The sequence below is a fragment of the Oncorhynchus mykiss genome, chromosome 19 (genome assembly GCF_057628025.1).
Source record: "Oncorhynchus mykiss isolate SJ-2025 chromosome 19, ASM5762802v1, whole genome shotgun sequence".
NCBI classification, from domain to species: Eukaryota; Metazoa; Chordata; class Actinopteri; order Salmoniformes; family Salmonidae; genus Oncorhynchus; species Oncorhynchus mykiss.
In genome coordinates, this window is record NC_143040.1 from 36,065,966 (window position 1) to 36,276,250 (window position 210,285).

The following is a 210,285-nucleotide window of genomic DNA, read 5'->3' on the forward strand; positions in this document are numbered from 1 at the left end:
GCCGGCAGCCTTGCGAGCGTTAACCCGTTTAAATGTTTTACTCACGTCGGCCACGGAGAAGGAGAGGCCACAGTCCTTGGAACATTAAGAACACCTTCCTAACATATTCCCCTCAGAATAGCACCAATTCGTCGAGGCATGGACTCTACAAAGTGTAGAAAGAGTTCCAGAGGGATTCTGGCCCATGTTGACTCCAATGCTTCCCACAGTTGTGTCAAGTTCGCTGGATGTCCTTTGGGTGGCAGACTATTCTTGATACAAATTGTAACGGCTTTCATATAGTGAAGGAGAGTCGGACCAAACTGCAGCGTGTCGATTGTGATCCATGTTTATTTAAACAAACGTAAACACGACTAAACACGAACACTACAAAACAATAAACAAACCGAAAACAGCCTATACTTGTGTCAACTAACATCAAACAAGGACATCAAGACACTCAGGACAATCACCCACAAAACCCAACACCAAACAGGCTACCTAAATATGGTTCCCAATCAGAGACAATGACGAACACCTGCCTCTGATTGAGAACCATATCAGGCCAAACATAGAACTAGACAAACTAGACATGAAACATAGAATGCCCACTCAGCTCACACCCTGACCAACCAAAACATAGAAATATACAAAGTAAACTATGGTCAGGGTGTGACACAAATGGGAAACCCAGCAGCGTTGCAGTTCTTGACACACTCAAACCGTTGCACATGGCACCTACTACCATACCTCGTTGAAAGGCACTTAAATGTTTTGTCTTGCCCATTCACCCTCTGAATGGCATAATTTTTTATTTAAACTTTAGTTAACTAGGCAAGTCAGTTAAGATCAAATTCTTATTTACAATGACGCCCTAGGAACAATGGGTTAACTGCCTTGTTCAAGGGGCAGAACGACAGATGTTTACCTTGTCAGATCAGGGATTCGATATAGCAACAGTTACTGGCCCAACACTCTAACCACTAGTTTACCTGCCGCCCCATAATGCAAACACAATTCATGTCTCAATTGTCCCGAGGATTAAAAATTATTCTGTAACCTGTCTCCTCCCCTTCATCTACAGTGATTGAAGTGGATTTAACAAGTGACATCAATAAGGGATCATAGCTTTCACCTTGATTCACCTGGTCAGTCTATGTCATGGAAAGAGTAGGTGTCCTTAATGTTTTGTATACTCAGTGTAAATCATTAATTTAAAATTACAAAAATGGATACATCAATCACAGATTTCCCCTTTGTTTGCACATTTGCAAACAGCACATTCTGTTAAATCAATAAAGGATCATAGCTTTCACCTGGATTCACCTGGTCAGTCTATGTTATGGAAAGTGCAGGTGTTCCTAATGTTTTGTACACTCAGTGTATATTCTCCTCTCTTTAAAGGTATGCTGCTTTACAGTTGTTGCCAAAAGGCACCTAAAGGACTCTCAGACCATGAGAAACAAGATTCCCTGGTCTGATGGAACCAAGATTTAATTATTTGGCCTGAATGCCAAACGTCACGTCTGGAGGAAACCTGGCACCATCCCTACGGTGAAGCAAGGTGGTGGCAGCATCATGCCGTGGGGATGTTTGTCAGCGGCAGGGACATGGAGACTATTCAGGATCGAGGGAAAGATTAACAGAGCAAAGTATAGAGAAATAATTGATGAAAACCTGCCCCAGAGTGCTCAGGACCTCAGAATGGGGTGAAGGTTCACCTTCCAACAGGACAACACAGGAGTGGTTTCGGGACAAATCTTTGAATGTTGTTGAGTGGCCCAGCCAGAACCCGGACTTGAACCTGACCGAACATCTCTGGAGAGACCTGAAAATAGCTGTGCAGTGACGCTCCCCATCCAACCTGACTGTCACGTTCAGACCTTTATTTCCTTTGTTTTGTCTTTATTTAGTATGGTCAGGGCATGAGTTGGGGTGGGCAGTCTATGTTTGTGTTTCTATGTTTTTTCTATTTCTGTGTTTGGCCTGATATGGTTCTCAATCAGAGGCAGCTGTTTATCGTTGTCCCTGATTGAGAACCATATTTAGGTAGCCTGGGTTTCACTGTTGGTTTGTGGGTGTTTGTTTCCGTGTGTGTGTTTGTCGCCACACGGTACTGTTTCGGTTTGGTTATGTCACATATTAGTTTATTGTTTTTGTATTTGATAGTGTTCAGTGCTTTTCTTATTAAAATCATCATGAACACTTACCACGCCGCATCTTGGTCCGATCCTTACTCCTCTTCAGACGAAGAGAAGGAAATCTGCCGTTACACTGACATAGCTTGAGAGGATCTGCAGAGAAGAATGGGAGAAACTCCCAGATGCAGGTATGCCAAGCTTGTAGCATCAAACCCCAAAAGACTTGAGGCTGTAATCACTGCCAAAGGTGCTTCAACAAAGTACTGAGTAAAAGGTCTGAATACTTATGTAAATGTAATATTTCATTTTTTTAAATTTTCAAATGTGCAAAAATGTCTAAAAACCTAGTTTTGCTTTGTCATTATGGGGTATTCGTGTGTAGAGTGATATGGGGAATAAACAATTGAATCAATTTTAGAATTCGGCTGTAACGTAACAAAATGTGGAAAATGTTAAGGGGTCTAAACTTTCCCGAATACAATGTATATTCTCCTCTCTTTAAGGGTATGCAGCTTTACAGTTGTTGTCCCTGTCACGCAATCAATTCCTGAATTTGAAAAAAATTGGGCCACACATTGCATTTTGTTGTTGCTGATTAATATATTTCAAATTTTTGGGGAAGTGAAACCTTGACCCTTATGCTGTGTTTTCTGACATGCCGTATATTAGAGACAGGTTCTCTTCACATCCCATCTGCTCTTTGCTGTCTTGTAGCTTTACTTTGCAGTGTCCTCAGACCTCTCGCAGAGCATCTAGGGATCTGTTCCTTATGGTCTCCTGGTTGCTGTGCTAATCACTGCCTACACTCTATAGCACTCGGCCACATTCAGGTTTCTGCCTGTCACATATCGGCTTGTTTTCCGGACAAATATACCCCTCTACAAAAAAAGCACTTTCAATGAAGATTCACCATTGAGCGTGCTTTTTACTCCAGGACTAGACTTAATCTGTGTCCAGGAAACCGACCTTATATGTTCAGAGTAACTTCATCTTGAAAACTGTGAATCTGGCGGCACCGTGATTAGCCTACTCTATGATTGATACTGTGTGTATGTATTCACCATGATCAGGTTTGGTGTCGTTAGTTTACCTCCCATGAGTAAGTGTGCCTGCGGAAAGTGACTGAGGAGAAGTAACACAACTTCTAAATATGGATTACGTCCTAGATACAATACAGCCAGGAGACCTAGATTCAGGAATCAAGATAAGATGTTGCCCCAAATACTTTTACATTCTGGATCAACACATAATATCTCATTAATAACTCATCTATTCTTGGTGACATGCTCATAAATGTGACATTGTGAATGAAAGACCCTTTATTCAACCCACCCTAACACTTTTTAAATTCTCCTATTTTCATTCACTCTCTCCTTTCTATTGACACACTGCTACGCACAGTGCTATGAAGAATTCTGACGAGCTAAACTGTTTATTGAATTGGCACAGCATGCTGTTGAAGAGCTAGCACCAGATACTACTTTATGTTGTTTATTGAATTGGCGCCAGAGACAGTTCTAGCGAGGCTGGCACCAGATACACGGTCTAAGTCCCAAATGGCTCCCTATTCCCTACATAGCCCACTTCTATTGACCGGGGCAGAAAGGGTTCTGGTTTAAAATAGTGCACTATATAGGGCAGGGATGGGCAACTTTGATGGGGGTGGGGGCCACAAAAATTGGATCTCATCATGAGGGGCCGCAGTGGCATGCGGGTCTGAGTACCCACATCCGTACCAACACATGCAGTCAGAGCCAGCCCTAGCCTTTTAAGCAAAACTTTGTTGGGGGGGAGAGAAAATATTTGTTGACAGCAGAGATCCTTTTTTAGTTTGTTGCAATTCTACTGTCACGCTAGGTGTGTGAGGAAGAATCAGGCGTAGAGAGCAGAGAGTTCCACAGGGAAAAGTGCACTTTAATATGGCACAAAAGCAAGGCCCACAACACAGGGCGCGGAAATAAACGGACCACCCAAAACACAGGGTACCAGGTCTAGAACACGAACACACCTCAATAAACGCACACACGTAACACAAGAATAATCCCGCACAAAACAAGGGCGGGTAAACGTACTTTAAATAAGGAAGCCCATCAAGCACACAAATGGACACAGGTGCAACTAATAAGACAAAACAAACAGACAACGAAAAAGGGATCGGTGGCGGCTAGTAGGCCGGTGACGACGACCACTGAGCACCGCCAGAACAAGCAGGGGAGCCAACTTTGGCGGAAATCGTGACATCTACACATTTTGCCATGGGACAGTGAGAAGATTTTGCAATATTATATTTGTTCGATATGGTTTGATCTTTTAGTGTCGGTATAATTAATTATGTGAGAAATGTCAGTGGAAACGCCTTTATGCTCAAATGTTGATATAATAACAATCATATTGAAGTGAATTTGTAGTCACGAGATGATATTGCATGTGGTCCTTCCACTACAACTCCGGATACCATGCAGTTTATTAGGCTACAGATTAAATAAATTACAGGGTGGTGAAAACGCACAGTGATGAGCTTGATGCTCCTTTCCAATAAATATCGAGGGTCTAATTCTGGTGACATGATGATCAATGCTTGACTGCCATCTGACAAATCAAAATATTGTCACTCTTATCCATCATAATCTCGTCATGTAGACTAGCCTACCCGCACAGCCTACCTGCACTGTATCTGCGAGCTGTTGGCTACAGAGTGCATGGGCCAAGACCATAGAAGGCACATTTGTTATGCAACGCAACAGTTTTTGTGACTGTAGAGTTGAAAAAGCGATGGAAACACATTGAATTTAAGATTTTTATTCAGTCCATGAAAACTTAAGCAAAAAAAAATACATTTTGTGTGCACTATGTAATCACGCACTGATTTTTATCCACAACAAATCAGTTTGGTGGAAACCCACCAACGGTGGGGAAATGAGCATACTTTCTTTATGCAGATCTTAGAATATTTGCATGAAAATCTGCAGTGGTGTAAAGTACTGAAGTAAAAATATTTTAAAGTACTACTTAAGTCGTTTTTGGGGGCATCTGTACTTTACTATTTATGTTTTTTACAACTTTTACTTTTACTTCACTACATTCCTAAAGAAAATTATGTACTTTTTACTCCATACATTTTCCCTGACACCCAAAGTTACTCGTTACATTCGAATGCTTAGCAGGACGGACAATGGTCCAATTCGCACACTTATCAAGAGAACATCCCTGGTCATCCATCCCTACTGCCTCTGATCTGGCAGACTCACTAAACACAAATGCTTTGTTTTTAAATTATGTGTGTCGGAGTGTGACGCTGGCTATCCGTAAATAAATAAAACAATACAATTGTGCCGTCTGGTTTGCTTAATATAAGGATTTTTTCATTCTTCTTACTATGACCTTTTGATATTTAAGTATATTTTAGCAACTACATTTACTTTTGATATTGAAGTATATATTTATTTAGACTTTACCTCAAGTAGTATTTTACTGGGTGACTTTCACTTTTACTTGAGTCATTTTCTACAAAGGTATCTCTACTTTTACTCAAGTATGAGAATTGACTACTTTCTCCACCACTGAAAATCTGTCACCATTTAGATGGACACCTAGCTAGTGGCTGATGTAACAAGATAAACAAATATTTTTGTTTTGGGGAATTGATCTGCTGGCCTACAAAAGGTCCAGTTGCCCATCGCTGATCTCGGGAATAGGGTGCCATTTGGGACACAGACACACTTTCTGTTATCTGGCTCTTCTATCTCTCTCACTGCATCCTGTGCACCTTTCAGTAGGCTTCAGCCAAAACTCCTCCAATGGCTTCTCTTCAATCCAACACATTGGGGATGTTTAATATTCATAAACCTTATTTTACATGCAAATTAACACGGTTTAAATAAATAAAAAATATTGCGAGAGAGCTTGGATACTGAAGTTGATGGGCCCTACTATGTACAGGATTTCAGTGTTTTGATATTCTTACGGAGCATAACATTGAACCCGTCAACTGATCCGGCATATTTTGCTGTCCATTGTGCGGAATTATATAAGGATTCAAACCTAAAACACTCTACTGGTCATCTGTAGAAGAGAAGGATAGGAAGAGGAGAGAGGGATGAGGAGAGAGAGATGGAAAGAGGAGAGAGGGGTGGGATGAGGAGAGGGGGAAGGCAGAGGAGAGAGGGATGGGAAGAGGAGAGAGGGAAGGCAAAGGAGAGAGGGATGGAAAGAGGAGAGGGATGGAAAGGGCAATGAAGGATGGGAAGGGGAGAGAGGGAGGAAAGAGGAGAGAGGGATGGGATGAGAATAGAGGGATGGGAAGAGGAAAGAGGGATGGGATGAGGAGAGAAGGATGGGATGAGGAGAGGGATGGGATGGGATGAGGAGAGAGGGATGGGAAGGGGAGAGAGGGAAGGCAGAGGAGAGAAGGATAGATGAGAAGAGAGGGATGGGGATTCAGCTAGTGCTAGCAGGCAGACTATTTGTTTTTTAACGCCCAGTGTTTCGTGGGGTGGCCTATACCTTGAACTCTCTGTTTCCTGCGCCTGACTTCACAACCACGACATCCAGATCGTTACAATTGCTATGAAGAGCTAAGTTAAACGGGTCACTCGGGTGGGAGGGGTGAGATGGGGTGGGTTTTATTTTGGGTTTATTTTCATATTGTTTTTGGTTTTACTTGTAATGGTGAATCAATAAGCACAGCATACATTTTTACTTGGTAGTAGGTCTGTGCATGTACATGAATTATCATGTGATATGCACATGCGCTGACAATGCATTTGTCATTTGTCCAATGCTGTTTATTCTGCCTATTAATTGTACCACATAATAATAATAATAATAATAATAATAATAATAATAATAATCCAAAAAGAAAGGGAGATAGGAGAAACCGTAAATGACATGTTATAGCACTCAAACATAATACACCTGTAACTCTATTGAACCACCATATTTCCAATTCCCATCAACATCACCAATGTCTCCTCTTCAGTTTTATTTTATCATTTCTATTTTATACATCACTGGAGCCGAGCTCCCTGCCATCCAGGACCTCTATATCAGGCGGTGTCAGAGGAAGGCCCGAAAAATTGCCAAAGACTTCAGCCACCAAAGCCATAGTGTTCACTCTGCTACCGTACGGCAAGCGGTACTGGGACATCAAACGGCACCGGCTCTCCAACCAACAGGCTCCGAGAGCAGCTTCTACCCCCAAGCCGCTAAATAGCCATAAGGCTGTTAAATAGTTAATGAAATGGTTACCCGGAGTATCTGCATTGACTCTATCTTGAACTGATTCTATGCATACTCCCCAGGCTATACTGTATGTAAACTCACTCACACACACACTACACTGACACTCTCACACAAAACCTACATACATTCACATACACTACATACACACACATAACACAAACACACACATACCCACCTGCACATTGATCTGGTACTGGCACTCCCTGTAAATAGCTTCATTCTTACGCATTTCATTCCTCGTGTTATTATTTTTTATTACTCTTTTTAACTGCATCGTTGTGAATCAAGCGTTTCACTGTAAAGTCTACGCTGTTGTATTTAGCTCATAACATTTGATTTGATTTGTCCCTTCCTAGTGTACAACTCAGAGAGCGACTGCTGGGTAGCAATGTTGATAAATTGTGCCATCTAGTGTCTCATTTTTCATAGCCTATCATGCCAACTCCTTGTCACTCATTGTCATGTTAAACATTTGCGTGAGCAATGGAGTTGGCAAGATCTGTGCCAGGTTATCTTTTTCACACTCACTGAGTAGCAATATTTGGCCAATGCATTTAAAAATCTCGAATGAATTCCTTGGTGTGTAATTCTTTGTTCTTACATTAAATAGTGTTTCATACATCTGAACAACGCACATAAGAATGAAACAGTGCTTAATCAACATACCTGTAACAATGAACATACTTCCAGTGCATGCCTCTGAACATCAGTGAAATGGTCCATTGGTCATGCGATGAATGATTTCACAGATAAGTGGTGGCCCAGTGGCCCCATACAGTGCCTTGGAAAAGTATTTATCCCCCTTGGCGTTTTTCCTATTTTGTTGCATTACAACCTGTAATTTAAATGGATTTTTATTTGGATTTCATATAATGGACATACACAAAATAGTCCAAATTGGTGAACTGAAAAAAATTACTGAAATGTAAACTGAAAATTGGTGCGTGCATAAATAAATCTGGTGCAACCAATTACCTTCAGAAGTCACATAATTAGTTAAATTCCACCTCTGTGCAATCTAAGTGTCACATGATCTCAGTATATATACACATAGGCCCCAGAGTCTGCAACACCATTAAGCAAGGGGGCACCACCAAGCAAGTGTCACCATGAAGACGAAGGAGCTCTCCAAACAGGTCAGGGACAAAGTTGTGGAGAAGTACAGATCAGGGTTGGGTTATAAAAAAATATCCAAAACTTGAACCTCCCACAGAGCACCATTAAATCCATTATTAAAAACATGGAAAGAATATAGTACCACAACAAACCTGCCAAGAGAGGGCCGCCCACCAAAACTCACAGACCAGGCAAGGAGGGCATTAATCAGAGAGGCAACAAGGAGACCAAAGATAACCCTGAAGGAGCTGCAAAGCTCCACAAGGGAGATTGGAGTATCTGTCCATAGGACCACTTTAAGCCGTGCACTCCACAGAACTGGGCTTTATGGAAGAGTGGCCAGAAAAAAAGCCATTGCTTAAAGAAAAAAATAAGCAATCATGTTTGGTGTTCGCCTAAAGGCATGTGGGAGACTCCCCAAACATATGGAAGAAGGTACTCTGGTCAGATGAGACTAAAATTGAGCTTTTTGGCCATCATGGAAAACACTATGTCTAGCATAAACCCGACACCTCTCATCCCACCATCGGTAGTGAGTGTTGCAACCGAGGACAGATGATTTTTTTGCGCTACACGCCGCAGCACTCGACGATCCAGTTCTGTGAGCTTGGTCGCAAATGGGTCTTCCAAATGGACAATGGCCCCAAGCATACCTCCAAAGGTTTGGCAAAATGGCTTAAAGGACAACAAAGTCAAGGTATTGGAGTGGCCATCACAAAGCCCTGACCTCAATCCTATAGAAAACTTGTGGGCAGAACTGAAAAGGCGTGTGCGAGCAAGGAGGCTCGCAAACCTGACTCAGTTACACCAGCTCTGTCAGGAGGAATGGGCCAAAATTCACCCAACTTATTGTGGGAAGCTTATGGAAGGCTACCTGAAACGTTTGACCTAAGTTAAACAATTTAAAGGCAATGCTACCAAATAATAGAGTGTGTGTAAACTTCTGACCCACTGGGAATGTGATGAAAGAAACAAAAGCTGAAATAAATCCTACTCTACTATTATTCTGACATTTCACATTCTTAAAACAAAGTGGTTGTCAGAGTCGTGTGTATAGGTGGCAGGGAAGTCAGGCGCAGGAGAATCAAACTGTGTGTAATGGAGTTATTTAATAACGATAAACAAAACACTCCAAACACTAAATGTAAACAATAAACAAAATGGGTATGAGGACCCTTCATGCCACAAAACAAAAAACACAAAACTGAATAACAAACAATCTCTGACAAAGACATGAGGGGAAACAGAAGGTTAAATACACAACAGGTAATGAATGGGATTGAAACCAGGTGTGTAGGAAGACAAGACAAAACCAATGGAAAATGAAAAATTGATCAATAATGGCTAGAAGACCGGTGAAGTCGACCACCAAGCACCGCCCGAACAAGGAGGCAGAAGTCGTGACAGTGGTGATCCTAACTGACCTAAGACAGGGAATTTTTACTAGGATGAAATGTCAGCAATTGTGAAAAACTGAGTTTAAATGTATTTGGCTAAGGTGTATGTAAACTTCCGACTTCAACTGTATTCAACTGTATTCAACTGAAAATTAAACAACTGCTTTCTGCAGACAAATTTGGATATATGCGCCCTCCTTTGTGAGCTAATGCTGATGACTGGTTATTGGTCAACAATCAAGGCTCACAACGTTTTGGTTCTGAAGCACAAATGTAATGTTTTTTTGACAATCATGGCATAAATCCGTAGACCTATGTTAGAACCAGATCAAATTGGCAAAGGTAAAATTCTAAAATACAAATGTTATGTACAGTACCAGTCAAAAGTTTGGACACACCGATTCATTCAAGGGTTTTTCTTTATTTTTACCATTTTATACATTGTAGAATAATAGTGAAGACATCAATACTATGAAATAACACATATGGAATCATGTAGTAACCAAAAAAGTGTTAAACAAATCAAAATAGATTTTAGATTTTAGTTTCTTCAAAGTATTAACCCTTTGCCTTGATGGCAGCTATGCACACTCTTGGCATTCTCTAAACCAGCTTCACCTGGAATGCTTTTCCAACAGTCTTGAAGGAGTTCCCACATTTGCAGCTTTTCCTTCACTTTGCGGTCCAACTCATCCCAAACCATCTAAATTGGGTTGAGGTCGGCTGATATGGAGGCCAGGTCATCTGATGCAGCACTCCATCTTGGTCAAATAGCAAATTGAAAATCAAATGATAGTCCCACTAAGCGTAAAACAGATGGGATGGCGTATCGCTGCTGAATACTGTGGTAACCATGCTGGTTAAGTGTGCCTTGAATTCTAAATAAATCACTGACAGTGTCACCAACAAAGCACCCCCACACCATCATACCTCCTCGTCCATGCTTCATGGTAGGAACCACACATACGGAGATCATCCGTTCACCTACTCTACGTCTCACAAAGACACGGCAGTTGGAACCAAAAATCTCAAATTTGGACTCATCAGACCAAAGGACCGATTTTCACTGGTCTAATGTCAATTGCTCATGTTTCTTGACCAAATCAAATCAAATCAAATTTGTCACATACACATGGTTAACAGATGTTAATGCGAGTGTAGCGAAATGCTTGTGCTTCTAGTTCAGACAATGCAGTAATAACCAACGAGTAATCTAACCTAACAATTCCACAACTACTACCTTATACCCACAAGTGTAAAGGGATAAAGAATATGTACATAAAGATATATGAATGAGTGATGGTACAGAACGGCATAGGCAAGATGCAGTAGATGGTATCGAGTACAGTATATACATATGAGATGAGTAATGTAGGGTATGTAAACACTATATTAAGTGGCATTGTTTAAAGTGGCTAGTGATACATTTTTTTTTACATCAATTCCGTTATTAAAGTGGCTGGAGTTGAGTCAGTATGTTGGCAGCAGCAACTCAATGTTAGTGGTGGCTGTTTAACAGTCTGATGGCCTTGAGATAGAAGCTGTTTTTCAGTCTCTCGGTCCCTGCTTTGATGCACCTGTACTGACCTCGCCTTCTGGATGATAGCGGGGTGAACAGGCAGTGGCTCGGGTGGTTGTTGTCCTTGATGATCTTTATGGCCTTCCTGTGACATCGGGGGGTGTAGGTGTCCTGGAGGGCAGGTAGTTTGCCCCCGGTGATGCGTTGTGCAGACCTCACTACCCTCTGGAGAGCCTTACGGTTGTGGGCAGAGCAGTTGCCGTACCAGGTGGTGATACAGCCCGACAGGATGCTCTCGATTGTGCATCTGTAGAAGTTTGTGAGTGCCTTTGGTGACAAGCCAAATTTCTTCAGCCTCCTGAGGTTGAAGAGACGCTGCTGCGCCTTCTTCACAATGCTGTCTGTGTTGATGGACCAATTCAGTTTGTCGGTGATGTGTACGCCGAGGAACTTAAAACTTACTACCCTCTCCACTACTGTCCCGTCGATGTGAATAGGGGGGTGCTCCCTCTGCTGTTTCCTGAAGTCCACGATAATCTCCTTTGTTTTGTTGACGTTGAGTGTGAGGTTATTTTCCTGACACCACACTCCGAGGGCCCTCACCTCATCCCTGTAGGCCGTCTCGTCATTGTTGGTAATCAAGCCTACCACTGTAGCCTACCACTTGATGATTGAGTTGGAGGCGTGCATGGCCACGCAGTCGTGGGTGAACAGGGAGTACAGGAGAGGGCTCAGAACGCACCTTTGTGGAGCCCCAGTGTTGAGGATCAGCGGGGTGGAGATGTTGTTACCCTTACCACCTGAGGGCGGCCCGTCAGGAAGTCCAGTACTCGGTTCAGGGCGGGGTCGAGACCCAGGGTCTCAAGCTTGATGACGAGTTTGGAGGGTACTATGGTGTTAAATGCTGAGCTGTAGTCGATGAACAGCATTCTCACATAGGTATTCCTCTTGTCCAGATGGGTTAGGGCAGTGTGCAGTGTGGTGCGATTGCCTCGTCTGTGGACCTATTGGGGCGGTAAGCAAATTGGAGTGGGTCTAGGGTGTCAGGTAGGGTGGAGGTGATATGTCTCTCAAAGCACTTCATGATGATGGAAGTGAGTGCTACGGGGCGGTAGTAATTTAGCTCAGTTACCTTAGCTTTCTTGGGAACAGGAACAATGGTGGCCCTCTTGAAGCATGTGGGGACAGCAGACTGGGATAAGGATTGATTGAATATGTCCGTAAAAACACCAGCCAGCTGGTCTGCACATCCTCTGAGGATGCGGCTGGGGATGGGCCTGCAGCCTTGCGAGGGTTAACACGTTTAAATGTTGTACTCACGTCAGCTGCAGTGAAGGAGTCAGCAGGTTTTGGTAGCGGGCCGTGTCAGTGGCACTGTATTGTCCCCAAAGCGAGCAAAGAAGTTGTTTAGTCTATCTGGGAGCAAGACATCCTGGTCCGCGACGGGGCTGGTTTTCTTTTTGTAATCCGTGATTGACTGTAGACCCTGCCACATACCTCTTGTGTCTGAGCCGTTGAATCGTCTCTATACTGACGCTTAGCTTGTTTGATTGCCTTGTGGAGGGAATACCTACACTGTTTGTATTCGGTCATGATTCCGGTCACCTTGCCCTGGTTAAAAGCAGTGGTTCGCGCTTTCAGTTTCGCGTGAATGCTGCCATCAATCCACGGTTTCCACGGCTATGGCGATAGCTTGTACATGTTTGCCCCTGTGGAGTCATTACATATGCTGGACACTGTGTACCATCGGGTGTTGAGGTTTGTTAAAAACTCCAAAGCTCACCCCTTACGGAGCGAGGTAAAAAAGCGTTCTCATACTCCACCTCTTACAATTTAAACTTCTTCCACTAACATCAAACCCCTTCTGGACAGCTGAAACAAGTGAGGAAAAATGACCCTTTCTAATTATTATTATTATCATTTGTATGAATAGACCAGGCGCTAGCTGGGATGCTGTCGTTCTGGGCCCTCCAAGCAGTGGTGTTGTAGATGGCCTCTCCATTGACCCCCAGCCACTGACTCATCTGCTTCAGATAGGTCCGATGTTCATCTCTCCACAGGACACTGTCTCCACCAACGTCTGAATCACACAGGCCCCAAGTATGCATTCATAAAGCCTTTATTACAGCTATATGAAATATAATAATATCTTCCATAGGCAGGCATGCAGCTGAATCTGCATTGTTAAATTTAGTTGCGTAGTTTAATTGTGTGGGGCTGGAAAAGTAACCAAATTTCAGTCTACCCGATATCAAATACATTCCTATTAGCTTCATACATGTCCTACTGTTGTGTACAATTATTAGTCTAGGAGAGAAGAATGAAGCCAAACAAGTCATGCTGTAGAGTTGAGCATTTAGGTTACCCAAAAAATAGTGGTCAAGTGTTATATAAGAAACATACAGGATCAGCAGCATTTCAAAAACAAGTTAAAATACTTTAGACTGAGTGCACTTTACAGTTAAATTATGCTGTTTATGAGTCATACTAAATCATATGCAAACAGGATTATGACCGATTCAGCTACAAAAAGTTTGTTATGGTAGTGCAATAACCTTCGTGACCTAAATGATTTAAGTCTCCTGTTTACCATAAAATAAAGTGCTTTTTCAGTTCCATTTAAAAGTGACCGCCACAAGCTGCTCGATAGTGTAGTCTTTAAGCTGGGCGTTTCTCCTGTAACCCCAGGAACCTTTGTCTATTGAAAAGCAGGTGTCCGGATCATCGCAGGTGTAGATCATTGGTCACCACAGTCTCTCGCACTGGGCTATTCCAATTTCTGTACCAGTGTTGTTAATGCAAATGCTGAAGCATGTGATGTTTACACTGTTGGTGCATACATCATTCTCCATAGCATTAACTGACACATTAAATAGACCTATAACTGCAAAAAGAGATTGGTGTAGATTTTTAGACATTTATGGACAGTTTCCCTGGACACAGATTAAAACTAGTCCTAGACTAAAAAGCATGTTGAATGGACAATCTTCATTGAAAGTGCGTTATAGTCCAGGACTAGGCTTAATCTGTGTCCTAGCCCATAAAGTCCCTACCTCTCATTGTAAAGCAGAGAACGCGTATAGTATGTTATTTCCCTAAACATGTTACATCATATTTTATCGCTCTGACTGGTCCCACTTTTGTTTGTGGATATGCTCTGTTGGAGGTCGACTGACAGAAAGCTCAACTACTATCAAAATAAATGTGCATCTGACTGGAAGTGTGCAGAGACTTTTCTGCTTTCTCCAGTTTTGCATTTTGCCTTCATCACCTTCACTTATAGGTTTTGAGAGTGTGGTAGATTCTGTCTATTATCTCTATGACTGTACCTCTCGTTGTATAGCCAAGCCAGGAATGCGGTGCTGTTCCAGTATTTATCAGGAGCATCACCGTCTCCATTGGACCACAGCAGCTCCAGCTTGTACTTGTTGATGATCTCATAGAGCTCGGGCAGCGTCTTAGTGGTGGGGAATAGGTTGGTAGTGTACAGGTTGGCAGCGTCCTGCTCGTAAAGCAGATTCAACCACTCAAACAGAGAGTGGTACAGTCCCAGAGTGCTCCAGACACTTCTCCAACTAGGTCCTGTTAGGAGCCAAGTCCACTGCGTTGCAGTTCCAGGAGTTCTCCGAACCCCACAGAGTGAAGCCTGCAGATAGAACAATAACAATAAACCACAAATGCATTTTTATAGGCCTAATCCAGTGGAATCATAGAAATTATTATTTTATTCAATGGAAGGGTACACCTTATTAGTGGAGCATGCATTGCGCGCACACACACACACGCACACACGCACACACACACACACACACACACACACACACACACACACACACACACACACACACACACAAAAGCATGTGGACCCCTTCAAATTAGTGGATTTGGCTATTTCAGAGACAACCGTTGCTGACCGGTGTATAAAATTGAGGACACTGCCATGCAATCGCCATAGAAAAACATTGGCAGTGTCACACCCTGACCAGTTTCACCTGTCCTCGTTATTGTCTCCACCCCCTCCAGGTGTCGCTTGTTTTCCCCAGTGTATTGATCCCTGTGTTTCCTGTCTCTCTGTGCCAGTTCGTCTTGTATGTTTCCAAGTCAACCAGCGGTTTTATCGTTCGCCTGCTTTTTGCTTTCTCCTTTTTGTAGTCCTCCCGGTTTTGACCCTTGCCTGTTTCTGAACTTTCTACCTGCCTGCCTGACCATTCTGCCTGCCTTGACCACGAGCCTGTCTGCCACTCTGTGCCTCCTGGACTCTGATCTGGTTTTGACCTTTGGTTTTGACCATTACTGTACCACGTCTGTGTGTGGAACCACCAAAGCTCTTCCTAGAGCTGGCCGCCCAGCCAAACTGAGCAATCGGGGGGGAAGGGCCTTGGTTAAGCATGTGACCAAGAACCCAATGGTCCCTCTGACAGAGCTCCAGAGTTCCTCTGTGGAGATGCGAGAACCTTCCAGAAGGACAACCATCTCTGCAGCACTCCACCAATCAGGTTTTTATGGTAGAGTGGCCAAACAGAACCCACTCCTCAGTAAAAGGCACATGACAGCCCGCTTGGAGTTTGCCAAAAGGCACCTAAAGGAATCTCAGTCCAGGAGAAAAAAAGATTCTCTGGTCTGATGAAACCAAGATTGAACTCTTTGGCCTGAATGCCAAGCTTCAAGTCTGGAGGAAAGCTGGCACCATCCCTATGGTGAACCATGGTGGTGGCAGCATCATGCTGTGGGGATGTTTTTCAGCAGCAGGGACTGGGAGAATATTCAGGATAGAGAGAATGATGAACAGAGCAAAGTACAGAGAGATACTTGTTGAAAACCTGCACCAGAGCACTCAGGACCTCAGACTGGGGCGAAGGTTCACCTTCCAACAGGACAACAACCCTACAATCTAGACAACGCACAATCCCCCCACAATCTAGACAACGCAGGAGTAGCTTTGGGACGAGTCTCTGAATGTCCTTGAGTGGCCCAGCCAGAGCCCAGACTTGAATCCAATCAAACATCTCTGAAGAGACCTGAAAATATCTGTGCTGCAACGCTTCCCATCCAACCTGGCAGAGCTTGAAAGGATCTGCAGAGGAGTATGGGAGAAAATTCCCAAATACAGGTGTGCCAAGCTTGTAGCGTCATACCCAAGAAGACTGGAGGCTGTAATTGCTGCCAAAGGGTCAAGTCAAAATATATGTAATGTTGTCACGTGTGCTCCCTCTTCAGCCTCTAGGTCACCAGGCTGCTCGTTATGGCGCACACCTGTCTCCATTGTTACGCGCACCTGCGCGTCATCAGACTCACTTGGACTTCATCACTTCTCTGATTACCTTCCCTATATAAGTCACTCTCTTTGGTTCCTTTCCCAAGGCGTTGTTGTTTCTATTCCTGTGTCATGTCTGTGCATTGTTCGTGTTTCTTATTTTGTATTATGCTGTAGTCATTTATTAATGCACTCATTCCCTGTACTTGCTTCCCGACTCCCAGTGCACATCGTTATACACGTGCCGAATACAACAGGTGTAGACCTTACCGTGAAATGCTTACTTACAAGCCTTTAATCATCAATGTTGTTTTAATATTTACTAAATAAACTTAAGTAAAAAATAAAAGAGCAAAAATAAAAGAACAATAACGAGGCTATACACATTCTTCAACAAAGTACTGAGTAAAGGGTCTGAACATTTTTATTTATTTTTTTACCCATTTTTCTCCCCAATTGGTAGTTATAGTCGTGCCATCGCTGCAACTCCTGTACGAACTTGGGAGAGGCGAAGGTTGAGAGCCATATGTCCTCTGAATCATGACCCTGCCAAGCCGCACTGCTTCTTGACACTGCTGACTTAACCCGGAAGCCAGCTGTACCAATGTTTCGGGGGAAACACCATCCAACTGGCGACCGTGTCAGCGTGCATGCGCCTGACCCTCCACAGAAGTCACTAGAGCGCGATGGGACAAGGATATCCCGGCTGGCCAATCCCTCCCCTAACCCGGACAATGCTGGGCCAATTGCTCACATCGGCTACGGAGAGCGTGATCACACAGTAGTTCTGAACAGCTGGTGCTCTCATGCATGCTTCAGCGTTGCTTGCTTCAAAGTGAGCATGAAAGGCATTTAACTCGTTTGGTAGGGTTGCGTCACAGGGCAGCTCGCGGCTGGGTTTCCCTTTGTAGGCCGTAATAGTTTGCAAGCCCTGCCACGTCCAACGAGCATCTGAGCCGTTGTAGTAGGATTTAATCTTAGTCTTGTATTGACGCTATGCCTGTTTGATGGTTCGTCTGAGGGCATAGTGAGATTTCTTATAATAGTCCGGATTACTGTTCCGCTCCTTGAAAGGGACACCTCTAGCCTTTAGCTTGGTGCGGATGTTACCTGTAATCCATGGGTTGTGGTTGGGATATGTTCAGTTGAAGTCGGAAGTTTACATACACTTAGGTTGGAGTCATTAAAACTTGTTTTTCAACTACTCCACAAATGTCTTGTTAATAACAAACTATAGTTTTGGCAAGTCGGTTAGGACATCCACTTTTTGCATGACACAAGTAATTTTTCCAACAATTGTTTACAGACATATTATTTCCCTTATAATTCACTGTATCACAATTCCAGTGGGTCAGAAATTTACATACACTAAATTGACTGTGCCTTTAAACAGCTTAGAAAATTCCAGAAAATGATGTCATGGCTTTAGAAGCTTCTGATAGACTATTTGACATAATTTGAGTCTATTGGAGGTGTACCTGTGGATGTATTTCAAGGCCTACCTTCAAACTCAATGCCTCTTTGTTGCCCTCAACCGTAAGGCTCTCCAGAGGGTAGTGAGGTCTGCACAACGCATCACCGGGGGCAAACTACCTGCCCTCCAGGACACCTACACCACCCGATGTCACAGGAAGGCCATAAAGATCATCAAGGACATCAACCACCCGAGCCACTGCCTGTTCACCCCGCTATCATCCAGAAGGCGAGGTCAGTACAGGTGCATCAAAGCTGGGACCGAGAGACTGAAAAACAGCTTCTATCTCAAGGCCATCAGACTGTTAAACAGCCACCACTAACATTGAGTGGCTGCTGCCAACACACTGACACAGACTCAACTCCAGCCACTTTAATAATGAGAATTGTTTGGAAATGATGTAAATATATCACTAGCCACTTTAAACAATGCTACCTTATATAATGTTACTCACCCTACATTATTCATCTCATATGCATACGTATATACTGTACTCTATACCATCGACTGTATCCTTATGTAATACATGTATCACTAGCCACTTTAACTATGCCACTTTGTTTACATACTCATCTCATATGTATATACTGTACTCGATACCATCTACTGTATCTTGCCTATGCTGCTCTGTACCATCACTCATTCATATATCCTTATGTACATATTCTTTATCCCCTTACACTGTGTACAAGACAGTAGTTTTGGAATTGTTAGTTAGATTACTCGTTGGTTATTACTGCATTGTCGGAACTAGAAGCACAAGCTGCTAACCATGTGTATGTGACAAATAAAATTTGATTTGATTTGAAAATAAATCACCCAAGACCTCAGACAAAAATGTGTAAACCTCCACAAGTCTGGTTCATCCTTGGGAACAATTTCCAAATGGCTGAAGGTACCACGTTCATCTGTACAAACAATAGTACGCAAGTATAAACACCATGGGACCACGCAGCCGTCATACCGCTCAGGAAGGAGACGCATTCTGTCTTCTAGAGATGAACGTACTTTGGTGCGAAAAGTGCAAATCAATCCTAGAACAACTCCAGAGGGCCTTGTGAAGATGCTGGAGGAAACAGGTAATATCCACAGTAAAATGACTCCTATATCGACATAACCTGAAAGGCAACTCAGCAAGGATGAAGCCACTGCTTCAAAATCGCCATAAAAAGCCAGACTACGATTTGCAACTGCACATGGGGATAAAGATTGTACTTTTTGGAGAAATGTAATCTGGTCTGATGAAACAAAAATCTAACTGTTTGGCCATAATGACCATCGTTATGTTTGGAGGAAAAAGGGGGAGGCTTGCAAGCCGAAGAATACCATCCCAACCGTGAAGCACGGGGTGGCAGCATCATGTTGTGGGGGTGCTTTGCTGCAGGAGGGACACAAAATAGATGGCATCATGAGGGAGGAAAATGATGTGGCTATATTGAAGCAACATCTCAAGACATCAGTCAGGAAGTTAAAGCTTGATCGCAAATGAGTCTTCCAAATGGACAATGGCCCCATGCATACTTCCAAAGTTGTGTCAAAACGGTTTAAGTACAACAAAGTCAAGGTATTGGAGTGGCCACAAAGCCCTGACCTCAATCCTATAGAAAATGTGTGGGCAGAACTGAAACAGCGGGTGCGAGCAAGGAGGCCAACAAACCTGACACAATAATATAATCTCTGTCAGGAGAACTGGGCCAAAATGCACAAAATTTATTGTGGGAAGCTTGTGGAATGCTACCCCAAATTCTTGACCCAAGTTAAACCATTTAAAGGCAACGCTACCAAATACTAATTGAGTGTATGTAAACTTCTGACCCACTGGGAATGTGATGAAAGAAATAAAAGCTGAAGTAAATCATTCTCTCTACTATTGTTCTGACATTTCACATTCATAAAATAAAGTGGTGATCCTAACTGACCGAAGACAGGGAATTCTTACTTGGATTAAATGTCAGGAATTGTGAAAAACTGAGTTTAAATGTATTTGGCTAAGGTGTATGTAAACTTCCAACTTCAACTGGACATCGTCTTTGTGGGGACACCGTCGTCCATGCACTAATTGATGAAGCCGGTGACTGAGGTGGTATACTTCTCAATGCCATTGGATGTATCCCGGAACACATTCCAGTCTGTGCTATCAAAACCGCCCTGTAGCGTAGCATCTGCATCATCTGGCCACTTCCGTATTGAGCGAGTTACTGGTACTTCCTGCTTCAGTGTTTGCTTGTATAAGCAGAAACCAGGATAGATTTATGGTCAGATTTGCCAAATGGAGGGCGAGCGAAAGCTTTGTATGAGTCTCTGTGTGTGGAGTAAAGGTGGTCTAGAGTTCGGTTGCACATGTGTTGTATATGTAAACTCAGCAAAAACCGAAACATCCTCTCACTGTCAACTGCGTTTATTTTCTGCAAACTTAGCATGTGTAAATATTTGTATGAACATAACAAGATTCAACAAAAAGAGACATAAACTGAACAAGTTCCTGATGTAACTCGGGCAGTTGTTGTTGCCATCATGTACCTGTCCGACAGGTGTGATGTTTGGATGTACCGATCCTGTGCAGCCGTTGTTACACGTGGTCTGCCACTGCGAGGACGATCAGCAGTCTGTCCTGTCTCCCTGTAGTGCTGTCTTAGGCGTCTCGCAGTACGGACATTCACGCAGATGAGCAGAGACCCTGGGCATCTTTCTTTTGGTGTTTTTCATAGTCAGTAGAAAGGCCTCTTTAGTGTCCTAAGTTTTCATAATTGTGACCTAAATTGCCTACCGTTTGCAAGCTATTAGTGTCTTAACGACCGTTCCACAGGTACATGTTCATTAATTGTTTATGGTTCATTGAACAAGTATGGGAAACAGTGTTTAAATCCTTTATAATGAAGATCTGTGAATTTATTTGGATTTTTACTAATTATCTTTGAAAGACAGGGTCCTGAAAAAGGGATGTTTATTTTTTTGTTTGTATATATAACGTTTTTTTATCAAAGTTGCCCGGATGTCACGTGTTCTACTTATATCAGTACACTCCTAACAACATAACCATTACGGAACTTCCATTCGATCAAATAAACCTCACATACAACAAATAAGCCATTACATGTTTTTGTTGACCAAATTCGACACTTCTGTTGACCTCCACACAAAAACTCCTCGCTTGGTGAGTGGGAAAAAAACGAAACTCCGCCACCTGCCGGAGAAAACATATTATTGGTCCAGTTGTCCATGTAGCTTCGCCTCTATTTTCAATGAGTGCTAGCTTTGTAGCTTTGTGACTTTGTCAAGTAAACTCGCTGGATAGGAACATTTATGTATAGTGCATACTGTTATTATCTTATTCAATGATTCATCATTTGTTTAACAACAGTTTCCAAAAATAAAGATTGAACGTCAATTATATGTTTACATACTGTATCCAATGTGTACATCCGGCGTGTTGCTGCCTCTACCGCGCAGACTCGTCTCTGTGTTTCCGTGTTAGCTAGGCTGGCTAACAGTAGCCTAGCTAGCTGGCTGCCGTCAGCGGAGCTTTACAATCGACTCCGACTGGATACATGCAATATCGATGGATACAAATAGATTTTCGACAATAATTCATTAATGTGCATATGCTTAAACTGTGTGCACGTGAATTGTACTGTTGAGAGTGCAGTAACAACACAATCCGTAACATGCGAGCGAGATTAAGAACAAGATATTAGCCAAGTTTGCGTCTTTAACTAACATCTAGCTAGGAAGTGCACTATCCAATTTATGGTGGCTTTGTTGATCCATTTAGTGTGTTTCGTCCTCGTCTGTATTGAGGGAAAATGAAGAAGTTCAATATTAGAAAAGTGCTGGACGGCTTGGCTGCTTCTTCATTTTCCTCTGCATCTCCACAACCGGGAACTAGTCAAAACGATGTGATCCAAGAGACACTACAGTCGGAGCATTTTCAGCTCTGCAAGGTGGGCTAATAACTAGCTAGCTGTTTTTGCTGGGAATCATTGAAGTTTACCAGCGAGCGAGTTAGCAGGAGCTGTGTTGACACATTGACAGCGCGTGATTTTTAAATCATTAGTATCTTACGTTATTTGTGTCTATGCTGACATTGCATTGATGCGGTTCTTGTAACTAGCTAGTATAGGGGGTTGCCAGCTATATAATTATAGAATTGCTAGTTGTCAAAATAATCAACTGACTGCCTCTCACAGTCCCAATGTCTGGCATTGGCCAAAGCATCAACCCACCAGCTAACTAACGTTAACAAGCAAGGTTATGTCATCTGTCTTTAATGTCCTCAAACAACCAGCCATAAATTACATCTGAATAATCCTCTGGATTATGTCATTAAGTAGCGGACTAAACTGCACTCAAGGAATTTTCTGAGTTAATTTCAGTGGAGTTTAGCCTGCTATAATTAAAGTGATAATGTCATCCAGTGTTGTTGGCTAGCTAGCAAGCTACAGCAGCTATCCAATGATCTGACTGTGACAGGGAACAAACACCTGGCTTGTCAAACGGGATAGCTACTTTCCTAGAAATATTTAGCTTTTTTCTTCTGTGGGAAAGAGAGACTCGTCTAGATGTGGATTTAAACTGATCATACATCTTTTGTATTTAGACGAAAACAATTGCCTCTGAAATGTCACACAGTTTCCTGGATACAACAAAACATGAGATAACATAACAGTACTTGATTAAATGTCTGTAAATTGTTTATCTGGAGGTGATCTAACAGCTAATGCAGAATGTGTTCTTTGGCTCCTTCAGACTGTGCGCCATGGCTTCCCTTACCAACCCTCCTCCATGGCCTTTGACCCTGTGCAGAAGATTCTGGCTGTCGGGACTCAGAGCGGAGCTGTGAGACTGTATCTTTTTTTGTCTTTAAATAGGGAACTCAACAAACAGTATTAGCAATCCCAGTGCAATTAGACCTATCTCTGACATTATTCATTTATGGCCAGTTTCCCAGACAGGGTTAAGCCTTGTCCAGGATTAAAAAGCATGCTCAATGGAGATTCTCTGTTCATAGTTATATGGGACCTTATATTGGCTTCAGTGTAAGATCCTCAAGTTCAATACATTAGGAAATTGTGGTTATAGAGGATTACCCAGTAGTAGCACATGTTTCTCTGAGCAGCAGAGTCAGGTTCACTATATAGGGAATAGGATGCCGTTTTGGACGCACCCTCAGACTCATTAGTAATATCTCTACCATGACATGATGAGCTGTTCAGCTCTGCTCTGCTGCCATATCCTGGGGAGCCAACCTGGCCCAAGCTCCTCCACTGTGCTGCCTGGTGTATGCCGGCCCAGTTCCACCTCATGGCCTAGGCTATGTGCTTTGAACATCTGGTCCTGCTGTGCATGTCTGTCAGACCGTGTGAGAGCGCACACAGCCAAGCTGCTGGCTACATGCTGCAGTCCCAGGCAGGGTCCCGGTCCTCATTGGTGAAACATAAGCCTGGAGAATAAAATAGCTGTTGGATTTGTACAACTCCCTAAAGGCTCAGTCAGTTAAGCTTGGCTTGGGTAAACGTGTTGCTTTGAAGGTCATTCAATGGCATGGCACCAGTTTATATTGTTCTCAGACAGTCTTTTTTTGGCATCATGTCATGCTCTAGTTTAGAAAATGTTCGCTTTGCACAACGCAAAGTAACACAGTCTACTGTATGTCATCAGGAGCATCTCATTGCTCCTTGGGTAGGTCGTTATTGTAAAAGATAATGTGTTCTCAATGACCTTAACTGATTTAAACAAAGCCAATATATGAGCAGCCATTTACCATATGTTTGTTATTTATAGGGATGGGTTGCTCTATTCCTTTGTCAGTCCCAGTCTGTATCCTAGGACCATTGTTTGGTTATAATCCACCTCCTAAAGAACATAAACACACACTCCTCCATGTTTTAGTGGTCTAAAATGGTCTACATTTGATAGATCTATCTATACTACCACAGTGTTTTCCTCTATATTTCATGGACATTTCCACTACTTATCTAATAGCTTTATTTCTATGACTCTTGGAGACAGGTAGCCTAGAGGTTAGAGTGTTGGGCCAGCAACCGAAAGGTTGCGGTTGTCAATACCCAAACCGACAAGGTGAAAAATCTGTCGACGTGTCCTTGAGCAAGACACTTCACCCTAATTTGCTCCAGGGGAACCTTTACTACTGTGTGTGTATATGTGTATGTATGACACTTGCAGTAGTAGTCTAATTAAGAAATAAGGCCCAAGGTGGTGTGGTACAGTGCATTCAGAAAGTATTCAGACGCCCTGGACTTTTTCCACATTTTGTTACGTTAGCCGTATACTAAAATAGTTTCCCCCCCTTCAATCTACACACAGTACCCCATAATGACAAAGCAAAAACAGGTTTAGCCATTTTTTGCTAATGTATTACAAATAAAAAATAATAACATTTACATAAGTATTCAGACCCTTTACTCAGTACTTTGTTGAAACACCTTTGCCAGCGATTACAGCCTCGAGTCTTCTTGGATATGACGCTACAATCTTGGCACACCTGTATTTGGGGAGTTTCTCCCATTCTTATCTGCAGATCCTCTCAAGCTCTGCCAGGTTGGATGGGAAGCTTCGCTGCACAGCTATTTACAGGTCTCTCCAGAGATGTTTGATCGGGTTCAAGTCCGGGCTACTCAAGGACATTCAGAGACTCGTCCCAAGCCACTCTTGCGTTGTCTTGACTGTGTGCTTAGGGTTGTTGTCCTGTTGGAAGGTGAACCTTCACCCCAGTCTGAGGTCCTGAGCGCTGGTGCAGGTTTTCATCAAGTATCTCCTCTATTTTGCTCCATTCATCTTTCCCTCTGTTCTGAATCCTCTCCCAGTCCCTGCTGCTGAAAAACATTCCCACAGCATGATGCTGCCACCACCATGCTTCACCGTAGGGATGGTGCCAGGTTTCCTCCAGATGTGATACCTGGCATTCAGGCCAAAGAGTTCAATATTTTTTTCTCCTGGTCTGAGAGTCCTTTAGGTGCCATTTGGCAAACTCCAAGTGGGCTTTCATATGCCATTTACTGAGGTGTAGGTTCTGTCTGGCCACTCTACCATACAGGCCTGATTGGTGAAGTGCTGCAGAGATGGCTGTCCTTCTGGAAGGTTCTCCCGTCTCCACAGAGGATCTCTGGAGCTCTGTCAGAGTGACCATCGGGTTCTTGGTCACCTGCCTGACCAAGGCCCTTCACCCCCGATTGTTCAGTTTGGCCGGCCGGCCAGCCAGCTCTAGGAAGAGTCTTGGTGGTTCTAAGCTTCTTCAATTTAAGACTGATGGAGGCCACTGTGTTCTTTGGGACCTTCAATGCTGCAGACATTTTTTAGTCCCCGTCCCCAGATCTGTGCCTCGACACAATCCTGTCTCGGACCTCTACGGACAATTCCTTCCACCTCCTGGCTTGGATTTTTCTCTGAAGTGCACTGTCAATTGTGGGACCTTATATCGACAGGTGTGTGCCTTTCCAAATCATGTCCAATCAATTGAATTTACCACAGGTGGACTCCAATCAAGTTGTAGAAACATCTCAAAGATTATCAATGGAAACAGGATGCACCTGATCTAAATTTTAAATCTCATAAGAAAGGGTCTGATGCTTATTTAAATAAGGTATTTCTGTTTTATTTTTTTATACATTTTCAAGAAAAATCTAAACCTGTTTTCACTTTGTCACTATGGGTTATTGTGTGTACATTGATGAGGAAAATGTTGTATTTAATAAATTATTATAAGGCTTGTAACGTAACAAGATGTGGAAAAAGTCAAGGGGTCTGAATACTTTACGAATGCACTGTATATGGCCAATATACCACGGCCAAGAGCTGTTCTTGTGCACGCTGTTGCGGCGTGATATAATGGCCATATATCAAAAACTTGTGAGGTGCCTTATTGCTATTATAAACTGGTTACCAACCTAAATGAAGCACAAAAAAAGTAATGTTTTGTTATATCCATTATCAGGCAATCAGCATTCAGGGCTCAAACCACCCAGTTTATAGTACTGTTACCGGTTACAGATTCTGAGGCGTTTGACACTAGTTCCTACTTCACAAATGTCAAATAGCAGAAGAGCAAGTTCTTTGCATGTTGTGTTATATTGTAATCTGTTTGGTTTTCTATTGAAACACATTATTGTTTGTACATTTCCATGTGATTGAGATATGCAGATTCTTGTCTTATGATTGTCATCATGTTGTCATCTGATATGAACCCTCTTGCTGTTGTGAAATGCTGCAAGGCGAACCACTGTGGTTTACCAATGAGGAAGTGTCTCTTTATCTGTCAGTTGGTGGAATAGCCTTTCTCTCTCTGTGGTGTAGCATGCCTGGGTTAAAATATACTGAACAAAAATATAAACACAACATGTAAAGTGTTGGTTTCATGAGCTGAAATAAAATAAATCCAAGAAATGTTCCACGTGCACAAAAAGCTTCTTTCAAATGTGATGCACAAATGTGTGCCTGACGGGTGTGGCATATCAATAAGCTGACTAAACAGTGCAGTTTTGTCACAGAACACAATGCCACAGATGTCGTAAGTTTGAGGGAGTGTGCAATTAGTATTCTGACTGCAGGAATGTCCACCAGAGCTGTTGCCAGAGAATTTAATGTTCATTTCTCTACCATAAGTTGTCGAGAATTTGTCAGTATTTCCAAATGGCCTCAACCATGCCAGCTCAGGACCTCCACATCTGGCTTCTTCACCTGGAAAACGGATGAAACTGTGGAAACCGTCTCAGGGAAGCTCATTTGCATGCTCATCGTCCTCACCAGGGTCTTGACCTGACTGCATTTTGGTGTCGTAACTGAATTCAGTGGGAAAATGCTCACCTTTGCTGGCATGCTGGAGAAGTGTGATCTTCACGGATTAACCCCGTTTTCAACTGTACAGTGACTGAGTATGGCGTCGTGTGGGCTAGCGGTTTGCTAATGTCAACGTTGTGAACAGAGTGCCCCATGGTGGCGGTGGGGTTATGGTATGGGCAGGCATAAGCTACAGACAACGAACACTATTGTATTTTATTGATGGCAATTTGAATGCACAGAGATACCGTGACGAGATCCTGAGGCCTATTGTTGTGACATTTATCCGCCCCCATCACCTCATGTTTCAGCATGAAAATGCACGGCCCCATGTCGCAAGGATCTGTACACAATTCCTGGAAGCTGAAATGTCCCAGTTCTTCCATGGCCTGCATACTCACTGCCCATTGAGCATATTTGGGATGCTCTGAATCAACGTGTACGTCAGCGTGTTCCAGTTCCTGCCAATATCCAGCAACTTTGCACAGCCATTGAAGAGGATTGTGGCATGTTGTCTCACACAACAGCCTGATCAACTCTATACGAAGGAGATGTGCCGTGCTGCATGATGCTGATGGTGGTCACACCAGGTACTGACTGGGTTTCTGATCTACGCCCCTACCTTTTTTTGTAAGGTGTCTGTGACCAACAGATGCATATCTATATTCCCAGTCAAGTGAAATCCATAGATTAGTGCCGAATGAATTTATTTCAATTGACTGATTTCCTTATTTGAACTGTAACTCAGTAAAATCTTAGAAATTGTTCCACGTTGCGTTTTTATATTTTTGTTCAGTGTGCTATTTGAAATGTTAAAAATGCTTTGAGAGCTTGTCAGATGGGTGGGATTTACAGTTTTGGGTCTATGCTATTGGTCTAATTAAGCCAGGCAGACTCAATCAATTACAGATCAAGTATTTCAACTGTTATCAAATAGTATTGGAACCCAAGTCTGCTACTAAGAACAGTGCCTCTCAACTAGAAAGGAGATGCTGATGCTGTCATAGGAACTACATGTGTCTACTTCACTGCCATTGCAACTCATCATCAAGTGACTTTATAGCCCTCTGATCAGATGCTATTGTGATGCCTAACAGTGGAGGCTGCCTGGTTAATGGCACTCTGTTGGTCTGTAGTGTAACCCCACCTTAGTTTGTTCAAGGCATTCGGAGGTTGTTTGATTTATAGCTGTTGTTAATCCTGTTCAAACAGACATTATTTCAGTGTGTCTGTCCAGATCCAAGCTAACGACACAGTAGCAAGTACACCGAGTGTACAAAACATTAGGAACATCATCCTTATGTTGCGTTGCTCTCCCTCTTGCCCGCAGAACAGCCTCAATTCGTTGGTGTCGAAAGCATTCCTCAGGGATGCTGGCCCATGTTGACAGCAATGCTTCCCGCAGTTGTGTCAAGTTGAACTGTTAGTGGCATTGGGGTATTATCTTGCTGAAAATATCGATTTTGGATGCACATGATTGGCAATGATGTCCTGTGGCATTCAAAACGTTGCTCCACTTTTTTATCAAGGGGCCCAATGTCTGCCATGAAAACAGACCCCACACCACCGCCAGCCTGCAATGTTGACACGCACCATGTTGGATGCATGTACTCATGGTTTTCTCCATACCCGAGTCCTCCCATGGGCGTGAAACAGCAGGAACCGGGATCCATCAGACCAGGCAATGTTTTTCCACCTCAGTGTTTGAGTTCCTTAGCCCACCGCAACCAATTTCTTTTTTTCTTTTTTTTCTGAAATAAATGGAACTCTTAAGGTTGTCGACTGCCATACCACATTCATGTCAAGGTACGATGAGTTGTGCGTTGGGTGCTGGACTGTCAGTTGGCTGACTGGCACTTAAATCCTTTGTCTTGCCCATTCACCCTCCGAATGGCACACGTACACAATCTATTTCTTAATTGTCTCCAGGCTTGGAAATTGTTATTTAACCTGTCTTCCTCCGCTGCATCAACACTGCTTTAAACAGGTGACATCAATAAGGGATCATAGCTTTCATCTGGATTCACCTGGTCAGTCTATCATACACTCATTCTGTTCTGTTCTGCCTGCGGCTCTGGAATCCTGACCTGTTCACCGGACGTGCTACCTGTCACAGACCTGCTGTTTTCAACTCTCTAGAGACAGCAGGAGCGGTAGAGATGCTCTTCATGATCGGCTATGAAAAGCCAACTGACATTTACTCCTGAGGTGCTGACTTGCTGCACCCTCGACAACTACTGTGATTATTATTATTTGACCATGCTGGTCATTTATGAACATTTGAACATCTTGGCCATGTTCTGTTATAATCTCCACCTGTCACAGCCAGAAGAGGACTGGCCACCCCTCATAGCCTGGTTCCTCTCTAGGTTTCTTCCTAGGTTTTGGCCTTTCTAGGGAGTTTTTCCTAGCCACTGTGCTTCTACACCTGCATTGCTTGCTGTTTGGGGTTTTAGGCTGGGTTTCTGTACAGCACTTTGAGATATCAGCTGATGTATGAAGGGCTATATAAATACATTTTATTTGATATACAGTACCGCAGGCCTTATCTCTGAGCATGTCTGTCGTCTGGTGCTCTTTTCATTTTCACGACCAGGTACATTAAGGAGGCTTTATAACTTATAAATGCCGCCCTAGCTTAGTTAAACATTCTAACCCCATTAGAAACCAACATATAAGCTTGTTTTATCCTTTTGTTTATAGACAATGTAGTTGTAAACAAACTACAGATTGGCCCTTTATGTATTTTTAAGCTAAATCTAATTTAATCTGCAGTCATTTTGAGACTGCTATTGGCTCAATTCCACAGTGAATTATTTCTCACAGGACTGTTCCCATGGTTGCTTGGCAGTTATGTACAGTATATCAGTGGACTTGGGGTCATACGTAGTTTCACAGTGTCAGCAGACAGGAAACATCTGACTTGAATGACCCTACAGCTTGCATCCCAAATGGCACCCTATTCCCTATATAGTGTACTACTTTTGACCAGAGCCCTAGTCACAGGTAGTGCACTAGGGAAGAGTGCCATTTGGGACACACACAGAGAGAGAGAGCGAGAGAGAGCTGAGACGCCGTAGTAGCCCTGTGCTGCCTGTCTAATTGGCTTCCATAGAGTTATGAATAAGTAACACTGTCATGGTCTACTGGTTTTTATTTATAACTCCCTCACTTGTATTTAGTCAGTCATATGAACATATATAGTTGTTGTGTGGAGCGGAGTCAGTCACTGTTGTTTTAAAAGCTAAGGGAGGGAAGCAGCGAGTCTTGACTTTCTCATTCAACTGCTCTTGGGCTCAGGGAAAATACATCATACAGATGTTGCTGAAGTTGAATGCAACATGGTCTAAGCATAGGAGGATCCCCATGTGCCAGTCGGATACAGTACTACCATGCCTCCCTTTTTAAATACTATGTATCTGTATTGTTTTCCTCATTGTTTCCTTGAACCCTGCCAGAATGGGTATTTACACAAAATATTTACACGATGGCTGGTGCGGTATGTGTCTTGCTGGTGACAAATCTAATTTCCCCTGGGGATGTCTATAAACCCAGATGCTGATGATGAATACATGTCCATCTCTCCTGTATGGTCTGTTCCTTGACTGAGCTGTTTAGTTTTGGCCGTGTGGGTGTGGAGTGTTACTGTCAACATGAGAGTGGTGCAGCTGTCATTCAGCTCCAGTTCCTGGTCAACGAGGTGAGTCCCGCTCACAGAGTTGGGTACAGGGCACATCTTTGCAATTTTTGTTCCCCCTCTATCCAACTCGATTGTCCCGCTCCCCGGCAGCACTCCCCAGGGCTCTGTCTCAACAGTGTTTCCTCAATTCCTTGTGTCCTCTCTGCTCTCACCTTCTCAAAACGCATTTGAGAAGGAGGTCCGAGGGACAGAACCTCCCAATGCGTTTTGAGAAGGAATTCGAGGAGAAAGGACATTATGCAATCGAGGAAATGCTATTGATAAAGTCCTGGATTGAATCATTGCCTTATCCCTTCAGCCCTAGTTAGTCATCCCTTCAGCCCCATTCCTCTTCCATATCATCTGTTTTTATCCTGCTCATTAGCATGCACTACAGTCAGTTAGACAGTATGTAACTCGCCTAGTGGTTCTTACCCAATGTTTAAAGGGTAGGTAGCATAAACGTAACCACATTTAACACATGGATTGGTGTCAAAAGTCCCAATGCAAAGTTACAGCTGACTTTTCTATTTTGGGATTTATTACATAAAACCGATCAAAATGTCGGAAAATATTTTTCCAGGTGATTTAAAATAATGTAAACTCCTACAGAAAATAACAAAATGTATCACTTCAAGTTAAACCAAACCGTTTGCGCTCATGACTACCGGTTTCAATTAAATGTTCGACCAACTTACAAACCAATACTTTTTGAATGTATTGTTACAAATCGACTTCTAAGCTTTCTAGCCAACTAGCCTACTAACGTTAGCCCTAGATGCCTACTAACGCTAGCCCTAGCAGCCTGCTAACGTTACATTAGCACTGAATGAGTCAGCTAGTTGCTATGAACACCTAGCACACAGCTACATTAAAGTAAAATCATTGGAAATAACGCCTTCTAACCAAATATTTAAAAATGCTAGCTATATGCAGTTATCTTAGACGGCAAGCCAGCCAGCAAAAAGGAGAACAGATGAGGTACCACAGTTACACAATTAGAGCAAGCCGGTATGATTTTCTCTTTTGTTTTGAGCCCACGGCAAGAAGGCACCGGTGCCTGCAGTGCTAACAGGTTCCCACTAGATAACACAACCACAAAGTCTGTGAAGAGCATGAGTTGTGGCTTGCGTTAGCCTGCTTGAGTTAGCTGCCGTGCTAGTATACGAACTCGGTAGCACAGAGTAGATCCTCCATATGACGTTGAGAAATAGTGCATTGTGGGTAGTTCCGGAAATAAGTTAATAAATGTCAAAACCCCCAAAAAAAGCTATGTTTGTAGTTATAGGTAACCAGACCGTGACTACAGTTAAGTTACTAAATCTTTGACCACACTGTGTTGTTACTTTGAGTAAAAACATGTGCTTCCTACCCTTTAATGGACCATGGATCTTTACTAGTGAACACATTGAGTAAACAGTAATGTAGGCTTTGTGGAGGCAAAACCCTGTAATGGGTTCTTTATTGTATGGACATGATGTTATCTGACTCAGCCCTACCTCTGACTCAGCCCTGTCCTGTTAGCATGTTTACTGTTCAGTAGGCAGGCAAAAACCAAAGAAAATGTCCAAAATGGAGTGAAACGTGTACTTGTCGAATAAGAAATACACATTTTTGTCAAACTTTTTGCAACCATGTGCCATTATGAACATGACCCTGTTGCTTCTTTATTAGATGTGTGGAGGTATTATAACCCCTTCATAACCACTATCAACAGGGGGCGCTAGTCAGTGCCTTAGCTGATGACAGCATTCATCTGTGGAACCTGAGGCAGAAGCAGCCAGCTATCCTGCACACTCTCAAATTCAACAGGGAGAGGTACGTAGGTATAACATGAACAGTGGTCATATTTGAATAGAGCTAAAGCTGTAGCTACATTCAAGTTGGCTAACTTAGACCCATGAGTCATCATATTAAATATAAATAGTATTTTCTCTTGTCTTGATTCACCCTCTCTGCGGTTGTGGTTACGTCCAAAATGGCACCCTATTCCCAATATAGTGATATATTGATATATATATTAATATATAGAATATTTGATATGTCCCTCGCTAAGATAGGTTATTAGGTCCCCCTTTTTAATGTGTATATTTTATTGCTTTCTCTTGCTTCAGAGAAAGCTATCAGATTGACAGTATTTTACAGGTGAACCTACACATGATGTAGTTTGTTGAAGTAACTAAGAAATAATATCCTCTTTCTCATTCACCTTTTTACATTATTCCCTTCCATTTTGACAGGATCATGGTCAAATAATCATAATTTCTGCATCCCGAAATGGCACCCTATTCCATATATAGTGCACTACTTTTGGCCAGAACATTATGGGCCCTGTTCAAAAATAGTACACTATATACAGAATAGCATGCCATTTGCGATTCACCTCTTGATTAGTTTTGCCTTTGCCCCTACAGGATCACGTTTTGTCACCTGCCCTTCCAGAGTAAATGGCTGTACATTGGCACAGAGAAAGGAAACATCCACATCGTCAACGTTGAGTCCTTCACACTCTCAGGCTACGTTATCATGTGGAACAAAGCCATCGAACTGTGAGTTTGTCTGTCTGTATTATGCTGTTATCTGCTTAGGTTTCTATGTCTATGTCCCAAATGACATCCAATTCCCTATGGGCTCTAAATCAAAAATAGTACACTATACAGGAAATATTGGTGCCATTTGGGATTCAACCTGTGTGTTAGTTAGAAGTCTGTCAAAGACTGTGTTTAATTATTTTGCGCCATTTCTGCCATGTTATTTTAACTTAGACCAAGGGTTTTAAACCAAGGGTCCATGGCCCCTAGGGGCCTGTGGAGGTACTATATATATATATATATATATATATATATATATATATATATATGTATGTGTGTGTGTGTGTGTATATATATATATATATATACACATTATATATATATATATATATATACACACATTATATATATATACATTATATATATATATATATATATATATATATATACATATATATATATATATATATGTATATATATATATATATATATATATATATATATATATATATATGTATATATGTATATATGTATATATATATATATATATATATATATGTATATATATATATATATATATATATATATATGTATATATATATATATATATATATATGTATATATATATATATATATGTATGTTTCTTTCTAATGATGTCAACTTTATTTTTCAACTCCTAATATTGAGCCAATTACACTCACTGGAGTATCTGACATATGTTTGAAAAAGTACCCGCAAATACTGTAGGCTACCAGTGCGGCAAGTGCTGCCGGTAAGCTTTTTTGACTTGGACATACTTTTTTGCCAACACATGGCTAACCTTTGTTTAACCAACTAAACAGATGCTCTTAGCGAAAATGTGCTTGTAGTTACCTTTCTAGCGCATAGGCTGAGTTAAGAGTTTACACGTACTCTTTCAAAATAATGAAAAACGATCTACCAAATCTCCAAAAGGACTAATTCGAGGCAGAAATTAGTTGGAGCACTCAACAAAAAAAGCAGAGAGTAATAACTGTTCAGGATGAGTACAGTTGACTGACATTTCGACGTCAAGCTGACGTGTTCTTTAGTGTCAAAGTCAGTCACCTGTACTCACCCTGAACAATGGATTAAAGTGAGTTAAAATGAATTATTCTCTGCCTTTCTTCTTGAGTGCTCCAACTCTTTTCTGCCTCAAATTAGTCATTTTGGAAGTTTTTCTTGGTAAGCCCTTTTCGTGACTTTTGTCATTGTTGTCGAGCACCCCTCCTTTCCTTTGTTTGGTGAGGTGTGAAAGCCCACCTGAACACTTATCTCCCAAATCTATTCATTTTAATATGTTGATTACTTCTCCTTGCCTTTATCATTCACCTGATGATAAGACAAGATGTGGTATTTCTTCCCCCCACTAACGTACAATGGGGGTCCCTGGGTTTGCCTGGGAGGGGGTTGAAGACCCCTGCCTTAGACTATGAATTTCCTTGACAGCTGGGGAAGTTGGAATGTAAAACCAGGAAGAAGAATTTAGTGAGATAAGAATCTTACATTCATTGTTTGAATGAAACAGTCAGTAGAAGCCAATCATGTTAGGAGTGAGCCTGTTCCCTCCATCTCCCCCTGTTCCTCCTTAGGTCCTCCAAGTCACACCCTGGGCCTGTGGTCCACATCAGTGATAACCCTATGGACGAGGGAAAGGTAGGAACTTTCCAAAGAACATTTAATTTATTCATTCCAGAGCTTTACAACATTACTGATTATTTACAACATGCTACTAAAAATCCAATTTTCTAAATGTTTTGTTATTTTGGCAGATTTTGATTGGATTTGAATGTGGGACTGTTGTGTTGTGGGACCTGAAATGCAAAAAAGCTGACTACCGCTACAGTTATGATGAGGTAAGGCATTTTTCTGTGGCTGTTTAAATATGAAATGCACAGTGAACATTGTGGTTCATGATTTGTCGTACTACATTATTGATCTTCATTGCTTAAGTTTGTATTGGGGCTTGATGTTGATGCTCAATTCAACGTAATTATTGGAAAGTACCAATGGATATGTAAGACGTATATTTTTGTGGTTTCTGACTGATTATGTAACAATAGTTTGGAAAAATAAGATGTTAGAAGATAGCCTTTTCTAAAAGTCACGAGTCATCCACACCACAACATGCTGTTATTATTTCCCTCAAAGTTAATGTACACTAATGAAGCAGCCACTCTGTGTTTATTCCTCTCTCTGTGTTTTCTCTTCTCCTCCAGGCTATCCACTCAGTAGCCTGGCACCACGAGGGCAAACAGTTCACCTGCAGCCACTCAGATGGAACTCTGACTACATGGAACGTACGCGTCCCTGCCAAGCCTACAATCACCATCACACCACACGGTACGTTCTGTTGTACACACAGACATACCACCAAGGGTCTCAATGCACCTTAGGGGGGAAAAAAAGATGGATGGAAACAGCACAACATATGGAAGCCGATGTGCGTTAGACTTTTAAATATCCCAGAAACCCTGGACCCACTCTTATTTGCATAGCTCCCCAACAGATCCACAGTTGACGCAATCTCTATTGCACTTTTACAATGCACTTTTCCACCTGGACAAATGGAACATCTACGTGAGAATGCTGTTCGTTGACTACAGCTCAGCATTCAACACCATAGTACCCTCCAAGCTCATCACTAAGCTAAGGACCCCGGGACTGAACATCTCCCACTCAACTGGATCCTGGACTTCCTGACAGGCAGCCCCCAGGTGGTGAGGGTAGGCAACAACATATCCGCCACTCTGACCCTCAAAACAGGGGCCCCTCAGGGCTGCGTGCTTAGTTCCATCCTGTACTCCCTGTTCATCCACGACTGTGTGGCCATGCACGACTCCAACGCCATCATTATATTTGACGACGACACAACGGCGGTAGGCCTGATCACCAAAGACAATGAGACTGCCTATAGGGAGGATGTCAGAGACCTGACAGTGTGGTGCCATAACAACAACCTCTCCCTCAACGTGAGCAAGAAAAAGGAGCTGATAGTGGACTACAGGAACAGGAGGGCCGAGCACACTCCCATTCACATCGACGGAGCTGTAGTGGAGCGGGTCGAGATCTTTAAGTTCCTTGGTGTCCACATCACTAGGGACCTATCATGGTCCAAACTAGAGGTCGACCGATTCTGATTTTTCAACGCCGATACCGTTTGTTGGAGGACCAAAAAAAGCAGATACCGATTAATCGGACAATTTTTTTGTTTTTGTTTTTTTGTAATAATAACAATACTGAATGAACACTTATTTTAACTTAATATAATACATCATAAAAAATCAATTTAGCCTCAAATAAATAAGGAAACATGTTCAATTTGGTTTAAATAATGCAAAAACAGTGTTGGAGAAGTAAAAGTGCAACATTTGCCATGTAAAAAAGCTAACGTTTGAGTTCCTTGCTCAGAACATGAGAACATATGAAAGTTCCTTTTAACATGAGACTTCAATATTCCAAGGTAAGAGGTTTTAGGTTGTAGTTAATATAGTATTTATAGGACTATTTCTCTCTATACAATTTGAATTTTATATACCTTTATTTATTGGATGTTCTTATAGGCACTATAGTATTGCCAGTGTAACAGTATAGCTTCCGTCCCTCTCCTCGCCTTTACCTGGGCTCGAACCAGGAACACATCGACAACAGCCACACTCGAAGAAGCATTACCCATCGCTCCACAAAAGCCGCGGCCCTTGCAGAGCAAGAGGAATAACTACTCCAAGTCTCAGAGCGAGTGATGTTTGAAACGCTATTAGCGCGCACCCCGCTAACTAGCTAGCCATTTCACATCGGTTACACCAGCCATTAGGCTGATAGGCTTGAAGTCATAAACAGCGTTGTGCTTGCGAAGAGCTGCTGGCAAAACGCACAAAAGTGCTGTTTGAATGAATGCTTACGAGCCTGCTGCTGCCACCCATCGCTCAGTCAGACTGCTCTATCAAATCATAGACTTAGTTATAACACACAAATACGAGCCTTTGGTCATTAATATGGTCAAATCCGAAAACTATCATTTCGAAAACAAAACATTTATTATTTCAGTGAAATACGGAACAATTCGGTATTTTATCTGACGGGTGGCATCCCTAAGTCTAAATATTCTTGTTACATTGCACAACCTTTAATATTATGTCATAATTACGTACAATTCTGGCAAATTAGTTCGCAACGAGCCAGGCGGCCCAAACTGTTGCATATACCCTGACTCTGCGTGCAATGAACACAAGAAAAGTGACACAATTTCACCTGGTTAATATTGCCTGCTAACCTGGATTTCTTTTAGCTAAATATGCAGGTTTAAAAATATATACTTCTGTGTATTGATTTTAAGAAAGGCATTGATGTTTATGGTTAGGTACAGTCGTCCAACGATTGTGCTTTTTTCGCAAATGCGCTTTTGTTAAATCATCCCCCAGCGTTGCATCGATTATATGCAACGCAGGACACGCTAGATAAACTAGTAATATCATCAACCATGTGTTAACTAGTGCTTATGATTGATTGATTGTTTTTTACAAGATTACTTTAATGCTAGCTAGCATATTACCTTGGCTTCTACTGCATTCGCGTAACAGGCATTCTCCTTGTGGAGTGCAACAAGAGGCATGTGGTTATAGCATTGGACTAGTTAACTGTATGGTTGCAAGATTGGGATCCCCGGGCTGACAAGGTGAAAATCTGTTGTTCTGCCCCTGAACGAGCAGGTTAACCCACCGTCCCTAGGCCGTCAAAAAATAAGAATGTGTTCTAAACTGACTTGCCTAGTTAAATAAAGGTATAAAAAATAAACATTTTTTTATTTTTAAATCGGCAAAATCAGCGGCCCCAAAAATACCAATTTCCGATTGTTATGAAAACTTGAAATCGGCCCTAATTAATCGGCCCTTCCGATTAATCGGTCGACCTCTAGTCCAAACACACCAACACAGTTGTGAAGAGGGCATGATAACGCATATTCCCCCTCAGGAGACTGAAAAGATTTGGCATGGAACGTCAGATCCTCAAAAAGCTCTACAGCTGCACCATCGAGAGTATCCGGCTTCTGATCGCAAGGCCCTATAGAGAGTAGTGTATGGCCCAGTACATCACTGGGACCGAGCTTCCTGCCATCCAGGACCTCTATACCAGGTGGTGTCAGAAGGGCCTACATTTTTTTGACTCGAGCTACCCAAGTCGATGACATGGCAAGTGGTACTGGAGCACCTTGTCTGGGACCAAAAGGCTCATAAACAGCTTTTACCCCCAAGCCATAAGACTGCTGAACAGTTAATCAAATGGACTATTTACATTGACCCCCTTATTTTATTCTTATTTGTTATTATTTTTTGCACTGACTCTTGCACAGGCTTGGTGTACACTCACTGGACTAACCACACACACGCACACACACACACACACACACACACACACACACACACACACACACATACACGGACACACACAAAACACACACACATGCATATTGACGCTACACACACACACACATTTACATTCTGTTTATTATCTATGCATAGTCACTTTACTCCTACCTACATGTACATATTACTTCAATTTCCTCAACTAACCCGAACCCCTGCGCATTGACTCGGTACCGGTACTCCTTGTATATAGCCTTGTTAAAATTATTTTGTGTTACTATTTTTCCTTTAGTTTATTTAGCAACTTTTAAAAAATGGTTTAATCTTTGCAATGTTGGTTAAGGGCTTGTAAGTAAGTATTTTACTGTGAGGTCTACACCTGTTGTATTCAGCGCATGTGGCAAATACATTTTTCAGCGCATGTGACGAATACAATTTCATTTGAAATAAAATGTTATTTGTCACATACACATGGTTAGCAGATGTAAATGCGAGTGTAGCGAAATGCTTGTGCTTCTAGTTCCGACAATGCAGTAATAACCAACAAGTAATCTAGCTAACAATTTGAGCATGCCTAAATTAGTTATGATAGACTACATGTTTATGTGGGAATTGAAATACATGTTTACGAGTTCTATAAATCAGTCTACAGAAATACATTTTTTTGTGTGTGCAAAATGACATCTCAGGTAAGCAGCCCAAGGATGGAAAGAAGCCAGAACCATGTAAACCTATCCTTAAAGTGGAGTACAAAACGACAAGAGCTGGGTGAGTGATTGGTTGTCCTAATAAACAATAATAAATAAAGGCTAGTCCAGGGACCCACACGTTGTCCTGTGACACACTTGAGCATATGATAGGTCTTGTATTATTTATTTACTGTACTTGTTTTTTCTTATCTAGGGACGCCTTTGTGGTCATGTCTGGAGGCCTGTCCTATGACACAGGGTGCAGGAGAGCCTGTCTGACGGTGATGCATGGGAAGAGTACTGCCCTCCTGGAGATGAACTATCCCATCGTAGACTTCCTCACGCTCTGCGAAACACCATATCCAAATGGTGAGTTAGAGTTTTATACTATAGAAGCATATAGCTGTAAAAAAAAAATCATTTTGAAATTGGATAATGCTACTTTTTGAGAGCCACCGTGCCTTCAGAAAGTATTCATAATTTATTCCCCATTTTGTTGTGTTACCGCCAGAATTCAAAATGGATTAGATTTTCTTCTCTCACCCATGTACACACAATACCCCATAATGACAAAGGGAAAACTTGTTTTTTGAAATGTATTGAAATATCTCATTTACTTAAGTATTTGCACCCCTGAGACCATACTTTATAGATTACAGCTGTGAGTCTCTAAGAGCTTTCCACACCTGGATTGTGCAACATTTGCCAATTATTTTCAAAATTCTTCAAGCTCTGTCAATTGGTTGTTGATCATTGCTAGACAACCATTTTCAGGTCTTGCCATATATTTTCAAGTAAAATTAAGTCAAAGCTGTAATTCGGCCACTCCGGAACATTCACTTTCTTCTTGGTAAGCAACTCCAGTGTAGATTTGGCCTTGTGTTTTAGGTAATTTTCCTGCTGAAAGGTGAATTCATCTCCCAGTGTCTGGTGGAAAGCTAGTATTTTTCCGGTGCTTAGCTCCATTTTGTTTATTTTTTTTATCCTGAAAAACTCCCCAGTCCTTAACGATTACCCATAACATGATGCAGCCACCACTATGCTTGAAAATATAAGGAGAGGTAATCAGTAACGTGTTGTATTAGATTTGCCCCAAACATAACACTTTTTGTTCAGGACTAAAAGTTCATTGCTTTGCCACATTTTTTTCAGTATTACTTTAGTGCCTTGCTGAAAACAGGATGCATGTTTTGGAATATTTTTATTCTGTACATGCTTCCTTCTTTTCACTCTGTCAATTAGGTTAGTATTTTGGAGTAACTTCAATGTTGTTGATCCAGCCTCAGTTTTCTCCTATCACACCCATTAAACTCTGTAACCGTTTTAAAGTCACCATTGGCCTCATGGTGAATTCCCTGAGTTATTTCCTTCCTTTCCGGCCACTGAGTTATGAAGGATGCCTGTATCTTTGTAGTAACTTCACCATGCTCAAAGGGATATTCCATTTTTGTTTACCCATCTACAAATAGGTGCCCGTCTTTGTGAGGCATTGATAAACCTCCCTGGTCTTTGTTATTGAATTTGTGTTTGAAATTCACTGCTCGACTGAGGGACCTTACAGATAATTGTATGTGTGGGGTGCAAAGATGAGGTAGTCATTCATAAATCATGTTAAACACTATTATTGCGCACACAGTCCATTCAACTTATGTGACTTGTTAAGCACATTTTTACTTCTAAACGTATTTAGGTTTGCAGTAATAAAGAGGTTAAATACTTATTGACTCGAGACATTTCAGCTTTTCATTTTTCATTAATTTGTCATTTTTAAAATGTTATTTTAAACATAATTCCACTTTGACATTATGGGGTATTGTGTGTAGGTAGGCTTGTGACACAAAATCTGACATGCCATAACTTGGTATATTTGGAAAGAAGAAATCTGGGAGATTGAGGAAATAACCAGAAGATAGGTAGGCGTTACATAGTTCAGAATACACAAGATCAAGCACACACAAAATAACATTTTGTTTTGTTTTTTTATTTTGAAAGTTGTCTTTCATTGACAAGCTATGAGTGAATTATTGATTCCCAGAGCTGGAAACACATCAGATGGCTTCCACAACATGTGAAAATTTTATTTTTTTAAATGGGATTGATAGACCCAACAACTAGAAATGGGCAGATGTTTTAGTAAGTGGTTTCAGGTGTGGTCACGGGACATTTCCAAGTGTCCCTAAACCTCTCCAAAGTGGCATGTCTGTAAATTAGATAATTCCAGTGCTATTACATATTTGCAATCCCTAAATGCTATTTGTTCAGTATGAAAACACAATTCATACCATATCAACCTCACTCAAACATTGTGGTGGTGTTATGGGGTATCCAGGGTACATTCAAGTGTTTTTGCACACTGGACGTGCCTAAAAGTTATTGTTCACTATAAAAACTACATTTCTACAACACCAACCTCTCTCGAACATTGTTGTGGTGTCGGGGTACATACAGGGGATATCCAAGTGTTTTTTGTTTTTCAACCTCTCCAAAGTGCCTGAACTTTTAGCCTAGGCATATCCAATGTATTGGTCCCACATACAAAACAATATAAAAGCAACAGATATACATAAAATATATATAAAAATGTGTTCTCAAACATAAACTTGTTTAGACACGTGTCCTTCACTAAAAAAGGTGCAAAAATAGAAATAAGCTGAACTATTTACAAATGGCATTCGTGTTGGATTTACATCCCAGGTGTAGGTGATTAGATTTCACTTTCACCGTAGCTTGTGCATGTCATGATAGTCTTTGAAGCGGTCCCTCTCTGCCGGGAAACAAAAAGCGAACTGCCATTTCAGACAGAAGATCTGGCATCCCCCCTTTTCCCCCTTTTGTGTTTTGTGCAATGCTTGCAGTTCTTCCTTTTGTCTTTTGGCATGCGTGTTGGGTAGTGGCGTTCACCTTGAGTGGGGGTCTTGTGATGGTGCTTTGGGCCCCCAATTCGGCCATTTCCAACACCAGCTGCTCTCGAAGGCCAACTGGGAGATAGGGCTTTGGCCATCTGCTTGTGGTGAATGAAACCATTTACTGTAGCCAACCCCTCTTATCAGAGGTGTGGACTTGAGTCACATGACTTGGACTCCAGTCACAACTATGATGACTTGCAACTCGACTTTGATTTTAATACCAATGACTCGTGACTTGATTTGGACTTGAGCCTTTTGACTTGATACCCTCCCCAAGCCCAAATATTAAAAATGATCCTATTAAAAAGTGTGCAGTGCATCAACTCTTTATTTAATGGATTACAGTTTGAATCGGACAGCAGCCAATCAAATTGTGCCAGCTGAGAAAAAGTTGTGCGTGGCAGTGCAGAGGAACGTCGGCGGGTGAATTCAGATGGAGCCCTTGGAAAGATGATACCCAAAATTATAAAGTCGACGCTGTATCAACAAAAAACAGATTGCAACTTGCAAAACATGCAGGAAGAAAATTACAGACAGAGGCGCAACAGTTTCCAACTTTGTTCGACATTTGAAGCTGCTCAAAGAACAGTAAGTTGTGGCTAATATAGCCGACAGCTATATAATTTCTAACTTTACTAGTGTAGCATGTAGGCTAACATAACATTAAATCAATGAGCCTCCACACAGTTAGTCAGTGCAGGAACGTGATCATTGCACCCAAGATTGAGCTACAAATGGCTAGGCAATTGGTAGCCTAAATCCTGCCTGATGTTACTGCTGTTCCTAAAACCATTGACATACGTTAGCCTACTGTAACCACACAGTGTGTGTGTGTAAGGTTGGGAGATTGTGTACAAGCCTACATCGCCCCATAGTGATCCTCGATAGTCGATCACTATTGGGGGGGGGGGGGGGGGGTCTTTGTCATGGCTACCCATGTATTTCCATGGAAATATAACATTTATTTTGGAACGTAATACATTTCAAGATTTTTAAAAGCATTCATGATTTGCGTAAATGTAATATACTGCCGGCCAAGTCGAAATCCTCGCTGTCCAAATCGCTCCCCTGATCCGAGTCCGACTAGTATTTTATTAAAAGCTTCTATGTCGGTATGCTTATTCATAGCTGCCTTCTTTTTAGCTTCCTGTTCGATATTCTTAGTTTATTTCCCCCTTAAGAAGCCATCTTTTATGCTAAACGATGAAATCTGTTTTACAATGTAATGTAGCATGCTTAGTGCGGCTTGTCTCTGGGCCAGGTAGCAATAGTTTTCATTATACATAAAAGGTTCTAGGCCTTGCTTTCTCTCACCCAGGTCAACTGCATATCCCTAGAAAACGTATCTCATTGGCTACAAGACTATCAATGTGCCATAGTAGCCAATCCCCTGTGTAATGGATGCCTACGGCGCATAATCAGCCTGATGTCATGTTTTTAATGAGCAAAGATATAGTCACTCGGTGGACATTCACATTGCCATTAAGTCATATATCATCAGATAACATTGACAATAGGCTAGATTTGTTCCTACCAACCTAAGAATTAATTTCATACCTGCCATGTATCTATAACGCAAACACAGACCAAATGGAAGCTTACCTTGTAAGATGTTTGGTGAAAATGTTGTGTAAAATAAACATTTTGACTCTCGGGGCTGGTGGTCAATAACTGTAGGTCACAGACAGCCAAATAAGAGATCCTCGTTTTATTTTTTTATTCAACCTTTATTTAACTAGGCAAGACAGTCAAATTCTTATTTTACAAAAACGGCCTACCCTGGCCAAATCCTCCCCTAACCCGGCTGACACTGGGCCAATTGTGCGCTGCCCTATGGGACTCCCGATCATGGCCGGTTGTGATACAGCCCGGGATCGAATCAGGGTCTGTAGTGACGCCTCTAGCACTGAGATGCAGTGCCTTAGACCGCTGCGCCACTCGGGAGTCCAAGATTTCAGTGTGTATCGACGTATTCGGTGTTTATTTATTTTATGCTTCACAACGCTAACCGGAATGGAGGTAGCAGCCATCTTGAAATGAGGTCTTCGTCTCAGCCTGCCCTTATACATTCGTATGCCCATATATGATAGTAAGCCACACCAAATATTTTAAGGCACAGATCAATAGCCATGATACTCAGCATTCCGCAGACACCCTGCTTTTGCAGATAAGGGCTTCCGTTCTCATACCAGACTGAACTGGGAAAAAAAATCTTTACATTTAAGAGGTTAAACAACAAAATGTGGAAAAAGTCAAGGGGGGTGAATAATTTATGTATATTAAACTTCAATATCTAACACTGTGATTAGGATTTCTTTATCAAGACTTTTCTGTCTTTTTCCCCATGGTTTAACTCTTCTTAACATGTTTGAACTTTTTTTTCTGCATCATAGATTTCCAGGATCCTTATGCCGTAGTTGTCCTTTTGGAAAAGGATTTAGTTGTCATCGACCTTAGACAAATTGGGTGAGTTTTGTTGTTACAGTAGGCTACTTGTGTGCTTACTTGCATGTTTACTTATGGTGGCACGATACATGGAACGATGGCCTACTGTTTGCAGACTTGACATATAGTAGGGGGGTGGGGTTAGAATGTAAAGTAATGGAGTAATATTCTTCTTCTAAGTCTTAGTGTCTTACAACCACAGCCTTTTCCCTTTTGATTGACAGATACCCAATATTTGAGAACCCGTACTCTTTGTCGATCCACAAGTCTCCAGTGACGTTCGTAGAATATTTTGCTGACTGCCCTCCTGAACTCATACCTGCACTTTACTCTGTTGGCTCCTGGCAAAAGAGACCGGGTTACAGTAAGAAGGTAATGTATCCCACTTGAAAATAACATTTTAGAAAATAGGCTTTATCCCACTTAAGAAAGGTGTTATGTGCTTACAATTTGTTTTAAATATTGGAATAGCGCTCTCTAGGCTAGGTGGGGCGCTACCGTCCCCAGCTGACCAACATCCAGTGGAAGTGCAGGGCGCCAAATTCAAACAACAGAAATCTCATAATTAAAATTCCTCAAACATACAATTATTATACACTATTTTAAAGATAAACTTCTTGTTAATCCTACCACAGTTTCCGATTTCAAAAAGGCTTTACGGCGAAAGCATACCATGCGATTATGTTAGGTCAGCGCCTAGTCACAAAAAAACATACAGCCATTTTTCAGCCAAAGAGATGAGTCACAATAAGCAGAAATAGAGATAAAATGAATCACTAACCTTTGATGATCTTCATCAGATGGCACTCATAGGACTTCATGTTACATAATAAATGTATGTTTTGTTCGATAAAGTTCATATTTATATCCAAAATCTCAGTTTACATTGGCGCGTTATGTTCAGTAATGTTTTGCCTCCAAAACATCTGGTGATTTTGCAGAGAGCCATATCAATTTACAGAAATACTCATCATAAACGTTGATGAAAGATAAGTGTTATACATAGGATTAAAGATATACTCATCCTTAACGCAACCGCTGTGTCAGATTTCAAAAAAGCTTTATGGCGAAAGCACACCATGCGATAATCTGAGTACAGTGCTCAGCCACCAAAACAAGCCATACAGATGCCCGCCCTGTTGTGGAGTCAACAAAACTCGGAAATAGCGTTAGTAATATTCACTTACCTTTGATCTTCATCAGAATGCACTCCCAGGAATCGCAGTTCCACAATAAATGTTTGTTTTGTTCGATAAAGTCCAACTTTATGTCCAGATACCTCCTTTTTGTTCACGCGTTTAGTTCACTACTCCAAATGCACAAAGCGCGGGCACTAAGTTCAGACGAAAAGTCAAAAAAGTTCCATTGAGGTTCATAGAAACATGTCAAACGATGTTTATAATCAATCTTTTGGATGTTTTTATCATAAATCTTCAATAATATTCCAAAGGAAAGGGAACGGAGCTCGCGCAATAAACAACTCATAGCTTTCAGCTGAGCCACTTACTGTGAGTGGTCTTATTCTCTCCCCTTTCACAATAGAAGCCTGAAACAACTTTCTAAAGACTGTTGACATCTAGTGGAAGCATTAGGAAGTGCAATCTGACCCCATTTACACTGTATATTGGATCGGCAATCACTTGAAAAACTACAAACCTCAGATTTCCCACTTCCTGGTTGGATTTTTCTCAGGTTTTCACCTGCTATATGAGTTCTGTTATACTCAGACATCATTCAAACAGTTTTAGAAACCAGAGTGTTTTCTATCCAAATCTACTAATAATATGCATATCCTAGCTTCTGGGCCTGAGTAGCAGGCATTTTACTCTGGGCACGCTTTTCATCCGGATATGAAAATACTGCCCCTTATCCCAAAGAAGTTAAATGTGTTATGTGCTTACAATTTGTTTTAAATATTGGACTAGGGCTGACATAAAATAATTATATTGGAATAGGGCTTTGACTGTATCAATGTGGTCACAAGGTTATATTTGTGTAGTAAATGTCTTTTTTTGTATTTCCAGGAATGGCCCATAAGTGGTGGTAACTGGGGCCAAGGCACACTAAGCTACCCTGAGATCATCGTCACTGGGTGAGTACCTACCGAACACCTGAAGGCTGAGACAGAAACACAACCATAGAGATCCTATAATTCCCCTCTATAAGTAATTCTTTATACGTCTATGTGCACAACACTTACCTAACATAAACTGGATTTCTATTATATATTTATGGTATCCATTTACAAACAAAACTGTTCTCATTTTCCTTCTTTGCAATGAACAGACATGCTGATGGCTCAATCAAGTTTTGGGATGCTTCTGCAAGTGAGTGGCGTTTCATTTGATTCCTTCGATTATATAATTGGTTGAAATAAGAATACCACAATGGTTCGTCCCTTTTGTAAAGCAATGGAATACATTTGTGTGTAGTATGTAGGTCATTGCTAACAGTTCAGTACAATATCCCCCTTCCTTTGTTCTAGTAATGCTCCAAGTACTGTACAAGCTGAAGACTGCCAAGGTGTTTGAGAAGGCTCTAAAGGATGGTAAGGAGGAGAAGCCGAGCACGGAGATAGTGGATGAGGATCCCTACGCCATCCAGACCTTGTCGTGGTGCCCAGAGAGCAGGATGCTGTGTGTGGCTGGAGTCTCTGCCCACGTCATCATCTATAGGTTCAGCAAACAGGAAATAACCACTGAGGTGGTGCAGGTAACTGTAGCAACCAGTTTCTCAATATCATACCAATGCAGCGTTTTGAATATAAAGTTGAAGTCGGAAGTTTACATACACAGTCGCCAAATACATTTCAACTCAGTTTTTTCACAATTCCTGACATTTAATCCTAGTAAAAATTCCCTGTTTTAGGTCAGTTGGGATCACCACTTTATTGTAAGAATGTGAAATGTCGGAATAATAGTAGAGAGAAGGATTTATTTCAGCTTTTATTTCTTTCATCACATTCCCAGTGGGTCAGAAGTTTACATACACTCAATTAATATTTGGTAGCATTGCCTTTAAATCATTTAACTTGGGTCAAATGTTTCGGGTAGCCTTCCACAAGCTTCCCACAATAAGTTGGGGGAATTTTGGCCCATTCCTCTTGACAGAGCTGATGTAACTGAGTCAGGTTTGTTGGCCTCCTTGCTCGCACACGCTTTTTCAGTTCTGCCCACAAATTTTCTATAGGATTGAGGTCCGGGCATTGTGCTGGCCACTCCAATACCTTGACTTTGTTGTCCTTAAGCCATTTTGCTATAACTTTTTTCATTTGGAAGACCCATTTGCAACCAAGCTTTAACTTCCTGACTGATACCTTGAGATGTTGCTTCAGTATATCCACATAATTTCCCACCCTCTTGATGCAATCTAATTTGTGAAGTGCACCAGTCCCTCCTGCAGCAAGCACCCCCACAACATGATGCTGTCGCCCCCATGCTTCACGGTTGGGATGGTGTTCTTCGGCTTGCAAGCCTCCCCTTTATCCTCCAAACATAACTATGGTCATTATGGCCAAACAGTTCTATTTTTGTTTCATCAGACCAGAGGACATTTCTCCAAAAGTACGATCTTTGTCCCCATGTGCAGTTGCAAACCGTGTCTGGCCTTTTTATGGAGCAGTGGCTTCTTCCTTGCTGAGCGGTATGTTGATGTTGGACTCGTTTTACTGTTGATATAGATACTTTTGTACCTGGTCCCTCCAGCATCTTCACAAGGTCCTTTGGAGTTGTTCTGGGATTGATTTGCACTTTTCGCACCAAAGTACGTTCATCTCTAGGAGACAGAATGCGTCTCCTTCCTGAGCGGTATGACGGCTGCGTGGTCCCATGGTGTTTATACTTGCGTACTATTGTTTGTACAGATGAACGTGGTACCTTCAGGCATTTGGAATTTGCTCCCAAGGATGAACCAGACTTGTGGAGGTCTACATTTATTTTCTTAGGTCCTGGCTGATTTGTTTTGATTTCCCCATGATGACAAGCAAAGAGGCACTGAGTTTGAAGGTAGGCCTTGAAATACAGCCACAGGTAAACCTCCAATTGACACAAAAGATGTCAATTAGCCTATCAGAAGCTTCTAAAGCCATGATATAATTTTCTGGAATTTTCTAAACTGTTTAAAGGCACAGTCAACTTAGTGTATGTAAACTTCTCACCCACTGGAATTGTGATACAGTGAATTATAAGTGAAATAATCTTTCTTTAAACAATTGTTGGAAAAATGACTTGTGTCATGCACCAAGTATATGTCCTAACAGACTTGCCAAAACTATACTTTGTTAAACAAGAAATTTGTGGAGTGGTTGAAAAACGAGTTTTAATGACTCCATCCTAAGTGTATGTAAACTTCTGACTTCAACTCTATGTACTGTATATTAGGATGTGTGGGTATATTACAGGGATGTTTTTTTCTACCTGACTAATCTGGAATTCCTGCTTTTATGACTTTCTCCATTTATAAAATCGTTGAACTTTACCTATTTCCAAAACCAATATTTCCCCCTGATTTCCCATTTCATCTGCGATTAGTGTTCATGTTTATGACTAGATATTATCACTACGGCCCCGTGTTTTGGGCATGAATGTCACATGACCTGGATTTTAACCTTTTTAAATAAAGCTTTTTTTTTTATCAAACTTTCCCCTTTTCTTTTTTATATCAGATGGTCCAGCACCATCCTCAATTGCTTTCATTTTTGGTTTAATTCTCATTTTTAATTGTTAAACTCTAGGTGATATGATACTCCAAAACGCAGGGCCCTCAGTATGACTGTAAATAGCTCTGGATAAGAGTGTCTGCTAAATTCCTCATATACAAAAAAAGTAACATTTATTTACTCTCAGCTGTTGGAGGTGCGTATGCAGTGTGAGCTGGATGATGTAGATTCTCCAGACACCGCAGGAGAGCATCCTCTCACCCCATCTACCCCAGTGCACTCCACCTGCCCAACCCAGGAGGGAGAACCCCCTGAGACCCAGCCCTCCACAACTGATGACGGGCCCCGGGATAATGTACCATGCCTCAAGTACGAACCAAACAGTTCATGTTCTTTTCCTGCTTAGCATTGACATTTTCAATTGTAGAATCTCCAATATAGTGTTTTATTACAAAAAGTGCCATCCGTGAAGATAAGTAGGCTATTTCTATATAAGATTAATGCAGATACAAATGCATGTGAACAGTAGGTGGTAGTGTAGATGTGTATCTAGGTACACTACAGTATGCACGTTTAACACCACAAGTCACCTAATCCTGTTGTGTTGTTTCCCTGCAGGGTCCGGAGCTCCCCTCTGAAGCAGTCTCCTGGTTACCAGGTGGAGCTGGTAATTCAGCTGGTCTGGGTTAGTGGGGAGCCGCCTCAGCAGATCACCAGCCTGGCTGTCAACTCCTCATACGGACTGTAGGTCTACGTCTGCCTGTCTGTCTGTCTGTGTCAGCACGAACCACTGCACTCTTGATGGTCACGGTGTACATTAGACACATCACCTGCAGTTGTATTCATGCAGAGATCATACACAAAGGGAATATACTGTAACTGCATCAAAGGCTTTATTGGTTGCCTTAGGGCACACGTGTCAAACTCATTCCATGGAGGGCTGAGTGTCTGCGGGTTTTCGCTCCTCCCTTTTACTTGATTGATGAATTAAGGTCACTAATTAGTAAGGAACTCCCCGCACCTGGTTGTCTGTTTTAATTGAAATTTAAAAAAAACTACAACCTGCAGACACTAGGCCCTCCATGGAATGAGTTTGACACCCCTGCCTTAGGGGCTGAAAACCTTTTTGTGTTGTTTATAAAACTGCAGAGGACCTCGGTTAAATTATCGCATTCTCTTTTCCCTCAGTGTGGTGTTTGGCAACAGCAATGGTCTGGCTGTAGTGGACTACCTTCAGAAGACCCTCGTCCTGAACATGGGCACGTCAGAGCTGTACAGTCCCTCAGACCCCTACCAGAGACAGCCTCGGTCGCCTCGCAAGAAACCACAGCCGTCTGGAGGTGAGGGTCTCCCTGAATGTTGAGTAGGCTAAGGCATGTTGTATGTTCCCAGAAATGAGACATGGGAGTATATTCAGACAGAAAGTAGAATCAGAAAGACTGCAATATATTCCTTTTGCGATTTTAGTTTTTCATGCAGCAGCAGGGGATAGTAACTTAAGTATGTTCCCTAGAGCTCCCACCTGACGGGGTCATGAAAGGGATTAGTATAGTGATGTCAAGTGAGTTGTAGTCCGGACTGAAAGGCATTGATAGTCAAAGCCAGGGGATCGAATGAGAACACAACTACTGTATATTCAGTGAGGCAATTTCTGTTGTCGTTTTGGCTCTCTACTCCAGCACTTTGAAATGACACACTGACTGAGGTTAAAGGCCCAGTGCAATCAAAAATAGGTTTTTCTGTGATTTAAATATATTTCCACTCCTATAAGGTTAGAATAATATTGTGAAAATGATAATGCCCTTTTAGTGTAAGAGCTTTTTGAAAAGACTTCCTGAAATTTCAGCCTGTTTTGGTGGGATGGAGTTTTGGCCTGCCTGGTGATATCACCAGGTACATTTGTTTTATAGACCAATAAGAAAGAGTTCCAAGCCTCTCTGCCAATAACAGCTAGTTTTCAGTTTTCCCCTGCCCACTCAGGCCCCTCCCAGACATTCCTAGCAGAATCCCTGCTTGAGAAATTGCTCTTTTGTTTGTTTTTGACCATTTTAATTGAAAACAATCACAGTTAGGTACTTACTTGTTACATAAAAATGGCTACATTAAAGACTGTAGACTGTCATATTTTAATTTGAGCTTATTTTCCTCCATATCGGGTGAACCATTTAGAAATTACAGCATAGTCTTTTCATTTTAGTCTTTTCATTTTAGAGGACCAAAAGTATTGGGACAATTTACTTGTGTATTAACTTACTGTAGTCAAAAGTTTAGTATTTGGTCCTATATTCCTAGCACACAATGACTACATCAAGCTTGTGACTCTACAAACCTGTTGGATGCAATTTGCAGTTTGTTTTGATTGTGTTTCCGATTATTTGGTGCCCAGAAATGAGAAATTAATGGTTAATTGTTGTGTAATTTGAGTCACTTTTATTGTAAATAAGAATATAATTTGTTTTTTAACACTTATATATTAATGTGGATGCTAGTTTGTAGCCAGAAGTTTGATGTAGTCATTGCATGCTAGGAATATTGGACCAAATACTAAACTTCTGACTACTTTAATACACAAGTGAATTTGTACAAATACTTTTGGTTCCCTAAAATGGGCTGGCTATGTAGAAAAAGTGCTGTAACTTCTAAACGTTTCACCCGATATGGATGAAAATAGCCTCAAATGAAAACTACAGTCTGCACTTTAACCTCGTAGTCATTGTATCATTTAAATTCCAAAGTGCTGGAGTACAGAATCAAATCAACAAAACATGTCACTGTTCAAATACTTTTGGGCTTGTCTGTCTATGACTCTTAAAGCCAGTCACTGAGCTGGCTAGAGGTGCAGGCCTCACACTCTTGGCAGCCAGTTTGGCTTCACACCCTAAGTGCTCCACCCCTGTAGTAGCCATCTCTCTGTCATCACTGGTGGACTGTCCATCTGTTCAGTGGCTCAGTAGAAACTCAGAGAAACATGCTCATCATGAGTGGGATCTGTCTGTGCCGCGGAGGTACTGCAGGGGGTCTGCGGAGAGATTAAAAAAAAAATAAAAAATATATATATATATATAATATATATATACACACACACACACACATCTATTTCTTTTTTCATTACTAACAATAACAGATTCAACAAATTTTGGCCAAGGGATCTGTGGAATAAGTTTAAAACTTCTAATGCAATACAATGTAATAATATTAAAGGTGCTGTATGTCATATTTTTCCATTGTAAATTTCAGAAAAATGTATTTTTAGAATATCTACAATAATAGTGTAATGCTAGTGTTTCACAATATTTTTTTCCTCCAAAAATGTTTTATTGTGCACACACAAAATTGCATTTAATGGTGCAGCCTTCTTATTGGTCTACAAAAGACACATCATCTCCGTTCCACACCGCCATGAGAAAACTAGTGATCAGTCGTGGAAATAAAAGTGCAGAAAACAACTTGGCTTCCTATTTAAAAAGAAGATGAATAAAGCTATGAAAGAAAAATACTGGAGTTTTGGCGCAGTTACTGGCGCAAAAACTATATTGTCAAAACGACATATCCTAAAAAATAATATAGTTTACTGGTAATATAGTTTACTGGTGAACTTATAAAGTTTCCAGTAATATACACTCTCTTTGCAACCCTACTCCTGTCATTCCCCCAATCATGTTCTCTTGCTCTCTTGCTTTCTCTCTCTCCCCTCTCTCTGTCTGTCTCTGTCCTCCTTCCACTCGTGCTCTTCTATGTACGTTCATTCATCTTATGCTCAGTTCGGCTTCAGAGGTTCAGCACTGGATTCAATACTCTGTATTACACAATTATTGACTACAGTCGGATGTAACTTTCAATTTCATTCACAAATCTATTCTAACGTCTTGATTGGATTCATAGAAAAAATACCATTTACAAATATATAAATGGTGCCATTGTTTGAAAACAGTCAATTTAATTAGGGAATGCAGATGGGTCATTCCATGAAAAGAGTGCCTTTTGCGTCCCTTTGATATTTTAAGTAGACATTGTGCACCAATATAGCATTTTAAAAGCCTGTTATATTTAATGAAGTGCCCTTCGATATAGACCTCATCGTGAATTCAATAAATCTACCAAATTCTGCATTTTGACATGTCCCTCCGTGCACTTCTGACTTCTAGGAAGATTTTAACCCACTTAACACCCATATTTCTCCAAGTTTTATCATCGTTGTAAAGCCCTAGTTATTTTGTTGCTTCGAACAAATTCATTTCTTAAGATTATTATTTATTTAGTGCAATTAGTGATTGATTTACGTCTCTCCCTCATTTTGAGGTCAACCCTGTTACGTGAGGTGAACTCTTGTTTTAATATGGTGAAACTATTCCTTGTTAAATATTTTCTTCTAAAGAAACATTGAATATCTAATGGCCAAATCACATTGTAAAAGCAGGTGAGCTGGTTCTACTCTTGTTGGCCATGTTCTCTTTTGTGGTGGAATACTGAGCGGGTTGAGCATAACGCATCAACCCTGTTACCCATAGATAAACAGACTAGACATATTTTAACAATTTACATTTTGCTGGGGAAGCTTTCATTCAATTGCCACTCGCTGTTGCACATAAGCTTCAATTCCCCCTGTCAAAAAGGGGATTTATGGCTGATTTGAGATGAAATCGTCAACCCTGTTACTTTTTATTTGGCACTTAATAGACACTTAGTATATTTTATTTATTAACCTCTTGATAGGAAAACATGTTTTTTTAGGAAATTGAACATGTGCTCTTTATGATTAAAAAAAAGAGAGAATGAGGTGAAATCAAACAATGTTTTGGGACCAACTTACACTTGGAGCACCAAATTGGTGGATGACCCAGTTGCTAGCCTCTGAGTTCATTGGATTCTTTCTATTCTTATGATTTTTTATCAATGTTTTGTCTTAACTTTCTTTACTGTGGTTCTCCCTCTGTTTCTCTCTCTCTCTCTCTCTCTCTCTCTCTCTCTCTCTCTCCCTCTGTTGCTCTCTCTCTCTCTCTCTCTCTCTCTCTCTCTCTCTCTCTCTCTCTCCCTCTGTTGCTCTCTCTCTCTCTCTCTCTCCCTCTGTTGCTCTCTCTCTCTCTCTCTCTCTCTCTCTGTTGCTCTCTCTCTCTCTCTCTCTCTCTCTCTCTCTCTCTCTCTCTCTCTCTCTGTTGCTCTCTCTCTTTGGCCTTGTAAAGACAAAGACATTTCACCTGTGACGTCTTGCATGGCCCGCCTTTCTATCTTTTATAAGTCTGTGAAACAGACTTATCGTTCTTCTAACGCCCGTAAGTCATCTCATGTTTATCATACTCGGTTGTCTTCTCCATTTTTTTCTCTTCGATCTGTTTCAATCACCATTTGTATTCATGCATTCAGACAACTTATTTTAGCTGACACTTATTTAAAAGTGTATGAATAAGTAGCTTATCTGGACAGGGAATATGATTTTCATACGATAGTCACATGGAGGAATGGGGAAGATATACTGCAATTACTGACAGCCTTAGTCTTTGTTAATATCTATCAGCTCAGTTAAAAAGCTGCTCCTACCAAAGTTACTTGCCTCAGATTTTTCCGAACTATGAACATCTTAAGCTCACTTTGAAGCTAGTTGATGGTCAGCAGCAGTCTTCACTGTAGAGAACACATTGGTCTAAGACATGTCTGTTCTCCACAGCTCTCAGTGATAACAACACATTGGTCTAAGACATGTCTGTTCTCCACAGCTCTCAGTGATAACAACACGTTGGTCTAAGACATGTCTGTTCTCCATAGCTCTCAGTGATGATAACATGATGGTCTAAGACATGTCTGTTCTCCATAGCTCTCAGTGATAACAACACGTTGGTCTAAGACACGTCTGTTCTCCATAGCTCTCAGTGATGATAACACGTTGGTCTAACACATGTCTGTTCTCCACAGCTCTGTTGGTCAAAGACATGTCTGTTCTCCACAGCTCTCAGTGATAACAACACGTTCGTCTAAGACATGTCTGTTCTCCACAGCTCTCAGTGATAACAACACGTTGGTCTTAGACATGTCTGTTCTCCCCAGCTCTCAGTGATAACAACACGTTGGTCTAAGACATGCCTGTTCTCCACAGCTCTGTTGGTCTTAGACATGTCTGTTCTCCACAGCTCTGTTGGTCAAAGACATGTCTGTTCTCCACAGCTCTCAGTGATAACAACACGTTCGTCTAAGACATGTCTGTTCTCCACAGCTCTCAGTGGTAACAACACGTTGGTCTTAGACATGTCTGTTCTCCACAGCTCTCAGTGATAACAACACGTTGGTCTAAGACATGTCTGTTCTCCACAGCTCTGTGATAACATCACGTTGGTCTTAGACATGTCTGTTCCCCACAGCTCTCAGTGATAACAACACATTGGTCTAAGACATGTCTGTTCTCCACAGCACTCAGTGATAACAACACGTTTGTCTTAGACATGTCTGTTCTCCACAGCTCTCAGTGATAACACGTTGGTCTAAGACATGTCTGTTCTCCACAGCTCTCAGTGATAACCACACGTTGGTCTAAGACATGTCTGTTCTCCACAGCTCTCAGTGATAACAACACGTTGGTGTATGACATATCTGTTCACCACAGCTCTCAGTGATAACAACATGTTGGTCTTAGACATGTCTGTTCTCCCCAGCTCTCAGTGATAACAACACGTTGGTGTATGACATATCTGTTCTCCACAGCTCTCAGTGATAACAACATGTTGGTCTTAAGCATGTCTGTTCTCCACAGCTCTGTTGGTCTAAGACATGTCTGTTCTCCACAGCTCTCAGTGATAACAACAATGGAAACAACGCTTTAGAAGAGAAAAGCAACAAATCACCAACGTCAGGTAAAATGTCATTCTCCATTACTGTATAATACAAAACACAATCTACCTTTTACTTGAAGAAGTACAAATGACACATGTTTGACATCTATTTACTAGCTGCTTTTGAGTATCGACTCAGTTAAGGAGTGTTGAAAGGGTTGATGTCCACTGAAGTGTTGTTGTCGCCGTATACAGTAGGCTCTACGTCACCCACCAATTCAGACGATGAACACAAACAGGAAAGGTTCATACAGAAGGGTATTGTATTACATTGATGAATCAACCACATCTACTGAGCTTCATTCTTCCCGTATGTTCTGGCCACCGGCAATGCAATTTTACATTTGTCTTTTTAAAACACATTTGCAGTGAAGTCCAAAAGCAGACGGTTTTCCAAGACGGTTGCCAATGACTTTGGTAGTGTATGATCCCTGTGTTATAAACTCTACTGCTTTCTCTCTCACCGACTTCACTGGGCTTCTAACCAAGGCTGTGCCTTAATCCAACGTGCTAATAATAATGATGATGATGATGATGGAGACGATACATGCACTCAATCTGTGGGTTGTTGCCGTCAATCACAAGGTGGCTGATTGTCTGTCGAAGTGATCCGCCGCACTTTGTCAAATGCATGACAGATAAGAGGGGCCTCCACGTTTCTCTCTTAGGATGACATTTACTCTGCTTTTTGCACTAGAGTAAAATCATTGTAGCACATGTTCTCTCTGAAGAGAATAGAATGTCAAATAAAGATCACAAACTTTTTACAGAATCACTCAAATCTAAAAGCGATGCAATTTTTCACTGGTTCAAACGTAAAGTAATTCTGACTATTAATCTCTTACTAATTTTGAACTAATTTGAGGTATTGGGAATGTTCATCAATAGAATAACGTAAGTTTTGGTTTGACAAAAATATTTAAATATTTATATTACAGGACCTTGGTACTCGATTATTCCCTTGAATGATTTTCCCTCTCTCTCCTTTCCAGTCTTCCTTCCATTGTAACAATAACCTGAATTCAATCTCTTTTTCTTGTCTACCTCTTGCTTTTTTTGACGTTACATGCTGTGTGTGTGTGTGTGTGTGTGTAATAATGCTGGGCTCGCGTTGACTGTGTGAGAGAGGGTACTTCTCCTAGCCTGGCTGTTCGGCATGATGCACTCAATAACCAGCTGCCTCTGAGGATCAATGCTAATTCTACATTCTCCTCTCACGCTTTTTTTTGCCAATGAATGGCGGATGACAAATTTGCTGAGAGTGAACAAAACAAGCGTCATTTTATATGGCCAGTTCAAAATGTTTTATTCCGTTGTAAAAGAGGGTATGTTTTTTTTATTTTATTTATACTTTTTTTTTCTTGCAGCCAAGATGTCAAGGAAAATTTGCTCGCCTACAGAGCAGAAGACAGACCTGGGTAAGCCCTTACAACTCTGTGTTGTTTACATTCCCTCGTTGCCCTTTTACTTTTCAGGTGCTGTTCCAATCCCACTCCTTAAGTACCCCAAACTTTACTTACATTTTCCATGTTCATAAATGTTGTTTTGTGAGAGTGTAGTCCTAGCCTGGTGGATCCAGCTTCGTTGATAGCTTCGTTTACCATTACAACAGAATCGTGTGCTATCGCACGATCAGGCTTTGGTTCCACCAGGCTAAGCTTAGAAAGACACTACTGTGCAACATTCAAATGCTGTTATCTTGTAATCTGGTAAACTGAGACACGTACTCTCTGTTTGCCCTCGTCCTCTCTGTGAGCAGAGAAGAGGGTGCGACGCCAGCGCTCTCTCCCGTATAAGAAGCGCTTTTGTTGTGTGAAGGAGGGCAAGGAGCCCAGGAAGTCTCTCTCCCAACAAAGGACTCTCTCAGTCCCTTACCTCAGTGAGTGGACCAGGCATGTGGTCTGCGTCTGAAATGGCACCCTATTCCCTATATAGTGCACTACTTTTGACCAGGGCCCACATAGGGCTCAGGTCAAACGTAGTGCACTGTATAGGTAATAGGGTGCCATTGACTTGGGCTGCAGTGGGATAACTGGTACTTGTACTAACCCCCACCTCTTCTGCTAAGGCCTACTGTTAGCTGGTTCTGAACTTTGAACTTTAACACTAACTCTCTCACTGACTGACTTGTTGGTTCCCTTGTTTTGTTTTTGAGGACGTTCTTCAGTTACTGTCTGCATTGTGTTGAAAATCCTTATTTTCTTGTTTACTTCTCTGAAACACGTGTGTTGAATGCAGCAATGTGTTTGACACAGAGATGGATAGTGATCACTACTTGGAAATAACCTGTTTTTGCATGGACATTGCCATTGAGGGCTTTCACCATTTTGAAGCAGTCAACTGGGTGAGACTTCCTACAGGTTAAGGAAGGATCACATAATTCCATCCAGGTCACCAGAATGGATGAGCCATTCTTCTCTTGAGCAAACATTCTACAACCAGCACGTGGCAGTAAATCACCAACCTTGGCTTCATGTCTGTTTAAACAACACACTCCAAGGTGGCACAGTATGCCACCTGTCAGCCAGCCAGACAGCCAGTTTGTTTACCAACTCCTAGAAGTAGTAGAAGAAAATGGACTACTTCGAGATGGAGATGGCCTCAATGGGGCTGCCCCTGCTCTCACAGGCACCATCATGGTACAGACACAAAGATGAGTCATCTATGTTTTCCCCATGCTATTCAAACTGCCACTCATATTGTAGTAAAGTAATCCCCTTGTCTCCTCAAGTGTGGTACTGCATAAGGTAGTTTTTTTGTGGGTGGACGTTCCACATTGAGAATAGGCTTTCTTTAGGCAAATGGCCAGGGTGTTACTGTAGGTCAATTAGGCACTGAACTTATTTGTCAACATTTTTTGAAAACACAATAACACGATATCTGGTAATCTCTCGGTGATGAAAGGCCATGTGGTTTCTCTGGAATTTCCTTTATTTTGTGCTACTGTCGTTGGGTGGGTGTTTCATGTGCTGCTCCTTGTGTGCATTGTGAAGAAATGTGATGTTTTTTTCTCATTCTCTCTAGCTTGGATGTACCTCTGTGTCCCTGGGTTAATAACCACTCTTATTTTCCTTTTCCTATTCCTACTAAATCAAAGTATCCACTTTTCATATTATCCCTCACTTCCCCTCTCTCTCTATTTGTCCTCTGTGGGCCACCATCCAGATGCCAAGGACAGTTTGTTCAGCCGCTCGAGGAGCTCCAGTGTGACCAGCATAGAGTTGGAGTCCCGCGAGGCCATCTCCTCCTTCCACTTCAGTGAGAGTTTCCCCAGGAAGACAGACGGCAGTGGCAGTCCCAGCCTGTGGGTGGGCACTACCCAGGGCACTGTTCTGGTTCTGGCCCTAAGCCTGCCACCCACAGGGGACCTGAGGCTTCAGCAACCTGTCAGAGTATCATCTTGTGGTCAGTGTGTTTGCACCCTATTCCATGTAGTGCACTACTTTTGACCGTGGCCCATATGGCAGCCATGGTAAGTTTTAATGACAAGACAATGAATGCTACTCAGGGCGCCAGTCCAACTTTTCAGGTCTCAGAGAAGGTTAATTAGTCACACGATGCGGTTTACTGAACCATCTCTGTGGCAGAAGCATTACCACCACCGTCATTGTGGTGGCCGAATCTGGATGTAACCGGAAGGAATAGCTTGCGGCCACAAATGTTTCTTTGCATTAAAGCAGTGGTTCCCACACTGTGGTTTGGGGACAACTAGTGGTGTACAAGGTTACTGCAGATTGTCAACAAACTATATATATTAACACAAATATATACAGTGCATTCGGAAAGTATTCAGACCCCTTCTTCCACATTTTGTTACATTACGGCCTTATTCTAAAATTGATTAAATAAAACATTTTCCTCATCAATCTACACACAATACCCATAATGACAAAGCGAAAAAAGGTTTTTAGAAAGGTTTGCAAATGTATTAAAATAAAAACAACATACCTTTATTTACGTAAATATTCATACTCCTTGCTATGAGACTAGAAATTGAGCTCAGGTGCATCCTGTTTCCATTGATCCTCCTTGAGATGTTTCTACAACTTTGATTGGAGTCCACCTGTGGTAAATTCAATTGATTGGACATGATTTGGAAAGGCACACACCTGTCTATAAGGTCCCATAGTTGACAGTGCATGTCAGAGCAAAACCCAAGCCATGAGGACGAAGGAATTGTTCGTAGAGCTCCGAGACAGGATTGTGTCGAGTTACAGATCTGGGGAAGGGTACCAAAAAATGTCTGCAGCATTGAAGGTCCCCAAGAACACAGTGGCCTCTGTAATTATTAAATGGAAGAAGTTTGGAATCACCAAGACTCTTCCTAGAGCTGGCCGCCCGGCCAAACTGAGCAATCGAGGGAGAAGGGCCTTGGTCAGGAAGGTGACCAAGAACCCGATGGTCACTCTGACAGAGCTCCAGAGATCCTCTGTGGAGATGCAGCTCCCCACCAATCAGGGCTTTATGGTAGAGTGGCCAGCCCCATTGGAGTTTGACAAAAGGCACCTAAAGAACTCTCAGACCATGAGAAACAAGATTCTCTGTTTTTCAGCGGCAGGGACTGGGAGACTACTCAGGATCGAAGGAAAGTTGAACGGAGCAAAGTGTCGAGAGATCCTTGATGAAAACCTGCTCCGGAGCATTCAGGATCTCAGACTGGGGCGACGGTTAACTTTCCAACAGCACACAGCCAAGACAATGCAGGAGTGGCTTCAGGACAAGTCTCTGAATGTCCTCGAGTGGCCCAGCCAGAACCCGGACTTGAACCCGACCGAACATCTCTGGAGAGACCTGAAAATAGTTGTGCAGTGACGCTCCCTATCCAACCTGACAGAGCTTGAGAGGATCTGCAGGGAAAAATTGGGGGAAACTCCCCAAATACAGGTGTGCCAAGCTTGTAGCGTCATACCCAAGAAGACTCGAGGCTGTAATCGCTCCCAACGGTGCTTCAACAAAGTACTGAGTAAAGGGTCTGAATACTTATTTAAATGTGTTTTTTAAGTTTTTTTAATGAATTTATAAAAACACGTTTTTGCGTTGTCATTATGTGGTATTGTGTGTAGATTGAGCGGGGGAAAAATGTAATACATTTTAGAATAAGGCTGTAACGTAACAAAATGTGTTAAGGGGTCTGAATACCGTACTTTCCGAATATACTGTAATATATTTTTTGCATTTGTTTGTTTGCATTAGAGAAGGAGGGAGTGAGAAAATTCCTCAGAGGTCTAACCTGTTTCTGTTTTCCAGGTACTCTGATCAGACTATGGTGCAGCATAGCTCATAAAGTATTATAAATGTGCTTGTAATGCATTATGAATGGAAATATATAACTTGCCTCTCTATCCCAGGTACTCTGGTCAGACTTAAAGGAGGTATCCTGACCATGGCTTTCCTTGACTCCCTTGGGGCGGTCCTCCCCCCTTCCTACGAGCCGTGGTCGGAGCCCAACCCTCCGGACGAGGAGGAGAAGGAGAAGGCGAGGCGGCGCAGGCTGGCCTCTCCACCCCCCACCCAGGAGGGTCAGGACAGCCAGTATGCTGTGGTGTGTTCAGAGAAACAGGCCAAAGTGGTGGGCCTACCCTCCCAGTCCTGCTTCTTCAAACACAACATCACAGAGAGCTCCTTTGTGCTGAGAGCTGATGTGGTGCAGATGGCTGCTGGACTCTGCCTCGCCTGCTTCTGTGCTAATGGACACATCATGGCTCTGAGGTACTATTAAAGGCCCAGTCTGTGGTACTGTATGTACTCTGAAGTACTCTTACTGTAACACAGACCTCTGATGCTGTCTATGACTGATTGTGGCAGATGTTGTGTACTACAATGCCTACTTCAGTGCATTCATACTGTTTGTGTCTCTTGCTCAATCTTTGCCTCTCTCCCTGTCTTTCTCGCTCCTTCTCTTCCTTCCAGTCTACCCAGTCTCAGACCACTCCTGGATGTGAACTACCTTCCCCTGACAGACATGAGGATAGCCCGGACCTTCTGCTTCTCCAACCTGGGCCAGGCCATGTACCTCACCTCCCCCACCGAGATACAGAGAATCACATACAGCCAGGAGACCTGCGACAATCTACAGGTACGTGTGTGTGTGTGTGAGTGACGGAGAGATATCATGTTTTGTGTTTGTGGGTATGATAAATACTTTAGTTCTCTTTGACACGTACTGTTACATCGGTATCTTCTCTAGGAAATGATGGGAGAGTTGTTTGCACCGATAGAGACACCTGAGGCTCCTAACAGAGGTTTCTTCAAGGGCCTGTTTGGGGGAGGGGCTCAGTCCCTGGATAGAGAAGACCTGTGTGAGTATCATCCCCACAGTACACCTCACCGTCAATATAAAACTGGCTTCTCATTTAACTCTGACTGACATTCTAGAGCATTTTGAGGGCACATCGGATTGATTTGGACATAGATTATGCCGTACAATATGTTTGGCATGTGTTTATTAATGGCACATTCTTATTGGACGTAGAGCTAATGGCATTGCAATGATGAAGCCTGTTTTGTTGGCACACTGGTTCTCTCCTTTTCTCCTCGACAGTTGGTGAGACGGCGGCGGGAAAGGCGTCTCGTAGCCTGGCGCAGCACATTCCTGGGCCCCAGGGCATGGAGGGCATGAAGGGCGCAGCCTCGGGGGTGGTGGGAGACCTGGCCCGTGCCCGGATAGCCCTGGACGAGAGGGGGCAGAAGCTGGGCGAGCTGGAGGACAGAACCGCAGCCATGATGGCCAGCGCTGACTCCTTCTCTAAACACGCTCATGATGTAGGGAATATCCACCTGATCGTCTGTGAGGTGCAAACCTGGTGTCAACTAGTATTTGTTATCTTTCAAATACTTTGAGCGTTTGATTGATTCTGCCTGGAGTGCACGATGGACAGGGTTTTCACTTTCGAGAAACAATGAAGCTCAGCTAAAGTATTTGAAAGAAAATGAAAACTACCCGAACCCAGGTTTGATGAGACGCCTGCCTTCTGTGACAGTGTTGTCAATATATATCTATATTGAACCTTTTATTTTATTAGTCTCGTACTCTCATCCTCTTCCTTCTTTTTCTCTCTCAGATGATGTTGAAGTACAAAGATAAGAAGTGGTATCAGCTTTGATTGCAGCGAGAGGAGACAGTGGGCCTCAGTTCTCTGCTCGCACCTCTTCCTCTACAGGAGATGCAGCTCCTCCTCTTCTTCATCTCTCTGCAGGAGGAAGTGTTATCTAACAGACTGATGCCTTCCTCCTAGCAGCACAATAAAACACTCTGCATTACCTCAGTCACCTGGTTACCAATGAAGAGGAGTAGACTAACAGACAGACAGACTTAGAAGGAACAGAGGAGGAAAGTTATTCTGGGTGTTTCTATGTCATCTGAAAGAGATTATGTTCATTTCCTTAACACACCACAGGGGAGCCTAAATGTATGGGTGCTGCTCCTGTGTTTTATCAGTCCTGTTCTCAGCTGCTTTGTTGTCCACGAGGTAGGGCAATTCTACTCAAAATGAGCACCGTTAGGTTGCCTGTGATTACCTGTGCAGTGTCCAGGTGAGGTGATGCCTGCTCTTCAGTATCAACCAATCGCAAGGGACCTCTTAGGGGAGTCTCCTGTGTGTGGAGGAAGCTCCACGGAAACCACAGTCAGTGGCGCCAGCTCTCTGCTCTTGAAGTCTCAATATCTATAGCAATGGTGATGAAAGGATGAATCAGTGATTGATTCACCCCCTCTGTGTTTTGTCTCAAGTCATTCCTTTTTTTCCTACTGATTTGTGTCGTCTTTCATGCGAGTCATTATTTGAGACAGTTTGTTTTTCAGGAGTCCATCCACTCACTTAATTAACCATGAGTTTATTGATAGGTTCTTATCACACCATCAATATAACCTATCTTTTCTCCTACTTACAGTAGGCCTGGTTAGACTTATTATCAGGGTTTGTTTTCCTATCAGATTTGTTTGGAAGCAGGAAGTCATACTATACAGTTCCCATGTTTGTTTACTGAAAGGTAAAAGTTGAACTGGTTATGGAGAGTGAGTTATCAGCTGTTGCGTGTGCCGAGTGAAAATAGTACAGGCTCTTACTGAACCCACTAGACACAATTAAGTATACATAATATGACCAAAACGTGATGGATTCGTATGTTGAAAACACTTTGCAGTTCTATCGTACTAATAGAGGTATGGCCTTAGAATGACGTCAGTGCCAGCTTTGTATTTTTGCTCTGGGCTCTTGATTGGCTGAGAGATAAGAGTTATGTACAACGGAATAGGGTGAAGTTGCCCCCTATATGCTGATCTTGGGTCAGTTTAGCATTTTCCTCACTAATGGTTGTGGGAGGGGATTCTAGCTAATCCTAAATCTGTACCTAAGCGATACCGAAAGGCCTACAACTCTTCCTCAACATACTACACAATGTGGTAATATTGCGGTACTGTATACAGGTTGGAGTCTTCTCACAATCCTTTGCGATACTGATTCTAATCGGACAATTTGATTCATACCACTCATGGCTTATTCATTTTAAATCGTTTTTAATGTTTAGAAAAGAAAGCATGTCTGTTCCATCACAAGGATACAGATATAAACTTACTGTCTTTGTATTCGTAGTGTCAGTAGAAGATGTGAACAGGTGTCACTTGATGTGCGGTAAAACATTCTTTGGTTATTATTCTCTGAATCGACTGCTATTTTACAGACAACTCTCCTCCGCCTTTGCTTATCATGACGCGTATATGCTAACCTCTACCTATGTATGTGTATATCTGTGTGTTTGTGAACGTACATATATTCAGATATGTGTATGGGCACATATTTATACTTACAGTATATATTTTTCCTTAATGGTGTTTTTCAGCGTGATTTTCTTTTTTAGCCCGGTGCAAGGAGATGCTGCCATTTGTGTTGAGGTAGACGCGTTTATCTTATGTTCTTGATTCCAAATAAGAGACTACAGATTGTTTTCACCCCAGCCAAAAGCTGTAAATAAATGAGTAGTGCGACAAGACAACTGGAGACAAATCTGATAGTGTTGGTTCGGGGAAAATGGCACAGTGTCTGTCCCAAATGGCACCCTATTCAAAAGTAGTGCACTACATAGGGAAAAGGGTTGCCATTTGGGTCTCAGATGAGACAGGTCAGCAGCCATTTTATTTTCTGACACCAAAGAGTTGCTTAATTATACACTGTTGTCTTGTCTGTCCAAACTCCCAACAGTCTGGATGTGATAACTATAGACCATACTGTTTGGAACATGGTGGAACAGCTTCTCCATGCTTGTCACTCCCTAACCTTGTAACTTGCCACATTACATGTATGTACCTGTGTGCAGAAGACCCAGAAAAAGTAGATTTTCTTTTGACCGGATGTGTTATTTCTCGTACTACTGAGCTACATATATTGTAAAGAGCTGTTGTGTGGTTTTGCACTGTTTCGCACCTTGAACCACTTGTTTTGTTTTGTATTTTTTCTTGTTCATTTCTCTGAGGGACCAAAATATGGGAACGTTAACTGTGTCATTTCCCAGTAAAATACAGACTTGCTTCACTTTCGGATTTGTTTTCATTGCCAGTTAAAGATGTTCTAATAGATTTATATATTTGAAAAAATATTATTTTAATTTCAATATATTCCATATGAATACTTTTAATATAATTTAAGAAGAATAGAATGGTGCATTTTAAGACGACACATTTTTCTCCAAAACAATGGTTGTACATATTGCCCAATATTCAAACATGAAAATAAACATTTCTGGTGATCTATTAAATGTGTGCATCTCAGAATCTGATAGATCCAGTTTTTGGAAGATTATCTGTTGAGGGTGATTTCTCTGGATGGGTTCCCAGTATATTTACATCCACAAGAAGCCATTCAGTCAGGTCACACAACGTATTTAAGGTTCTTGTTGTTCTCTTGCACTTAGGAGGATGCATGAACTTTTAATGTTTACAGACTTGAAAGAACCATGTATTCGATCTACGGTCTATTGCAACCTATCTTGATTGACCACAAATTCATGAAGTTTCTCGTTATCAGAAATATTCATCAGTTGAGCTGAGTGTGGTAAATGTTTGTTTTTCCTCTGGAGTGTGAAAGACTATATTTATTTGCTCCTTGATATCTGTGATCCTTGGGACATCCCTACCCCATTTGAAGTTGACATTTTAAAATGGTTGGGGTTAGGGTTTAGGGCACGGATGTCCCAATGATTCCAGATAGCAATAACCATATTTATTTGATGAGATCCATGATTTTGTTTTCCTGTGTTCCCCATACTCTCTTTTCTTACCTGACAGATCAATTGCAACTGAAAACATACTGTACACAAACTGCAACCAGGAGACGCCAAAAGGTTTCTCAACCAACCAACTGCCATACTTGTATGGGATAAATAGCTGTGTAGTTACAATTTATTGTACAGTTTTATAAAGCTGCAATTTCACATGGATGGATGTCTGAGTCTGAATTCATCTGCTGCCACAAACGATGTAGGAAGTAGGTAGCTATATTGATACTTTTGGCCGTGTAGTGTATGTGGACACCCCTTCAAATTTCAGCCACCGAGACATGCAATCTCCATAGACAAACATTGTCAGTAGAATGGCCCAAGAGTTCCGTGACTTTCAACATGGCACTGTCATAGGATGCCACTTTTCCAACAAGTTAGTTTGTCTAATTTCTGCACTGCTAGAGATGCCCTGGGCAACTGTAAGTGCTGTTTTTGTGAAGTGGAAACGTCTACGAGCAACAACGGCTCAGACGCAAAGTGGTAGACCACACAAGCTCACAGAATGGGACCGCCGAATGCTGAAGCATGTAAAAATCATCTGTCCTCGGTTGCAACACTCACTACCAAGTTCGAAACTGTCTCCGGAAGAAACATCAGCACAATAACTGTTCATCAGGAGGTTCATGAGATGGGTTTCCATCGCTAAGCAGCCGCACACAAGCCTAAGATCACCATGCGCAATGCCAAGTGTCGGCTGGAGCGATGTAAAGCTCACCGCCATTGGAGTTGAATCCCCCTTCCAACATCTGGCAGTCCGATGGACGAATCTGGGTTTGGCAGATGCCAGGAGAACGCTACCTTCCCCAATGCATAGTGCCAAATGTAAAGTTTGGAGGAGGGGGATTAATGGTCTGGGGCTGTTTATCATGGTTCGGGCTAAGCCCCTTAGTTCCAGTGAAGGGAAATCTTAATGCTACAGCATACAATGACATTCTAGATGATTCTGTGCTTCCAACTTTGTGGTAATAGTTTGGGGAAGGCCATTTCCTGTTTCAACATGACAATACCCCCCTGCACAAAGAGAGGTCCATACAGAAATGGTTTGTTGAAACCTGTGTGGAAGAACTTGACTGGCCTGCTCAGAGCCCTGACCTCAACCCCATCGAAAACCTTTGGGATGACTTGGAACACCGACTGCAATCCAGGCCTATTTGCCCAAAATCATTGCCCGACCTCATTAATGCTCTTGTGGCTGAATGGAAGCAAGTCCCCCAGGAAAGTTTCAACATATAGTGGATATTCTTCCCAGAAGAGTAGACGCTGTTATATTAATGCCCATTATTTTGGAATGAGATGTTTGATGAGCCACACACTTTTGGCCATGTAGTGTATTATTGTGTAATTGGAAAACTAATCCAATGAACTAATTTGTCTCAAGTGGTCTTTGTGGCTGTTAACTGATTGAAAATAAATGTCATATTTATGCAAGTTGGAATCAAGTGTTAAACAACATGCAAGGCTATAATTGTTGGGTCAAGTAAATCAAAAAACAAATTATCTATAAGTTGGTTTCAATCAGGTGTGTCATCAGAGCAGGGCTGGAGCGAATGCCTGCACCCATATGCTCATTAAACGTTCTGTGTTTTAAGGGAAGATAAAACGTCTCTTGACAGGAATCATAAATCATGCGTGGTACAACTCATTAAATATATATATTTGTAGCCTACTGATTCACTTCACTCGACAATTATTGCCTTAATTTTGTATAATTGATGCCAACATGCAGTACTGCTTGGCAATGATTTACTTATTTTCAATCAGTCAACTACGGTGTGTCGGACAGGGGCCGCTAGAGTACAGATAATTCTCACTGGTCATAAAACTACACAGGCAGGCGCACAGCGAATGCGTTTTGATTGAATGGAACTTTAGAGTCGAAAGCATACTAGACCGAAGAGAAAGTTCAATCGGGAGAGAGAGAGAGAGAGGATGCATTGAACCATGTGCTACAACAAATGTGTTAGTAGCTGTTGATAAGAAGCAGTGATAAATGAAAACCTTTTTAGCTCACATTTAGGTTACCGTCTCGGATCCTCCTGAAGTTTAACTATATCGCGACTGAAAACTGCTGCAACGAAACGAACATAAGGTTGAGGAATAGAAACCGACTGATATTCAGCCTGTAGGTTTACAGCTATTGCACAATTCCTTTATTTGTCTTTTGAACCCCGTTGTGTTTTGCTTGGATATCATGCCACGCGTTCTCGTTCTCGCCTGCTTGGATTAATTGATAACCACATGCACCTGCTTGGTTGGATTTTTGGAACCTCCACAACATGCAGGCTATGAAACATTTACGCAAAAATGTTTATATTCTGAATCGTGAATGCACACGTCTTGGTCATTATTGAACACTAGTTGACTTGATTCCTTGGATCTTTCATAACTGGAATCATCTTTGCATGAGCCTGGAACGTTGAACCACTGATGGCGATGACATAGCGGCCGCGGCCAATGTTATGTCACAAGGATACCGCGCGCCCCTGAAGTTTACGTTTTGGAGAGAATACTATTTCTAACAGCATATGCATGGCATACATTGCTCATCATATCGGATATCAAAATGATGCGCACCGGCCCAAGCCTTGTCTACGAGTGGCTACAGACTATTCAGGTGCCCCAATACTTGGAGGCGTTTGTGGACAATGGATACGATGATCTGGAAGTTTGTAAACAAATTGGGGACCCCGATCTTGACGCCATAGGGGTACACGCGCGGCACCACCGACAAAAAGTACTCAACGCGGTGAAGAAGTTAAGAGAGGAGGACAAAAACAAAGCTCCCGGTCTTTACTTCACCCTCGAGCCTCTGAACCCCTCTCCCCTGAGCCCCTTGTTGGGCACCAGCACCACGCTCATCACAGATTGCGAGAATGACTTCCAGTGGTCAAGGTCATGGACAGAATCCAATCAGGAGGAGGTTGGAAATGGAGGTCACCAACAATCATCTTGTCCAACAAACCACAATCTAAGTTTAACTGATGATTGTAAAGAGTTGGTGGCCAATCCCAAACTGAAGGTCTTGATCAGGGATAAACTTGTGAAAGATGGCGTCAACCACAATGAGCCGCCATACACCTATAAGGTAGGCTCCTATTTGTCATTCACGATGTTATTTACTATAAGGATTTGTTCAGAGACTGTCACATACAATTACACACTCTTCCCTCTGGGCTTGCTGTGATGAATAGTATGGCCAATTTCTTTGATGGTGCTGTCTACCATCAATTCTGCTCATTCTTCCAGTCAGGAGGACTCTCACTTGTTTGAAGTCTGTGACAGGCAGTCGGAGGACTTAAATATGCATATATTTAGAAAATATATTTACTCAGAAATGATTTTGGTCCTATACGTCTGACCGGACACCTGCTAAAGCAATCTTCCATTGTCCGAGGTCATTTCATTTGAAGTCCTACGGTAAAACGTCATTGCCCTGGCTGGGGTAATAAGCTCATAGCCTTCAGACTCTGACAGCTGTCAATGTTACCTAACAGTATTTTACTGTGGGTGGAACTAATGGCTTCCATTGTGGAGGAGTGACTCCATAGAGAAATACAATGCCTTCAGGCTTTTTCCACATTTAGTTGTTACAGCCTGAATTTAAAATGGAATACATGTAGATATTTTTTTTTTGTCACTGACCTACACACAATAACCCAGAATGTCGAAGTGGAATTGTTTTTGAAATGATTACAAAAATGATTAACTGAAATGTCTTAAGTCAATAAGTATTCAACCCCTTTGTTATGGCAAGCTTAAATAAGTTCAGGAGTAAAAATGTGCTTAACAAGTCACATAAGTAGCATGGACTCACTCTGTGTGCAATAATAGCGTTTAACATTATTTTTGAATGACTTCCTCATCTCTGTAGCCCACACATACAATTATCTGTAAGGTCCCTCTGTCGAGCAGTGAATTTCAAATGGATACAACCACAAAGACCAGGGAGGTTTTACAATGCCTCGCAAAGAAGGGCACCTATTGGTAGATAGGTAAAAAATAAAATGGCAGACATTTTATATTTCCATTTGAGAATGTGGAAGTTATTAATTACTCTTTGAATGGTATATCAATACACCCAGTCACTACAAAGATGGAGGTGTCCTTCCTAACTCAGTTGCCGGAGAGGAAGGAACCCTCTCAGGGATTTTACCATGAGGCCAATGGTGACTTTAAAACAGTTACTGAGTTTAATGGCTGTGATAGAAAACTGGGGATGTATCAACATTGTATTTGCTCCACAATCATAATGTAATTGACAGAGTAAAAAGGAAGCCTGTTCAGAATAAAAAATATTTCGAAACATGCATCCTGTTTGCAATAAAAGCACTGAAGTAAAACTGCAAAAAAATATATAATAATGAGTGTGATTTCCTGGATCGGTGAGCCAGGCACGGCTGTCCAAAATGTCTCTTCTCCTCCAAAAAGTCTTATTGGAGCTGAGCTGTGTCACAACAGATTAAGAAGGCATGCTTAGACTACAGTCTCAGGCAGCATTCTATAGAATATCGAGAGAACACAGCGCATCAGCTACTTTGTTGGTTTCCTTTTTACTGTCTTTAGCTCCTCTCTGAAAAGATTACATTTGATTTAAAAAAATATATATATATTTTTTTCACATTGCAATCTGTATTATGTAACATGTTATAATGCCACCACACAAGTAAAATTAAACTCCTTCTAAATCCGACTTGGATAATCAGTATTTTCCAAACTACAGTGCCACTGACTTGATTATTATCCATATGCATGCAGAACTGTGCAGCTGCTCTGCACGCATTTTAAGACGATGTTTTACTTTTGTGCTCCGATTCTCTGCTACATGCCCATAATGTTCATGAAAGATTCAGGGGCTACAAACCGCTAAGTGCAGAGAGGCACTTTGTGACTCACTACTGACCTTTTGTTTGGAAGCACAGGAAAACAGATTCAGGTTTATCTGACTGAAAATATACTGAACAAAAATATAAATGCAACATGTGAAGTGTTGGTCCCATGATTCATGAGCTGAAATGAAAGATCCCAGAAATGTTATTTCTCAACTTTTGCACTCATTTGTTTGCATCCCTGTTCATGGTAATTTCCCCTTTGACATGATAATCCATCCACCAGACAGGAGTGGCATATCAAGAAACGGATTAAACGGCATGATAATTACACAGGTGCACTTTGTGCTGTGGACAATAAAAGGCCACTCTAAAATGTGCAGTTTTGTCACAACACAATACCGCAATTGGCACACTGACTGCAGGAATGTCTACCTGAGCTGATGCCAGAGAATTGAATGTTAATTTCTCTACCATAAGCCATCTGAATGTCGTTTTAGAGAATTTGGCAGTATGTCCAACCGGCCTCACAACTGCAGACCACGTGTGACCAGATCAGGACCTCCACATCCCTTTTGTGGGGAATAACTCATTCTGATTGGCTGGGCCTGGCTCCCCAGTGGCTGGGCCTATGCCCTCCCAGATCCACCCATGTCTGCGTGCCTGCCCAGTCATGTGAAATCCATAGATTAGGGCCTAATGAATTTACTGAACTGTAACTCAGTAAAATTGTTGCATGTTGCGTTTTATATTTTTATTCAATACAGTTATTTTACAGTTATTATTTTGGTCCTTTAGTTGTTTCAAAGCAGCACAGACAGTTTAGTTAGACTAATCATTGGCTGACCTGATCAATTCCGCAGAGGGTTTTATATCAATACATTAAAAGGGAACAAACAGGAAAATAGTGGAGAAATGGGAGGGGCAGAGATGTTAGGAACCAGAGGCTATGGCAAAAATATGTTTTCCATGTCTGCCATAATCACAGCATCTGTGGGAATTTGATACCCTAATTGATTAGATTGAACAGTGGTGTGCTATACAATGTTTGTTTTGACCTACAGTATTTACGTTGTTGATATAACCGTTAACTCTGGCATTGTTTGCTCTTTCATATATCTGCTGATGTCAAACTGGCATTTGGAAAAGGACAACCACAGCCAGAGCTTGATCCATGGGCTGTTGATGGCTTTTTGGAATCGAGTCCTTTCAGGTCAGCAGTTTAATTCCATTAAGTTGGATGATGCAGATATAGGCTACAGGCCAGGTAGAATGATTAATGCTTTCTACAACCGGAGGAGGAACCTGTATAATCATTAGAATTGTAGAATTAGAATCATTCTATGTAAGGGGCTGTATTGGGGATAAAGGGATCAATCGGAACTGTTTTACCAGAGTAATAATACATGCGATTAGTGTTATTATAGTTATGCATGGTAATAGCGTTGTTGTTACACAGTGAGAATGGATCTTATTACAAGCCGATCTGACGGCATTATCAAGTATATGCTGCTGGTTTGGAGACTGTCCTAATTTGATAGTTGAAAAATGGGTCTGTATGCTGTAATTGCCTAAAACCTTGGCCTTGTTTCGATATGTGTTCCATAGCAGCACGGCACGATCAATCCTAACTAACTGAGCCCTTCAGTTTTTTGCCTGCCTGGCTACGTTCCAAATGGCACCCTATTCCCTTTCCTAGTGCACAAATTTTGACCAACGAGTCTGGGGGGGAACAATTAATACAATTAGGCCCTCATAAACGACTTAACTACTGCCTGGGGCCTGGAATAGACATTGTGTCTTATAGAAAATGACAAGCATTAGAGGCTATTTAAAGTATAGCTGTAATCTATGTCCATATAATACGATTGCAGCCTCAGGCTCGACTTTCTCACAGTGAAGTTAATCTATGCTGGAATACTTAGCTACCGTAGGTATTTCTCTCTTTACTATATTGACAAAGACGAGATTTAGAGAAATAAGAACTCATGAGTCATGAAATGTAGCTTGCACAGTTGAGGTTTTAGCAGAACTATATAATGTGGCCTAGTTGGTTGTCTGTTTTTAACTGATTTTTCTTCTTTGTTATCGGCTGGTGTTTTACAAGGATCCAACAAAGTACATCATGAGATTTCTCTGAATTCACGTAGAAAAATGTGCCTTTTGTCATTCTAATGTGAGGCAGCATATGGTAAGTTTTGTCCCACCAGACTCCTGATGATGTCCCCCTTTCTCTCTGTTACAACAATGGGGCACATTACCCAAGAACCCCTCTGCTCCACTGGACTGGCAGTCTGACACATTCTTAGAACAGAGTGGCTAACAACAGTTCCACTACCATAGAATTAGAATGAGTTCTATAACTTCTAAAGCCCTGCTCCGGAAGGGTTGGCCTGGTTTGCCCTTCGAGGCTCGCAAGACAAGCAGAACCAGCAGGCTCTTTTGGACAGTCTGGCTCAAGATAAAGCCAAGCTGAATAGGAGCTCAAACGGACAAAGCTCTATAGAAACAGACAGATGTCTCTGTCTTTGTTTCCAAAAAATACAGTATTAAATGGACTGTTTGTCTTTCATGCATTCCTTAAAACAATTGACTACTTAGCTATACTGTGCTATATGTGAGAGTTGGGCGGTATCCAGATTTCCATAACTTCAACTGTGCCTGCTCTATCCCAGGCTATACACTGGGGTCACTTAGAAATGTCCTTGTTTTTTAAATAAAAGCTTTTTTTTTTTTTGTCTATTTAAAATAACTTCAAATTGATCAGAAATACAGTGTAGACATTGCTAATGTTGTAAATGACTATTGTAGCTTGAAACGGCTGATATTAATAGAATATCTTCAGAGGCGTACAGAGGCTTGTTATCAAATCAAAATCAAATCAAATCAAATTTTATTTGTCACATACACATGGTTAGCAGATGTTAATGCGAGTGTAGCGAAATGCTTGTGCTTCTAGTTCCGACAATGCAGTAATAACAAGTAATCTAACTAACAATTCCAAAACTACTGTCTTGTACACAGTGTAAGGGGATAAAGAATATGTACATAAGGATATATGAATGAGTGATGGTACAGAGCAGCATAGGCAAGATACAGTAGATGGTATCGAGTACAGTATGTACAAATGAGATGAGTATGTAAACAAAGTGGCATAGTTTAAAGTGGCTAGTGATACATGTATTACATAAGGATACAGTCGATGATATAGAGTACAGTATATACGTATGCATATGAGATGAATAATGTAGGGTAAGTAACATTATATAAGGTAGCATTGTTTAAAGTGGCTAGTGATATATTTACATGATTTCCCATCAGTTCCCATTATTAAAGTGGCTGGAGTTGAGTCAGTGTCAGTGTGTTGGCAGCAGCCACTCAGTATTAGTGGTGGCTGTTTAACAGTCTGATGGCCTTGAGATAGAAGCTGTTTTTCAGTCTCTCGGTCCCAGCTTTGATGCACCTGTACTGACCTCGCCTTTTGGATGATTGCGGGGTGAACAGGCAGTGGCTCGGGTGGTTGATGTCCTTGATGATCTTTATGGCCTTCCTGTGACATCGGGTGGTGTAGGTGTCCTGGAGGGCAGGTAGTTTGCTCCCGGTGATGCGTTGTGCAGACCTCACTACCCTCTGGAGAGCCTTACGGTTGAGGGCGGTGCAGTTGCCATACCAGGCGGTGATACAGCCCGCCAGGATGCTCTCGATTGTGCATCTGTAGAAGTTTGAGTGCTTTTGGTGACAAGCCAAATTTCTTCAGCCTCCTGAGGTTGAAGAGGCACTGCTGCGCCTTCTTCACGATGCTGTCTGTGTGAGTGGACCAATTCAGTTTGTCTGTGATGTGTATGCCGAGGAACTTAAAACTTGCTACCCTCTCCACTACTGTTCCATCGATGTGGATAGGGGGGTGTTCCCTCTGCTGTTTCCTGAAGTCCACAATCATCTCCTTAGTTTTGTTGACGTTGAGTGTGAGGTTATTTTCCTGACACCACACTCCGAGGGCCCTCACCTCCTCCCTGTAGGCCGTCTCGTCGTTGTTGGTAATCAAGCCTACCACTGTTGTGTTGTCCGCAAACTTGATGATTGAGTTGGAGGCGTGCGTGGCCACGCAGTCGTGGGTGAACAGGGAGTACAGGAGAGGGCTCAGAACGCACCCTTGTGGGGCCCCAGTGTTGAGGATCAGCGGGGAGGAGATGTTGTTGCCTACCCTCACCACCTGGGGGCGGCCCGTCAGGAAGTCCAGTACCCAGTTGCACAGGGCGGGGTCGAGACCCAGGGTCTCGAGCTTGATGACGAGCTTGGAGGGTACTATGGTGTTGAATGCCGAGCTGTAGTCGATGAACAGCATTCTCACATAGGTATTCCTCTTGTCCAGATGGGTTAGTGCAGTGTGGTTGAGATTGCATCGTCTGTGGACCTATTTGGGCGGTAAGCAAATTGGAGTGGGTCTAGGGTGTCAGGTAGGGTGGAGGTGATATGGTCCTTGACTAGTCTCTCAAAGCACTTCATGATGACGGATGTGAGTGCTACGGGGCGGTAGTCGTTTAGCTCAGTTACCTTAGCTTTCTTGGGAACAGGAACAATGGTGGCCCTCTTGAAGCATGTGGGAACAGCAGACTGGTATAGGTATTGATTGAATATGTCCGTAAACACACCGGCCAGCTGGGCTGCGCATGCTCTGAGGGCGCGGCTGGGGATGCCGTCTGGGCCTGCAGCCTTGCGAGGGTTAACACGTTTAAATGTCTTACTCACCTCGGCTGCAGTGAAGGAGAGACCGCATGTTTTCGTTGCAGGCCGTGTCAGTGGCACTGTATTGTCCTCAAAGCGGGCAAAAAAGTGATTTAGTCTGCCTGGGAGCAAGACATCCTGGTCCGTGACTGGGCTGGATTTCTTCCTGTAGTCCGTGATTGACTGTAGACCCTGCCACATGCCTCTTGTGTCTGAGCCGTTGAATTGAGATTCTACTTTGTCTCTGTACTGGCGCTTAGCTTGTTTGATAGCCTTGCGGAGGGAATAGCTGCACTGTTTGTATTCGGTCATGTTACCAGACACCTTGCCCTGATTAAAAGCAGTGGTTCGCACTTTCAGTTTCACACGAATGCTGCCATCAATCCACGGTTTCTGGTTAGGGAATGTTTTAATCGTTGCTATGGGAATGACATCTTCAACGCACGTTCTAATGAACTCGCACACCGAATCAGCGTATTCGTCAATGTTGTTATCTGACGCAATACGAAACATCTCCCAGTCCACGTGATGGAAGCAGTCTTGGAGTGTGGAGTCAGCTTGGTCGGACCAGCGTTGGACAGACCTCAGCGTGGGAGCCTCTTGTTTTAGTTTCTGTCTGTAGGCAGGGATCAACAAAATGGAGTCGTGGTCAGCTTTTCCGAAAGGGGGGCGGGGCAGGGCCTTATATGCGTCGCGGAAGTTAGAGTAACAATGATCCAAGGTCTTTCCACCCCTGGTTGCGCAATCAATATGCTGATAAAATTTAGGGAGTCTTGTTTTCAGATTAGCCTTGTTAAAATCCCCAGCTACAATGAATGCAGCCTCCGGATAAATCGTTTCCAGTTTGCAGAGAGTTAAATAAAGTTCGTTCAGAGCCATCGATGTGTCTGCTCGATTATAATCGAAGAGAATTCTCTTGGTAGATAATGCGGTCTACATTTGATTGTGAGGAATTCTAAATCAGGTGAACAGAAGGATTTGAGTTCCTGTATGTTTCTTTCATCACACCATGTCACGTTGGCCATGAGGCATACGCCCCCGCCCCTCTTCTTACCAGAAAGATGTTTGTTTCTGTCAGCGCGATGCGTGGAGAAACCCGTTGGCTGCACCGCTTCGGATAGAGTCTCTCCAGTGAGCCATGTTTCAGTGAAGCAAAGGACGTTACAGTCTCTGATGTCCCTCTGGAATGCTACCCTTGCTCGGATTTCATCAACCTTGTTGTCAAGAGATTGGACATTGGCAAGAAGAATGCTAGGGAGTGGTGCACGGTGTGCCCGTCTCCGGAGTCTGACCAGAAGACCGCCTCGTTTCCCTCTCTTTCGGAGTCGTTTTTTTGAGTCGCTGCATAGGATCCACTCCGTTGTCCTGTTTGTAAGGCAGAACACAGGATCCGCGTCGCGAAAAACATATTCTTGGTCGTACTGATGGTGAGTTGACGCTGATCTTATATTCAGTAGTTCTTCTCGACTGTATGTAATGAAACCTAAGATGACCTTGGGTACTAATTTAAGAAATAACACGTAAAAAAACAAAAAACTGCATAGTTTCCTAGGAACGCGAAGCGAGGCGGCCATTTCTGTCGGCGCCGGAAGTAGACAGCAAACATCACTCCTGTGTTCCAATGGCACGTTGTGTTAGCTAATCCAAGTTTATCATTTTAAAAGGCTAATTGGTCATTAGACAACCCTTTTGCAATTTTGTTAGCACAGCTGAAAATGGTTGTTCTGATTTAAAGAATAAATAAAACTGGCCTTTTAGACTAGTTGAGTATCTGGTGCATCAGCATTTGTGGGTTCGATTACAGGCTCCAAATGGCCAGAAACAAAGAACTTTCTTCTGAAACTCTTCAGTCTAGTTTTGTTCTGAGAAATTAAGGCTAATCCTTGCGAGAAATTGCCTCTTCACTGCTGATGTTGAGACTGGTGTTTTGCAGGTACTATTTAATGAAGCTGCCAGTTGAGGACTTGAGGCATCTGTTTCTCAAACTAGACACACTAATGTAGTTGTCCTCTTGCTCAGTTGTGCACCGAGGCCTCCCACTCCTCTTTCTATTCTGGTTAGAAACAGTTTGCACTGTTCTGCGACGGGAGTAGTACACAGCATTGTACGGGATCTTCAGTTTCTTGGCAATTTCTCGTATGCAATTAATTGCCTTCATTTCTCAGAACAAGAATAGACTGACGAGTTTCAGAAGAAAGTTCTTTGTTTCTGGCCATTTTAAGCCTGTAATCAAACCCACAAATACTGACGCTCCGGATACTCAACAAGTCTAAGGAAGGCCAGTTACAACGAGCATGCAGATAAGGTTCCCTGAGACGCTTTCTGACAGTTTGTGCAGAAATTCTTCGGTTGTGCAAACTCAGTTTCATAAGCTGTCCGGGTGGCTGGTCTCAGACAATCCCGCTAGTGAAGAAGCAGGATGTTGAGGTCCTGAGCTGTCGTGGTTACATGTGGTCTGCGGTTGTGAGGCCGGTTGGACGTACTGCCAAATTCCCTACAACGACGTTGGAAGTGGCTTATGGTAGAGAAATTATCTGGCAACAGCTCAGGTGGACAATCCTGCAGTCAGCATGCCAATTGCATGCTCCCTCGACTTGAAACGGTGTGGCATTGTGTTGTGTGACAAAACCGCACATTGCAGTGGCTTTTTATTGTCCCCAGCACAAGGTGCATCTGTGTAATGATTATGCTGTTGATGGATGGGTTATTTTGGCAAAGGAGAAATGCTCACTAACAGGGATGTAAACATTCGTTAACAGAATTTGAGAGAAATGCATTTTTTGTGCGTATGGAACATTTCTGGAGTCTTTTTCAGCTCATGAAACATGGGAGCCACACTTTACATGTTGCATTTATATTTTTGTTCATAGCTTACAATTATCTGGAAAATGATCTGTCTGTGTGCAGGTCATTAATCTGCATCGATTTAAATCACAGACTAGGACTATTGTAAAACCTGGAAGTGGGTCTTGTGGTCTACAGCACAATAAGCTTCCTGCTGGGTCTCTAATGCAGTAAGGTTAAGGAAATGTATAAATAAAGACTTCATCTGTTAAGGCCACAGATACATACATACATACATTGGTCCCTTCCCTCTGTAAGTAATATTTTGAATTACAGCGTATGTGTTTTAAAAGCCCAAATACTTTAAGAACTGTACATTCATGTCTGCTTTAACCCTCTAGAGTGGTCGTCTGGTCAGTCTGTAACATTGCCTCACTACCCTGCAGACACATCAGTGCAATAAATCTTGATCTTAATGGCCTTGCAGCACAGTGACTGCCTGGTATTTAATATCTCTAGTAGTACTTCACTATCACTTTACTGACATTAAATAGACCTACTGTATATAGATGAATGCATATTTCTGTCAGACTAGAGTACACTGAAGATCATGTCAACTATATAATGTAGGTCATAGTCAGTGCCCTATGGAAGTCGGGTGAGGTTGTTCAATAGACTACTATCTCAGTCTAAATATAACTTAGCTCAGTCTTGTTAATTGCATTCCACTTTTCTGAATCAGTAGTGAACAATTGAGGGATTAGGGTGCCATTTGAGATGCAGTCCTTGTCTTCTGTTAGTTGTATATTCCTGCTGGCTGCTAAGTCTACCCATAGTTGGCAACTTATTGGCCACCAGCTGTTTAGACCCAAGGAGCTCTCCCCTTGTCTTCATATCCCCTCCTCCTATAGTTGAGGGTTATAGCCAGGCTGGTCCCAAGGAGCTAGACCCTCCCCTCTTCACATCCATCTCTTATAGGTGAGGGTCATAGCTAGCCACCCTCTTCACATCCCTCTCTATAGTCTAGTCTCCAAGGCCCAGACTACAACCAGCTGGCAGCCCCAGTGTGGTTCCAGTGATGGAGCTCTCCTTCTCCCTCTATAGTGAAGGGTCACAGCCAGGCCTCCGCTGTAATAGTGCATTAGAAGACTGCTATAATGACCTTGCTCAAGTTCCACAACTGATGTACACTTTTTCTCTCCCTCCCCCAAAACAAGTTTTACTAGATTTAAGATTGGACAATTTCAGGTGGGTGGGGGGGGGTGTTCATTATTAATTTATTTATTCAGGGAGTCACCATTGAGACCAGTGTCTCTCTTACAAAGGAGCCCTGCATAAAGAATTTCATAAAATACATTTAAAAAACGAATACAACATAACACAAGTCAAATACAGCACAACAAACATAAATGTACACAAAACAGTCAACTAAAGTGAATATAGTAATATAGAGGGAATTGTTTTTTTTTTTTTTCAGTCAGTGGAGCAGAGGGGAACAGCCTCTACTGCAGCCTGAGTCCATACTGCAGATCAAGTACCATTGCGCTAGTGCAGACTGCACTCATTCATTTCCACACATTAGTCTCGTTTTCATTTATTTTATAAGGTATTACCTTATTGGTGAGTTTAATATTGGAGTGCACTTTGTTTTATAATGTATAAGAAAAATAGGTGTTTAAGTGGTTAGATGAGTCACGGAATGTATATGCAGGAAGTAACAAAAATGTAAATGTTTTACTTGAACTTACATGACACTTCACCCTTTCTATTTGAACCTTATCCAGTGGTCTCATCTGTTTCTGTTCAAACCCCTGGGAAGATGGTGATTTCCAATGTGCAAATGTAATTTGCAGTTCTAAATTAACTTCTGAGTTGTCTTTGCATGCATCCTTCTATGCTTCTCGTTACCCACCCAAGGTGAAATGGAGGGGGGGGGTCGTCTTACTTTCACGATTCATTCAGGTATATCTGCATGTCTTTGGGTTATGATATTTGTGCGTCTAACTTTCTCACTCATTACTCACAGTATCATCTGTAATCATGGTAACATCCACATAGTGTAGAAGGGATTAGAAACACATTACATTCTTATTTTCAATAAAAGTGACTCAAATGACAAAATACATTATTTACCATTCATTTCTATTGGGCACAAAATAATAAAACGGAACAAAACAAACGGCAAATGCATCCAACAGTTTTGTGAAGCTCACAAGCTTGATCTAGTCATTGCGTGCTATGAATATGAGACAAATACTTAACTTTGTATTACTTTAATACACAAGTAAATTTATTTTGGTCCCCTAAAATGGGAGGGGGGGGGGCGCTATTAACAAAGTGGTGTAATTTCTAAATGGTTCACCTGATATGGATGAAAATACCTTCAAATTAAAATGACAGTCTGCATTTCAACTTCAGTCATTGTGTCATTTCAAACCCAAAGTGCTGGATTTGAAGTCTTCCCCAACTTTTTATTTTGTATTGCCTCTTCACTGTATAACAGGGAAAATCCATATTTATGAACAGAACACAAATATTTTTCTGATGTTTGCCATAGTACATTATATTGAAAACGTGTTTTAATGACTAGATTACTAATCTACTACCTTCCCGGAAAATCTCACCCACAATAAGTAATTGACCCTAGGACACGAAGGCCCGAACACGTGCCCACAAATTTCCCAGAAACAGTACAGTTTTGGAATTGTGCACTAGTGTTGAATCCGTAAATGTGCCTTTTTATGCAGTGGTCTGTATGCGCCAAATGAAAAAGCCCAGGATATTTGTATCTCGATAAAACAACATTCTTGTTCTTCACCATTTGCTGTCAGATATAGCTTACTCAACGTGGCTGTTCAAAATTCCACTATTAAAAACAGAAAGGCAATTAAAAAAAAGGGTGAAATAGGGCCTCCCGGGTGGCGCAGTGGTCTAGGGCACTGCCAGAGACCCTGGGTTCACGCCCAGGCTCTGTCGCAGCCGGCCGTGACCGGGAGGTCCGTGGGGCACGAAATTTGTGGGCACGTGTTCGGGCCTTCGTGTCCTATAAATCTCAGATAACGGACCACCTTTGTGTATGGACGTGTAATATGTCCGGAAACGGTTCAGTAAATCCTGAGAAAGGACCACACGCATCCACCCACTTACCAGAACCCATCTTGAAATTCCAGTGCTTGCCTTACGTCTCCGTCCATGTCCCTCCCGTAAATGGCTGTGTACTTGCTCAAGGTTGGGCGTACTTATTCGCCTCATTGAATGCTAATGCTTGCCTTGGTGGCTGTCACTGGTGTTTTGAAAACACAATTATTAAAAGACGGAATTACAATGAATTAATGAATTACTTTTAATTATTATCTTCACACCAGGATTCCTTCACCTTTTTAGAAATGTAATTCATGCACCACTATGGTTTTTCCAGCACCTCACAACATCGCTATACTAAAACAATACAAACAATACACTTCTTGAAGGATGACTTTCAGTAGAGCAAGAGAAAGTGGGTAATGGCATCTGCATTTAAGCTGAGCAGAGCCTGAAACTAAAGTAACTCCTGCCAGTACTCTGATTCTTTTGAAAACGCTTTAATCTTTTGAATTTTGAATGTTGTGCTTACCTGCTTAAATGTCTTAAAGGGGGTGGGTGTTCTACCTCATGGAGGAATATGAACAGGCCTATTCAAAGATCAACTAAAGTATTTTCAAAAGACTGACAGTAGCCATCCAGCTTGGCCCAGAGCGAGCCTCCAATTGTGGTGCTACAGGTTTGCCTTGATCGAAAATCCCCAGACATGATCCGTGTGGTGTGGCTTGCGAAGTAGCTTTGGTCCCTCTCCAAGCACCGCTGTAGTTCTTAAATAAGGGCAGTGAGGGAGGACCACACTCCGGAAGTAGGGACGTGACGAACCACACTGATTGACGGTTTTGCAGGCCATTATTTTCATCACTCATCATCTCATCGTCTGCAAGCACTCTTCATCGTGCATCTAGAACACAGTAAACAAAGGCATCAGTCTCAAGTAATATATCTTTATCCCACCAACCTCAGATTGAGAGACAGTAAAGGGGAATTCCAACCTTTTGACATTTATCACTTACCTTGATTGTACTTCCCCAAACAGTTTTTCTTATATCTTGTGAAGATTATTGGACTATTGTGAAAACAACATTTAACGACTGTTTTCATTCTACTCTTCTAGACTAAAATGCAGCCCCAGTCCAATGTTTGGACACACCCCTACTCATTCAAGGGTTTTTCTTTCTTTTTACTATTTTCTACATTGTAGAATAATAGTGAAGATATCAAAACTATGAAATAACACCTATGGAATCATGTTGTAACCAAAAAAAGAGTTAAACAAATCAACATGCATGTTATATTTGAGATTCTTCAAAGTAGTCACCCTTGATGACAGCTTGATGATAGCTTTGCACAGTCTTTGCATTCTCTCAACCAGCTTCATGAGGAATGCTTTTCCAACAGTCTTGAAGGAGTTCCCATATATTCTGGGCACTTGTTGGCTGATTTTCCTTCACTCTGCAGTCTAAACTCATCCCAAGCCATCTCAATTGGGTTGAGGTCGGTGATTGTGGAAACCAGGTCATCTGATGCAGCACTCATTACTCTCCTTCTTGGTCAAATAGCCCTTACACAGCCTGCATGTGTGTTGGGTCATTGTCCTGTTGAATGATAACCAGGATGGGAAGCGCTTAGTGGGGCTAAGTGTGCCTTGAAATCTAAATAAATCACTGACAGTGTCATCAGCAAATCACCCCCTACACCATCACACCACCACCTCGATGCTTCAAGGTGGGAACTACACATAGAGGTCATCTGTTTACCTACTCTGCATCTCATAAAGACATGGTGGTTGGAAACAAAAATCTCACATTTTGACTCATCAGACCAAAGGACAGATTTCCACCGGTCTAATATCCATTGCTTATGTTTCTTCGACCAAGCAAGTCTCCTCTTCTTATTGGTGTCCTTTAGTAGTGGTTTCTTTAAAGCAATTCGACTATGAAGGCTTGATTCACACAGTCTCCTCTGAACTGTTGATGTCTGTTACTTGAACTCTGAAGCGCTTATTTGGGTTGGAATCTTAGGTGCAGTTAACTGTATCTTAGTCTGTAATACCTACATGTTTCAAGCAGACCACCATAGTCCCTGTGCCCAAGGAAGCGACGGTAACCTGCCAAAATGATTACCACCCCTTAGCACTCACGTCGGTAGCCATGAAAGGCTGGTCGAGGCTCACATCAACAGCATCCTCCCGTATACCCTAGATCCACTCCAATTTGCATACCGCCCCAACAGATCCACAGATGGCTCAATCTCACTCCACACTGCCCTTTCCCACCTGGACAAAAGGAACGCCTATGTGAGAATGCTGTTCATTGACTACAGCTCAGCGTTCAACATCATAGTGCTCATCACTAAGCTAAGGATCCTGTGACTAAACACCACCTTCTGCAACTGGATCCTGGACTTCCTGACGGGCCGCCCCCAAGGGGTAAGAGTAGGCAACAACACATCTGCCACGCTGAATCTCAATGCTAGGGCCCCTCAGGGGTGTGTACGTAGTCCCCTCCTGTACTCTCTGTTCACCCAAGACTGCGTGGCCAAACGACTTCAACACCATCATTAAGTTTGCTGACGACACAAGTGGTAGGCCTGATCACCAACAACGATGAGATGGCCTATAGGGACGAGATCAGAGAACTGGCAGTGTGGTGCCAGGACAAGAACCTCTCCCTCAGTGTGACCAAGACAAAGGAGCTGATCGTGGACTACAGGAAAAGGTGGGCCGAACAGGCCCCCATTAACATCAACAGACTTTAGTAGAGGGGGTTGAGCGTTTCAAGTCCCTTGGTGTCCAGATCGTTGGTGATGTGATCATGGTCCAAACTCACCAAGCCATTCGTGAAGAGGGCACGACAAAACCTTTACCCCCCCAGGAGACTGAAAGGATTTGGCATGGGTCCCCAGATCCTCAAAGTTTTACAGCTGCACCATCACTGCCTGGTAATGCAACTGCTCAGCATCTGACCGTAAGGAACTACAGAGGGTAGTGCGTACGGCCCAGTACATCACTGGGGCCAAGCTTCCTGCAATCCAGCTTCTTGCGATTTTCCGCATTGACTGACCTTCATGCCTTAAACCAGTGGTTCAAACTTTTTTATAGTCCCGTACTCCTTCAAACATCAACCTCCAGCTGCGTACCCCTTCAAGCACCAGGGTCAGCACACTCTCAAATGTTGTTTTTTGCCATTTATTATAAGCCTGCCACACACATGATAAGAATGAGTGAGTTCGTCCCAACCTGGCTCGTGGGAAGTGACAAAGAGCTCTTATAGGACCAGGGCACAAATAATATAATAATTCTGCTCTTTATTTAGCCATCTTACACAACCTTAATTCATCATTTTTGATTTACAAATAACTCACCACAGGCTAATGAGAAGGGTGTGCTTGAAAGGATGCACATAACTCTGCAATGTTGGGTTGTATTGGTGAGTCTGTCTTAAATCATTTTCCACACAGTCTGTGCCTGGTATTTAGTTTTCATGCTAGTGAGGGCAGAGAATCCTCTCTTGCATAGATGCGTGGATGGAAATGGCATTTGTGTCTTTGAGTGCAGCCCTATCCAGAAATCTGGCAGTGGCTTCTGATTTTAAGTTATTTTCACAGAACAGATTGTTGCAGTTTCAATGATGCTTTCTTGTTCAGATATCAATAAGTGGACTGGAGGCAGGTTGTTTGTCATCCGTTTCTGGAAAGTACCTGCGTAATTGCGCAACCAACTCACTCGGGTGCTTCGCCATATCACATTTGACATTGTCCGTAAGCTTGAGTTCATTTGTGCACAAAAAAATCATAGAATGATGGAAAGACCTGTGTTGTCCTTGATAATGCAGAGAGAGAAGAGCTCCAACTTCTTAATCAGCCTCAATTTTGTCCAGCACATTGAATATAGTTGTGGAGAGTCCCTGTGATCCTAGATTCAGATCATTCAGACGAGAAAAAAACATCACCCAGATAGGCCAGTCGTGTGAGAAACTCATCATGCAAGGTGTCAGATAAGTGAAAATTATGGTCAGTAAAGAACTTTAAGCTTGTTTCTCAATTTTAAAAAACAGTGTCAGCGCACTTCTGTATATTGGAAAAGCATTACATGGTCGCTGCCCATTTCATTGCATAGTGCAGAAAATCCAGGAGATCAGGGGCCTTGTTTTAACAAAGTTAGCCATTTTCCCTGTAGTGTCCAAAACGTCTTTCAAGCTGTCAGGCATTCCCTTGGCAGCAAGAGCCTCTCGGTGGATGCTGCAGTGTACCTAAGTGGCGTTGGGAGCAACTGCTTGCATGCGCGTCACCTCTCCACTATGTCTCCCTGTCATAGCTTTTGCGCCAGCAGTACAGATACTAACATGAGCAGCAGCTACGTTTGGCTACGTACGTTAGAGGAATTCCCACGAGAGAGTAACGGTTAATGTGATTGGATGTCAATTATTTGACTAAGCTATGTGTATTTGACACTGTCGTTATTTCGCTGAACATTAATGGTTTAATAAATAAAAAATTGTGGTGAAACGAGGCTACTCAGGCGAAGGGGTACACTCACCCGAATGTATAGCCCCATTGGAAAATATAAATGTGAAGAAAACAAAATGTGAATCACATTTTATTTGGCGTACCCCCGAATGCATTGCTCGTACTCCTGTTTGGGAATACCTGCCTTAAAGTAATGATGGACTATCGTTTATTTGAGCTGTTCTTGCCATAATGTGGATTTAGCCTTATTTGGTAAAAGACCATCATCTGAATACCAACCCTACCTTGTCAGAACACAACTGATTGGCTCAAATGCATTAAGAAGGAAAAAAAATCCACAAATTAACTTTAAACAAGGCACACCTGTTAATTGAAATGCATTCCAGGTGACTACCTCATGAAGCTGGTTGAGAAAATGCCAGTAGTGTGCAAAGCTGTCATCAGGGCAAAGGGTGGCTACTTTGAAGAATCTCAAATATATAAAAATATATTTGATTTGTTTAACACTATTTTTTTGGTTACTACACGATTCCATATTTTATAGTTTGTCTTCTATTATTCTACAATGTAGAAAATAGTATATAGCCCTTGAATAATTAGGTGTCAACTTTTGACTGGTACTGTATATATTTTTTTGTAATACAGACTAGCTGGTACGTAAATTAGAGTGTAGCTGCTCCAGTGCTTAGGTGCCTGTGTGTATACAGTTGCAAGAAAAATGATGTGAACCCTTTGGAATTACCTGGATTTCTGCATAAATTGGTCAAACAATGTGATCTGATCTTCTTCCTCTAATTCACAACAATAGACAGGGTGCTTAAACTAATAACACACAAATTATTGTATTTTTCTTGTCCTATATTGAATACATCATTTAAACATTCACAGTGTAGGTTGGAAAAGTATGTGAACCCCTAGGCTAATTACTTCTCCAAAAGCTAATTGGAGTCAGCTAACCAGATGAGATTGGAGATATTAGTTAGAGCTGCTCTGAAATATAAAAAAACACTCAATGTGAGTTTGCTATTCACATGAAGCATGGCCTGATGTGAACCATGCCTCAAAAGATCTCAGAAGACCTACAATTAAGTATTGTTGACTTGCATAATGCTGGGAAGGGTTACAAAAGTATCTCTAAAAGCCTTGATGTTCATCAGTCCACGGTAAGACAAATTGTCTATAAATTGAGGAAGTTCAGCACTGTTGCTATTCTCCCTAGGAGTGGCCGTCCTGCAAAGATGACTGCAAGAGCACAGCGCAGAATGCTCAGCTCAGTGAGGTTAAGAAGAATCCTAGCGTTTCAGCTAAAGACTTACAGAAATCTCTGGAAGATGCTAACATCTCTGTCGACGATGCGTAAAACACTAAACAAGAATGGTGTTCAAGGGAGGACACCATGGAAGAAGCCACTGCTGTCCAAGTCAAACACTGCTGCACGTCTGAAGTTCGCAAAAGAGCACCTGGATGTTCCGCAGCGCTACTGGCAAAATATTCTGTGGACAGATTAAACTGAAGTTGAGTTGTTTGGAAGGAACACACAACACTGTGTGAAGAAAAAAGGCACAGCACACCAACATCAACCTCATCCCGACTGTAAACTATGGTGGAGGGAGCATCATGGTTTGGGTTGCATGCTGCCTCAGGGCCTGGACAGCATGCTACCATCGACGGAAAAATGAATTCCCAAGATTATCAAAGCCTTACATTCTCCTGCAAAATGCCATCTGTTTGCCAATTGAAGCTTAACAGAAGTTAGGTGATGCAACAGGACAACAACCCAAAAGACAGAAGTAAATCAATAACAGAATGGCTTGAACAGAAGAAAATGTGCCTTCTGGAGTGGCCCTGACCTCAACCCGATTTTGAGATGCTGTGGCATGACCTCAAAAGAGCGGTTCACACCAGACATCCCAAGAATATTGTGGAACTGAAACAGTTTTGTAAAGAGGAATGGTCCAAAATTCCTCCTGACCGTTGTGCAGGTCTGATCCGGAACTACAGAGAATTTTTGGTTGAGGTTATTGCTGCCAAAGGATGGTCAACCAGTTATTAAATCCAAGGGTTCACATACTTTTCCCACCCGGCACTGAATGTTTACATGGTGTGGTCAATAAATACAAACGTTTAATTGTTTGTTACTAGATTAAGCAGGCTATTGTTGTGATTTACATGAAGAGCAGATCAAATTTGATGTAGAAATCTAGGTGTTTCCAAAGTGTTCACATACTTGTTCTTGCCACTGTATTATAATGTAGTATGTTGCATAGAGTAACGCAGTTCTTATGCTATGCATAGACATTGATTGACCACTGATTTCCTTGTTATTTTATCTCTGAAGCTTGACTTTCACTAAATGTATTGAAAGTGTATTCCTGTGTCCTGCTCGTTTATTTGATGTAGTAAAAGTTCAAACCAAACAAAAGTGGCTAGGAAATTTAAAGAATATCTAAAAGTACTCTACTAAATGAGCAGGGTGGATGTTTCATCTCCCAAGAGAGGACAAGGTCACGAAAAGGGAACTTGCCGACGGAGGGTGTCTTCCGAGGAGGAGAGCGAACGGATCCGAGCAAGAGGTAAACTCACTAGCAATGAACGTCATTGCCACAATGAGTAGTGTCGTGGAAATTTCCTCTATTTACCAAATCATGGGAGCAAACCACAACACAAGTCAGAGTTAGTTATCAAAGTCCATCTTTAATTATATGAGCTCTATCACAACCCTGTGACTCTCAGGCAATTCAGTGTCTATCAATGAATTCTCTGAGAGCCCCCCAACATTGCAACTGAGATCCTTTAATAGCAAAGAACACACATAGTCAGACAGCATAGACATAATAAATCGTTCAGCTTTGTCTCCCTACTCAGAACCATAAATCAATCCTCCATATCAACAGGCATATATCAAATTGTCATTTAGATACAACCAATCCTGGACAAGCTCACGGGGAGCATAGAATGATTCCAGACACTGCCATCCTCCTCTCCCCGGTGGGAAAAGTAGGGAGTGACTGGCACACAGACACAGTGGAGCAAAAGATATGTTTACACATGATGACACCTTGACCTCTCCCCTCTCTGCGGCCCATGCAACTTAGTCTTGACATAGAACAGATAACTGCAAACCCTGCCACAGTATTATACAAAAATAACATTCTTGATGAGAAGTAACTTACAAACATATGATGAATATAAAACATCTTACCTATGTTACCCACCAATTCTGTTTATTCCCCAACAGTAGATGAGGAAATGGAGTAATGGCTGGATACATTGGGAAGATGTATGCATTTGATGGCACTACAGAAGATTTATGTGCACTGTGAATGGATTGAGGAATATTTTGAAGCCAATGGCTAGCCAAAAATGATTTGTTTTAAAAGTTTGATAATCTAATCCTTTTGAAGCTTTCAAAGTGTTCTTACACTATGATTTTGAACATTCACAGCAACTAGGGAACATCCATGGCAGGCATTGTCATCATAGCTTGTTTGCTACGTAACTTCTGAGAGAGAGAGCACACACAATGTTACTATGACCACTAGGTGTAGCCTTGTCAGCAAATGACTGATGTTTGAACACACACATCCGACTTGGTCACTTGTAACTTGCTGTTTGGGCAGTCCAAAACGGATATGAGAAACACAACTGATTTGAGCATTAAGGCCTGCAGTGTGAACCAGGCGTAAGTGTATAATCCCTTCCATCTCTCCCTCAACACACAGCCATACTCTACTAACCCATACAACCCACCCCCACAACATACCTTCATACAGTATAAACCCTTCCATCCCTTCAACATACCTTCATACAGTATAAACCCTTCTATACCTTCATACAGTATAAACCCTTCCATCCCATCAACATACCTTCATACAGTATAAACCCTTCCATCCCTTCAACATACCTTCATACAGTATAAACCCTTCCATACCTTCATACAGTATAAACCCTTCTATACCTTCATACAGTATAAACCCTTCCATCCCATCAACATACCTTCATACAGTATAAACCCTTCCATCCCATCAACATACCTTCATACAGTATAAACCCTTCCATCCCATCAACATACCTTCATACAGTATAAACCCTTCTATCCCCACAACATACCTTCATACAGTATAAACCCTTCCATCCCATCAACATACCTTCATACAGTATAAACCCTTCCATCCCTTCATACAGTATAAACCCTTCCATCCCATCAACATACCTTCATACAGTATAAACCCTTCCATCCCATCAACATACCTTCATACAGTATAAACCCTTCTATCCCCACAACATACCTTCCTTCATACAGTATAAACCCTTCCATCCCATCAACATACCTTCATACAGTATAAACCCTTCCATCCCATCAACATACCTTCATACAGTATAAACCCTTCCATCCCTTCAACATACCTTCATACAGTATAAACCCTTCCATCCCATCAACATACCTTCATACAGTATAAACCCTTCCATCCCTTCATACAGTATAAACCCTTCCATACCTTCATACAGTATAAACCCTTCCATCCCCACAACATACAGTATAAACCCTTCCATCCCCACAACATACCTTCATACAGTATAAACCCTTCTATCCCTTCAACATACCTTCATACAGTATAAACCCTTCCATCCCCACAACATACAGTATAAACCCTTCCATCCCCACAACATACAGTATAAACCCTTCCATACCTTCATACAGTATAAACCCTTTCATCCCCACAACATACAGTATAAACCCTTCCATCCCCACAACATACCTTCCTTCATACAGTATAAACCCTTCCATCCCCACAACATACAGTATAAACCCTTCCATACCTTCATACAGTATAAACCCTTCCATCCCCACAACATACAGTATAAACCCTTCCATACCTTCATACAGTATAAACCCTTCTATCCCTTCAACATACCTTCATACAGTATAAACCCTTCCATCCCCACAACATACCTTCATACAGTATAAACCCTTCTATCCCTTCAACATACCTTCATACAGTATAAACCCTTCCATCCCATCAACATACCTTCATACAGTATAAACCCTTCCATCCCATCAACATACAGTATAAACCCTTCTATCCCCACAACATACCTTCCTTCATACAGTATAAACCCTTCCATCCCCACAACATACCTTCATACAGTATAAACCCTTCCATACCTTCATACAGTATAAACCCTTCCATACCTTCATACAGTATAAACCCTTCCATCCCATCAACATACAGTATAAACCCTTCTATCCCTTCAACATACCTTCATACAGTATAAACCCTTCTATCCCATCAACATACTTTCATACAGTATAAACCCTTCCATCCCCACAACATACCTTCATACAGTATAAACCCTTCTATCCCTTCAACATACCTTCATACAGTATAAACCCTTCTATCCCTTCAACATACCTTCATACAGTATACACCCTTCCATCCCTTCAACATACCTTCATACAGTAAAAACCCTTCCATCCCTTCAACATACCTTCATACAGTATAAACCCTTCTATCCCTTCAACATACCTTCATACAGTATACACCCTTCCATCCCTTCAACATACCTTCATACAGTAAAAACCCTTCCATCCCTTCAACATACCTTCATACAGTATAAACCCTTCCATCCCCACAACATACCTTCCTTCATACAGTATAAACCCTTCCATCCCATCAACATACTTTCATACAGTATAAACCCTTCCATCCCCACAACATACCTTCATACAGTATAAACCCTTCTATCCCTTCAACATACCTTCATACAGTATAAACCCTTCTATCCCTTCAACATACCTTCATACAGTATACACCCTTCCATCCCTTCAACATACCTTCATACAGTAAAAACCCTTCCATCCCTTCAACATACCTTCATACAGTATAAACCCTTCTATCCCTTCAACATACCTTCATACAGTATACACCCTTCCATCCCTTCAACATACCTTCATACAGTATAAACCCTTCCATCCCATCAACATACCTTCATACAGTATAAACCCTTCCATCCCCACAACATACAGTATAAACCCTTCCATACCTTCATACAGTATAAACCCTTCCATCCCCACAACATACAGTATAAACCCTTCCATCCCCACAACATACCTTCCTTCATACAGTATAAACCCTTCCATCCCCACAACATACAGTATAAACCCTTCCATACCTTCATACAGTATAAACCCTTCCATCCCCACAACATACAGTATAAACCCTTCCATACCTTCATACAGTATAAACCCTTCTATCCCTTCAACATACCTTCATACAGTATAAACCCTTCTATCCCTTCAACATACCTTCATACAGTATAAACCCTTCCATCCCATCAACATACCTTCATACAGTATAAACCCTTCCATCCCATCAACATACAGTATAAACCCTTCTATCCCCACAACATACCTTCCTTCATACAGTATAAACCCTTCCATCCCCACAACATACCTTCATACAGTATAAACCCTTCCATACCTTCATACAGTATAAACCCTTCCATACCTTCATACAGTATAAACCCTTCCATCCCATCAACATACAGTATAAACCCTTCTATCCCTTCAACATACCTTCATACAGTATAAACCCTTCTATCCCATCAACATACTTTCATACAGTATAAACCCTTCCATCCCCACAACATACCTTCATACAGTATAAACCCTTCTATCCCTTCAACATACCTTCATACAGTATAAACCCTTCTATCCCTTCAACATACCTTCATACAGTATACACCCTTCCATCCCTTCAACATACCTTCATACAGTAAAAACCCTTCCATCCCTTCAACATACCTTCATACAGTATAAACCCTTCTATCCCTTCAACATACCTTCATACAGTATACACCCTTCCATCCCCACAACATACCTTCCTTCATACAGTATAAACCCTTCCATCCCCACAACATACCTTCCTTCATACAGTATAAACCCTTCCATCCCCACAACATACCTTCCTTCATACAGTATAAACCCTTCCATCCCCACAACATACCTTCCTTCATACAGTATAAACCCTTCCATCCCCACAACATACCTTCCTTCATACAGTATAAACCCTTCCATCCCCACAACATACCTTCCTTCATACAGTATAAACCCTTCCATCCCCACAACATACCTTCCTTCATACAGTATAAACCCTTCCATCCCCACAACATACCTTCCTTCATACAGTATAAACCCTTCCATCCCCACAACATACAGTATAAACCCTTCCATCCCCACAACATACAGTATAAACCCTTCCATCCCCACAACATACAGTATAAACCCTTCCATCCCCACAACATACAGTATAAACCCTTCCATCCCATCTTTTACACATCTCCATTCTCTACCCAGCTGTATCTGGTAGTTTTAGATACTGGCTGAATACTGAATGACTACTGTATGTTACCTCTCGCCTCACAGAGACTGTGTATATAAGATGACCCCTCTCAAAGAACTTCTAGGGTACAGGCTGAGCCAATTGGGGCCAGTAGATGTGAATCTGTGTTAGAGATGCTGGGAGTAGTGCTATGGTACCATCTATATCCCCAAGGCTAACAGGGAAGTGCAACTCCAATTATGGAGTTAAGTATCTTTCACAACAACTACAAAATGTTAAACGGGGAATCGGTGCCACTGTCCTTCCCACAGCTGTTTTAGAAATGCATCAAAGCACTATAATATTGAAGTGAAGACCCTTACAAACTAATATCCATATTTTATATTTAGGTGTGCAAAAATGATTTACCCTCTAAGGTTTTTAAGAAAATATTTGCTTGTCTTTTAATTCCGTTACCTAAAACCCACATACTGTATCTTAAAGATATCTTCCAATTTCGCTCCCTCATGAGAAGTGAGGTTAATGAAAGTTCACAGAAGGAACAAGTAAAGGTAGACCTACCAATTTAGGTAGTGTTTTTACTGGTAATAATTTTGTTTGATTGAAGTCATTTAAAACGCGTGATTCTGTTACCAAATCTGTAAGAGGATGACTGCAACTAAATTGGCTACAATGGGAATTAGTAGTCACAAGTAGTCACAAACCACAGCTGGGTCACCTGCTCTGAGTGTTTTATAAGGATGTTTTTCCATTGCGACTGAATATCCCCCACCCCAGTTAATGTCACCTCTCCTGGCTCTTACCGACCAGCTAACCATGAGCCCCCTTTCTTTCCATTCACTGTAACCAGCATTCTCACCTACTGAGCACTGATCGACACCAGTCATCTCAGTGTCATTCTGTTACTGTGGAATTGCCCATACACAAATAATATTCTCTAAGGAATGTATTGTAGAAAGAGGAACAAGACAGCGGTGTCCTTTTTTTTCCCTTCTCTCTAGCTAACCGCTGGCAGAAATAGTAAGACCAGTAACACATTTACCCAGCATGAACCAACTGTGCGCACAGTATAGCATGTGGGCGAAAGTGTTTGTTGATTGTTTGCAGTGGTGGTATATTAACACTTGTTAATCTCTCAAATAAAGAAGTCAACTGAAATCTCTTCTAAATTGCTGCTGTGGGGGGGGGGGGGGGGGGGAAATCATGTAAGTGAACTTTTAATGCTGTACATCAGATTAGATGGGAAAGGTCAACAGAGGTTTACTGATGCACTTAGTGGAGTCCGACCGTATGGGGAAATCCACAGGAAACTGGCTTGCCCAGACTGCCTGCTGTCTGTCTATACCTAAGTCACTCTCTGCTCTGCTCCATTTCAACTCTGCAGTTGATCCATAGCCTTTAAAGTTTTTATGGTTTAAACTATACAATAGAGCAAACAGGAAAAGTATATATTCGTCACTGCGTGCTTTATCTCCTTCAAATTTATTTTTGTCCACTGGTGGGTGGGGGGGGTAGATGGGTAAATAATTATAATTTTGGAATAATTAAATTAAAATTATCATTATTTAAATGGTTTACAATACTTTGACAAACTCATACAAAACTGAACACTCAGGAAACTGAACACTGTCAGTCAAGGAGCATTAACCTACAAATTGCTTAAACATTGCACAGCTGGAAGGACAATTAGGTGTGTGGGTAGGGGTAAGTGCATGCTGAGCCAAGTAACCTAACCATGCTATCCGGTCAGTAGGAGAATCGTGCAATTGCCATCTTAGAAAACCACTACTGTCTTGGCAAGACATTCAACCTTATCCAAGCAATTAAGAGCATTTACTTCACTGCTCCCTCTCTCCACACTCACTCTGGTGTCAAATCGTTTGGTGATTCCCCAGATACTCCAGTACGAGGTAGCATATGGAGGTGGGAAAGGGAAACATTGCTCTGTCCCAGTACCCAGCACAGATGGACAGACTGTTGCAAACAGGATGCCTGTTTTGGAATATTTATTCTTTTTAAAAGATTCCTTTTCACTCTCAATTATGTTAATATTGCGGAGTAACCACAATGTTGTTGATCCATCCTCAGGACAAAACTATCACAGCCTTTAAACTCTAACTGTTTTAAAGTCACCATTGGCCTCATGGTCAAATGTCTGAGTGGTTTCATTCCTCTCCGGCAACAGAGTTAGTGACTGGGTGTATTGATACACCATCCAAAGTGTAATTTATAACTTCACCATGCTGAAAGGGATATTCAATGTCTGCTTTTTAATTTTTTTTTTTTTACCCATCTACCAATAGGTGCACTTTGTGGCATTATCAAAACCTCCCTGGTCTTTATGGTTGTATCTGTTTGAAATTCACTGATCAACTGAGGGACCTTACAATATGTATGTGTGGGGTATAGAGATGAAGTAGTCAATCAAAAATAATGTTAAACACTATTATTGCACACAGAGTGAGTCCATGCAACTTATGTGACTTGTTGAGGACATTTTTACTCCTGAATGTTTTGTCTTGCCAAAACAAAGGGGTTGAATACTTACTCAAAACATTTCAGCTTTTCACTTGTAATTAATTTGAACTAATGTTGAAAAACATAATAGGCCTGTGTGTGTGTGTGTAGGCCAGTGAGAATTTTAATCCATTTTAAAATCAGGCTGTAACACAAGAAAATGTGGAAAAAGTCAAGGGGTGTGAGTACTTTCTGAAGGCACTGTATAGGGTAAAGTTGTTCATTTCATGACGAGGACAGCAATCACTTTTGCGAGGTACACTGCATGGTCGAAGCGAGTGGAGAAGAGATCTCTCGAAACTTTCAAATGGCCAAAAAATAGATTTTGAGATGGTGGTGAAATCCAAAATGGTTATATATTCATTGTCATAGCTAATTTGTCAACAATAAATATTAATACATTACTATTTCAAACACTTAATCTGCAAAAATGACAAGTTAATTAGTGGGTGATGGTGATTTCTGAACCAAAGTGGGGGGACAAAAAACAGGCTCCTTTGACCCCCTAAACTGATAGTGTGGTGGTAGATGCCATGTCTTATTTATGGCTCAGGTGCCTACATATTACATACACCATAGACATACAGTGACCTCTGTAATTATTGGGACTGTGAAGTATTATTTTCTTATTTTTTGTCTGTACTCAACTTTTGGATTTGAAATCAATGACTATGATGTTAAAGTGCATACTGTCAGCTTTGAGGGTATTTTCATCCATATCAGGTGAACTGTTTAGAAATTACAGCACTTTTTGTACGTAGTTCCCCCCCCCCCCCCCCCCCCCCCCATGCTATCATGATTACAGATAATTCTGAATGAATTGTGAATAATGATGAGGGAAAAGTTAGATGCACAAATATCATAATTATTCACAATTAATTCAGTGACACAATACTTTTATTTACCATTTCTATTGGGCACAAAATAATCTGAAACGCAACCAAAACAAACAGCAAATGCATCCAAGAAATGTGTAGTCACAAGTTTGATGTAGCCATTACATGCTATGAATATGGGAGCAAATACTTTTATTTTTTTTAAACTTTAAAAACATTTTTTTTTAGTACTTTCATACCAGTGGCGGTCGGTACCGTTTTTAAGATGAGGGAGGACGGTTTTATATTTATGAGCTTGGCCTTATTTCTATTACAGCATATTGGATGACTGTCATTAATATTCCATTAATTCCAGCTCAAGGTAAAATCAATAGGTTTAGGCTACTGCATGATGCTCAAATTTTCACTATACCCATCAAGATGTTGCTACAACTTAGCCTACGAATTAAAGTTTACAACATAGGTGCACAGGTAGAGGAGTTTGAGGAATTAAGGTGATAGTGACTCATTCAATACCGACTATCACACTCTTGCAAACAAGTTTCTGTTGGACAAATTCAAGTATGTTTATCCCCGTTTCATTCAGTTGGCTTCTGTTTTAAGAAATATTTTTCAACAAAATTAATACACCCCTGATCACCGCAAACAGTTCACTTTCATAGCAGCCACATACAAACAGCATGATCAGCCACCTTCGTCATAGACTGTTCTCTCTGCTACCGCACGGCAAGCGGTACTGGAGCGCCAAGTCTAGGTCCAAAAGCCTTCTAAACAGCTGCTACCCACAAGCCATAAGATTCCTGAACATCTAATCAAATGGCAATTTGCATTGTCCCCCCTCCACTCTTTTATGCTGATGCTACTCTGTTTATCTATGAATAGTCACTTTAACTCTACTCTACCTCCAGAGGGGCTGCAGATAGCCTAGCGGTTAGAGTGTTGGGCCAGGAATTGAACGGTTGCTGGATCGAATCCCCGAGCTGACAAGGTAAAAAGCTGTAGCCCCTCTACAGTCGTGGCCAAAAGTTTTGAGAATAACACAAATATTAATTTTCACAAAGTCTGCTGCCTCAGTTTGTATGATGGCAAATTGCATATATTCCAGAATGTTATAAAGAGTGATTTGCCATGCAAATTAACTGAATCCCAAAAAACACCTGTGTTAACGAGAGAGTGTTGATGAGGACAAGGCTGGAGATCACTCTGTCATGATGATTGAGTTCGAATAACTGACTGGAAGCGTTAAAAGGAGGGTGGTGCTTGGAATTATTGTTCTTCCTCAGTCAACCATGGTTACCTGCAAGGAAACACGTGCCATCATCATTGCTTTGCACAAAAAGGGCTTCCCAGGCAAGGGTATTGCACTTAAATCAAGAACTTCAAGGAGAGCGGTTGTGAAGAAGGCTTCAGGGCGCCCAAGAAAGTCCAGCAAGCACCAGTCTCCTGAAGTTCCTAAAGTCTCCTAAAGTTGATTCAGCTGTGGGATCTGGGCACCACCAGTACAGAGCTTGCTCAGGAATGGCAGCAGGCAGGTGTGAGTGCTCACAGTGAGGTGAAGACTTTTGGAGGATGGCCTGGTGTCAAGAAGGGCAGCAAGAAGCCACTTCTCTCCAGGAAAACATCAGGGACAGACTGATATTCTACAGAAGGCACAGGGATTGGACTGCTGAGGACTGGGGTAAAGTCATTTTCTCTGAATCCCCTTTCCGATTGTTTGGGGCATCCGGAAAAAAGCTTGTCCGTAGAAAGTGAGTGCTACCATCAGTCCTATGTCATGCCAACAGCAAAGCATCCTGAGACCATTCATGTGTGGGGTTGCTTCTCAGCCAAGGGAGTGGGCTCGCTCACTCACAATTTTGCCTAAGAACACAGCCATAAATAAAGAATGGTACCAACACATCCTCCGAGAGCAACTTCTCCCAACCATCCAAGAACAGTTTGGTGATGAACAATGCCTTTTCCAGCATGATGGCGCACCTTGCCATAAGGAAAACGTGATAACTAAGTGGCTCGGGGAACAAAACATCAATATTTTGGGTACATGGCCAGGAAACTCCCCAGACCTTAAACCCATTGAGAACTTGTGGTCAATCCTCAAGAGGTGGGTGGACAAACAAACAACCTACAAATTCTGACAAACTCCAAGCATTGATTATGCAAGAATGGGCTGCCATCATTCAGGATGTGGCCCAGAAGTTAATTGACAGAATGCCCGGGCGGATTGCAGAGGTCTTGAAAAAGGGTCAACACTGCAAATATTGACTCTTTCCATCAACTTCATGTAATTGTCAATAAAAGCCTTTGACTGTTATTAAATGCTTGTAATTATACTTCAGTATTCCATAGTAACATCTGACAAAAAATATCTAAAGACACTGAAGCAGCAAACTTTGTGAAAATTAATATTTGTGTCATTCTCAACTTTTGGCCACGACTGTATATAGCCTGGCTAGTGTTATTTTAATTTATATTTTTTCCTTAACACTTATTTTTCTTAACTGCATTGTTGGTTAAGGGCTTGTAAGTAAGCATTTCACTAAGGTCTACCTACACCTGTTGTATTCGGCGCATGTGACAAATAAAATTTGATTTGATAATTTGCTTGTATTATTCCTTCTCACATTTACACACTGTCCTGCTCTTACTTTTACCTCTCACCTTTTCCTTTCGCTTGTGGACAATGCAACAGCTGTCTGTGACCAGGCGAAAAAATCTTTCCAGGCCAAACATTCAAACCGTAACCGCTACACACAGCCTACATTGTTGTCACCATGTTAGCTGACATCAGTCAACATAGCTACTAGAACTAATTTGTTAATAAACCCGCTACAATCATGCAATACATTGTACAACAAGCAGTTTAGGAGATACACCGGCGGGCCCTGGTGGCAATAAATTAATGAAACTAACAGTTTACCTTGACTTGGAGTTCCAGTGTTGGATAGCCAGCTAGCTAACACAGCATCCCTCTCTGTTTGAGTAGGATATACTAACCACTAGCTAGGTAAGTGGGGGAAAAAATACAACAAAAGATCTGTTTCTCCATTTTTTTATTTTTATGTATTTGTTCAACTGTTGTCTTTCTCATACTTTGAGTCAACTACTCACCAGATTTTATACACTGCTAGCTTAGCTGTAGCTCTTGCTTTCAGTACTAGATACATTTTCTGATCCTTTGATTGGGTCAACATGTCAGTTCATACTGCAAGAGGTCTGATTGGTTGGAGGATGTCCTCTCGAAGTTGTCATAATTACTGTGTAAATCTATGGAAGGGGGTGAGAACTATGAGCCTCCTAGGTTTTGTATTGAAGTCATGTACCCAGTACGGAATCTAGCTGACCTCCGGTTACACCATGGTGCTACCCCAGAGAGTGCTGTTGAGGCTACTGTAGACCTTCATTGCAACCATGCGTTTTAATCAATTATTTGATGACGTGAATATATTTTAGTGTAGTTTTATCTAAAAATTACATTTTATATTTCACATTTTTTCTGAAATTCACTGAGGAGGATGGTCCTAAACAGTTCACCTGATATGGAGGTACCCTCAAATTGAAGCTCAGTCTGCACTTTAACCACTGTCCCAATATTTACAGAGTGCACTGGACATAATTTACACGCAGAAGTCAGCTCGGAGAGGCCCAGCTCATGAGATCCATCACCCGCAGATTTTAATTTAAATCGGAAAATGAATGTGCAACATTTTAATGATCAAATTGAACCGAATTGCATCGATTCATTCTCTAATTAATTTGAATCGCACCAAATTGTATCTTTATGCATATTGAATCGTCTTGAAAGGGAATGATGCACATCCCTAGATAATATTGATGGCTAGTCTCTCTGGTTAGATTCTGAAGCATTGAGGAGTATTCTGAAACCCATTGCACTGCTCTTCTGGTGTGTGACTGATGCATTGTTGGTAGTCATTAGCTCAGCAACACAGCGGGGAGGTGCTGTGGGTTTGAGCTGGCAGACCCCGGGCTCTGGGCCTCGTGCTGTGTCCTTTCATTCCCCTGTCGCCAGGAGGCAGGAGCAGCTATGTGTGACCAGGCTGACACTAGCCTCAATGGACCGTACTACTGGTTGCCTACTGGGCTGAGATGTTAGCGACTTGTCTGGCCTGAACCTGACAGCTGCTGTGGCCAGGGCTGCCTGCCTGGGTTAACCCTAACCCTGCCTGGGGCTTACCTGTTCACCAGCAGTTAAGGGTTGGTACACCCAGGTACTGTAATTAGTCTAGATGAGCAGACAAGCTCCATATTGCACAATGAGGCTGACGTGCTGAGACATTGCCCATGTGGTGCCTCCTATACAGGCTGAATCTCCTGTGTGAGGAGACCAACGTCTCTAGCCTCATATATGGGCTAACGGACTCACTTGTCTGAGCGCCTTTAGCTCAGGCACCAGCCAGTCTCCTTTTGAGGTAAAGTGAAGTGAAGGGAATGTTGGGGTTTATAAATATTCCATGGGCATGTTATGGGTTCAGAGGTTAAACAGGGACTGACTCATCCATGTAGTTTTTGGTGCTACAGTGAAAAGTCCACCCATGAGCATCATCAAACTGGAAGGCTTCTTTCTCACAGGGAATTTCCTAAATGTCACAGAAGGAAAAGAGCACTCTTATCATTTCAGCATCAGCTTTGGTGGTGAAGGTTGGAGCTAACGCTTAATTCTTTCTCCACTCTGGCAATAAAATTATGTTTGACTGGATAGACGGCCTTGTTTTTAACTTGCTTTCGCCATGGCATGATGGCAGACCTGAGTTCAAATACTATTTGAAATCATTTTCAATGATTGAGCTTGCCTGGCATAGTGGAACCAATAGAATAGAATAGAATAGTCGCAATGAGAGATGCGCATGGTAATGTTTGTTTCTTCGGGAGCATGAACTTATCAACGCCTGAAAAAGTGAGGGATTTATTCTTCAAGGGTTATGACCATAACATAAATATGAAAAAGACTTGTCTATTTTTAGATTCTAAAAATAAAATGCATAGATTTTTGCTCTTCTCACAAACGGAAAATGCCTGTGTTCTTGTTAATGTTTTCCTCCTATTTTATTTTTATGAATAAGCTTTATCATATCCCCCATTTGCACAAAATACTTACTTTCCCACTTTCAATGCAATATTTCAACCACTAGCAGAGAGATGTGTACGCAAAACTAAAGTTTGCAGGGAGGTGAGCACGTTCTCCAGTTAAGTTACATTTACAGTGCATTTGGAAAGTATTCAGACCCCTTGACTTTTTCCACATGACTTAACAAGCTTTACACCTGTATTTGGGGAGTTTCTCCCATTCGGTTCTGGCTGGGCCACTCAGAGACTTGTCCCGAAGCCACTACGTTGTCTTGGTTGTTGGAAGGTGAACCTTCACCCCAGTCTGAGATCCTGAGCACTCTGGAGCAAGTTTTCATCAAGGATCTCTTCACTTTCCTCCGTTCATCTTTCCCTCGATCCTGACTAGTCACCCAGTCACTGCTGCGGAAAACATCCCCACAGCATGATGCTGCCACCCATGCTTCACCATAAGGATGGTTCCTCCAGACGTGATCCTTGGCGTTGAGAGTTCAGTCTTTGTTTCATCAGACCCGATAATCTTTTTTCTCATGGACTGAGCCCTTTAGGTGCCTTTTAGTAAACTCCAAGTGAGCTGTCATGTGCCTTTTACTGAAGAGTGGCTTCCATCTGGCCACTCTACCATAAAGGCCTGATTGGTAGAGTGCTGCAGAGATGGTTGTCCTTCTGGAAGGTTCTCCCATCTCCACAGAGGAACTCTGGAGCTCTGTCAGAGTGAACATCGGGTTCTTGGTCACCACCCTGACCAGGGCCCTTCTCCCCCGATTGCTCAGTTTGCCCGGGCGACCAGCTCTAGGAAGAGTCTTGGTGGTTCCAAACTTCTTTCATTTTTGTATAACGGAGGCCACTGTGTTCTTGGGGACCTTCAATACTGCAGACATTTTTTGGTACCCTTCCCCTGTGCCTCGACACAATCCTGTCTCGGAGCTCTACGGACAATTCCTTCGACCTCATGTCTTGGTTTTTTGCTCCGACATGCTCTGTCAACTGTGAAACCTTATATAGACAGGTCTGTGTGCCTTTCCAAATCATGTCCAATCAATTGAATTTACCACAGGTGAAACATCTCAAGGATGATCAATGGGAACAGGATGCGCCTGAGCTCAATTTCAAGTCTCATAGCAAAGGGTCTGAATACTTATTTACACAAGGTATTTCTGTTTTTGCTTTTTCATTATGGGGTATTGTGTGTAGATTGATGCAATGTTTTATTTAATCAATTTTAGAATAAGGCTGTAACATAGCAAAATGTAAGGGGTCTGAATACTTATAAAAGCCAACTTTGCCCGTGAACTGCCACACGCACATTTTGGGGAATATTGTGTACGTACGCACGGTTTATAAATGAGGCCCCTGAGAACAATGTAGCATTTTTTTTGTATTTGTCAGGAGTTCTTTCTACCGTGTGTGGCATTGTTAAACATCCATATCGGAATTCTTAATGCGCTTTAAAATCAGTCGGAGAGCAGAGATTCCTTGAACAGCTGATGTTTACTGGAGCATTGTTTGTCATCATGCCCAATGATTCCCATGTAAGTGACTTGCTCTATCTCATTCTCGCGTGCTCTCCTTTTCTCTCTCGCCCCCCCCCCCCCCCCCGTCTTTCTTTCCATCTCTGTCTTTCTTTCCGTCTCTCTCTCTTTCTTTTCATCTCTCTCTTTCTTTTCATCTCTCTCTCTTTCTTTTCATCTCTCTCTCTTTCTTTTCATCTCTCTCTCTTTCTTTTCATCTCTCTCTCTTTCTTTTCATCTCTCTCTCTTTCTTTTCATCTCGCTCTGTCTTTCCATCTCGCTCTGTCTTTATTTCCATCTCTTTCTGTCTTTATTTCTGTCGCTCTTTCTTTCCATCTCTGTCTCTTTCCATCTCACTCTCTTGGCAGGCTGTGTCACCCCCTGGCTGCTCCACATACACCATGTTAATATGCATGGCACAGATGGGAATTATAATGTCAATTAGAATACTGTATAATGTATTGGTGTCCATGGTCTCGGAGTATGTTAGTGGTGTTAAGCGAGAGACAGGTCTGTATAATCCTGTGACCTGTTTTTTGACATTTGTGCCTAAAATATTTTATCAGGACACACTTAATTGAAAAATAGTTTTAGGAAATGTTGGCCTTTGCATTATACCTCGGGAAGAAATTTGGAAAACGGATACAGAACATTCTTCTTTCAACAACATAAGTCTACCGTGAATAAGGGAGAGCCCTGAAGAGGATAGCAGATCCGTTGACATTTAGCTTTTTAAAGTTCCTGTCTCACTAGATTCAACCATGCATAAACATTGATTCAAAGGATATGGGGGGGGGGGGGGGGGTTACAGGGTAGACAATTAATTGATTCAAACAGAGTTTGAGAGATTTCTACACTGGTTTTGCTACGGTGCAAATGTTCAAGTATTCTAGACAGTTTTACGATGTACTTCTTTCAAAGAAAGAGGATGACTTTCTTCACGAGACGATCAATCATTTTCACCCACTATGCTTCATCAGTTGGGCTACAGGTGATAATGCTTCCTTCTAATAGTATACCTGAAAGTATGGATCATGCATAGGCTACATTCATGGTCCAATATGTTAAAATCAGTGCCTTCAGAAAGTATTCATACCCCTCCACTTATTACGCAATTTCTTACAACCTGAATACAAAATGTTGTTTTTTTTCCTTACCCATCTACACACACTACCCCCATAATGACAAAGTGAAAACATGTTTTTACAATATTTTACAAATGTCTAGCTTTGCACACCTGGATTCTACAATATCTCACATTCTTTTAACAATTCTTCAAGCTCTGTCAAGTTGGTTGTTGATCACTGCTAGACAGCCATTTTCATGTCTCGCCATAGATTTTCAAGCCGATTTATGTCGAAACTGTAGCTAGGCCACTCGGGAACATTCAATGTTATCTTGGTAACATTGTCCTGCTGGAAGGTGAATTTGTCTGTTGGAAAGCAGACTGAACCAGTTTTTTGTCTTAAGATTTTGCCTGTGTAAACTATCACAGCCATTAAAATAAGAATTTCTTATCTGACTTGCCTAGTTAAATAACTAAAACAATTCAACTCTGTTAGTCACCACTTTCCTCGTGAGGAAATCCCTAAGCGTTAGGAAGGACGCCTGTACCTTTTTTGTAGTGACTTGTTGTATTGATACACCATCCAAAGTGCAATTAGTAACTTCAACATACTCTAAGGGATATTCAATGTCTGTTTTTTACATCTTTACCCATCTACCAATAGGTGTCCTTCTTTTTGAGGCATTGGAAAACCTCCCTGGTCTTTCTGGTTGAATCTGTGTTTGAAATTCATTGAATGAGGGATCTTGCAGCTATTTGTGGGCTAAAGAGATGAGGTAGTCATTCAAATTATGTTAAGCAGTATGTATGTGACTTGGTAAGCACATTTGTACTCCTTAACTTATTTAGGCTTGCCATAACAAAGGGGATGAATATTTATTGACATATGACATTTCAGCATTTCATTTTTTAAATTAATTTGTTTAAAAATTATATAAGCATAATTACACTTTGAAGTTATGGGGTCTTGTGTGTAGGCCAGTGATACACAATCTCAATTTAATCCATTTAGGGGTGGATGGTGGACTGTGTTGTCAAGTTTAGTACGCCGTGGAGTGTGTGTGTGGTAGATCACAATGACCCCATGAATGAACACAACTCAAACTTGTGCTCTACTTCGCGTGCTATACTGTACAAGCAACCAGCTCTTGCTGTTTCAAACATATGGAGTACCATAGAAGAGCCTGTACATCTCTTGTGGCTATTTTTTCCTCAAGTGGCATTCAGTAGGCTGTTTCTAGGTGAAATCCTCTCTATTGTGGTGTTTTTGTGTGTCAGTATGTGTGGATTAGGTGCATATCTTACATCACTGAAGTCATCGGAGTGGAAGAAAGTCCAAATAACACAGCTGTGTCTACTTTCCTCAAATGGGAGTCTCTCCGGTTTTGTGATCATTGTGCCTGAACCTGATGCTGCTCTCACCTAATTTGTATCTTCCTTAGGACTCTGTCATCAAGCCTGCCTTGCCAGTGAGCGTCAATTGGGTTCCCAATCTAGAGTTGGTCAGCTTAGATGTATGGGAGTAGTGTTAACCCCATCTGCTGCTTTGATGGCTTTCGGTCTGTGAGTGAGAGATGCTATCCCACATGTTCTGTGATACATGTCCTCTATGGGAGTAGTGGAGAGCAGCTGTGTCCTTGTCTGGCTCATTCACATGTTGCATGTGCACTCTCCCCAGAATGTATACTGTAAAGCTCTACTAATCATAAACTACATTTTTGTTAACCAGTGTTTCTCGTGATTCCTTTGCTTTGGTCTCAGGAGTTTGTCTTTTGAACATGTTACAGGATTTGGTTTTTCCATTTATTTCGAGGTTGGACATGAGCATGTGGGGCGCACCAACAAGTTACCTCGTTAGTATGTGTTACAGCTGTGCTGGTTGGCATCTCGTTAGTGGGAAGGTGTTTCACCTGTGCTGGCCCAGGTGCTATTTAAGAGTGGCCGGCTCCAGTTGTCTTGAGATGTGGAGGGTTAAGACCTTTTTAGTTGACTCTCCCTATTTGATTTCTAGACAAACAATCTGATTTTCCCTGTTTCTTCATTTTGCTCCAATATTTTGGTTTGTTTCCTTTTTACTTTTGTTGTGTGTTTTTCTTTTGTTTGCCTCTTAGTGGACAAATTTAGTGGGTGCTCATGGTGGGTGTCTTTTTAGTCCCCGTTGTTGTTATGCAATCTTCAGTGGGCACCCCCAATGAGTGTCTTTTTAGAAACCCTCCTAAACCCCACCTGTTTCGTTTTGGTTGTTGCCAGTGACTTTGTTAGTTCCCCCTTCTGTTTGAGTGACATTTTTGGTTTTCTTGCTGGGGAACTTAGTCCTTATGCTGATTTGTTATCTACCTTTATCTCAATCCTCTCACTCTTATTCTCACCATTGTTTTTATTTCTATACTTATTAGAACTACAAACCCACAATCAGCCAGTCAGCAAATAGGTCTAAACAGGAAGCAGTAGGCGGGTGTCGTGGCGATAGCTCAGATAGAAATAATGCACATTTTGCATTTCCTGTATGAGGAATGAGAAGAAGCAGGTTGACGGGTACAGTGTTAACCTCAATAACATGTCCTTTCCTGCAGAATGGGGCACCACTAATAAATCCTTCAATTCCTCCTTTAATCTGGTCTGGGCAATTCCACGGTAGAGTGATGCGAAGACCAGATTTTTCACTTTAAAATGTAATCCATAATTCAGTTACCAAACTTTGCATCTGCGCTGTTCAAGTAAATGTGTTTTTGTAAAATGTTCAGTGGAAATTGTTGACCGTAGTTCTTGTGCATGGTTTGTTTTAACTTTGCAATCATTGGTTTTTGTTTGACATTTTAAAGTGGATAATCTGAGTCTCAGCATCACTTCAGCGGAATTGCCAGTCTCCTTTAAAGCTACAGTCTGTGACGTTGTTTTTAGAGAAACTGTATCCCTGTCACTTTTTTTGCTGTAAAGCTGAGTGATTTTGCTGTAAAGCTGAGTGATAGCACCTTTACGGCTAGAGCCCAGGGATTTCTCGTGTCTGCTGCTCTCCTGCATGTTCCTTTACAGGATGGGGCACAGCAAATAAATCTGCAGTTTCTTTTAATCTGGTGTGCTTTTATAAGACTGAGGGCATTTGTACCTGACCCTCTAAATGTATGTCACTGAATGAAGTAGGCCTAATCAGAAATTGTAAATCATGAAATGTGTAATAACCTCAATAAATATGTTTTTTAAAGAATTGTCCTGTCTCTGACTGGCATATACCTGGGCCTCTATTTCTCTCTCTGTGGTCCTGTTTAGTTCAGTTGGTAAGACCATGGCTCTAGCTATGTGAAGGTTGTGGGTTCAATTTCTGCAGAGATCACCAACTCGTAATGAAAATGTGTACACTCACCCACCGTACCTTGATCTAAACTCTTTCTGACAGATACTTTTGGTCAAATGTTGCCATATCTCTAAGACACAATCTCCACATTTAGACTCACTAAATTTAGAATACAGGATTGATTCATGCATCCCATTTTTTGTACGTTGCTTAATGTGTTTCCTGATATAATGGACTTTTTGTGTACTATTTCTGTGCTTCCTGTTCACGTTTTTGTTTTTGCGCCTTTTACCAGCTTCAAACAGCTAACAGATATTTCACAGACGTTTAAATGGTACAATGACTCTGTACACTATACTTGTTTTGTCACACCAATTGAAATTAGGCAAACTATTTGAATTTTTGCATACAGGAAATGGCAGAGTGATTTCTGCATTGTGCATCTTTAAAGGCCCAGGCTCAAACGAACAAAATTTGTCTTGAGAAATTGCTCTTTGCTAAGAAACAACTTTTTGTTTATTTTTGACCATTTTATACAAAACAATCACAGTAAGGTATTTAATTGTTACCCAGAAATTATAAAACCTCTTAAGGATCCACCTTTTTTTCAATTTTCACGTATAATGACATACCTAAATCTAACTGCCTGTAGCTCAAGACCTGAAGCAAGGATATGCATATTCTTGATACAGTTTGAAAGGAAACACTTTGAAGTTTGTGGAAATTATAAATTTAGGAGAATATGACACAGATCTGGTAACAGCTAATACAAATAAAAAAACATGCAGTTTTTTTTGTAGCATCTTTGAAATGCAAGAGAAAGGCCATAATGTATTATTCCAGCCCAGGCGCAATTTAGGTTTTGGCCACTAAAGGGCAGCAGTGTACAGTTGAAGTCAGAAGTTTACATACACTTAGGTTGGAGTCACAAACTCCTTTTTCAACACTCCACAAATGTCTTGTTAACAAACGATAGTTTTGGCAAGTCGGTTAGGACATCTACTTCGTGCATGACAAGTAATTTTTCCAACAATTGTTTATAGACAGATTATTTCACTTATAATTCACTGTATCACAATTCCAGTGGGTCAGAAGTTTACATACACTAAGTTGACTGTGCCTTTAAACAGCTTGGAACATTCCAGAAAATTGTCATGGCTTTAGAAGCTTCTGATAGGCTACTTGACATAATTTGAGTCAATTGGAGGTGTACCTGTGGATGTATTACAAGGCCTACCTTCAAACTCTGTGCCTCTTTGCTTGACATCATGGGAAAATCAAAAGAAATCAGCCAAGACCTCAGGAAAAATAATTGCAGACCTCCACAAGTCTGGTTCATCCTTGGGCGCAATTTCCAAACACCTGAAGGTACCATGTTCATCTGTACAAACAATAGTACGCAAGTATAAACACCATGGGACCACGCAGCCGTCATACCGCTCAGGAAGGAGACGTGTTCTGTCTCCTTGAGATGAATGTACTTTGGTGCGAAAAGTGCAAATCAATCCCAGAAAAACAAAGGACCTTGTGAAGATGCTGGAGGAAACGGGTACAAAAGTATCTATATCCACAGTTAAACGAGTCCTATATCAACATAACCTGAAAGGCTGCTCAGCAAGGACCACCACAAAAAAGCCAGATTACGGTTTGCAACTGCACATGGGGACAAACATTGTACTTTTTGGAGAAATGTCCTCTGGTCTGATGAAACGAAAATAGAACTGTTCTGCCATAATGACCATTGTTATGTTTGGAGGAAAAAGGGGGAGCCTTGCAAGTCGAATAACACCATCCCGACCGTGAAGCACGGGGGTGGAAGCATCATGATGTGGGGGTGCTTTGCTGCAAGAGGGACTGGTGCACTTCACAAAATAGATGGCATCATGAGTATATATCGAAGCAACCTTTAAGACATTAGTCAGGAAGTTAAAGCTTTGTCACAAATGGGTCTTCCAAATGGACAATGACCTCAAGCATACTTCCAAAGTTGTGGCAAAATAGCTTCAGGACAGCAAAGTCCAGGTATTGGAGTGACCATCACAAAGCCCTGACCTCAATACTATAGAACATTTGTGAGCAGAACTGAAAAGGCGTGTGCAAGCAAGGAAGCCAACAAACCTGACTCAGTTACACCAGCTCTGTCAGGAGGAATGGGCCAAAAATCACCCAACTTATTGTGGAAGGCTACCCGACACTTTTGACCCAAGTTCAACAATTTAAAGGCAATGCTGCCAAATACTAATTGAGTGTATGTAAACTTCTGACCCACTGGGAATGTGATCAAAGAAATAAAAGCTGAAATAAATCATTCTCTCTACTAATATTCTGAAATGTCACTTTCTTAAAATTAAAGTGGTGATGCTAACTGACCTAAGACAGGGAATGTTTACTAGGATTAAATATCAGGGATTGTGAAAAACTGAGTTTAAATGTATTTGGTTAAGGTGTATGTACACTTCTGACTTCCACTGTATGTGCACGGTTTTATACTGATCCAATGAACCATTGCATATCTGTTAAAAATGTTGTATCAAGACTAGAGGTCGACCGTTTATGATTTTAACACCGATACCGATTATTGGTGTGTTTGTGTGTGTGTATAAATTGTAATAATAACAATTACAACAATTCTGAATGAACAATGAACCCTTTTAACTTAATGTAATACAGAAATAATCTATTTAGTTTCAAATAAATAATGAAACATGTTCAATTTGGTTTAAATAATGCAAAACCACAGTGTTGGAGAAGAAAGTAAAAGTGCAATATGTGCCATGTAAATTAAAAATAAATAAACTAACATAAGTTCCTTGCTCATAACATAGAACATATGAAAGCTGGTGGTTCAATATTCCCAGTTAGGAAGTTTTAGGTTGTAGTTATTATAGGAATTATGACCCATCTACTATTTCTCTCCATAACATTTGTATTTCATTTACCTTTGACTATTGGATGTTCTTATCTGCACTTTAGTATTGCCAGCCTAATCTCGGGAGTTGATGGGCTTGAAGTCATAAACCGCACTGTGCATCAAGCATTGCTAAAAGCTGCTAGCAAACGCAGTATAGTGCTGTTTGAATGAATGCCTACGAGCCTGCTGCTGCCTACCATCGCTCAGTCTGCTCCCGCAAGTCATAGACTTAATTAAAATAAACACAGAAATACAAGCCTTTTGTCGTTAACATGGTCAAATCCAGTAACTATAATTTCGAAAACAAAACGTTTAATCTTTCAATGAAATACGGATCCATTTCGTATAACGGGTGGCAACCCTAAGTGTAAATATTGCTGTTACATTGAAGGTTGTGCAATGTTATCAAGACTTCCCAAATGTGCCTAATTGGTTTATTCATACATTTAAGTTAATAATTGTGCACTCTCCTCAAACAATAGCATGGTATTATTTAACTGTAGTAGCTACTGTAAATTGGACAGTGCAGTTAGTTTAACAAGAATTTAAACTTTCTGTCAATATCAGATATGTCTATGTCCTGGGAAATTTTCTTGTTACTTACAACCTCATGCTAATCGCATTAGCCTACGTTAGCTCAACCATCCCGCGGGGAGGGCACCGATCCTGTAGAGGTTAATAGAGGCCCACAATGGAGGTGTCATAAAACCTAGTGGTCAAATAACCGTGTAAATCTCTTGGACAAGGTAATTAGCTTTTATCAATAACTGGCTCGACTTGCTCTGATTCAAAAAATGCTAATTAGCATCAAAGTGGACGACATGCAAAACTACAAATCCCTGCAAGCTCAATTTTAAAACTTGCACAAGACAGTTCACATAATTGTCAATTTAAGGAAATGTAGCCAATTCGTTACTACATTTAGCTAACATTCGATAGTTCATCAAGAAATTAGTAACTTTGACTTGATTCGCCAGTCTCATCCAGATCATGGTATTTGTAGTTATTTTTGTAGTTCATTTGTGACACAGCTAATGTGCTGAGAACTAGACGGTATGTTTGAAAGGCTCATGGCACCAGAGATAAAAGGACTTTCATTTCAAAACCCCCATCATCACTAAAATAAGTATCATCGAACCGACTGAAGTCAATGAATGTGCACTCGATGCTTTTGGCTGTGCTGTGAAGGAGAATGAGCAAGCATGGAGCTCGTAGTTATTGAAAAGGAGCTCATTCACATTAAGACTGTCTCCTCTTTCTGTCCCTCTTTCACAGTCGCTCATTCTCTCTTCTGTGGTAGTGTTCTTAACTGTGGTAGAGTCCTAAGTGAAGGCCTGTCTCTTCCCTGTGGGAGATTTATTTTTCAGGAGACGGAACCTAACGCCCCGCTAATGTACTTAAAATGTTCCTACATACCCTTTCTACACACTCCTTTTGACAACTACAAGCTCCCACAGACCTCACTACAGCGCTGGGAACATTGTCTCTTAAGTGTATGTGTGGTAGTGACGTCGAACGTTCAGGCTGCTGCTCAGACACTATGGGAGCTCTAGCCTAGAGTGCCCGGTTAAATTGTTTGAGTGCATTTTTAAACTCTCTAAATTATTAAGTAGAATTAGATGTAATTGTTGCAATAGCTTACAATTATCCTAAATTGACATGTTGAATTATTTTTCCATATTAAATTATTTTATATTGCACAGATTTTCCTAATGTGGACACTGTTACTACCTTTACACAAGCTTGCATTTTCACCACAGAGTGGAATTACACATACTTTTTACCTGATTGGTGATGTAAATATAAACATTTAGTCATCAAGATGATACTAAATTGACGCTTTAAACAGATTATCTTGTTTAGTTCCGTTGCTTTTATCATACGTTCCTGTCTGTCCCAGGACTTAGAAAGCAGTTGTCAATTTTCAAACTCAAATGGCACAGATAATTGAGTGCTCTTTGTATAAAAGTCGCTGGTCACAAACAAATAGACAGATTTGAGTCAAGCTACTGTATCACTTCAATGAAAGCATACCCCGTCGCTATATAGAATTACCTGTGAGGTGATAAGTCATAAATGATCCAGTCAATTGTTGCGTTTTCATTTTTTCGTGTTGGCCATCTACTGTAAACATTGTTGCACAAGGAGATTAGTTGATAAATGGCTACTACAGGTTCTCATCAATCGACAGGTACGGTGCCTTAAAGTATTCATACCCCTTGACTTATTCCACATTTTGTTACAGCCTGAATACAAATGTTCATGAATCTACATACAATACCCAATAATGACAAAGTGAAAACATATTTTTAGAAAGTGTGTAGCAAATTTGTTAAATGAAATACTTCTCATTTACAGAAGTATTCACACCCCTGAGTCAGATTTTCTCAAAAGCTCTTAAATTAGATGGCGAGGGGCGGTGAACAGCAACCTTCAAGTCTTTCCACAGATGTTCACTGGGATTCAAGTCTGGGCTTTGGCTGGGCTACTTAAGGACTGTCACATTCTTGTTCTGAAGCTATTCCAGCGTTGCTTTGGCTGTATGCTTGGGGTCATTGTCCTGGTGAAATGTACATCTCAGTCTCAGTTTGTTTGCACTCTGAAGCAGGTTCTTATCAAGGATTTGAAGAAGAAAAGGAGAGCCGCACACTAGGAGCTCAACGTTTCAACAGACAAGCTGTCGTCATCAGGTTATAATGACAAACACTGTGGGTCACTAGTTTTATATAGTGTCAAAGGACATGGCCGGGTGTGGCCTGATATCATTGGTTAATTCTCAGATATAAAAATAACATACCAAAAACATGAATGATAGCATAAGATCATAGATACAATTTGGCTGCATAGGCCTACAAACATTTAAAACGAATAGCAAAATCACAATAAAAAGAATGGCTAAAGATCTAAATATATGTTGAGACCGAAGGGAGCAAGGGTCTTTCAAATTAAAGATCTAGGCAGCCTCTCGTTTTAACAATAAATTGTCGAAGTCCCCCAGCTCCTAGGGAGGGTGACATGTTCCATGCCGATGGGACGAAATCGAGTGGTTCGCATCCAAAAAAGTGGGTCGCAACTGGGTAAGTCGAGTTCCTGCACCTAATGGTGCTACATTGCTCCGTGGTTCGCACTTTTAATTTGCGCTTTGTTTTATCCACGTACGGATAAGTTAATACAAATGCCTTAGTGGAGCACGTGATAACACCTTTTTATCGGTTTCCCCGTTTGAAGGATCTACATTTGTAAGTGCCATTGCATTGAAAGCAGTCATTACACTTGTAGTTTCCATTCGGTAGAGGCACAAATAAATATTGTGCAGGGATATTTTGGGGCGATAAATCAGAGTTGACCAAATTAGCTCCGATTTCTGCCCCGTGAGAATACGACCAAGGGAGGGTCTGAAAACACATTACCGATACTGTCATCGGATCTTAGAATGTGCCAATGTTTTAACTATTCCCTTAATTTGTTCAGAGCACTTTGAATAGCAGGTAGTTAGAACGCAAGAATGCTTATTTTTGCGAGACTGTCCTTGAAAGAGATCATGTCTAGATTTGTTTTGAATTTTCTCAATAGCTGTATTAATCTGACTATTTTTGTACCCCCTCATTTTTTTTGGTCTCAGACATATTTCTGTCAATCAATGTTTTTTGCTAATTATTTTTATTAGACAGAATTGGCTGTAGGCCAAACAGTTTTTCAAGGGAAGTGGGGGACCACTATCAGCCCTCAAACTGTTACGATCTGTAGGTTTCCTGTAAAGGTCAGTGTATCATTATCCTCACCCAAAATCAGAAGATCAAGGAAACTGATTTGACGTGTGTCAGACTACATTGTAAATCTCAGATGCTCAGAACAAGAGTTAAGAAAAGCATCGAATTCCTAGAGCTGTTTTGAATCACCCCTCCATAGAACAAAAATATAATCAATGTACCGTTGCCAAATGTTAGGCAAGAAAACGTTTGAGAGGGTTGAAAATGGACTGTTTCTCAATGTAACCCACATACAAATTAGCATAGTTAAGAGCCATAGGGGATCCCATAACAGTACCCTTTGTCTGAACAAAGAAGAAATAATTTAGAAACATTAAGAAGTGTGTGTGTGTGTGTGAGTACTATTTCAGCCAATGTTATAATGCATGCACTGGAAGGTAGTTCATTAGGATCACGTTGCAGAAGAAAATGTTCCATAGCTTCAATTATGCCCTCGTGTGGAATATTCGTGTATAACGACTCAACGTCATCAAAAGCATCTAACAAGGTATTATCCGGGAGCCGTTCTGCGAGGGGTCTAATGAATTCAACAAAAGTCGATGAAGGGGCCGTTACTGCATCAATGCCCGCTACAATAGGGCGCCCTGGAGGTTCTGTTTCTTTCGCCTCCAGATCTCAAATGATTTGCCTGTATTTGGTTCCATGAATTGTTCACTCTATCCTTACCAGTCTCTCAGCCCCTGCCCCTGAAAATCATCCCCATAGCATGATGCTTCACGGTAGGTATGGTGTTAGATGGGTGATGAGCCTTTTTCTCAAGACAGGCTTCCATCTGGCCACTTCCATAAAGCCCAGATTGGTGAGGTGCTGTAGATACTATTGTCCTTCTGGCAGGTTATCCCATCTCAACCAAGGCCCTCTGTAGTTCAGTCAGTGGTCATTGGGTTCTTGCTCACCTTCTTACCTGGTTTCTCAGTTTGGTCTGGGTAGTTCCATATTTTATTATATTTCCCAGTGATGGAGACCACTGTGCTCTTGGAAACTTTCAACACTCTTGAAATTGTTCTATACCCTTTCCCAGATATGTCCCATCACAATTCTCTCTCAGAGATCTACGGGACAGTTCCTTGAACTTCATGTTATAGTTTCTGCTCTGACATGCACTGTCAACTGTGTTGCCATTTATATAGACAGATGGCTTTCTTTCTAAGTCATGTCCAAACAATTGAATTGGCCACAGGTGGACTCCAAGTTGTAGTGACATCTCAAGGACGATCGAAGGAAATTGGATGCACCTGAGCTCAATTTGGAGTGTCGTATCAAAAGGGTGTGAATACTTATTTCAATTAGATATTTCTGTGTTTCTTTTACAATACATGTGCAAACATTTCTAAAAACATGTTTTCACTTTCATTATAGGGTATAGTGTGCGTGTAGATGGTTGAAAATATATATTTAATCCATTTTGAATTCAGGCTGTAACACAACGTGGACTAATTGAAGGGGTATGAATACTTTCTGAAGGCATGTAGTATACTCAAGTACATTGTGGTTTGTCTTTGAGAAGAGTGCAAACGGTACATGTCACAGAGGGTGTCCTAGTTACATAAATATTGTTTGAAAATATAGTTGATTGATTTTAATTTGCACGGGCTATTAATTTATAGTAGAACAAGTTAATGAATTCCAGTTTGGAGTGGCCACTTGGTGAGTGTGCTCTTTAAGGTTCTAATTTAGCCAGATTTAAGTCATCTGAAAATAAGTGTGATAATGTATGTGTAGGGAGTCCTTTTTATGTTTTGGTCTTCAAAATATCACAATCTATTTCAGCATTCATTATGAATTTGGACATTTTAAAACCGGGGTTTTTGACTCCTGGCTATAAATCAAATATTTGACGAGCAAGCAGCAACAGTATAATTTTCAATATGTTTTAGGAATATAAATTATACTTAAAAAGAAAAAAAAAATATATATATATATATATATATATATATTAAACCCGGTTTCTGTTTAATCAGGTGAAAACGTGTTTTGATTTAATGATTTTGATCAAATAACTGTAATAGTGGAAATAAGTTTTGTGCCTAGGACTCTTCATATAGATCTTCAGTAGACTGACTCTCAGCCTTCCCATCTCCTTTTTCTGTCTGTCCTCCCAAGGACGACATCCTCCACAGCTACACTAAACAAAAAAATATAAACGCGACATGCCACAATTTCAAAGATTTGACTAATTTACAGTTCATATAAGGAAATCAGTCAATTGAACTAAATTAATTTAGGCTCTAATCTATGGATGTCCCATGACTGGGAATACAGCTGTAGAAGTTCTATGACCAGGTTACGAAAAAAAAAAAAAAAAAATGTATTCAATATCTAGCATAGGCCTCTGTGTGAGCGACTCACATTTGGCTGGTTTAAACCTGTCAATGTGTGTTCAGTCTCTTCAATGCGTAGACACCACCAGTCTCCTGCTATGTTTCCAGCTGGTGTTGGTTGAGATTGTGAGGCTGAAAGAAAGATGCAGTAACATGCATTCCATTTCATATTTCCAATAAAATGAGACCGTTTCCAATCTAAATGGATAAGATCCAACTGAGTGACAAAACTTATGAAAATATCATCTCACCCTGAATAATGCAGAATACTTCAACCAAAGGGATTCACGCAGAAAAGATGGGGAAATGAACAATTTAACGGTTGTGAATTCGAAATCTTGCTCTAAGTGGAACCTCCTGTTGCAGGTCGTATTAACCACACTTTTAATAGCTCTAAAATGACAGTAAGGTCTTGATGAGAAATGGTCAATGTCATATTTCAACGTTTGAGGATTCATGAGCAATATCTCTGAGTCTTTGTAGCTAATAGATAAACTATGAAATTAATAAAATGGAAAATTGTACGCACTGGCCAAATACACTGTGCATAATTTCAGCAAGGTAGAAATCTTTTCACAGGATTGTAATCACAATGTAGGCCCATTTTTACAACAGAAAAAGGCAACAAATGTACAACATGTTGATTTGTAGGTTTCATTGAATCTTAATGAATGTTTATTTTCTGTTCCATTGGTTTGCAGCCTTATCTAGCATGTTAAAACAAGATTGACAGCTTCCCGGTCTCTCCTGGGAGCTCTTTCTTTGCCTCTCCCAAAGTGTGGGTCTAGTGGAGAAGTTAATTCCCACAAATATTAACACGGCAAACCAACGTGTTGTGGATGGGCTGCTGAAATCTCAGGGGACTCGCTGGATTTGTCCCAAATGGGAATAGGGTACCATTTGGGACAGACACCATGCGGGTTGATTACCATTGCATGAAGCCAGATGAAATGATTTCTGCACCTCTGAATTAAACATTGTTTAGGGCCAGGAACAATCCACTGACAGGCTCCTTAACCGTACAGATTTCTGTGTGGTTATTTTCTGTGTGTCTCTCGCGCTCTCTGCATGTGCCTCGCTCTCTCTCGTTGAATTTTGAAGGGGATCTCTTGTCTGTGGAGATAATTTTGGGACATTCTGTCCGCTTGTTAGAAATGCTCCACGTTTGTTCCACTTATACCCATCTTCTTTTAGTTTCATTCAGGCCGTTTTCAACAGTTCTGTTTTATCCGTGATTCTTTTAAAGAAATTATATTTGAAAATATATGTATTAGCAGCCACCCACTGTGGGATGTTCTTCCATATAGCAACAGCCTCTATGTGGAGGAGCTCATGCAGGAGAGGGCATCAGTGGCTGATATGCATAACGTTATGACAAGGACTAATGCACTTTATTTTTCTGTGTGGTAATGCCTCTTATTGTCTCTTATTATTTTGTAAACAGTCCATGTCTGTGTGGATGGGAGAAAGGTGATGTTAAGAGAGGGGGAAGGGAAGATGATGGAGGGGGAGGAGGAGAGGGCAAGGGTGGGGAATGATAATGCGATTTCAGATTAGGTCAGAATGAATAAGCACTCTTCAAAATCAGTATGTTGCTGTGACTGAATGACAGCGTGTCACAGTGGTCCCTCATCAACCTCAGGCCTCATTTGGGTCAAAATCCACTTAGAGCAGCCAGCCTCTACAGGTTCTCCTGCTCTCTTGTTGAGGGACTGTGCACCTCTCTCTCACACACTAAAATGGTTAATGTGGAAGTCTTGCTCTCAATCTGCGTCTTTCAGTCTTTTCAAATGTATTTAATAGAAGTCTTAAGACATTCTTGTACCCCTTTACCGACAGACAGAGCTCCTAAGGTAAACAGACTCCTACCAGCCCGGTGCAGATGAAGTCAGGGGAGTTTATGATCATATTCAGGGGGAACTGGCAGACCCAGACAGACAGCATACCTCCGCCTGTCCATCCCCGGTCCCCTGGTGCACTGAGGTGACACCCTGCGCTGTGTATCCAGGCGGAAAACTGCCCTCTGGCACAAGCTGCCTAGCGTTGTGTGTGTGTGGTGGGGGGTGTAGGCAGCTTGTACCTGCCTCACCCCATCTGCCCCTGCACTATAATCTCTGGCACCGATCTAATGACTGTGTTCCTGGCTACCCTGCCATAGCTCCTGAGTGGCGCAGCGGTCTAAGGCACCATCTTAGTGCTAGAGGCGTCACTGCAGACACCCTGGTTCGAATCCAGGCTGTTTCACAACCGGCCTTGATTGGGAGTCCCAAAGGGCGGTGCCCAGCGTCGTCCGGTTTTGGCCGGTGTAGGCCATCATTGTAAATAAGAATTTGTTCTTACCTGACTTGCCTAGTTAAATGAAGGTTCAATAATGTTTTTTTATTTTTTTTAAATAGCTTTGATGTGCGCTGGAGGTACTGGGGTTAATATTAGAAGACAGACACAGGATTTTCCCACCCTTTGTCTCATACAGTAGGCGCGAGTAGGCTTATATTGGGGCCAGTCACGGAAGGTCAAACAAAGATATGCATATTTGTTGTGGATATCAAAAATTTTGAATTTAGTCACTGAGGGGGGAAAGGCATCATACTGTTAATCTCCAGAGTCATACTGTGGTGATTTTATTAGTGCAGTAAACTGTTCTATACCTGTAAATCGGACTTTGTTGATTTTACCTGTAGATGTTTATTGATTGTGATTGATGTTTGTTTTAGGAGGATTAAGAGATTCTCACCAGAGGCTGTTGAGATTGGCACCCTTTGTCCATAAATAGTTGTTTGATCTCATAAATACATTATGCATTGTCATCTTGAATAGTATGCATTCCTTTAGAATACTTTTTTCAATAGATTATTTAAAAAGGCTTCCCACTGATGGCCGACCGTTGTTTTCAAGGTAATCTACTCGCATTCACGTCCACCGTTTCGGTGGTCGTTGACATCTTCTTTACAGAGACGATAACACTTGCGCACGTGCACTCAGTGCGCACTGGCGCAAATGCGAACAGCCACGATTTAAAGTCATCCAGAAGCATGGCAGACATTGGATGGTCATAAAAAATGTTAATACCTTCGGCTGTCAGTGATAGAGAAAGAAAATCGGCCTCGAAGACAATTGCTGGAAAAATGATATGGGTATTTTTGGCACAAAGGTGATAACCATGGTGTCTTTTTAGGATTTTTTTTATTGAACTTCTCTATGTGAATTAACCTTTTTGGGCTCAACCAGCTAAACTGCAGTACCAAAAGTACTCTGAGCACAGTAGAACGCGTCCTCCCAGACCAGAACCCTGGCCCCCTGATCTACCCTCAGTTTCCTTCACCCTCTGTGAAACAAGAAGGGGAGAATGTCTGAATTGGGCTAGTTGTTGCCTTTTGCTGCCCTCTGCTGGTGGTCAGTGAGACGTTGGGTTGAATGAGCATCACTAAATCTTGCCCCTTTTTTCTGCTGTTTCTAAGTTCATTTTGCACCATACTCATTTAGCGTCAAATATTTCTGGTAGAAAGTCCTCTACCGTGCTTGAATAACCTTTTTTTTGTGGTTAAAACTCGTAAAACAGCAGGAGATTGTTTGGAGGATACATGTGTTCTACACCAGCCAAGTCACTCCAGATTCAATGCAATGTTCCACATTCGTCCAGGTATTCAATACTAGCCTCTAGGGGCAAAGGTGAGCACTTACCATCAAGTAGGCTCATGGCTTGCTAGTGATCCTCTCCGAGGATCACAGGTTCAATCTCAGTGCTTGGCACTCTTATTATTATTTTTTTTTTTACCCAATCCCGAGCCTTAACCCTTACCTTAATCATTTGGAATTAATGCCTTAACTTAGCGGTCAAGTTGTTTCTGTTTTAACCCTATCCAAAAATGTAACCCTTAACCAATCGGAATGAATGCCTACATATAATTTGACCCCCCTCCCCCTAACACTCAGTGGTTTATGTTATCTAGCTGTGAGTCGGTGTGTATGGCAGTGTGCTGTCCTTGCAGCTGGGACAGCAAGCTCCACCCCGTTCCTTACAGCAGCCACACGCACACAGAGCCACACACGGAGCCCCACCCTCACTGCAGCTCCAGCGTCATTCTGTAGTCGTCCCCTGGCTATATTTCATGTGTGCTGGACACTGCTCTTTGAGTTGCATTGTTCTCCCCTGACTGTTCTGAGTGGTGACTCAGTCAAGTTTGAAAAGAGAAAGAGGAGACTGACTGTCGTTCCAGCTGTGTAGCACAACTGGAGAACATAACAAACAGGCTGCCAACTTGTGGTGAGTTTAGAATTTAAGGAGCCCTTTTCTTCTCCCTTTACTCTCTCTTTCTCTCAGCTGGGAAATAAGTTTTCTTTTTTTGTTAGGTTTTTGCAGATACAATTGGAAGTCGAGTTTAACGAAGGCTGTTCATTTAGTTTTGGTTTGCCGACGGTATCCTTCTTTCAGAGAATGAGAAGTCATGAAGTTCTTTAAGGATGTAAACGTCTTTCGTGGCTGTGAGCTCGCCTTTTTTATTCGCTGAATCTGTGGTTCCTTCCCTTAGTTTCGTCCTGTTTCGCCAAGGTGTGTAATGGTGTGTATGACCCTGCTTAAAGACTGTGTCGTGGTATACATGATAGCTATGATGTATGGGTATGACCCAGTCCCCTGTGATTAGACTGTGTTGATACATGACCCAAAGGGATGTGGAGAATGATACGGTGGACAGAGGGATGCGGTAAAATGTATGCCAAACAAAAAAAACAATGATTGCTAAGTTAAACAAACTATACAAGTCTGTGCACAAGGGCGACTTTTAACCATTTCCACTGAGCATTTTTTTTTACAAAAACACGTTTTCTTTGAACAATGCAGATGCAAAGTTTGGTAACGGAATGACGCGTCAACGGCACAAACCGTCGTTCTGTTTCCAAACTTTGCATCTGCACTGCTCTTCAAGGAAATGTCTTTGTAAAATGTTCTGTTGACGTTAAATTTGCCCTTGTGCATAGGGTCATTTTCCATCTAAAAGGACCCATGAGCACCAACATGTGAAGTTCATAGGCGCTTGTCAAATCTGGAGTCAAACGAAAGCTAAGAGTCTGTTTTTTTTAGAAATTTAAGACATACACTACCGGTCAAAAGTTCTAGAACACCTACTGCACTCGTTAAAGGGTTTTTCTTTATTTGTACTATTTTCTACCTTGTAGAATAATAGTGAAGACATCAACACTATGATAACACATATGGAATCATGTAGTAACCATTTTAAGTTTTAAACAATTCAAAATATATTTCAGATTCTTGAAATAGCCACCCTTTCTTTGCCTTGATGACAGATTTGCACACTCTTGGCATTCTCTCAATCAGCTTCATGAGGTAGTCACCTGGAATGCTTTTCAATTAACAGGCGTGCCTTGTTAAAGTTCATTTGTGGAATTTCTTTCCTCCTTAATGCGTTTGAGCCAATCAGTTGTGTTGTGGCAAGGTATTGGTGGTATACAGAAGATAGCCCTATTTGGTAAAAGACCAAGTCCATATTATGTCAAGAACAGCTCAAATAAGCAGGTGTTCTAAAACTTTTGACCGGTACTGTGTGTATATATACATTTGTCAACCATTTGTATATCCTAAATATTAGAGAAATGCAAAGGCTTTTCAAACAGATGAAAAAGGGGTCTTTTTTTTAGAAAACATCAACCAAAAAAATCTAAAGGTTTTAGAAATTCATCAAAACACAATAATGTTGAAGTCAAGACCCCTGCCAACTAATATCAACACTTACAAATTATTAAGTGATTAATACGTGAAATTCTGTTACCAAATTTGTTTACAACATTTCAGAAAATCAGTAACAGAATTACTGCAATTGAATTGGCTACAATTCACAGTTGGGTCACCTGCTACAGTCCTCCCTTCCACTGGCATACTGTTACGTTCAACTCATAACTGTTCTTTCTCTTTCTGTCGTCTGGACAACCCCTCCCTTTCTCTCTCTCGTTAAAATATCACCTATCCCGGCTCTTACTGACATCTACCATAACACCTACCCTCAGGACACGAGTCAAGGAAGATCGTTTGTCTTCACAGAGATGTTCCATATCCAATCGTTGTCAGCCGGTAACGTGACACCCCAACACTCTCCTTTTAACTCCTCTGATCTGACGAGACCCTGTTACAAGGGGCTGCCTCAATTACTGCTTTGTTATAAAGAGAGTTAGTTTAGAGATGTAAGGAAGCCCTGATGCTATTGTGAAGTAGTTTCTATTGGGATTCCACCTGTCAGAACATGCACAGGGCATTTGCAACCCATCCATACTGGCCTACTGTTTGTCTGAGTGTCAGAACAAAGGTGCCATGTTATGGCTTTCCCTCTACTCTCTGACTGACAAGCATCAGACTGTTGTATACTAAACAAAGTATTTAGCATGATCTTGACTGGGAAATATAACCACGACTGTTACATTCACAAGAGCATAATGTAAGAAGTAAAGACTATCTAGACATTTCTTTGTTTAATACATTTTAGCAGACGCTCTTATCCAGAGGGACATACAGTAGTGAGGGCATACATTTTCATACTGGTCCCCTGTGGGGATCGAACTCACAACCCTGGCATTGCAAGTGCCATTCTCCACTAACAGCCACATGGGACCATATAGTACAGTACCAGTCAAAAGTTTGGACACACTCATTCAAGGGTTTTTCTTTACTTTTTACTATTTTCTACATTGTAGAATAATAGTGAAGACATCAAAACTATGGCATAACACATATGGAATCATGTAGTAACCCAAAAAATGTGTTAAACATATCAAAATATGTTTGAGATTCTTCAAAGTAGCCACTCTTTGCCTTGACAGCTTTGCACACTCTTGGCATTCTCTCAACCAGCTTCATGCGGAATGCTTTTCCAACAGACTTGAAGGAGTTCCCACATATGCTGAGCACTTGATGGCTGCTTTTCCTTCACTCTGCGGTCCAACTTATCTCAATTGAGTTGAGGTCGGGGGATTCTGAAGGCCAGGTCATCTGATGCAGCATTCCATCACCCTCCTTCTTGGTCAAATAGCCCTTACACAGCCTGGAGGTGTGTTGGGTCATTGTCCAGTTGAAAAACAAATGATAGTCCCACTAAGGGCAAACCAGATGGGATGGCGTATCACTGCTGGTTAAGTGTGCCTTGAATTCAAAATAAATCACGACAGTGTCACCAGCAAAGCACCATCACACCTCCTCCGTGCTTCACGGTGGGAACTACACATGCAGAGCTCATCCGTTAACATACTCTGCGTCTCAAATTTGGACACATCAGACTAAAGGACAGATTTCCCGACGGCCTATGTCCATTGCTCGTGTTTCTTGGCCCAAGCAAGTCTATTATTATTATTATTATTATTATTATTATTATTATTATTATTATTATTATTATTATTATTATTATTATTATTATTATTATTATTATTATTATTATTATTATTATTATTATTATTATTATTATTATTATTATTGGTGTCCTTTAGTAGTGGTTTCTTTGCAGCAATTCGACCATGAAGGCCTGATTCACACAGTCTCCTCTGAACAGTTGTTGAGATATGTCTGTTACTTGAACTCTGTGAATTTATTTGGCCTGCATTTTCTCAGGCGGGTTACTCTATAATAAAGGTATTCTCTACAGCCGAGGTAACTCTGGATTTTCCTTTCCTGTGGTGTTCCTCATGAGAGCCAGTTTCATCGTAGCGCTTGATGGTTTTTGCAACTGCACTTGAATAAACTTTCAAAGTTCTTGACATTTTCCGCATTGACTGACCTTCATGTCTTAAAGTAATGATGGACTGGCGTTTTATTATTTGAGCTGTTCTTGCCATAATATGGATTTAGCCTTATTTGGTAAAATATCATCTTCTGTATACCATCCATACCTTGTCACAACACAACTGATTGGCTCAAACGCATTAAGAAGGAAAGAAATTCCACAAATGAACTTTTATCAAGGCACACCTGTTAATTGAAATGCATTCCAGGTGACTGCCTCAAGAAGCTTGTTGAGAGAATGCCAAAGCTGTCATCAAGGCAAAGGGTGGCTAATTTGAAGAATCTCAAATATAAAATATATTTTGATTTAACACTTTTTTGTTTGTTGGTTACTACATGATTCCATGTGTTATTTCATGGTGTTGATGTCGTCACTATTATTCTACAATGTAGAAAATAGTAAAAATAAAGAAAAACCCTTGTGTCAACTTTTGACTGGTACTGTATACTAGCTATGATGTAGGTAGGACATGTTGTTTTGAACAGAAACATGCACACCATGCCAAATAAGCACTGGGGGTCATGAGATATAATGTGGTCAGACCACAATGGACTGGTTATAAGAAGCATGCAGTGGCGATCTGTCTGTGATCTAACAGTACTATGCCTCTCACTGGGCCACAGCCTATTCATTCATTCCTCAACTCAACTGTTGAAAAGAAAAGCCCTGCGTCCCAAATGGCACCTTATTCCCTATATAGTGTATTATTTTTGACCCGGAGCCTTATGAGCCATTATAGGGTCCCATTTGGGACGCAGCTGGATTTCAGGCTGTTTCTGACCTCATTGCATCATGTCATTTAAGCAAATCAATGAATGGTTCCCTTTTCTGGACAGTTGAGCCAGTCAGTCACACAGTACCATACCACGAGAAGGAGACAAGTCAGCCTACAGTATTGGTAGTCACAACACAGGACTGTTCGGGAGGGTTTTGAATAATCAAGGTCCTCACAATACAATATTATTACGATACTTAGGTGCCGATATATATATATATATATATATATATATATATATATATATATATAGCGATTCGATGATCCAGACATACTGCTCACCATATGTCTGCTGCGGAGGTACAAGAGAGCCATGAGAACACATTTTGATCAGTCATGGAAGTAAAAGTGCTGAAAACAAATTGGCTCCCTGTTTAGAAAGATGGAGAATGGGTTTTGTCAATACAATATATCATCAAAACTAATATCCCGATGTGTAACTGTTTGTTTTTTTCACCCATCACTACTGTTTGTGGCAAACTATTAGCATGTGAACCCCTTGAAATTCCCCCTTTTTTTTAAATGAAAAGTAACAGAGGAATCTTTTCTGAGTTTAGATCTAAGGTTGTGGCAAAGTGTAGACACATTTGCATACACTCAAAGGAGTGGTGTGAGGGATGAATACCCTTTTTAAGTGAATTCATAAGATTTCATAAACAGATTTTAATATTTTCAGATTTATTTATGTCGTCTTTATACTTTATCTAGTTGTAGGGTTGATAAATTCCATTTCAATTCAGGAATTTAAAACTGATTAATTGGAATGGAATTGACCCCAATCACGTGTTTAAATCACCCCTTAAATGAGTCCGCATGCTTTGTGGTTGGGGTGAATTCCATTTTAACTTTGTCAATTCAGTTGACTACCTGTGTGTTTGTACTGGAAGCCTGTAGTCTGACGAGACAGTTGGGGCATATAATGAATGGGATAGTGTTTATTTCTCTGTTCTGACTGATGACAGTAATAGCCTCATTCGAGTGCTCACGACAACAACCCCTGTCATGTGATGTATCAGGCTAAAGAGGACATACTGTAGGAACCACAGCAAACTGCATGAAATATTAAATCGAAGAGCGTTTTCAGTTTTGAGCTACAGTTTGAATCCGAGTTCGATTTATTTGGTACATCCAACGTGTATTGGACACACATGATCAAGTTAAATCCATCTATGATTATCACGAAGCATCACTTGTGTGTACCACTCATCATATTACTTTCGCTTTGGTCTTCTAACATGCCAGAGTAAACAATAGCCGCTCAAACTGCCATGTGAATAGACTATATTCAGTAGCCTATATTCCCCCCCCCACCTCCCTCCAATATACATTGGATGAGCTCATAAATGCGCTGCTACTCACAATTTTTCAAAGATATATAAAATTGTATTTGTGCTTCGTAAACAACCGGCGTAGACCGACGGTGAAATGCTTACTTGTGTCCTTTTTCAACAATGCAGAGCTAAATTGAAGCAATTATATATAATTATATATATATTATATATATATTATTAATTATATATATATATAAAAAATAGTGATACGATAAATAAATACACAGTGAATAACAATAACGGAAAAAAATAACATGGTTATATACAGAGTACCAGTACAAAGTCGACGTGCAGGGGTATGAGGTAATTGAGGTAGCTCAGTACATATAGGTAGGGGTAAAGTGACTAGGCAACAGGATAGATAATAAACTTAGCTGTAGCAGCAACATATATGGTGAGTGTGAAAGTGTGTGTGGCGTCAGTGTGCACATGTTATGTGCGTGTGAGCATACAGAATGTAGTGAGTGTGTGGGTAGAGTCCTTTGTGTGTGCATAGTCGGTGCAAGAGAGTTAGTTGGAAAAAAAGGGTTGATGCAGGTCGTCCAGGTAGCCATTTGATAAGCAGTCTTGTTTAGCGTTCGGAAAGTATTCAGACCACTTACCTTTTTCCACATTTGGTTAATTTAGACTCATTCTAAAATTGATTTAAATATTTATTTTCTCATCCATCTGCACACAATACCTCATAATGATGAAGCAAATACAGATTTCGAGAAATGTTTGCAAATGTATACAAATAAAAACCTTATTTACTTAAGTATTCAGGCCCTTTATTATGAGACTCAAAATTGAGCTCAGGTCCATCCTGTTTCCATTGATCATCTGCAGCATTGAAGGTCCCCAAGAAAACAATGGCCTCCATCATTCTTAAATGGAAGATGTTTGGACCACCAATACTCTTTCTAGAGCTGACCGCCCAGCCAAATTGGTCAGGGAGGTGACCAAGAACCCATTGGTCACTCTGCCAGAGTTCCTCTGTGGAGATGGTTGTCCTTCTGGAAGGTTTTCTCATCTCTGCAGCACTCTACCAATCAGGCCTTTATGGTAGAGTGGCCAGACGGAAGCCACTCCTCAGTAAAAGGCACATGACAGCCCGCTTGAAGTTTGCCAAAGGGCACCTAAAAGTCTCTGACCATGAGAAACAAGATTCTCTGGTCTGATGTAACCAAGATTGAACTCTTTGGCCTGAATGCCAAGTGTCACGTCTGGGGGAAACACAGCACCATCCCTGCCGTGAAGCATGGTGGCAGCTGTGGGGATGTTTTTCAGCAGCAGGGACTGGGTTACTAGTCAGGATCGAGGGAAAGAGGAACGGAGCAAAGTACAGAGATCCTTGAGGAAAACCTACTCCAAAGCATTCAGGATCTCAGACTGGTGCGAAGTTGAACCTGCTCTAACATCTCTGGAGAGACCTGAAAAAAGCTGTGCAGCAACGCTCCCCATCCAACCTGACAGAGCTTGGGAGGATCTGCAGAGAAGAATGGGGGGAAACTCCACAAATATTTTATTATTTTAAGAATGTGAAATGTCAGAATAATAGTAGTGATTTATTGTACCTTTTTTATTTCTTTCATCACATTCCCAGGGGGTCAGAAGTTTACATACACTCAATTAGTATTTGGTAGCATTGCCTTTAAATTGTTTAACTTGGGTCAAACATTTAGGGTATCCTTCCACAAGCTTCCCACAATAATTTGGGTGAATTTTGGCCCATTCCACCTGACAGAGCTGGTGTAACTGAGTCAGGTTTGTAGGCTTTCTTGCTTGCACACGCTTTTCCAGTTCTGCCCACAAATTTTCCATGAGGTCAGGGCTTTGTGGTGGCCACTCCAATACCTTGACTTTGTTGTCCTTAAGCCATTTTGCCACAACTTTGGAAGTATGCTTGAGGTCATTGTCCATTTGGAAGACCCATTTGCGCCCAAGCGCAAGAGATGAGATGTTGCTTCAATATATCCACAATTTTCCGTCCTCATGATTCCATCTATTTTGTGAAGTGCACCAGACCCTCTTGCAGTAAAGCACCCCCACAACATGATGCTGCCAACCCAGTGTTTCACGGTCGGGATGGTGTTCTTCGGCTTGCAAGCCTTCCCCGTTTTCCTCCAAACATAACCATGGTCATTATGGTCAAACGGTTCTATTTTTGTTTCATCGACCAGAGGACATTTTCTCCCAAAAGTACGATCTTTGTCCCCATGTGCAGTTGCAAACTGCAATTTTTTTATGGCAGGTTTGGAGCAGTGGTTTCTTCCTTGCTATGTGGCCTTCCAGGTTATGTTGATATAGGACTCGTTTTACTGTGGATATAGATATAGAACTTTTCGGACTTTTAGAATTTTCTGACTTTTTATGACTTTTCGAATTTTCGGGCTTTTTCGAATTTTCGGGCTTTTTCGAATTTTCGGGATTTTTCAAATTTTCGGGCTTTTTCGAATTTTCGGGCTTTTCGAATTTTCGGGCTTTTCGAATTTTCGGGCTTTTCGAATTTTCGGGCTTTTCGAATTTTCGGGCTTTTCGAATTTTCGAGCCTTTAGAATTTTCGGACTTTTTGAATTCCCGGACTTCTGGGATTGATTTGCACTTTTCACGCCCAAGTACGTTCATCTGTAGGAGACAGAACGCGTGTCCTTCCTGAGCGGTATGATGGCTGCGTGGTCCCATGGTGTTTATACTTGCATACTATTGTTTGTACAGATGAACGTGGTACCTACCTTCAGACGTTTGGAAATTGCTCCCAAGGATGAACCAGACTTGTGGAGGTCTACAATTTTTTTTCTGAGGTCTTGGCTGATTTCTTTTGACTTACCCATGATGTCAAGCAAACAAATAGGCACTGAGTTTGAAGGTAGGTCTGGAAATACAACCACAGGTTCACCTCCAATTGACTCAGGCTAATTGACATAATTTATCAGAAGCTTCTAAAACAATGGACTTTTCCAAGGTGTTTAAAGGCACAGTCAACTTAGTGTATGTACACTTCTGACCCAGTGGAACTGTGATAGTGAAATAATTTGTCTGTAAACAATTGTTTGAAAAATTACTTGTCAAGTAGATGTCCTAACCGACTTGCCAAAACTATAGTTTGTTAACAAAACATTTGAGTGGTTGAAAAACGAGTTTTAATTACTCCAACCTTATTGTTCGTAAACTCCCCGGTTTAAACTGTATTAAGGGAATAGGGTGCCATTTGGAAGAAGTGGTCATATCAATATGGGAATATCAAAATGTGATTCAGCAGCATAGTCTCAGTCAATGATGCCATCTCCTAGTCCCTGTTATGCAGTGTAAGCGTAAAGATAGAATACAATGCCAATTCGATTACAAAGACATTGACACATGGTTATTACACTGAACAAAAATGTAAACGCAACATGCAACAATTTGTACGATTTTATTGAATCGTAGTTAGTATGGAAAGTCAGTTGAAATAAATTCAACAGGCCCTGATATATGGATTTCACATGACTGGGAATACAAATATCAGTCTGTTGGTCACAGATAGCTTAAAATAAAAGGTAGAGACGTGGATCAGAAAACCTGTCAGTATTTGGTGTGATGCCATATACGCGATCTGCCCGGTATAGTTGAAACGGTGAGTCATCCAAGAAGAGCACACTTCTGTAGCGTGCCAAACTGCAGTCCGGTTAAGAGCCTGGTGAGGACGATGAGCATGCAGATGTGCTTCCCTGAGATGGTTTCTGACAGTTTTTGCAGAAATTCTTTGGTTGTGCAAATCCACAGTTTAATCAGCTGTCTGGGTGGCTGGTCTCAGATGATCCCGCAGGTGAAGAAGCCAGATGTGGAGGTCCTGGGCTGGCATGGTTACACGTGGTCTGCGATTGTGATGCCGGTTGGTCATACTCCCAAATTCTCTGAAACAACGTTGGAGGTGGCTTACAGTAGAGAAATTATCATTAAATTATCTGGCAACAGCTCTGGTGGACATTCCTGCAGTCAGCATGCCAGTTGCATGCCCGATTAACTTGAGACATCTGTGACATTGTGTTGTAACAAAACTGCACATTTAGTGGCCTTTTATCGTACCTAGCACAAGGTGCACCTGTGTAATGAGCATGCTGTTTAATCAGCTTCTAAATATACCACACACTCACAAGGACGTATGCAAATTTGTGTACAAAATTTGACAGAAACAAATGAAACATTCCACCAACACTACACTATGTTGCGTTTTATATTTTTTTCAGTGTACGTTAAGGCCAGGCTCCACACCCCAGTAGGGCTGTTGTTTTACCTTAATCATATCACAATCAACTTTGACCAGTTGATTGTAGACACAAATATAATGTTTTTTTGTATACTTAAAAAAACAAAATATTTTATAAAAATATGCAAATTAGGTGCTATCTGATAAATGCGCATCTTATGAAATAACACACATGGAATCATGTAGTAACCAACAGTGTTAAACAAATCTAAATATATTTGAGATTCTTCAAAGTAGCCACCATTTGCCTTGATAACAGCATTGCACACTCTTGGCATTCTCTCAACCAGCTTCATGAGGTAGTCACCTGGAATGCGTTTGAATTAATTAACAGGTGGTGTGCCTTGTTAAAAGTAAATTTGTGGAATTTCTTTCCTTAATACATTTTGAGCTAATCAGTTGTGTTGTGTTAAGGTAGGGGTGGTATACAGAAGATAGACCTATTTGGTAAAATACCAAGTCCATATTATGCCAAGAACAGCTCAAATAAGCAAAGAGAAATGACAGTCCATTACTTTAAGACATGAAGGTCAGTCAATCTGTAAATGTCAAGAACTTTGAAAGTTTCTTTTGAGGTGCAGTTGTGAAAATCATCAAGCGCTATGATGAAACAGGAAACAGGAAAGAAAGACCCAGAGTTACCTCTGCTGCAGAGGATAAGTTCATAATAGTTACCAGCCTCAGAAACTGAGTTCAAGTAACAGACACATCTCAACATCAACTGTTCAGAGGAGACTGTGTGAATCAGGCCTTCATTGGTCAAATTGCTGCAAAGAAACCACTACTAAAGGACACCTATAAGAAGAAGAGACTTGCTTGGGTCAAGAAACGAGCAATGGACATTAGACCGGTGGAAGTCTGTCCTTTGGTCTGATGAGTCAAAATGTGAGATTTTTGGTTCAAACCACCATGTCTTGGTGAGACGCAGAGTATACACAGATCATCTCCCCATGTGTGGTTCCCACCATAATGCATGGAGGAGGAGGTGTGATGGTGTGGGGGTGCTTTGCTGGTGACACTGTCAGTGATTTATTTAGAATTCAAGGTACACTTAACCAGCATGGCTACCACAGGATTCTGCAGCGATACGCCATCCCATCTGTTTTGCATTTAGTGGGACTATAATTTGTTTTTCAACTGGACAATGATCCAACACACCTCCAGGCTGTGTAAGGGCTATTTGACCAAGAAGGAGAGTGATGGAGTGCTGCATTAGATTACCTGGCCTCCACAATCACCCGACCTCAACCCAATTGAGATGGTTTGGGATGAGCTGGACTGTAGAGTGAAGGAAAAGCAGCCAACAGGTGCTCAGCATATGTGGGAACTCCTTCAAGACTGTTGGAAAAGCATTCCTCCTTGAAGCTGGTTGAGAGAATGCCAAGAGTGTGCAAAGCTGTCAAGGCAAAGGGTGGCTACTTATAAGAATCTCAAATAACACTATTTTTTTGGTTACTATATGATTGAGTGGCCTTACATATGTGTAATTTCATAGTTTTTATGTCTTCACTATTATTCTACAATGTAGAACTAGCAGTATGGCTGGTGGCATTGTCATGCTGGAGGATCATGTCAGGATGAGCCTGCAGGAAGGGTACCACATGAGGGAGGAGGATGTCTTCCCTGTAACGCACAGTGTTGAGATTGCCTGCAATGACAACAAGCTCAGTCTGATGATGCTGTGACACCCGAGACCACGACCGACCCGCCACCTCCAAATCGATCCCGCTCCAGAGTACAGGCCTCGGTGTAATGCTCATTCCTTCGAAGGTAAACGCGAATCCGACCAATCACCCCTGGTGAGACAAAACCGCGACTCGTTAGTGAAGAGCACTTTTTGCCAGTCCTGTCTGGTCCAGCAACGGATGGTTAATGCCCGTAGGTGACGTTGTTGCCGGTGATGTTTGGTGAGGACCTGCCTTACAACAGGCCTACAAGCCCTCAGTCCAGCCTCTCTCAGCCTATTGCAGATAGTCTGAACACTGTTGGAGTGATTGTGCATTCCTGGTGTAACTCGGGCAGTTGTTGTTGCCATCCTGTACCTGTCCTACAGGTGTGATGTTCGGCAGTACCGATCCTGTACAGGTGTTGTTATACGTGGTCTGCCACTGCGAGGATGATCAGCTGTCTGTCCTGTCTCCCTGTAGCGCTGTCTTAGGCATCTCACAGTACGGACATTGCAATTTATTTCCCTGGCCACTTCTGCAGTCCTCATGCCTCCTTGCTGCAGCATGCCTATGGCACGTTCACGCAGATGAGCAGGGACCCTGTGCATCTTTCTTTTGGTGTTTTTCAGAGTCCGTAGAAAAGCCTCGTGTCCTAACTGTGACTTTAATTGCCTACCGTCTGTAAGCTGTAAAGGGTTTAAACACTGTTCCACAGGTGCATGTTCATTAATTGTTTATGGTTCATTGAAGAAGCATGGGAAACGGTGTTTGAACCGTTTACAATGAAGAGCTGTGAAGTTATGTGGATTTTTAAGAATTATCTTTTAAAGACAGGGTCCTGAAAAAGGAACTTAATTTTTTTTGCTGAGTTTATAACTTTCATTATGTTTTTTTCATTGTTAGGTTTACTTTTTGAAAATACTAATGTTAATGGAACAAAATACCAATAAATCTAAAAATTGATAGGTAGATGCATAAATGTAATTTCGGTCTGTGGTGCCTGGCCTTAAATGATTTCAGCCTGGCTCTGTAGGACAGTGAACCGATATCACTATATTATTAATTTTATAAATTTATTTTGGGAGATGATAAATCCTTAGCAATACTTTGAAGACATTTGCAGGAGATGAGTCTGCAAAAGTCCTGAATTTTTTCCCATCTTTTTCTTCAGCCAATACAACAAAGGGCACTAAGGAACACAATAGTCGGAAGTCTCTGCAGAGTCATGTGTAGGTCTGGAGGTCCTGGGTTTCTGTCAAGGAAAAGGCGATGTTCCTACTGTTCCTGATAATTTATGGTACACTGAGCTGTGTCTATGATACCACAGCGACTCAAGTTGATCCTGTTGACTGTGGTGAGGTCAAAGAGAACTGTAGCTGCGTCACAATGCTTCTCCCCCCTCGCTATGCCTCTGGGGTCACAGCTGAGGAGGTCTGGAGAGTGTAGGGGTCATGGGCAACTGGGGAGAGGCAAGGACAGTAGCTCAGAGAGACACACCATTCGGTCTGGTCCTGGTCACAAACACACTTTGCTGGTTCTCTACCACTGCACATTCCTATGGCTTCTGATGTTGATGCCGTAAAAAAAAAAAAATATGGTCAGTTTACTTGTCTTCTGTTTTTCTGTTGTACTGTATGCACTGAATGCGAGTCTAATGTAATGTGATTGCTTATGCTGACTCTCCGTAACATGCAGATCCTTACTATGTGGTGAGGTAGGACTTCCTTGCTGTTCTTAAGGACTATGTCTTCTCTGTTTTAGGATGGCTCGTTGGGAACCTTTGAGGACTTGGCTCAGGAGTACTCAGAGTATTACAGCACTTCTCTCGCTGACGTCCAAGACCGAATGGAGGAGATCTGCAAACGCAAACTTGTACAAGTTGCAGAGTCAGAGATGGTACGATCATACATGACATGTTCAGTGTGATACAGAATATGTTTTTTCCATCTGTGGATACCCACTTTGCACAGACTTTGTTCTAATTAAAATGATGTGGAGGAAGCCTTTAGAAATGTGTTTTTCATTTAATTCCTCTAATATGTGTGTGAGTTTAGGGTGACATGTTACAATTTTGTCCATTTCATTTATCAAGATATTTATGTTTTGAAATGCTGATTCACTCAGATGTTGTCATTCCTTAATTTGCCTCTGTGCGTTTCAGGAAAAGGTTGACTTAGTGACCACATCCCTGCAGCTTCGCTCACAGATCCAGGTGACGGACTCCTATTCCCCCTATTGGTTTTGACCCTATTGTATGTTCACCCTCTGGGAGGAGGGATTTCCTCAGCCCTGGTCCTGCAGACATCAGAGCTGCTATGGACCAGATCACAGCCCTGTCATTATGGCATTATAACATCTTGGTTGTCCTTGATCACAAATTCCCGTTTCACTGTCTGTAATGGAAACTCTGTGGCCTTGTTATTTGTAATGCATACTGTTAATATGTGTCTGGAAATAACGTTTAGAAAAAATGTGTGCTGTAGCCTTTTTGTGGCCAATGAGATGCACATTAAGAGTTCCAAACCAATATGCCTGCCAGTAAGCTAGACTGTGGTTCCTCGAAGTTTGTCAGTTTCCATTGCCTTCCTGCCTGTCTGACTGCCTGCCTGCCTGTCTGACTGCCTGCCTGCCTGCCTGTCTGACTGCAGTGTTCTGTTCTCTACAGGATTCGCTAGGGCTGAGCAGCAGTAGCACTGTGTCCACACCCGAGACAGAGAGAAGGTAAGACCGTAGAGATACTGAAGCTGTTATTTCTGTAGTCGTCAACGGTATTGTCTCCCCTTTGTGTGGAGTGTATCGTGTGTTATATTGTGACGTCCTCATGCTGTATGTAGTTGAATTGGTGTTGTCGATCAGTGACGTAGGAAAGTCATAGAAGTCCCATACATTGTCTTCATGTCCTAGTGAAATTAGTTATGTCTTTCTATAAATTGACAAACTCCTGGGAGGTATTTGGGCGACTCTACAGAAGTGGTGTAAATTGCTGACCCACCCCAAAGAAACTAAAATGGTTAAGTCTCCAAACGTACGTCATGATATATGTTCTAATTAATTCCAAGGCAAAAACAAACATGTTTTAATTAATATAGCACAAAGTCATTGTTTATACACCTATATATATTGAGGTGGAGGTCCCAACCCCGGATTCCTAAACACAATTCATGATTTTAGATGTAAAATTAATGACACTTATTTCAGTAGACCATCTTGAATTGTTATATTATTACATTTGAAAGAAAACTGACATAATAATTAGTTTTGTATATTTTTAAGCATGTAAAAAATATATATAAAAAACATATGCTGTCCTACCTTTTTGATGGCACTACCGAAACACACCCATTTGAAAGACTGTAGAATGAATGTGCCTTAAGCCACACCCATACAAATATCACCTGGTGATATACACCCCTCTCCAGCATGGCCACATGGTGAGTAGTCTTATCTGCAAACATTGTGGAGAAAATTTGTGAGCAAGTTGCTCCATCTTCATGTCTCTTTAAGAGGTGTCCCCACCGAACATCTAATACTTCAAGAAATATGTCAAGTACGGTTTTGAGACAAAAATATATGTTTGCTGGGATGCACATCTGATACATTAAAGCTCGCCAGGCATATGCTCGCTATGGGGATTCATTAAATGGATACTTCAGGATTTTGGCAATGAAGCCCTTTTCATTTAAGAAAAGTGTTGGAAATTCCAACTGGTTTGCATAGTCAACTTACACACAGCACTGACACACACACGTACCCGACCAGACATGCCACCAGGGGTCTTTTCACAGTCCCCAGGCCCAGAACACATTCAAGGAAACGTACAGTTTTTATACAGAGCCATGAGTACATGGAACTCCATTACATATTTTATAGCAAAGTGAACAGCAAACCTGGTTTAAATAAATAAAGCAACACTTCACGGCACAGCGCCTCTCCCCCATGTGACCTACTTGTGTGTATGTACTGACGTGTGTTAACTCGTAGATGCACACACACACACTACATCTTAATGTTTTTTAAATGTATGCAAATGGTCAAGTCTTTTGTCTAATGTATTTTGGGTGATATGTCTGACCCCAGTAAGACTAGCTGTCGCTAAATGGGGATCCTAATCAATCAAAATCCAATCTCTATCCCCTGAGTCAGATGAACTCGTGGATACCATTTTTATGTCTCTGCGTCCAGTTTGAAGGAAGTTGCTTTTTTAAAATTTTTATTAGGCACGTGGGAATTTAACCGCAAAATGTATTTTCATGTGTACCATGTCATCACGCACATCCTTTTATCCGCAACAAGATCATTTGATGGAAACACAGCTATGGTGGAAAAATGCGCATATTGTTTTTATGCAGATTTTTTAGAATATTTTCATAAAATCTGTTGCCAATTGGATGGAAACCTAGCTTATGATTGACTCTTGATTGTTAGTCCACTGTATTATTTGACATTTTTCTTTATCTTACATGTTCTACATTTAAACACACAGGTAATTATTTATATTTTTGATTATTTTTTAGAATTATTGAAGGACAGGGACATCCATAAGGTGCCAACATGTCAAAGTACAGCAGACGGTAAGAGAGGACAGAGAGTTTAGAAACGGACCCTGTGCAATATCAAGAATATCTGATATAGAAATAAATGCTAGAAGGAAGGAAGAGGGAAAGTAAGTCAAATTTTGTGAAATATTTATCTGAGGGGGAGAAGAGGTGCACGAAGGCAGGAGTGAAAAGGCAGATGCAGACAGAAAGACGTGTCTTTTAATGATGTGAATCACATGTGCCCCATTCGATATGGAAGCAATTAAGTTCAAAATGTATACGGCAGGTCACAACCGAAGAAAAAATGTCACTACCAACGCGCCTAATAGTTTGCCACAAATAAGATGGGAAAAGTGACCATTTTTAAAATCTAACTTGACATAATTAGATGTGTAAGTAATTAAATCCATACGTTTCGGATCCATTCATAAAATCAACATTAAACATTTTACAGGGAAAAATAGAGACAATATTTCTCTAAATGACATTTTAAGGTTTTTAAAGTCAGTTTAAAAGTCATGTTTTTTACTCTTTGGTAAATATTGTATGCTAATAAAATGAATCTGTAATCAAAAATGTATCAAAATTCGCTACTGTGCGTGGTTCTCCCTTTATTGCAACTTTTCACTATGTTTCGGTAGTGACACATTTAGTGGGATGTAAGGAATTCAGGACAAGATTTCACATATGCAATGCAAAGTTTTAGTATTTAACATATACTGTATGTTTCCACCACTTCTGTAGAATGACCCTCGTAGGACAGGACAGTCAGTAAGACGGTCATTCCCTTTCATACATTATCCCCATAGGTTCTGTCTCAAATGGCACCCTATTCCCTATTTAGTGCACTTCTTTTGAGGCCCACAGGGTGCTCTCTGGTCAATAGGGTGCCATTTGGCATGCAGCCCCTAGTCGGTGTGAGGAAATGTTTCATACTTCCTGTCCTGATGACCTCCAGCCACCTTTATGAAGTGTTCCTTTGCTAGTATACCAACAGGAAACGTCCTGTCCTTCCCCCTATTGTGTGTTTGGAGATGGTCATATTGTGAACGCAGGGGAATTGGTGAGAGAAATAAGGGAGGAAAGGAGGAATCTGGGTAATGAGTAATAACATGGTACTATACACTCAGCGGGGTGTCTGCAACACCAGATTTAAGTTTGTTTACTTGGCTAGTTACACCTTTAGCTTTAGCATTGTCCAGGGCAAAACAATGAGAGGAGTAGTAACTCCTGTTAGCATGCTCTAAAAAGTAAGCCCAAATCACCTCAAAGTAACATGACTTCATACAGTATGCTGGTTTTGAGTAGCCACCTCTGAGAATTGGTTCCCTTTATAAACTACCAGAACACAAGAGCCTTGATTTCTACTAATCTTGCTGAGGGAAAGGTTGTACAGCACTGGGCTTGCTGTGACTTTAGGCAAGGCACCCTCTTGTGGCCACCTGTAGAACTGTGTCAATGGGGAAATGATAGTTGTTGCTGATTGCTAGAGACGATCAGCTGATGTCAGAGGAGAGAGATTGGGAGAGAGAGAGTGGTGCGAGACAGAGAGTGAGGAGCCAGGCCGACTGGTAGACACAGAAAGCGCAAGTGTGAGAGAGTTGAAGAGGGAGACAACAGCGATGGAGAGAGACAAATATGAGCGCGAGAGGGTAATGTGGAGGCCACGTGAAGCGCTGTAGTGTTGAAGTGAGTGCAGTCAGTAAAACCCAGGCAGTCGGGGTAGTGAAAAGCCTCTATTGTTGTTGAGAGAGCCTCAGTGATCTGACCTCCTGTCTAGCAGACTGACAGCGTGATGTTTTCCCATCTGGACTGACAACTGGGAACGGCCCCCACTAACACCACACTGTACTGGCCGGTCCAGTGGCACGAGGAACAGTGCACATTTGTGAGGGATACGGTAGTGCCTATTTGTTAGGGACAGTGCACGCGTCTGTAATTCTTGAACAAGGACAGCAAACTCAGTGGATGAAGGGGTGTTTTGTTTGAAGACGGTACAGTAGGATAGCAGCAGTACAATGAAGAAAATTGCATTGGAAAACAGGTGATGATGATGATGATGTCTGTGACTGGACTCTGCATCTTTTTATTTCTTGGATTGTGTTTTTTTGTTTGTGCCATCTGTCTTGTTTTTGATTCAATCTTGGTTTATTTTTAGGTTGTCCGTGCATAAATCAAGTTCTGAGGATGCGTCAGGGGGTATGTTTATTTTTTTTATCATCAGTTCTGTAGTTTGATGGGTCTTGGTCAAATATCATGTAATTACTTGACATTTTAAATTGTGTGTAACTACAAACACAACTGTTGTCATTGTGTCTGACTACAAATTTACTACAATAGTACCTCATTTGAAGATTGAACTTGGACAGTTTTGTTTTTATCACAATTGAGACAATTTAATGTGTGTTATATTTTGGAATAACTACATATGCATAACCTAAAAAAAACATCTACATATTTTGAAAGTTTGCTAGGGGTAGCCATTGTATGGGGCAGTGTGGTTTTTACCGGTTTTAAACCCTACTGTACCTCCTTGTTTAGGAAAATGGGACGGAAAGAGACCGAAAAACAAGTCATTCTGGCAGAATTTCCGGAAGTCGCAGAAAGGTGTCGTGCGGCAGACCACAAGAGGTATGTTTTTCTTCTGGATACATCCTCCGTCTTTACCCAAACTATTTCTGATCACACAAGTCAGGGAACTGTGTCCCATTCTCACTGCATCTGGTTTTTGGATCTCATTTTGTATTTTTCATGTGTTTATTGAAAGGGTTTGCACTGAAATGAAGGGAAGACTGGTAAGGGGGGAAGTGTATAGGAGAGAGTTGGGACTGGTATTCAATCCCGCACGGCATGTCCTGGGGGGCGGCGGTAACCATGAATATAAACTAAACGTATTTGCAGATCTCCTGATATACCTGACCAATATTGAAAACTGCTAAAAATCTTTTCAGAATACAAAAAAAATCTCAGTGTATATAACATTTATGTATAAAAAAATACAATAATAATGACAATAGGATATATTTTTTTAAAGAGCTCACTATCTACAGCAATCATTTAAGTGGACCACAAAAAATATAAAATACTTGCGATGCATAATGGGGCGGCAGGGTAGCCTAGTAGTTAGAGCGTTGGACTAGTAACCGGAAGGTTGCAAGTTCAAATCCCCGAGCTGACAAGGTACAAATCTGTCGTTCTGCCCCTGAATAGGCAGCACTGTTCCTAGGCCTTCATTGAAAATAAGAATTTGTTCTTAACTGACTTGCCTAGTTAAATAAAGGTATATAAAAACTAAAAAATAAGTGACAACAAATATATAAAGATAACTGTATTCCATTACTCATCCATATGAAAGCAGATCTAATTAAATGGAATAATCTTTCCTTAAATCTCACAGGTAGAATAAACCTCTTTAAAATGGCTTTGCGCCCACAGTTTTTGTATACATTTTCGGTAATACAAAATACCCCACAAAATACATTCTTTAAAAAAGTATACTCGGTCATAACAGACTGTATATGGACAAATAAAATTCATAGAATTTAAAAAGGAAAGTTTTACATCTTCCAAAGTCTAAGGGTGATTTTAACCTTCCAGACTTGAAATTGTATCAACTCGCTACCCAAGGCTTTCAAGCACTAAAGAGGAACAATGGGCACATAATGAAGATGTGAATGTTCATCCCCAGAATCTTTTTACATGTGTATTTTCAAGGATAAAGCTAAGAACATTAACTTCATAGTTAGAAACACTATAATAATATGGAAGAAAATGAAACATATTCTACAAGAACCAATATCACATCCCTAAAAACACATCCTTATGGAACAATCATTTGATAGTGTTTCAGAATTCACAGATAAATTGGTCCAAATGGAAAACTAAAAGCATAGAAATTGTAAATGACTTGGTAACAGGAAATGCATTTATTTCCGTGTCGGAATTAAAAAAGGAATTTTGAACTGACCAGTTTTCAAATACGTGCAACTTAAAAGTTACATATCACGAAATGTCTGAGCGATCTTGAGAGAATCTTATTTGAGTCAGAAAAGAATGTTCATTTGATAGGCTAGAGATACAAAACCTTGCAGAGAGCCTATCCAACTGACAATCTCTTAGGAAATATAAACTATTGGAACCAATAACTATTTTTGGCATAAAATGGAGGGAAAGTTGGAGCTTATCTAACAAAATTACAGTTAATGAAAATGTACCCTTAATACAGTATAAACTAATGGATAGAATTTATTACACACAATTCACAAATTCTACAGCACAATGGTAGAGTCATGTTTTAAGTGTAAAACTAATAAGACTCAATAATCCATGCTTTCTGGGAATGCTATAAAGTGTGGAAGTTGTGGGCGGAGTATTACATAATTTACCATCTAAATGTACTTTTAATCTCTGCATACTTCAAGACATGGCATATGGGGGTGTAGTGAGATACCCGATGGGCTGGACGGTTCTCTACTAGTCGCTCATCTTGAGAAAAGGTTGACTAAAAACCTTAGAATTCAATGAATCCGCCATCATTAACACAATGGAAAAATCAAACGATTCATGATTTAACTATTGAAAGTGCGTGGGCTACGGAGAGAAACAAAATGGTGCCGTTTCAGGCCATGTGGCAAACAATGCAGGCACTAGGGACGGTGTGTGAGCATGTGGGTCTGGGCGGAAGAGATGTCGTCGTTGTTTGCGTTGAAGTTGTTGTTCATATGTGTTTGTTTGTATTTGGTGTGGGGGGGAAAAATAATACATTTAAATATGATTTTAAAAAATAAATACGTTTTGAGATGCACCATCTCATTTTCAATAGTGTCAAAACATATATATTTAAGAAATGCACACGATACTTAGTAACAACAATAATATGGCAACTACTGTCTAATAACAATGAAATAATAATATGTATTTTAAACTTACATTAACAGAAAAGTTGTACAACTGCAAATAGGCCTACAACTAACAAAAACAACTGCTGCAACTACTAATACAACTAAGTACCTATAATATACACAGTACATACATATTTACGAATATCTACACATGTTGATGTTTCTATGAGTTAAAAACACAGTTTGTTCCTAACATTTGAAAAAGGGGTTTTCTTAAATTCCCTGTGTTCTATTTACCAGGTGAGGACATAGGTTTTGTAGCCAGTGACATCACTATGAGTGATGAAGAGCGCATCCAGCTGATGATGATGGTCAAGGAGAAGATGATAAGCGTGGAGGAGGCCTTGGCAAGGGTATGATGATGTCACGTCCTGTCTTCCTACCGTATGATGTATTTTCCTCCAGATACTGTACTGGATCTCTTTTCTCAGGATGTACTGTAGGGAGTCCTCTGCAATTACTGGATATTGAGCATCTCGGTAGGATTTATAACGAGGGAATACAAGTCTGATTTGATCACGTATTGATTGTGCTTCTTCAGCTCTTATCGTGCCATATTGGATACTTATCGAGTCTCCTTCTCCCCTCTTCTCTCCCCTCTCCTCCTCACAGCTGAAAGAGTTTGAGAGCCAGAGCAGACAGAACTGCAGCACTGATCTTACAGAATGGCCTGATGTGCCCAGTCCAACCCTGAACGAGTCCTCCAACTGCAATGTAAGTGTCGCTGATAACCCATGGATATAAGAGTGTTGTCACTCTGTATGGATTTGGTGTGTTTGGAGTATACCGTATGCGCTCATCGTTCTGCCATCTAACAAGGCTAGTGAGGTGTTTATGCCCCCCCTCTGTCTCTCTCTGTGTGGTGTAACCTGCAACCTGCCCACTCCAGGCCCTTTCCCAACAGGCAGCCCTCTATTCATCCCAGTCAAAGCACCTGCTTAACCCCCTATTGTGTTGCTGTGAGTGGGTAGATTCAGCACTGTGCTGTGTTATGCAGGCCACAGCTCTTTTCTGCATGGTTGGGGTGATTAGGGGGCTCAGGTCCAGCCCACATATTTCAGATTCATCTGGATGGCCTCACTCTGTTTCTCGCTCTGTCATCTCTTCCCACGGCCATTTTCTCTATCCTCTTACTGTCACTTAAAAAAATACAATTCTAAACCCAATTCTCTGTTTGTAGTGTATCCCCATCAAAACCAAAGCGTTTGCGCTTTTGAGCTTTAAATTGATGCACATTTTCCTGGAGACTTCACTTGTTTTCCTGCTAGTTCTTGGCTCCATGTTGTAGCTACAGCTTCTGACTTCAACTTTATCTTCCAATTATTAGAACATATTTTGGAACTATTCTTTATCATTCTTTGAGTTTGCTCAATAAGAATGTACAACTATAGTTCTGTAAATAATAGAGTACTCTCTCAAACATTTTTAATCTTATCTCTTTTTTTTTGCCAAGATGAAACCTGCTCTAGACAGGCAGAATAAGCATTATATTTAATGGTTCAAGATGCTATGCGTACTGTGATGTAGCCTGTATGAAAGCCCCTGAATCAGGTGGACATTTTAAGGTGGACATTTTTATCTCACCAAGATGAGATGCTCTGTGACAAGATGAGCCCATGTGGTCAGACGTGTGCTGGGCTATATTTTAAGAAATGATAACCATGGTTTCTTTTTCTCCTCTGGTCCACAGCTGTAGCTTTCACATCTGGTTTCTTTCTCACTAACTCTGGTGAGCTGTAGCACATTCAGCATGTCATGATAAGCACATAAGAAGGACGCGGGAAAGCGTCTGATTTGATAGCTGTGGCGTGCTGAACTATTGATCCACTGTGAATAAACGGATGGGTATTTTTTCTGACCACTGTCCCAGACACTACATTTGAGATGGTATTTTGGTCTGACACTTCTAACTACTCTGACTTTTTTTTTCATGTAGATGGGGGGGTAATTCCAGCTTGAAAACCTTTCGTTTTCTAGCATAAACCACAGAGTCAAACAGGCCGACCACAGTGCCTATAGTCAAACAGGCCGACCACAGTGTCTATACATAGACTGCAGGTCTACACTCTGGATTAACACTTTGTTATTTTATATTGAGGTCATATGCTGCATGCAGTCTCTACCATAACAATAATAGAGCTATGTTCTCATTATGCGTTTCTCGGAAAGGGTGAAGAATCGCACTAAGACTAACTTTACCTTATAAACAGGTCAAACGTACATTATTTTCACAGGTTCCATTTTCCTAGTTTTAAGGCTTCAGAGCTCTACTGACTGACTCTTTATCATCCTCACCCACTCTTTAACTGGGTCTCCTCTCCTCTCCAACCTGGTTTGTCTGTTCATCTTCAGCCAGGTGAGCAGTCGGAGGGTGAACAGGAGGAGTCTGGGACGTTCAGACGGCTCCATAAGCTGGTCGGCTCCACTCGCAGGGTCCGCAAGAAACTCCTCAAGATCGACGAGTCCAAGAAGCCTGAGTCTGACGGTGAGACGGGTCACTGCAGGAGTCTTATGATAAGCCCAAACACTCTTAGTCCCCATAGGAGAACCCTATTGAGAACCCTATGTGGAAAGGAAAGGATTCTACCTGGAACTATAAGGGTTCTACCTGGAACCAAAAGGGGTTCTTCAAAGGGTTCTCCTATAGGGACAGCCAAATAACCTTTTTTGGTTCTAGATAGCACCTTTTTTTCAACAAGTGTAGGGTGAAGATTAGGGCAAGACCATAGTGCACCAGATATGATTTGGACAAGTCTCATTAGGGTCCAGATGTGACGCTTTAAATAGTCTGTAGTCTATACCCAACAAATTATGTTGTTGTTCTCTAGAGGTCTTCACTTGGCTTGTTTAAAAAAGACTACTACTACTAATCCAAGTTGAGTTGTCATCCATTACACATCACATTGTCTTGCGATTCCCTGACTCTGCCACAAACCTGTCCTTACTCCTGTCACCTCCCCTGTCCTTCCCAGAGTCTCTGAGTATGGTTGGGCCTGTCCTGGGTGATGCCATGTCCTCTCTGTCCCTGTACTCTGGGGTTCAGAAGAAGCAGTCTGGCGGGTGTCACCACGTTGACTCCCTGGCCTCCGCCTTGCGCGACCAGCTGACTCATGACCTTCGAGACTCAGACAGCCTGACCACCTCCCCCTCCTCCTCCTCCTTGGACACCTGCAGCAGCAACACACACACCCGCAGCCTGGATACAGTCTCCAGCACCAGCCAGCGACTGTCCACAGCCTTCAGTAAGACAGGTGAAGGAAGTGTCACAATTTTCTTCAGGAAAATTACCCTTTCTATGAAGATGTGTTGCTATGACAACATTGAAACCAAGCTTAAATTGCTACTTATATCCCAGTTATTTTTTTATGTGATCTATTTTTGGTTCCAAGTACACTTCATTTGTTTAAGCAAGATGATAAGAGTTGAGCACGTTCTCTCCTTTTACCTGATGATGTAGGAGGATCCAGCCCAGCCTGTAGCCCAGGGAGATGCCCCAGTGGCGACGTGAGGGCCGGGGGTAGTGGTTCTTCCCTGTCAGAGATAGAGGTTGGTGGTGGAGAGGATGGACCCAGGATGGCCCGGTCAGTCACAGATGGAGAGATCAGGAGAGTAATCGGCCCACTCAGCTACCATGGGGTGAGTAATGTTTGGCCAGATCCCAAATGGCAACCTATTCCCTATATAGTGCACTACCCACATGGCTCTGGTCAAAAGCAGAACACTATATAGGGAATAGGGTGCCGTTTAGGAATTAGTGTATGCACTGTGTAGTTTCTATGTCTTTCGTCGGGGACAGTTTAGCCTGGGTGCCAGTCTGTCTCCCTTGCCAACTCCTTGTGGAATTGTAATGTTTGGCTTGACAATGACAGCAATTGAGTTGGCAAGAGCACAAACAAATCTGGGACCAGGCTAGGACCGGTTAGATCTTCACTCAGCCCAAAACTATCGTCACAATGAACCACACTGTCGTATGTGCTTGATTGATTAACCTGCCAATATCTCCATCTGGAAGTGATAGTTTTAAGGTGGTTTATTGATTTCCTCCTTTGTTTCACAGAGAACCTGTAGCTTTGGTGGGTTTGATCTGACCAACCGGTCTCTGCACATGGTCACCGGAGATCAGGACCTCACTGTAAGTAGTTTAACAATCATTTGAATCATTTTTTGTTTTCCAATGCTTTTGTTTCCAGACCTCCCATACTTCATACTAATTTTAGAACAAAGATGGGGATGCCAGTGTGAAAGGTGTAGTCAAGTCTCCACAGACGAACCATCGAATCTCTTTGGGCAAGAAAGTGAAGTCCGTGAAAGAAACCATGAGAAAACGCATCTCCAAGAGATACCACTGCGCTCTCTCTGAACAGGTACGTCAGACTCGATGCAACTCGTATGCAAAATGACCCAGTGGTCAAACCGTAATTACAATCTAGCTCGTGTCCCTGGTGGAAATTCGTTGGACTTGGTTCATGACGATTGAGAGATTTAAGCTGGAGGGAACGTGTAGTAACCATGTAATAAATCTGTAGTTTGGTCTTCTTGCCTTCCAGTTAAGCCCAGACCGTATGTCCAGCGGGCCCCATTCCCCCCACAGCCACACAGACACAGAGTCACTGGAGAAAATCAAGCTGAAGGCTGGAGGGTCAGTGGAGAGCCTGAGGAGCTCCCTCAGCGGACAGAGCTCCATGAGTAAGTACCACCTGTGTTTGGGGGTCTGTCTGGGTCCACATTTATTTGTCTTGTATGTGGTCTATATTCAGCTTAATTCCAAAGTGAAACTGTTATTTACAGTGACCAGCAGGCAGAGCAGACAACTCTTGCATGTTCATTTTCCATAGATCTCGATGTGGTTTAGATCCTTTTGAATGACCCTCTCATCTCTTGTTGTTTGCAGGTGGCCAGACAGTGGGCACCACAGACTCCTCCAACAGCAACAGAGAGAGTGTGAAGTCTGAGGATGGAGAGGAGGATGAACTTCCCTACAGAGGACCCTTCTGTGGTCGAGCTATGGTGCACACTGACTTCACCCCCAGCCCCTACGACACTGACTCTCTCAAACTGAAGGTAACACACACACACATAATATATATATATATATTATCATTATCCAAATGGACCAATCACAGTGTTTGTCCTTGTTTTGCAGAGAGGTGATGTGATTGACATCATCAGCAAGCCTCCAATGGGGACGTGGATGGGCCTGCTGAACAGTAAGGTGGGAACATTTAAGTTCATCTACGTGGACGTTCTGGCTGAGGAAGACAAACCTAAGCACACCCGACGGAGGAGGAAGGGACGGCAGCCCAAACCCACATCTGTTGAGGAACTCCTGGAACGCATCAACCTCAAAGTAATGACTAGACTAGTACAGTATATACACAGACAAACTCACACACTCAGCCTCACAGTAACAACCCTACAGTAATTGTAGACACTGACACACTTGAATGCTGTTAATATCCTCCTCCTTTTGTGATGTATAGAGGTGAAGTCAGAAATGTACATACACTTAGGTTGGAGTCATTAAAACTCGTTTTTCAACCACTCCACAAATGTCTTGGCGGTTAGGATATCTACTTTGTGCATGACACAAGTAATTTTTCAAACAATTGTTAAGACAGATTATTTCACTTGTAATTCACTGTATAACATTACCAGTGGGTCAGAAGTTTACATACACTAAGTTGACTGTGCCTTTAAACAGCTTGGCTAATTGACATAATTTGAGTCAATTGGAGGTGTACCTGTGGATGTATTTCAAGGCCTACCTTCAAACGCAGTGCCTATTTGCTTGACATCATAGGAAAATCAAAAGAAATCAGCCAAGACCTCAGTAAAAAAATTGTAGACCTCCACAAGTCTAGTTCATTCTTGGGAGTAATTTCCAAACGCCTGAAGGTACCACGTTCATCTGTACAAACAATAGTATGCAAGTATAAACACCATGGGACCGCGCAGCCGTCATACCGCTCAGGAAGGAGACGTGTTCTGTCTCCTAGAGATGAACGTACTTTGGTGCGAAAAGTGGAAATCAATCCCAGAACAACAGCAAAGGACCTTGTGAAGATGTTGGAGGAAACCGGTACAAAAGTATCTATATCCACAGTAAAACGAGTCCTATATCGACATAACCTGAAAGGCCGCTCAGCTAGGAAGAATCCACGGCTCCAAAACCACCATAAAAAAGCCAAACTACAGTTTGCAACTGCACATGGAGACAAAGATCATACTTTTTGGAGAAATATCCTCTGGTCTGATGAAACAAAAATAGAACTGTTTGGCCATAATGACCATCGTTATGTTTGGAGGATAAAGGGGGAGGCTTGCGAGCTGAAGAACACCATCCCAACCGTGAAGCACGGGGGTGGTAGCATCATGTTGTGGGGGTGCTTTGCTGCAGGAGGGACTGGTGCACTTCACAAAATAGATGGCATCATGAGAAAGGAAAATTATGTGGATATATTGAAGCAACATCTCAAGATATCAGTCAGGAAGTTAAAGCTTGGCCGCAAATGGGTCTTCCAAATGGACAATGACCCCAAGCATACTTGCAAAGTTGTGGCAAAATAGTCTAAGGACAACAAAGTCAAGGTATTGGAGTGGCCATCACAAAGCCCTGACCTCAATCCTATAGAAAATTTGTGGGCAGAACTGAAAAGGCGTGTGCGAGCAAGGAGGCCTACAAACCTGACTCAGTTACACCAGCTCTGTCAGGAGGAATGGGCCAAAATTCACCCAACTTATTGTGGGAAGCTTGTGGAAGGCTACCCCAAACGTTTGACCCAAGTTAAACAATTGAAAGGCAATGCTACCAAATACTAATTGAGTGTGTGTAAACTTCTGACCTACTGGGAATGTGATGAAAGAAATAACAGCTGAAAATTAATTCTCTCTACTATTATTCTGACATTTCACATTCTTAAAATAAAGTGGTGATCCTAACTGACCAAAGACAGGGAATTGTTACTAGGATTAAATGTCAGGAATTGTGAAAAACTTCCGACTTCAACTACAGTGCCTTGCGAAAGTATTCGGCCCCCTTGAACTTTGTGACCTTTTGCCACATTTCAGGCTTCAAACATAAAGATATAAAACTGTATTTTTTTGTGAAGAATCAACAACAAGTGGGACACCATCATGAAGTGGAACGACATTTATTGGATATTTCAAACTTTTTTAACAAATCAAAAACTGAAAAATTGGGCGTGCAAAATTATTCAGCCCCCTTCATTTAATACTTTGTAGCTCCACCTTTTGCTGCGATTACAGCTGTAAGTCGCTTGGAGTAGGTCTCTATCAGTTTTGCACATCGAGAGACTGACATTTTTTCCCATTCCTCCTTGCAAAACAGCTCGAGCTCAGTGAGGTTGGATGGAGAGCATTTGTGAACAGCAGTTTTCAGTTCTTTCCACAGATTCTCGATTGGATTCAGGTCTGGACTTTGACTTGGCCATTCTAACACCTGGATATGTTTATTTTTGAACCATTCCATTGTAGATTTTGCTTTATGTTTTGGATCATTGTCTTGTTGGAAGACAAATCTCCATCCCAGTCTCAGGTCTTTTGCAGACTACATCAGGTTTTCTTCCAGAATGGTCCTGTATTTGGCTCCATCCATCTTCCCATCAATTTTAACCATCTTCCCTGTCCCTGCTGAAGAAAAGCAGGCCCAAACCATGATGCTGCCACCACCATGTTTGACAGTGGGGATGGTGTGTTCAGCTGTGTTGCTTTTACGCCAAACATAACGTTTTGCATTGTTGCCAAAAAGTTCCATTTTGGTTTAATCTGACCAGAGCACCTTCTTCCACATGTTTGGTGTGTCTCCCAGGTGGCTTGTGGCAAACTTTAAACAACACTTTTTATGGATATCTTTAAGAAATGGCTTTCTTCTTGCCACTCTTCCATAAGAAGATAAAGGCCAGATAAAGGCCAGAAGGCCATTTCAAATTATCGCTTGCACAGTGCTCCTTGGGATGTTTAAAGCTTGGGAAATCTTTTTGTATCCAAATCCGGCTTTAAACTTCTTCACAACAGTATCTCGGACCTGCCTGGTGTGTTCCTTGTTCTTCATGATGCTCTCTGCGCTTTTAACGGACCTCTGAGACTATCACAGTGCAGGTGCATTTATACGGAGACTTGATTACACACAGGTGGATTGTATTTATCATCATTAGTCATTTAGGTCAACATTGGATCATTCAGAGATCCTCACTGAACTTCTGGAGAGTTTGCTGCACTGAAAGTAAAGGGGCTGAATAATTTTGCACGCCCAATTTTTCAGTTTTTGATTTGTTAAAAAAGTTTGAAATATCCAATAAATGTCGTTCCACTTCATGATTGTGTCCCACTTGTTGTTGATTCTTCACAAAAAAATACAGTTTTATATCTTTATGTTTGAAGCCTGAAATGTGGCAAAAGGTCGCAAAGTTCAAGGGGGCCGAATACTTTCGCAAGGCACTGTATGTGTGTGTTTATATGTACAGTGGGGAGAACAAGTATTTGATACAATGATGATTTTGCAGGTTGTCCTACTTACAAAGCATGTAGAGGTCTGTAACAAAAATCGAGAAAATCACATTGTAGGATTTTTAAATAATTAATTTGCATTTTATTGCATGACATAAGTATTTGATACATCAGAAAAGCAGAACTTAATATTTGGTACAGAAACCTTTGTTTGCAATTACAGAGATCATATGTTTCCTGTAGTTCTTGACCAGGTTTGCACACACTGCAGCTGGGATTTTGCCCTCTCCTCCATACAGACCTTCTCCAGATCCTTCAGGTTTCGGGGTTGTCGCTGGGCAATATGGACTTTCAGCTCCCTCAAAAGATTTTCTATTGAGTTCAGGTCTGGAGACTGGCTAGGCCACTCCAGGACCTTGAGATGCTTCTTACGGAGCCACTTCTTAGTTGCCCTGGCTGTGTGTTTCGGGTCGTTGTCATGCTGGAAGACCCAGCCACAACCCATCTTCAATGCTCTTACTGAGTGAAGTAGGTTGTTGGCCAAGATCTCGCGATACATGGCCCCATCCATCCTCCCCTCAATACGGTGCAGTCGTCCTGTCCCCTTTGCAGAAAAGCACGGTTGGTGTTCTTGGGGTTGTAGTCATCCTTCTTCTTCCTCCAAACACGGTGAGTGGAGTTTATACCGAAAAGCTCTATTTTTGTCTCATCAGACCACATGACCTTCTCCCATTCCTCCTCTGGATCATCCAGATGGTCATTGGCAAACTTCAGACGGGCCTGGACATGCGCTGGCTTGAGCAGGGGGACCTTGCGTGCGCTGCAGTATTTTAATCCATGACGGCGTAGTGTGTTACTAATGGTTTTCTTTGAGACTGTGGTCCCAGCTCTCTTCGGGTCATTGACCAGGTCCTACTGTGTAGTTCTGGGCTGATCCCTCACCTTCCTCATGATCATTGATGCCCCACGAGGTGAGATCTTGCATGGAGCCCCAGACCGAGGGTGATTGACCGTCATCTTGAACTTGTTCCATTTTCGAATAATTGCGCCAACAGTTGTTGCCTTCTCACCAAGCTGCTTGCCTATTGTCCTGTAGCCCATCCCAGCCTTGTGCAAGTCTACAGTTGTATCCCTGATGTTCTTACACAGCTCTCTGGTCTTGGCCATTGTGGAGACGTTGGCGTCTCTTTGATTGAGTGTGTGGAGAGTAGTCTTTTATACAGGTAACGAGTTCAAACAGGTGCAGTTAATACAGGTAATGAGTGGAGAACAGGAGGGCTTCTTAAAGAAAAACTAACAAGTCTGTGAGAGCTGGAATTCTTACTGGTTGGTAGGTGATCAAATACTTATGTCATGCAATAAAATGCTAATTAATTACTTAAAAATCATACAATGTGATTTTCTGGATTTTTGTTTTAGATTCCGCCTCTCACAGTTGAATTGTACCTATGATAGAAATTACAGACCTACATGCTTTGTAAGTAGGAAACACTGCCAATTTTGCAGGTTATCAAATATTTGTTCTCCCCACTGTATATATGTTGACTACGTGACCAAAGCCTTCCCCTATACTTTGCCCCAGGAGCACCTGCCCACTTTCCTCTTCAATGGCTATGAGGACCTGGATACCTTTAAGCTTCTGGAAGAGGAGGATCTAGACGAGCTTGACATCGGAGACCCTCAGCACAGGGCTGTGCTGCTCACCGCTGTGGAGCTTCTGCAGGAGTACGACGGTTAGTACACACACTGATAGACACACAGGAACGCACACGCACATAGACACCAGAGGAGGCTGGTGGGAGGAGCTATAAGAGGACGGGCTTGTTGTAATGGCTGGAGTGGAATAAATGGAACGTTTTCAAACATGGAAACCACGTTTGACTCCGTTCCGTTGACGTCCCTCTGCTGGTTTTGTTGTACCCTACAGGTAGCAGCGACCCGGACCGTAGCAGCCAGACAGGGGGTTCTCAGGAGAAGCTGTTACTGGACCGCCGGGGCCTACTGGGGGACTCCCCACGAGACTCTGGCTGCTACGAGAGCAACGAGAATCTGGAGAACGGTAACGACAGCCTGACTCGACTCTGACTTTCCTCTTCTTCATCCTCTTCTTGCTGCCATGGGTCTTCTCCAACCACCTCATTCTCTATCTAAAGGCTTTGGGCTCCTGATTTTGGACTGATTTTGGATCAGTTTTGCCTTTCAGATCTTATGAATACGATTATACAGACAGCAGGGGGACCTGATCCTAGATCAGCACTCTTACGCAGAGCTTTTTGAATACAGGCACTGATCTTCTGACTCTTAATTTTTTTTTTTGCAAAAATGTATTTTCCCTTCATTGAAAACGGGGGAGAACTAAACTGATGAGACGGTATCTATCGCTGCCTGTGTAGAAAAGACAGGGAGATGACAGCTAACTCTTTTACACTCAATCAGTAACTAAATTCTTCTCAGAGACCTGTACTACTGTATGTGTTCTGTGGGGCTGTTTCTAGACCTATACGGGAAGAGTTCTGTCTTAGTATAATGCGTGATGGTGGTTTTGCATTTGCTAAACATTGGTGACTGTTGAACCAAAGGTGTGACGATAAGCTGTAGTTTAAAAATGAAATACTTGTCAGTATGACTTACATATTTACTGTGAAAGCTTGCTTTATTTGATAACTAAACCATTCTTATTGTGGTTGTTTGCTTTGGGTTTTAGTCTTTAAAATAATGTATAACATAAAGAATGGTGCTGATTTTTGTAGGCTGTTGTGAATGTCAACAGCCTCTGTGGAGAGTTTGACGTCAAGAGTATTTTCCACACTTGTATATTTCTCTCTAGACTTTTGCTGTTTTTGTGTGTATATTTTTCTAGTTCAGAACCATATGTTGCACAATATTTTATGATGTGCTTAAATACAGACCTGCATTATGCAAATAATTTAAGATATACTAAATGGTTAAATTATACTTGGCAAAATGGTGATGCAACATTTTTTGTTCAACAATAATTGTGGGCGCATCAAAATGCATAGTTGTGACTGAAACAAACTATTAAAATGTCTAAGATATGAGCTGTGTATTAGAGTTGAGGAAACCTTAAAATCTGTGTTAAATACAGCTCATTGCAATATTCCCATAGCACTTCTGATGCTAGGAGTAATACTTTCTGAGATATACAGTGGGGAGAACAAGTATTTGATACACTGACGATTTTGCAGGTTTTCCTACTTACAAAGCATGTAGACGTCTGTAATTTTTATCATAGGTAAACTTCAACTGTGAGTGACGGAATCTAAAACAAAAATCGAGAAAATCACATTGTATGATTTTTAAGTAATTAATTTGCATTTTATTGCATGACATAAGTATTCGATACATCAGAAAAGCAGAACTTAATATTTGGTACAGAAACCTTTGTTTGCAATTACAGAGATCATACGTTTCCTGTAGTTCTTGACCAGGTGTGCACACACTGCAGCAGGGATTTTGGCCCACTCCTCCATACAGACCTTCTCCAGATCCTTCAGGTTTCGGGGTTGTCGCTGGGCAGTACGGACTTTCAGCTCCCTCCAAAGATTTTCTATTGGGTACAGGTCTGGAGACTGGCTAGGCCACTCCAGGACCTTGAGATGCTTCTTACAGAGCCACTCCTTAGTTGCCCTGGCTGTGTGTTTCAGCCCATTGTCATGCTGGAAGACCCAGCCACGACCCATCTTCAATGCTCTTACTGAGGGAAGGAGGTTGTTGGCCAAGATCTCGCAATACATGGCCCCATCCATCCTCCCCTCAATACAGTGGAGTCGTCCTGTCCCCTTTGTGGAAAAGCATCCCCAAAGAATGATGTTTCCACCTCCATGCTTCACGGTTGGGATGGTGTTCTTGGGGTTTGTACTCATCCTTCTTCTTCCTCCAAACACGGCGAGTGGAGTTTAGACCAAAAAGCTCTATTTTTGTCTCATCAGACCACATAACCTTCCCCATTCCTCCTCTGGATCATCCAGGTCATTGGCAAACTTCAGACGGGCCTGGACATGCGCTGGCTTGAGCAGGGGGACCTTGCGTGCGCTGCAGGATTTTAATCCATGACGGTGTAGTTTGTTACTAATGGTCTTCTTTGAGACTGTGGTCCCAGCTCTCTTCAGGTCATTGACCAGGTCCTGCCGTGTAGTTCTGGGCTGATCCCTCATCTTCCTCATGATCATTGATGCCCCACGAGGTGAGATCTTGCATGGAGCCCCAGAACGAGGGTGATTGATCATCATCTTGAACTTCTTCCATTTTCGAATAATTGCGCCAACAGTTGTTGCCTTCTCACCAAGCTGCTTGCCTATTGTCCTGTAGCCCATCCCAGCCTTGTGCAGGTCTACAATTTTATCCCTGATGTCCTTACACAGCTCCCTGGTCTTGGCCATTGTGGAGAGGTTGGCGTCTCTTTGATTGAGTGTGTGGACAGGTGTCTTTTATACAGGTAAAGAATTCAAACAGGTGCAGTTAATACAGGTAATGAGTGGAGAACAGGAGGGCTTCTTAAAGAAAAACTAACAGGTCTGTGAGAGACGGAATTCATACTGGTTGGTAGGTGATCAAATACTTATGTCATGCAATAAAATGAAAATTAATTACTTAAAAATCATACAATGTGATTTTCTGGATTTTCGTTTTAGAATCTGTCTCTCACAGTTGAAGTGTACCTATGATACAAATTACAGACCTCTACATGCATTGTAAGTCGGAAAACAAGCAAAAAATACTTGTTCTCGCCACTGTATTAGCACAAGTCCCAAATGGCACCCTTTTCCTTTTGACCAAGGCCCATAGTGCACTACATAGGTAATAGGGTGCCCATTGGGACATAACGACAGTCTTTGAGCAGTTCTGAAGTGTGCCACTGTCCGAGTGAGAGCCCGGGGATGGAATAAACTACTCAGTGGTGTACTAGACCGGCCTGTCTACCTGCTTATTTCTGCCTCCTCTCATTTCACTCACCATCAATTCCTACCGGACAACCATTGTATACCAGTCAACTTTCACAATTCAATAAATACTCTTCTTTTTTGATTTTCTGTTTCTCATGTATTTCTATTTTCCACTGGAAAGAGCTTCATATAATAAAGTAAGTAACAAATGATGTGCATTATGCACACACCTGTACCTGTTTGTTTCAGAAGGGAGGGGCAAAAAGACGTCTTCTTCCTTGAGTAGGTCCTCGTCTGGTTTTCAACCCAGTCACCTCCCATCCCCAGAGTCCACCGGCCTCCCCCTCACCCCGACCCACCCCAGCAAGACCACCTTACAGACCAGACCAGAGCACCAGTCCACTACCTTACTAGCCTCCATGACCAGCTGCAACCTTCTGAGCACAGGCTGGAGCCAGAGCCATCACAGTCACACCCACAGAGCCATGCCACTGAGAAGCTGGAGCTGTGGTAACCTGGGCTTGGCAGGTAAGCCTACTCCCACAGCCCTGGGGCCGCTGAGACCCTGCCTCCCGTTGGGGGAGCTTCACTCAGACCAGGGCCTCCACACCACTGATCTCCACACCCTGGAAGACATGAAGCCAGCTCATACCACCATGTCCAAGGCTAAGGGACAGGGCTACCCTACACAAGAGGAGGCCCTACAGCAGTTGTTGACACACTCTGAAGGATCTTTCCTGCCCTCACAACCACTGCTCACCTCACCTTGTAGTGTTCTGTCTTATACGTTCGAGTTGGACATGGGAGTTCCCAGGTTAACAGACCTCCTTCCATACACACACCTCAAAATATCTACCCCAGGACGTAGACCCAAGCATCATTCAGCCAAGCCTTTACTGTCAAACCCATGTATTCCATCGTCACCCCCAGCAATGACCAGTGACAGTGGCAGTGCCTATAAACTCTTCTCTATAGATGGCGCCTCTTTAAAGGATGAAGTTATTACAGAGGCAACAACCCAACCGTGCAGCTCAGACCTGGCAACCCAAACCTGTATCTCGGACTGTGACCTGGCAGACTCTCCTCTCCAGTCTGAAGCTCACAGGACGCAGCCTGCTGGGGGAATGGAAACTATGCCTGTCAGGTCGGTCAACCTGGGACCCCTCCTGGAGGAAAGACTGGAGTCAGAGGGGATAAATCTGACAGCGGAGCCCTTCTCTGACAAGGTACGCCCTCACCACAATTATACAGTACTGGTAGTAGTACTATGGTAGTACTATGCTCATGCAGTACTAAGAAGTACTATGTGGGCTAAATAGCACTATGTTCACTAAGGATTAAGCAGCAGTACTATGCTCATACATTTCAATGTGTGTTAATGTAAGTACTGTGTTCAGTTACATAAGGTATCCACAGTGCTGTCGACATGCAAAAGGGTACACAACACATTCACTGGCTTCCTCACAAATGGCACCCTATTCCCTATATAGTGCACTACGTTTGGCCAGGGCCCAGTAGTGCACTATATAGGGAATAGGGTCTCATTTGGGACGGACCCACAATGTTGCCCCTTTAAGCCCAGTGTTTCACTCTGACCCATCTCCACCTGCAGTATGGTCGCTATGGAATCCCCCAGTCTCTGGTCCAGAGGTACGCCACTGACCTGAACCAGCCTCTAACAGAGACCATGTATGCCTTGGACCTGCTCAGACTCTCACAGCTCCGCAAGCAGCAGCGCATGGCAGTGAGTGACCCCTTACACTACTACAGTATTCATTTATTCCTTCTTTAGAACATTTTAAATAAGTTCAGGGTAGCATTATCTAATGACTATGCTCTAAATGGCTTTTCCTATCCTCCATACCCCCAGGTGTGTCAAAAGCCACAGACCCTAGCGCTTGGACTAACAGAAGTGACTGACAACTGACACGAATATAATTTACTGCAGCTTACTGAGTTTCCTATCAAGGTGTCATATCAAGTAATTTACCTTTTTTGATTTTAAACTATTATGAACATTTCTAAGCTATCATGTTAATAGTGTACATGAAATACTGTGACTGACTACTGATTTTATTCTTTTTTTCTTCATTTAAATATTTTATAAGTTTGAGTGCCATTAAAGCAATACAGAACATTTTCTTTCAATGTACCTTTTCTGGAAAGTTCAAATGTATTAAAAAATCGGAGACATCTGAACACGTGTAGTCTTAACATTCTGTATACTCCCCTTGACCTAAGGGTCAAAAATGACCCGCCTTCACTAAACTCCTTTAATAAAGCAGCTTAATTGAATTTTAAACTTAAATCTATTTTGCATGAAGAAACAACCTGTCATTCATCACAAACTTTGAATATCTGGGATTTCCCTCTTCACAATGCAGAAAGACTGCATTTAATCAGTGGACATCACTCGTTTTTATTACAACACACCTGTCATAATTAATTTTTTACTAAAGTAGAGGTTTATTATTATTATTATTATTATTATTATTGATAAAGGTACTGCATAGATGTTAACATAAACAATTTAGCAAGAGATGGCACTTGTATAGCCTAAGAAAGTAGCAGAAATGTGCAGAAAGTAGTTTTGAATGCATTTTATTGAAGGGAAACAATAGCAGTCTTGAACTTTTTTGGGTTAAAACAATACCAACTGAAATGTCAAGCCCCTGTGCCATACTATTCTACTGCAGCGATCATTGATTGCTTGTCTGAAATATCCTTCTCCCTGAGGGGTTTTGGCTATGTTTAAATAGCATAAGTGCTGTTCAGTAGAATCCAGAAATGCATTAATTCAATGTCATTAGTCTTGGTAGCTTCCAAAACATTCAAATGACTTCTAACACAATTTCACAGTAGAGATTCAATTCATCAAATCAATTGCATTTTATATCGAGCCGGCAAAATCTCAATTCTTGCATTCATTTAATTCATGTGGAATGGCAGGTATCGCTAATTGTGACCAAAAAGAGGTGCATACCGAATGAATAGGTCATATTGTTTCATGATTTATCTCTAGCAGAGCATCTGTTAACAGCCTGGTCCTAAAGGGCCTCTTAAGAAATCATTCACATTTTATTTCAAGACCGCTAAATCTCTGCTTTCTATTCATGAATTCATTGCTTTCTATTCATGAATTCATTGCTTTCTTTTCATTTATAGCAGCAGGTATCACTAATTGTTTTAACAGAAAATGGTGCAGAGTGAGTGATTTTATATTATTATATCCTGGTACCTGTGGTGCATAACTATGGCCCTGGCGGGCCTCTCATGGAGACACTTCCCGACCAGCACCCATGGCCATAGTTATGGACCACAGGTACCGGTCGGCTCCCAGGAGGACAAGCGCTCTCTCCACCTGGACATTCTTCCTACCCTGTCTCAGCCCCACAGATACCCCCAGGACCCTGGCCCTGCTCAAGGACGGCTCTAGCCTGTTTACAGCACTCCAGGATGCCCTTGCGGTCCCTTGGCTTCACCTTCAAGTGCCAGTCGTCCGCCTGCCTACGGTACCAAACAGTCGCACAAAGACATCAACTGTCTTTCCTCCAAAGAGCATACAGATTTAACTTGTAGTGAACATGTGGAAAGTTGTTATTGTTCCTAGTGGTAGAACCTGGGCATCCCCCTTTTCTATTTTTATCATCATGTCGTTTTGTTTATTTCAGAGTATTCCTCGTCATTATGTAAAGAGCATCTCATTTTATGATGCAATGATGCTTTCTAATAAAGTTGAACTGGACTTGCCTGGTGTGCCGCCCATCGTCACGCTGTGCATCCTTGGGTAGATGTAGAACTGCGCTCTTCACCATTCCGGATGAAGTGTTGGAGCCAGGGGGCCTGGGCCTTTAAATCGAAGTTTGTTATATACAGCATAGTGTACACAGCACAATGAAATGCTTATTTACAAGCTCTCCTCTCAGGTATAAACACCTTCAGGACCTGTCCCCTAACAGGGTAGACCTGAGGAGTCCCCTACTAAAGACTTGACAATGTTGACAATGACATCATATCCCTGGCTGCTTAGTTCCTGGAGATTTTGCTTACTTTCTGCTTCACAACCAGGCATCCTGCTTTTCTACACCTAAAAGTCACAAAAGACAAAGATTTGTGTTTTAAATTCAAAGTCAAAGATTTGGAAACATAGAAAAGCGTGTCATCCATATTCAACTTCATGAAGTCCGTACAGTGCCTTCAGAAAGTATTCACACACCTTTACTTTTTCCACAATTCTTGTCTTACAGCCTGAATTCAAATGTAATTCAATTGAGATATTGTCACTGATCTACACACAATAATGTCACAATTGAATTTTGTTGGTACACCATTTGAGAAAATGTATAGAAAATGAAAAGCGCAAATGTCTTGAGTCAATAACTATTCGACCTCTTTGTTATGGCAAGCCAAAAGAAGTCCATGAGTGAAAATGTGCTTAACAAATTGCATAATAAGTTGCATGGACTCATTCCGCGTTCAATAATACCCCATCTCTCTACCACACACATGCAATTATCTCTAAGGTCCCGCAATCGAGTAGTGAATTTCAAGAACAGATTCCACTACAAAGAACAGGAAGGTTGTTCAATGCCTCGGGGGGGGAGGGGGGGAGGAATCCTGTACAGAATTAAACTAAATCCAAAACATGCATCCTGTTGGCAACAAGGCACTTAAGTAATACTGCAAAAAAAATGCTTTGTCCTGAATACAAAGCGTTATGTTTGAGGCAAATCCAACACAGCTCATCATATTTTCAAGTATGTTGATGGCTGCATAATGTTATGGCTATGCTTGTCACGGCAAGTACTAGGGATGAAAAATAAACGTAATACAGGTATAAGCACAGGCACAATCCTGAAGGGAAAATGGCTGTCTAGCAATGATCAACAATCAACTTGACAGAGATTGAAGAATTTATTTAAGAATGGGCAAATATTTAACATTTCAGATATGCAAAGCTCTTACAGATGTACCCAAAAAAGACTCTTCGCTTTAATTGCCGCCAAAGGTGCTCTATTTTTACAAAGTAATGACTCAGGGGAGTGAATACTTATGTAAATTTGATTTCTGTATTTAATTTTCCATACATTTACATTTCTAAAAACACGTTTTCACTTTGTCATTATGAAGTATTGTATGTACATGGGTGAGGGGGAAAAAAAACATTTTTATCAATTTTTGAATTTCGATGAACATAGCAAAATGTGGAATAAGTGGAGTATGAATACTTTCTGAAGGTGCTGTACAGTATTCTTTACAATGTTTATGATAGCTGTTAATGGAACACGTGACGACAGTGCAGCATAGAAGTAAAACTATATAACCAATCCACTTTAGGGCTGGGATCTTTTTTAACCAGAAGGACTTCCGAATGAATGACTGCATGTTGAGAACTCAATGAACTGGGTTGGACAAATTATGTTCTTCGAAATGGCACCTTATTCACGATATATAGTGTACTCTTCTGCACTATTTTGTCTCTGGTCAAATAAGTAATAGGGTGTCATTTTGGACGCATCCATTCCCTCATGGTTGAGTATCATTACCCTGAGCTGAGCAACGCCCAAGCCTCTGATGCTTCTTCTGATTGGGCGATGGCAAGCAGGTGATCTATCGTCTTCTTGAATCAAATCAAATCAAAGATTATTGCTTGCATACACAGATTTGGAGATGTTATCGCAGGTGCAGCAAAATGCTTGTTTCCAACTCCAACAGTGCAGTAATACCTAGCAATAAAAATGTAAAACACAATCCTCAAACATACAGTACCGTTCAAAAGTTTGGGGTCACCTTTAAATGTCCTTGTTTTTTAAAGAAAAGCAATTTTTTTTGTCCATTTAAAACATCTAATTGATCAGAAATACAGTGTAGACATTGTTAATGTTGTAAATGAATATTGTAGCAGGAAACTGCAGATTTTTTATGGAATATCTACAGAGGCCCATTTTCAGCCACCATCACTCCTGTGTTCCAATGACACATTGTATTAGCTAATCCAGGTATATCCTTTTAAAAGGCTAATTGATCATTAGAAACCCCTTTTGCAACTATGTTAGCACAGCTGAAAACTGTTGTTCTGATTAAAGAAGCAATAAAACTGGCCTCTTTTAGACTAGTTGAGTATCTGGAACATCTGCATTTGTGGGTTTGATTATAGGCTCAAAATGGCCAGAAACACTGAAACTCGTCAATCTAGTCTTGTTCGCTTCCATGTGAGAAATTGCCAAGAAACTGAAGATCTCAAACTGGCCCTAACCAGAATAGAAAGAGGAGTGCTCACAACCGAGCAAGAGGACAACTACATTAGTGTCTAGTTTGAGAAACAGACGCCTCACAAGTCCTCAACTGGCAGCTTCATTAAATAGTACCTGCAAAACACCAGTCTCAATGTCAACAGTGAAGAGGCAATTTCTCGCATGGAATAGCCTTGATTTCTCAGAACAAGAATAGACTGACGAGTTTTAGAAGAAAGTTATTTCGTTCGCTTTTCTTTCAAAAACAAGGACATTTCTAAGTGACCACAAACTTTTGAAAAGTAGTGTACATACATACACAAATAATGGTGTGTATGGACAGTATACGAATAGAAAAGGTACAGCAGTAGTTTTTTAGGATGAGCCATTACTAAAATACAGTATATAGAGTACATTCGGAAAGTATTCAGACCCGTTGACCTTTTTCCACAGTTTGTTACAGACTAATTCTAAAATGGATTGAAATGTCTTTTCCCTCATCAATCTACAAAGCCAAAACAGGTTTTTGGAAATGTTTGCAAGTGTTTAAAAAAACTGTAATATTACATTTACATGTGTATTCAGACCCTTTACTTTGTTGAAACACCTTTGGCAGAGATTACAGCCTCCTCTTCTTGGGAATGACCCTACAAGCTTGGCACACCTGTATTTGGGGAGTTTCTCCCATTCTTCTCTGCGGATCCTCTCAAGCACTGTTAGGTTGGATGGGGAGCGTCGCTGCACAGCTATTTTCAGGTCTCTCCAGAAATGTTCAATCAGGTTCAAATCCGGGCTCTGGCTGAGTCACTCAACGACATTCAGGGACTTGTCCAAAAGCCACTCCTGCGTTGTCTTGCCTGTGTGCTTAGGGTTGTTGTCCTGTTGGAAGGTCAACCTTTGCAACAGTCTGAGGTCCTGAACGCTCTGGAGCAGGTTTTCATCAATGATCTCTCTGTACTTTGCGCCGTTCATCTTTCCCTCGATCCTGACTAGTCTCCCAGTTCCTGCCGATGAAAAACATCCCCACAGCATGTTGCTGCCACCACCATGCTTAACTGTAGGGATGGTGCCAGGTTTCCTCAAGACATGACACTTTGCATTCAGGACAAAGAATTCAATCTTGGTTTCATCAGAACAGAGAATCTAGTTATTCATGGTGTCGTGCCTTTTTTTTTACTGAGGAGTGGCTTCTGTCTGACCACTCTACCATACAGGCCTGATTGGTGGAGTGCTGCAGAGATGGTTGTTCTTCTGGAAGGTTCTCCCATCTCCACAGAGGAACTCTAGAGCTCTGTCAGAATGTCCATTGGGTTCTCGGTACCTTCCTGACCAAGGCCCTTCTTCGCCGATTGCTCCATTTGGCTGTGCTCTAGGAAGAGCTCTAGGAAGAGTGTTGGTGGTTCCAAACTTCTTCCATTTAAGAATGATGGAGGCCACATTGTTCTTGGGGACCTTCAATGCTGCAGAAATGTTTTGGTACCCTTCCCCTTATCTAGACAGGTGTGTGCCTTTCCAAATCATGTTAAATCGATTGAATTTACCACAGGTGGACTCTGTAGAAACATCTCAAGGATGATCAATGGAAACCGGATGTACCTGAGCTAAATTTCGAGTCTCATAGCAAAGGTTCTGAATACTTATGTGAATAAGGTATTTCAGGTTTTTATATTTTTTAATAAATGTGCACATTTTTCTAAAAACCTGTTTTAACCTTGTTTTAGATGTAGATTGCTGAGGATTTTTTTTAAATTAATTTTAGAATAAGGTTGTAACGTAACAAAATGTGGAAAAAGCCAATGGGTCTGAATACTTTCCGAATGCACTGTTGGTATTTTTTGCATTTTATAGCATTTTAGCTATTTCAAAATCCGCAGCTACTCTTCCTGGGGTCCACACAAAATATAAAACATAATACAGAACATTAATAGAGAAGAACGGCTCAGTGACAGAACTACATTTTTGTTTTTAAAGGCACACACAACCTACATATCAATACATACAAACTAAATAGGTCAAATAGGGGAGAGGTGCTGTGATGTGTTGCTTTATCTGTTTTTTTAACTAGGTTTGCTGTTTATTTGAGCAATATGAGATGTAATGGAGTTCCATGCAATAATGGCTCTATTTAATACTATACGCTTTCTTGAATTTGTTCTGGATTTGGGGACTGTGAAAAGACCCCTGGTGGCATGTCTGGTGGGGTAGGTGTGTGTGTAAGTTGACTATGCAAACAATTTGGGATTTTCGACACTGTTTCTTACAAAAAGTGATGCAGTCAGTCTCTCAACTCTTAGCCAAGAGAGACTGGCATGCATAGTATTTATATCAGCACTCTTATTACAATATAGATAGAGCAAGACGTGCCCCTCTGTTCTGGGCCAGCTGCAGCTTAACTAGATCTTTCCTTGCAGCACTCAACCACACGACTGGACAATAATCAAGATAAGACAAAACTAGAGCCTGCAGAACTTGCTTTTTGGAGCGTGCTGTCAAAAAAGCAGAGCATCTATTTATTACGGCCAGACCTCTTCCCATCTTTACAACCATTGAATCTATAAATGTTCTGACCATAACAGTTTATAATCTAAGGTAACGCCAAGTAATTTAGTCTCCTCAACTTGTTCAACAGCCACGCCATTCATTACAAGATTCACCTGAGGCCTAGAACTTAGGGAATGATTTGTATCAAATACAATGCTCTTAGTTTTTCAGAACCAGTTTATTACTGGCCATCCATTCCAAAACAGAGGGTTTCAGTGACTTCATTAGCTGTGGTTGCTGATGCGTATATCTATTTGAATCATCAGCATACATGGACACACATGCTTTGTTTAATGCCAGTGGCAGGTCCTTGGTAAAAATATAAAAGAGTAGAGGGCATAGAGAGCTGCCCTGCGGTACACCACACTTTACATGTTTGACATTAGAGACGCTTCCATTAAAGAAAACCCTTTGAGTTATATTAGTTAGCTCTGAATCCACGATATGGCAGTGGTTGAAAAGCCATAACAAGATTTTTTCAACAACAGGTTATGGTTAATATTAAAGGCTGCCATGAAATCTAACAGTACAGCTCCCACAATCGTATTATCAATTTCTTTAAACCAATCATCAGTCATGTTGAGTGTCCTTCTCTATAAGCATGCTGTAAGTCTGTTGTTGATTTGTTTTCAGAGAAATAGCATTGTATTTGATCAAACACCATTTTTTCCAAACAGTTTTCTAAGAGCTGGCAGCAAGCTTATAGATCTGCTGTTAAAACCAGTAAAGGCCATTTTACCACTCTTGGTTAGGAATTCCTTTGGCTTTCTTCCAGGCCTGAGGACAAAGACTTTCCTCTAAACTCAGATTATACATGACAGGAGTGGCTATAGTGTCGGCTACCATCCGCAGTAGCTTTCCATTGAAGTTGTCAATGCCAGGAGGTTTGTCATTATTGATTTGATAACAATAATTTTCCACCTCTCCCACACTGACTTTACAAAATTCTATCGTGCAATGCTTCTCTTTCATTATTTGCTTTTTTATGCATGAATACGATGGTTCACTGTTCGTTGTTGGCATTTCCTGCCAACGTTGGCCCACTTTGCCAATGAAGTAATCATTAAAATAACTGGCAACATCAAATGGTTTTGTAATGAAAAAGCCATCTGATGCGATGAAAGTTGAATTTGTCTTTCTGCCCATAATTTCATTTGAAGTACTCCAAAGTTATTTTCCCATCATTCTTTATATCGTTAATCTTGGCTTCATAATACAGTTTATTCTTGTTTTTGTTGAGTTTAGTCACAATTTCTAAATGTTCAGTAAGTCAGCCAGTAAGATGTGCAGCCAGATGTATTAGTCACTCCTTTTGCCACATCTCTTTCAACCATACAGTTTTTTAAATTCCTCATCAATCCATGGAGCCTTAACAGTTCTAACAGTCAGTTTCTTAACAGGTGCATGTTTATCAATCATTGGAAGAAGGAATTTCATAAATTCATCAAGTGCAGTGTCTGGATGCTCCTTATTAATCACATCAAACCAACAAATATTTTTAACATCATCCACATACGAGTCACAGAAAAATAAGTTGTATGATCTCTTATATACTATTTTAGGCCCAGCTTTTGGAACTTTGGCTTTCCTGGATATTTCCTGGATCACTGCATCCAATGGGTACGGATACAGCTTTAGAACAAATTTCTACAGTATTAGTAAAAATGTGATTGACACATGTGGAGGATCTTGTTCCTGTAGTGTTTGTAACCATCCTGGTACGTTGATTAATAACCTGAACCAGATTACAGGCACTGGTTACAGTGAGAAGCTTTCCCTTGAGTGGACAGTTTGATGAAAACCAGTCAAAATTCAGGTCCAGAAAGTAGACCTCTGTTTACCTCACATACACTATCAAGCATTTCACACACATTGTTTAGATACTGACTGCCATCATTTGGTGGCCTATAGTAACACCCCAAAAGAAAAGGCTTTAGGCTTCAATAACACTCGACATAAGATGCAGTCAAAAGTTCAAGGGTTTTTCTTTATTTTTACAAGTTTTTGTTATGAAATCATGTAGTAACCAAAAAAGTGTTAAACAACAGTCTTTACAGTTGAACAGTCTTTACCACGGGAGCTTCCTGCTTAAGTTTCTGCCTATAGGTGGAGTAGAACCGAATGGAGGCGTGATTTGATTTGCAGAAGGGAGGGCGGGGGAGGCCCTTGTAGTTGTCCCGTAAGGGATAGTAGCAATGATTCAGGTCCATGTTACGCGTGAAGCACAGAGATGTGTTGAGAGAATTTCTGTCAGGGAGGGAGTTGTAATGGTCCCATCAACTGGGGATGATCTTTTGATTAATTTACTTTAGTTCATAGTGAATTAATTACTATAATTTACTTTAATCAACCTAGAGCAGTGACACATACAGTTGAAGTCGCAAGTTTACATACACTTAGGTTGGTGTCATTAAAACTTGTTTTTCAACCACTCCACAAATGTCTTGTTAACAAACTATAGTTTTGGCGAGTCGGTTAGGACATCTACTTTGTGCATGTGTAACCGATGTGAAATGGCTCGCTAGTTAGCGGTGGTGCGCGTTAATAGCGTTTCAATCGGTGACGTCACTCGCTCTGAGACCTTGAAGTAGTGGTTCCCCTTGCTCTGCAAGGGCTGTGGCTTTTGTGGAGCGATGGGTAACGATGCTTCGAGGGTGACTGTTGATGTGTGCAGAGGGTCCCTGGTTCGAGCCCAGGTTGGGGCGAGGAGAGGGACGGACTAAAGTTATACTGTTACACATGACAAGTCATTTTTCCAACAATTGTTTACAGACAGATCATTTCATTTAAAACTCACTGAATCACAATTCTAGTGGGTCAGAAGTTTACATACACTAAGTTGACTGTGCCTTTAAAAACCTTGGAAAATTGGGAGCAATTTACAAACGCCTGAAGGTACCACGTTCATCAGTACAAACAATAGTATGCAAGTATAAACACCATGGGACCACACAGCTGTCATACCGCTCAGGAAGGAGACGCGTTCTGTCTCCTAGAGATTAACGTATTTTGGTGCGAAAAGTGCAAATCAATCCCAGAACAGCAGCAAAGGACCTTGTGAAGATGCTGGAGGAAACGGGTACAAAAGTATCTATATCCACAGTAAAACTAGTCCTACATCAACATAACCTGAAAGGCCGCTCAGCAAAGAAGAAGCCACTGCTCCAAAACCACCATAAAAAATCCAGACTATGGTTTGCAACTGCACATGGAGACAAAGATCGAACTTTTTGAGAAATGTCCTCTGGTCTGATGAAACAAAAATAGAACTGTTTGGCCATAATGACCATCGTTATGTTTGGAGGAAAAGGGGGAGGCTTGCAAGCTGAAGAACACCATCCCTACTGTGAAGCACGGGGGTGGCAGCATAATGTTGTTGGGGTGCTTTTCTGCAGGAGGGACTGGTACACTTCACAAAATAGATGGCATCATGAGGCAAGAAAAATTGTTGATATATTGAAGCAACATCTCAAGACGTCAGTCAGGAAGCTAAAGTTTGGTCGCAAATGGGTCTTCCAAATGGACAATGACTCCAAGTGTAACGGATGTGAAACGGCTAGCTTAGTTGGTGGTGTGCGCTAAATAGCGGTTCAATCGGTGACGTCACTTACTTAGACCTTGAGGTAGTAGTTCCCCTTGCTCTGCAAGGGCCGCAGCTTTTGTGGAACGATGGGTAACGATGCTTCGAGGGGTGACTGTTGTTGATGTGTGCAGAGGGTCCCTGGTTCGCGCCCGGGTATGGGCGAGGGGACGGTCTAAAGTTATACTGTTACACAAGCATACTTCAAAGTTGTGGGAAAATGGCTTAAGGACAACAAAGTCAAGGTATTGGAGTGGCCATCACAAAGCCCTGACCTCAATCCTGAAAGAAAGAAATAAAAGCTGAAATAATTCTCTCTACTATTATTCTGACATTTCACATTCTTAAAATAAAGTGGTGATCCTAACTGACCTAAGACATGGAATTTTTAAATGTCAGGAATTGTTAACTGAGTTTAAATGTATTTGGCTAAGGTGTATGTAAACTTCTGACTTCAACTGTCGTTAGCCTGGTACACCTCTTATAGCATAGCAAAGTTCGATATCTTATTGTCTGCCCACTTCACATGAAGTGATCAGAAACCAATAAGTAATTGTTTATTTATTAAATGTGCAAAGACCTTTAGGTTATACATTAATGTGAGTATGATCAAATGAAAATCCATATCAAAACAACAGGTCAGTGTTCCAGACATCCCTATGTTGGCTAAAGGTTAAGGATAAGTGGGTTGGTTAAGATATAAAATATGCTATTTGTAAAACCACAGCCCCTCCACTTGACTCAATTAAGTGCACAACATTCAAATATTAATTTTAAAGCATGTTAATGTACAGATAAAACACTTATTTGCCCATAGTCTTATGATCCATAACATAACTTCTCCAGAAAATTGTTGACCTATCTGCAGGCTGTGCGAGGTTATCAACTCATGTATTACTCTGTATAATGAACACCCGAATCATTGCATAGAATTGCTGCTCTTATACGCCTCTGGTGGGACGCTCTGACAGTGCAGGGGGAAAGTCCTGAAAATAAACCAGATATCCTATTTTTAGTTTTGAAGCATTTATTTTGTTGATCCAAAAAATCTGTTAAATAACGCTAGGATACTGACCAATGATTTATATGTACATCATTGATACTGGAAGAAAGTCTCACAAGCTTTTTCCAGTTGACCTTTGTCAGACAACAGGCATAGAGTCTGGAGATCGATAAAGATTCGCCTCAACAACATGTGTAATAATCATGTGAAAGATTCGACCACGGAGGTATAATAATGACTATTTGACTCCCATTAACAAACGTTTTATTGATCCTGGCCATAGATATAACAACACCGTGGATAGATTAATGCAGTGAAAAATTATACCAACCAAAGCTTATAAAGATCGTGGATTCAAACTGCGAGAAACATGAAACACCCGTGAACAACCTCCACATCTCGCGATAATCTGAGTAACTGCGAAGAAGAGACGGTAAGGTCCTGAAAGCTTGATATCTTTTTTAAGGCATTGCAGTGTTTGCAGCAATCCTAGAAATGCTGAGAAAGTTTCTTCGTCTCTTTATTGAACATTGTTCTTTTGTTTAGATTTTGGGTTCCACTTGCAGTGCATTCATTGTGTATAATGTAGAAAGCTTTACATGGCGCCCGCCGGTGTTGTGTCGCTGTTTTGAAACGATGCAAAAATGTATGCGCACACTTCCCTGTGACTTAGTGACCAGTGATCGCTAAATTGCTCTGTCTTATGGCTCTTCAACAGTTCTTACTAAGGTTTCAAACAGCTGTTGATCGACAAAATGTATATGTGTGAAATATCGCAACAACAAAAAAGAGAGAAATATTTTCTATAGTGAGAGCCTGGAGCACTCATTGTTCTGTAGGCTGCAGTAGCAAATTCTGTGTCAAGTCAAGAGCCCTGAAAAGTTCAAATGAAATGGATGGGCTATAGGTACATTTCAAGCAGTCTCACAATTATGAAGTGTGAATTATAATGATCATGCCACAGCTTTGCGCCAATCAACATATTCCATACAATTTATTGCACTGTATTAGGCCTATTTCTTTCCAATTATGTTTCACTTTGTTGCAGGTGGTGAGGTTTGGTTAGAATCATACTTCACAATCCATCCTCAAGAAAATGTCTGAGAAGACCCTAATCACACCCACCTCCCACACAGCCATTCATTCAACAACACACAAGGATACCATCCTCTGCAAATTTGACAAGCTGAGAAAGCGAGAGCTTCTGTGTGACATCACCCTTATCGTAGAAGATGTGCACTTCAAAGCACATAAGGCCCTGTTGGCCGCCAGCAGTGACTACTTCTCCCTCATGTTCACTGCTGAGGAGCAGATCAGCCAGTCGACCTACAGGCTGGACGGCATGGCGGCGGAGACCTTTGGAGCTGTACTAGAGTTCATCTACAGTGCCCAGGTATCTAGGGGTGGAAATGGGGGTAATGGAAACTGGGTTTCGTGGAGTGAAATTCCAGGGGAAAACCAAAATAATTTTGACATTTTACATCCAGTGGGAAGAAAAGTATGTGAACCCTTTAGAATGACCTGGATTTCTGCATAAATTGGTCATACAATTGGATCTGATCTTCATCTAAGTCATGACAATAGACAAACACAGTTTGCTTAAACTAATAACACACAAACAATTATAATTTTTCATGTCTTTATTGAACACGTGTAAATATTCACAGTGCAGGTTGGGAAAAGTATGTGAACCCTTTGATTTAATAACAGGTTGACCCTCCTTTGGCATTAACCTCAACCCAATGTTTTCTGTAGATCAGACCTGCACAACAGTCAGGAGGAATTTTGGACCATTCCTCTTTACAAAACTGTTTCAGTTCCACAATATTCTTGGGATGTCTGGTGTGAACCGCTCTTTTGAGGTCATGCCACAGCATCTCTATCGGGTTGAGGTCAGGGCCACTCCAGAAGGCACATTTTCTTCTGATCAAGCCATTCTGTTGTTGATTTACTTCTGTCTGTTGGGTTGTTGTCCTGTTGCATCCTCTAACTTCTGTTGAACTTCAATTGGCGAACAGATAGCCTTACATTTTCCTGCAAAAATGCCTTGATAATCTTGGGGATTTATTTTTCTGTCGATGATAGCATGCTGTCCAGGCCCTGAGGCAGCAATGCAGCCCCAAACCATGATGCTCCCTCCACCATACTTTACAGTTGGGATGAGGTTTTGATGTTGGTGTGCTGTGCCTTTTTTCTCCACACACAGAATATTTTGCCAGTAGCGCTGCGGAACATCCAGGTGCTCCTTTGCAAACTTCAGACGTGCAGTAATGTTTGTTTTGGACAGCAGTGGCTTCTTACATGGTGTCCTCCCATGAACACCATTCTTGTTTAGAGTTTTACGTATTGTAGACTTGTCAACAGAGATGTTAGCATCTTCCAGAGATTTCTGTAAGTCTTTAGCTGACACTCTAGGATTTTTCCTCACCTCATTGAGCATTCTGCGCTGTGCTCGTGCAGTCATCTTTGCAGGACAGCCACTCCTAGGGAGAATAGCAACAGCTGAAATTTCTCAATTTATAGGCAGTTTGTCTTACGGTGGACTGACTTTTAGAGATACTTTTGTAACCCTTTCCAGCTTTATACAAGGCAACAAATCTTAGGTCTTCTGTGATCTCTTTTGTTCGAGGCATGCTTCTTGTGAATAGCAAACTCAAATTTTGTGAGTTTTTTATGGGGCAGGGCAGCTCTAACCAAAATCTCCAATTTCGTCTCATTGATTCGACTCTAGGTTAGTTGACTCTTGACAATTAGCTTTTGGAGAAGTAATTAGCCTAGGGGTTCATATACTTTTTCCAACTTACACTGTGAATGTTTAAATTATGTATTCAATATAGACAAGAAAAATACAATAATTTGTGTATTATTAGTTTAAGCACACTGAGTTTGTCTATTGTTGTGACTTAGATGAAGATCAGATCAAATGTTATGTCAAATTTTTGCCGAATTCCAGGTAATTCCAAATGGTTCACATACTTTTTCTTGCCACTGTAAATGTGCATTTTTACATTGAAATCAAGGAGTGTGATCATTTTGACGTGCACTGAAAATTAAAGGATCTTGCATCCAAGAGTGATTTTTCTTCCATTTCTATCCCTGCAGGTATCTGTGGAGGAGAGTGTTACCGAGCAGCTACTAGACCTGGCCAGACTCCTAGAGGTTAGTGACCTTGTGAAAGCTCACGCGGACCATAACCTGAACATTACCTATCCAGGTGTAGAGGGGAGGGGCCTTAGTAACATCACCTGTCCTGGTTTCGAGGTGAGACCGAAAGTGAACACAGACAGCGGAGAAGGTAAAGGACTGGGAGAAGGGACATCGTCAGCGATGCAGCCGAAACGGAAAAGAGGTCGTCCCAGGAAGAATGAAGTGGACATGTCGGTGAAGCCGTTGGAAGAGTCCAATAAACAGGAAGTAAGAAGTGATATCATCAATATCCAGGATGCAGCCAATGAAAAACAGCAGGTTACAGTCGATGGTGTCACAGTAGACTGTGTAGACCCTGAAGAATGTCTGGTTGAGTCACATGATAAACTGGATTCTCCAATAAGAGACTCTGATGATGCAGACTATGATCCTAGATCAGCCCGTACTAGGCGGCAGAGTAAGAGGAAGATCAGACCGCCGGTGAAATTTAAGGGCTACAGGGTGGGTGACCGGGACGACACTACGTCTGAATGCAGAGAACCAGGGAAGAGGGGCAGGAAGAGAAAATACCCCAACACAGAGGCACGGTGTGAAGACTGTGGGAAAGTGTTCAAAAACCACCTGTTCTTAAAGATACATCAAAGGACTCATACAGGTGAGGCCTGGGACCTCTATTACTTCCATGATTGTTTTTATTGGCTAATTTCATTTCATTATAGACAGAATTACTAGAACACATTTATTTCTGACAAGTTCCTCACAGGCGAGGCTTGTGACTAGATCCCTCCAATTAGATTAAAGCATATTATTTCATAGGCCTGAGTGATAATAATGTTTTAAAATGTTCCCACCAGGTGAAAAGCCTTTCAAGTGTTTTGCGTGTGGGAAGAGTTTCACACAGAAGCACACCCTCCTGGTTCACCAGCGGATGCACACTGGAGAGAAACCCTTCGTCTGTACCGTCTGCTCGAAAGCCCTGTCCACCAAACACTCACTAGTGGATCACATGAACTTACACACAGGTTGCCTACTTGACTGACTTCTAGCAAGTGATTAATGGTTTAGTGCGTTTCTTGGGGTATACAACTTCAATCAAAACGTATATAAAGTGTATCCCTTTTCAATTCGGCTTTCATATTCGGAATAACTCAAAAGTACGAGTTTTGCCTTTAATTAATTGTACTTGGACTCTTATTCTCTCTTTTAAATCCTAGAGGAGAAAACATTCAGCTGTGACAAATGTGAAAAGACGTTCAGCCAGAAGAGACAACTAAAGAGCCATCACAGGGTCCATACGGGTAAATCTTTACCAGAATGTGCGCACTGTCAACGTAGGTTCATGGATGCAGCTCAGCTGAAGAAGCACATGAGAACTCACACAGGTAGAGTGAGACGAGGTTTAACTTCTGCAAATTCTAGTGTGTTACTATGTAATAAGTTGTTGCTGTTGCTGATCTCGTGACAGGTGAGAAGCCTTTCACTTGTGAGATCTGTGGAAAGTGTTTTACAGCCAAGAGCACACTGCAGACGCACATCAGAATTCACAGGTGAGATATGACTCATACAAGGTTGAACTATTCCACCATGTCTTGTCATAGAAAGGATTTACACCAATCCTGAGAGATGGTGGGGAAAAAACACCCTTACCGCATGTTTATTTTATTTATTTCCATTCAAAAAATATGACGCAATTTATGTGCATGTGAGGATCACAAACTCAAAAGGGGCTTATAACGAATGTGTTCTACACACGAAGACTCCACAACAAACATGAATGAAAATGTGATCCAGTCCACATCCTTTTACCAGTGTGAACGTGTTTGTGTTTCCAGAGGAGAGAAGCCATATGTCTGCAACGTCTGCAACAAGTCATTCTCTGATGCCAGTGCCAGGCGCCGTCACGTCGCCTCCCATACCGGAAAGAAGCCATTCACCTGCTCCTTTTGCAACCTGTCCTTCGCTCGCCTGGACAACTTGAAGACCCACACCAAAACCCACAACAAGGAGAGCGTAGTCACCATCACCACCGAGGAGACCCAGTGCGGGGCTGGGGTGGTGGAAGAGGAGGCTGGGGCAACGGAGGAGGTAAGAGTTAGGACATTTGTTTTTTAGTGCCACACCACAATATTACAGTCTTAATTGACAATACAAATGACAGATTTCAAAACCACACTATGGTCCACTCAGAGCTTTGTGACACTGCAGGCAGTCATCGTAGGTAACCTTCGTGAAGTATGTCATTGATATCAGCTACAACACATGACATCATCTATACACAGGTACGGAGCATCCTACAGCTCCAGCAATACCAGCTACCTGGTCACCCAGAGCAGGAGATACAGCTGGTTGTGACTGGAGATGTGGATAATCTCAACAACCTCAACTTTGTGCCCAGTCACTGTGGGCATGATCAGGGCATCAGCATTATTACCACAACTGAGGGTGGGGTCTCTGAGGCGGCAGACCAGGTCCACTCCAGACTGACCCTCCTCACCCAGCCGTCAGGACACATGCAAAACGTGGCCTTGGTCACGCAGGTAAAGTGAGCCAATAATGGTATTTTCCCAAATGGCACCCTATTCCCTATACTGCACTACTATTGACTAGGGCCCGTCGGGAATAGGTTGCCATTTGGGACACAGACAATATATTGTACAGTCTCTTGCTTTTTTGGACACACCAGCCATCAGTACTCAGGTCAATGTGTGTTGATGTACAGGAGGTCTATGTATCTGTATTGTCCTATGCTTGTCCAATGCTGGGTTTCCCCTCTAGGGCTCAATAAAGGGCTAGGACCTTGTCCTTTTGGTTTTTTGAATGGCACGTTAAATCCAAATTATTATTATTATTTTTCAATTCAGGGCAGCGTGGACCATCACAACCAGCAGATCCAGACTATCAGCGTGCTGCAGGACGGACACATGACCAACGGGGTTGGGGTCGCAGGGCAGCCTGAACAGATGCATGTCATCACGCTATCCAAGGAGGACATGGAGCACCTTCAGGCCCACCATGGGCCGCCCCAGCCCCTGCACATAGCACCCAGGCCTGGCTCCCTCCCTGGCCCTGGCTCTGTACAGCAGCTCCACGTCATGCACCAGCAGCAGCAGCACCAGACCCTCTCTCAGCTGGCTGTGACCCAGGACCAGAGCACCATACTGGGGCAGATGAGCAGAGAGCAGCAGGGTCAGGCCCAGGCTATCCACATCAACAGCCAGAGCAGCCAGCCCATCTCAATCAGTCAGACCAGTGAACAGATCCCAAGCCACCATATCCAGGGCCAGACCTTCCAGATACAGGCTGGTACTGTCTCCTACCTCTACACCACCAGCCTAGCCCCGCCATAGGCCCGGCACAACTGACTGAAGGACTGGAGAATCAATCTGCCCTAACAGAACTGACTGAATGGGCGGGAACTGTCTCCTAGCTCTACACCACCAGTCTAGCCCAGCCATAGCCCTGATACATGGTCGTAGACGCCGCAAAGGAGTCAACAGCCATGTGTCAGGACCAGCCCAGCCATAGACTGTATGTGCACAGCAGAATTGACTGAGGAACCAGTCTGGCCCAACACATTTGACTTTGCCTTAGTTCACACTCAGGTTGGACAATGGATGTAAAAATGCATTTGTCACAATGGTTGTAAATTGAATTTAGTTAGCTATGCCAGGATATTGAAATGACACAGAGGTAGAGAAAATGTGATTCCAACTAGGTTATTCTGTGTGACACTGACATCTTCTGGCTGACGTGATGTAAAAGCTCTGAGCCAATAGCTATTCTTTCAGGCTACAATAAAAGGGTTATTTCGAAGCAGGTAAAAGCCATTATTTGCATGTCAAGTCACAATGTAATTTTTTTTAATTTTTTTTAAATGCATATTTATATTGTGAGGTGGAACAAATGTATTGTTTATATTATGAAGGTAACATACTGCCATTTGTGGTGCTGCAAGAGCAAGGCGAGAGTCGAAAGTATTGATGAGGCGAGGGATATTGTTGGTGTCTGCGTGCTACTGAAGTGCTGTGGCCCTGTGTGCTCTTTCGTTAGTTTTGTTTTTATTCATTTATTTCTGGTACCCTCCTACCTGCGAGGAATGAGGCCTGTGTGGTGTTGCACAGTTAAAATTGCAAACCCACATGCTGTAAGTCCACTGCTCTACCTAAGTGTTTTAATGGGCTGCTTGTGGGTAATACTAATACAGAAATAACCATTGTACATGTCTTTTTCTCCTCTTTACTGCTTTAAGGCTTTTTATGCCATTGTTTACCACTTCAGTGTCCTTAAATCTGTAGTTTTGAAGCATATAAAACATTTTGTTCCACTCTATTAAATATCACACAATACTTTACAAGGGTGTCTGTGATGATTCTTATGTTTGCTTGTCCACTATCTCTCCTGGTAAATTAAGTTTTATATGTATAATTTCACAACTTTTTTTTTTTAAAGGGTAGTTGACATTTACAGGTAATAGTCTATCCCAAAACGAATGACTGTTTCACATGTACAAAATAACAATACATTATCTTAGCAAATATTTAAAAAGACAACCTAAAATACTCAGTGGCTGACTCTATATTGAAAAACATTTTTAAAACAATATATTATATTATAAACCTGCTAAATCAATCACATCCACCATAAAGAAACAGAATGAAAAAAGTGTTTATGTATTTATTTTAGATGCAGCAATTGTTCACGAAGCAATCATTGGATGATTCGGTGAAGTTGTGGTAGAGCAAAGCTGTTTTCCCCTCCTTCATCCATGGTGCTCGTTCAATGTTGACATTTGGAGAGTCCTGTGAACATCAACTGTCAATGAACTTGTCATTCTGAACAGCACCATCTTCCTAATTGACAACCTCGACATATTGGCATAATATGAAATCTGATGGGCAACAGCAGCACCCCCATAACCTCCATAAAGTCTAAAGATATGTTCCAAAAAAAAATCTGTCAAGCATGTTGCTATGTGTACAATCTGTTATTGACAAAAAGGGAATATTAATCAAATATATAAACTTTATTGTTCCATGTACAATAGATTGATGAGTGTTTATTAGGAAAGTGGTGGTGGATTGCATGTGGATGGTAGTCATGGATAATGATGGATGTTTGTCATCCTGCAGTCGGAACGGAAGCATGACCAGGGGCTCAGGTCCTCTGGGAGATGAGACAAAGAAAAGAGGGTGGCTGATAGTAGGAGCATGCCTAAGATCACACATTTCACCAGGGCCCATATTCACAAAGCATCCAATGCTGCTTTTTTGACTAACATCAGTGTTACACTAGTGTATACACCCTTTTGTTATGCTAGTGAAATTGTTTCCATAGCTAGGGCTGTGAGGACTTGTGAAGAGCAGAATCAACAGCCTCTGCATAATCAAAACAGTTGCTTCGTGAGAAGATAATATTCACAGTTAGCCAATGTTATGTAAATGCCAGCTGAAAAGTACCAGTGGCCTGGCTTTGGCCCCAAGTGAGAGCAGGCCTGCCGGAGCCATGGCCCAGAGAGACACGGGTGCCGGACCAAGTAGACGGAAACAGAAAAGTCTGAGCCTTTTGGGAAAAACACAGAGGTAAATCCTGCAATCAAACGGGCTAAACATCAGTACAGAGACAAAGTGGAGTCGCAATTCAACGGCTCAGACACGAGACAAATGTGGCAGGGTCTACAGACAATCACGGATTACAAAGGGAAAACCAGCCACGTCGTGGACACCGACGTGCTTCTGGACAAGCTAAACACCTTTTCCCCCTTTGAGGATAACACAGTGCCACCGACGTGGTCCGCTCCCAAGGACTGTGGGCTCTCGTTCTCTGTGGCCGACTTGAGTAAGACGTTTACGCGTGTTAACACTTGCAAGGCTGCTGCCCCAGACGGTATCCCTAGTATCCCTAGAGCATGCACAGACCAGCTGGCTGGAGTGTTTACAGACATATTCAATCTCTCCATATCCTAGTCAGCTGTCCCCACTTGCTTCAAGATGTCCACCATAGTTACTGTACCCAAGAAAGCAAAGGTAACTGAACTGAATGACTATCTCACTCACTTCTGTCATCATGAAGTGTTTTGAGAGGCTAGTTAAGGATCATATCACCTCCATCTTACCTGACACCCTTGAACAACTTCAGTTTGCATACCGCTCCAGTAGATCCACAGATATATCTGCCATTTCACTGCACACTGCCCTATCCCATCTGGACAAGAGGAATACCTATGTAAGAATGCTGTTCATTGACTATAGCTCAGCCTTCAACCCCATAGTACCATCCAAGCTCATCATTAAGCTCGAGGCCCTGGGTCTGAACCCAGCACTGTGCAACTGGGTCCTGGACTTCCTGAGGGGCCACCCCCAGATGGTGAAGGTAGGAAACAACAACTGCACTACAATGATCCTCAACACAGGGGCTCCTCATGGGTGCGTGCTCAGCCCCCTCCTGTACTCCCTATTCACCCATGACTGCGTGGCCACGCACGCCTCTAACTCAATCATCAAGTTTGCAGACGACAAAACAGTAGTAGGCCTGATTACCGACAATGACGAGACAGCCTACAGAGTGGTGAGGGCCCTGGAGTGGTGCCAGAAAAATAACCTCTCCCTCAACGTCAACAAAACAAAGGAGCTGATCGTGGACTTAAGAAGACAACAGAGCGAGCATGCCCCTATTCACATCGACGGGACCGCAGTGGAGAAGGTGAAAAGCTTCAAGTGTAACGGATGTGAAACGGCTAGCTTAGTTAGCGTGGGCGCTAAATAGCGTTTCAATCAGTGACGTCACTTGCTCTGAGACCTTGCAGTAGTAGTTCCCCTTGCTCTGCAAGGGCCGCGGCTTTTGTGGAGCGATGGGTAACGATGCTTCGAGGGTGACTGTTGATGTGTGCAGAAGATCCCTGGTTCGCGCCCGGGTATGGGCGAGGGGACGGTCTAAAATTATACTGTTACATTGATGCTGTTGACCCGGATTACTGGTTGCTGCGGAAAAAGGAGGAAGGTCAAAAGGGGGGTATGTGAAACGGCTAGCTTAGTTAGCGTGGGCGCTAAATAGCGTTTCAATCAGTGACGTCACTTGCTCTGAGACCTTGAAGTAGTAGTTCCCCTTGCTCTGCAAGGGCCGTGGCTTTTGTGGAGCGATGGGTAACAATGCTTCGAGGGTGACTGTTGATGTGTGCAGAAGGTCCCTGGTTCGCGCCCGGGTATGGGCGAGGGGACGGTCTAAAATTATACTGTTACACAAGCTTCTCAGCATAAACATCACTGACAATCTGAAATGGTCCACCCACACAGACAGTGTGGTGAAGAAGGCACAACAGAGCCTCTTTAACCTCAGGAGGCTAAAGAAATCTGTCTTAGCCCCTAAGACCCTCACAAACTTTTACAGATATACAATTGAGAGCATCCTATCGGGCTGTATCCCCGCCTGGTACGGCAACTACACTGCCCGCAACAGTAGGGCTATCCAGAGGGTGGTGCGGTCTGCACAGCACACTGCCTGCCCTCCAGGACACCTACAGTCACTGATATCACAGGAAGGTCAAAAAAGATCATCAAGGACATCAACCACCCGAGCCACCTCCTCAAATTTGCTTTGCTAAAATCACCAGCTACAATAAATGGGGCCTCAGGATATGTGGTTTCCAGTTTGCACAAAGTCCAGTGTAGTTCCTTGAGGGCTGTCTTGGTATCAGCTTGAGGGGGAATATACACAGCTGTGACTATAACTGGAGATAATTCTCTTGGGAGGTAATATTGTCGATTGTGAGGTATTCTAGATCAGGTGAACAAAATGACTTTAGTTTCTGTACGTTATCACAATCACACCATGAGTAGTTAATCATAAAACATACATACATACATACACATACATACGCCTTTATTCTTCCCAGAGAGTTCAATATTCCTGTCTGGGCGATGTACTGAGAACCCAGCTGGCTGTATGGACGGGGACAGTATATCCGGAGAGAGCTATGATTCCGTGAAACAGAGTATCAGTCCCTGATATCTCTCTGGAAGGAGATCCTCGCCCTGAGCTCATCTACTTTATTGTCCAGAGACTGAACATTCGCGAGTGAAATATACTCGGAAGTGGTGGATGGAGTGCACACCTCCTGAATCGGACTAGAAGTCCACTCCGAATAACTATTCTCCGCTGGCGGCATCTTGGAGCAGCCTCTGGGATAAGTTCAATTGTCCTGGGGGGCTGATCGTAATGTTGGGGAGTTATCGCCGCTCAGATATCCAAAAGTTATTTCCAGCTGTATGTAATAACACAAAAAAACGTTCTGGGCTAATAATGTAAGAAATAATACACAAAATATATATATATATACTTCAAAGGAGCTAGCAGCAGGACTGCCATGTCTGTGGGCGACAGGCTCTTTCCATTGAATACAGGTGGTTGACTTCAACAACCTTCATCAAATATTTTAAAAAGGATTAGGATTACAATAATGATTACAATACTAATTTATCTACAAATATAAAGAAATGGTAGGCGGGAGCTAGACAACCTGCCATGAGGCTTTGTGGACAACGACTCCCATTGTTAGGGTCAGTATATCCATTAACTTTGGTTAATGTTTTACTCAGACCAAAATCTGTATGGAGATTCGTGAGAGAGGCTCGAATTTGTTCAACAAAAAAATTTAATTGGTAATTTGATCTAATAGCAGTTTCATAATGTTTAGGTTATTCTGAAGTCACTGATGCAAGTGGACGCACGTGGCATTTCGGCAACTGAAAAAAACAACGTTATATCTGAGTTGTGCCTGTTGTCATAGCGATAGATAGAGGACTAGATTAATATAACCTTTTTAAGGGACAATGCCATGGTGGGCTTTCACCATTTTTGTTTTAGGAGACTCATTCAGCCTCAATGGCGCTGCTCATGCTGTCACAGATACAATAGCACCGATACAAAGATGAGTTCTCTATCTAATCTCTATGTCTTGTTGTTCACGTATCTGCCCTCTCATTGGCTAGAATGGTCCCACCTGATCTCCGCCTGCCTTCCATCTTTGAGGACATGTATTTCAATTGTTATTCCGGTCACTTGACAATATAATGGACAGTGGTAGCGCTGTAACTATTTCAGGTTGTGATTACATTTTCCGCATATTGACATTACCAATGACATCAGGAACTATTAACAAAAGAAGTGCGCTGATTACCAGGAGTGGGGTTCGAACCCACGCGGACATATGTCCATTGGATCTTAAGTCCAACGCCTTAACCACTCGGCCATCCTGGTTGGCGTCGAAATGAGGGCCAATAACAGATCATGGATATCAATATTTACTGAAAAGGTTAATCATTGTTACTCGCAAAAATGTAACATTCCAATGTAAAAAAAAAAATCTTAATCAAACGGCATTATATGTCGTTGCAGCGGGTGCTACTGTGATTAGCAAAGCAGATAGGTACTCTGACATTCTATTGTAACGATTTTGCAAGACTACTGTCGATTGACCATAATGACTTCAGCCTGATCAACAGATACAAATTAATACTATCAAATTAATACATTTCCTTGATGACGATACGGTATAAATGGGCAGCCAATTGTACAGTTATTTGAAAGATGTGCTTTGTATTATTTCCCCTTGATAGGCAAACATTTCATTGGGGAGTGATAGAAGTGAAGTGATAGAAAAAGTACCCAATTGTGGTACTTGAGTAAAAGTATAGATAAATTAACACAAAGTTACTCATGTAAAAGATAGTCACCCAGTAAAATACTACTTGAATACAAGTCTAAAATTATTTGGTTCTAAATGTATTTAAGTATCAAAAGTAAATGTAATTGCTAAAATATACTTAAGTATCAAAAGTATAAATAATTTCAAATCATATTAAGCAAAGCAGATGGCACCATTTTCTTGTTTTTAAAATGTACAGATTGCTAGAGGCACACCAACACTCAGACATAATTTACAAATTATGCACTTGTGTTTAGTAAATCCGTCAGATCAGAGGCAATAGGGATGACCACGTGCTCTCTTGATAAGTGCCTGCTGCAGCAGCATTGGTATAGGCAAAACTTGATTGCCCAATGACCGACCATATGCCGCAAACTTCCTGTAGCCTAAGTGATTGACTCACATTCTAAAACATCGGGCACATTGAATTATATTTAATATACTGTAGGTTGAAGCTCAATTATGTAATACCAACTGACTTGTGGAAGTATGACTATATAGTTTGCACATCCAATCCTTTCAGATCTACACAGCAGGATCATTAGATATCTTCCGGGAAGGGGCAGTGGTCGATTTAGGATTGGGCGATTGCCAAACAGCGATAGGAACCTCACTTGCTGGTGGGGTTATGGAACACAGACGTTGAAAGTTAGCCTACATGTCACAGCAATCTGATGAGCATTCTATGAGTCTGTTTTTGACTCATGCTAGACACTAAAAATATCAATGTTTTCTTGGATATCTGCATGTGATGTGTTCTATATAATGGAAATATCAAGGTACCTTCTTGTTTTCTTAACAATGTAATAATCCAGTTGAGTCATTTTGAGGTTGCCTTCAGTTGCAATATCAGTCCGTGTAGCAATAACAGTTGTCTCCAAGAAAAGAACTCAAAAGTATCACAATTATGAGTTTAGAATGAAGCATCATGATCAAGTAATTGTGTACATCAAAAATGGATGCTCATATGAAACACAAAGGGCCATTCTACAGCATTTGTATTCATAAACATCACAATATCCTGTCAATAAACACAAGTCATGTAAAAAAAAAAAAAGTAAAATCAAACATTCAATACAGCAGAACGTTATAGGACAAGTGGGAGAAGTAAGCATTTGAACTGCACTCAAGTAAACATTATTGATTGACTAATCAAGTATTCCTTTAACTGCCAGCCTGGAGCATCGAACAAGTGTTTTGTTTTTACATTAAAGAAATGGAACACCCCATAGCACACTTGCATGTTAGCTTCTGTTCGATATCAAGATGCTTGGTCTTCTCTCCTAACACCAGCTAGGCAAGGGTGTTAATATAAAATGTATCTTTTACAGTAAAGAGGCAGAAATGGCTGCATGACATACAAAATGGCACATTCTCATTCAAACTGCATAAATAATTTTAAACAAACATACCACTGAGTGTACAAAACATTAGGAACACTTGCTCTTTCCATGACAGACTGACTAGGTGAATCAGTTGAAAGCTATGATCCCTTATTGATGTCACCTGTAAATCCACTTTAATCAGTGTAGATGAAGGGTTAAAGAAGGTTGTTTAAACCTGGAAACATGGATTGTGTATGTGTGCCATTTAGATGGTGAATGGGCAAGACAAAATATTGAAGTGCCTTTCAGTTGGGAATGGTAGTAGGTTCAACTCAATATTAAAGTGTTCTTAATATTTTGTACACTCAGTGTACATTGGAACACCCATACTGTACATCTGAAAATATTCAGGATCAAGTGCATACTTGTGTAAACAACTGCAAATGGATTAATTCTACTTCTTTAAATACATTGTCATGGCCATGAAAACACTTTTGAGAGGATCTTGACTTGAGAAAAAACAATAACACTAATATCGGTCTGTCTGCCTCACTTGTTGCAGCATGGGAAACAGCAACAGAACAACTTCCTACAGGGGTTGTTCTTCTTGTACTTCACCGCCAGCTTGATCTGAGCCTGGGCCTTGCCCACAAAGTCTGTTGTTGCGACTACGTTGGCCTCTATGTTGTCCACCATGGCCCCCTATTCCTCCACCAGCAGAGCCATCTGGAAGAACAGCTCATGGATGTCCATATAGTGGAAGTATTACTATATCGTTTACGCATCCAATCATTTCAGATCTACACAGCGGGATCATTAGATATATGTGGGGAAGGAGCAGTGAGTGGTTGATTTAGGATTGGGCGATTGTCGAAACAGAGAGATAGGTACCTCACTTGCTGGTGGGTTTATGGAACACAGACGTTGAAAGTTAGCCTTACACGTCACAGCAATCTGATGAGAATTTTCTGAGCCTGTTTTTGACTCACGATGGACACTAAAAAAAGCAATGGTCTCTTGGATATCTGCATGTGATGTGCACTATATACAATGGAAAAATTGAGGCACATTCTTGTTTTCTTCACAATGTAAATTCCCGTTGAGTCATTTTGAGGTTGCCTTCAGTTGCAATATCAGTCAGTGTAGCAATAACGGTTGTGTCTCCAAGAAAAGAAACTCAAATGTATCACAATTATGCGTTTAGAATGACGCATCATGATCAAGTAATTGTGTACATCAAAAAATAGATGCTCAAATAAAACACAAAGGGCCATTCTACAGCGTTTGTATTCATAAAAATCACAATATCCTGTCATAAAACATAAATAATATAAAAAAAATGGACAAATAATCAAACATTCAATACAGCTGAAGGTTAAAGGGAATAGTGGGAGAAGGAAACATTTGAACTGCACTCAAGTAAACATTCTTGATTGACTAATCAAGTATTCTTTTAACTGCCAGTCTGGAGCACCGAACAAATGTTTTATTTTTTTACAACATTAAAGAAATGGAACACCCCATATCACACTATGGCATGTTAGCTTCAGCAGTTTGTCATTGAGATACTGGATCTTCTCTCCTAACGCCAGCTAGGCAAGGGTGTTAATGTACAATAAGAGATAGAAATAGCTGCATATGACATACAAAATGGCACCCTCGTTCAAACTGCAGAAATCATTTTAAACATACAATGAGTACACAAAACATTAGGAACACCTGCTCTTTCCATGACAGGTGAAAGCTATGATCCCTTGTTGATGTCACCTGTTAAATCCACTTATATCAGTGTAGATGAAGGGGAGGAGACGGGTTAAAGAAGGAATTTTAAGTCTGGAGACATGGATTGTAAATGTATGCCATTCAGAGGGTGAATGGGCAAGACAAAATACTGAAGTGCCTTTCAGTTGGGAATGGTAGTAGGTTCAACTCAATATTAAGAAGTTGTTCTTAATATTTTGTACACTCAGTGTACATTGGAACACCCATACTGTACATCTGAAAATATTCAGGATCAAGTGCATACTTGTGTAAACAACTGCAAATGGATTAATTCTACTTCTTTAAATACATTGTCATGGCCATGAAAACACTTTTGAGAGGATCTTGACTTGAGATAAAACAACACTAATATCGGTCTGTCTGCCTCACTTGTTGCAGCATGGGAAACAGCAACAGCACAACTTCCTACAGGGGTTGTTCTTCTTGTACTTCACCGCCAGCTTGATCTGAGCCTGGGCCTTGCCCACAAAGTCTGTTGTTGCGACTACGTTGGCCTCTATGTTGTCCACCATGGCCCCCTGTTCCTCAACCAGCAGAGCCATCTGAAAGAACAGCTCATGGATGTCCTTGATCCGACTCTCCAGCTCAACCAGCTCCTTGTGCCGGTTCTCGATCTCCGTAAGCGCTGATCGCGCCGTCCGCCCGTCCGCCAGGAGGTTGTCGGAGAACACGTTCCACTTTCCCGTCTCGACCATCTCCTCAATCTGATCTCCGGTCACCTCCTTGCCCATTATCTTTGCCTGGCGCTGGATCCGGGTCTTGCAGTTCTCCCTCTGGCCCATCTCTGCTTGGTTGTACTCAGACATGGCCTCGTGGAAGGCCCCGGTGAGAGAAACATACTGTGAGCGCACCATGCGGACCAGAGCAGAATGGGCACCATGCTCTTCTTCCAGCTCTTTGTGCTGCATGCCGATCTTCTCCAGCCGTGTGTAGATGCCCTCCCCCCGGGTCTTGATGCCCTTGGCCAGGGCATTGGAGTCTCGTTTGATGGAGCTGATCCTCCGGACAGAGGTGAGGAATCGGGAGTTCTGCTTGCCCAGGCACTTCACATCCACCTGGAGCAGAGCGATCTCCTTCCTGATTGACTGGACCTCTCTGAAGATGCTGTCCATCATGTCTTCGCCTTCGAACACCACTGTCTGGTGCTCCAGCTGTTCCTCGTCATCAGTGCCCCGACCCTGACCTCGCTCGTCCATGTCTGAAGAAGCGGGGGCCACCCCCTTCAGGTCAACCAGTCTGTCTCTCATCCTACCTGGAATGGGAGGGAAATATTGAGGGTTACTAAATGATCTCCTTATCATCTCCTCTCTTTCATCCTACTTACTGTATATTGTAGAGCAGAATCCTGCTAGAGCAGTGCAGTTTTCATTCTTTATGGTCATTCAAGAAATGTCAGCTATTGATGACTTTTTCATGCCTTAAAGAAGTTAGTGAGCTGCATAAACTGTATTAAGTGCAGCATATCTGATTTAAACAGATAACAGCCACAAGCCCTCTTTCTATTAAGGCAATTTAAGGCCATTCTATAAGAGGAAATTAAATGACACCTATTAGCGCTGCAGACGATACAGGACTATTAAAGGCCCAGTGCACTACTTTTGTGAAGAAAATAAATGCTTCAATGTTTTAATTAATATGTTGGGTTTTTTCAGCACCCCCTACATGTTGCGGCTATGGGCGTTGGTGACTTTATTTTTTATAGACATCAGTTATTACATTCCACTCCATTGACTCATAGGACATCGATAACAAAAGTTACGATTTTAACAACAATTTGATCACTAAAAGACATAGATGATAAAATCTGTTTCTTTACCACCCTTTAACACACCTTGAACCTTTACCAAGCATTTAATTATAGGCTTAGGTTATGACTTATCGTCTCTCTGTAATCTCTTTCATGAGGCTACATGTATTTTACTGTTATGGTAGGCTAGACAAGAGAATGCAATATGACAAGTTTCTTTCTGTGCACCAACTGAACACCATGGCAAATGTGTCAAGCCAAAACACAAGCGCACGTACACACCTACAGTACAGTACCAGTCAATCGTTTGGACACACATACTCATTCAAGGGTTTTTCTTTATTTGTACTATTTTCTACATTGTAGAATAATAGTGAAGACATCAAAACTATGTGATTCTTGTGACTCTTCAAAGTAGCCACCCTTTGCCATGATGCCAGCTTTGCACACGCTTTGCATTCTCTCAACCAGCTTCATGACATGAGGTGGTCACCTGGAATGCATTTCAATTAAGAGGTGTGCCTTGTTAAAAGTTATTTGGTGGAATTTCTTTCCTTCTTAATGCGTTTGAGCCAATCAGTTGTGTTGTGACAAGGTAGGGATGGTATACAGAAGATAGCCCTATTTGGTAAAATACCAAGTCCATATTATGGCACAAACAGCTCAAATAAGCAAAGAGAAACGACAGTCCATCATTACTTTAAGGCATGAAGGTCAGTCAAAAACAGAAAATGTCAAGAACTTTGAACGTTTCTTCAAGTGCAGTCCAAAAACATCAAGCGCTATGATGAAACTGGCTCTCATGAGGACCACTACAGGAAAGGAAGACCCAGAGTTACCTCTGCTGCAGAGGATAAGTTTATTAGAGTTAACTGCACCTCAGATTGCAACCCAAATAAAATGCTTCACAGAGTTCAAGTGGTCTGATGAGTCCAACTGCCATGTCTTTGTGAGATGCAGAGTATGTGAACGAATGATCTCAGCATGTGTAATTCCCACTGTGAAGCATGGAGGAGGAGGTGTGATGGTGTGGGGGTACTTTGCTGGTGACACTATCTGTAATTTATTTAGAATTCAAGGCACACTTAATCAGCATGGCTACCACAGTATTCTGCAACGATACGCCATCCCATCTGTTTTGCGCAAAGTGGGACTATCATTTGTTTTTCAACAGGACAATGACCCAAAACACACCTCCAGACCGTGTAAGGTCTATTTGACCAAGAAGAGTGATTGAGTGCTGCATCAGATGACCTGGCCTCCACAATCACCCGACCTCAACCCAATTGAGATGTTTTTTTGATGAGATGGACCGCAGAGTGAAGGAAAAGCAGCCAACAAGCATATGTGGGAACTCCTTCAAAACGGTTGGAAAAGCATTCCTCATGAAGGTGGTTGAGAGAAAGCCAAGAATGTGCAAAGCTGTCATCAAGGCAAAGGGTGGCTACTTTGAAGAATCTCAAATATAAAATATATTTTGATATGTTTAACACTTTTTTGATTACTACATGATTCCATATTTGTTATTTCAAAGTTTTGATGTCTTCACTATTATTCTACAATGTAGAAAATAGTTTAAAAAATAATATATATAAACCCTTGAATAAGTAGGTGTGCCCAAACTTTTGACTGGTACTGTATATTGGCGACATTGTTTATTGTAACAGAAAACAGGCGCAACATATTACATTTAAGGAATAATTAACATTCAAATGAAATAAAGCAGCTCACAATTTCACTCGCCCAACAACCCAAACTCAACTTGATGAGCAAAACGCATCTCATCACAACCTAGCGTACAGTAGGCTAAATAAAATAACAGGACTGAAACAACTCCAAACGTAATCAGAAACATTTACCTGATATCGTGCTCCGTAGACTATCCTATAACACCAAAATCATTCAAACAGAACAGACAAATGCTCGAAGAATCATTTCCCCTTTCTGCTCCGTTTAGTCATCTAGCTGTGTCTGCCAGGAACCAGCCCACCACCTACTTTATTGCGTATATTCATTAGTGCAAACTGTAGCAAATCGTAACAAAAATTTCGTATTGGGTAAATTCAGATTGAACCCTCCCGTGTCTGCACGTTTGGTTCCGTTTGGTTCCTATTGAATACACCCATGGCAGGGAGTTCCCCATGGCTGCTCTGACTTTTCTCATCCACAACAACAGTGAAGGTGAAAAAGCGGAAGCAAGGACAACAATCACGTTCCCGTTTTCATATTTTAAACTCTTAAAACATTGTTGACATTAATCATTTATATTGTGGTTGTTTTATGTTACTGGAAACATAGTTTTAATCAATGTTGTTGTACATTACACTTCTGGTATATTTGAATGAGCATGATGGAACATATTGTGCCTATGCGGAAGATTCCGACCTGAGTTAAGCGTGCGTAAATGGAACGCAATTCCCGTTTTATGCACTTTTCTCTCTATGCATATTCTGAATTTGAACATAAGCATGAGAACAGTATGGTATTCTGACCTTGATTTAATTCCATGGTACGAATTAATGGCGAGTCGGCGGGGTTTAGCTCCCCTAAATGCAACAAAAGTCTAAATTTGGCGTGTCTTCACATAATGCTAATTTAGCCATTCTCATATTTCTTTAAAAAGCAGTGGTAAATATATTTTACAGTGGTCAATATGAAAATAAACTATTCCAATGAAACGAACATCTCTCTGTCATGGTTTAAAAATATATATATGTGTGGGAAAGCTGCCCAGCTGGTAGGCCTAGTGCTGAATTTCAGCCTCAGCTGAGCTCCTTTATGCATATTTGTTTGCCAGGCGACCTTGATTAAAAAATAAAAAAAGCCATTATTCCAATGAATTATATTTATTGTATCATCGTTTGCTTTAGTCATTCAGCTGTTTAGCGCGCTCATTGATACGTTGTTCAGGTGCGCGGGTACTGGTGTTATCCGTGCCATCTGTAGCCAAAAGTAGTAGACCATTTATTTATCTTCATTATATTCTACCTGTTTTCTTTACTGGATCACCTTTGGTATTTGGTATTTATTGGGATCCACATTAGCCGCTGCAAAAACATCAGCTACTCTTCCTGGGGTCCTTATGAAACATGACATAATACATAGTACAGAACATTATTAGTCAAGGACTGAAATACATACATTTAAAACGTCACACATAGCCTATATATCAATACATACACACAATATATAGGTCTAATACATAATACATGGCAAATTACAATAAATACATATATAAAACGACTGTCTCTTCACAGTCCCCTTTGTGCAGTAAGGTGTTATTTTAACTGTTTAAAAAAAAAACTTTTTTTATTCCTACCTTGAGTTATCTGGGGTGGCAAAGAGTCCCATGTAGTCATGGCTCTATTTAATACTGTGCGTTTCCCAGCCTCTTGTTCTGGACCTGGGGACTGTGAAGAGACCGCTAGTTGCATGTCTTGTGTTGTACCGATGAGTGTCCAAACTGTTGGCCAACTGCTTGAACAGACACTTCGGTACCTTCAACACACCGATACATCGCACAAAGACCAATAGTGATGCAGTTAATCTCTTCACAACTTTGAGCCAGGAGAGACTGACATGGGTGTTACTGGAGCTTTCCCCCCGTGTACATCTAAGTGCAATATGTGCTGCTTTGTCGAGGACCAACTGCAATTTACCTATGTCCCTCTTTGCCGCACATGACCACACAGCTGGGCGGTAATCCAGGTGCGAAAAAACGAGGGCCGACTGAGATGTCAAGAAGGCAGAGCAACGCCCTTTCATGGACAGACCTCTTCCCATTTTAGCAACCATTGAGTCTATATGTTTAGACCATGTGATGATGGTCGATAATTTCAATAGATTAGCCTACAGCCTACAGCTAGATAACAATGCGCATCGAATCCAACCAACAAGTAAGTAAGTATACGTTAATGACAATAAGCCTATGGTTGACTCTTTCGGTTAGAAGCATTCGATTTTGCAATGGTAAAGGCCTATAATTATTTTGGATTTGTGTGCCCATGAGAACTGTTTCACGACAAAACATAATAAAATGAAACGTATGCATAGTTACACTTACAGTGCATTTTCCCGAGATCTATTATTCGTACAGGGTTTAAAAATGACAAATAACACTGTCATACATGTCATTCATGTAAGGAAAGAACGGTAGTGTTTTATGTCACACGATCTGTGAAGACTCCAAACATTAACTCGTGTATTATGGACAACTCATGAACTAGGGTGTAGAACATGTTTTGATTCAACTAATGTATTATATTGAATGTAGGCTAGCTATTCTGCGTGTGTTCATGTGTTTAAAATAGCCTTGGCTGAGAGGGTAGGCTTCCGCAGTGGTGTAGGCCTGGAGGAGGGTAAATGCAAATAAACGCTGTTCACCCACCTTTAAAAAAAATGCATTAAAAGCACAGGGAGCTGTACTTTTTTCATTCCATTCCATTCTGTTTACATTTCTTTCTTCAATCACGTACATGTAGTTGTTCCTGAAGGCCACGAGCATTAGTGGAACATATTAGGCTAATGTTGTGCAATAATTTGGGACATGCAGCCTATTTGAACCATTATGGAACTCAGACCACACGCAGCAGATTAAACCTGGAGCCTGGCGCACGGTTCACGACGACTGGACCGTTGTCATACAGTTACATGATTAGGGAGGGTAGATTAGGTAGATTATGGACTATTGTTCAACGCTTATTGCACACTTTTTTCCACCTTCCAATATTTCATGGATTGACCTTGAATATGACAATTTAGAGGATAAATCAATATATTTTGTGCGTAAAGGCTCTCCAAACCTGTTTTGATTCATGCATACTTTCCTAACACTAAAATTAACCTAAAATCAGAGTATTTTTTAATCTATCAGTTGGTGCTGAAACGGAGACGAATATGCATTAGATGGATTTCTTTCATTGGTCCATATATTCTGAACCCGTTCTGTCGATCTATTCTAGTGAGTCAGCCAAAAAAAGTCAAATTATAGGTATACCATATTTAAAGGGATGGTTTAAGATACATGTACTGAAAAAGCTATTGAATGAAAACTAGAGGAGACAATCTATTGGCCAGCAAGTGGGAGGGTTTTCAGAGGTTGAATTAAATGTATTGAGCACACACGAGGGAACCATGCCTCCAAAGCCCGTTAAGCACCTGCATAAGGTAAGTCTGACTACAAAGTACTGAGAAGTGCTTAGGAACGTCGTACATTTCCTAAATCGGAAACGGACCCTATTATACTAGTGCATGGCAGTTGCCCATTTTCAATTAAGGTAGGCCTACTTTTCATGCAAATCAGGGTGATTTCTAGAGCCACTTCCAATTTCTGAATAAGTGCTGTTTGTTTCTTAATAAATGCTTCTGCTATCGGTAGATAGTGTCTTCAGAAAGTATTCATACCCCTGACTAATTTCACATTTTGTTGTGTTACAGCCTGAATTAAAAAATTTATTAAATTGGGTGTTTTTCTCACCCAAGGGCGGTTCGTTGTCCAGTACCTTTCCGTTCACAATGACAATATGAAAACATATTTTTTCAAACGTTAGCAAATGTATTGAAAATGAAATAGGTACATATCTTATTTACATAAGTATTCACACGTTTGACAGTGATTACAGCTGTGAGTCTTTCTGGGTAAGTCTCGAAGTTTGCACACCTGGACTCTACAATATTTGCACATTATTCTTAAAATAATTATTCAAGCTCTGTCAAGTTGGTTGTTGATCATTGCTAGACAGCCATTTTCATGTCTAGTCATAGATTTTCAAGCCAATTTATGTCAAAATTGTAACTAGGCCACTCGGACTAGGTCGTCTTGGTAAGCAACGCCTGTGTATATTTGGCCTTGTGTTGCAGGATGAACCAGGTTTTCCTCTAGGATTTTTCCTGTGTAAGCACAGGCCAAATATACACAGGCGTTGCTTACCAAGACGACATTGAATGTTCCTGAGTGGAACATTCAATTTTTTATTAAAAAAAACTTGCAATAACAAAAGGATTGCAAACTTATTGACTCAATAAATTTCAGCTTTTCATTTTTGAAAATGGGTAAACATTTCTAAAAACATAATTCCACTTTGACAGTATGGGGTATTGTGTGTAGACCAGTGACATACAAACTCAATTTAATCAATTTTAACTTCAGGCTGTAACAACAACATGTGGAAAAAGTACAAGGGTGTGAATACTTTCTGAAATCTGGAGACAGATCATGAGCTGATATTTGGTGCTTTGCAATGGTTCTGTTATAGAATATAATCACTTTATTTTTCCAGAAGGAACTCCTTGTTGTGGCAAGTCAGATAAGATACAGATATATAGTAAACATATAAACATAAGAGCCATACTATACAAGATAAACATACATCAATTTCCATTTCAATCAAAACAATCAAATGTATTTATAAAGCCCTTCTTACATCAGCTGATGTCACAAAGTGCTGTACAGAAACCCAGCCTAAAACCCCAAACAGCAAGCAATGCAGGTGTAGAAGCACAGTCGCTAGGAAAAACTCCCTAGAAAGGCCAGAACCTAGGAAGAAACCTAGAGAGGAACCATGCTATGGCCAGAAGCACAGTCGCTAGGAAAAACTCCCTAGAAAGGCCAGAACCTAGGAAGAATCCTAGAGAGGAACCATGCTATGGCCAGTCCTCTTCTGGCTGTGCTGGGTGGAGATCATAACAGAACATGGCCAAGATGTTCAAATGATCATAGATGACCAGCAGGGTGAAATAATAATAATCACAGTGGTTGTAGAAGGTGCAACAGGTCAGCACCTCAGGAGTAAATGTCAGTTGGCTTTTCATAGCCGATCATTCAGAGTATCTTTACCACTCTGCTGTCTCTAGAGAGTTGAAAACAGCAGGTCTGGGACAGGTAGCACGTCCGGTGAACAGGTCAGGTTTCCATAGCCGCAGACAGAACAGTTGAAACTGGAGCCGCAGCACACCAGGTGGACTGGGGACAGCAAGGAGACATCAGGCCAGGTAATCCTGAGGCATGGTCCTAGGGCTCAGGTCATCCGAGAGAGAGAATGAAAGAAAGAAAATGAAAGAAAGAAAGAAAGAAAGAGAAAAAGAGAGAGAGAATTAGAGAGAGCACACTTAAATTCACATAGGACACCGGATAAGACAGGAGAAATACTCCAGATATAACAGACTGATCCTAGCCCCCCGACACATAAACTATTGCAGCATAAATACTGGAGGCTGAGACAGGAGGGGTCGGGAGACACTGTGGCCCCATCCGACTATACCCCCGGACAGGGCCAAACAGGCAGGATATAACCCCACCCACTTTGCCAAAGCACAGCCCCCACACCACTAGAGGGATATCTCCAACCACCAACTTACCATCCTGAGACAAGGCCGAGTATAGCCCACGATGATCTCCCCCATGGCACAACCCAAGGGGGGCGCCAACCCTGACAGGAAGATTACGGCAGTGACTCAACCCACTCAAGTGACACACCCCTCCTAGGGATGGCATGGAAGAGCACAAGTAAGCCAATGACTCAGCCCCTGTAATAGGGTTTGAGGCAGAGATCCCAGAGTAGAGAGGGGAATCGTCCAGGCAGAGACAGCAAGGGCGGTTCGTTGCTCTAGTACCTTTCCGTTCACCTTCACACTCCTGGGCCAGACTACACTCAATCATTGGACCTACTGAGGAGATGAGTCTTCAATAAAGACTCATCTTCTATAGGCTAGGGGGCAGCATTTTCACTTTTGGATGAAAAGCGTGCCCAGAGTAAGCTGCCTCCTACTCAGTCCCAGATGCTAATATATGCATATTATTAGTAGTATTGGATAGAAAACACTCGGAAGTTTCTAAAACTGTTTGAATGATGTCTGTGAGTATAACAGAACTCATATGGCAGGCAAAAACCTGAGAAAAAATCCAACCAGGAAGTGGGAAATCTGAGGTTTGTAGTTATTCAACTCTTGGCCTATCGAATACACAGTGTCTATGGGGTCATATTGCACTTCCTAAGGCTTCCACTAGATGTCAACAGTCTTTAGAACCTTGTTTGAAGCTTCTACTGTGAAGTGGGGGCGAATGAGAGGGGAATGAGTCAGAGGTCTGCCAGAGAGCCACGAGCTCAGTCTCACGCCTTCACGTGATAGTTAGCTTTGTTCCATTGCAATTCTACAGACAAAGGAATTATCCGGTTGGAACATTATTGAAGATTTATGTTAAAAATATCCTAAAGATTGATTCTATACATCGTTTTGTACATGTTTCTACAGACTGTAACAGAATTTTTTGACTTTTTGTCTGCTGCTAGTGACCGCGCGTCATGAGTTTGGATTGTGTATTGAACGCGCTAACAAAAAGGAGGTATTTGGACATAAATGATGGACGTTATCGAACAAAACAAACATTTATTGTGGAACTGGGATTCCTGGGAGTGCATTCTGATGAAGATCATCAAAGCTAAGTGAATATTTATAATGCTATTTCTGACTTCTGTTGACTGCACAACATGGCTGATATCTGTTTGGGTTGTTTTGGTCTCTGAGCGCCGTACTCAGATTATCGCATGGTGTGCTTTTTCCGTAAAGTTTTTTTGAAATCTGACACAGCTTTTGGTTTGCTTGAGTCGTAAAGCCTTTTTGAAATCGGACACTGTGGCTGCATTTACAACATGTGTATCTTTAAAATGGTGTACAATACATGTATGTTTAAGGAATTTTAATTATGGTATTTCTGTTGTTTTGAATTTGGCGCCCTGCAGTTTCACTGGCTGTTGACGAGGTGGGACACTAATGTCCCACGTACCCTAGAGAGGTTAAAGGTTGAGACCAAGTCTGCGTCTCTCACATGGATAGGCAGACCATTCCATAAAAATGGAGCTCTATAGGAGAAAGCCCTGCCTCCAGCTGTTTGCTTAGAAATTCTAGGGACATTAAGGAGGCCTGCGTCTTGTAACCGTAGTATACATGTAGGTATGTACCACAGGACCAAATCGGAAAGATAGGTAGGAGCAAGCCCATGTACTGATTTGTAGGTTAGCAGTAAAACCTTGAAATCAGCCCTTGCCTTAACAGGAAGCCAGTGTAGAGAGGCTGACACTGGAGTAATATGATAAAAAAATGTTGGTTCTAGTCAAGATTCTAGCAGCTGTGTTTAGCACTAACTGTAAGTTTATTTATTGCTTTATCCGGGTAGCCGGAAAGTAGAGCATTGCAGTAGTCTAACCTAGAAGTAACAAAAGCATGGATTCATTTTTCGGCATCGATTTGGAAAGAACGTTTCTGATTTTTGCAATGTTACGTAGATGAAAAAAAGCTATTCTTGAAACAGTTTTGATATGTTCGTCAAAAGAGAGATTAGGGTCCAGTGTAACGCCGAGGTCCTTCACAGTTTTATTTGAGACGACTGTACAACCATCAAGATTAATTGTCAGATTCAACAGAAGTTCTCTTTGTTTCTTGGGACCTAGAACTAGCATCTCTGTTTTGTCCGAGTTTAAAAGTAGAACATTTTCAGCCATCCACTTCCCGTCTGAAACACAGGCTTCCAGGGAGGGCAATTTTGGGGCTTCACCATGTTTCATCGAAATGTACAGCTGTGTGTCGTCCGCATAGCAGTGAAAGTTAACATTATGTTTCCGAATGACATCACCAAGAGGTAAAATATATAGTGAAAACAATAGTGGTCCTAAAATGGAGCATTGAGGAACACCGAAATGTACAGTTCATTTGTCAGAGGACAAACCATCCACAGAGACAAACTGATATCTTTAAAAGCTGTACTGATGCCGGTACAAAACTGTTAGTGCTTCTCTTGGTTTTAAGAGTTAAAGACCTGAGTCTGCACCCTGATGGCAGTATTGCATACTGGTTGTTCAGCGGATGTGCTAGATCCCAAATGATTTATTACCCCTCTTGTATGTGTGGTATTAGTAAATGTCTCAGGGGTACCTTTTGGCTTCTCCCTTTAATCTTACCACTGGTATTCCACAAGGTATTCTGACTTGCCCATGTGATGGAGCCAAACCAGGAAACTAAACTAAATGTTATGACAGACGCAATAAAACATCTGTAAAATGACTGTAAAACAAATGGATTATTAACAATGATTGACATTTTGATAACACTTGCCCACAGTTGGCTCAAAAGTTTAGCTTATTGTAAACTATTGTGCAAAGATACTTATTCTCATCCACCTGTTCAATGCTCTGGCCACCGATGTTGATTGCCTTTGGAGCTGATGTTTCCTTCCTAAAATCTATGGCAAGGTCTTTGATCTTGGTGGCATTCAGCTCACAGAACACACCTGACAAGTCCTTGTGACAGGACTTCAGAACATGGTTACTAATGTTACCTGGGCCAGTGGCTTTGTTTTTTTTGTTTTTTTTAATTATTTTACCAGGTAAGTTGACTGAGAACACATTCTCATTAACAGCAACGACCTAGGGAATAGTTACAGGGGAGAGGAGGGGGATGAATGAGCCAATTGTAATCTGGGGATGATTAGGTGACCTTTACTGCTATTACTATTATTAGGTGACTGTTTACTGCTATTCATTTTAAAACCCTATCAACATCTGCTTCCTCTATTACCAAATCAGCTTCCCATTGTGCTAATGATAAGAGTTCACACAGCAGCTCATCCTTCTCAGTACTAAAGTCCAGATTATCAAACCTAGAATAGAAAGAGTTCAGACTCTCTGCGAACTCAATGCAATGTTCTTTTGATTGAAAGTGTCGTTTGGTTGGTAGTCCAGAGAGTTTTTAGGCCCTTCTATGCATCCCTCATACAGTATTTCCCTCCTGGCAATGGTTATCCATCGTTACCTGGCCTTATTGCAGGCCAACCTCCCAGTCCCACTGCTTTCTTTTAAAAAAATCACATTATTTACATTAATATCAAGATAATGAATGTATCACATACACAATGTATCAGATGAGATATACAATCATTTGCAACATGGAAAGCAGCAACAGCACAGTTTCTTGATGGGATTGTTCTTGTCATATCTTTTGGCTTTGTTCAGTTGAACCCTGGCACCCGCGATAGGTGCCTCCGTCTTTTGTACGTTGGTCTCAATGTTGTTGAGCACCGCTCCCTGTTCCTCTGTCAGCACAGCCACATCCAGAAACAGCTCTTGAACCCCCTGGATCCTCTTCTCCAGGTCAAGCAGCTCTTTGTGTCTACTAGCGATCTGTGTCAGTGCCGACTGGGCCGTCCCATCAGCCAGGGCGTTGAAGATATTCAACTGCTGCCCGCTCTCCATCATCTCCTCAACCTCCTCAGACGTGACGTCTCTGCCCACAATCGCCATCTGTCTCTGGATCAGTTTCTTACAGTTCTCCCTGTGTCCCAGCTCTGTCTCGTTGTAGTCGAACATCACTTCCCTGAAGGTGGTGCTCAGGTTGGTGTACTGCGTCCGGGCGATGCGTACCACGTGGTCAGTGCTACCTCGCTGAACCTCCAGCTTCCTGGTCTCCCTGTTCATCCTGTGTAAGCTCTGCAACACAGCCCCTCCTCTGGCCTTGATGTCTGTTGCAATGTTGTTGGCGTCCCTGATCACATCACTGGTGTCGTCCATAAATGTGTTGTTCAAGGCGTGGTAGTTCTGGTCCCGGAGCTGGGCATGGTCTTCCTGGATCTGTTGGATCTCCTGCCGAACATTTTGGGCCTCCTGGAGAATGCTGTTCAGCTCAGGGTCGTTGACAGGCACCACTGTTGCACGGTTCCTGCCCGAATGGGCAGACAGGTCATCTAGGTCCAGGTCCACATTGGTGAAGGCCTCATTGGTGTGACCTCCTCCTCCTCCAGGCACGTCCAACGCATCCTGAAGTTGGCCAAATCTGTCTTTCATCTGGAGAGAGAGAGAGAGAGAGAGTCAGTGCTAACCAGTGACCCAGCCACCATACCATACCACCAGGCTACCCATCTCCTACCTGTGTTGTCCCTCCTGCCTTGCTGGATTCCAATGGCCCATTAGGAAATCTATTTATTTGTCACACATTATTAAGATTGAAGCACTTCTCAGTAGTTGGTATTTCGACTTACTGTATAAGGGGCTTTCAGGTGTGGCTCCATTGCGCACACTGAATACATTTAAAACTTCTTTGGGATCAGTGTCCCTTCCACGGGACGGTTGAGCTAACGTAGGCTAATGCGATTAGCATGAGGTTGTAATTTCACCTCCTGCATATGAGGACATATCTAAGGAACTCAGTCAGGGTCTCAACTTGCTTTTGAGAGTTAGAATAGTAGAATACACAAGGGGAAATTTCAAAACTTAATTTGTTGTGCATCAGCAGTCTTCCTAGTGTTATATGTCACTCACTGACAGTCACTAAATAATCCCATGTCAGTTAAAACATTTTATATTGGTAAATTAGTCTAGTTAGTCTATCCAGTTTCTAAACTTGTGGTAATCTTGCAGTAAAAATGTTTCTGAACCCCATAGCAAAATGTGTAGAATTGCAGGAAATGAGCTGTACAACAGCTGTAAAGCAAACTCATTTGTTTACTTTTTTTATATAAAATGTTTTTTTCTGCTAACAGATCCCTCTGTACGTATTACATTCTAGTTTTTAATCCCAGCTATTTTAGTAAATGAAGCCACAGCAACCAATGTGATAATGGCTGGGGTCAATCCCGTGACAATATGTCAATGCGAGAATACATCGTAAGCAGACCAAGTGGAGATTTTTGTATGGAGGCCCTTGAGAGTGTCGGATTTGGGCAACAAAAAAATGTGATTGCTAATTTTCTAAATTAGGTTTATTTGATCGAATAGAAGTTTTGTGATATTTAGGTTGTTCCGAATGTACTTATATAAGTGTACACATGTGGCAACTTTAAGAAAAACGATTTTATATCTATCTCTTATGGCCTCAATGTTGAAACGTATCTGCCCTCGCATTGGCTAGAATGTTCCCACCTGATCTCGCCTCCTGCCGCCTGCCTTACCACCTTTGTGACAATGATTCCCGTTGTTAGGGCGGAGACAAGACCATCTCGTCCTTATATAGAGTATCTCTGGTCAAGGTAAGAATATCGGCGTATCTGTAGACAACCTCTGCCACACCTCCATCTCTACGATCTCCACCCCAAACGATTAGGTGGCTGTCACATGTGTTTTCTAATGCTTAAAGGTAGAGATGCACAAAGTAAACAGCATAGTGGGTCAAATTCCGCAACAACTAAGAGCGTTGATGCGCGAGGCTCAACTTCTCCGTCTTTTTAGTCCTGTGGGTCGCATGCTGTAACAGAATGAAGCAAACCTGTGCACGTGCACAGATACTGTGTGTGACTGTGTGAATATCTGTGGTGCTGCTGCTCATGGAAAAGTATTTTTGCTGAGTCTACCTTTAAGTTAAATGTCAGAATACGCAATACCTGTAGAGAGAAAAGTGAAAGAAAAAGGGAATTAAGTTCAATTCATGCGGGCATAACTCGGGTCTGAATTCCCCCCCATACTGCCTATTTTCCTACATGCTCTGCCTGTGGTCTTGAATCCCATGATTGGCCGGTATTTTATCCTCTTTTGCCCTCGCCCTTTCCTGTCCTTTACCTGCTTATTTACACACTGATATCTGAGATGTTCAACCAGTTCATCCCATTCATGTTTTAGTTCTTAAAATCAAAATGTCATGCAACGAAACTCACCCAACGAGTTTGTTCTTAATGCAAAGATCTGGTAATAAAGATCATTTTTAAAAGCATACTTGAGCGTGTCTTTTTTTACATGGAAAACTGTTTGTTTTTGATTGAATGAGAGTGACTTGGCAAATTAACCCAAATCATTTACCAAAATCTTTGACAAAAAAACGTTGCTCTTACCCAAAATGAGCATGAGAAGTACCTTAAACAAGACACAAGATGAGCTATTTGTCAAAGATTATTATCACATGCCTTTTCACACAGTAGTCTAATATGTAGAGAGTGGAAGGAATGAGATCACATGTAATCATTGAATAAAAGCAACGATTGCGCTCATTTAACTCGAGGACACAATAGTCATAATATTCCAAATCTACATATTTCAATCAGAATGAGATTGGTTTGGTTACCCTTCCAATATGATGAATGTTGGTCGTCCAAATATGTTACATTTCTTCTTCTCTTTTACTCTAAAGTGACCTCAGGAACACAGAAAACGCAGGTGGTGACTAAATATGTCCAATGATGAAAGTGGATGGAACAGGTGAGTTATTCTGAACTGTAAAGCCACTGTCGCTTATTGGCCAAGGTTAAGTTCTTACAACATTCCAGTCACGTCACAGTCTCATGTCACATGGGCCTATGGAATGTCTGGAAGCTATTGTTTTTAAAAACAACATGTCTATTACAGGACGTGTAGTGCCTTTTTGAAACCAGTCTGCCCGTATCACCCTGATTTCAACTGGATCTCAATAAACATATGACTTGTGTCCAAAACAGTGCTTTATAGACCTATTCCAGGTCTATAAGCCCAGAAGGCCTCAAGTTAATAGCACTTTACCTGACCTTGAAAACAAATACGTCTTCCTGTAATACCACGATTGTACATGGCAGTTTTAAAAAAATACTATTTTCATTAAAACACATACACATGCTTTGTTATGGGGTTGTGGCAGGTAGACTGCATAGGGATGATTACCCAAACAACTAAGGCAAATCATGTAGCCTACACTAGGCCAAATATGCACAAGATAACACCTACAAAGTTCACGTCACTGTACACTGACAATGCACACCAAAATAATGTGAGAAATAAGAAGGAAGTATTCTAGATATTTAATCTACCAAGTGGGTGTAGTCGTCAGAGGAAGTGAAACGCTAATGTGAGACAAGATCACCAGTGTTAGTCAGGGCTACATCCCATCCTCCTCTTTACTAAAACCACGGTCATACTGTATACATGCTGAACTGCTGGATTATGTCTCATACCTACAAATAAAATGTTACGTTACTCAATATGATAAATCGTGTTGAGGTTCAACCAATGATATATATATAGTGCCATGAAAAAGTATTTGCCCCCTTTCAAATTTTCCATACTTTTGCATATTTTTAATACTGAATGTTATCCGATCTTCAACCAAAACCTAATATTAGATAAAGGGAACCCGAGTGAATAAATAACACAATAATTACATACTTATTTCATTTATTTCATCAACAAAGTTATGCAACACCCAATGCCCCTGTGTGAAAAAGTAATTGCCCCCTTACACTCAATAACTGGTTGACCCACCTTTAGCTGCAAGGACTCCAACCAAACACTTCCTGTAGTTGTTGATCAGTTTCTCACATCGCTGTGGAGGAATTTTGGCCAACTCTTCCATGCAGAACTGCTGTAACTCAGCAACATTTGTGGGTTTTCAAGCATGAACTGCTCCGTTTCAAGTCCTGCCACATCTCAATTGGGATTAGGTCTGGACTTTGAATAGGCCAGTCCAAAACTTCAAAAGTGTTTTTGGCCATTTTTATGTAGACTTGTGTGTTTTGGATAATTGTGTTGCTGCATGACCGAGCTGCGCTTCAGCTTTAGCTCACAAATGGATGGCCTGACATTCTCCTGTAGAATTATCTGATACAGAGCAGAATTCATGGTTCCTTCAATTAAGGCAAGTCATCCAGGTCCTGAGACAGCAAAGTATCCCCAAAGACCGTTGGAATGACGTTCTTACTGTGGAATGTCGTCCAAAAAGTTACACTTTTGAATCATCTGTCCATAGAACATTCTTCCAAGAGTCTTGACGATCATCCAGGTGCTTTTTGGCAAACTTCAGTCAACTTTTTGGATGACATGGGTCCCATTATACCTGTGCCAAAGCTACAAAAGAGCAAAATTAGATCATCTGAAATAACTACGTAAAATAATAAAGTGAGAGAGTTGTGTGGAGCTTTCCTCTCTTTCCCTCCTCGAATAACTGCAGAACCGTCTTTGTTTCATCACCCTCTGGCTCTCCAGAGGGTGATGCAGGCTGCCCAACGCATTACCGGGGGCAAACTACCCGCCCTCCGGGACACCTACAGCACCCGATGTCACAGGAAGGCCAAAAACATCCTCAAGGACATCAACCACTCGAGCCACTGCTTGTTCACCCTGTTATCATCCAGAAGGCGAGGTCACCACAGGTGCATCAAAGCTGGGACCGAGAGACTGAAAAATAGCTTCTATCTCAAGGCCATCAGACTGCTAAACAGCTATCACTAGCACATTAGAAGCTGCCGCCTATAGGCATAGACTAGAAATCACTGGCTACTTTAAGGAATGGAACACTAGTCACTTAATAATGTTTGCATATCTGACATTACTCATCTAATATGTATATACTGTATTCTATACTATTCTACGGTATCTTAGCCACTTAATGTTTACATCTGGCATTACTCATCTCGTGTGTATATACTGTTTTCTATACAATTCTACGGTATCTCATTCCCTTAATAATGCTTACATATCTTGCATTACTCATCTCATACTGTATGTATATACTGTTTTTCTATACTATTCTACTGTATCTTAGTCTGTTCTGCTCTTGCCATCGCTCGTCCATATGTATATAGTCTTAATCCATTCCTACTTAGATGTGTGTGTATTGGGTATATGCTGTGTAATTTGTTAGATATTACTGCACTGTCAGAGCTAGAAGCACAAGCATTTCGCTACACCTGCAATAACATCTGCTAATCACGTGTATGTGACCAATACAATTTTATTTGAACTTTATGTGGAATTCCTGGTCTACGGCAGCATTTGGAACTGTCAATCAATGTTAAGCTTGGGACTTAAGCTTAATATTGTTGTCATGTATCGCCCACCTGGTGCCCTTAGAGACTTCCGCAATGAGATTAAAACTTTGATAAGATCATTTCCTGACGATGGCTCACTGCTCTTCGCATTGGGCAACTTCAACCTCCCGGTGGTTGCCTTTGATTAATTTCTTTCCAACTCTTTCTTTCCCCTCCTCGCCTCTTTTGACCTCACCCTTCCCCAGTCCCCTCCCACTTTCACAGTCCCCTCCCACTCACAAGGCATCATCTTTGCTAGAGGCTGTTCGCCTACTTATCTCACAACAACCCCCTTCCAGGTCTCTGATCACTACTTTGTTTCCTTTTCTGTATCCCTTTTCTCCAACCCTAGCCACTCGGCCCCTACCCAGATGGTCATGTGCTGTCACAATCTTCACTCTCTCTCTCTCCCACTACTCTCTCCTCTTCTATCCTATCATCTCTCCCTTCTGCTAAATCCTTCTCCCTCCTCTCTCCTGGTTCTGCCTCTTCGACCCAACTATCTTCCATTTCTGCATCTTATGAGTCGCACTGTCCCCTTTCCTCCCGGCCAACTCGGCCCTCCCCTTTTGCTCCGTGGCGAAGTGACTCATTGCAAGCTTACAGAACAGGGCTGCGAAAATAGAGGAAAACTAACCCTCCAGAGGACCTATCATAATTTCAGTCCCTACTCTCCACCTTCTCATCCTTTTTATCCGCAGTTAAAGCCACATTCTATCACAATAGATTTCAAGCTTTTCCCTCTACCCCTAGGAAACTCTTTTCCACCTTCTCCGCCCTCTTTAATCTTCCACCCCCTCCCACTTCATCCTCCCTCTCTGCGAACGACTTTGTCAACCACTTTGAAAAGAAGGTTGACGACATCCGCTCCTCATTCACTCAGCCTATTTAGTCCACTGGTCCCACTCACACAGAACTACCCTACGCCTTGACCTCTTTCTCATTTCTCTCACCATGTTGAAATCCTGCGACTAGTGAGGTCCGGACGACCGACAACCTGCCTGCTCTACCCAATCCCCTCCTACAGACCATCTTTGGAGACCTTCTCCCATTCCTCATCAACTCATCCCTGACCACTGGATGTGTCCCCTACACTACAAAATTTACCAAGTTGCTCCCCTCCTCAAGAAACCAACACTCAACCCCTCTGACATCAAAAACTACAGACCGTTATCCCTTCTTTATTTTCTTTACAAAACACTTGAGGGTGCTGTCTCTGATCAGCTCTCTCACTATCTTTCTTAGAATTAACTTCTTGACCCTAACCCTTCTTGACCCTAAACCTTCTTGACCCTTCTTGACCCTAGTCAGGTTTCAATATGGGTCACTCAACCGAGACCGAGTCTCTCTCCTCTGTTCTCATCCTCCTAGATCTATCCGCTGCCTTCGATACCGTGAACCATCAGATCCTCCTCTCCACCCTCTCAGGGCTGGGCATCTCAGACTCTTGGATTGCATCCTACCTGCCAGGCCGCTCCTACCAGGTGATGTGGAGAGGATACTGGTGTCCCGCAGCGATCTGTCCTAGACCCTCTTCTCTCACCAAGTCACTCGGCTCCGTCATATCCTCACATGGTATCTCCCATCATTGCTATGCGGCTGACACAACTACTTTTTTCCTTCCCTCATTCGGACACCCAGGTGGCAACGCACATTTTTGAGTGCCTGGCAGATATATCAGCTTGGATGCCCGCTCCAAGCCCGCTCCATCATGGTTGACAACTCCACCCATAGTGCAAGCAACCTTGGCGTGACTTTGGACAACACCCTGTTGTTCTTTGCAAACATCAAAGCAGTGACTCGTTCCTGCAGGTTCATGATCTACAACATCCGTAGAGTACGATCCTAACTCACACAGGAAGCGGCGCAGGTCTTAATCCAGGCACATGTCATCTCCCCGTCTGGACTTCTGTAACTCGCTGTTGGCTGGGCTACCCGCTTGTGCCATTAAACCCCTGCAACTTATCCAGAATGCTGCAACCCGCCTGGTGTTCAACTGTCCCAAGTTCTCCCATGTCACCCCGCCCCTCCACACACTGCACTGGCTACCAGTCGAAGCTCGCATCCACTACAAGAAGATGGTACTTGCCTACGGAGCAGCAAGAAGAACTGCCCCTCCCTACCTTCAGGTTCTGTACAAACCCTACACCCCAACCGAGTACTCCGCTCTACCACCTCTGGTCTCTTGGCCCTCCCACCCATTTGGGAGGGCAGCTACCGCTCATCCCTGTCCTAGCTCTTCACTGTCCTGGCACCCCAATGGTGGAACCAGCTTCCCCCTGAAGCTAGAACAGCAGAGTCTCTGTCCACCTTCCAAAAACATCTGAAACTCTACCTCCTATTAAATAATCCCACAACACCCCCCCCTTGCAGCCCCTTATCAACCCCCTCACCTTTCATGATCTAACATTCACACTTGACTCTTTTCTTCTCCTTATTATCTCTGACTTTTCTGATGTACTTACAGGCTTCCATCCAATTAGCGACAGATTTTCATGCGAATATTCTAAAATCAGCATAATAAAATATGCACATTTTATCCACCAAACTGACTTGTTGCAGATAAAAATGAGTGCGTGATGATGATGATGTAGTGCACACAAAATGTACTTTTTTCCTTAAGTTTTTATGTACCGGATAAAAATAGGATGTTTAATGTGTCACAAAAACTGTTCTTGGCTGATTTCTTTTGATTTTCCCACGATGTCAAGCAAAGAGGCACTGAGTTTGAAGGTAGGCCTTGAAATACATCCACAGGTACACCTCCAATTGACACAAATTATGTCAATTAGCCTATCAGAAGCTTCTGAAGCCATGACATAATTTTCTGGAATTTTCCAAGCTATTTAAAGGCAGAGTCAACTTAGTGTATGTAAACCTCTGACCAGATGGAATTGTGATACAGTGAAATAATCTGTCTGTGAACAATTGTTGGAAAAGCATTACATAGCAAATGTGCCTACCCTTGTCTTGACACATGTGCTCAAGGTAACAGCTTGCAGATAGAGCGCGGGTAGGCTAGTCTACATGATGAGATCATGGATAAGAGCGAAAATGTATTTATTTGTCAAAAGAGCCGTCAAGCATCAATCATCATGCCACCAGAATAAGACCGTCAACATTTATTGGAAAGGAGCATCAAGCTCATACCATGCGTTTTCACCACGCTGTGAAGTTCATAACATATTTTGTCCGAAGCCTAACTTAAACTGCATGGTTTCCGGTGTCATACAGGGAGGACCACACAGAATGTCAAGTTCACTTTTGATATAATGGTTTTTATATAAATATTTGTGCGCATAAAGGTGTTCCCATCTCCATTTCTCGCCGAATACATTTTACAGACACAAACATTGAACAAACAAATGATTTGTCAGCATTTATAAAATTGTACTGAAACTTCCTGTTTCTATCACAGCTGTCATAATGTTTTATATGGTTTGACTTTACTTGCATAAAAACAGAGGATGGAAAGTCCAGTGGAGGCTGATGGGAGGAGTTATAGCAGAACGGGCTCATTGTACTGGCTGGAATGGACTAAATGGAACAGAGTTTCCCTATGTTTGATGTGTTTGATATCGTTCCATTGATTCCACTCCGGCCATTACAATGAGCCCATTCTCCTATAGCTCCTCCTACCAGCCTCCTCTGATGGAAACGTGGTTTATGACTGTGATGTGTGGTTGTCCCACCAACTATCTTAAGATGAATGCACTAACTGTAAGTCGCTCTGGATAGGAGCGTCTGCTTAAATGACTCAAATTTAAATGTACATTTATCCAAAACACAGAGATAGTTGTTGTGGATACTGTAAGCTGTTCAACACCCCAAATGGGTCCTGTAAACTCAGGCCGGTATTCAATTTGATTGCACTTTGTTGACAATGCACCTTTTAAATGCAATGTTCCCGCGTTTACGGAAACTGAATCTGAAATACAGGCTGTCCTGCTTGCTTTCTGATGGGAGGGGTGGAAATCTGAGGTTTGTCCTTAAAAACATGATCCGAAGTGATAATTTCAGGCAGCACTGGTAGGGATATTAAAGACCAACCAAAAGCTGATTTTAGCGTAATGCGGTTGGTTATGGCATTCATTTTGACAGCGGAAACTCAGCATATGCACATGTGATGCACACAGCCCAAATGGTATGGAACAAGATGTGCTTTTGGTGCCTGTATACTTGGTGCCTGTATACTTGGTGCCTGTTTTTTTCTCCATTTCGTTTTATGTGATTAAAAACCAAGCATTGACTTCCTACCTCTCAACGAAAGCACTAAATGGAACAAAATGGAAAAAAAAGGATACAAGCACATTATTCCATCAGTCATTACCCCACCTTTTTAACAAAATGAGGCTCAAGATTCTGACAAGAAACAGGAAACAAGGTGTTCACTTTGTTTTCTTCTTGTCCTGCCCAATGTAATCAAGTAGGCTACATGTGTCCATGCCCATCATGAAACAAGAGATGAGAACCTCGACAAATACCGGTGAACTTCTTGGGAACAGTATACGGGTGAGTGGACATCCTCTCTTTCTCTTTATATTGGATCTTTGTCCAGCTACTGTGAAAAGTTTGGATGTGTGTAAAACCCTCCATAGTCTGCGTTGTTTAATAGGCTATTATATGTCAACGGAAAGCAATTCTTTTTTGGGGATGCCAGGACCATTCACAGTTAAGTTCAACACTGATCAGCTATTATTTTATACTTTTTTTTAATCAAGGGAGGCCAAATGCAAGCTGGCTTTCTTTCGGATACTTTTTCTGGTGAGAAGTTTTGAACCTCTTGCAAATTGAAGGAACATTATGCAACACTATTGTGTTTCATAATTATATACAGTTGAAGTCAGAAGTTTACATACACTTATGTTGGAGTCATTAAAACTTGTTTTTCAACCACTCCACAAATTCTTGTTAACAAACTATAGTTTTGGCAAGTCGGTTAGGACATCTACTTTGTGCATGACAAAAGTAATTTTTCCAACAATTGTTTACAGACAGATTATTTCACTTATAATTCACTGTATCACAATTCCAGCGGGTCAGAAGTTTGCATACACTAAGTTGATTGTGCCTTTACACAGCTTGGAAAATTCCAGAAAATGATGTCATGGCTTTAGAAGCTTCTGATAGGCTAATTGACATCATTTGAGTCAATTGGAGGTGTACCTGTGGATGTATTTCAAGGCCTACCTTCAAACTCAGTGCCTCTTTGCTTGACATCATGGGAAATAAACATAAATTAGCCAAGACCTAAGAAAATAAATTGTACACCTCCACAAGTTTGGTTCATCCTTGGGAGCAATTTCCAAACGCCTGAAGGTACCACGTTCATCTGTACAAACATTAGTACACAAGTATAAAGACCGTGGAAACATGCAGCCATCGTACCGCTCAGGAAGGAGACGCGTTCTGTCTCTTAGAGACTAACGTACTTTGGTGCGAAAAGTGCACATCAATCCCAGAACAACAGCAAAGGACCTTGTGAAGATGCTGGGGGAAACGTATATATCCACAGTAAAACGAGTCCTATATCGACATAACCTGAAAGGCCGAACAGCAAAGAAGAAGCCACTGCTCCAAAACCGCCATAAAAAAGCCAGACTACGGTTTGCCTGCTGCACATGGGGACAAAGATCATACTTTTTGGAGAAATGTCATCTGGTCTGATGAAATGAAAATAGAACTGTTTGGCCATAATGACCATCATTATGTTTGGAGGAAAAAGGGGGAGGCTTGCAACACCATCCCAACCGTGAAGCACGGGGGCAGCATCATGTTGTGGGGGTGTTTTACTGCAGGAGGGACTGGTGCACTTCACAAAATAGATGGCTCATGAGGGTGGAAAATTATGTGGATACATTAAAGCAACATCTCAATACATCAGTCAGGAAGTTAAAGATTGGTCGCAAATGGGTCTTCCAAATGGACAATGACCCCAAGCATACTTCCAAAGTTGTGGCAAAATGGCTTAAGGACAACAAATTCAAGGTATTGGAGAGGCCATCACAAAGCCTTAACCTCAATCCTATAGACAATTTGTGGGCAGAACTGAAAAAGCGTGTGTGAGCAAGGAGGCCTTACAAACCTGACTCAGTTACACCAGCTCTGTCAGGAGGAATGGGCCAAAATTCACCCAACTTATTGTGGGAAGCTTGTGGAAGGCTACCCAAAACATTTGACCCAAGTTAAACAATTGAAAGGCAATGCTACCAAATACTAATTGAGTGTATGTAAACTTCTGACCCACTAGGAATGTGATGAAAGAAATAAAAGCTGAAATAAATAATTATCTCTACTATTATTATGACATTTTACATTCTTCAAATAAAGTGGTGATCCTAACTGTCCTAAGACAGGGACTTTTTACTATGATTAAATGAAAGGAATTGTGAAAAACTGAGTTTAAATGTATTTGACTAAGGTGTATGTAAACTTCCGACTTCAACTGTCTATTTTTTCTTGGTACATTTCTTGGGGAAGCCTGTCTTCCCTTGGCATCCTTAAATGCATGCCACTGTATCTTCCTGATATGCAAAAAGGAGGAGACATGCAGCAGGTGGAGCGTCTCAAATAGAACCAAGTTGTATTTTAGCGCTTGGCTATGCATATGCTGTTGAAGCGCGTGAGCTGTGTGGGTGAACTGATTGAATAACATGTTTCCAGTGCCTTTGGAATGTATTCAGACCATTTTACTTTTTCCACATTTAGTTACATTACAGCCTTATTCTAAAATGGATGCAAATTTATAAAAAGACAAACAGAAATAAGTATTCAGACCCTTTGATATGGGACTCGAGATTGAGCTCAGGTGCATCCTGTTTCCAATAATCATCCTTGAGATGTTTCTACAACTTCATTGGAGTCCACTTGTGGTCATTTCAATTGATTGGACATGATTTGGAAAGGCACACACCTGTCTATATAATGTCCCACCGTTGATAGTGCATGTCAGAGCAAAAATCAAGCCATGAGGTCGAAGGAATTGTCCGTAGAGATCCGAGACAGGATAGTGTCGAGGCACAGATCTGGGGAAGAGTACCAATTTTTTTTTGCAGCATTGAAGT

General features: G+C 41.6%; 5 protein-coding genes and 1 non-coding gene across 30 annotated transcripts; 3 read left to right on the forward strand and 3 right to left on the reverse strand.

Moving 5' to 3' along the window:
- Positions 1 to 19,412: 19,412 nt before the first annotated feature.
- On the forward strand, positions 19,413 to 65,771 carry LOC110497586 (syntaxin-binding protein 5). Of its 9 annotated transcripts, XM_036954539.2 has the most exons (29): positions 19,413 to 22,062; positions 22,868 to 22,965; positions 30,533 to 30,614; positions 32,311 to 32,411; positions 33,008 to 33,142; positions 34,736 to 34,799; positions 34,916 to 34,999; positions 35,363 to 35,486; positions 39,196 to 39,274; positions 39,410 to 39,564; positions 44,495 to 44,567; positions 44,771 to 44,918; positions 46,571 to 46,638; positions 46,833 to 46,873; positions 47,032 to 47,258; positions 49,391 to 49,572; positions 49,822 to 49,947; positions 50,392 to 50,543; positions 55,977 to 56,042; positions 56,217 to 56,279; positions 56,391 to 56,438; positions 57,389 to 57,439; positions 57,781 to 57,900; positions 59,187 to 59,426; positions 61,370 to 61,730; positions 61,932 to 62,097; positions 62,209 to 62,320; positions 62,563 to 62,783; positions 63,083 to 65,771. In XM_036954539.2, the coding sequence occupies exons 1-29, from the start codon at positions 21,925 to 21,927 to the stop codon at positions 63,122 to 63,124; spliced, it is 3,567 nt and encodes a 1,188-aa protein (XP_036810434.2). In that variant the 5' UTR covers positions 19,413 to 21,924; the 3' UTR covers positions 63,125 to 65,771. The 9 variants fall into 9 exon arrangements, 7 of the variants coding, with proteins under 7 accessions (XP_036810434.2, XP_036810436.2, XP_090066984.1 ...); XM_036954541.2 differs by lacking the exon at positions 57,781 to 57,900; XM_090210858.1 differs by having other exon boundaries at positions 62,563 to 63,109.
- Positions 65,772 to 68,180: 2,409 nt separating this feature from the next.
- On the forward strand, positions 68,181 to 157,615 carry LOC110497587 (SAM and SH3 domain-containing protein 1). Of its 15 annotated transcripts, none has more exons than XM_021573771.3 (21): positions 68,181 to 69,378; positions 134,369 to 134,503; positions 134,769 to 134,819; positions 135,273 to 135,328; positions 139,304 to 139,344; positions 139,687 to 139,776; positions 142,287 to 142,399; positions 142,659 to 142,760; positions 144,399 to 144,531; positions 145,019 to 145,297; positions 145,504 to 145,682; positions 146,104 to 146,178; positions 146,264 to 146,410; positions 146,594 to 146,732; positions 146,938 to 147,107; positions 147,190 to 147,393; positions 152,095 to 152,245; positions 152,440 to 152,571; positions 155,666 to 156,642; positions 157,029 to 157,160; positions 157,287 to 157,615. In XM_021573771.3, exons 1-21 carry the CDS (start codon positions 68,857 to 68,859, stop codon positions 157,341 to 157,343), a joined length of 3,885 nt encoding a protein of 1,294 aa, XP_021429446.3. In that variant the 5' UTR covers positions 68,181 to 68,856; the 3' UTR covers positions 157,344 to 157,615. The 15 variants fall into 15 exon arrangements, with proteins under 15 accessions (XP_021429446.3, XP_021429447.3, XP_021429448.3 ...); XM_021573772.3 differs by having other exon boundaries at positions 68,199 to 69,378; positions 155,669 to 156,642; XM_021573773.3 differs by having other exon boundaries at positions 68,199 to 69,378; positions 145,019 to 145,288.
- Positions 157,616 to 168,764: 11,149 nt separating this feature from the next.
- On the forward strand, positions 168,765 to 176,276 carry zbtb24 (zinc finger and BTB domain containing 24). Of its 3 annotated transcripts, none has more exons than XM_021573779.3 (9): positions 168,765 to 169,206; positions 169,822 to 170,166; positions 171,876 to 172,575; positions 172,775 to 172,942; positions 173,135 to 173,302; positions 173,386 to 173,467; positions 173,753 to 174,005; positions 174,200 to 174,457; positions 174,782 to 176,276. In XM_021573779.3, exons 2-9 carry the CDS (start codon positions 169,870 to 169,872, stop codon positions 175,265 to 175,267), a joined length of 2,412 nt encoding a protein of 803 aa, XP_021429454.2. In that variant the 5' UTR covers positions 168,765 to 169,206; positions 169,822 to 169,869; the 3' UTR covers positions 175,268 to 176,276. The 3 variants fall into 3 exon arrangements, with proteins under 3 accessions (XP_021429454.2, XP_090066996.1, XP_021429455.2); XM_021573780.3 differs by having other exon boundaries at positions 169,185 to 169,680; XM_090210870.1 differs by having other exon boundaries at positions 168,901 to 170,166.
- A 4,813-nt stretch (positions 176,277 to 181,089) lies between these two features.
- On the reverse strand, positions 181,090 to 181,172 carry trnal-uaa (transfer RNA leucine (anticodon UAA)). The gene has a single exon. It is a non-coding gene; the product is annotated as a tRNA-Leu (tRNA).
- A 3,042-nt stretch (positions 181,173 to 184,214) lies between these two features.
- Positions 184,215 to 188,598, reverse strand: LOC110497590 (syntaxin-11). The gene is made up of 2 exons (XM_021573781.3): positions 188,334 to 188,598; positions 184,215 to 185,979 (listed from the first exon to the last, which is right to left on the reverse strand). The coding sequence occupies exon 2, from the start codon at positions 185,972 to 185,974 to the stop codon at positions 185,093 to 185,095; it is 882 nt and encodes a 293-aa protein (XP_021429456.1). The 5' UTR covers positions 185,975 to 185,979; positions 188,334 to 188,598; the 3' UTR covers positions 184,215 to 185,092.
- A 7,222-nt stretch (positions 188,599 to 195,820) lies between these two features.
- LOC110497591 (syntaxin-11) lies at positions 195,821 to 200,676 on the reverse strand. The gene is made up of 2 exons (XM_021573782.3): positions 200,512 to 200,676; positions 195,821 to 198,305 (listed from the first exon to the last, which is right to left on the reverse strand). The coding sequence occupies exon 2, from the start codon at positions 198,303 to 198,305 to the stop codon at positions 197,400 to 197,402; it is 906 nt and encodes a 301-aa protein (XP_021429457.3). The 5' UTR covers positions 200,512 to 200,676; the 3' UTR covers positions 195,821 to 197,399.
- Between the last annotated feature and the right edge of the window lie 9,609 nt (positions 200,677 to 210,285).

Bases quoted from the DNA above. Each gene is read 5' to 3' on its own strand.
- LOC110497590 (XM_021573781.3), bottom strand. From the start codon at position 185,974: ATGAGAGACAGACTGGTTGACCTGAAGGGGGTGGCCCCCGCTTCTTCA.
- LOC110497591 (XM_021573782.3), bottom strand. From the start codon at position 198,305: ATGAAAGACAGATTTGGCCAACTTCAGGATGCGTTGGACGTGCCTGGA.
- LOC110497587 (XM_021573771.3), top strand. From the start codon at position 68,857: ATGATGCGCACCGGCCCAAGCCTTGTCTACGAGTGGCTACAGACTATT. The intron at 142,761-144,398 runs GTAAGTGTCGCT...GTTCATCTTCAG, and splicing joins ACGAGTCCTCCAACTGCAAT to CCAGGTGAGCAGTCGGAGGG. The intron at 146,179-146,263 runs GTAAGTAGTTTA...TACTAATTTTAG, and splicing joins CCGGAGATCAGGACCTCACT to AACAAAGATGGGGATGCCAG.
- zbtb24 (XM_021573779.3), top strand. From the start codon at position 169,870: ATGTCTGAGAAGACCCTAATCACACCCACCTCCCACACAGCCATTCAT. The intron at 172,943-173,134 runs GTTGCCTACTTG...TTTAAATCCTAG, and splicing joins TCACATGAACTTACACACAG to AGGAGAAAACATTCAGCTGT. The intron at 174,006-174,199 runs GTAAGAGTTAGG...ATCTATACACAG, and splicing joins AGGCTGGGGCAACGGAGGAG to GTACGGAGCATCCTACAGCT.
- LOC110497586 (XM_090210858.1), top strand. From the start codon at position 21,925: ATGAAGAAGTTCAATATTAGAAAAGTGCTGGACGGCTTGGCTGCTTCT. The intron at 22,063-22,867 runs GTGGGCTAATAA...TGGCTCCTTCAG, and splicing joins AGCATTTTCAGCTCTGCAAG to ACTGTGCGCCATGGCTTCCC. The intron at 56,439-57,388 runs GTAGTGTATGAT...TTTTTCTTGCAG, and splicing joins GACGGTTGCCAATGACTTTG to CCAAGATGTCAAGGAAAATT.